General features: G+C 46.9%; 13 protein-coding genes and 2 pseudogenes across 20 annotated transcripts; 4 read left to right on the forward strand and 11 right to left on the reverse strand.

Annotated features, from left to right (window-relative positions):
* The first annotated feature begins 6,858 nt into the window (after positions 1 to 6,858).
* On the forward strand, positions 6,859 to 11,312 carry SMPD1 (sphingomyelin phosphodiesterase 1). Its single transcript, XM_037051587.1, has 6 exons — positions 6,859 to 7,344; positions 8,215 to 8,987; positions 9,554 to 9,725; positions 10,001 to 10,077; positions 10,253 to 10,398; positions 10,547 to 11,312. Exons 1-6 carry the CDS (start codon positions 7,051 to 7,053, stop codon positions 10,954 to 10,956), a joined length of 1,872 nt encoding a protein of 623 aa, XP_036907482.1. The 5' UTR covers positions 6,859 to 7,050; the 3' UTR covers positions 10,957 to 11,312.
* Positions 11,313 to 11,445: 133 nt separating this feature from the next.
* Positions 11,446 to 34,220, reverse strand: APBB1 (amyloid beta precursor protein binding family B member 1). 3 transcript variants are annotated; one of them, XM_037051584.1, is made up of 15 exons: positions 34,117 to 34,220; positions 26,248 to 26,999; positions 20,223 to 20,398; positions 20,067 to 20,123; positions 19,898 to 19,983; positions 19,729 to 19,792; positions 19,134 to 19,283; positions 18,618 to 18,745; positions 18,508 to 18,513; positions 18,119 to 18,233; positions 17,882 to 17,966; positions 17,595 to 17,678; positions 12,429 to 12,544; positions 12,106 to 12,282; positions 11,446 to 12,032 (listed from the first exon to the last, which is right to left on the reverse strand). In XM_037051584.1, exons 2-15 carry the CDS (start codon positions 26,963 to 26,965, stop codon positions 11,865 to 11,867), a joined length of 2,130 nt encoding a protein of 709 aa, XP_036907479.1. In that variant the 5' UTR covers positions 26,966 to 26,999; positions 34,117 to 34,220; the 3' UTR covers positions 11,446 to 11,864. The 3 variants fall into 3 exon arrangements, with proteins under 3 accessions (XP_036907479.1, XP_036907478.1, XP_036907480.1); XM_037051583.1 differs by lacking the exon at positions 34,117 to 34,220 and adding an exon at positions 33,674 to 33,838; XM_037051585.1 differs by lacking the exons at positions 18,508 to 18,513; positions 34,117 to 34,220 and adding an exon at positions 33,674 to 33,836.
* A 6,160-nt stretch (positions 34,221 to 40,380) lies between these two features.
* On the reverse strand, positions 40,381 to 48,534 carry HPX (hemopexin). The gene is made up of 10 exons (XM_037051592.1): positions 48,417 to 48,534; positions 48,202 to 48,266; positions 48,027 to 48,098; positions 47,730 to 47,851; positions 46,001 to 46,154; positions 45,116 to 45,328; positions 44,836 to 44,967; positions 41,126 to 41,256; positions 40,883 to 41,045; positions 40,381 to 40,744 (listed from the first exon to the last, which is right to left on the reverse strand). Exons 1-10 carry the CDS (start codon positions 48,497 to 48,499, stop codon positions 40,485 to 40,487), a joined length of 1,395 nt encoding a protein of 464 aa, XP_036907487.1. The 5' UTR covers positions 48,500 to 48,534; the 3' UTR covers positions 40,381 to 40,484.
* Positions 48,535 to 53,643: 5,109 nt separating this feature from the next.
* LOC118990857 (40S ribosomal protein S14-like) lies at positions 53,644 to 54,469 on the reverse strand (annotated as a pseudogene).
* Positions 54,470 to 56,131: 1,662 nt separating this feature from the next.
* On the reverse strand, positions 56,132 to 83,365 carry TRIM3 (tripartite motif containing 3). Of its 4 annotated transcripts, XM_037051589.1 has the most exons (14): positions 83,174 to 83,365; positions 80,646 to 80,712; positions 78,809 to 78,925; positions 75,138 to 75,303; positions 65,583 to 65,814; positions 65,208 to 65,359; positions 64,862 to 65,042; positions 63,858 to 64,590; positions 63,655 to 63,758; positions 58,597 to 58,764; positions 58,242 to 58,410; positions 57,928 to 57,998; positions 56,830 to 56,970; positions 56,132 to 56,704 (listed from the first exon to the last, which is right to left on the reverse strand). In XM_037051589.1, exons 4-14 carry the CDS (start codon positions 75,266 to 75,268, stop codon positions 56,552 to 56,554), a joined length of 2,235 nt encoding a protein of 744 aa, XP_036907484.1. In that variant the 5' UTR covers positions 75,269 to 75,303; positions 78,809 to 78,925; positions 80,646 to 80,712; positions 83,174 to 83,365; the 3' UTR covers positions 56,132 to 56,551. The 4 variants fall into 4 exon arrangements, with proteins under 4 accessions (XP_036907484.1, XP_036907483.1, XP_036907485.1 ...); XM_037051588.1 differs by lacking the exon at positions 80,646 to 80,712; XM_037051590.1 differs by lacking the exons at positions 78,809 to 78,925; positions 80,646 to 80,712.
* Positions 83,366 to 85,921: 2,556 nt separating this feature from the next.
* ARFIP2 (ARF interacting protein 2) lies at positions 85,922 to 90,773 on the reverse strand. Its single transcript, XM_037051593.1, has 8 exons — positions 90,634 to 90,773; positions 89,722 to 89,862; positions 89,368 to 89,464; positions 88,532 to 88,650; positions 88,133 to 88,354; positions 87,445 to 87,602; positions 87,128 to 87,302; positions 85,922 to 86,690 (listed from the first exon to the last, which is right to left on the reverse strand). The coding sequence occupies exons 2-8, from the start codon at positions 89,818 to 89,820 to the stop codon at positions 86,535 to 86,537; spliced, it is 1,026 nt and encodes a 341-aa protein (XP_036907488.1). The 5' UTR covers positions 89,821 to 89,862; positions 90,634 to 90,773; the 3' UTR covers positions 85,922 to 86,534.
* Positions 90,774 to 90,870: 97 nt separating this feature from the next.
* On the forward strand, positions 90,871 to 91,800 carry TIMM10B (translocase of inner mitochondrial membrane 10B). Its single transcript, XM_037051594.1, has 3 exons — positions 90,871 to 90,975; positions 91,170 to 91,265; positions 91,462 to 91,800. Exons 1-3 carry the CDS (start codon positions 90,937 to 90,939, stop codon positions 91,633 to 91,635), a joined length of 309 nt encoding a protein of 102 aa, XP_036907489.1. The 5' UTR covers positions 90,871 to 90,936; the 3' UTR covers positions 91,636 to 91,800.
* An 8,285-nt stretch (positions 91,801 to 100,085) lies between these two features.
* On the forward strand, positions 100,086 to 167,515 carry DNHD1 (dynein heavy chain domain 1). Its single transcript, XM_037051600.1, has 42 exons — positions 100,086 to 100,667; positions 100,943 to 101,711; positions 104,628 to 104,801; positions 109,691 to 109,894; positions 109,976 to 110,086; positions 112,461 to 112,617; positions 120,148 to 120,402; positions 120,510 to 120,647; positions 120,780 to 120,831; positions 122,368 to 122,630; positions 122,721 to 122,964; positions 125,641 to 125,798; positions 126,296 to 126,788; positions 128,747 to 128,874; positions 128,979 to 129,177; positions 129,535 to 129,626; positions 130,159 to 130,366; positions 131,703 to 131,828; positions 132,157 to 132,254; positions 132,370 to 135,256; positions 135,450 to 135,627; positions 135,788 to 135,980; positions 136,221 to 136,503; positions 148,561 to 150,160; positions 150,349 to 150,557; positions 150,765 to 150,969; positions 151,045 to 151,147; positions 154,642 to 154,791; positions 155,047 to 155,229; positions 155,355 to 155,786; positions 155,985 to 156,456; positions 161,392 to 161,697; positions 161,930 to 162,082; positions 162,258 to 162,436; positions 162,565 to 163,530; positions 163,724 to 163,910; positions 164,119 to 164,235; positions 164,361 to 164,562; positions 165,558 to 165,649; positions 165,801 to 165,950; positions 166,172 to 166,980; positions 167,164 to 167,515. Exons 1-42 carry the CDS (start codon positions 100,499 to 100,501, stop codon positions 167,512 to 167,514), a joined length of 14,445 nt encoding a protein of 4,814 aa, XP_036907495.1. The 5' UTR covers positions 100,086 to 100,498; the 3' UTR covers position 167,515.
* A 6,927-nt stretch (positions 167,516 to 174,442) lies between these two features.
* On the reverse strand, positions 174,443 to 185,689 carry RRP8 (ribosomal RNA processing 8). The gene is made up of 7 exons (XM_037051598.1): positions 185,490 to 185,689; positions 183,980 to 184,301; positions 183,311 to 183,764; positions 183,093 to 183,222; positions 182,836 to 182,942; positions 182,659 to 182,755; positions 174,443 to 182,436 (listed from the first exon to the last, which is right to left on the reverse strand). Exons 1-7 carry the CDS (start codon positions 185,586 to 185,588, stop codon positions 182,317 to 182,319), a joined length of 1,329 nt encoding a protein of 442 aa, XP_036907493.1. The 5' UTR covers positions 185,589 to 185,689; the 3' UTR covers positions 174,443 to 182,316.
* Positions 185,690 to 185,775: 86 nt separating this feature from the next.
* On the forward strand, positions 185,776 to 192,689 carry ILK (integrin linked kinase). Its single transcript, XM_037051601.1, has 13 exons — positions 185,776 to 185,869; positions 186,290 to 186,424; positions 189,851 to 190,016; positions 190,191 to 190,286; positions 190,487 to 190,583; positions 190,683 to 190,766; positions 190,872 to 190,957; positions 191,110 to 191,219; positions 191,332 to 191,459; positions 191,544 to 191,665; positions 191,763 to 191,862; positions 191,978 to 192,108; positions 192,284 to 192,689. The coding sequence occupies exons 2-13, from the start codon at positions 186,336 to 186,338 to the stop codon at positions 192,431 to 192,433; spliced, it is 1,359 nt and encodes a 452-aa protein (XP_036907496.1). The 5' UTR covers positions 185,776 to 185,869; positions 186,290 to 186,335; the 3' UTR covers positions 192,434 to 192,689.
* Positions 192,658 to 194,070, reverse strand: TAF10 (TATA-box binding protein associated factor 10). Its single transcript, XM_037051599.1, has 5 exons — positions 193,816 to 194,070; positions 193,525 to 193,679; positions 193,234 to 193,298; positions 193,031 to 193,145; positions 192,658 to 192,828 (listed from the first exon to the last, which is right to left on the reverse strand). The coding sequence occupies exons 1-5, from the start codon at positions 194,039 to 194,041 to the stop codon at positions 192,739 to 192,741; spliced, it is 651 nt and encodes a 216-aa protein (XP_036907494.1). The 5' UTR covers positions 194,042 to 194,070; the 3' UTR covers positions 192,658 to 192,738.
* A 547-nt stretch (positions 194,071 to 194,617) lies between these two features.
* On the reverse strand, positions 194,618 to 201,704 carry TPP1 (tripeptidyl peptidase 1). Of its 2 annotated transcripts, XM_037051597.1 has the most exons (13): positions 201,616 to 201,704; positions 201,429 to 201,500; positions 201,037 to 201,176; positions 199,433 to 199,583; positions 199,099 to 199,226; positions 198,770 to 198,948; positions 198,405 to 198,603; positions 198,070 to 198,258; positions 197,792 to 197,861; positions 197,253 to 197,373; positions 197,004 to 197,162; positions 196,722 to 196,847; positions 194,618 to 196,547 (listed from the first exon to the last, which is right to left on the reverse strand). In XM_037051597.1, the coding sequence occupies exons 1-13, from the start codon at positions 201,657 to 201,659 to the stop codon at positions 196,407 to 196,409; spliced, it is 1,719 nt and encodes a 572-aa protein (XP_036907492.1). In that variant the 5' UTR covers positions 201,660 to 201,704; the 3' UTR covers positions 194,618 to 196,406. The 2 variants fall into 2 exon arrangements, with proteins under 2 accessions (XP_036907492.1, XP_036907491.1); XM_037051596.1 differs by lacking the exon at positions 201,616 to 201,704 and having other exon boundaries at positions 201,429 to 201,597.
* A 731-nt stretch (positions 201,705 to 202,435) lies between these two features.
* DCHS1 (dachsous cadherin-related 1) lies at positions 202,436 to 240,605 on the reverse strand. The gene is made up of 21 exons (XM_037051602.1): positions 240,354 to 240,605; positions 220,380 to 222,287; positions 215,248 to 215,436; positions 214,915 to 215,146; positions 214,551 to 214,787; positions 213,189 to 214,214; positions 212,770 to 212,963; positions 212,456 to 212,552; positions 212,198 to 212,355; positions 211,143 to 212,007; positions 210,815 to 211,054; positions 210,571 to 210,696; positions 209,715 to 209,924; positions 207,862 to 208,740; positions 207,626 to 207,739; positions 207,257 to 207,468; positions 207,014 to 207,168; positions 206,711 to 206,841; positions 206,312 to 206,595; positions 205,843 to 205,981; positions 202,436 to 205,507 (listed from the first exon to the last, which is right to left on the reverse strand). The coding sequence occupies exons 2-21, from the start codon at positions 222,165 to 222,167 to the stop codon at positions 202,896 to 202,898; spliced, it is 9,888 nt and encodes a 3,295-aa protein (XP_036907497.1). The 5' UTR covers positions 222,168 to 222,287; positions 240,354 to 240,605; the 3' UTR covers positions 202,436 to 202,895.
* An 18,746-nt stretch (positions 240,606 to 259,351) lies between these two features.
* Positions 259,352 to 261,427, reverse strand: LOC118990835 (phosphatidylinositol N-acetylglucosaminyltransferase subunit Y-like; annotated as a pseudogene).
* Positions 261,428 to 269,750: 8,323 nt separating this feature from the next.
* On the reverse strand, positions 269,751 to 272,798 carry MRPL17 (mitochondrial ribosomal protein L17). 2 transcript variants are annotated; one of them, XM_037051606.1, is made up of 4 exons: positions 272,548 to 272,798; positions 272,190 to 272,258; positions 271,584 to 271,872; positions 269,751 to 270,819 (listed from the first exon to the last, which is right to left on the reverse strand). In XM_037051606.1, exons 1-3 carry the CDS (start codon positions 272,719 to 272,721, stop codon positions 271,597 to 271,599), a joined length of 519 nt encoding a protein of 172 aa, XP_036907501.1. In that variant the 5' UTR covers positions 272,722 to 272,798; the 3' UTR covers positions 269,751 to 270,819; positions 271,584 to 271,596. The 2 variants fall into 2 exon arrangements, with proteins under 2 accessions (XP_036907501.1, XP_036907500.1); XM_037051605.1 differs by lacking the exon at positions 269,751 to 270,819 and having other exon boundaries at positions 271,227 to 271,872; positions 272,548 to 272,797.
* Between the last annotated feature and the right edge of the window lie 7,850 nt (positions 272,799 to 280,648).

Here is a 280,648-nt window from a genome sequence, read left to right on the forward strand (position 1 = left end):
GAGTACTTGGTACTGACAATAAGAGACTATAGAATGTATGTCAGTGGAGAGGAGCTGAGGAAGTGGGGTCTCAGGAGATTAGCAGGAGAAGAGGAAGATTACCTCGTCCTGCCAACTTCTCTGTCCATCTCCCATCTCCTGGGTCAGAAAACTGTACAGCGTTGAGATCCCTACTGGGCCTCTGAAATCCACAAATGTCCCCAGAAGAGAGCCAAGTTCTGACACCTCTGTGCAGAGGGTGTTAAGTGCCCGGTTACAGCAGCACTAGCTATANTCCAAACCCCTGATCTCCCCACTCCAGCTGTCATTCTACTCTCTATGAGTCTGTCTCTACTTTGCTTGTTAGTTGGGTTTGTTAGTTAGATTCCACATTAGTGGAAATCATATGATATTTGTCTTTCTCTGACTGGCTTCTTTCACTTAGTATAATGTTCTCCAGGTCCATCCACACTGTCACAAAGGGTAAAACTTCTTTTTTACAGCAAAGTAGTATTCCATTGTATAAATGTCCCGTAGTTGTTTTATCCACTTATCTACTGATGGACACTTGGGCTGCTTCCATATCTTAGTGATTGTAAATAACACTGCAATGAACATAAAGGTGCTTATATTCTTCAGAATTAGTGTTTTGCATTTCTTTTCATTATATTCCCAAAAGTGGGATCACTGGGTCAAAAGACAGATCTGTTTTTAATGTTGTGAGGTATCTCCATACTGCTTTGCACAGTAGCTGCATCAATTTGCATTCCCTCTAACCGTGCCAAAGGATTCCCCTTTCTCCATCCACTTCCTCACAAGCACTTGTTTCTTGATTTATTGAGGACAGCCATTCTGACAGGTGTGAGATGGTATCTCCTTGTGGTTTTCATTTGCATTTCCTGATGACGTCAGCACCTAATCTTAACTGTCCTGTTATCCAATCCCCACCTTGCTTCCTCTCACCTCTGTGTAGTCTTCCCCACCTCTTTCTTTCCTTGACAGAAGTGCACTAGTTTCAACCTCGGAGGAAGCTATATCCCTCTCCCCGCCCCAGCCTAACACTTACACTTGTATTCCATCTGCTTGTCTCCTAAATCAGAAGACTTGGTTAGTGTCTTTAATTCAAGTATTCACTTTTTTCACTTGTTCACTTGTAGACCTGAGGTGGCTACTTGGAAGGCATCAAGAGCCTTCCCCCAAGAGTGCGGAAGTAAGAACCTTCAAACCTATAGAGAATTTTTATGAGTTTATTTGAGCCAAACTGAGGACATATGTCAGGAAGCAAGATCTCCAATATTCTGGAGAATAAGTTTGGTAGCCTCTTCTACACATTTGAAATTAAGGAAAATTACAGGTGATAGGAGAAAAGCAAAGTGGAGATTGAATTATAGGATAGTTAAGATTATGGCCTCTCTTTAGAGTGCTTATGGATTTTTTTCAAAGGTATATTAATGTAGATGCATAGAAACAGAAAAAAAGATACACCTTTTACTTAAAAAGTTATATGCCTGGTGCAGACTACCCACCATGACCTGCCCAGTTAGGAATTCATGATAAGATCACCCTGTGAGGTGACTTTCCATAGAACCCGCTACCCGCCCCTCCCCAACGCCGCCTTTTTTTAGAATTCTTTTTTTTATCCACAGTAGCATCCAGTTGGTAGTGTTGAGGCTGCTTTCCAATTTTTTTTAATCTTTTATTTGCTGAATGACCTCTCTTAAATCCCAATTTTCATAATTTACCATCTCTAACTTCACTTGTTACCATTTCTGCCAGCTGATCTCCCTGGCCAGTCCTCACTGAAGCTCCATAGCTTAGCAAGACTAACTTCAAAAAAATTAATGACTATTGTCCAGATTGTAACTAAACTCTTCAAGATCTGGTCCCTGCCTACCTACCTCTCCCGCACCTCCTCTCAAAATCACCCTTCATCTAAACTTTTGAATATTTTCCCTTGTTGCATAGTGTTTTCTGCCATTGGTCCTTTGCTTGTGTCTCACTTCTAATTTATTCCACCATTCTTACTGAGACATGCCAAACACTTTGGTAAATACTGGGGATATTTGGGGGAGCAAAACCAGACATTGTCCCTGTCTCCATGAAGCTTAAACTCTACTGGAGGAGAAAGGTTTGATTCAAATGTACAAATTTACGTTTATAAATAAATGTAAAATTATAAAGGTAAATAGAAATATGATGGAGGAGAAAGAGGAGACTAGGAGAGAGGCAGAGAAAAGAAGAGAAGAAAGAGATCAAGGAAAGTGTCCCCCAGGGGAAAAAAATTGAGCTGAAGAATGAGTAGAAGTTAATGAAGTGAAAAGAGAGGGAAGATCTTTTTAGGTAGGAGAAACAGCATGTGCAAGGTCCCTGAGGAAGCTGGAAGTGTGTAAGTTCTGAGAGAAGGCTAATGTATCACAAGCATTAAGACATAACGAGAAACCTCTTCCTAATTTTGTCAAATACTAAGTTACTTTTTAAGACTAGAAAACTATTCTCATCCCCACCAACCCTTACTCCCTAATCAGCAGGAATCAACCACTTCTCCTTTTGACCCCTACAGTACCAGGTAAGCATGTCATCTAAAGCCCTTTGTGGCAGGTCTGTGTTTTCTTGTCTGTTTCTTTCCACAGGTCCCTGAGGGCAGGTCTGATGGAGGTGCTGGTGTCTTAATGGGGCTCTGTGGTCCGTGGTCCCTAGTATAACACTTGGTTCAGAGTCGACTTCTAAAAGCATTTGTCTGGGGAATGGCTAGTAGCCAGTTAGCTGGCAGGATGGATGAATGAATGAATTAACTTACCAATAAATGTGTCCATTCCTTTGAAGATTAAGACTAAACTCTTTAATGTAATCCTCTGAATGTGGCCGCCCTGCCAGTCTCTCCAGCCTCGGGCCTCAGCACTATTCAACTCCTGACTCCCCTCAGGCTCTGATCCTGACTGTGCAAGCAGTTCCCTGGCCGGGGCAGCGGTCTTCCTGCATCTAAACATTCCTCTGGCCTCAGGGTACACGTAAATCACTTCCTGGGAACCCGCACTAAGGCCCTCAGTTCCAGGTGACAGACCTCCTCTCTGCTCGCACAACTCCCCACACTTCCGCCTGGAGGTTCTCATCAGACTGTTTAGATTTGCTCAGTTACTAGTATAACAATATAGAGATTTTTAAAAGACTTTATCTATTTGTTTTTAGAAAGAAGGACGAGAGGGAGAAAAAGAGGGAGAGAAACATCAATGTGTGGTTGCCTCTCGGCACCCCCCACTGGGAACCTGGCCCTTGCTTAGTTCACAGGTCGGTGCTCAATCCACTGAGCCACACCAGCCTGGGCAATATAGAGAAAATTTTAAATTATAGTTTTTCTTAGATGCAGAATTTCTCCCTCTCGCTTCAGAAGAGCATAGGCTTTCTTGAGTGAATCCTTTGATTAGGCGTTTAGGGTGGGGAGAGTGAAGTGCTCGGAAGGCTGCCTGAATAACAACAGAGGACCGCAGGGCTTTTCCAGGGAGGCTGAACCCAGTGAAGGGCACATGTGTGAGAACTGAATGAATGCCTGATCGATTGCCTGGCAATATATGTAGATATTTGTGTTTTTTGTATTGTAAAGAAATTTTAGCATTTATTTTTGAAAATATTATAGTACAAGAAATTTTATGTGACAAATAATTACAAAACACGCACATAAAAAGGTATTTCTGGTACTATGTATAATGTGCAGGCTTATTTTCCCCTCAAAAATTTGGGCAAAAACGTGCGCACGCACTATACACAGCAAAATATGGTCAGTGTCTGTTAAATAAATGTCCCCTACATCTTCCACTGAGGGAGAAAGACAAAGTTTTTCAAAGTTACCCACATCTTTCCTTTATCCTGCACCTCACTGCAGCCAGAGTCCCTCTCCCCTGACAATGGACACGATGAATGGGGCCTGGGAAGCCGATAAGAGCTGGGAGCTGGACTCCATTAAATTAAGGATAATCAGTACATCTTGAAGATGCAACTCAAAGATGGGGCATTGGATACTAAGGCTTTTCTGTACTATACATCACCCTAAGTACTCTTTTTCTCATTGACTCCCACAATGTGTTCTATTATTATCTTCATGTGGCACAGTTAGAAAGTGACTTCTGGAAAGTGACGTGCTTTTTCCAGGGTCACACCACTTGTGACTGGCAGAGCCAGGAGTCTAACCCAGGATCCTGAATTAAAACCCACCTCCTCAGCCTCTGCTCCTGCCATTCAGGGCTCGTTACACACTGTGTTAGAATTGCCTTTCAGGAGAACACTATTTCTTCAGGGCTTGTGCCCTTAAATTCTTAAGTTTTGTCTAGTACTCCCTGAAAAATCCACAAGAGGACGACCTTTTCCCACCAGTTCTCAGCTGCTGACGAATTACGGATTTAACTTGCAGTTTCATAGGTTGCTATAGGTGACTGTTGCTTAATTTTGCAGCAGTAAATTTACGTGGGCGGACCAGGACTAAAGTGGTACCTATGTAAAGTGGGCCCACTGAACCACAGCATTTACCATGACCTGGGTAATGGGCATAGTCAGCAGGTGAAGATGCGTCATCTTTAAGCCAGTCGCACTTGGTTTCCAGACGAAACAGATCAGCGGCTTCATCTGGGGTGCTCCACTGGACACTTACAGGGGTGGTATAGAGTCCTGGGCAAACAAAGCTGACAGTGTGATTGTTCCATGGCGAGCTGTGGGTCGTATCAACCCACGCATGCCCTTCCAGTCTGCAGCATTTCAAAGCAAAGATGTTGTCCCCAAATTACTCACCCCCACAACCCATTTTAGTAAAGTTGTTCGGGAATTTGATGATGATAATCTTCAAAAGAAAACAGCTCCTTCTTATTATAGTCTCTGGTTGCAGTAGTTTCTTGGTTCTGTCTTCTCCCCTCATGGACCACCTCTTGGTTTCTAGAGTCTTAGAGGTATTCTTTTGTCCACAGATGTCGGGTGGTCAGGGTATATAAACATTCTTTCCTTAGTCCTTCAGAGGGTAACCAGAAGCTATCTGGAAGTCTGATGTATATCCAGGCATTGACACAGAACTAGAAAGTTCCATTGTTTTAGCTCCCAGGCTAGTTAGAGCAGGAAGAGGATCATTTCTTCACGCCTCAACCTACTTGATTTTAGTAATTTAGCAGGTTGGCTAGGACTCCATTTTATTTCTTCCCTCCATTCCTCAACCTTTAGTAATTGCAGCACAGCTGCTGTCCCACACCGCGGTGATCTTGTCACACCTCCAAGAATCGAAGGCTCCTCCTCCTCTACCCTTTCATCTTTTATATTACCAAACCACACGCTTCCATGAGCCAGGGCCAGTCTGGCAAATTCTTTTGATGCCAATTCTGGGGTGCTTTCTCTGACGCCAACCAACTTTCCAATTTTATAAAGCCAACTGGTTGTAGACAATTCGATGAAATTCAGACTGTACACCCGGAGGCAGTGTAAGACCCCACCCGTTGAAGGGCTGACTCCCACAAGGCTCCCCTTGCCAAAGCCAGTCTCAGGACACCACCTGTGCTTCTAACCAACCAGCTATCAATTCTGGTTTCATAATTTGTTGGAACAGAACTCAGGAAACACCATACTTACATTTACTAGTATGTAAAGGGTCCAACACAAGAATAAACAAATGAATTGGGGCAAGGTATAGAAGGGGGCAGGTCATGGAACTTCCATGCTCTCTCCAGTGTACCATCCCCAGCGCCCTGTTCACCAATCAGAAGCTCTCAAAGAGTTTTTAGAGAGTTCGGTTTCCAGCCTTACTCCTTCCCATGGAGGTTGGGGGGTGGCACTGAAATTTCTCACCCCCCTGATTACTTTTTCTTCTAAGCAACCCGCCCCATTTTCTATGGAGGGACCCCACCCTAAGTCACCTAATTAGCATAAGTTCAGATGTGAATTTTAAGAGGCTTGCATAACAAAAGACAGTCCTACAGCTCAGGAAATTCAAAGGGTTTGGGGACCTCTGTGCCAGGAACTGGGGACAAAGACCAACTATGTTTCTTCCTATACCACAATTACTCTGCGGTAATGCCCACAGAACTGAGGAACAGTCAGTCACTCGGAAGAAATTCTCAAAGGAGAGAATTGACAGAACTCGGTGGGTCTTGGAGAAGCACTCCAGGAGTTAAACAGTTCAGGTTTTCACTTCTGCCGCTTCCCCAAGCTTCAGGGTCCCCTCTGTAAAATGGAGGTAATAGTAGTATTATGCTTCCCTCTTTGGGTTGGTAGAATTGAAGATCCGTAATTTTAAAGTGTCTGGATCGGTGTGGGAAACAGAGAGCGTCCAATAAACGATAGCTTTTACCATCATGGGTGCAGGTGGCGGGAGGCCCACGCTCTAGTCCAGGTACCTGCCCCCTCTGACTTTACCCCTTCTTAGTTCACGATCTCCGAGCGTCAATTTCCTCATCCATAAAATTAAAATATGGGTTTCCCCATCTGAGGCCAGGGTCCCTTCCCTCAGAAGTCTGCATCAAATGTGACTCAAAGATTCTCAGTCTGACTGACTCGGTGCTGGTACCACTGGTATAACTGGGAAATCCAGGGAGGCGCCCTCTTGGCGGGGGCAACACACTGCAGGTGGGAATCCCTGCGCAGCGCCGCTCGCCCCGGCTCGGCTTCAAAAGTTAAATGCCGGGTGGGCCTGGCAGTTAGCTATTCCAGGAATTTGAGCGCAAGTTTGGAGAGAGGCGGCACCCAGGAGCCTCGGATGGGCGTTCCACCTGCCACACTTGATCAGCCTGGCCGGGCCGGGGCGGGGCCGGGGCGGGGCCGGGCCCGGGTCTGGATCCCAGACACTGTCAGGGGCGGGTCCAGGTCCGCGAGCTCGCTCCGCCTCCGGGGTGTTGTCAAGGTTCCCCGCCTCCGCGGCGAACAGCTGCTAGGGACGTAGGAAGAGGAAGGGGTGGAGCTACCTTGAGGCCGGTGGCGGAGCTGTCAGCCGACTGCAGCGGGACAAACCGGCTGCCCCTAGCGCTGTCCCAAGGGCTTTGAGGCCAGCCAAGGGCCTAGACTGGCAGGGCCGGGTCAGGAGACCAGACCGGTCTAGGAAGCCAGGCAATGCCGCGCCACGGAGTAAATCCCGGCCAGCGCCACTCCAGGTCCGGCAGGGACCAGCGATGGGACAGAGCCCTCGGAGCCCCCAGCCTGGGGCTCCTGTGGATGGCGCTGGCGTTGGCCCTGCTAGACTCCCTAACCCTCTGGACTCCCGCGGGGGCCCACCCACTTCCCACCCAAGGCCTTTTCGCCAGTTTTGGTCTCGTAAGGCCCCAGCTCCAGGAAACCTTTGGGTGGTGGAACCTCACCTGCCCAGTTTGCAAAGGCCTGTTCACTGCCATCGACTTTGGACTGCAGGTGAGTGCTGAAGGGACTGTGGCGAAGCAGGCCAAAGGAGAGCCCCAGGGCCTAGGGTCCCAAAGAGCATCCCCTCATGGGGAGAGTCTGGCATCCACAAGCCATTAATGAATTTGCTCTCCTTTAAGGACACTGGTGGCTGTTTGCTACCACTACCTCCACTGTGACCTTGTAAAGTAAGGAAAGGGTTCGAATTATATGCTGAGCATTTTCCTAGCCATTTTATACAGTTTAAATCAAGCCTGCGAGCTTGTTTCATTACAGCTGTTGTCTCCATTTTACAAATGAATAGAGTCCCAGAGGGGTGAAGTCACTTGTCCAAGGCCAGACAGCTGGCCAGGGGAGAGATGGGGACCCCCACCCTGGTGTGCCTTTGCCTCACACTTGGCATCTCCAGCCCTGAGCACCACGCCTGGTACTATCCACTCAAAAGGAACTTGAATTTATCCAGGACCTGGGACTACATGGGGCTGTCTTAACTCTTGATAGTGTCATGGTGAGCACTGATTGTTAGGTGAGCGTTGTGAGGCTCCCCAGGTAAACAGGGCCCTGCCCCTTTGTGTGTCCCCAAACCCTGGAGAGTTTGTCATTGTGCCCAGCCCAAATTTCAGGGCACGCTGCAGACTGTGCCTGAGGAAGCTAGCTCGGCAAGCAAAGGCCTAAGTTGCCACTGGCCATGGAACTGAAGAGAAGCGCTGGCCTGGTGCTGCCTGAGCCTCGGGGCAGTCGCTGTGGGGGGTGGGGGCTGGGGGCCTCTGAGTTCAGCCCAGGCCCAGTTGGGATACAAAGGCCCAAAAGGTGGTCGCCATGGGTTGGCCTAGCCTCTGTGCTCTGTCTCTGACCTCTCACCACTGGGTTTTCCCACCACAGAACGAGGTCAATGTGGCCCGGGTGGGTTCCCTGGCCATCAAGCTGTGCAAGCTGCTGAAGATAGCACCACCTGCTGTGTGCGAGTCCGCTGTCCACCTCTTCGAAGATGACATGGTGGAGGTGTGGAGACGCTCAGTACTGAGCCCATCTGAGGCCTGTGGCCTGCTCCTGGGGTCCACCTGTGGGAATTGGGACATTTTCTCATCTTGGAACATCTCTTTGCCAGCTGTGCCGAAGCCACCCCCCCAGCCGCCCAATCCCCCAGCCCCAGGTGCCCCTGTCAGCCGGGTCCTCTTCCTCACTGACCTGCACTGGGATCGGGACTACCTGGAGGGCACAGACCCTGACTGTGAGGACCCACTATGCTGCCGCCGGGGTTCTGGCCTGCCACCTTCCTCCCGCCCAGGTGCTGGGTACTGGGGTGAGTACAGCAAGTGTGACCTGCCCCTGCGGACTCTGGAGAGTCTGTTGAGTGGGCTGGGCCCCGCTGGCCCCTTTGATATGGTGTACTGGACAGGAGACATCCCTGCGCATAACGTCTGGCACCAGTCTCGTCAGGACCAGCTGCAGGCCCTGACCACTGTGACAGCCCTCGTGAAGAAGTACTTGGGGCCAGTGCCTGTGTATCCTGCCGTGGGCAACCACGAAAGCACACCCGTCAACAGCTTCCCTCCCCCGTTCATAGAAGGCAACCACTCTTCCTGCTGGCTCTATGAGGCGATGGCCAAGGCATGGGAGCCCTGGCTGCCTGCTAAAGCCCTTCACACCCTCAGGTACTTGGGTTCCTTGGGAAAACTGGAATGGAAAAGAAAGGTGGATGAAAGTGAAAGGAGCAGAGAACCTGGGCGTTCTCCCTGACTGCTCTAGCAAGAGTCCTCCCCTCTCCTCCCTGGCCCCCCCAAATCTGACTCCACCTTCCACTTCTGCCCTTATCTCCAACCACCCTCCTTCCCAGGGCTGGCAGCACACCCTCTCCGTGCCAGGCTCAGCTGTGCTCAGGTGGGCCCTCTGTAGAACGCCTTCCCCTCCTGTTTGGCATCCCACCTTTGCCCAGCCTAGCCAAGCCAAGGTCATCTTTCCTGAGTGGCCTTCGCTTCCCAGTCTAGCTCACTTTTCTCTCTACCCTGAACTCCTAGAGCCCTTAGCCCTCTGAACTACTCCTCAACCACTTGGGCCCTGTCATCATGCTGTTTGGTCTTGAGCTAGAATGTGAGCTCCTCGAGGGTAGAGATAATATTCTGCATGCCTCTGCCCTCCATCCAGATGTCTAGCACAGGACTGGGCAAGCAGGACCAGGATTATGAATGAGTGTTGACCCCTCGTGTTCACTTTGTTTCAGAACTGGGGGGTTCTATGCCCTTTCCCCATACCCCGGCCTCCGCCTCATCTCTCTCAATATGAATTTTTGTTCCCGTGAGAACTTCTGGCTCTTGATCAACTCCACAGATCCTGCTGGACAGCTTCAGTGGCTGGTGGGGGAGCTTCAGGCTGCTGAGGATCGAGGAGACAAGGTGAGGAAGAGTCGGGGCATGGTGGTGTAGGTGGCCCAGCTCTTGCCAGCAGACTCCTGTCTGGAGCTGGAGCACATGTGAGCAGAGAAGCTTCCAACAATGGTCTTCTCTGGGGCCTCAGCTCAAGGTGCCCCTTACAAGTCCTTTTGTCCAGCCCCCCCCCTCTCTCTGGCCAGGAGTACCAGCCAGTGTAGAAGAGATGAGTACCAAATATGCTGGCCAGGGCTCTCTGAACGCCTCCTTGCCCTGATAACTGTCCTTGTCTTTCCCCAAAGGTGCACATAATTGGCCACATCCCCCCAGGGCACTGCCTGAAAAGCTGGAGCTGGAATTATTACCGAATTGTAGCCAGGTAAGAGGGAGATCGGGATGGGGGATGAAGAGTCTGATGACTGAAATTCCCTTGAGCCTGTCAACATCCCTGCTGCCCGTCTGGGTGAGGAGGCTACTTATCTGAATGGGATGCAAAAGAAGGCATCCCACCCTCCTCCCTAAAACCTTGAGTATGATTCCTGTCTTCCGGCTAGGTACGAGAACATCTTGGCTGGTCAGTTCTTCGGCCATACCCACGTAGATGAATTTGAAGTCTTCTATGACGAGGAAACCCTGAGCCGGCCACTATCCGTGGCCTTCCTGGCACCCAGTGCCACCACTTACATCAGCCTTAATCCTGGTGAGTGACATTGATGGCAGTTGCTGAAATAGGGGAAATTGGTGAGTTAAAAGGGCAGGGTTGGAGCCTAGGCCAGCAAGGGGCTGGATATGAGGCCCCTCCCTTCTCTTGCTCCTCCCATCTTCAGCCAGCCCCTCCCTCCTTGCAGGTTACCGGGTCTACCAGATAGATGGCAACTACCCGGGGAGCTCTCACGTGGTCCTAGATCATGAGACCTACATTCTGAACCTGACGCAGGCTAATCAGCCCGGAGCCACTCCACACTGGCATCTCCTGTACAGGGCTCGAGAAACCTACGGGCTGCCCAATGCACTGCCTGCCGCTTGGCACGACCTGGTATACCGCATGCGGGGAGACGCACAGCTATTCCAGACCTTCTGGTTTCTCTACCATAAGGGCCACCCGCCCTCCGAGCCCTGCGGCACACCCTGCCGCCTGGCTACTCTGTGCGCCCAGCTATCCGCCCGCTCCGACAGCCCTGCTCTGTGTCGCCACCTGTTGTCAAATGCGAGCGTCTCTGAGGTCCGGAGTCTGCGGCCTCGCCCGCCACTCTGCTAGCACCCAGTTGGGAAAGTGCGTGTCTTAGGTAGGGAGCAAAACCCCCAAAGGGCCGCTGTGGGAAGGACATCGACAGTGAAGAGTCTATCCTGGGCCCCAAGTACACGGGGGAGACAGCACCTTCTTTTCTAGAGCTGGGTAGGCAAGACATGAAGGAGGGTTGGTGGCTCTGCCTGTCCTGGGGCTGCTGTCCTTTCCCTGACACGGAGCAGAGGTCTCCGCTGGCACTGCCCTGGGCAGAGCAGACGGAGCTGCCGCCCCAGGCCTGTGCTGGCCAGCCAGGAACACTAGACTGCTGCCGCTGCCTGCCTGGCTGCCAGGCTGGTAAAATAAAGATAAGAGACTTGGACTCCAGATCCTCTCCCTCTGTGACTGTCCCAATTTCTTCTCTCAAAGAGGCAGGGCAAGGGCACTTGGGGAACACAATCCTAACTGAGGGATCAGGGTGATGGGGCTGCTGGTGTGGTGCAGACGCAGGAAGTCACACGGTTCAGCAGGGCAGACAGACTTTATTAGTGATATCAGTACAGCAGAGGGGCCATGGGGCAGCAGGGAGGGGATCCCCGTCTGGGCTGGTCCCCTCCTTCTGTCCCTGCTGGACCCCACAAAGATGGGGCCTGGCTTAGAAGAATTCCTTCTGCTCCACCTGAAATGTGGGGATGGGGGAGGGGTAGGGGGGGGCTGGCCTTGCTTCCTGTTGCTCCTGTCATCAATCCAGTACTGTCACTTTGAAGGGATTAGAGGTCTTCCTCTCCAGCCCCTAGGCAGGGAACCCGGCTACTGAGGAGGGGCAGTTTGGGAGGGGGCTGGGGCTGAGGCCTAAGAATAACCTCTAGGGCCCCTCCCTGCCCTGTAGCCTTGAGTTCCCTGGGGCCCAGTGCAAGCAGGTGGAGAGAGAACTGAGGGCTTCAGGGGGTGTGGGCCCCCAGGCGTTTGGGCTTGAGGGAGCCCCACAGCGACTGAACACCCCTGCGGACAGTCCACCCTACACGACGGGCAACGGACTCAGCAGGGGGTGCAGGGAGGCAGGATGTGGAGGCCTGGGAGCGGGCATCAAGACACTTCTGGTAGCGGAGCTGCAAAGAGATGGGGGGGGTCATTCTCCAGCCTGCCCCACCTGGGGTCAGTGTCACCACCCCACCCACTTACCATGCATGCAGCCTGCACAGCTTCTGAGAGGCTGGCAGCATTGGGCTCGCACCAGAACATGTGGCAGCAGAAGGAGGCTGGGCCGGCAGCCATGATGAATGCAAACGTGTGGACATCTCTGCCAACCGCTAGGAAGGAGAGGAAACGTACCCGACACTCTCCCAGCACCGCCTCTGTCTGCAGGGAGGAAACCCAGTTAGTAAGGAACAGCCAGACTGTGTTCTCTTGGGCACATCCATCTTATGGGCGACTCGCCCTCACCCTCCGTCTCCCCTTGATGACAAAGCACTGCCATGCCTTCTTCTGCTACCCCAGGTCTTTACCTGCTGATGCAGGATGGTGAGGGTGGCAGGGGCCACACTGACGTGACTTGGCGTCCACTGCTCACGGCTACTGGAGGACAGGACAGACTCCAGGGCCCCGTTTATTATGTCTACCCCTAGAAGATATGGACACAAGCATGGCACCACTGGAAGTGAGGAGTGGACACCCCTAATCTACCCTAGAATTTCAGCTCTACCCAGTCAAACCCAGGGCCTTTGCTCCATTCCCACTTCATCCACTCACAGCATGCCCCCACCCCCCACCCGTGCTGCACAGGTTTCCCTTCCTTGGTACTTTCCTCAGCTTCAGGGACTTGCCACTTTTCTGGTTTCTTCCATCTTGAATCCTAACCCCGATTTTCTTCACCAATTCTGTCTCTTCTTGCAGTGGCCTAAACAAAGTGACCCTTCGCTCCTCCCCCACAAGAAAGCTCTGACCTCCCCACATTTTACTCCTCCACTTTTAGGCCTTGTGCTTCATGTAACAACTCCCAAACCAACTCCTTGGCCCGTCGTCCTCCCCCGAGACCCAGCCTTTGTTTTTTTTAAGATACTCATTTGAGGAAATGTTTACTCTTGTGTCACACTGCATTAAATCATTAAGTGCCTTACAACAATCTCACAATAGATTCCCTTATCATAGTTTTATAGATAAGATGCTCCTAGAAATCAGGTAATAAACCTTAGGTCACAGAGAGGAACGGGGATCTGAACACAGGCAGTCTGCTTCCAGAGCCTGGGCTCCTAGCCAGCCTTTCTCTGCCTCTTCTCTACATTCCTAGTTTCCAGAATGAGAAGAGCTGTCAAAATCTCAGTTGCCACCTTAGTTTCTGTATAGATAAATCTAATTTATCTATATAGAAACCATAGATAATTTCCATAATGTGTTCAAAGACCAAGGAACCCAAGGACCTGGCTTTTAGATCAATCAGCTTTCCCTTGAAACACAATGGTTTCCTCCACTTCCACTTGCACTAGCGGAGAACCCAGGCAGTAGCACACGGCGTGGTGGAGGCTGGGTTCCAGGTCCTGCACCGCTCAGGACTGGCTGTGTGGCCTAGGTATCTTCGCCCTTCCAGTGAAGAGCTAAGGGTGAACAGCGCCAGCACAAAATCCCACACCTCAGTGGTCCCCTCCTGGGCCGTCCTGCCCCTTTCAGTGCTTCCAGGCTCTCACTAGAAGCAGAACACATGGACTCTTTTTGGCCAGAGGACCAGTATCCTCGAAAGTCCTCCCCCAATGTGGGCCTGGCTCATCTTACCTCTGGCTGGATCAAGGCCAAACTCCCAAGCATGCAAGTCCTCTAAAAACTGGCCTCGTCTGAGCTGTCAAGCCTCATATTTTACTGCTCCTGGAGCTTCAAATGACTTATGGAGCATTTATTAACATCTCATCTTGGCAAATGCCCTGCAAGGCAGGTGGGGAATACAAACTGAGAGAAGAGGATGCCCTCGAGGGACACAGACTGTCACTGAGGGATAAGCTTCTGTCTGGAGTGCACCTTACCTTACCCCCTTGACTGTCTGAGAAACTCCCGATTCAAATCCTCCAGGGCTCACCCAGGCCCTGCCCAGGAAGCCTTCCCCGCCCACCACAAGGCAGAGAGAGGATGTTGCTGGGTCAACTCTTAGCAAAACATCTTGTAATGGCTGGGCAACCTTTTCCACATTCAACTGGCCATCTCGAGGACAAAAACCAAGTTCCATTCATCTCTATGTTGCCAATCCTAGCACAGGGCTTATCTGCTGAAGGATTTCCAGAAATGCGACCAAGTCACCCTCGAGGCAACTTGTGCCTATGCACCCAAACTGGGATAACCAAGTAACCTGACAGTCCACAGAAGGGCAACAATGCAAGTTGGGGCAGGTGGGCCAGGTGAGACCGCAGAGAGCTGTGATGTTTATGACATTGAGGACAGTCAATAGAAAGTCTCAAAGATGATGAGCTGTGGATGAGACATCAAAGTCAAACTGCTTAAGAAGCAGATGGGGCTGTGAGGGTGGGACCTGGTCTCACAGCGTGGGGAGGATCAGCCAGGAGGTGGTGGGAAGAAGTGGAAGAACAGGGCCTGGAAAAAGCCTGCGTTGGCAGCAACTCAGGACTGAAACCTGCACCCTAACTCTGAGTCCCACACTCCCTACCCTCCTTATCCTTCTGCCCATGTTTTCTTTCTATCAGCTATTGCCTTCCAGCATACTACACAACTTATTTTACTGTTTGTCTCTCCTGGCTAGTGTGTCAGATACCTGAAAGCAAGAATCTTTGTTGGTTTTGTCATTAACATATACCAAGAACCTGGAAGTGTGGCTGGCACAAACCAGGCAGTCAGTAGTTGCTTGTTGAGTGAATGAATATTGGAGCTTTAGCAGGAGCCAGTGTTAAACCCCTGGAGTTTAAAAGGGAGCAGACAGCCCTGGCAGGGTAGCTCAGTTTGTTAGCGCGCCATCTCAGCACGCCAGGGCTGCAGGTTCCACCTCTTGCCGAGGCACATGGAAGAATTAACCAGTAAGTGCGTAAGTCAGTGGAACAGCAAATCCGTGTTTCTCTCTCTCTCTCTCAAATCAATGAATTTAAAAAAGAAGAAAAGGGAGCAGAACATAAAGTAAGAAGGGAGCTTAGAGCCTACTACTGTGAAAGAACCAGCTCCATCGCAGCAGACACTTCATCACAGGCAACAGAGGGTTGCAGACAGATGATTGTAGTGAGAACCTATGGGGGATGAGTATAGGGGGAGGGGTAATAGCCGGGAGGGGCAACGAGGGTTTCAAAGCTGAGGGTGGGACAGAGAAGGGAATGAGAGCGAAGGCGCAGGGGGCGGCCGAGCCTCCTTCCCACTCCCTCCACGTCCTTCTCTCCCCTCCAGCTGCACGTCTGCAGCGGTCCTATCGGATCCAGCTGGAACAGCCACCCGCTGCCAATTCAGCTCTCTTTCGAACTCCAGCTGAATCCCTACCCTTTGTAAGAAGGTTTCACTCATTAAATGTTAAGATGCCGATTATTAGAGTCAGCATGGTTTCTGGGGAAGAGGAAAGAACTGAAGATGACCAGGGTTTGAGTCCTAGGACTACCATCCCCTGACTATGTCATCTAAGGCAAGTCGCATTTGCTTGTTTAACCATGCACCAAACATGGCTGAGGCCTTCCTAAGAGCCTTTGGACATGACACCCAACCACTTCTTGAAACAGTCCTTTTTCCTCTGAACTCTCCTGCTCTCACTATCCTTGTCAGTTTCACCTTCTTCCACCATCCATTAAATGTTGGAGGGCCTCCAGGCTAGGCCCAGGCTCATTTCCCTTTTCACAGCAGGCTGCCCACTGTCAGGGGTCAGTTTCCCCCACACTCGTGGCCTTGACCTCCTCTATAACCCAGTGATGCCCACAGTTGTATCTCTGGCCTCTCGTCTGAATCCAGCTGCCTACTTCAGTGTGCCACTCAGCTTCCCCAAGCCACCTCAGATTCTGCATGTTTTTGTTTATTTATGTGTTCCAGAGAGAGAAGAAGGGCTAGGGGGCTGGAGGACAGATAGAGAGAGCGAGTGTATTGATCAGTTGTCTCCTGTATGGGGACTGAACCCATAACCTAGGCATGTGCCCTGACCAGGAATCGAACCATGACTTTTTGGTTTAAGGGACAATGCTCCAACCAGCTGAGCCACACTGGCCAGGGCTCAAACTCTACATGTTTAAAATTGAACTCACAATCGACAACCCAAAACTGGCCTCTTCCAGGGTCCACCTTTACAGAATGGCACTGCTCTCCATTCAGTTCAAAAGCCAGGAGGCCAGGAGTGACCCTTCATGCCTCTGTCCCTCACTCCACAGTCATCAATCACCAAGACTTATTATTGACTTCAATTGTCTAAATGGGTCTCTGTCTCTCTCTTTTTTGGCCACCTGTCTAAATATCTCTTGAATCAACACACTCCTTTTCATTTCTATCAGAGTCCAAGAATCTCTCTGTACTGGCCACCATTACTGCAAGATCCTCCTGAGTTCTCTACATCCACTTCCACCTACTGAACATTCTACCTGGTGTGGTAAAGACAAAGTAAGCTTTACAAAATTCAAATCTGATTATGCTGAGAGCACTCCTAAAAACACTCCCAGAGCTCCTTGCTGGTCTTGGGATGAAGAACAAATGGTTAACAAGGCCTGAAGATTCCACGCGGTCTGAGCACTGCTCAGCTCCCCGCCGCATCCGGCACTGCGCTCCCCTCCTCAGTGCCTCTGAAGCGCCGAAGCATCGTCTGCTCTGGGCCACCACACATACCCTTCCTTGTGCCTGGAACAATCTTCCTCTGCCTGACTCCTCCCTCCCTCCACATTACCACATTAGTTCCTCTTCATTTTTTATCTCAGTTCAAATGTCACTTTTCTCAAGTAAGTCTCTTCTGACTCCCTGGACTATATGAGGTTTCTCTGTTACATAGTTTCATAGCACCCTGCTACTTTCTTTCAATGAATAACTTAATCTATAATTATACATTTATTTGTGTGATTTGACTAGTTCCTGTTTTCTACTGTAACCTTCATGAAAGCAAGACTATGGCCACTGTTCTCCCAGGACCTGGCATGCGGCAGGCTTCATAGGGCATTTGCTAAGTCAATGAACAAATGAATAACAGGTGCTGTGAATGTACTGCAAATATAAATCAGATAGTCTCTACCTTCAATTTTCGTATCTATAAAATGGGAATTATCAGAATCACAACCTCATAGGGTCTCCAAGAATCAAATGACATAACACACAAGGAAGAACTTTATCAGCAACGAAGCATGTGGCAATTACGCTCACTGCCTCCTCTGTAGATGCCCACAGTCCGGAGTTGGTGCTGTAATACCAAGTCCCACTCCCAGCTGCGGCCGGTGTCTCCGATCATCTAAGACCTGCCTTCCAATGTAATCAAAGCTTCTCTGCAGGATTCAGGAGTGGGTCTCCCTATGTGCCTGGTTCACTGGTTCACACTCAGTAAAGGTATGTCAACTGCCATGATACACAGGACACAGACTGTAGCTGGGACAGACATACGGGAGGTGGGATGCATTTTGAAGGACAGGGTGACATCAAACATGAGAAAAGTCTGGTAAAAGAGGCATTGGAAGGCAGAGTGTGGGAGCAGAGCTTTGGAATCAAGGCAGTGGTGCCTGAGTGAAGAACATACATACCAACAGGTTTAGCAACAGGAACATTCCCCAGGTAATAGACTTGGAACTTTTGCACCAACTCATTCTTAGGTGCTGGGAATTCCACTGTGGGGAAGAAGAAGAGGTCAATCTTGCTCACCCCCAGTTCCTACCACCAGGGTACGAGTTGGACATTCCAGCCAAGGCCTTACTTCCAAACTTTCCCCCTTCCTCCCTTTAACCAAAGTCCCTCCACTCATGTCTCTTTTTAGGTCACTCTACCTTTGTCAACAAAGCTGAGCTGGACACGGAGGGGTTATGACACTGACCTTGGAAAGGGACGTCTACAAGTTTAGAGTGGTCCAGGGAGAGTCCATTTACCAAACAGCGGGCATTGCGCCGTTCAGCCATAATCTGAGGAAGGGAGGAGAGGAAGAAAGTAATGAGGGAGGGTCTGTTAGGGCTTCCTTGCCCTGGACCCCCCGCACCCAGTGACCCCACCCACAGCCTTGTAGACCCTTGTAGACCAAAGGTGGCAGGGAATCCAGGGAGCAGGCGGATCGTGCCTTAGAGCAGATCTCATGCAGGCTGGTGGCGATGTTCTTGGCGGGTGCCTCACAGCGAAACACGTGGCACTTGAGCATCTGGGTCAGTTTATCACGAGCTACGTAGGCAAAGTCCCTGTTGATGGAGGGGCACCTCAGTGTCTCCCAGTGCCATCCACTGCTGAGCCTCGTTCCCACCACACCCACACCCTCCTCCAGGGCTTCTGCCCTCAGATGGTGTCCTGTGGGTACTGCCTCTGGCTGGAGGATAGAGAGGCAAGCATGTCGAGGTGGGGGAGAATGGGCAAGCACAGCGGGCAGGAAGGGGCAGGGAAGAACAAAGGAACCGGGGTGCTCTGAGGCATCGGGTCCAGGTATGGGAGGAGGGAGGAGGTAAATAGGCACAGTACCTCTCTCTGGGTCCGGCAGCACAAGAGAGGCAAAGAACAGAGTCAGGGAAGAGGGCCCACTCTGGCTGCTGGAAGAGCCCCCACCCTAGGGCCCCAGGCTCTGCGCCCACCTTCCACTGTCCCGCCCGACGCCCCACACGCGAATGCTGACGATGGGCTGGGTGTGCAGCAGGGCCTGACTCTGTGGCTCCACCAGCTTTAGCGTCTCATCCTCCAGCTGCAGCAGCAGATCCTTTCCCTGCAGGCCCAGGAAGCAGGCACTCATTGGTGCCCCAGCTGAGAAGGTGGCTGAGCTCTGCCACCTCCAGCTCAGAGGAGGTCAGCCACAGCTCTGAGACCCTTGCTTGGGTGTCAGATCACCCACCCTGCAGGCTGCACTTGAGTAGAGGTCACACCTGTCATCACTTCCTCCTTTTATCCTCCCCCTCCTGGCAAGACAACCACCTCCCAAGGTCCCAACCAGGTGTCACATATCCATTTCACAGGGCTGTCACTTGGGGTGGTCAACGCCTCCCTCCCCCAGCCCTTGCTTGGGCAGCTCAGCTCTCTTATCTCTCACACTTTCTTTCCTTCACTTCTCCACCACACCACACCCCTCACCACACCCCACCAGCTGGGGCCCTCACCTCCCCCCAGCCCCCAGACATGGGGTCGTGCAGATTGTTTTTGTGGTAGCAGAGCTGACGGATGCAGTTGTTGACAGCCACACTGCTGCGTCCAGGGGCCAGCTCCTCCTCGGTCATCTCCACCCAGCCAAGGGAGCGCACAGCAAAACACTGCCAGACACAGAAGAGGGGGTGGGGGGTAGAGGGTCTGGGTTGCAACTGGAGGAGTGTCAAAACAGGACACAGGGGGCTTTGCTGAGACCAGAGAGTCCCTGACTCAGAATGTGGTAGGTGGGTGTTCTAAGCCAAGACTGAGAAGCTCCCCAAACAGCACATAGTTGGCAGGAGGAGTGATGGTCTCAGAGGAGACCCCTGCTAGTACAAGGAAGCATCGGAGCCAAGCTTGGAAGGGACCCCTGTCAGGCCACTGGTTGCATTAAAAACTGAAGGGCCTCCAGCCCAGACACAGGGGTCTGTGCTGAGATTGTAAGAGCTCCTCACTGAGGACCCGGGGAGCTATAATGAGACCAGAGATGCCCCCCAGGACATGACACAAGGGGCTCTCCTGCACCAGAGGGGCCCCAGCCCGGGGCGTGGGTGACGGTTGCACACAAACCTTGATCCCCGGGTTGGCATTCCTTTGGGGCAGCTTCTCCTCCTCTTGGGGCAATGGCTCTGGGCTGGAGGTAGATGGTAACACTTGGTACAGGAGCTCTGTCAAGGCCCCTTCCAAAGAGACTCATCCCACTTAGTGCCAGCCCACTGCACTGAGCCTTCCCCCTCACCTGAGGCTCTGAGCAGGGAAGGGCAGTGTCCCCTCCTCAGGGTCCTTCAATCCCAAATCCATTGGTGCTTCCTCACTGGGTTCATCCTTGGGAAGAAGAAAGAGGAGTCAGGGCCAAAATCATGCCCCTTCTGCAGTTCCCCCATTGTGAAGCAGGTCCCCCCACTCACCTTCCAAAATTCTCCATCCTCATAGCCTTCTCTGTGAGCAAAGCCTGTCCAGGTGAGCTAGGAGGGGGGAAGGGAGGGGTGAGTGGGCAGCTTGTCTTGCTTCAGCAACACCACCCCTGTACCCCAGTTAAAATGCAACAGGCCTGTGAGGCTTACCTGGGACTCCTCTCGGGGGCTGCTCCCCTGGGAGGGGGAGGCCCTGCCAGGGGGCTCCCACTGGGTGGTCCCTGTCGGGATGTGCCAGTAGTAAGTCCCTGAGGTGTCCTGAACTCTCATCCATCCAGCCGGCAAGTCGGAATCCGTCTCGAAGGCGTTAGGGTTCCAGAAGGAATCTGCGAGGTGGAGGCTTGGTGAGAGTCTGCCCACCCAAAAAGGGGACAGCGGGGACTTATGCCCAGTCCCCTCCCTAAGGCTCCACAGTGGAAGAGGGGTGGAAGCAGGGCTCCAGTATAACATGCTTCCCAATTCCTCCTAAAGCCTACAGTCTGGAGTCACCACACAGGGGGCTGCCAGCAGGGAACATGGCTCAGGCCTCCTCCTGGGCCCTGCCCATGGCTGATGTGTCCACACGCAGGGAAGGAGGAAGGCGGAGAGAAGGGAGGGAGGTTAGATGACCCCAAATGACCTTCTGTCATACATATCTGTATCTTAGATGTACACCATTACCAGCTCCTGCACACACATGTGTACAGACACTCAAAACCCTACCACACACCTGTGCAGCCACCACAAACACAATGGTATGTGCACAGAGAAAATGGGCAAACACACACACACCAACTCCAGCCATACACTAATGCAGACACCATACACAGGGGTGTGTGCACACACAACTATATATACCAACCCTGCCCACACACAGGGACCACACACACAATGACCTCCAACACATGTGCAGGTACCACACAGTGAGTGCACATGCAGACACACAACATACATCCACCTCTGCCACATGTGTGTGGACCCCACAGACACTCACACCTTGACCCTTAAGATGCAGGCAAACATTTTGTGCACATGCTCGCACATGGAGCACTTGTGACATACACCCCTCCTCCCCCAGCCGACACCACTCTAGCCCTACAGTCCGGCTCACATCTCTTCCGCCTCTGCCCTCCCTGCCAGCCCCAACCTGCACCATGCCCAGCCCCGCACCATCCCTCACCTGGGCTGCTGTCCTGCAGGATGATGGCCAGGAAAAAGTCCTGGGAGAACATGGCGCTCGTTCCCAGCCCCTCCTGCCTCCGCCCTCCCTCCTCACAGCCCCTCCAGCCCAGCCAGCTGGGCTCACAGCCTGGTGCTGGGCTGCAGAGAAAAGCTCATCCCACCCCCTTCTCACCAGGGCAGAGCGCCCGCCTGGCAAGATCCTCCTCCGCCTGGAGCTCACTAGGGAGGGGCCAGGACCACCATGGGAGGAGATCTCCTTGGGGTGAGGAGGGAGGGTGCTCCTGAGACCCCAGCCCTTCTCACTCACATCTCTTCTTTTTAATCCTGGCTCCCCTCCCCCAATCCCGAATCTCCATGCCACCCTACCCCACAGTGGTCACCTCAGGGCCACAATCAAGCCCTGTCTTAAGGACACAGGGAGGCTCAGCCCCTTGGGAAATAGCCCAGCCACCTGGGGCCCTGCAAGCCTGGAGCTCTCAGCACAATCAGGGCGTGGCTTCAAGGCTCTGGGGGCTGCCTCCCCTCCGCAGAACTTGCCCAACAGTCTACGTCTGAGATTGGGCCTTGAGGTTCTGGGCCCCAGCAATCTTGGGGCTGGGCTTGGGGCTTCCCAGTACCAACCCCCTCACCTGCCAGGGACCAGCTAGGCTGCAGCGTCTCCTCGGCAACCCGCAGCACTAGGGCCGGTTGGGAGCGCCCAGACTGCTGACGTGCTTCACGTTACCAGGGAAACCAGGAATCCTGACTGGTCCAAGAGGCAGCACCGAGGGACGAGCAGTCCCCAGACCAGGGCTGCTGAGCAACCAGGCACAGAGGGGCTGGGAGTGGGCGTGGTTACCTCAAGGTGGCTGCACACCTGAGGTGAGTTATTTAGGCAGGCACCTCACCACCCTCACCTCAAAATGAGGTGGGCCCACAGAGGAGGGGGCTCTTCCTGCCCCTCCAGCCTTCTAGACAGCCATAACCACCTCTTCTCACCCACCCTCCCTTACCTCAGGCCCTAAGGAACTGAAATGCCTGCTCTTCCCCAGATACCTTCCATTGCCTTCTGGGCTCATCAGCACCTAGGGCAGCCGTGCCCTCCACGGCCACACTCTTCTTTATGAAGGCCATACACCTCTTAAATCTGAGGACCAATTCACCGTCTTCGGACTGAGTCACACACACCAATCCATCTGCCATCTCTATCAGCCTGTACCTTCCTGCTTTAAAGAGCTTCTTCCTTCCGATCTGGCCTGGAGGGGCCACTCTCCTGCCCTGACCATCTGGGAGGCCCTTCTGGAGCTTGGCACATCTCCTCCAAGCACTACCTACCTCCAAGCCACTACCATAACCCAGGCTACTAATATTTCTTACCTGGATCATTGTGACAGCTTCGCAGCGGTCTCCCTCTAGTCTAGTCTCCTCCAGTCCGGGCTGCACACCACAGTCTGGATGATTGTTCTGAAATGCTCAACTAATGAAGTTACTCTCCAGTTTAATACTCTTGTCATCTCCTTGCCTATCAGGAGCCCCTAACCTGCCTCTTAGCCTATCTTTGACCATCTTCAAACCCCTTCTCTTTCTCCCTGCTTGGGGCATGCCCCTCATCCTCTCCAAGCCCAGCTTCCCTCCCCTCTATCCTTGCCTGGCTATTACCAACTCCTCCTTCAGGCATCAGTGCAAAGGTCACTTCTCTAAACTAGCCCACCCCACTGCCGCCAAACACAAATACAGGCAGGGTCAGGCACCCCACCAGCACCTCCCCGACCCCGGAGTGCATCGTGCTGGTTCTAACTGCCTGTGTATGTCTGACTCCCCACTAGACTAGGAGTGCCATGGGGGCAGTGACACCTGTCCCCTACAGTATGCATTTCCAGCCCTTAGGACAAGGTCTGGCACAGAGTACCGATACCGGTAGTCAAGTCCATTCATTCATTCATTCATGCACTTACATATTCAGTCAACAACTTTGTGGAGATCTTTAAGTGGGAATAATAAAATAATTTTTGGCCCTGGCTGGTGTGGCTCAGCGGATTGAGCGCTGACCTGCAAACTGAAGGGTCTCCAGTTCGATTCCCAGTCACGGTACATGCCTGAGTTGCAGGCCAGGTCCCCAGTTGGGGCCATGCAAGAGGCAACCAACTGATGTTTCTCTCACACACTGATGTTTCTCTTCCTCTCTTTCTCCCTCCCTTTTCCTCCCTCTAAAAGTAAATACATAAAATCTTTAAAAATACATTAAAAATAATTTTTGCACAATTCTAGCCCATTCCTACAGAGTCTAGACCTACTGTGTTGTCTTCATGGTTATGGTAATAATACAAACACAAAAGAGTGAGCCCTTCCTTAGGCCGGCCCCACACCACTGCCCTCAATTTCCACAGCCTCCAAGGTCACTGCCCATGCCTGGCGTACCCTTCTTGGGTCTCCAGCAGTTCCACCCTCCTGCTTCCAAAAGGTTCACAGGTGTGGCACCACAGCAGTCATCCCAGGAGCCCCTGAACAACCAGGTCCTCCATTATTTAGCCTCTGGCTCACACCCCTCAGGCAGAGGTTGCAGACCAGCAACCGGCAGACTGGCAAAATCCTCAGATTGATTGTGTGTGGCTTACAAGGTGCTCTTAAAAAACAGAATTGGGCCATGGCTAGTATAGCTCAGTGGATTGAGTGCAGACTGCGAATCAAAGCGTCACCAGTTCGATTCCCAGTCAGGGCACATGCCTGGGTTGTGGGCCAGGTCCCCAGTGGGAGCCATGAGAGAGGCAAGCACACATTGATGTTTCTCTCTCTCTTTCTCCCTCCCTCCCCCTCTCTCAAATAAATAAGTAAGTAAAATCTTTTTAAAAAAGAAACAAAAGGTTAGTGATATATAAAATAAATAAATAAATAAAAAACAGAATTGGCTGTTCATGTTTAGAAATTGGGAGTTTACACAAGTATCTAGTTTTCAGTTTCCCTTGAAAAGTTACACAAACTGGCTCCATTGAGACTACATCTTCCCAAGCCCAGCCCTGTGAGAAACAAACTGGACTGGACCAGCAGCTGTTCCCTTTAAAGGGGTCCAGGCAATGACCATCGAAGGCCACTAGCATCACAAAACAGAGAGACTTGGCCTTCGATAGAAGGACCCAGTACCACCTACAATGTGATCTTGAAAAAACAAAATGCAAAACTCTCAAATCTGAATCTGATCAAGGCTCTCAAACTCACTACCAATTTACAGGCAATTCAGGGGAAGGGGAACCTGTTCAGCACCACTATAGGGAGAGAATGTGTGAATCCGACCATGGAAGACCAGGGCAAACATCACAGTGGCTTCAATTAAAAACCAACTACAAGCAAAAATAAAGACAGAGATGGAGGGATAACACAGAGATCAAAACAAACTTTAAGAGACATATCAACCAGGACCTATTTGCAAAAGGTCAGGACCTATTTGCATATTGATTCAAACAATAAAACCTTTTTAAAGGGTAGAGAAGGACATTTACTAGACAACTGGGAAAATGTATGAAGACACTAAGGAATTATTGTTAAACTTTTATAGACATGATTATGATAGTGTGAATTTTTTAAGAATTTTATCTCAACTCTGCCAGTGTGGCTCAGTTGGTTGGGCATCACCTCACAGACTGAAATGTCACTGGTTCAATTCCCAGCCGGGGTACAAGCCTGGGTTGCGGGTTCTGTCCCCAGTCAGGGCACATGAGAAAGGCAACAGATCACCTTGATGTTTCTCTCTCTCTCTTGTTCCTCCCTCCCTTTCCCTCTCTTTAATATATATATATATATATTTTAATTTAAAGAGTTTAACCTCTTAGAAATGTTTGGGAAAACATTTATGAATAAGGATGTTTGCTTCAAAATGACCTAGGCTGGGGTCCAGGAGTAGGTGGGAGTAGAGAGGTGTCAAGATGAGGCAGGTATTGCTAATCATTGAAACTGGGTAATAGGTAAATAAGGTTCATGATTCTCTCTACTTTTGTATATGTTTAAAAGTGTCTACAGAAAGAGTGTTGAAAGGAGACAGTGTGCTGCCCTCAGCTCATCTGAACTACATGCTCCCCGCAAAGGCTCCACAGTTTGGGGTCTGGCTATGGTGCTTGCCACCTGGTGTGGGGGAGTCTTCCCTAATCTCCTAATCTTTCTTTACACCCGCATCGCATCAACCAAACGCCCAGCCTGTGGCTATAGCCCATTATCTCTCCCCTGTGCTCTCAACCCTGTCCATACCTCTACAGGATACTAGCAAATTTGGAGGCTCAACTTATTTAAAAGGGACATATTTAATGATTCGTCCTTGGAGTCTGAATGTCTATTCTTCTGCCCCGGACCTCACAAAGAAGCATATGTTTATCGTCCCTTTGTTTCCGAACGTTTGTATCAATATCCTATTCCTGATACAAAGGATTCAAAACAGGAGCCTTGCAGTGCCCAGCATGTGGCACACGGCTCCCGAATAGGCCTCTGTGGGGAGGTGCTGCTGCTCCCTCCAGAGCTGACCTGTTAAAATCTGGCCCAAGGTGTCTCGGTTCTTCCTGCTGTGCGCAACGGCAGGCTAACACGGGCCCACAGCTCAGGTCTGGACTCAGACCTGGTTTGGATCTCAGTTCTACTCTGATCTCAGACTCTCTGCGATTTTGGGAAAGCCACTGAATCTCTCCAGGCCTCTTTTTTCCATTCACGATATGGGCATAATACCGTGAGGTATGAGGCATAATATGGGCATAATATGAGGTATCTACCTCATAGCATTGTGAAGATTAATTATGATAGTTCCAAACACACGGCTAGTACCTAGTAAATGCCCCATAAACAGACCTACCCCACTGTCCATCAGGGTATGCATAATGATAGAATGACCAACTTTTTCAAGTACCCTCTGAAGGTAGAAATGGTTTCCTTCAGGGAACCCTGGGCATGGCCTGCTGAGGGCACATGTTCTGTGGCTCCCGCCCAGACTGGCCCTGGGGAAGCTTGCCCTCTGTCCTCTCGCCCTCCCGCATTCCCCATGTCAACCTCCACAAGGTACCTGTGTCCTCCGGGGAGCCATAGGAGGGGCTGCCCTGGGATAAGGTAGCCCAGCTTGAGTCCTCATCACTGGCCGCACTGTTCCGCATGCCAAACAGGAGGCTGGCACTCTTGCTGTGTTCCCGGGGACCATCTGCAAGAGCCTGGGGTCCAGGGGGCCCCTCCACACTCTCCAGTGGCTCAGGCAGCCCTGGGGGAGAAGATAAGTCCTCCTCTTCCTCCTCGTCTTCTTCCTCATCATCTTCCTCGGCTTCCCCTGCCGCCTTCTCCTCTCCCTCATCTGGCCCCTGATCCTGGGTGCTGATGATCAGGCCAGGTCCTCGAAGCCCTCGGTTGGCCGCATTGTGGGCAGAAAGCTCCAGCTCAGAGTACAGGTGCATCAGGCCTTTGGGGCCCAAGGGTGCCATCTCAGGCTCCTGACTGGCCTCCTCTGCCAGGGTCAAGGTCACATTTCGGTTCTGGTCACGGTGGGCCGTGGCAGCCCGCCGGAGCTGGTTCTGGCCCTCCTTTAGCCACTTGGCATTGGCAGGGCCCGGCTCAGGTCCACCACCCTCCCCCATGGCACTGCGCAAGTCTTTGGGTCCCACAGCCGTGGCCTGCAGCTTGGCGTTGAGCAGCTGGTTGTGGGCAGCGTGCAGGGGCAGGGGTAAGCTCAGGGCAGGGCCTCCGTGGCTGTTAGCATTAATGGCCGACTGGCTCAGTGATGATGGAACAGACATGGCCTTGGAAGATCCGCAGGGCAAGGGGTAGGGGCTGGGGAGAAAGAGAAGACCACATTTAGCCTCCGGGTCTGGACAGCAGCACTCCTGCCTCTGCCCCAGGGCTGCACCCACACCTTCTCAGCTCCCTTACACCTGGTGGGCCAGCACACAGTGCTCTGGGTCCTGTGAGCTATTTTTACATGAGCATGACTGAGCTTGACTCCTGTCCCCCATCACCACCATCCCTAATGCAGGCTAGGCCCAGACCCATAGTCCACCTCATCCCCAAATCCCCAGCCCTGAGCTTCCTAGGAGAGCACAACCAACCCCTGCTTTTCCCTCAATCCCAACAGCTGAGCCTTCACACAATGACTCTCTGTGCATCCCCACCCCCAGCTCATCCAACTGGAGCTTCGTGTGCCAGGGACACAGCTGACGTGGGCCTGGCTCATGTGTTCCGGACACTGGACACTGACTGCCCCCTTCCTCCTGCCACACAGCTATCCACAGTCCCACCACTGAGTTCCCCTGGCTGGGCTCAACCAGCCCCACACCCACCGCCCGACTAGGGACTGTGAGGACAGGAAAGAGCTGCAGACCTGGCCCTCAGGACAGGGCCCTGGGAAGGCAAGTCACAAAGGAAGGGCCTTGGCTGACTCAAATTCATGGCTCCTTTGGCCAGCTGAACCTAGGCTTTGGTGATTGTTTCTATAGAGTAACTCAACTCAGGCACCAGTCACTATGCCAGCCACTATATTAACCCAAGCCTGGGTCACAGCAGGAGCCTTTGACTTGGACCCTCCAATCCTTCAGGTCTTTGCCCAAATATCACCTTCTCATGGAGACCTTCCTAAATACCCTTTTAAAACTTCAGGGCACTATGCCCCCCTCAGCAATCCCCAAATATTCTTTAGCACTGAGCACCATCTGACAAGCTATTGTTATTACTACTACTATTATTACTGCTTTTTAAAAATCATTGTCTCCTCATGACAATAATTTCCATTCCATGCGGTGCTGAATTCGTCTCTTTTTTTTTTCAGTGCAGTATTCCTAGAGCTTAATACAGTCCTGGCACAGAAAAGGACCTCAATAAATAGTTGCTGCATCAACACAGGAATGTGTCCTCCCATTTCCTCCAGGCCCCGTTTCAGCATCTCCTCTGCCAGTTTCAGAAAACACACTTTGATCCTGCTACTGTGTCTCAACCAGTGCCCAGGGTGCCCCAACCAAACTCCACCTGCCCGTTAGCTGAGGGGACCTCTTCCTCCACAGTGACAGCCCATCCATCCTGTCCCCTCGGACCCTCTCCTCCCTCCCCGCAAGCACTTCAAGAATCGCCTTGTCCACCTACTTGTCCTTCCAGCCCCACCGCCGAGTGACCCTCACCCTCAAGCCCCCATTCCATCCTCCCTGACCTCCCACTATTGGGCTGCTCTCCCTCCCTGACCCCACTATAAAGTGCTTGCTCACTGGACTCTCACTGGCCCCCCACATCACAGGTCACACTCCCTGATCGACCACTTCCCAATTCTCTCTCAGCCCCTACCATGGTACCCTCCCCTTCCCTGATACTATCACTCAGATTCTCTCTTCCTACTTGAGCCCTCCCCCAACACAACTCTCCCTCACTGACTGCCCCCCTAAATGCCCACCTTTCTCTCTGACTCCCACAGTACAGTTCTTTATCCTGAATTTCTCTGAGAGTTCTGTCTTCCTGTTCACATTAAGAAGTTGTTTCACTCCCTGACCCTCTACCCCAGTTCTCTCTGCTGCCTCACAGTAGTGCTGAGCTCGGAGCACAGCTTCCAGTGAGGTGTTTCCGGCTGCCAAGCAAGGCTGTGCCGTCTCTCAGGTGTGGTGGTCCTGAGGCAGGAGCCATAGCTCGCCTTTTTCTCCCTTCTAGCTCCTCAGACTCTAGCACAATGCTATGCACACATCTGTGAACTAAAGGAAAAAGGTTTCTATCTGTGTCTGCCTCATGTGTTACTGACGGTCTGCTCAGCATGGCTCCACCTGGGCAATGAGAAAATTTGTGGTCACTGGCACAAATGAGAAAAATAAACAGCTCTACCTCTACCCAAAATCACAGTAGTCTTCCAAAAATGGAAACCAGATTGTGTAATTCCTCAGTTCAAAAAACTGGATGGCTCACCGCTGCCTATAGGATAACATGCATGCTCATTAGCAGGACACCAAGAGCCTCATGGGCCAAAGTTGGTGACCTCTCAGACCACGTCCTTCTCCCTGCCTCCTTCACACCTGACACTCCAGCCACATGGAGTGTGGTGGATTCTAGAACATGTCACACTCTCACAGCCCTGGCTCTATGTTTGCCCTCAGCTTTGGAATTCTGTCTCCCTCCGTGAGAACCTCTGCTTCATGTTTCAAAACTTGGCTCAGTGGTCACAGCTGCTAAGCAGTCTTTCCTGCTCAGTCCTTTCTCTCTGACCTCCAGTGACCACTCCCTCCTTTGTGCCTCATGACACCCTGGACTACATCCTATCAGAACTTCACATTCTCACCAACAATGGGAGTGCACTGTGCACCTGCCACAGAGCAGGCCCTCAGTGTGGGCAGAAAGGGGAGTGGATGGGACAGACGGGGTGAGAGGAACAAGCATGCTCAAAATTCATTGGGAAGAGACACTAAGACAGGCTTGTGTAGCCCCATGAGCTGTGGATGGGCAGTGGGGTGCAGAGAGGGTGCTGGAGAATGACTAAGGGTCCCCAAGAAGAAAGTAAGATGGGCCTGGGTTAACAGACAGGTGTGGGCTGAGATATAGGGGGAAAAAGAGTGAGGATGTTGGCTTTATTGGACATCCTGGCTCTCACTCTGTCCAAGAGTGGCACCTCCATGAGTTTCAGGAGGCAGAAGACCCGAGACTCTGTCAGCTCATGACAAGCCCTTCCCTGAAGCAGTGGTGTAGGGAGCCAGGTCTTGCAGAGGTCAGGCTGGAACCCACTTCCTCAGCACTTGGAAGTGTGCTCTGGGAAGGGCAGACACACTGTGAGGCTGGGACAGTGAAAAGCCAGGCTGGCTTCAGGGCAGCCCTGTTCATCTCTGGTCACCAGGGCAGAAAGTCTTGGGGGAGGAATGGGAAGTTCTGAGGTGATGGTGACCACACTGTCTTTGAGATCAAAGGATGACCAGCTGCCCAGTATCCTCAGAAGGCACACAATCCAACCTCTTCCCTCTCACTGTGGCTATCCACACCTGGAGCCACAAAGGAGGAAAACAGCCAAATGGATTCTGGCTCAAGGCAGGGAGCTGAGCAGGGAGTTCAGGGCAAAAACTAAGAGTGGCCACTAAGCCTGAAGAAGCTAATATCAGACCACAGTGGAGGGGGAAATCCTGCTCAAGGTCAAGGGTCTCCTAACCTGGCAGCTTACTATAAGCCAGGCACTGTGCATAGCATGGGGAATGACGCATAGTAAAGAAATGGTTTCTCCCCAATGGAACTCAGTTTAGCGATGAAACAGTCATTGAACAACTCATACAATTCATTGTCACGCCAGTGTCTAGAATAGCACCTAAAACACTCCCTATTTGTTGAATAAATGATTGAGTATTATGGTGGGGGAGAAACAGAGTGCTACAGGATCCTGAAGCTTACTCTAGTCTAGACATCAGCAAAGACCTTCCCGAAGAAGGGCTTTTTTAGCCAAAATATAACACAACTCTCCTTTGACCACCCCCTGCACTTCCCCACCCTCTCAGAGGATAGCCACCCACTCCTACTCCACAGGAGAAATGGAGGCCATCAGTCAAGAATGTCCTCAAATGTACAAACTTGCTGACTTCAGGACCTATCCTTTTCTCTCTTTCCTAAAACCAATTGCTTCACCTACCATTTGGGTCCCTCCCTTCATTCCTTTCCAGGAATTTTATACCACTGTTTATGCATTTTCTTTTCTATATAATCACCCTCTCCTTCTCAATGGGATCCACTATCCTCCAACTTAAAAACCATCTTTTTTTGTCCCAACACCCCTCCTCCAGGGCCACTTGCTGCTCTTTCTCTTCCACACACCCCTGCCCCCACCCGCCATTCCCTCACCTCACACTCACTTCTCAACCCTTTCCAATCCTGCCTCCATTCCCAACACAATTCTGTAGCAGTTCTAACCAAGGTCAACACGACCGCTATGTCATTAATCCAACAGACACTCACAATCCTCACCTCGGTTGGATTCCCTGCACATTCGATACCATGAATCTCTTATTCAACTTCCATCCATGGCTTCCACGTGCTACACCTCCTGATTTTCTTCCTACACTCTAGTTTCTGTCTGGTGGCTTCTTAGACTTCTTTGCTGGCTCACCTCCTTCTACCAGCCGCAGTTTCTAATGGCTTGTTCTTATGCCCTTTTGTCCTTCTCACCTGCTATTTGACGTAGGTATTCATTCATGCCCACAGCTTTAGCTACCCCTTGTACACAGATGACTTCCAAATTTATACCTCCATCAGACCCCTCATCTGAGCTCCAGACATGTACATTTCTTCCTATTCAACATCTCCACTTGGATGTCTCAAAAGAATCTCAAACTAACATAGCCATTCATGTTTCCTTTGCCCACCCCAATGGGTCCTCTTTCAAGATCCTGGCTTATGAAATGGTATGATCAACCATCCTGTTGTACAAACCAGAAGTAAGGATACCATCCTTGACACTTCCTTCTCCCTTTCTCCCCATATTCAATCCATCCCCAGATACAATTTTCTCTCTGAAAACATTTCTAGATTTGATCTACTCTCCATACCCACTACCATCAATAACCGGCATCAAGAACAAAGACCTTAAGGCCAAAATTTGTAACATGGTCTCAATTGTCCTCCTCAATCTGGTCCCTGCCTTCCTCTCCAGCCTTGGCACTCTGCTCTCCAGCCTCACTGGCCTTCTTTAATTCCTCAAAAACATCATGTTGACTCCTTCCGCAAGGTGTTTACATGTTACTTTCCCTTACGCCTAGAATCTGCTTCCCCTACCTTCAGCCTAACTCTTATCAGTCATGTTTTCAGAGAAGCCTTCCTTGACCCACTCTCCCTACCTACCAGACCAATTTAGCTTGTGCTCTTGTGTGTTCCCAAGACACCACTCACATTTCCTTCACAGGATTTATTACATAGGTAATTTTATTCTTATCTAATCCCTCCACCACCAGATTGTCAGCTCCATGGGACAAGGACCCAGTCTATTCTGCTCATAATTATGTCTTCAGTGCCTAACATAGTATCTGGTATATATTAGGTACCCAAAGAACTTATTCATTCATTTGTTGAATGAATAAGTGATCAGATAGATGCATTTTTTAAAAGGATCACACTGTGTTAAGAGTAGTTAAGGGAGGGGAGTATACTATCAGAGTAGTCAATGAAAAAAAAGGTTGTAGCCTAGATTAAGTTGGGTAGCAATGGGGATGGAGGGAAATGAATGGATTTGAAAAACATTTAGGTAGTGGATGTGACAGAGCCTGGGGACATCAGATGTGGAGGGTGAGGAATAGAGGTTAATCTAGAATGTTGCCCAGGATTCTAGCCTGGGTAACTGATTAGGAAGTAGACATTTCTGAGAGTTAAATGAACAACAAACTTGGAAGAAGGGTAGAGAGGGAACATAGGGAAGATAATCAGGGTGCATTTGCGTAGGTTTGGAATTTCTGTCGGACTTCCAAGTGGATATTGTGAGGGCAGTTAGAGGTTGAATCTGCAGTTCAGGAAAGGGGTCTATAAATGTGGGGGTCACCAGCATGTGTGTGTGAACCCTTGGGAGAATACCCAAGAGAAAGTGCAGAGTGAGAGAAGATAGCGAAGGACAGAACTAAGAGCCTCACCAACATCTAAAGGAAGAAAGAGGAAGCAAATGAGATTAAGAAGGAGCAGACAATGCCCAAAGAGAAACTAGGAAAACGCTTCAAGGAGAGTTGGCACACACCACAAAACACTGTAAAAAGGTAAAGGAGGAGAACAGGAAAAGTGGCATTGGAGTTGGCCACATGGCGGCCTCCAGTGACCTTGGCTTAAGCAGTTTTAGTGGGTGAGAGACAGAGGACCAAACCAAGCCGTTTTAAGGATGAATGGGAAGTGAGGAAATGAACATAGCCAGTGTAGACAAGGTTTGAGCTTTGAAGAGTGGAGAGAGCTGAACACTACCAGAGGGTCTGGAAATGCAAAACAAACAAACAGGCAGATTCAAGATATACTGGGAATAACCTCTCAACTGGCAGTGGGGAAAACGGATCCTAATGAGTGCTTCTGTGAGTGCTAGGCCTCCTGTCTGAGCTGGGGACACATTCGGCCCCAGGGCACACTTCTTGGTCGCTGTGGGCGACAGAATGCGGCTTGACAGATTCCAGGCCTGGGACCTGCAGGAAAACCTGCAGCCTCTCCCTACCTCACCCTGTGTCCCCTTCCCAGCCCTTTACCTCCCCTCCCCCATTCGCCATCCCCCCCATAGCTGCTGGCTCCCCGTCCCCTATATCGCCCCCATTCATCCCGGAGAGGCAGGAGGTAAAGGTCAGGGAGGGAGGACTTGAGGACCTAGGTGGAGTCTACAAGGGGAGTATAGGAGATGCTGGGAATGCGCACAGTGAAAGAACCGCCCGTGGGGATGGGGCCTGGCCGGGGATCGGGGCTGAGGAGGAAAAAGGGGCTGCAGGGTCCGCGGGCCGCTGGGGGCTGAAATCTGGCCGCCGGGGCTGGGCCCGGGCCAGGACAGTTCCTACCTGCTCGGGGAGGCCCCAGGCCCAGGTGGCGGAGGCGGCTCAGGCTACGGGGCTGCAGCTCCGCGGCAGCTTCTCCATCACAACATCCCCCGCCCAGGAGCGCGCGGGCCGCGGGGCCGCGCGCCGATCTGCGGAGCGCGCGGGCAGTGTGGGGGGAGGGGCGCCATCTTGGTCCGAGCGCGCGAGCGCGAGCTCCTCTGGGCGGTCCCGGCCGGGGCGTCCGGGAGGCCCCACCCTACGCGACCCTCCGGCCCGGTGAACCCAAGGCCCAATCCCCTCTCCAGCCTCTCTCCCTGCGCTCGGTTCCGGAGCGCCGAAGCGCAGCTCCCGCCTCTGCGGATCCCACCGCTCCCCATCCCGGCGCCGCCCTCCACCCGGGGCCCCGGACTCATTCCTGCGTGGCCGAGGGCCCTGCCCCGCACCCCCGCCGGCCACGCACCCACCGGGTTGGAGCGAAGCGCCTTTGGCCCGGGAGGCTCTGAAGAGACAGCCTGCTCCGCTCTTGCGACAGGCGGCGCTCCCTCCGTCCTGGTGGGCAGCCGATGAGGACTCAGCGCTGGCGATAATAATAGCTCCTACTTATTGACCGCTTACACTGTGCCAGGCTCGGAGTTAAAGCCCTTGCCTGCATAAATCCTCGCGTCAGTTCTGTCATCTACAGAACTGAAGTCGCCAGTGTCATCCTAACTTTTCAGGGGCAAATGCTGAGATTCAGAAAGGTAAAGCGACTTGCTTACAGTCGCAAGGTGGTGAAATCAGACTGGAACCAGATGTTTCTTGTCACCCTACCCTTGCTGCCCAATGTAAAGCTGTGACACCAAGGGCTCACAGATGTCAAGAAATCGTTCCCCGTAGAAATTAAAAGCAACAACAACAACAGGAAAGAGGAAGGGAAGAATGTGGATGAAAAATGTGAAGGAAGTAGTGGTGGGGCACAATATTTACTGCAGACTCCCTGGGCAGTGGTCAGTGAGATCAATGTCCCGAGGCCATCACAGATCATGAGGGGGGATGTGACCATCCCGAAACCTCATGGCCCATTGCTTTAAGGCAGAGATTTTAATTTACTGTAGCCTGTAACGATTGCATAACTGACTGGGGAATGCCCTCAAGGTAATTAAAACCAAAGATGTTCACATTGCAGTTCATTCTTTCATCCCCGTTCTTGGCCTTCCAAGAACTTTCACTGAAGAGAAAACCCTCCCCAAGATACCCAGTGCACATGCGCACTGGATACAGCTCCGCTTCATCCATCCCAGTGAATGGCACCACCGTCTACTGTTTTGCTTAAGCCAGAAGCCTCAAGATCATCTCTGACTATACTTTCACTTGACTTGAGATAAACATATAAATATTTTAACTTTTATTGTGGAAAGTTTCAAATATATATAAAAGCAGATAGAACAGTGCAATAACCCCTCATATACCCATCACTAAGTTTCAACAATTATCAACTCCTGGCCAAGAATTTATTATGATTTGACAAATACCTATGATATGTGAATTATGTACCAGGTCCCAAGCTAGACCCTAGAGATCCAAAGATGAATCAGATTTGACTAACACAGCTGGAGGATATAACCTCTGACACTGGCCCTTGAAAGATGAGCAAGAGTTACCCAGAAGAAGAAAGGTGTCCTCATTCATTTGTTCTCTTTCAACAAATAAGTATTAATGTGTGAGCACTGTCCTTGGTGCTGGGAACACATAAAGAAAGAAAGGAAATTCAGCCCTTACCCTTTGGAAGCTAGAATAATGGGAGAGCGACATTAAATATGTAATTAGAATGTAATGAGTATGTTGAAGAAGATGTGTAGGATGCTATGTGAGTGAACTAAATTTGACCCAAAAAGGTTTGGGAAGGCCTTGCATAAGGAAGTGGCACTTATGTGAGGGGAATGGGGTGATGGAGGGAGGGGTCAGACAAGACAATAGAAAATTAGTCTAAGTCAAAGGAGAAGAAACACAAGAAGGCCAATGTGGGCGATAGTGGAGACGAATGGCGTACGACAAGCTGGAAAGGCAGCGGGTGCCAAATCAAGGAAGGCCTTGTACTGGCACACTAAGGAGTCTGGACTTTATGTCAAGGGCAATGGGAAAACATCAAAGGACTTGAGTCAGGGGAGTAGCATGTTCGTCTTCACATGTTAAAAGATCACTTCTAAGTGGATAATAGGTAGGAAGAGAGCAAAATTGGCAGTGTGGGGACCAGTTAGGAAGTAACTGATGTAGTCTAAATGGGAGATGACTATAGCTATAGGAGTAGGGGTGGAGAAAATTGCATGAGTTTAATAAACAAGAGGTAGAATTCACAGATATTAGTGATGAATGGATTGATTAGCTATGGAAGTAGGAAGGACAGGATGACTTCCAGATTTCTCCTTGAGTGACTAAAAAAAAAATCCAGCCCTGGCCAATGTGACTTAGCTGGTTGGGCACTGTCCCACAAACCAAAAGGTCATGGGTTCTATTTCTGGCCAGGGCACATGCCTCAATTGTGGGTTCAGTCTCCCAGTTGGGGTGTGTATGAAGGGCAACCAATCAATGTTTCTCTCTTGCACTGATGTTTCTCTCCCACTTTTTCTCCCTCCCTTCCCCTTTCTCTAAAATCAATTAGCATGTCCTCAGTGAAAATAAAAAAAATCCAGAAATATCATCAGTTTACAAACAGCCCACTAGAATATTTGTCTTCGCAGTTCCGTTAGGCAGGAGGGCTGCAGTATCCAGAGAAATTTCTTCAGGTAACCAGAGGCACACGGGTAGGATGGTGAGGGTGGGGAGAGGCATCTGATTAGCTAACATGCAGAAAGGAAAATGTGCAGTTCACACACTGTGCAGTTTGACCCACACAGTCTTCCTGAATCCTTTATCTCCTTCTTGGTCTGCAAAACCTCCTGATCAATGGGGATTCAACTTGTGCCTTTCATCCATATTTTCATTATTGCATCTCTCTCCCCATTTAATGTTCTCAGTGGCCTAGGAACAAACAATATCCTATGAACCACCTCAGATGCTAGGTGTGGTTCTAACCAGTGTGGGTCTCAGGCAGCAATCTATTAAAATTATTACCTTGGAGCTATCAAAAAAATTGAATTAGAAGTAAATCTATCCAGAGTGACTTATCGAGAGCACTGGCTTTGTGAATCACCAGGCACCCAAGTCACCTATATATGAAAGAATGGAGCTTTTGTCTCTGTTAGCACCAACGACACCTAATAGAGTGTTGATAGTCTTTTCTACCATTACATGTAAGCACTGCTTGGATACTGTAATGTTTTATAGTTGATATAATAAACCCTGTTTCTTCTGGGTAGTTGTTATCATTTGGAAAATCTATAAGGAATAAAGTCTTCCCACATATTACATGGAGTGGAATTCATAAGTCAGATGCTAGGTCTGGCAAGGACTTCCTTAACACCATTCTTCAACAGGACTATTCTAACACATTCCCAGGAAGAGCATATAGGGAGAGAAAAGGATTGAGGACTAAACTCTTGAAATGCCTATTTTTGGGGAGCCAGCAGAGGAAAAGAAGGCCAAGAAGAAAGCTGAGAAGAAACAGACTAAGAGGAGAATCAGGAAAGAGTAGTCATGGAAGAAATCCCAGGGAAGAAAATTTTTCAAGGAGAAAGAAGTGGTCAACAGCATCAAATGCAGCAAAGATTTTCAATGAGGTCAAGGCAAAAAAGTATCCTTTGAATTTGGTGACATGAAGGTCATGGAAACCCATCAAGTGATCAGAAATGTGAGCAGAAAATGGAGGCAGAAGCCAGGATGCAGAGTGGAGCAAATGGAAACAAGGAAATAGAATAAGTAAGTGCAGAACCCCCTTTAGAGCAATTTAGAAGAGAGAATTGGCAGTAGCTGGAAGGTGATATGCAGTTAAAGATTCTGGTTCATCTTTTTAAAAAGTATGGCATAGCCCTGACTGGTGGCTCAGTGGATTGAGTGCCGGCCTGTAAACCAAAGGGTCACTGGTTCAATTCCCAGTCAGGGCACAGGCCTGGGTTGCAGGCCAGGTCCCCCGTGGGGGCATGCGAGAGGCAACCACACAATGACTAGAAACAATAATGTTTCTCTCCCTCTCTTCCATCTCTCTAAAAAGAAATAAATAACATCTTTAAAAAATAAAATAAAAAATATGGTATAGACTTGAACATGGGTATACACTACAAAAAGATACCAGTAGAAAAGGTGAATTTGAAACTAAAGAAAAAAGAAGGTGAGAGACAGAGTGAGACCCTGGAGATGAGAAGAGGTGGCATCAAGGACTCGTGAGAAAAGGGGGACACTTTATAAGATAAAGAGTTAGGGGTGAGGACCGAAGTGTAAATAGAGTAATCAATAAAGTGTGAGCAGACAAGAGGTTGAGATATTTCATGCCTAGTAATGTCAGTATTTTCAGTCAAGCTGAGGAAGGAAAGGAGAATTGGGTGGAGAACAAAAAAAACCTCACAAGGTAAGTGTTGTCCTGTCATGAACATGTTGTTGCCTTTGTTATTGTTATCGGTGCAGCATCCATTCGCCCTTTTATTGGTAACAGCACATCAGTTTTCTTTGAAGCACATCCTCTTTTTGCTCTAAGTCTATGTCATTCAAACAGGAATCACCCAAGTTCTACAACCCACTTCAATGCTGGGCGCCTAACCAATGATTAGATCAAAGTGATCAATTCAGAGAACATAGGCATGTGACCAAATCTGAGCCAGTGAAAATCAGATCTAGGAACTTTCCTGCAACTAGAGGTGCGGGGAGAATGTAAGCCTGGTAGACATCTTGCCGCCAGGAACCACGAGCCTGCCTGAGAATGAAACAGAGCTAAGGGGTGGAGAGACAGATGCCTGCTAATATCTCTTTAACACCTATATTCCCTCTGCCTGAAGTCACATAAGTCATTAAATTTTCTTTTTTGTTTACACCACTTTGAATTGGGATTTATCCCTTGCAACCTAAAGTTATTATGAATATATGTAGCAGTTGTTGCCTGTTGGTACTCACCCACACTTCTACAGTCTCCCCTGTACTAACAGAGCTAGAAATCTGAAGACGTTCTGAGATTCCTTTATTGCTTTATTACAGTTAAGTTCTACCAATAGGAACCTTCACATGAGGAAAATACAAGGGAGAAATCCTTCTGCTTTCGGCACCATCAGCTTCTGATGTGGCAAAAGTGGAGGCGGTTGCAGCAGCACCAGCAATACAAACTCCAGCTACATCAGCAGTTAGGGTAGATTTGTGATTCCAGCTCCTTGGTCTTAGTTCTAATCTCCTCACCATCCCATGTATTACTGGCTCTATTGTCCTTTGAATATATACAGTCTGCCATTTTTTTAAAGATAAGTCACAGAGATTTTATTTATTTATTTTTAAATCCTCACCTGAGGATGTGTCCATTGATATTGGGGGGAGACGGGGAGAGAAACATCAATGTAACAAAGAAACAGCAATCAATCACCTCAAACACACACCTCAACTGAGTACTGAACTCTCAACTTTTTGGTGTATGCGTCCTGGGTGAAACCTCAGAGACCTAGTTTCGTTCCCTGATACCTCTTCCTTCCTCCCCAGTCATTAAGGTGCTGGTGGAGGAGTCTGGTGCCTGTCAGGAGGCACTTTATGGCCTGGCCTCCCAGGGCAAAGCCCAGTGTGTCAGTGTCCCATTCTACCCACAGAAGCCCCACAAAGCCAGGGGCCATTCATCACAGGGGCTGACAGTAAGTCAGATGAGGCCATGTGCCAGAGTATGGGTTTACTCCCAGGGCCCCTTTCTGAGAGAGTACAAGAGTTGGGTTTGAGTCCATATTCATTGTCATTGGGAGATGGGTGGGATTATATTCATTTTATGGAAGAACCACTGAGGCTAGAATATGGAAGCTAAGAGTAAGGGCTCCCTCTTAAAATCCGAGGCTAAAACAAACCAAACCAATCTCTGCTGGGTTGAAAAGGTAGAGGAGGAAAATGGTCTCACCTGAGATCCACTTGCCTATAGTCCAGACCCACTCCCCAGTCAAATGGTTGTCAGTAAGTTTGGAGCCTAACGCTTTGGTCCATTTATGACCAGAAAAAAACCAACAACTGCAACCTCCACCAAAACATTGAACCATCTAGGCCCACATTCACAGAGGCCAAAGGGTAGCCAGCAGGATGACCCTGGGGCAGTGCTCTGCAAATGTGTCTTATGGTGCCAGGTCCCTGAATCATTCCTTCTCCTTTCTCCCCATCTTGCTTCTCTTGTTTCCCCACCTCAACTTCATTCCTCTGGTTATACCTAACTCATTGCAACCAAAGACTTCTTCTGGAATAGTACTGCCAGAACCACCTGGAACCACAATTTGAGGGCCTCTATGGCCCTCACATGGCAACTCTGATCCAATCCACTTGGCACATGAATAGCTGCCCTCAGCCCTATTGTCCCAATGTCTTGGGGCTAAACTCTGGTCAGTTATTATCAGGCTTGGCCAGAGTCCCTGCTCTGCCTCTTACTTGCTGTGTAATCACAGCAGTTCCCTCTACTTTTGGTCTTCTGTTTCCTTCAGTGTGTAGATAGTCCAAAAGAAGTCAATTTCGGACCTGGGTTTAGAATCACCTGGGCAGAAATGAGGTGTGTCCCTCAGCCCTCCTTTCCCTTGCTTCCCACAGCCTCCTCTGAGCTAGAGAGCCTCAAAAGAGATGTTATTACCTTCACAACTCAAAGAAGGAAATCAGACTGTTCCACAAGCAGAGCCCCTTGATTCAAGCCCAGAAACCCTCTGGTTTTATTGTAAGGAAAATGGGGAGAAGGGTCTGGGCCAGACTCACATCAGAAGTCCTATCAGTTAGTGCAGCCCAGGAGGCTGTTCACTTTCTGGGGCCGGGGGAGGGCCTTGGCTGCACTCAGTTGTTCCACATCGCTGTAGCAGTACACATTGGGGCCATGGATGAGGTACAAGCCGGAGCCATTGGCAGAACATGAATTGGGGCCAAGGGACTTTGCCATGCACACGGCGCCATTAACCTTCTCATGGGGCCAAGGAAGCTCTGTCCATGTGGCTTGAGCTCCTAACTTCAGGTCCAGCCACCACAGCTTCGGTCCTGGGAAGAAGGCACCAGATATAACATGGCTTCCACATCATGGGGATCCTGACTTAACCCTTCTCAGGTCCTGATGGGGATCTGTGCTATGGAGAAGTAGTAGAACAAGCCGCCCCTGGGCACCCGGATGCTCCTCACCTGCCATGATGTGGAGTCGAGAAGATCCAGGACAGACAAAGGCTGCGTCCACAGCCTCGAGGCTGATCCCGTGAGGGCTCCCTAATTCCTTCTCCAGCCGTTTTGGATAACCATCTACTAGGGTATAGCCTCCCTTTGTTAGGAAGATGTATATCTGAGTGCCCTGGAGGACAAAATATGTTAATCAGCATAGGGCTGGATATTCTCCCAGTCTTTACCTCAAGCCTCTCTCCCAACACATACCTGGATCAGATAGAGTTTCTCATCCCAGAAAAAGGTAGCGTCCACTGTTGAAGGACCCTTGGGCCACTGATGGACAATAGGCCAGCTATGCCACCCATCCTTGCTGGTGTCCAAACGCCAGTAGTGGGACCCTGTAGGGTATCAGAGGTACCTCTAGTGCTGGTGGTAAAAGGCCAGGTAGTAAAGAAACAAGGGCAGGTGTAGGGGGCGAGTCCCAAGAGGAAGGAGAGAATGTATTCAGAGGCCAAGAGGAAAGAAGACACGTAAGAGGGGGTAGAGAAACACTTGATTGGCAAAGTTAGGCACTGTGACCTGACTGGAACTGGAGTGAGCCAGGGGCCTGACGGAAGGGCAAGAATGAAGAACAGTGGCCAAGGCTAAATGTTATGGGGTTTCTTGAGGCGTCCCTATGCATCTCAGATGTCCATGTGCAGAGATGTTACAGACAATGAGAGATAGTGACCAGAGTTAAAAGGAATGTACCACAGCAAGCTTCCAGTGAGTACTCTCACTCTGACAACACTCTGATCCCTGGCGGGGGGCTGGGGGCAGGAGAGTGAGGGAGTAGCCAGAGCAGCACCTGTCTGAGCTCCCACTTACCTTTTCCTTCTCAGCCCACTTCACTTACACTTCCGGTTCCCTCCTCCATTAAAATTGTTCTTTTCGAGGGCACCAGTATATCCTCCAACTTTGCCCAATCTATTGGTCCCATGGCCCACTCTCTGTTTTACTCCACCTCTCAGCAACATTTGGTTGTTCACAACTCCTTTATTTAAATACCTTTTTGGATCCTGGCACCTACGATACCAGACTCTCCCATGTTCTTATCTTCTTGACTCTTCTTCTCTTCAGCCTGATGTCTAATATTGGAATCCCCTACCTCGGGCCTCTTCTCTATACTCACTCTCTTGGTGATCTTGTCCAGTCCAGGACTTTAAATACCATCTACACGCTGATGACTTTCAGTCTGTTCTCTTCAGCTTTAAGGGACCTCTCCTTTGAGTGCCAGGCTCAAATGCAAATGCCTACCTAACCTGTCCACTTGGGGCCACTCACTAAGCACCAGAAACCCAACGTGCCTAAACTGAGTCCTGCTCCCACCAAACGCATACACACGCTTATTCCTTCTCTAGTCTTTCCCAATTTTATTTTATTACTTGATTTTTTTTCTTTTTGTCTTCCCCAATTTTAGGAGAAGGAACCACCTGGCTACCTAGTCCCATTCTTAAAACCTTTCTTTTCCCTTCCCCGCTCCTACTAATATCCAATCCATTGGTTAATTTTGCCAGCCTAACTGAAAAAAATATGTTAGGTTGACTCCTATCACCTCTGCTGCTGTTATTCTAATCCAAGCTGTCATCACCTACAATCCCTACAACTGCAAGGACTACCAGCCTGATTCTCTGCCTACATGCTTATATTACACAAGAAGCCAGAATGATCTTTTAAAAAATAAGTCAGAACATATCACAGCACTGTTTAAGAACCCTTCTGGCTTTCTCTTCTACTTGAAATCCTTACCAGGCGTAAATCATCTACCTGCTTTCAAGCCCCTAACCTGCTCCTTCACGATGCTCCAGCCCACCCACACTGGCCTGCTTTCCTGATTCTTCAGAGTATTTGCTGCCCACTCTGCCTAAAATGCTTCCCTTCTGTTTTATTACTAAAATCTCAGCTAAAAAATCACTTTAGAGGAGGGTTCTATTGCTTTCCTCAGCTCTATGTTATTATCCTGTTTGTTTTCTTTATAGCACTTTTTGACACAATTGTATATTTTAAAACATCAATGACTTTTAAATGTATGTATACTAGTTCCAGGTGGTATTTGGACAAAAGGAACATTCTGATGTTCATAGAACACTTCACAGCTATTAATTCTACTCAACAGTATTCCCTTTCCTTCTCTATCTTTCTTATTGTCCTGGCCCTCTCTGGCAGGCTCCCTGAGGGCAGGTGTCCTGTCTGCCATGCTGGTTACTGTATTCCAGTGTCTAGAACAATCCCCAGTGCCTGTCAGGCTCTTGATACATGTTTGTTGGTGTTCTTGCAGTAGCTACAAGTTATCTTTATAGCTGTTTGCTGGGCATGTCATATCCAGTCTCCCCCTCTGCTGAAACTACCCTGCTCGCAGCCCTTACTTTGAGAGCCAGAGCTGTGCTGTTCTTTGTGCAGGAGAATAAAGGATGAGCCCCTGACCCATCAATCATAGGCTGACCAGTAACAACTTTAATGTGTTGGGATAAAAATATTTTCCTCTCTGAAAATCTGACTAAGAAAAAGTGGGCAAATGAGGCAGTTATCAGTTGGATCTGAGGCTGAAAAATCATGAATAGAGAAAAGGTGGAGAAGACACAGTGGCCCATGTGTGAGCCAAAGTTGTGGAAAAGAAGAAAGATTAGACAAGAAGCTATGAGGTAGAGAAAAGAGAAAGATTTATCAGAGAGAGGAGAGGGCCATCCCCGTGCAGAGCAGTTGGGTCACACTGGTGTTTTCACCAAGATAGTGAGTTCTCCCTCAGCTGGGTATTCTTAACATAACGGCATTCTCTCCATGCCATGGAACACACCTAATACTTTTGATTTCTGAGTTCATCTACATTCGATTCATGGCTACATGGCCTTGAGGTTCTATGGTCTCTCCTTGGTTGCACTCTCAATACATCTTTGTGTGGTACCTGTGACCCTGTTTTCTCAATCTCTCTCCCCACCCCTGTGTGCATTTGTGTGTGTGTGTGTGTGTGTGTGTGTGTGTGTGTGTGTGTGTCCTCCCAGTGGCCCCACGCTGTCCCCATAGCTGCTTGTTTTCCTGATACTTCAGTGTTTACTATGGAGTATATTCTCAGTATAGGTGTATATTTTCACTGCAGGTGTTTCATCACTGATGTGTGTTCTCAGTACAGCATGCATTCCTGTTGAGGGGATACGCTCACCCCATGGCTATGTATTTTTCATTATAGCTTAGTAGTCATATCTGATGAGATTCGTCCAGGAGTTAGATGCAAAAAAAGGATTTTCACTACTCTATGTTATCACAGATCACATATATGCCTTAGGATGAGTGTAATGTGGTTGTTCACTCTGTATCGTGGAGCTGTTCTTGTGTGAAGCAACAATTGGGGCTGCCTGCCTGATTAACCCCAGAGCAACCCCTGGACAGCTTTTTGCCAATTATTGCCACAAGTCTGAAGAGAGGTGTCTCCACTGGTCATGCAGAGGAGAAATCTCTGGCTAATGAAGCTATCTCCTAAAAGTCTAAGGGACCTGAGAGTTCTTGTCTGGTGTTTGGTACTGGGAGCATCTCAATCCCAGGTACTGCCGTGCCCAGAGGCCTGAACATAGGAGCCAAGCACCTGGGAGAAGATGAAGCTCCTGAGAATAAGCTCAGGGGGAGCCACGGGACTTGGCAAGACATGCAAGAGCAAAGGCAATATGAGGAGTCACAGGGACCCAGAGAGATCCAGAGAGGACACGGACCTGGGAGTAGATGGTACTGGGAGACAGAATTAGAGGCCTGGGCAATGAGAGACAAATTGAACAATATGCATCAGAGAAGAAGAGGGATGAAAAAAAGGCATGCCAAGGATGGGAGCTGAGGGACAAAATAAGGGATGCAGTGATGAAAATGGAGGAAATATACCAGAGATGGTGGACTGTGAAAGAGATGGGCAGTATATGGAGGGTAGAGGTGGGGGATTTGCGGGTATCTCTCACCACTGAAGGCATAGGTGGCACCATGGTTGTCAGACAGCAGTGAAGACAAAACTAGATTTGGGCTACAGCGCATACTCCCATAGCCAGAGTGGGTCCCATTTGCATGGCTGGTCATATTCCTGCGTCCATGGCCTGGAGCCGGGGGTGGGGTGGGGGGATGGATTGAAATAGACAAAGGGGAACAAAGACAGGTGCCAGAGGTCAGAATGAGATCTGAGGTAGAAGACATGGCTGGGGTTAGTGGGATTCCAGTGAGTCCCAGGGGCTGGGGCTTTCTCACCTCTGCCAGGGCAGGGAATGAAGTAGTCTCGGATATCCAGAGGGTACCTAGGCAGCACCTCTCCCGTGACAGGGTCGAAGCGCAGGAATTGGTTACCCCGGAAGCAGTAGTAGCGGCCGATCCATCGTAAGGCGGAGGAGCAGTTCCCAACAGCTGGCCAGTCACGCTTCTTTTTGGTTTTTGTAGCCAAGTCCCAGAACCACGTGTTGTTACCTATGTCCAATCAGTGAACAAGCATTTGTGGAGTCCAGCCCTTTTCCTCCCTTGTGCTTCCACTGAGCTCCAGGATGGACCAGATACTACCCTGGCCACATGGAGCTCATAGCCCAGCAGGAAAACAGTTGGAGGGAGTGGTCATACAATAAAATTCAGCAGCCAAGTGCCTGTGATTAGCTCAGCAAAGGATGTGGGAAGAATCTGAAAAAACTTCCCGGAGAAGGTGACACATAAACTAAAATCTGAAGCAGAACGTCCAAGGCACATAAGAGGGGGAAACAGAACTTCAGATAGAGGAAAGTCTGAAGCATGAAGGAAATTGGGTGAACAGGAATCAGTGTAGTGTTTCTGGGGCTTCAAATTCAAGGTAAGAGAGTAATGAGAGTTGAGGCTAGTGGGTTAGTAGGAACTTGGTCATGGAGAATCTTATATGTAAGAAAACACAGATCAGTCCTAAGGATCATGGGGAACTTTAGCAGAATTATACCCAGTTACCCTCCTCAGGGTAATTTTCTCTCCTTCCCCTACTTCGTTGTAGACCATAACCGGCCTATCTCATTCCTCCCGCGGGGAGCCATACAGTGGCTCCACCACCACCATTCCAATCGCTGCCTCTATCACCGCCGACCCACCATTACTCCAGCCCCTCTCACTGCAGCCTGGACTGACCTTGGAAGAAGAGGATGCCCTCATCTTTGCATTCTCCACGGTGACATTCCACAGCTGCATCCAGGGGGAATGGGATTCCAGGAAACTCTTCTTGTAGCAGCTTTGGATATTCTGTCTCTTTCTTCTCAGGAGGGTATATCCAGACCTTGTCTCCCTGGATACAAAAGCACTCTGTTTTTAACTACTCTCCCCCACAGGCTGCCATCCTGCATTTACACACAACATCTTTGACCTGTTGCACTTATACAATAACGTCCTGCAACCCACATACTCTCGGTGCATCTGCGGACAATACTGTGCTGTCCTCTTACACTAATGTATACTCTCTGTGTAAATCCCATCACTATTACCATAACACACACACATCTGGCTACGTACAATGGATGCTCAGATGGCACACTTACTTGCAACCCCATTAGTGTTGACAAACACATCCAAAAATAGTGATCCTGCAGTCATTCAACCACATATATGTTCACTTATCTATTTCTTTATCCATGCATTTATTAATTTAAGAATGACTACTATATCCCAGCTATAGGGGATAAAGGGATGGCAAGGCTCTCTCTCTGCCTTCAAGGATTTCACTGTACAAAAGCAGAAAGGACCCTACCATCCTAGCCTTGCAACCATCGAGGTGGGAGCATGTGGAGTGCATTGGGAATATAGGGGAAGCACCTAATCTACCTAGAGAATTTCTAGAAAGCTTCATGGAGGAGGAAGCATTTGGGCCGAGAACTGAACACTGAACAGGGATTTACCACGGACAAGTATGGAAAAGGTGTCTCCAGCAGAGGGAGCAGCATATACAGAGCATGCTCAGAGAACCACATTCAGTGTCTAAGTGACTGTGGTAGGGATGGGCAATAAGCCTGAAAAGATAACCAAGGGCCAGATCTCCAGATCCATGTGCACTTGGCTTGCAGGAACCGGCACATGGTGGTGCCATTTACTGAAATAGGAAATGCAGGAGGAGGGATTGATTTGTAAGAAAAATACTAAGTTCTGTTTTGAGGATGCTGAATTTCAGGTGCCCATGAGATATCTAAGTTGAAGGTGTCTGCCTGGAAATTGGAGAGGTCTGGAGCTCCAGGGAGAAATCCAACTCTGGTCTCCACAGCACAAAAAGTCCTCAGAGCTGTGGCAACGGCAGAGATCACCCAGGGAGGGTGTATGGAAGGGTTGGGATGGATGCTTATGGAACACTCGGGGACAGCCAAGGATAAGAAGCCTGAGAAAGAACAGGAAAAGAGGCAGAAGAAAAACAAAGTTGTCAGTGAGGGCCACCCCATCTTCATAGTGCCTTTGTGCAAGTTAAGAGAAGGTATCCTTTCCTCTGAGCAGACAGAGCCAGGGCCAGGGCATGTGACTTGAGGAGCACAGTGGGCTGGGTTTCATCCTTTGCCCATTCCTGGTCCAGCTGCCCTTGTATTGTGAACAACCTGATCACCACATGAAGAGGACCAGATGAGGGGTCATGGACACCAAGGGAGGAAATTGCCACAAGGGAAAGGCTGGCTCACAGTGTGAGGAGTGGCAGAGAGGTCTGTGTCTGCCCAGCTCACATGCACACACTCTTTTAGCCTGAGCTTTTTCAGGCACAGAAGGCACAGGGGACGGAAACCTGGAACTTATTGGTAAGAGCTTCAAGACAGGGCCACTTGGGGGAGAGGCTCTTTTGTGGATTCCAGCACTTTCTGGCCCAGCCCTGACTTTGATCCAGCAGTACCTTGATCAGGAAAACATCGTTATGACCAAGGCGAAAGGCAGCATCCACAGAGTTGGTAAAATCCTTCTGTGTCTTTGAGATCAGCTCCCGGGCCCAGTGGTGACCTTTCCACACATACTCCCCTGAAAAACACAATCACTGAGAGACTGGGAACAAAGTCTTGGCCAAATGAGAGAGTTACAGAGAAGCTGTGGTTGAGAATCTCAATTCCTAAGATTTCCTACAGATAGATGATACACTCTTGGTGAAGGAGAGCAATCCTCAAGTCCCAGGTGCCCCAACCCCTGCCTCTCCTACCTTTAAAAAACAGCATGGTCCCATTTTCACTCATAGTAGTAGCATCATAGCTCCAGCCATCTGAGCAGAGTTCTGAGGTGGAGGTGGGGAGATGACAAAGTAAAAGACCAGTCAGACGATATAATGCAGAGACATAGCCAGGTGGATAGACACACTGAAGGAGTCAAGGCCTCACCAAGTGCATCTGGGTTCAGCTGGATCCTATGCCCACCTTCAGTTCCATTCCCAGAGGCACTAGTCCTAGAGAGAGGACAGAGGAATGCCTGAGTTCAACGGGCTTAATCTGTCTTCCTTAGCTCCTGACCCCATACTTGCCCAGGCCTAAAGGCTGGCTCTATCCCACTCTAGTCCACACTCCAGTCCTCCTTCACCAGCATCAGCTTTACTCACGAAGGAACAGGGTGGGCAATGGCCAGAGACAAGCAGAGGCCCAACAACCCCAGTGTAACCGGTGCTCCCAGTGTCCAAGCCATGCTGAGCTGGAGAGGCCACAGGACAGCTCTGGTCACCTGGCTGAACTCCCTTTATAGGGATGGCAACAGCACCACCCCCACCTGCAATGCTGGGAAAGAGCTCTCTCTCAGGATTAGGCCAATATTGGCTGATTACATCAGTGTAAATAAGGTCAGGGTCTTGACAGAAATCTAAGTCCACAACTAACCCTTCCCGGCAGGAGGCCCTGTCCCCTTTCATTGACTTTTGAGCAGTGACTAGCCCATGCCACTGATGCCCAGCTGTGACTCTTATTCCCTGGTGATGGATCTGGTTGCCCATGATATCAAGGAAGTGGATAGATTGATTGAAGATGACCTTTCTGTGGTTGGATTTACCTCTACAGTGGGGGAGGGGAGAAGAGGAGGACACTAACATTTTTGTGTACTGAGCTGCAAGACAACTAAAGACACTGATACTTACATATACTGAGTAATCACACACACATACAAACGTACTTAGAAAGACTTAGAAAACATCTATTTCCAAGTTCCACTAAGGGCCATTCTGAGGCATTCCCAAACTCTTCAACTTTGCCCTTGATAAGCCAATAAAATTTCACCATTAATGTCTAAGCTTCACCCTCGGCCCCGTCCCCACTGGTAAAGAGCTTTGCAAAAATCACCTGGGAGGGAAGGGTTGACAGTAAAGGGACAGGAAGAGGTGTGTGTCTTCTAGAGAGCACTGCTAGTAATTAGTCTTTCTTGGTAGTTTCCACACTGAGGGAAAAATGCTTTATTTACCCAGCACAAAATAAACAGAACTGTAATGGGTTTCATAATATTTAGAGCTGATTCTTGCTGAAATGCTGTCTTTGCACTGAAGCCTTTCATGACCAATCTATCCAGCCATTTCAAACCTGTTTGCATCATTCATGTCACTTAATCAAACTTGAAGTTATTTCATCTGTTTACCTACTTGTTTACTCTTACATTCTCTCCACCACAAATAGTATGTGGCATATAACAGGTGCTCAATTACGCCTGTTCAATGAACAGTAAATTTCAAGTACTGACTAGTTGCAATCAAGTTTCCCTCCTGGGGTAAGGGGAATATCAGGGTTGAGGGTGTGTTATGATGGAAGGCCTATTGGACTGAGGCATCACAGGTCCCATTGTTACTGCCCTTCATCGCATGGTCTTGTCTGTCTTTCCTGTGGATGTGTTGGCCATCCTCGTGCTGGTCACCGGGCACAATGTCTGAGTCCTGCATTCCTCTCCTCTTCTAGTTCTGGGAACTCACCTGTGATCTCTAGTACCTGCCATCTTCAGTATTCCCTGGGGCCTCTATCAAAGCCTGCCCCATTTTCATCCGAGACTCCCTGCTGAGGCTGAAGACAAATATAAGGAGAGTCTGTTACCGGCCAGGCTGACTGGTTTCAGGACCCCTGTTTCACTAGCAGTGCCCGAAAGTGTCCTGATCCCCCTCAGGTAGCTCCATGACCCACCCTGACATATTCCTATACAACCTTAGCAAAGGTCTCACATCCCTTTTGTTCTCTGCAAAGCCTCCTCCCAACAGAAAAACAAAGGTTTCTGGGACCTGTGGAACAACATACCACCGGGCTCTGCCATCAGGTTCAATGCCCTCTCCTGACTCACGAAAGAAAATGTGCCTTGTTAGCATCATTCCTCTCCAGTGGTTAGTGGGCAAAGCTGGACTCCCTAAGCCCTTGGCACATGGGCAACGTCACAGCTCCTACGGCAGATGCCTGACAACCAACCACCTTCTCCACTCTGCAGGCGTCCCTGCCTGGACCTGCTCCCCCTACTGGTCTCCTCAACACCAGCTGCTGAGCACTGGGCTCTGGAAACCACTACCCCCAAGTCCCCATCACCTCTTCTACTCTCAGCCTCTAAGATCTTACAAAACTGTCCTGGGATCCCCCCTCCTGAGCACCTTGCATCAGCAACCCCCTCAACAACTCTTTTTAGATCCAGAACTGTGTCTCTGTGTCCTACAGGTTTCACTGAGCTGGTGATAGATGCTTTCACACTGTCACTAACACCCTATAGAACAGAAAGCCCACAGTGAGGGTCTTCAGTCGTGGTATCAGGGCCCGGCTTGGACCTGCTGGTACAGGGATGTGGCCTCCCCTCTGGCCTGATATGGCTCCTCGTGGGGAGATAGCACACATACTGGATGATGGGTTTTCAGCTTGGCCACTTTTCCCCCACACAGCTCTGGTTCTCTCACAGCACCCCTTGCACTATCCCAGAAGAGGGCTTTCTTGCCTCTTTTTGCTGTTTCTCAATTCGACTGTCTACCCTAAGATGGCTCAGATACCATAAAAGAAGCCTTCCTCCCCATGCCAGGAGTAGGCCAGAGAGTCTTCTGCTTGGCAGGCCGTTCAGGCTGAAGCTCAAGTTCTTAGCAGGAGCAGAGCGGCAGAGGACTATCTGTTGGGAAACCTCGGTTGTGGATATGTTGTCCATCTGGTGCTGGTCACAGGGCACAGGGAAGCTCTTCTCAAAGGATCCAAGATCCGTCTGGCCTTGCTTCTCCTCTCACTTGAGGTGGCATTTATTCTTGTCCTGGAGTCCTTCCCAGTTCTCTGACCTAAGCTAAAGACAAAGTGATCTTCAACTTGGCCCCGAACGCCCTCTAGAGGCTTCCGGTATCAGTGCTCTCCCACTCTTTAACTGGAGGCCAAAGCCCAGGAGTTTTTTCCTGCCTGGAACTGGCTCTCCATAGCGTTCTCCCTCACACCACTGAGGCCTCAGTGGCACAGCCCCTTCCTCTGCAGATCTCTGCTGCCCAGGGTGAGTTGAGGGCCCTTGGTTTCTTGCTTGATTTACTTGGGAGTGCAAACCCCTCAAAATCCAACTACCTGCTTTTCCACGTAGTCTTCTCAGTCCTCCTAACCAGCAGTTTTCTGGCCCCCTCTCCACCCTCACCCAACCAAAGGGACTGAAGGCAGACCTGCCCATGTCTTCGTGGATGAAGCTTCCTATTGCATTTCCAGGGGCCACATTTAAACTACACACTGACCCACCGTTCCTTGGAATGGCCTTGGCCAGCCTGCCCTCCAGCTGACCCGAGTTCTCTGACCTCAGTCGTTTCTCCTAGGCCACTGAGTGTTGACTGGTGTGCTAGACCTGCTGCCCAGGGCTGTGAGCTCCAGGGAGCAGAGACTGGATTCCTCCTGTCCCCAAGCTGAGAAAGCTTAGGGACAAAGTTCCGGGCACCAAAAAGAGCTCACTGCTCCCAAATGACTCCTCCAACCATGCACATTTTTTTCTGTTTGCTCTGTCTGTAATGAGCTTTCCTACATAGTCCATTCTTGCTTCTCTACGAGTAAGTCATTATAAAAAGTTGCTAATCTCTGTGGGCACATGCATGCACCTGGCACTGTGCTAAGCACTTGATAGGGATTATTTCATTAAATTTTATATACATGCATTATATATATATGTATATATATATGTGTGTGTGTGTATATATATACATATATATATATGTATATATATTAGTCCCATTTTACAAATGAGGACACCTATACTAGGTATCTTAGTCAAATACCACTGTAAGCAAGTGGTAGAGCCATGATTAAGCTCTGGCCGCCTGACTCCTGGGAGTGTGTTCAGTACCCTATTAAGAGGTGTGCTGGTCCATGTTTAAAAGCCAGCTGTCTAGAAGGATAAAAGCCCTTGTAGCATTTGTTAATTTCTGTGGTGTAAATATCATGGCCAAACGGAAGGTCCCCAACAAGACACCAGCAAACATGCAGTTGGGAAGAAATGCACAGTAATGTGCTCCTTACTATGGGATATTTCCACCGTGCAGATACGATAGATATAAGTAAAGTGAAGAGCACAAGTCATAGTAAAATGCAGTAAAATAATTAGGAAGTGATGAGTTTTGAGTATTTATTATCTTTGATTTTAATAAAACATTTAATTTTAAGTTTATATAATTTAATTTTTAATAATGGCGGGGTTTCAACAACCAGCTGTCACAATTCCTGAAATTTTGACAATGGGCCCTTGTGAGCCAGCGCCAACCAGCTCAGCACCCCACTGGCCACCATACTGCCTGAATGAACAGGATAAGGATCTTATGTGATTTGTTTACCTGTGTATCTTTAGCACCTAGCACAGTGCCTGAAACGCTATACGTGTTTAATAAGGATTGAATCTTATTGCTCCCACTTCCTAATTAGACCTAAAATCTGTCCGCCTCTTCCTGCCTCCCTCACAGTGCAAATACCAGCCTTTCTTGTCTAAGCACTGAAATAGCCCCTGCCTCCCTGTCTCTCCTTCCCCTCCACAGCACGTTCTTTGCAGCAACCACGGTCATCTCCAAAAGCATATCTGAAACTACCTTGTACTCCTGCTCAAAAAATCTTTTTTTTCCCTTGAAGATAAAAGTCAGTTTTAATTCTGCTAGCCAGAGAATCCCATCAACATTTTATCTATTCCAGCTTTTTTCTATTCTTACAACATCTCCTTTAACACAAAGATAAAAATTTATAGAACTTCTTTTTGTCTTAACAGTGTATCTCAGATATCAGCATTTTAAAAGGGTACATACAGTTCCATTATATGTTTAAGCAAAATTTTATAAAACCATTCCTTGCTGATGGACATTTAGGTTTTTTGGGGGGGGGTTATTTTTCTATTTTAAATGGAGTGATAATCTTTGGTACACACCCTTCTTCATGCCTTTGTCCAATTATTTTCTTAGAAAATATTCCTAGAACTGGAAGACCATAGATGGTTTTAGGGTGTCCACAGTCTTCAAGAACAGTTTAGAGATGCTCAGTTTTCTTGTTTTTCATTCTCACTTTTCTTCCCACCCCACAGAGTCAGTGTCCTCCTCTGTTCATCCTCACCACTTAAATTTTCCATGGTTTACTGTTATACTCCAACTCAGTTCCTGAGTCTTTACCTGAGTTCAGTGATTCCACTCAGACTCAACTCTCCACACTCACTTTCCTTTCTCCACCCGCCCCCCCACCCTTCTCCTCTGAGGTCACCAGGGCCACCTGTCAGGTCCTCCAACACACCAGGATCTTGACCCCTAGGGACCTTTGTACCTTCTTCCTCTGTCTGGAAATCTCCACTTCCTTTTTCTCACACAAAGGCAATTTATTAACAGAAAACAATAATTTGAGGAGTCCTGCTCACAGATGGTGACCTTGGTGACCCACCTTCCTGTGAATATTGTTGGAGGGAATAATGGTGGCATCCTCAATCCATCTGGCCTTTGTTCCTCAGTGGGCAAGGGCTCTGAGAGCTGACAGCCCTGGCCCAGGGGTCTTGGTCCTATTTCCTCCTGTGGTCAGAGTTTTATGTGGAGGGCAGTGATGCCCAGCTCCTTGCACCTCTGGGCCGCATCTTGGACAGTCAATAGAGTGGTATACGGAGAGGCCTCATCTCAGTTGTCCTTGACCTTCACCCCATCAATCACATAGCAAATGCGATCCTTGCCAGAAAGATTGCAACATGGACAAGTGTCATGGAAGAATGTGAAGATGTGGTAGACACCAAATACATTTTCTCCTTCAGCTACTTGAGGTCCGAGGCTGATGACTGTTCTTCCTTCTTTTCCTTCCCCTTGTGAGGTACCAATTCTGCCCATCTTCTTCAGACTCCACCATTGGAAAGAGAGCTTCACCTCCACTTCTTAACACGGGGGCGGGGGGGGGGTTCTCTATCTACCCTGTTTTCCCTCACCTGTTTAAGGTCACTGCTTAAGGAGGCCGTCCCTGCCCACCCTCCTTAACACCATATTCTCCATTTTTATTTATTGTATTCTATTCCTTCACAGTTTGAACACAACTGTCATTTCACACTTAGTTTCATGTGTTTACTTGGTTGCCTGCCTTTCCCAGTAAACTATAAGCTCCAGAGAGCCCAGACCATTTCTGTCCGTATTCCCACCACTCTGACCCACAGCAAGTGCTCAGAAGTACTCATTGTATGAATAAACGAACCTGCAAGCCGCATAGAGCCATGGGGCTGTTCTGAGCACCAGGTGATTCTATATAAGCAAGACATGAGCTCTTTCAAGACCACAGAATAACTTTCTTGCCTGTCCCAGTAGGGGCTCATCTGCAGCCAATTAAGTCAAGACACAGCCTTCCTGCCAGGCGTTATCTCCACCTACTTCTGGGCCCCAAGGCATGAATTGGGAAGAAAATGCCCAGTGATCATGTCTAGGAAGAAGTGAGTGATTCTACCTTGAGACACCCTCTGCACAGTTTAGGCCGTCTACCTAATCTGGTATCTATGGGATGAGCCCCAGTAGCCTGTTCTCAGGCTGCTAGGGGAACCATCTGGGACTTGCCAGCTAAGGAAGTGCACCTTTATTGCCATTTTATTCCCCTGCTATCTTTAGGTGTCTAGAATGTACACATATAATAGGTTGGGGGCTGGGAACTGGAAGCCTTCATCTTCATGCGGCTGCTGGCACTTTGCTCACGATGAGAGTGTCGGCAGGGAATAGACCCTCACCTGAGAGCTCTCAGGGAAGTCTCCACTGGTGCCCAGTGACTGAGGAGGGAGCACCTATCTCTGCTGACCAGGGCATGGCCTCAGGCAATCCTACTCATTCTCAGGGCCACCAGTACAGGTCCTGGAAGAACACTTGCCCTAGAAGCTTCAGGGAGGGCATCTGTCCCTCCACCTGCCCCCTAGATCCCAATTAGCGGGGACAAAGACGAGGGGACATAACTGCGACTTTCATGTGGTGCATATAGTACTCCCCTGATCTCTGCAAAGCCCCCATGGTCTTCCACAGGTGCATGAACAGACCTCCCATCTAACCCCCGGTGCTACACCAGGATGTCTGGAGCTTTCCCATGACCTCGCACAATCAACCCTCTCAGATCTTTCCCTAAATCTTGCTGAGCGTCTTCTCTGCCAGTCACCACACTACATGCAAGGGGCATAAGAATAAGTAAGGGCTACAACTTACCAGAGTACAACAGCTACAGATTCAGGTCTGGGCTCTGCTCTTCATCAGTGACATGCCCTATTTCTGAGTCTCAGCCTTTTGTAGAGAGAGAAAATCAGCCCCTACTTCCCAAATCACTGAGTGCTGACTGTAATTAGCTCTGGAATTGGCAGCAAAACCCTGGCAGACCAGAGCTCAGGAGGGGTTGCTAGGACCATCATAGCACTGCGGGAAAAGGGCAGCAATCTTGGAATGGAAAGCAGGAGGATGAAGCAGGACTCCAGAGCTGCAGGACCAAGCTCCAAAATTGGCTACACAGTCTCCCACACCCAGCTCCCACCTGGGCCAGTCCCAGGTCTCTAACCCAGGCCTGGCCTCAAGGATTGCCGTGATACTCTGAAATGTTCTTCCTACAGGTGCTGGCTATGTTCAGGGCAAGGGTCCTTTTCCCAGGCTCTTCTTAGCCTGAAGGGAGATAGCCAAAGGACTTACTATTTCTGCAGAAGGTGCAGAGCCTGGGGATGGGGATTTGGCAGGTGGCTCAGGATCCCAGGAGTTCAACCTCCCTTGCTCTCCTCCCCTGAAGCTTCAGAACATCAGGACCCATTTGGGAATCCAGGTGCCATGCCTGCCTGCCTGTCTACCTTATAGGCCAGAGCTAGTCCCACCATCCCATCCCCTCATAGCCCCATCCCACAAGAAAACACTAAAACCACGTGGCGAACACATTTATTTAATATGGGGGTGGGGTATTGCTGTCTCTGTCAGTGTGTATAGGGTGGTAGGGAGACAACCAGAGGAACTTCTGCCCTGGAGTAAGAGGCTGTTCTGGCCCCAGGATGGAGGGTGGGGAGCAGACTGAGGGGACAAGGGAGGTGTGTAAAGGGGGTAGGGTGAAGCTCTGCACACATCCTTGGGACCACAGTCCAGGCCCACCCAGTCACCAAAGCAAGAACCGAATAAATAAAGTGCAACCGTGGGGGTGGGAGACAGGGAGAGGGAGGGCACCAGGCGCACCCACGCCCACAGGCCACATTCAGTGCTGCCAGGTCTCGCCCACCTGCAGGCCAGACCCTCCTGTCCAATCACCCCAATGTCCGTCCCTCCATGAGCCAGGCAGGGCCCCTGTGCAGCTACTGGAGGTAGCGATAGGCCTTAAAGCAGTGGTTGCCAGCATCGGCCACCACCACATGGCCATCCGAGGTCAGTGCCAGGCCCTGTGGACCATACAGTGGCTCTGCAGATGTGTTGATGTAAGACAGGAAGGAGCCGGAGCTGTCGAACACCTGCAGAATGAGTGGAGAATGAGGGAGAGGTAAGATCAGACCAATGAGATGCATTTTGTGGGTATATGTGTACACAGGACACAGCAGGGAACTGCACACTCGTGGCATCCCTGGGCCTTCCTTACCTGGATGCGGCTGTTGCCCCAGTCAGCCACAATGATGTTCCCATTGGAGTCCACAGCTACTCCGGTGGGGGCGTTGAACTGCCCATTGCCCTCACCATGGGAGCCGAACTTGAAGAGGAACTCTCCATCGGCACTGTATACCTGGCAGGGCAAAGGGCTGGGGACTGGGGACCTGGCCTCAGGCAGAGGACAGGGCCTTGGAGGAGGAGGGGGTGAAGCCCCAGGGCTGAGGACCCCCAGGTCTGCAGCTACAGCCCAGTTCTTCCCAGGCTTCCCACTCCTGCACCCCACTGCTACTGGACATCTCCAGCAGATGCCCCTTGGACATATCAAATCTAACAGCCCATTGTCCCTGGGAAACCAGTTCTGAGTTCTCTTTCAGTGACTGGCAACAGCCATTTGGCCATGAGTCATTCTCAACTCCACCTTCTCCTCTGCTTGACAGCCCAGGAATTGACACAGTCTCTGATTCTATCTCCAATCTGTGCCCTATGTATACATTGCCACTGCAATGGTCCTTATCTGAATTATTGCAAAAGATTGATCTTCCTGACTCTAGTCTTGCCCCAGCCAGAGTGACCTTTCTAAAACACACAGGACTCTATCACCTGCCACACCCCCTGCAATCCTTCAGTAACTCCCCAAGAGAGCAAGCGCTTTAAAGGACACACAAGACTTACCCTCGCACCCCAGTCTGAATTACTTGTAGTTTCATGCACACACTGTTAGGGTTCCCACCTCCAGTTCTTGGCTCCTCTGGTCCCTTTGCCTCAAATCCTCTCCTCCTTCTCTACCTTCTGGCTAATTACCAATGGTGCTTTGGGTCATTCTCAGTCCCATCTGAGCCAAATGCTTCTGCTATGCCCTTGATTTCCCTACACTGCCTTATCACAGAAGCTATCACATCATGTTGTAATATCCTGGTTAACTCTTCTCTACTAGACTATAACTAAGAAGGCAAAGGAAGTATTTGATTGATTCATTGCTGTATTCCCATCACTTCTAGCATCGTGCCAGGGTCAAAGTAGCCAGGCCATAAATTTTTAGTGTGCAAATGAATGAGCTCAAGGGGGAAAAATGGTGAGGGAAGACACTAACCTTCACTGAATGGTTGTGGAAATCCGTCACTACAATCTCATTCTTGTTATTCACAGCCACAAAATGGGGCCCTGAAAATATAAAGTGGTCTCTAGGGTTATGGTTGGGATACTGAGTGGGACAGGGAAGAACTCCTGCGATGACAAAGCTGAGGTGTAAGGAGAAGGGTCAGGTCTCTGGGATGATGATGCTAAGGTACAGTAAAGGAGGTGGTTCTCTAGGGCCAAGACATAGGAGGAGGGGTCATTAGAGCTGGGATACCCAGGGGGTTCTCTGGGACTGGGTAGTCAAAATAGATGTTTGTTTTGTAATACCTGCAAAGTGACGGTCGGTGGCCCCACGACCCCCAAAACGTCCAACCAGCTTTCCATTGGGTTGGAAGGTAAAGACACAGCAGGACTTGTTGTCAACCACAATGATATGTCCATTACGGTCTACAGCCACACCCTTGGGGCCCATGAGGCGGCCAGCTCCAATCTTGGTCTGGAGAAAGGAAATACACATTAGGGGTTTTATCCTGCCCGCTGGGGAGAGTAGTACCAGCCTGGCACCAAAGCAGAACCTTGGGCTGGGGATGGACCAATCCAGGACTGATCACCAGGAGGCACTAGAATGATCACTTCAGCTGATCACCAAGGGTGCAGAGTGCAGTGACAGTGAGGTTCTCACCTTGAATTTGCCCTCAGGGGTGAAGATGCTGACCCAACGGTTGTCATAGTCTGCCACGATAATGTCTCCGTTGGTGTCTACTGCCACACCTGTGGGGCGCTGCAGCTGCCCAGGCGAACGCCCACGGACCCCAAAGCGGAACTTGAACTGGCCTTCATTGGAGAAAACCTGGAGCAGAGGATCAAGGGAGGGAGGGGCAGGAGGGGAGAGACTGTGGGCACAGAGGGAAGGAAGCAGGATCCTGAGGGAGGAGACGCCCCCATTCATTCAGTCATTCAATAAGCACTGATGACACCATGTCAGGGGCACAGAGAAGAATCAGACATGGCCGCAAACCTTAGGGGACATGCAGCAGAGGTGTGAGTGGGATTATAAGAATTTGAAAGGGGTGAGAGAGAGCAGTCAACAAGGGCTCCAAGAAAAGAGGATATCTGAGCTAATAGACCAAAAGGATGCCAACAGAGAAACCGAAGTTGGACAATAAATAGGCAGGAGGAAATGCATTTCAGCAGAGTGGACAGTATGGAAAAGGCGGAGTCCAGAAGGGGCCGTTTGTCTGGTATGGAGTGCAGGGAGCACTCCCATGAACAGGAGCCAGGTTTTATCCTGGATGTAACGAGGATTCACTGAAAACTCCTGGGCAGGGGAGTGACAAGATGATATTTGCTTTTGCGATATAATAAGAAGTGTACTCGGTCTTTGTCTCCAGTGCCTGGCACAGAGCTCCTCAAAGCCAGGGAATTTCCTGAGTGATAGGCATGTTCTTTGTCATTCAAAGGCGGACCTTCTGAGCTTTGGCTACTGCAATGACCTAGAGTGAGGACTCTGGATAGCTTAGGATGAGGATGGTCATTAGAAAGACCAAATGATTAAAGGGTTGGAACTTAGAGCCCTACCCACCAACCTCTGGGAAGCTGTGTGTGGCTGTGTGTGGCTGTGTGTGACTAGCACTCAAGCTCTATAGAAACCCCTGAACAAGATTTGATGAGCTTCTGGGCTGGTGCCGAGAGGACGGTGCACCCCAGTTCGACAGAGACAGAAGTTCCTGCACTAGGGACTCTTCTAGACCTTGCCCTATGTACCTCTTCATCTAGCTGTTCATCTGTATTCTTTATAAAATCCTTTATGGTAGACTGGTAAACACAAGCCAATGTTTCTCTGAGTTCTGTGAGCCGCTCCAGCTAATTAATGAAACCCACGCAGGGGGTTGTGGGAACTTCTGATTTATAGCAGGTTGGTCAATGCACAGGTGACGACGACCTGACTTGCGACAGGTATCTGAAGTGGAGGCAGTCTTATGACAATGAGCCCTTAACCTGTGGGATGTGACACTATCTCCAGGTACATAGTGTCAGAATTTAGAAAAATTCTTAAAACACCTGATCAGTGTCCACTAAAATTAAAGAACTGCTTGGTAAAGGAGGAGTCAAGACTGGAAGGCAGCCAACCAGAGGCTGCTGCAGCAGTCCAGGTGTGAAATGACAATGGCTCGGACCAGGGTACTGCTGGAGCGCAGTAGACAGACTCAAGAGACAAATAGGAGGTAGACTCAGTATGACTTGGTAGCAGACAAAAAGGGTGGGAGAGGGAAGGAAATTGACAAGGATTAGCCCTTCCAGGCTGTGGAGCTGACTAGGAGAGGTAACCCTCCTCTCTGACAGGGTGACACTTTCAACCTCTCACCCTCTCCTACCTCCTCCACCTTACCTGCCCAACACGCTCAGGTCTCCCCATCTTAAAAGCACCCCCTTTGATGCTCTTTTCCTGTATAGCTAAGCCTTCTTGCTTCTCCCTCTCAGCCAAGCCATTACTCACTACTCACTGGGTGAGGCTCACACAATGCTTTGTTATAGGCCCCAGGGACATAAGATGAATCAGAGCCAAGAGCCTTGGATAACTCAAGTTCTGGGCATTGGTCTTAAGCATTGATCCAGACCTGCTCCTTCCTTAGGACTGGGCCCTCTGCCCCTCACCCCATCCATATCTCTTAGGCCTGCAGGACTGTTTGAACTGGTCTCACCAAGAAACATCACTCCCTTCGGATGCAGACCTTCCACCATACCCTCACCTTTTCTGCCCTGATCCCCTGTGGTGGGACAGCATTTGCTGGCATGAGAAAGGAGAGACCACAGACTGAAGAGCTGATGTGTGAGAGAATAAAATACCCCAGATCAGTGGTGAGATTATGCATGTGCCTCCTCCAGTCTGAGCAGCTCAGTTCCAGCTCAAAACTGATGAGGTTTGGGGTGGGGGGGGGCGGTGTGTCTTACTCTTCCTGTCCTGTCCTATCCCACTCCATCTGGCCAACTCCTATTCATCTTTTGATTTTCAAAATTTCTAGGTCACGAAATTTCAAAATTTCTTCTCTTTTCTTCAGAGAAGCCTTTAACGACCAGTTCCACCCCTGAATCAATGTCTTCACAAGCAATTAGGTCTCCATGATACGCATTTTACATCTCTTCATAACAACCATCACTTCCACAAATATCTTCATCCTCTTCTAAGAACGTAAGTTCCAGGTGAGGCAGGGACTGTGCCGTTCTTCGCTACTGTGTTCGCAGCACTGGTATAGAAACTGGTACATAGCAGACATTCAACGGATGAGTGAGTTCCTCAGCTCAGTCTCAGACGGAAGCTGGACATCCCCACTTGGATGCCACAGAGCAACCTCAAATACAACACGTGCAACAGTGAATTCAACATCGTCTACCTAGACCTGCTTTGGACGACCCCACCACTCACTCGTTGCACCAAGTCCCGCCATTCCTGAACCCTCCCTTCCCACTGACACCTGATGGCTCGTCAAAACCTGCTGCACTTGCTTCCTTAACATTTCTAGAATCTGCTGATGCCCTCGTCTGGTCTTTAATATCTCTCTGCTATATCACAGTAGCACTAAGTAAATTCAGGATCTGAGACCAGTGGGGGAAAGAGAATAAAACAAAATATTTAAAACAAGCCAGTGATTCTGGTAAAGTATGAAAAGTGTTTTAGCAAAAGGCCGAAGAGCTCAGAAGAGAATGTGATTGATATTCTGCCTAAAGGAAATGAGCAAGTTTCCATAGAAGAACTGATAAAATCTGTGGACTAAGACGATTACATAAATTGTCAAATCAAATTCTTCACCCAGCCTCCACCACAGATGGGTCAAAGGAGGAAAAGTTCACAAGGACCCCAATCCTCATGAACTGAGGGGTGCAGGTCGCAGTCCATCTGGAAGCCCAGCCCACACTAGGTACGAGGTCCCCAAAGTAAGAAAAGCAGAAACTCAGCTTTGGAATCCAAGTCCAGCTCCTGGCAGCTAGGAACCTGGGGTGCGGATGGGAGTAGGAGCAAAGAGGACTGCTGTTGCAGTGGCAAGTGTTTGGAAGGGAAGGGGTCTGGCTACACCAGGCCCTCCATCTCAATCCCCCACCCTGAAACAGTGGACAAGCACAGCCCCTCATTGGAGAGACAGAGTGGCACCTGTTACTCTGTGCATGTGAGCACTCGTGTGTGCACACACCAGAGAACGTTTCCCAAATCTCAACGTTTGTGCCAGAAAGCATCCCTGGCTGGCACAAGGAGGAAGAAGAGTTAGAGGGTAGAGGGAGTGACTGAGTAGAGCCTCACCACCACCCCCCACTCCCTGCACTACCCGCCTCCCCTCTCCTACCCATCTCCTCCTCACTACCCAGACGGTGTCCAAATATCTCCCTGTGCTGAACTGGGCCTCTCTATTCCTCCGCTCTGAGCAACAGGGTGGAAATGAAGGCTGGCTAGAAACACAAGGCTGGGAATATGGGCATGGAAGAGTTCCTGGCACTTTCGGTCTGCCAGGTGGAGAGCAAGGGCCGGGGAGATCTGATATTGAGATGACAGACCTTTAGCAGAGCTGGATCTATGACAAGGGTACTTGCAGTGGGTCAGTAAGAAGTTTAAATTTATAGGTTTTGCAATGTAAGGATCTTGAGGGGGAAATCTTGCTACCTGCTAAAGTATTTCCAGGAACTGAAGTTCAGGGCGGTTAGGAACAATCCCATACAGGATAAACTCAATGTGACCTCAGCTACTTGGCTCCTAATAGTAATCAACCCCCAGCTCTTCTGGGATTCTTGCAGTTCCCTGAACAAACCCCTCCAGCACTCCCCCACCTCCTGGCTCTTGTTGACAGCCTACACCTGGACAATGACATGTGTAACTAACATTAGAAGGTTCAGTAGGTGTCAGGCACGGTACATTCTGTCATTTAATGCTCCCAGCAACCCTGTGAGGTATTCTTTTCCTAATTTTACACATGAGTTAACTGAAGCTCAGAGAGGTCACATGACCTGTAAGCGGCCGAGCTAAGGTTCACACCCAGGTGTCTTGTTTCAGAGCCTGAGGTTTTAACGGCTTTGCTGTGTGTCTACCACACTGGTGCCCACCACCAGGCTCTGGGTTTATCACAAGGAGTAAACAGAGGAAACCACACTGTCTGGCTTTAAAGAGCTTGAAGTGAAGCAGGGATCATGTCCATTTGCATGGTGGATGCTTCAATCAGGTGTGTGAGGGGCTGGGAGGACCAGGGCAGGGCCACCTATGAGGGTGCACTATACTATGGTCTAGCCACTAAAGAAACCCCTTTTCACAACTTAACCCCATTTGACTGTCTAGTCAACCAGATATTTGCAGAGACTGGTACCCACAGTATATATTCTGGAGCCAAGAAGGTACGTTGGAAGACAGCAGGGGAAGGCAGAGCCTGCATCCCGACTAGGTGATGGTGAAAAGGAAAGTTAGCCAGCTAGGTGGAGGCTCAAGTGGAGGCAGAGGGGAAGGAAGAATGAGCCAGATCTTTGGGGTCCCGGAGCTGGTGTGACCTGAGCCACGGCCTGGGAGGTAGAGGCTGCCAGCAGAGTGAACCCTGGTGCCTAACTGTGAATGTGGTTACCCTTGTGGCCAGAGGGGGTGAGGCTGCAAGTGGGTGAGTACTATGTAGGTTTGATCCTTTAGGAAGTGAACTACACACCCTTTTTTCAGGAGGCTGTGGCTGGAGGACCTTCATTCTGGTGTTGGGGGAGCTGGACCGGGGCTCACCTGAATACATTGGTTGTTGCTGTCGGCTACCACTATGCGGCCACTGCTAGCTGCGGACACGCCCTGCAAATTGGTGAATTCACCTTTCTCCCTTCCACGGCTGCCTGTGAGAAATAGATGCAGAAAGCCAAAACAATTCACTCGCAGGTCATTCTGAAACTCCCAGCCCTCTCCTGCCCGGCTCTGCCCCTGGCCATCAGTACCAACGCGGAACACGAGCTCGTCTTCAATGGGGTTGTCCTTCCGTTTGCCGCCTGTGCTGTACATGGAGCTAGGCCTCCGCACTGCTTTCTGGCGCACGTGACTGCCCGGGCCTCCAGGAGACTTAACGCGGCGCTTGACATCATCGGGGGAAGGTGGCAGGTCCCCCGGACGCAGGGCACGCACACGGAAAGGGCTGCCGCGCACCGGTTGGCCATACAGCAGCACCGAGAGGAGCAGCTCGCCCTCAGAGCGCGCTGTGTACACCAGCTCATACGTGCCGTTCTTGTGGTCCACCACTGGCACAGGAAGGCGTGTACCGTCGGGGCCGGTGAGCTCGGCTCGCAGCTCCGCGCTGCCGGTGCGCACCAGCCGCCCATCCTTGTCTTTGGTAGTGACGGTGAGTGACGCAGGCTGGCCCACCAGTGCCTGGCGCAGGCCCTCTCCCGTGGCCACTGTCTCGTGTGCAGTGGCGCTTGTTGTGAGCAGAGCGCCCAGGTTGAGAACGGATCGCCGCAGCCCATCGACTTCAAGGACCAGTTCCAGCTGCGCGTTCTCATGGGGCCGCTCTGGGAAAGCCTGTGCTGCCAAGGCTGCCAAGCGCTCTCGCATGTGCTTGCGCACCAGCAATACCTCCGGAGCTGAGCCCAGTCGCAGGGCCTGTTCTGCGAAGCTGCAGCTACTGCCGATGTGTTCCTGACCCTGGCGCAGTGTGTCTAGCTGGGTCTGCAACACCTGAGGAGGCGATAGGGGTGCGGTGAATGAGAGGACTGGAGGGGCGGTGTCTCTGTGATTCCTAATGAACTTTTAGTTCTATGACATGAAAGAAATATAAGGGGGTAGTGTGAAAAGGGCATACAAAAGCCCACAGCACCTGTGGGGCCATATCAGGAGGCAGAAATTATAGACTAGGGAAATGGGTGCGCAGGTGTGGAAAGCAGGGGACGCATGGAGGCAATAAGGCCATCTCGTGATGGGTGATTGTAGGGAAGGATGAAGGACGCACCTTCTGCTTCGCCCCACAAATGGCCTCCAGGTCGCTGACTAGCGCCTGCTTGCGCTGCTGCAGCGCTTGCTCCAAGTCCTCAAAGGCTGCGCTGATCTGGGCCAGGGCCTCTGCCTTGCGTTCCTGCAGCTGCTGGCTGATGCCCCCCACTAAGGCGATAGCTGCGGACAGCTGTGGCAGTCTGGGGAAGGGAAACATCTCATTCCAGGGTGGCTTGAGGTGCCCTTACCAAGCCATTCCTTCTCCAGCAGATCCCCTCCCTGAGGCCTCCCAGAGTCGGTCCCCTACCCCTGTTGAGACATCATCTCTGATGGCCCCACCAGCCGGGTCCCCACCATGCGCCTACCGGCTGCGCACTGCCTCCAACTGGCGCTGCAGAGCGGCCTTGTGCTGCTCCACCACGTCTCGCAGCAGCACAGTGCCGTGCTCTCGGTGCTCTCCTGCGCGACACTCGCCGCACATGGCCGTCTCACAGGCCTCACAGTAAAACTCCATCGTCTGGCAGCACAAAGATTCCAGTCAGGCAACGGCTACACATCGTACTTCTTTGCCCCGCCCCATCCCCATCTGTCCTCCTTGCCCCTCACCTTCCAGGTGTGCCCCCTTCCTGGACCACTCATCCAGAGAAACACCTCTCACCCACAGCCACTCGGCCCCCTCCCCCAACCTCTCCTCCCCTTCCACCCCAAGTCCTGGCCTCACTGGGCCTGCTTGGGCCCACCTTGCCTTCATGGTTGGGGCAGGAGAGGGGGCGGCCAGCCACTGCGCTGAGGGGGTGGGGGTCCTCAGGGTCGTGGGCCCCATCGGGTGCTTGCTGCATTGCCTCCATGAGGCTACTGATGAAGAAGTTATTCTGCAGTGCTGAGACGCCCTGCTCCGGGAGAATGGAGGTCTGCCGACACACTGGACAGGACAGAGTCAGGCTCTGGGCAGGGATGTAGTTCTGCAGGCATCTGGTCAGAGAGGGAAGGAGTGGGTGGGGCAGCGTCAGTGCACCCCTCCTCACACTTTCCATGGGTGCTGATCCCTCTCCTCACAGGGCTGCCATTACACTTCATTTGGAAACCTCTCTGGTTGGCACACACGTCTTGCTCTGCCAGTAGGTATAAAAGTCCTCATCCCTCACAACCGAGTAGAAACTGACCTCTCTCAGAAGAGGTGATATGTCTGCATTCCACACAGCATGTACAAACACAGGTTCATCTTTCACAGGTGTTTACAAACCCTTCTCATAGAAATATGAGCAACTGGCCCTCACTTTATTAACTCATTAAACATTTACTGGCTGCCTACTCTAGTCAAATTTGCGCCAAGCTCTGGGAATACAAAGATAAAGTATAGTGAGCATCTCTAAAATACTTCCAGTCTACAGAGAAGAGGAGTGTTTATAGAAGTACAGAAAAACAGAGTTTATAGAAGTAAGCAATGTAATGATTAAGGGTGTGGATCCTGGAGCTGGGCTGCCTGGATTCAATTCCCAGGTCAGCCACCTATTAAACTATGACCTCTGACAAGTTACTTAACTTTAATGAGCCAAAGATTCTTCCTTTGTAAGACAGAGACGGTACAGACTTCAGAGGGTATTAGAGAATTAAATGTAAAGGGCTTATATGCCTCACTCATAGAAAGCACTAAATATAGTAGGTTATGAGTATTTGCCTAACTCACAGACAGCACTATATACTGTAGGTTATTATTTATCATTAACAAAAAGAACACAGCAGATGCACTGATAAGGAAATGCGCAGAGGGCATCTGGCCCAGGGTAGGTGGAGAGGGTAGCCAGAAAAGGCTTCAGAGGAGGTGATGTAAGCCAAATCTTTATGGAGAGATGATGTTAGTCTGACCAAAGGAAGGTGCGGGGAGAGGAGAGAGAATGTTCCACACACAGAAGGCGTCCAGAAACAGCATGGTGTGGGTAGGGAATTACAAACAGCTTGATATGGCTGGAAACCAAGTCCAAAACAGGGAATGGTAACGGGAGTCTGGGAAGAGACAGGGGCCAGCTTAGGGAGGGCCTGGTGAGCCACACCAAGGAGCTTAGAGGTCACTGCAACACAAGGGAACGACTGGAGCATGGGACAGCCAGGGTCCCACTGAATCAGGCTCCTCTTCACTGCCTCTCAGCGGAGGGTGAATGTGAATGTGGCCAGAGAGCAGACAAGGGACTGTAACATCATCACGTCACCATTCAGTCACCACTGATTAAGCGCTATGTGCCAGGCTCTGTGCTTCACACTCTGTTTCTGCAAACAGACTCCAAAAGGGTAGGCAGTCCAAGGTAACAAAGCTACTGAATAGTGGAGCCTGGATCCAAACACAAGGCAAAGCGTGTGCTTAACCAAGATACTCTTTCAACAGTTTAGGCAAGAGATGAGAGGACCTGGAGTTAGGCAGTAGCAATGTAGACTAAAGTGAACAAATTTGAGGAGTATTGAAGAAGTACAGCCAGTAGGAGGTATATTTGATTAGATATGGGGAGTGAGACACGAGTCTTGGTTGACTCCCTGATTCCTAGCTCAGACCATCATGGACGGTGGTGGCATTCACTAAGGTGAGAAACACAGAAAGAGAAGCAGTTTAGAGGGAAGTTCAGCTTGACCTGACTGAGTCTACTGTAATGGTGGACATCCAGGTAGAAGAGACCTGTAGAGAGCTTGGGAGAAGACAGGTTAGAGATACAGATGAGGATGCCATCAACATTTAGCTGGCCTCTGTAGCCATGGAAGAGGATGCAACCAGCCAGAAAGGGGCAGGCAGTGCTAAGAGCAAGACGGAGCACCCTGCAAATACTGAATGAGGGGAGCAAGAAGCAATGGGCAGAGAGGTGGGGGGAGAGACTGGTAGAGCAGCAAAGAGAGTAGCATAGCTCTAAGAGGGAATGAGTATCCTCAGCATCTAAAGCAAACAGGGGAGTCAGGGAACATCAAGGACTGGGAACTGCCTACCAGAATTGGCAAATGTGAGAGACTCGTCCGAGAGAAAAAGGGAGGGATTAAAGTGGTAGGGCAGAAAAGCTTGCCTGCTGCCAGTGGAAGATTGAACGGGAGGTTGGATGCTTGAGTAAGATGGGGGCTGAAGGGTTGAATGGCAGCTGGGGAGAGAGGGTGGGGCAAAGGCACACACGGTTCTTATCTGTTTGCCATGGGAGGCTTGAGCATCTTTATAAACTGAGGAACCAGCAGAGAAGGAGAGGCTGAGGAGACTAGAAGGCACAGGACAAGGTCTAGGGATGGGGAAGTGGCTCAGAATAGTCTGAAGAAGAAGATTGGACCACATCCTCTGGCTGGAGGAGGGGAAAGAGAGGTGGATGTACAAGGGGGGTTGGTTAGAGAGAGTAGGCCTAACCCGCCTCTGGCAAGATCAGCTCCTGAGCCAAGGAGGGAGGATTTCAGAGAATAGGAGGGCTGGGATGAGTCACTGAAGGGAGGAGGAGAGGAAGCTTACAGACTGAGGGCAGCATGTTTGGCGACCACAAATTTGGAAATGGAAGATTTGCATGGTACAAACTTTACTGTATCTTTAACCTCTTCTGTTGACATTCTCTATATCTTGTGATATGAACTAATTAATTTTTATTTATTTAACAAATAATATGTGCCAGGCAAGATTCTAAGTGCTTCCCAAATATTATTTGTGACCTAGTTTCCCCTGCAGTCTTCTCAAGTAGAGAGTGGTTTTTGTCTCATACTCCACATTCCTCGGGGCCAGAGGTGGGGTTGGGTCCTCCCCACCCCGAGCCAGAACATTTCTAAACTATTCTTCAGCTCCTTGAAAGCTCATGCCTTCTCTCTACACCACCCCACCTTTTAGTTGTCTTTGCTGACTTAATGGTTGCTTCCCCAGTTGCTAAAGTCTTTGGTTTGGCTTACACTCTTCTTCTGTTACCCCTGTCCTGCAGGACCCCCTCCTCCCATACACACTCTGGCCACCAGTCCCAGTGGCTCTGACATCCACAAGGTGACCCATCCACAAGAAAATATTTCTTATTTCCTTGACCTCAACCCCAGTGAACCTTTCCTCCACGTCACCTCAGTTGTCCACTCCCTTCCTCCCACATCCCATCACTTGCCAGTGCAGCCACTCTAAAATCCGCATTTCAGCCATTCCACTCTTCCCCTGTAGCTCTCTTTCCAGCTCATGGAATCTGATGTTTCCCCTGCAAAATACCTTCAAACTCATCAAGACCTCATTCCTATTTGTTGAGCATGCCTGGCTTCCAATAACTTCCTAACTGGATTCCTGTTTCCACTCTCCTCAGCAATTCATTCTCAATACAGCAGCCGAAGTAAGTTTTAAAAATTCTAAGTCTTATCACATTATTTCCCTGCTAAAAAAATATCCTCCAGTGGTTTCCCATTGCATTTAGAATAAAATTCAAACACTTTCCTAAAACTGCCATGTTACCCCATAACCGTCCTGATTCTTTTGGGCCTCACTTCATCCCACTTTCTTCCTCACTCAGCAACACTGGCTTCTTTTCTGGTCTCCAAACACAATTGTTCACTCCTTTTTTAAGACCTTTGGATGGAACAGTGGAAAGATTTTCCCATTGCCTGGAACAATCCACACATGTCTTGCCTTCTTCTCATCCTCAGGTGTCAGGTCAGGTATCACTTCCTCACGGAAGCCTTCCCCAGTGACTAGATGTACAATAGCCCCTGGCCCAACCACTCTCCCTTACTCCCTATTTACTTCCTACAAAACACTTAACACAAGCTGTGACTTGCCTGTTTGATTATTTGCTTGCCTACTGTCCCTCACTTCCCACTAGAACATCAGTTCTTTAAGAGCAGAGATCAAGAGACAAATGAGTGTGTAATGGTTAAAAGTGAAGGCTTGCTCTGACTGGGATGGCTCAGTTGGTTGGGTGTCACCTGCAAAGCGAAAGTTGTGGGTTCGGTTCTGTTTGTGGCACATGCCTGGGTTGCAAGTTCAGTCCCTGGTCAGGGCGTGTAGAAGAGGCAACAGATTGATGTTTCTCTCTCATTGATGTTTCTCTCCCTCTGTTTCTATCTCCCTCACCTCTCTCTAAGATAAATCAATAAAATCTTAAAAAATATATTGAGTATCTGAAAAAAGAGTGAAGGCTCTGCAGAATACTATAATTATATTGTAACAAATTGGAAAACCTAGAAAAAACTCATAAATTTCTAAAAACACATAACCTTCCAAGGTAAATCATGAAGAAATAGAAAACCTGAATAGATTGATTACAAGCAATGATACTAAGTCAGTAATTTGACCACCCCAAAAAAGTTCAGAACCAGATGGCTTCACGTGATTTCTACCAAAGATTTAAAGAAGAGATAATAACTATTCTTCTCAAATCAAAGAAAAAAAGAAAGGAAGGAAGAAAGAAAGAAAGAAAGACTTCCAAACTCATTTTATGAGGCCAGCAATACCTTGATACCAAAACCACAGGTCCCACAAAGGAAGAAAATTATAGGACAATATCCCTGATAAATATAGATGCAAAATTCTCAACAAAATATTAACCAAATTCAAATGCACATTAAAAGGATCATACATCATGATCAAATAGGATTTATTCTGTAGATGAAAAGATGGTTTGACATCTGCAAATCAATCAATGTGATATATCATTTTTTTTTAAATTATAAAAGAAAGTTTATTTAGAACATTACAGAGGCAAAAGAAGTAGGCTGTAGGAGAAATGGGCTCAGGGAACAAGTTACTGAGGCTAAAGAAAGGCCCTTGGAGCTGAGGGGAGAGAAATGTCAACATAAGGTACCTGGGGAGAGAGAACGGGGAAACAGGGGGATGAGAAAGCGTCTGACAGAATTCAACATCCATTTATAACACAGGACTCTCAACAATGCCAGGGGCAGGCGGATTGTACTGCAACATCACACTCAATGGCGAAGAGCTCGCTGAAAGCTCTTCCTTTAAGATCAAGAACAAGACAAGGATGCCAACTTTCACTGCTTTTTATTTAACATAGTATTGAAAGTCCTAGCCACAGAAATTAGGCAAGAAAAAGAAATAAAAGGCACATAAATTAGAAAAGAAGAAGTAAAGCTGTCACTATTTACAGATGACATGATATTTTATATAGAAAACCCTAAAGACTCCACCAAAAAAAACCTATTAGAATAAATAAATTCAGCTAAGTTACAGGATACAAAATTAATCTACAGAAATTGGTTGTGTTTGTATATACTAATAACAAGCTACCAGAAAGAAATTAGGAAAACAATCCCATTTATAATTATATCAAAAAGACCAAAATAGCTAGGATTAAATTTAACCAAGGAGGTCAAAGGTCTGTACTCTGAAAACTATAAGACATTGATAAGGAAACTGAAGATAATACAAATAAATATAAAGGTATACTGTGCTCATAAACTGGAATAATTAATGTTGAAATATTCACTGTATTGAAAGCAATCTACTGGTACAATGTAATTCCCATCAAAATACCTGTGGTATTTTTCACAGAACTAGAAAAAATAACTCCAAAACTTGTTTGGAAGTACACAATAGCCAAAGCAACTGTGAGAAAGAACAAAGCTGGAGGTATCAGACTCCCGGATTCCAAACTTACTACAAAGATACAGTAAGTATGAAAACAGACACACAGATTGAAGGAATAAAATATAGAACACAGAAGAAATAAACTCACACATATACAATCAATTAACTTATGTCAAAGGAGACAATTAATTAATTTATTAATGTATGAAATAAACCCATGCAGATATAACCAATTAATTTATACAATGGGAAAAGACAGTCTCTTCAATAAATGGTGTTAGTAAAACTGAACATGCAAAAGCATGAAACTGAACCATTATCTTCTACCAGACACAAAAAGATATTAAAAATGGGATTAAAGACTTGAATACAAGACTTGAAACCATAAAACTCCCAGAAGAAAACATAGGCAATAAGCAAATTGACATTGGTCAATTTTTTGGACCAGTTTCCTCAGAAACAATAATAAACAAATGGGATTACATCAAACTGAAAAGCTTTTGCACAATGAAGGAAACCACAAAAAAAATTAAAAGGCAACCTACAGAAAGAAATATTCTCAAATCATACATCTGAAAAAGGATCAATATCCAAAATATGTAAAGAAGTTACACAATTTAATATTTAAAAACAAACAACCTAATCAAAAATGGGCAGATTACTTCAACAGACATTTTTCCAAAGCATACAACGGCCAACAGGCACATGAAAAGAAGGTCAAGCATCACCAATCACCGAGGAAATGCAAACCAAAACCTCAATGAGTTATCACCTCAGAATGACTATTATTAAAAATAATAGTTATCACATGCGAGAATGACTATTATTAAAAAGTCAAAAAATAACAAGTGTTGTTGAGGATGTGGAGAAAATGTGGAGAAAAGGAAACCATCCTATACTACCTGGGAATGTAAATTTTATACTGGTGGGTATGTAAAAGTGTGCAGCTACTATGAAAAACAGTATGGAGTTTCCTCAAAAAATTAAAAATAGAATTACCATATGATCCAGCAATTCCACTTCTGGGAATGTATCAGAAGACAACAAAACACCATTCAAAGAGATATATGCACTACTATCGTCAGTGCATTATTATTTACTATAGCCAAGTTATGGAACTTGTGTCCATTGATAAGTAGATGGATAAAAAACATGTGTGTGTGTAAAAAAGATGCACACAACATACATATGCACAAAGACAGTGGAATATTATTCAGCCATAAAAGAGAATTAAGCCCTGGCTGATGTAGCTCAGTTGACTGAGTGACAACCTGTGAACCAAAGGGTTGCCAGTTGGATTCCCAGTCAGAGCACAGGCCTGGGTTGCAGGCCAGGTCCCCAATAGGGGGTGTATGAGAAGCCCCCTACTGGGGATGTTTCTGTCCCTCTCTTTCTCCTTCCCTTCCCCTCTCTCAGGAAATAAGTAAAATCTTTTTTAAAACTTTAAATAAAAATAAAATAAAAAAGAATTAAATCTTGCCATTTGTAAAAACCCAAGGGTATCATGCTAAGTGATATAAGGCATTTCACTTCAATTATACAGTGAAATACTGTATAATTTCACTTATATGTGGAATCTACAAAGCCAAAACAAACAGACAAACAAAACAGAAACACACCCATAGATACAGGAAACAAACTGGTAGTTACCAGAGTATGGAGGGGTTGAGGATGGTGGCAAAACAGGTGAAGGAGATTAAGAAATACAAACTTTCAGTTATAAAATAAATAAATCATGGGGATATAATGTACAGCATAGGGAGTACAGTCAATAATGTAATTGTTTTGTATGGTGATAGACAACTAGATTTATCATGGATATCATTTTGTAATGTATAAAAATATCAAGTCACTATAATATACGTCTGGAACTAACAGGATGTATGCCAACTATACTTCAATTAAAAAAGGACTGAAGGGTCTGCAGTCAAAGCTGGATTCGGACCTTAACTACTTACTTGCTGTGGAAACAGTTCTTAATTCTTAATGAAAGACTTGAACCCTAGTTTTCTCTTCTCTAAAATGGGGATAATAAAGTATCTGTTATGAAGATTAAGTAAATCAGTACATGCAAATCAGTTTGCCAGGCCCTTGCAAATAGTAAGTAATCAATACACCGTAGCTATTATTATAATTTCTTAGGCACTGATTTTCTCCAGTAGTGCTCACTGATCTGGGAGTAGAAGGTGCAGAGACATCTTACTGATCCAGCACTGAGCTTCAGCCACATGGGTTTAGAAAAAACAAAGATGTGAGTGAACGTGGCCAGTCAGATGGACAGGTATAAGATCCAGGATGGGTAGGAAGGAAGGAAAGAAAGGCCAGGATGGATCTGGTGGCTGGGAACAGAAGGAGCAGTCAAGGGGACTGGCTGTCTACATGCAGTCAAAGCTGGTGAAGTAGAAACAGGGTAATGGAAGCTAGGAGTAGGACATTGGTGTGTATGACCACAAAAGAAGTGATATCATTTGGGGTGATGGCAAGACCCACAGATAGAAAATGACTGAGATGGCCTGGAGGATGTCCCTGGAGACACAGCAGAGAACCAAGAGGCATAAGTGGGTAACAAAGTCACCTAAATTGATGGGGGAACCTGGAGAGGTCAGGGAGACTGAGTCTGTTTCCAGGTGATGAAGGGGAGAGGGCAGTAGGGCTGGAATCCGAAAGAGCAGGGCTGGAAAGGAAGAAGAGTCCCTGGGGCAGAGCCAGGTTTCCGTGAAGGCAGGAGGCAGAGGAAAGGCATGGGTGCTGACAATGGTGAGAAGACCCAGGGACCAGGCCACTGAGGGACGAGGGCTGGAGAGAGAATACTGTCTAAATACAAATGTGGTCACGCTTAAAACCCTGCAAAGGCTTCATGTGGCTCTCTGGGCAAAATTCCCGAACAGGTCCACAAAGCTCCAGGTGGTCTGGCTTCAACATTCCTCTCTGGCTTCATCCCATGCCACTCTCAGTCACATTAGCTCAGCTCCTGCCTGGCCAGGCCTCCTCTAGGCCCTCTGAGCTGACATGGTCCCTCATGTTGAACGGCCTTTTTCCATGTTCTTCCTTCTGCCTGCAATGCTCTTAGCACTCCCTTCACTTAGTTAACTCCTACTCAACCTCCAGACTACACCTCAAGGAAGCCTTCCCTGAGTCTCCAAACTATAAGATCCCATATAGTAAGCTCTCATAGCTTAGCACTTTATTGTAGCACTTATTAAGGATGCAATATTATAGATAGATAGATAGATAGATAGCATGGCTGTATAATCTTTTGATTACTTCCTCTTTCACTACACTGTAAATTCTTTAAGAGAAAAGATATACCTGCTTTTGCTTATCACTGCGTACCCAGTGCCCAGAACAGAGCTGGCACATAGTAGTTGCTTGGTATATATATAAATGTTTGTTGAATGAATGAATAATGGATAGAAGCCTAGAGGCTGGAAGGGGCTGCCTTTCCCTCAGTGCTCCAGGACAACAATGAGGATGGGCAGGGAAAGACAGGTCCTAAACTATTCTGGTGCCAGAGCTGCCTGAGAATCTCAGTTGGTACTGATTTCTCTGGTGCTGTTGAAGGCTGCCTTAGGGTTTGGAAAGGGGACCATGGCCCAGTGTTAGGAGCTTCTGGTCCTCTCATGGGTTCTTACATCAAACCCTCATCTCCTGCAGTTGGAGTTCACTTGCTCCCTTGCATGTGTACAGAAATTTCCCTCACCTCACAGGTTACACACACCACTCCCCTCCCAGGGGGCCTGCAAGGTCTTCCTCCCTTCCAGTACACACACCCCCTCACCTCTCACAGAAGGTATGCAGGCAAGGCAGAACCTTGGGGCACCTGTACCGATCCAGGCAAATGCTGCACACCAGGAACTGCTTGTCCATGGGCTGGACCTCCGGGCCAGGGCTGTCCTGCCTCTTCGCCATCGTGCCCACGAATGCCTCCTGCCACTCACACCAGCCTGTGTATGGAGAGATGGTTAGCACCAGGTTAAGTCAGCACTCCCTCCCCTACCTGATCCCCACCACTCAAATGCCCTGCAAAGAACTAGCCCCAGTTCTTCCCTGCCTGGGGCAGGATAGGCAGTGATCTGGAAGGAACAGGGTGAAGTAGGTGGGCTGAGTAACCCTTGGTTAAGGACACAGACTAGGGTTAGATTGGGTTTCAAACCCAGTTCAGCCTCTTACCAGCTATGTGACTTGGCATAATTCTTATGACCCCTCTGAGCCTCAGTTACCTAATTTGCACTTGTGGGAATAACAATCCCTACCTCAAATGGTTGCTCTGAAAATTGCAATAGTGCATGTCCAGTGCATGGTACATGGATGCTCAGTCTCATTCATACACCCATCCTTTACCTCCTCTGCCTGCCTCAAACCCTCCTCCAGGAGAACTTCCTGATGGAGCATCTCTTGCACATCTGCCCAGGACTGCATTCTTTTTTGCATACAACCAGTATCCAGATCTGTGGATTCTGATCCACAGACCTCCCAAATACCTCATCCCCGTTTCTCCAACCACACAGTTACTGCTTCTAATTCAGGTCACCACCAATTCTCTCCTGAGATGCAGCAGTAGCCTTTTAACTGGCATCCTTGTCTCCTCACTTGTGCTTTTTATCCATCCCTCTCACAGTTAGAATGAGGCTTCTAGCACACAGATTCCACCTTGTCACTAACTTCCTGTTTAAATTCCTTCAATAGTTATCCGCTGTCCAGAGGACAAAGTCCAAAACTTCTTAAATTTGCCAACAAGGCTTGGCTTTGCCCATATCTTATGTCTCATGATTCTATGATCAGTCACACGGATTCCTTTTCAGTTCCTGGAAAATTCCTTGTTCTCTTTTACTTCTGGGCAGTCACCCATTCTGTTCTCTCTGCCTGAGATCCTCTTCCAAGTCCCCCTTTGCCTGGCTGACTACCACTTATCTTTCTAATCACCATGTAAATGCCACTTACTCTGGAAGGCCTTTCCCGATTTCCTGAAGTCTGGCTAAGGTGTTTCACCTTTCTGTCCCATTGCACCCTGTATTTCCGCCAGCCTAGCCCTTATATGCTACACTGTAATTTCCCTGTTACTTCTCTGCTTCCTCCACTGTATATATATCACATATGTATACATATGATATATAGTTATAGATAAAATCGCTTAGCCCAGAGCCTGACATAGGATCAACCTATATTAATTGAGTTCAGTAATTTAACAAATATTTATTAAGTGCCTACTTTGTACAGGCATTGTGGATAGAGTGATAAACAAAACAGATATGGTCACTGTCCCTTTGATAGAGAGGCAGTGACAGATATTTTTAAATTAAATAAACAAATAAATACATGATCACAACTTGGGGGAGGGAGCACTACGAAGAAGAAAAGGATGCTATGAGGAAGAACACTTTTTTGATTGGGTGATCTGGAAAGGCCTCTCCAAGCAGATAAACACTTTGAAGTGGAGCTCTGAGGGATGGGAGGAAGATGGTAAGAACGAAGCTGGGGCATCAGAAAGTGAAGGAGGGAAATCATTCTAGGCTAAAGGAATAGCATGAAGGAAAGTTCTTAGATAGAGGGATCACTGAGACACCAAAAGGCCCATGTAATTAGAGCAGAGTAAATAAAAGGCAAGAGGTAAGTTTGGGAAGGTAGGCTGAAATAAGATCAGGAAAAACCTTGATGTTAAGAATCTAGATTTTTCTCCTAAATTGGGAGAGAAATGATATACTTTGCATATACGTGTATATTAAAAAGCTTCTTTGGCAGCTATGAGAATTGAAGAAGAGCCAGAGTAGAAGTAGGAAGACCAGTTAGAAAGCTACCCTAGTTCTTCAGTAAGATGACATTGGATATTCGCAGAGCTATAGGTAAAAAGGTGGGTTGATTTGATAAATACTCTTGAGGTTGAATGAAAGGAACATCATGATGGATTGGAAGTGAGAGGGGAAAAGGAATGTCTATAATGACTCCAGGTTTCTCCCTTGAGCAAATGGTGGGTGATGCACAGAGACAGCAAAAGCTGACGAGGTGATTTGGAGCATTCTGTTTTAGACACGCTAAGTTTAAGGTGCCTGTGTGATATCCAGGTAGAGATGTCATGCAAGGAACAGAATATAGGAGCTCAAGGGAGAGGTGTGGGCTGGTTATTAGTTTGGAAGCACTGGCATATTAACAGCACTTAAAACAACAGGCAACAAGAACAGATGAGACCACCTAGGGACAGATAGTAGAGAGTGAAGGAAAAGCCAGAGCAATGGGAGGAGAACCAGGGGAGTGTGGGACCACGGGAGTGGAGAGGAGAGAGTGATTCAGGAAAGGAGTGGTGAGGTAAGATGAAGACTGAAGACTGTCCACCAGATTTGGTTGTGGTGAAGTGGCAGCAGGGGCAGAGCCAGGTTAGAGTGACTAAAGAATGAATGGAGCCCTGGCTGGTGTAGCTCAGTGGATTGAGTGCGGGCCTGCAAACCACAATTCCCAGTCAGGGCACATGGCTGGGTTGCAGGCCAGTTCCCAGCAGGGGACACATGAGAGACAACCATACATTGATATTTCTCTCCCTCTCTCCTTCCCTTCCCCTCTAGAGATAAATAAATAAAATTTTAAAAAGGAATGAATGGAAAGGAATACATTAACATAGCAGATGTAGACAATTAATGAGAGAAATCTTGCCATGAAGAGAAACAGAAAGATAGCTGAAGTACTTCAAAACAGGCAGTGACTAGGAGTAAGTCAACAGGATCTGTGCCCAGCTACATGAACCATGGGCCTTTCTAATGATAACAGATGAACAAATGCATGCATGCATGCATGCATGCAGTGGGGTCAGTCCAGGGACTTCTCCAGGTTTGAGGAGAGACCAGAGACAGGCTGGGCTGTACGTGCCTTCTGTTTGAGTGAGGGTGGGCATGGGAAGGTTAGGAAGGGTATGCCTGAGAGCATCCTCTCCTGATGTGGGGGCAGTGGGACTCTGAGGTTCTCTCTCTGGAGGTGATGGGTTCTGAATCTGGACACTCAATACAAGGACAACATAGCAGGAGGGAGGACAGATTGAGGGTTGGTGGAAGGAACGGGAGGCCAGAGGGAGGCCAGAGCTAAGCCGAAGCTTTTGCCTGGTGAAGGGGAAGGCAGGGAGGAGAGTGGGAGTGGTCTACTGTGCCCTGCTGGGGCAGCTGAAGTCAGGCTCCGCCTCTCTCCAAGCCCAAGGGGCTCTCCCAGCCAGTCACAAAGGGGCGGGGATTGGGCTCCGTCCAAGGTCCGACAGCTCCTCCCTCCCTTCCCCTTCCTGCTTCAGTTCCCCACTCAGGCACGCAGCCGCTGAGGCCTTACTAAGATTCCCTTCTTCTCCTGACTCCTACTACCACCTCTCCCATCCCACTGCACCCTAGGGATCTGCCCCCAAGGTCCTATAGGCAATGGTTTAAGTGGACTGTTTATTACAGCAGTTGGAAGACCTTGAACTCGGAGCTGAGATTTTACCCTCTTTCTTCAGGCTGCTTACTGACCCGGGACCCCTTATCTCATCAATGCTGTAAGGCTCAGTTCTAAAGCCTCCTCATTTCCTCATTCAGTATTCATTCAACACCTCTTCCAGGCCTGGGAATACAAAGATAAATAGTTACAGCTCAGCCTTCACGGATTCCAGAAACTAATAAACCAATTACTGCAGTACAACATGGTGTGGGCTATGACAGGGAAGCACAGATCACACCAGGAGCACAGAAGTTACCTAACCTAGATTTGGGGTCAGGGAAAGGGATATTGGAGGCTGGAAAACAAGGGAATTCTCCTGAAGAAAGTGTTACTCAAGCTGAGAGCTCCAGGATGAGTGAGAGTTACAGAGAGCATGGGTGCCCTCTGCATCAGGAGATTGAACCATACACTGAAACAGGGGAGGGCTAAGAAACAAAATTGGTAGGCAGGAACTAGATCAGGCGATGCTTTGTTGGTCTCATCAAGGAGTTTGGACTTTAGCCTTCCCTGCTAAGGGATTAAGTCTTTATCCAAAGAGCTAAGGAAACCTTTGGTGGAGGGTGGAGGGGTAGAGAAGGTACAAGTATAGAGTGATCTAGCAAATTTTTGACTGCTGTCTGGAAAGTAGTTTAGAGGGGATACAAATAGAAAGTTACGAGACTGCTAGGATATTCCAGAGGAGAGATAATGGCGGTATTGACGAGGGGAGTGGCAAAAAGGAAGTTGAAAGAGGGGGATTTCATACAGATGATGGCTGGATGGTTTCATATGAAGAGCAGAGAGAGAGAAGAATTAAAGATGATTGCTAGTTTTCTGACTTGGAAACTCTAGAAGTTCAAATGAGAAGGTAATAAGTTCAGTGTTCAATAAGATGAATGTGAGGTGCCCAACAGATACTCGAGTGGAGAGTTCCAGCTGGCAGGTGCAAAGATAAGTTGGAGCCTAGGAAAGAGGTCTGGTCTGGAGATAGATATTTGGAAATTTTTGGTGTAGAGATGGTGCCTGAAGCCATGGGAGTAGATGACATCAACCAGAGATGAGAAAGGATAGCCTGTGACTATGCCCCAATGAACTTCAGCATTTAAGGGATAGAGTCAGGAAGCAAAGCCTGCAAGAAATGGAAAAGGTGTGGCTTGGAGAGGCAGGAGAAGCAGAAAAGAGGAACAGTGTGAAGTCCAAGGGAGAATAAAGCTTCATGGACAAGGAAACAATCTTATTGTGAAATACTACAGGAAGGTCCTATGAGTTAAAGTCCTGGAGAAGCTGTTATTAACTTCAGAGAGTGTGGTTTCCAGGGGCTAGAGGAGAGGAAGCCAGGTCCAAGGGGTTGAGGAGGAAGTTACTGTGGGCAAATAAAGACAGTGAGTGCTGCTGACTCCACTAGATCCTTGACATCTGCAAAGGATGTGTTTCAAGGGTTTTCAGTTTCTCCAAATTCTCAAACAGCACCTAATTTCCCCCATGACTTCCTCCCACAACCTCAGGAGAGTACCAGATTTACACAGCTGTGAGTGAAGGTAGATAACCAAAGCATTGTTAAAAAGTGGATGCAAGAGGTCATCTAGGCTCACTTGTTTCCTAAAATGACTCACTCCTCTTCAGTAGCCTCAAGTGTCTTTGATTATTTGAGGCCTCAGCAAAATGTCGAATGACTGAGGGTTACAGTCTTCAGGGTTTCTCTGGGACAGATGAAACCTAGGAGGAGATAAATTCCTCAAAGCCAAGGAATTCTTTTCAATTAAGATTATCAAGGAAGGAGAGTGATGAAGTTCACAGTACCATCTCCCCCACCACTGCCAGACTGAGTAGGTGAATGAATTATTTGATCAGTTGATCAACCTACCAATCAAACTTCTCTGGGCACACTCTGGACCAACCAGGCCCTTCAACTAGGAACTGGAGATGCAAAGCTGAAAGAGACATATTCCTTGTCCTTCATAAGCTTTCAAACAAGTGTGGAAACAGACATGGAAATACAATGTAAAAATTGCCATGACATTGGCATATTCAAGCTGCTAAGGCAGCAAAGAGGAGGATGTCTCTAGCCAGAAGGTGATGGAGGAGAATGAAGAGGCCTCCAGAGGAAGGGATATCTGAGCTGGCTCATGAAGGACAAATAGAAGCTTGACAGGTACATTGGGAGAGCTGAGCCAAGGAACAGAAGCATGAAAAACTAAGAAGCATGGACCAGTTGGGCAAAACAGCAAGACTCAAAAGGGTAGGGGTGTACCCAGTGCTTTCATGATCACTCAATGCGAGTTCTCCACTTGCTCCCTGGATGCTCCTTCACTGCCCATTCCTTAAATGTCTACTTCCCCCAGGGCTTTGTTCTAGGGCCTCTTCTCTCACTTTCATACTCTGCCAGGGAAATTTCATCATCTCCCAGGGCTTCAGTTGCCATTCACTTGCTAATGACCCCTAAAGCCTTATCTCCTCCAGTGCAGAACACTTTCTTGAACCCCACAACTGCATGTCCAACTGTATCGTGGACACCACTACACGGAAGATGCATGGAGACTAGCCTAAAACTGAATTATTTTTCCCCTAACCTACTCTTCCTGCTACATTTCTCATCTCAATAAAAGGCACTGCACCATCCATTTCACCACACCAACCCCGGGAGTCTCCTTAGTCCTTCCTCTTCTCTTACCTTTCAGATACAGGATATGATGATCCTTGATTCTGCCTCTAAAATGTCTAGGTTTAGGAAAATCAAGAGATCTAGCAGGTAGTCCTGTCACTAATTTCACAAATGCAAGTTAAGACTGGGCAAGTTTCTACTCCATCCCCTTACTTACAATTAAGGGGGGATCTTTTTGTTCCCCAAATCTGAGATCTCCAGGGTTCTCTTTCCAGCCTAAGGTCCTTACAGATTGTAATATGCACCCAGGCTTAAACCCCAACTTGTACTATCTTGAGGATTAGATTGCTGGTTTCCACAGTAAGGCTAAGTGTCTTAGAGGATGGCTGCAGTTGCCCCCCACCTCCCTTTCAGAATAAATGTTTGGTGAGTTTTGAGAATCTATGACACTCCCTCTGGGCACCCTCTTTTCTAGCTGTATGGTTTTGCTCCGTTTTTCTGAATATGGGCTGTACTATCCTAACTATGGGCCTTTGCTCAAGCTCTCCTCCCAGCAAGAATGCCATTGTCCCCTGAGTGGCTGAGGCAGCACCTGGCACACAGAGTGTGCTCAGTATACATTGGTGACAGGAGAGCCCTGTTTAAATTACTGCAGTTCCCTGTCACCAGACAGAAAGGCAAAAGCAAAGGCAATAACAAGATAATTGAGCAAAGCTCCAAGGAAAAAGACCTCCACTTAACATAAAGAAGCTTTCTCACAAGACAAGGTAGTAAGTGCTCTGTCACTGGAGGCATACAAGCCAAGAGAGGCAGGGCACCTGTCAGGCCTGCAGCTCAGACTCCAATTCTGCAGTAAATCAGAGCCCTGCTTAGGTGGTGAATGGGCACTGGTGAGCTGGACAGACAGGCAGGGACAGATCTGCGGAAAAGACCTCTGCACCTGCTCCAGCTTCCCAGATCTCATCTTCCTACTGGTGCCAATCCTGCCTTCGTGCTGATCACATGAGAGACCCACATCACGAAAAAGCCCAAGGCCTGCCTTCAGTCAGAATGACCTCCCTGGGGAATAGCCTGCCCCTCCAACCTGCAACCATCTGTCCCTGCAGGTTTACAGCCCAGGATCTGTAGCCAAGTCCAGAAGGGAGAAGGCCAGGACAGGGTGGGGCCTGGGGTCCTCCAGGCAGGGCCCAGGCTGCAGGGAAGCTGGGGGTGGGTGGAGGGGGAGTCCTTTGCTACAAGAAACAGCCTCCCGATGAGGCTTCCTGTCCAGGGAGCAATGTTAGAGGAGGAACGAGTGCCCTCCATCCTTGCTGGTGGGCCTTTTGGTGCCTGAGGAGGATGAAGGGGCGGAGGAGGGAGCGGGCAAGGGGTACAAGTGTCTGCACCAGGGAGAAAGGGACCCTTCAGACAAGATGGGCCACTAAATTTCGGAGTCCCACTCAGCAACCTCCCCCGTCCCCCACCACCACCCTCGGCCGCAACGTTTGACACCCTCCGCCAACATACACGCTCCCAAACCCCGCGCTCATCCAAGGAACCATCACCCTTCCACCCGCGCCTGCTCCCCTCAAACATGGACCTCACGTGAGAAGACACAGCCCAAGGAATCCCCCCACTCCTCCCACGGACATGGACACGCCTCACATGGGCAGAGACAGTCAGAGATTTTGAAAAGCATTTGTGCCACCACCCACAGATGCTCGGACAGACACACAGCCGCTCGGACCCGACCCCAGACCAGGGCAGACAGAGATTCAAACGCACCCCTGGGGGCCGCCCGTCACACTCACCGCAGCGGAGCAGGATGGGAGGGCCAAGGCCCGGACTGCGGCCGCTCCGAGGGGCCCACGGTGCTGCCCCCGCTGCCAGCGCCAGTCCGCCCAGCCCTGCCCGCGGCGCCGCCCCACGTCCCGCGCCTCCCTGGTCCTCGCGCCGTCGCTGCCGCCGGACCCCGCCGCCCAGGCCGGAAGGAGGGGCCGGGGCCGGGCTGCGGACCAGCGCGGGTGGGAGGGCGGGGGGGAAGAGGCGGCTCGAGGGTGAAGCCCCACCCACGCCACGCCCCCCGCCTCAGGCCCCGCCCTCCCCACCCCGCCCGCTCTGCTCCCTCTACCCCCACTAAGCCTCTGACAAGGACTGCCTCTGCAGGCGGGCTGGGGAGCTAGAGGCCGGATCCCGGATCCCGGATGCCGAATGCCGGATCCCGGATCCTCGGTCCCAAATCCCCGCCAGCTGCCTCTGTCTCCCTACGGCTCCGGGGCAGGGAGGCACGGTAAGTATCAGAGACCAGGATGAGGTTCTATCAAGAAACGGCAAGCTGGACAAGCAGAGATTTCGGACTCTGGGAGTCAGTCCAGGTTACCTCCCGGAGGTGCCCTTCCCAGCTCTCTGGGGGGCAACTGTGGAATATGCTAGTGTGGATTCTGTGGATCATGGGAAACAGAAATCATCTGTACCCCGCAGGGAACTCTGGGCGGCGAAGGCCCCAAGGTGGAAGTGCGATACCCAGAGCTCTGTAAGGGGCTGATGGAGTAAAAAAAGAAGGTGGGGACTTCACTGGGCTGTAGTTGCCTGGCTCCCCCTCAGGAGCATCTTGCAAAGAAATTACGGTTCAGACCATCGAGCGACTACCTTCCACACTCCAAAGACCAGAGCAATTCTCAGAATCATCACATTGTGAAAAAAGCAGCCCCATGGAAGATAATAAAAATTACAATAACAGTTAGCAGGGACTGAGTGTTTATATTGTGCCAAACACATAACGAATTACCTTACTTCTATTATTTCCTTTAATTCTCATAATGTTAATAGGTAGCTTCTTTTTTTAAATTATTTATTTATTTATCTTTAGAGGGGAAGGAGAGAGGGAGAGAAACAGCAATGTATGGTTGCCTTTTGTGCATCCCCTGCTGGTAGTTAGCCTGCAAGGAACCAGCCTGCAACCCAGGCATGTGCCCTGACTGGGAATCGAACCGCGATCATCTGGTTCGCAGGCCCGCGCTCAATCCACTGAGCTACACCAGCCAGGGAATAGGTAGCTTCTTTTATTAGCCATGTTTTACAATGGAAGAAACTGAGGGCCCAGTTCCCCACAGACGTTAATCCTGGTCACTCGGTTAGAAAGTGGTGTGAGCAGGGTTTGAACTCTGCGTTTAGATCCTGCCTCCAGTCGCTTGAGATTCAGTAGCTTTCGTGCTGAAAAGTCCCCAGTGGCTCATAAAGGGCAGAGGGAGCTTGTATGGGGGCAACCCCTCCTCAAATACTCAAGCTCCAGTCAGATGACTGCAGGCTGACCAAAGCCCAGGAAGCCTGCCTGGCAGACGCAGTATCTGTGACAAAGGGCAAAATTGGGCTGCTGCTGGATCTCAGTGCCACAAAAATCTGCTGACTGGTTGTCCCTTTTTTTAGCCCTCCACACAGGTAGGGGAGAATGTTGAAACATTCTGGAGCTCTCCTTAGCTAAGGAGCAGAGGTGATGGCACCTGGGCTCTAAAGTGTTGCTGGGGTGCTTTCTGACCTCAGATAGGTTCAGATTCGGGCTCAACATCTGGGTGCAGCAAGGGCCCTGGCAACTCTTATCCACCGGAGTCCAGGCACCCAGAACAGTTGCTCCAGTGCTTGTGATGCTCCTCAGACAGGATTCATGCTTGCTTTGGAGGCTGGGCTGGAGCTACTAGACTACCCAATATAAGGGAACTGGGGTCTGTATTACAGTTTTAAGCTTCACAAGGACTACTTTCCTCAACCCGAGATTTCTATGCATCAAACTTCTGCTGAAAAAGCATCACAGTTCCCTTTCTCCAAAGGGCAAAAGACCTTAATGGGCCTGCAAAGGCCTACCATGATCTCTTACCATAGATCTACCCCTGTAGTCTTCTCCTGGCCACGCCCCCTTCATCTTTCACTAGTCAAACTCGATTCCTCTGTATTCCTATTCAGGGCCTTCACATTATTAGCCTCAGCCTAGGATGCTCTTTCCTTTACTCTCTCTGGCTCTCTGCTCACCCTTTAATCTCAGCTTTCACACAGACATGCCCGTCTCCACCCGTCTAGGCTAGTCGCCCCTCCTCTGTGCTCCCAAAGCTCCCTGTACTTCTCTGTCCTAGTACTTATCACTGTATTGTAGTTGCCTGGTTACTTGTCTCCATTCCCTCACTAGATCATAAGCACTGTGGGAAGGGACCATGTTTTATTCACTGATGTTTCCCCAGGGCCTAGTGCAGTGCCAGACAAGTAAAAGCACTCTGTAAATATCTGCTGTATGAATAAATGCATGATCAAGGTCAGGGGACCTGACACCCTCAGACCCTGTGCTCTTAAAATCCATAGCTATCTTGATGCTGGCCTAAAGGGCAAATAAAGCTTTGGCTTGAACTGGGCCTCAGGGAGGAGTGGTTTCTCAGACTATTCTGGAAATCTGTGCCTTTGTTTTCTAACCCCCAGATCTTCAGATTTGATAGGACTTTGGTGTATTATTAGACTGAGCATTTCTCCACCCAGCCCACCCTCCTAGAGTCCCCCACAAATTGACCTCACTGGGCCTGCTTTTATGAAAGGTTTATTCCTAGTGCTAGGTCCCAATCTTCCAGGGCTCTAAGCACAATTAAATTGGGTGGGTAGGTGAGGGGAGGCCCATTTAGATGCAGGGCCAGAAATGGGTCTCCCCATTTTTCCCACCCCCTTGGTCCCAGTCCCTTTCTCTGCAATGGGCACGCATAGAGGAGGGACGAAGGGAATTGGAGGCAACATCATTGGCCCAGAGGAGCCCAAGAAGAGCTGCCATTGGCTGACAGGGCCTTTTGAGGCTCCGCCATTGGTCAGGGGGCACACCCCAGAGCTGGGGATTGGCCTGAGGAGTGTTGCCATTGGCCAGGGAGTAGTTTTGTCATAGCCTTTGGCTGTGGAGTGGAAGGAAAAGATCTGGGAGTGAAGCCCAATGTCCAGGAAGATAAAGGGCAGAGCAGCAGCTGCTGGGCCTTCGGGCCCCCTCCCTACCCACAGCAATGTGGGCAAAATTGGTGTGAGGCCCCAGCCAGGGAAAAGGAGCCCAAGCCAGAGGGCAGGTGGCAAAGGATGAACCATGTCCAATGTCCCCCACCCTGGGACTGCCCCTCCCAGTGTCCTTCTTGATAGCCAGGTTGGGCTGGGAGCTGCTCACTGCTCCTCTAGCCAGGAGGGCTTCTCAGCTCCTGGAGGCCTCAGCTTGATGTTGAACTGCTGCAGGGTCTGCTCCAGTTGTTTCTGGTTCCCAGCAAAGTAGGCGGACACAGCATTGTGGAAGAGCAGCAGCTGCTTGTGCATCACCTTGATCTGAGGGTCCAGAGGGTCAGCTGAGGCTAGTAGTCTCAGATGCCCTTCTTGAGGGGCTGAGCCTGAGCCCAGGCCAGGGGTGCATGGACTCTCTCTGATGGTGCTTTTGGGGTGAGGGCTGAACTCCACCAAGGGAGTCAAAGAAAGGGTCAATCTGATGGGAAAACCCTGACTTGATTTGCTGGGCATGGGGTTCTGATTTCTGAAAAATCACTGCAGCTCAGGGCATGATTTTTCTGTCATGATCCTGGGACCAGCAGCCAATTGTTCAATAGAAAAGGGCCAGGGATTGGAAGGAGGGAGATCTGGTCCAAGGGTTGAGGGGCCTAAGGGAAGATCCCACTCCTTAGTTAGGCTGCATTTTCCCACCTATTGATTGGGCGGGTCAGTGTTACAGATGGGGAAGTGGGCAGGGGTCCAAGGGGTGGGGTTTGCACCTTGTTCTCTTCCAGGAACTTGAGCTTGATGGCCACATCTCCCCGCAGCTTCTCATATTTGTCTCGATGGGCCTGGAAAGTGGCCTGGGCACTCTCCAGTCGACCACGTGTCCCTGCATCCCGGGGGCCTAGGCTCAGCTCCTCTAAGTCTGTTCGGTAGGCATCATATTCCAGCCTGGGGAGGGGTGATACAGGCTCATCTCTACCCCTTTGTCCTGCACACTCTCCTTTTCTTGTTTAATTCTTATGTCTCTAATCTAAAACTTCCACCCAAGCCAGCCAGCTCCCCAAACCCTAGGCCCTGCCAGTGCCCACACCTGGCAGCCTCATACTGTTTGACAGTCATGAGTGTGTCTTCCATGGTCTTGGTGACCAAGGTGTTGATGCTAGAGACAAAGAAGTTCACAGCCCCTAGGAGTGTCTCTCCATTCTTGCACAGCAGCTTCTGTGTCTCTGCATTGTAGCCAAATTCCTCCTGAGGGCAAAAGGGAGGAACAAGCCGTAAGAAAGAGTCCCCTACCTGACTGAAGCTGTAGGGCCCTTCATTCCCTTCTTCCCCAGGGAGAAAGCAGCCATCAAAACTGCAACAACCAAGGTCTGCCTCCAGTAAGGCTCTTAGCCAGAAAGTTAGTGGGGCCACCCTGGGGACGCCTGGGGTGGGGGTGGGGTTCTCAGATAAGTTCACAGGACTAGAACAGAGAAAGCTAGTGCAGCAGGCAAGGGAGGGGCTCCGATTAGGCTGAGCATCAAAGGCATTCTCGCCAATGCAGAGAAGGGTTACTTGTGAGGCACCCTGTGTGCCACCTCCCCCATCCCCTCCAACTTCTGGACCTCTGTACAAACCCTTAGGCTGCCTCCACAGGTGAGTGCTGCTGGGGGCAGGGCTGGGCCCACCCTGGAGGGGTTCTCCCTCTGGGCTGCAGGAGGGAGGGAGGGAGGCTGAGGGGTGACTGCCTGGGACAGCCTGGGCCCAGTCCCCCCACCCTGTTTGGTCTAGCTAGGCACCTGAAGCTCTGGGGACTTCTGGCTGAGGTCAGCAAAGGCGTCACCTAGTGCATGCTGGGTCTGCAGCAGGCTGTAGAGGTGGGCTGTCAGTGCCCGGCCCAGCTGCAAGACACTCTCATACTTGCGCTTCGTCTCACGCAACAACTCAATCTGCAGCTCTAGCTCCAGGTCCACAGTCCGGGAGCCTCGGCCAAATCGCTCTGATAACAGCTGCTTTGTGCACTGATAGGAAAGTGGGGGAATAAGTCAGAAACCCTTGCACCCTGCCCCAACAACAGGTATGTACCCCAGCATACCCAAGCTCCTAGTCTCGGCCATAGATGGAATATTAGGATCTGGGAAAAGGAAAAAAGCTACCCAGGGGGAGTCTGGGGAAAGGGAGAGGTGCTTGAATCCCACCTTATATGTGTTGATGCCCCATTTCTTGACGATGTCAAACTTCTCTCCAGCGATGCCCCGAGCCACCTCATCTCCGGAGCCAGCAGGAGTGGCACTGTGAGATGGATGGCGGCCAGACCCTATAGGACCAAGTTCTCTGACACCAGTCTCTCTCAGAAGTATGTGGTTCCACCCATACTTCCCTCCCAGTACCTGAAAATGACTTCCCTGAAGGAGCAGAAGCTAGAGAAGATTAGATCCTCCTACTCACTAGGAAAAACTCGTATTTTGTTGCCCTGAGACCCAAATCCCAATATATTATGGCCTCCTTCTTAGGTGGTGGTGGGGATTCTAAGGGGAGGGAAGAAGGAGCAGCTGGTGTGCAGGGGTAGAGGAAACAGAAGGAAATATGCTGAGTGTGGGGTGGGAGGTCAAGGATGGTGGGTCCTGATAACAGGAAACCTGCTTAACATTCCCTTGTGGAATCCTAGTCAGTGTGAGACTCAGGTCTGTTTATTCCTCTAAACTTTAGAGTCTAAAGTAAAACTCTGAGAAGTCTCATAAAGTTCCAAATCAGCATCAAGCTCCGGAGCAGGGGAAACTTCTGTGGAACAGTTCTTAGCTTGATTCAGGGGGTAGTGGCACAGAAAGGGTGCATCTCAGGGGAAATGGCAAATGGGAGGAGTTGGACAAGCCTGGGAACTGGCTGTGGGGTGAGAAGAGTCCATAAGGTACATACTAGTAGAGGTTTCCAAGACCTCTAGAGATAAATCAAGCTTTCTTAGACATAGCCTATGCTCCCCAGAACCGTTCCTCTCCCCCTCTCCACTCAAGCTTCCTGTTCTGATCATTCATACCTGTGGGGATGAGTCCATCACCAGAGCCCCCATAGCCACCAGACACAATGCTGGTTTCATTGAGGTTGGGTCCTGACACCATCACCTGCTGGAGGTCCTATAGGCCAGAGAAGAGGGGGGCTTCAGGAACATAGGGGCAGCTGAAGCATTTTGGGAGTGAGAACAAGCTTGGATTGAAGCACCATAGAGAGAGCACACAAGGGAAGTCTGCACAGAATCAGAATGAAGATTTGTAAAAACATTGAAGGGAGTTAGGTAAGTTAGGGAAGGCTATTGGAATACAGTGAGAGCCCAGGATTTATAAGTTGGGATTCCTAACTTGAAACAAGAAGGAGAAGAATCAAACAGAAGCACCTGCTCCAGCCCATCATCCTCAGGAAGCTGCCCGGCTTCGCCATTCCCATGGATGGGGATCTCCATTGTGGCTGCCTTCCCTAGGATCCCGTCCGTCATGGCTAGGGAAGGGGCTGGAGTCGATGCCGCCACCCCAGTGCCCTGCAAAGCCCAACACAGACAGTTCCGGAAACTGGCCAAGGCCCTAGAAGAGAAAGGTCTTCCCCACCATTTCTGAAGTCCTAGAGGTAGTCCCAGGGCCTGAGTGTTCTGGAGTTTAGCTACCACACCTTTCCTCGGGTAGTATATGCATCTCTTCCTCCCAAGGTGCATAGTTTCACACACCCAGATCTCAGGAGTCTTCTCATGACCCTCCAACTCCACTAGGACCTCAGTGATCATTCATGCATTCAATCATTCAATAGGCGTTTACTGAGTACCTACTGTGTGCCATGCACTATTTGAAGCCATGGAAATACAGCAGTGAACAAGAGAGAGAAAGTCTGTATTCTCTTGCAGCTTATCCCCATGCAGGTGTTTCTCCCTATCAGGAGATGAACCGCTTTCCAGGGCTCATGTATATTATCACAGCTTGGCCTTTCACACCCCTGTAGTGTTTCTTTCCCTTTCCTTCAAGTGATCTTCCGCTCCTCCATCCCATGCACCTTCTTCTCCTCCAGCCCTCCCCACCAGGCCTTAGTTGAATCCATTTGTGTATGTTCCCAGCCTCTGGGAAAAGTCTCTTTTTCCCAGGACATAGGTGATCTCTTCCAAAATCAGTTCTTTCTCTCCCCAGGTGTGTTTCCCAGGTCCCCCAGCCCCATACACCTGGGCATCAGGTGTGTCCTCATCATCCCCTGGGCTCAGAGGTATCTTGCTTTCAGGACAGGTTCATGCATGCAATTTCCCCTCGACCAAGTATGCCTCTCTCACCTCTGGCTGGGCTGCTCTTCCCCTCAGGGCACCAGGCCCGAGCCGCGGGGGGACCTCGGGCTCCAGTTCCCGTCGCGATCTTAGCAGCAGGTCAGGGAATCGGCGGAAGTGACGTCCTCTCCCGGGCAGAAGAAGCCGGCCACGTCGCAGATCATAAGGGCGGAAGTGACATAAAAGCTGGGGCAGGGCGGTCCTTGAGCTAACCCCCACAATCCTGGAGATTGAGCAGAGATGACTTCCGGGGCGTTACAAAGAAGAAAAAAACTGTAGAGGAAGTGAGGTCGGGCACGTGCTTGTGGTCGGATGGAGAAGCAGCAGCAGGAGCAGCAGCAGCTAAGGAACGTGAGTGGTTTCGGGAACTTACATTCGGCTCACATCCCCGTCCGCAGGGAAGGGACCCCGGAGATCTAGAGATCCGAGGGTTGGGGACATTGGGCCACGGTGCGCGGTCCTGGGAAACGTCTAAGTGTCGCGGCCTGGAATTGAGGTATGGGATGCTCCCTTGTTGCTGAGTTCTCGGTCCCCTTCTCTCCCAGTTGCGGGACTTCCTGTTGGTCTACAATCGGATGACAGAACTCTGCTTCCAGCGCTGCGTGCCCAGCCTGCATCACCGAGCTCTGGATGCTGAGGAGGTGAGGAACTGAGCAGGGAGTTAAAACTCTTCCTCCGCAGAGTTAGCCGTAGACTGCTGTTCTCCTCCTCCTCCCACTTCCCTTTCCTTTGGTTGAGGTCTTTCCATGACCCTCGCTCCTGGGCTGGGGATGGGAAGGAAGGAGACGGACCTGACAGGACACCTTTGGTCTCCCTTCCACCCTATCTTCCTTCCAGGAAGCCTGTCTGCACAGCTGTGCTGGGAAGCTGATCCATTCCAACCACCGCCTCATGGCCGCTTATGTGCAGCTCATGCCCGCCCTGGTGCAGCGCCGCATCGCAGACTACGAGGCTGCCTCAGCTGTGCCGGGTGTTGCTGAACAGCCTGGAAACTCACCATCAGGCAGCTAGCCGTCCCCGGCCCCAGGAAGGGAGGCACTGGGTGGACCCTCACGTTGAAGGAGCTCGTGGACCTGGGGCTGGGTGCAGCCTGTATATACAGAGTGAGGGGTTGCCTGAGACCTGGGTATTGTTGCTCCTTTTCCTGGAGTAATAAACCCTCTTTTATTCTGTTTGGTTTATGTTCTGGGAGGGGAAGCTTTGCCCACTTTATTATGTTAGTGCGTAATGTGCCGACTTCAACCCTGGCAAAGGAGAAATTGCAGCCTTTGTGTAGAAGGAAAACTTCAGCATGCATCCCTAGGCACCTGGTTAAAGCAAGGTCTCTGTGTACAGTTTTAAGGTTGGTAAGACCAACAGGAGGTGGTTCCTAGCCAGATGACAAGGACGTGGGAGCTCTGTCTAGCTGCCATTAACTTAAATCTGTCTGACTTTAATGGCTCATTTGTGAGTAAGGTATGCATTCATTCATATTGTGTGTGTGTGTGCGTGCGTGCATATGCGCTGTGTCTTAAGGAATCTGCCATATTTAGGGAAAGAAGATAGCTAAGGACAACAGATCCATAAATCACAGGGTTTTTAGGGACTACCTCCTTATAAAGCCGGTAGCTCCAGAACAGATGAAATTTTTAAGAATTCTGGGGTGTCTTGAAACTAAGCATTTCTCCAAGTTGTTACATTTTTACTATTTTCTGTCTTCCTGAATGATCAGTGAAACCTTTAAGCAAAGAAGGTCTTTGTGCTTCTCTTCAGGGGCAGTTAGAAAAAGGGACATTGGGGGATCATATTCTGCAATATGGTAGGACTTGAGAGAAAGAAACTCAAAGGAGATGTAGGTAGTGGTGGTTATGGAAAAGAAGGGATAAAGCAAAATCTTAGGGACCTCTTTAAATGTTACTTTAATATCTCACTGCTTATTTATAATCTAATTCCAGCTTCTCTGCCCTCTACCCCATGTTGTTCCCACTGTGCCTGTTTTGTGAAATTTTTTTTAAGTTTTTTGTTCTTTTCTTAAGATTTTATTTATTTATCATTAGAAGGGGAGGGAAGGAGAGAGGGAGAGAAATATCAATGTATGGTTGCCTCTCGTCTGTTCCCTGCGGGGAACTAGCCTGCAACCCAGGCATGTGCCCTGACTGGGAATCGAACCCTGAGCCTTTGTTTCACAGGCCTGTACTCAATCCACTTAGCTACACCAGCCAGGTCTGTTTTATGAAATTTTTGAAATTTTTTAAGGCTTTATTTTTAAGAGAGAGAAGAAGGGAGGGAGAAAGAGAGGGTAAGAAACATCAATGTGTGGTTGCCTCTCAAGGACCCCCTACTGGGGACCTGGCCGGCAACCCAGGCGTGTGCCCTGACTGGGAATCAAACTGGTGACCCTTTGGTTCACAGTCCTGCACTCAATCCACTGAGCTACACCAGCTGGGGCTGTGATTTCTAATTCTAGACTATCCATTGTTTTTATTGCCCATCCCCTTTGTGGAATTTACCTGTGAATGACCTACCATTCCACTCCATTTTCTTGGTGCCATTGTGTCTTATTCCAGCTGTTTAATCTTTTGTTACTCCATTTTTCAAATGGGAAAAAACAGTTGTGTAATGAATACCACTAAATGTTTAAGGTTTGCAACTTCAATCAAGCTCTCATTACCCATGAACAGCCCTTTGTGGGTTCCTGGTCTGTTCACTGTCCTTAATTACCACAGTGGTTATTTACATCTTCACTGCTCTCCTAATCCCCCTCCTCACTCCATCAAGTGCAGGTAAAACAGCTTGTGAACTTCCCAATTTCCAGAGATGGGGAAATGGGGACCCAGGATATTGTGCTGCTGGTGGAAGGATTTTTCCATATCAACATTTTTGGGTGTCTTGGTAGTAAACTTCCATGTAATTAAACTTCCAGATGATTGTGAATTAGCTGTGTTTCCACATCACATAATTAGTAATTATTTGAGATGGGCTAGGAACCTATTTGAACTTTGAGAGCTGCTGTTTGCTTACTCATCTGCACCAAACCTGTCCTCAGTTATGGAAAAAGAAAGGTCTCCCGGTCTGATTCATCAAATAGTCCCTTTCTTAAATTTCCAATCTCTGCCCTGGTTCTTTTCTCTTTATACTTAGAAGCTTAGTATTACTATCCATCTCCCATCTGCTGAAGTCTCCCTCGGTGTTGTCATAAAGCAGCAGCCATTGGCTTAATGAGAGCATATGATGTTTCAAGACAATGGAAATAAATGTTAAAACGTTATCCCTTTATCAAAGACATTGGAGACAGGGTTCGTGTTCCTGCCATTGTGGCTTCAGAAAATAACTGTCCACTCCTTTGCAAAGTCTAATTCCTTTGAGGCTATTCAAGCATACCATCCTCTCATTATTTGTCCTTAGTAACTACCACTCTCCTACTTACCTCTAAGTCCCTAGCCCTTGGTCTTCCTGTCCACTCTGATACTTCTTAATGTTTACTTGCACACTTCATTCAGTATGTTGCTCTCAGTTCTTTGGCACAATCTCCAATGATTTCCACTTTCTTAGGTACCCACTCCTATAGTTATATCCTGGCCATTGTCTTCACCCGAAACTGCTCTGTCACCTTCAAAACACTATTTGCATCTTATTCATTGATCATATTCCCTCCGCTTTATTTAACAGTTCCTCTGTATCATTTTTTTTATTTCACTGGCAACAGTCAGGCTATCGCTTCTACCTTTTGATTTCTATTCAGCTTAAATTCTAGTGATCCTCTTGGAATAGGCTGCATTCTTTTACCTCTCGTCTCTCGTCTCTTGAACACTTAGGTAAAATGAAACACTTGTGCCTGCATTTGGACAGCCAAAGGCCACCCAAAGAAACAACTATAAAGCAGATTTATATCATCATGAATTCATGGTTAGCAATTTCAGATGGAGTCTGAGCCCCCAAATCCCACTGGGGTTTTCCAGTCATCTCTCCTGTTTGCTGCAGTGAGTATTTCAAACCAATATTCTCAAGCCGCATTGGCCTTCCCTTGCCCCCATCACCATCATTCTCTTGACTGCAGGCTATTTATTTCTTCATCAACAAAAGTAGAAGCTGTCAGTTGAGAACTTTCACAACAATCTGGTCACCCACCTAATCCACATCATTCTCTTTTGTCTAAACAGGGCAAGCATTTTTAAGGCCAATGCCTATTTCTGTTACCTGAATCCTAGTCCTTCCTTTTTTGGAAATCCCTGACTTTTTACTACTTTACCAAATTCTCATCAGTGTTTAGACATGCTAAAGTCTCCCCAGTTAGACAAAACAAATCATTCTGTACCTCATTTCCCCTTCAGCTACCACCCTAATTATTCCACTTTATGCTAAAAACGGTTGGATTCTTCGACCCTCTCCATCCCATTCCTCCACCCAGTGTGTTTTTGACTGCTACAACCTTTATCCTCTTGGTTCTTCCTGAGGTCATACTCCCTTACCAAGTGGCCTTCATGTTTCAAAACCCAGCCGGTATTTCCCAGCCCTCAGCTTCTCAGTAACATCTGGTGCATTGACTAGTTTCTCATCAACAGACTTCCATTTGCTTCTGGAATGCTTTTGGAAGCATCTTTTACTGCTTTTACTACTACCTCTTTGACCACAGCTTCTTAGTCTCCTTTGCAGGCTCACTTGCCTCCAGCCTTTAAATCTAAGTTTCTCTAGGTCTTGTTCTTTCTCAGTCTGTTTTTTTTCTAGCAGTGTTTCATCCCCACTCAGATTTGGTTACTGATGACTCCCAGATCTCTCCTGTGAGACTGACATCTCCATTTAGGTTTCTCAAAAACATCCTCAACTCAACTTGTTTCCTCATAAACTTTTCTCCTACACCCGAAGGAAAGTATTCCTCTAGTTGCAGAAGCTAGAAACCACTCACCCCTTTGCTTAAATGACAAATCCTATCAGTTTACATTTCTGAATATCCATTGATTCTGTCTGCTTCTCTTCATCTTCTCAGTCTCACACAAGGATTATTGCAATGGCTGCTTCTCATATTTACTTTTGCACCCCTCCAATCTGTTCTCCATTCATAGGCCAGAAAACAACCTGATTCTTAAAACTTCACAAATGTTTCCCATTAGGATAAAAACTGACATTCTACACATGATTTACAAGTCCCTGCATGATCCAGCTCTTGCTCGACTCGGCTTTATCTTACTGGTGACTCAAACCCTGGACTGTCAGTACTGTTTGTTGAATTGAGCTGAACCACCCCTCCCTCTCCCTCTCTCTCATCGAATCACACTGGCCTTTCCATTTCTCTAACTTTACTGTCATACACTTCCATCTCAAGGCCTTTGCACCTGCTGTTTCTTGGCTTGCAATGCTTTCCCTCTATCTACTAAACTACTCATTCTTGAGCGCTTAGTTCAAATACTCTTCCTCAAACATCTCTCCAGAATCCAGTTCCCATAACTCCTCATGTTTTGGGAATGTAGCACTTCTAACGGTTGGTCATGAGGTTGGAGTCCATGTCTATTGTTCCCCATTGCATTCTTATCACAGTGCCTGGCACGTGATATGTGCTTGATACTAGTTGAATGAGCACCTTCCAGTCTCCTCCCAACTCAATCTATTCACATAACAAAAAGAGGACTTTTTATTAAAAGAGACTATGAATTCACTTTATTAAAAGTGAATCTGTACTTAGCCTTTGCTGGTTTTCTGCCATAGTACTATCACATATATTGTTTACTCAGTCTGTTTGTGATTGTTGTCTTCCACTGGAATGTAAGCTCCATAAAGCAGTTTTGCTCAATGTTACCATTTTGTGCACTGATGTAACCACCTAAAACTGTCCATTACAGATGATGCTCGGTAAGTAGTTCTTGGGTGAGTGAAGGCACAAGAGAATAGTTCCAGAGCTTGGTTTAGAGAAAGAAGGAGCACCTCTGTTTGGTAACAGAAAGGAGGGAGGAATGGATGAAAGTAGATCTAAATAGTTTTTTATTCAGTTTTGGGATATCGAGAGAGTTTCTTTATAATCGCCTGTGTGTTAGTTTTGTGTCAACTTGTCTAGGTTACAGTACCCTGTTATTTAATCAAACACTAATGACAATACCTAAACACTAATCAAACACTAAATAAAAGACCTGAAATGCTAGGTATTGCTGTGAAGGTATTTTATTTTATAGATGCAGTTAACATCTACAATCAGTTGACTTTAATAAAAGAAATTATCCATAATGTGGGTGGGCTTCATCCAGTCAGTTGAAGGCCTTACAAGCAAACACAGATTTCCCTGAGAAGAAATTCTGCCTCAAGACTGAGATGTTAACTTCCGCCTGAGTTTCTAGCATGCTGACTTACCCTACCAGCCCCAAACAATTGTGTGAGAAAATTCCTTAAAATAAGTAAATATATATGTATATATATACCTGTATCCTATTGGGTTTGTTTCTCTGGAGAACCCTCAGTGACACAACATCTATTTTTTAATAGGTGAAGCTATCAGAAAGTAAAGTAGAAAAAAATGGAAGATGAGAGTGCAGAAGGTTTGAAATAATCTTTGCACGGAATGGAAGAATGAACTGACAAAAAAGAAACAGATTTTTAGGCACTGTTGAGGACTCAGTAGAGGTTACTGAACAGAATTTCCTTCTGTCCTTATCCATCTGGAAAACTTGTTTTAAGGCCTTAAATGCTAAAGTCCACTGTGATTCTGTGACTCTTCTTTGTCTTTTCCACGAAGGCTTGCCCATGCCCTTATTTATGCTGCCGCTGACGCTGGTGTAGCTTGTTCACCATTATGGCAACAGCACTTGGTAGAGTGCCATGAAAAACAACAAAAACACATAGCTAACGCATATCAACTACCTCAAGTGCTTATTATCCACCAAGCTCTATTCTGAGCATTTTATACACATTAACTCATTTAATCCTCACAACCGCACTGCAAGGTAGGTACTAATATCATCATTTTATAAATAAAAAAAATGGAACAGGTAAAATACCCCACAGCTAGAAAGTGGTGAAGTCAGGTGTTCAATCCAGGCAGTCTGACTTGAGTCTCCTCTTTCTCACTAAGGAAGATCGCTATACATTTCAGCATTTGTCCCACAAATATTCTCTGATTACCTACTCATGGTGCCTAGCACAGGGGACGGGAGAGAACAGAGCCACCAGAATCTGCCACCATGGGGCTTATGTTTCTAGTCGGGGGACACGGACAAGCAATTAAATAAATATATAAGATGGCAATAAATGCTATGCAGAAAAATAATGCAGGTTAAGAAGGATAAGAAAGGCAGAGAGAGTGTTGCTGTTTTCTATTGGGTGGTCAGAGAACTCAGTAAGGTCTCTGAGCAGAGATTGGAAGGAGGGAATAAGCCGTGTGCACATCTGGATGAAGAGTGTTCACTGGAATTGAAGATGTTAGTTGCTACCCAGTATCCATTGTCCCCTTCTTTATTTACTAGAACCCCTGACTTTTATCTAGACACATGGCCACTGAAAATAAAGACTAAGTTTTGCAGTGCATCTGTGTGATGTATGCATTGTCAGACTGGACCCTTTAAAGTAAGGGTGTGCTGTCTCCTTTCTCTTTTTTCCTAACTCACCGGGTGGTGTGGGACCTAGCAGGCAGGCATAGTGGTAAAATCTCTTGGACCATGAAGACCAGGACCACTTTCTTGGAGGAGGCGGAACAACTAAAAGGCTGACATTTTACTCCTGGAGTGACTATACCTGGGCAGTTATGTGATAGAAAAAAACAAACTGATCATGTTTTAGTCATTGTATTTTGGGGGTCTTTCTGTTATTGCAGTATATGTATAGTAGGAAGAATTTTAAGATGGTCCCCAAGAGTTCCCACCCCCTGCCTACATACCCTACATTATCACTTGGACTGTCAATATGATAGATTTTACTTATGTAATTGGGGTTGTTTTATATGGCATACTTGAGGTAAGAAAGGGAGATTATCTGGTGGGCCTCACCTAATCACATGAACTTTTTAAGAGCAGGAAGTTTTCTCTGGCTGGTTGCAGAAAAGAACATCAGAAGGATGCAAAGCATGAGAAAGGTTTGAAGGAGTGTTGCTGGCTTAAAAAGAGAGAGGCCATAGAGAATGGAAGGCCGTGACCTCTAGCACTTGAGAGTGACCCCTGGCTGATGGTCAGGAAGGAACCACAACCACAAGGAAGTGAATCCCATCAACAATAGGAATGAGCTTGGAAGAGGACTTTTCCCCAGAGCCTCCAGGCAAGAACTCAGCCTAGCCAACTCCTTGATCGCAATTATGACACTCTGAACAGAGAACCCAGTTAAACTATGCAGGATTTCAATCTACAGAACTGTAAGATACTAAATGAATGTTGTTTTCAAGCTGCTTAGTTTGTGGAAATTTGTTACCTGGCCACAGAATGCTTGTCTGTCTCCTAACTGATTCACAATTACAGACATATGTAGGCTCTGAGGTGGTAGTGTGCTTGGTGTGATTCAGGCACAGCAGGAGTCTAGTGAATGGGAAAGGGAGTACAGACAGAGCAATTTGTGGTCCATCAGAGAACTTTGGCTCCCACCTGAAGGAATGAGATAATAAGGCATTTGTGAGCTTTTGTGCAGAGGAGTGATGGGATCTGCCTATGTTTGAAAAGGGTCATTGGCTGTTCTGAACAGAGAAATTGTACGGTCAAGCATAGAAGCAGGAAGACCAGTTGGAAAGCTATGGAATAATCCAGGTGAGAGGTCATAGTGGCTGAGACCAAGGTTGTACTGTTTAAAGTGGTGAGAAGTGGTAGGATTCTGGATATATTTTGAAGCCAGAGCCAGCAGAACTTGCTGAAGGGTAAGACGTGATGTTGGGAGGGGAGGGAGGGAGAGGAAGAGAAGTCAAAGGTGATTCCAAGGTTTTGATCTGAGCAATTGGAAATAATGGGCTTGCCATTTACTGAGATGGGGAAGACGGTGAAAGAAGAAGGTGCCTTTGTGGGGGCAGTTAGGAATCTGGTTTTGGACATTTTAAATTTGAGATATGCAAGTCAGATATGCAAATGGAGACATTAAACAAGCAGTCGGATACGCAAATTAAGATTTCAGGTAGTGCTCTGCTGAATTTCTATTTTCTTTTTTATTCAGCCCTACCCCTCACCTCCAATTTTGAGCTTCTTGTGGTCAAGAATTCTGTCGCTGAGATGGGGTAGGTGGGTATGTGGCGGGAAGAGAGGGGTGGTCTCAATGACAGGTCTTCGGCGCCTGGCCGCAGCTTAGCTGCTCAGTGAATGCATAAACAGGCGTAAGGGTTACGTCTGCCCACATGCCTTCAGGATCGCTACTTCTCCTAATCAACCGTGTTTGTTGTCTGCCACAGGCAGGCTGCCTTTGAATTCCCAACACGTTCAGCCTGGCCCTGCACCCTGGTCTGCCTCTGTATCCCAACGGTTACTAGATCCCTCCCCTTTCTCGCTCTGGTGCTCAAGGCGTCAGCGCTGAGCCTCACGGGAGGGATCTAGCAACCGTTCTAACAGCTGGAAGGCACTGGAGCCGCGGAGGAGTCCAGAGATCAGGATCTTCCCTTCGTCCAGGGGACCACGCTCACCACTGCCCCTTGGAAGGTCCCCTCCTCTCACTTTCCCACTGATCCCTCCTTCCCATCTCCTTCTTCTTTTTTCTCTTTTCCTCCACCTGCCAGCCTGGCCCCGCCCCTCCTGACCAAGTGGTTCCCTTGCGCCCCCTGCTTTCTGTCCTCAGCTGCCCTTTCAGCCCACCCGCAGACAGGACTGGGGCTTTGCTGCCTCTGAGAAACAACCTGTTCCATCTCTTCAGAAGATCGCTAGGCTCCACTCCAGTGACGGTTGTGCACTATTCCCAAGGTTCTCTGAGTGAGCTTTTTCCGTGTGTGTATCAGTTTGTCTCTACAAGTGGTCATATGTATGTCTGCCTGTCTCTTTGCCTATGGGTGGCTGTGAGTAGAGTGAACCTGTGCCTAGGACCCAATTCTAAGTTCATTCATTTCTGCAACAGGCACTCCATGATGAAACCTCACCGACAGATCTGTCTCTCTTCCCCTCCCTTGCCTCCTGTACCCATTAGGCCAGGTGAGGGAGACAGTGTCCTGGGTGGTGGGAAGGAAGTCGTACACTGGAGGGTCCCTAGGTCAGTCCCAGGTGGCCTTATTACTAGAGTTATGGGGGAGGCTGGAGGTAGGGTTGAGAGTCCCAGGAGAGGCCCTCTGCTGGTCTGGCTCTGCCCTGCATCTCCCATTTCCCTGTCCTAAGGGCCTTCTTTCCTCCAACCCTGTTGTCCCTGACCATCCCTTGACCAGAGCCTAAGACCCCTTTCTCTTGCTCCTTTCCTGGGCTGGGCCAAGCAGGTGAGGCCCAGCAGCCAGGAGCATGGAACTGGCAGTTGGAGCCTGAGCAGTGGGCAAGGTCAGTTCGCCAGCAGTTGAATGCCCAGCTCTTCTTGGCCTCAGAGAGGAGGGTAGGCTCATCTTCTGAAGAGCTGTCACCTGATGCCTTTGAGTCTCGGTGCTGTCAGAGGGGTCGGAGGAAGATCCTGAAGGCACTGGAGCTCCTGGTAGCTGAACTCCGGGCTCTGTTCTCAGCTGTGCTGCAGGACAGAAGCCCCGTAGCTTGGCATTACCTGCATTCAGTGCTGCGTCTGCTGCCACCGTACCGTGCGCTGCTAGTGGGCCACCTCGATTTGCTGCCCTTCCTGGAACAGCTGTACCACTGGGCACCATGGGTCCAATCCCAGCTCCGGCTGGACCTGCTTGATGCTATAGACCAGGCCTTTCCCCCAGACACCTCTTTGTTAGAGAGTGTGTCCCATGCTGACTGCTGTCTTCAGAAGCAGAGGTTCCATCATGGGCTCCCACTCCCAGCATGCCCTTTTGTGCAGGCCCGGAGGGATGGGAAGCAAGGAGAGGAGGAGTTGGCCACATGGCTGCGACCATTGACTCTGTCTGAGCTGCAGCACAGCCTGGGTATCGTTGGTGCCGAGGTGGCTCTGAAAGAGACCCAGTGGCGAGGCGGCCTTAGCCTCCTGCCCTTGGCACTGGCAACCGACATCCCTGTACAGTATGAAAGCAGTGGCACTGACTACGCAGAGGAGGAGCCTTTTGGAAGAAGAAAGGCTGAGTAAGTGAGGGACCCAGTCTGGGGCTTGGAGCAGAGGAGGGGAGGGAGCCAGTTTATGGGTGCTTCCTGGGTCATTCGGTCTAAACTTTCTTTTGATTTTAGGGATTAGTTTAACCCCAAGCCAAGCTGGTGTGAGGCTACTCCTCTCTTCCTTTTTGACTGCAAAATAAACCCAGTGGTTTTAGTGTTAAGCCCCATAGGGAAATGCAGAAATTCATGAAAATCTAAAGTCAGCTCTGAGGAGGCCAAAGCTTCAGAAGACAGCTTGAGTTTGCAGAGTTTCCAGGATTCTTTCTCAAATGGTACTGGAAGCCTCCTTAGTTCTTTTTCTCATTCATTCGTAATCCCTGAGCCTCGCCTCCAGGATGAAATAGTGCTCAGTACTGGAGGCTGGGCATGTGCAGGTCTTTCCCGTGGGATGTTCCTAGGTGAGTGTTTGTCCGAGGGCCTTCCCACTCTGTCAGTGTGAGCTAAGGCAGCTTAGGGTTGCCAGCACTGCCAGATGGGACTGTCACTTTGATCCTTCCAGGGAGGTCTTCTTGCCTTGTCAATACGGGTATCCTGGCCTCTTTACTAATGATTTCCCCCCCAACCTGGCTCTAATTGTTTTCTTTAGAATTTCAAAATGTTAACAGAGACCTCTTCTGAGAGTTCTCTAACTCTAGTCTTGGAATTCCTCCCTGTATATCAGACACTGCTAGATGCTGAGGATAAAGAAGTGAACAATCCCTTCGGTTGGGTTTTATAGTTTAGTCAGGGAGATAGATGTTAAATAAGTTGATACAGGTAACAGGTAATTACAATTTGTGCTAAGCGCTGTAAAATCAGGACTACTGCCTTTCCTCTGGCTGCTTCTCTGGTGTGTGTGCACAGTTAGGAGAAAGCACATCAGAGGAGTTTGGGTATAGGTTAGAATTCAAATACCTTGCAGGTTAGGAAGTGAGTTGAAATAAGGGGAGAGTTTCAAGAAAGAGGAAGCAGTCAGTGCAGTTAAATGCTACTGAGGCAAGTAAGAAAAATCTGAAAAATGTTCATTGGATTTAGCAACAAGGAGGAGTTAGGCAAGAGCCCCTCCAGTGGAGTTGCTGAGAGGGAAGCCAGGTTGTAGTACACTCAGGAGTGGACAGGTGATGAAGTGCAAATTACGTTTTACCATTCTTTCATGAAGCTAGGCTTGAAAGGAAGAGAGAGATAATAGGACAGCAAATTGAAAAAATCATGGTGTCTGGGTAGGACTCTTAAAAAAAAAGAATAGAGAGATTTTTATAACCCTTAGGATAGCACTTGAGAAGTGGGTGTTCAATAACTATATGCAGAGCAGATACATGTAGGTTCTACATGTATTTGGTAAAGAGAACATGTGAGTGGTAAAGGGAACAGAGTGAAAATCCCTCATGAATAGGGGATAAGGAACCCAGAGCACAAATAGAAGGATTAGCCTTTCAGGGAAGAGAGGATACTCCTTCCGCTCAAATTGGGGGGCAAGGTTAGGAATACAGATAAATATGCAGGAAAGAAGCTGAACTTCAGGGAATTAGTTCATGGCTAAGAGCCTCAGTTTTTTCTGGACAGAGAAGGGAGGGGCCTGGGAGCATGGCCGGATTGGTGGAGGCCTGGTTAGCAGCTACCGACGCTGAAAAAGAGAGCTGAGGACCTGTACTAAGACACTGGAGTAGAGGGAGCCCACAGTTGCGACTGGACACCAGAAACCGAGAGAGGAGCCAATATTCCTGGCTCTGTGATCTTTTGAACCTACTTAGATCACAGAGGACTTTAATTGTTAAGGAAATGAACCTTTAATAGCAGTTACACTATTGAGGTCCCGATCCCACATCAGGTCGTAAACTCTATTGTCGATATGAATTTTTTTTACATTTAAAATAATTTTATTTATTTATTTATTTACTTATTTATTTGAGAGATGGGAAGGGAGGGAGAAAGACCGGGAGGGAAACATCGATATGTGAGAGATACATGGACTGGTTGCCTCTCCCATGTCCCAAATTGGGGACCTGGCCCACCCCTTGGTTCCCAGGCTGGCGCTCAATCCACTGAGCCACATCAACCAGGACTGATACAAACTTTAAAATAGAATTGCCCTGTTATCCCTGGGGTAACTCATTCTGTTGATTTAGGCTTAGGTCAATTAATAACACAGGTACACTTTGACTGGTTAAATCTAATTATTCAGAGGGTTGTGTGTGTGTGTGTGTGTGTGTGCACGCGCGCATGTGCGTGTGTGTGTGTGTGTGTGTGCGCGCGCGCACTCTGAGGTCACTCCAACCAAAATTGTCAGTCTAGGTAATTAACTTTTGGTTTCTTAGATCATTAATTTTCATATTAATTTTGTTGGCTGGTATGTTAGAAGTGTAAGAAGATTGAAGGGGTTGAAACATTGGATCGTGGCTTGAAAGGGAAGGATGTGAAGCTGGAGGTTGAATGATGATGGGGGAAGAGCAAGAAGAACAGGATGCGGAGGTTGGGTAGGGTTGGGAAGTGGGTGTAATGGGAACAAAGATAGGAGATCTAGAAAGTTAGGGAAGTTGCCAAAGAGGAGGGATCTAGGACTGCGGGCTTGCAGGGTGGCAAGTTGGGAAAATAAAAGCATTCCCATTACTTTTACTCAGTATTACATAATATTTATTTTGTAGTAATTACAATCAATCCAGAATGATGAGTCACTTATCAGGAAAGAGTTGACCGTGCATGTCTATGTGAATGTAGTTTCCCATCTGTGCCGTACCATAGACGTATTTACTCCATAGGTGATCACTCTCGCTGTGTAGGCAGTAAAAAAGGCTCCGGCAGTGCCAAATCGGGTCTTCTCGGCACCTGACCTAGCCTCTCTCACTGGCCAACAGCGGCAACCTGACTTCTTTGCGGTGCCTCGTCTCTCCTGATTTTTTTCTCACACAGGTCTCAGCTTGATTCTGAAGTTCCTGGAAAGAAGACCTCCCGAAAGAGCAGCCCTGGCTTCTTACCTCAGACTTCTCTCCTGGGGAGCCGGGTGATGACCATTCTGAAGAGGGAGAGATACCTGAAGAAGATTCACTTCCTCTACCTCAATGTGGCTCCTAGCCGGTACTTTAGGTAAGAGCGTAAATCTAGACTTCTTCTTCCACTCCCTGACTTCCTCCCATGCTGCCTCTCCCTTCTTCTCTCCCTCCTCGATCCTCTCCTGTACTTCCTCCTCTGCTTTCTCGTTTCTCCTCTGTCTCCCAGTTTCCCTCCCTCTTCCCTTTACCGCAGCCTCACAGTCTTTTGTCCTAGTCATCCTCTTCTACTTTTTGCTCTGTCTTCTTTAGTCTGTCCTAGAATGATAGAAGCATTTGGTCATTACTTCAGGAAGAAATTTAATGCAACTTTTTCCAATTTCAAAGCATGAATCAGGCATTTGTTTAAATCTGTATGGTGTCAGGGAAGTTTTGTTTCCTGAAGTATTCTGTTCCTTAGGGTGAACCAAAATCTGTTCTTTTTTTTAAAACACTTTTTTAATTTATTGATTAAAATCGATAAATAGGGAAAAGAAGAGGGGAGAGAGGGAGAAACATTGATTTGTTGTTCAACTTATTTATGCATTCATTGGTTGATTTCTTATGTGCTCTACTGGGGGTCGAACCCACAATCTTGGTGTATTGGTATGACATTCTAACCAACTGAGCTACTTGGCCAGGGCAAAATCTATTCTCCTTAAACAATTACCTCCCAGTTCTAGTTTTATCTTTGGAGCTATATAAACAAATCTCCTTCTCCCACTGACTGGAGAGCCATTTATTTACTTTCTTCCATTAGATCCAAATCTTATATATTTTCAAAAACACTGTTCAAATCTCACTTTTTCTCAGAAGTACTAGTAATAACTACCATTAATGGCACTTTTCTGTACACCAGGCACTGTGCTAATAAACATGTGAGATGTGTTATTTAATCCTCACCTACCAGGTAGGTGCTATTATTATTTCCATACGTGAGATGAGTAGACTGATGAATAGAGAGGTGAAGTGACTTGTCCAAAGCCAAGTAAGTGGTGGAAACAGGATTTAAACCCAGGACTGTCTTAATTCAAAAGTCCATGCCTTTAAGCAATATTGGATACATCCTTGCCGAGAGCCTTATTTCCCGTACACACTGAACTTTTTCTCCTGGACTTAGGTAGCACTATGAATCGGTGTCATCCATTCATGTAAAAATCAATTCATTTCGCAAACATTCACTGAGAGCATTGTGCCAATTATTAAGCCGTTGTGATTGGCTCTAATTTAACTCTTCTCTCTCTGCATTGTGGTACTTCAGCTAAGACTGAGAACTTTATTTCTTATTTTTTCAGCTGCCCCCCAGTTAGGTTTAATTAAGAGGGGGTGCTAGAAGGAGACTAGACAGCAGGAGAGGAGAAGGGACTTTCTCCTTCTTTGTTTGCTCTTCCTGTCAGCGTTGCCCCACAAATGGGCCTTCATGCCAGCAGCAGCAGGCACTGCGGAATCAGCCTCTTCATGACCCCGAGAGGGGGTCACCAACACCAGCCAGGTGACACCCTTCCATCGGAATTCTGAGTGTCAACTCTGCAAGGCTTCTCCTCCCAAATCCTTAGGTACTGGTAGCAGCCAGGAAGCATCACCTTAGAAATTCGAGTTCCAACTCTACAATACCTTCTCCATGCTCATAGCTTCTAAGAACTCAAACTTCTTCCCTTTGTTTCTCTAGTTCTGGGGCTGGCATCCATTTCCTGCAGTTATTACCTCTGTGCTACCTTAGTGCTCCCTTTTTGCTTTCTCAGTCCTCTGAGACCTTCTTAAAAACACATTCTTTCTCCTGGCTGGTGTGGTTCAGTGGATTGAACCCAGGCTGTAAAGCAAAGCGTCACTGGTTCTATTCCCAGTCAGGGCACATGCCTGGGTTGCGGGCCAGGTCCCCTAGTAGGAGGCGTGTGAGAGGCAACCACACATTGATGTTTCTCTCCCTTTCTCCCTCCCTTCCCCTCTCTCATAAAAATAAATAAATAAAATATTTTAAAAACAAAACAAAACACATTCTTTCTATTGAATTCACTTTGTTGTAATGCTTAGTGTGGTTCCAGTTTTCCTTCCTGGACGTCACTGACTGATACAGTACTTGGTATCATGAGCAGTCCCAGGAAACGAACCTTAAATATGGGATTCTGATATTGGTCTGAAAATGTACTTGGCTTTGAACAGTATTGAGCTCCTTGCTAATGGGAGATAGGACACCAGTGACAGTGCCACCACAAATAATTGAGTTATCTCTTTTGGTGGAATGCGATGAACTGCCTAGCGGCTGCTACACCTGACTGCCTGGCAGCAACGACCATGGGCCGAGCCATGTGAGAAAAGGTGACCATGGTGGAAATCTTACAGAAAGAAAATTATAAGCTTAGGGCTTTAAACTGTCAGCTCAGTCATCATCAGAGAAGCAGCACAATCAAAGATAATTAGGCAGAGAGAGAGAGACAAGAAACCCTGAGGAAGAGAACCGAAAGGGCAGTGAATCATTTCAGGGCCAGCATCTGCCAAGGAAGAAACCCAGTGAAGCAAGTTTCACATTTGGTGCAGCCTTTTCCCCAAACGGGCCCCTGTCGGTTCCAATAGGGGCAGTTGTGTGCCTGGCTTACTCTACACTCATAAAACATTGAGAGGAGGAGCTGAGCTGTCGACAGACTCAGAAAGGGCAGAAGTAGCAGAGGTTGCCTAGGATCCGCAGCAAGGAGGGAGGGGTTTTTTGGTTTAACATATATTGTAACTAGGTTCCCAACCCAAAGCCCAGGGGATTTACTTTGCAGCTTCTCTGATGGGTTCATACAGATGATTTTCACATTCTAACCAGATATTTTGCCCAGTTTTTCTACTTCTCAAGGGGGAGTATTGGTTCAAATTTCTAGTGTGCCATCAGCCAGTAGAAACCTGGCATTTGTTGTTTGATTTTGTTTATTTGCCATATAATAGGGCTTTTTCAGTGTGTTTGCATTTATTCATTTTTGGCCTAGATTTTGATTCATACTCACAGAAGAATGTATCCCCTCACTCTTTAGAGTGTTTGCCCCACTGCCACCTCCCCACCCTTACTGCCCACTTACAGCTTCACTCCCTCCTCCCGTGGCGTTGCCAGTATCCTCCCCACCCCATTAAGTTTGCCACCTTCTCCAGTGGACTGAGAGCAGGGGTTTTGCTTGTAATGTTTTGCAATGTATCCTCAAGGTTTAGGACAGTTTAGCATAGGGTACAAAGTCAGTAACATTTGTTGAATGAATGAATGAATTATCCAGTTCAGGAATATATTGGGAAGGGGTAAATGATTAATTCAGTATAGAACTTGCTGGGTTTCATGTACACATGAGACATAAAAGTTTGAGATGTTTTGGAAGCAGTTGAGTATACTCGGCCTGGGACTCAGCAAGATCTTCACTTGCCCCATTACTCTCCGGCATCACTTAATACTCCAGTTGATCTGAGTTCTTTGAGGGCAAGGACTGTGTGGTAATTTTTGTGTTCTCATCTCCAGTCACAGTCTTTGGACAGAAGGGGAACTTGATCAAAGGTTTGACTAAACCACATGAAGTTGGGAACTGGACTTTTTTTGGTCTTTGCTGTAAGTGGAATGCCTGATACAGTGCTTGGCTTAATAAATATTTATAGAATGAGAGACTATCCCCCCAAAGGAGCAGTGGCCATTGGTGGTGAGGGGAGTACTCCTGGCCCTGGGCAGAAAGAGTAGCCTTCATTAAGAAAGTCATAAGGACAGATGTGTCCCTCTGGGACAGCTAGGGCTCAATTAGGGTAGGCAGCTGTCCGGTGGGAAGTAAATGGCCCAGCAGTTGAGAGTGGAGGCTTGAGTTAAGTAGATCTGGTTTAAATTCTGTATTCTTTCCTTAACTGCCTTGGGCAAAGTTATGACTTCTCTTTGTTTCAGTGTTTGTTTTCTTCATCTGTAATTTGAGGAAAATAGTGCTTGAAAGATCTAGTTACTTTGTCAGAAATAAAGTTTTTATGTGACTTGACTCGGTTCATTCTATAATGTATCTGAACACTCTTAAGTCATTTGCTTAATAATGTATTCTAGAAAGTGGAGAGAGATAAGAGATAGAGGAGGATGGTTTTATCTTGTAGGCATTATAAGCACAGGACCAGCACGGCATATACAGCTTTCAAAGGGCGTCGTAACATGTACTCAGTGCTTAAAAATATTCCTGGCTCCAAGTTATGAAAACTGCCAAATAAAAATGAGTAAGTGTTTGATTAAATGTGCCCAAGCATAGCATTATGCCAATTAGTGTACTGTAACAAGGTACAACTATTATAGAGCTACATAGAAATTGTATTTAATGTGGAATGTAGGTGCATTTCTCTGAAGTAGGAGACTTTAGTAGGATTTTAAGATGGCTCTGGAGATACCTTGTTTACTAGGTGGCAGTTTTCCTCTTTCTGGCCTGGATCTGGTCTTCCAGTTGCCCCCTGCCTTTCCCCACCCTCAATCACTCCAGATGGCACTCTGTGGTTATCTCTGGTGCTATTTCGGTGTCTGGACATATGTGTATCTTATCATTTCCAAGATGCATGTTTTTTTCACATTTCAACATCTCTGAAATTGTGGTGCACCTTACAGATTGATGGAGATTCATAGTGGCAGCATTTTTTATTTTAGTGTTTCATTGAAAAATACTGCATCTTACAACTGATGGCAGTCTTAGATTTGATGGGATGTAAGCTGTCTAGGTCTGGAGATAGGAACTTTTTGGAAGTGGTTAGGGGTCTTCTTCTTTCTTCCCATCTATCCTTGGCTTCTTAATAATAATTGTTCCATCTTCCTATTTTGAAGATCATTCTGCTCTTTTCCCCCTCTTCTCACTTTCTACTGCCTTCTCTCCTGACTCCATTCTTTATCTTCAAATCTCCTCTCCTTTCTTTCGTCCCTTCCTGAAGTCTGCACGAGTTCCCAGAACTCCCACTGACCAGAGCCCCCTTTTAAAGGCCCTACAGCCTGGTGGTCGTGCCACCAAGCAAGGTGGACCCTGAGCACTACATCTTCTCTCCCTTTGGGATCCTGCATGTGCATCCGGTGGAGGGCACTGAGACCATAACCCTGGGTACCTGGCACCGCCACTCTGTCCTCTGGCAACAGCTCCAGTTCATCCCATTCTTCAGGAATTGCCTGTTACGCAAGGCCTGGGCCCGGTAGGTGATGACGGGTGTGGGGGTTGGGAGCAAGTGTTGCGGAGAGCAAGCAGCATGTCCTCACTGCCCTCTGATCTGTAGCTGGAAGAAGAGTGTGAAGTGCCAGGGGCTGCTTCGGCGCCGGTCTCTCCTGGGGAAGCATCTGCTCTTTGCTGTGCCTCACTTCGGGGCCGCGCTGCTCCATGTCAGCAGGTGAGGTCTTCAAAATTCAACTTGGATGGATTTTTTAGTATCATTTTTATAAAAAGTAGCAACATGTTCTTTGTAGGACATTTGGGAAACACAAAGAAGCACAAAGGGGAAAAGAGTTTTAATCCCTCCACTTGTACAATAGCCACTATAACCATTTTGTTGCATATCCTTCTAGTCTTTTTTGGTTTTGTCCATTATTTTGTTCCTTCTAGTTTTTTTTTCTATCACATACGTAATTGTGATCGGACTCTACATATTGTTAAGTAATCAGTTTTTTCCCTCTGAACATATCACCACATAATTAAGTATTTCTACATCAGGTTGCCCGGATCACGCACTCACTAAGTACCATTCTGGGGATCTCTCTAACTCAGGCATTTGAATCCAGACTGCCTGTATTTTCCACCGTATTACTTGGATTTTGTCTTTGGAAAAGCTCAGTTGTTCCTATTTTCAGTATTCTCTTGCTTTCTCTGCACTCCTCAGCTGCCCCAATTATCTTCTGTGACAAATGCCTACGGGCCCCAAGCAAGAGCCATGGGAGACACGTGGTGGGTTTGGGGCCACACAGTGTGATGCGTAGGGACTGTGATCCGGAGGTTGCTCCTGAAGCAGATAGTCACATTCTGACTGTTGCCATTGGGAATATAGGTCCAGCATGTTGACCACCTTATTCTTCAGGATTTCTTGGAAATCCACATTTTGTTGTAAAATTTCTTTATTTTAACTGGTTAGCTCAAAGTTTCATTAAAACACTAGCTAACTCTTAGTGGTACATACGAAAACCTTTCAGTTTGAATTTGGCCCCCGGGCTGCCAGTTTATAACCTCTGTTCTAGGCGTCTTCCGGCCTCGCCCAATCATCACACCAAAATTAACAGCATGAGGGCTTGGAGGCTGGACTGATCTGAATTTAAACCCCGCACACCAGCAAGGGACTTTTCTCTTTAAAAAAATTAATTTAAATAATGCACTTTAATTTCAGTTAAATATGAAAAGTATAATAATTTACATACATCATTATATTTTTTTATATTCAACTTTAGTCCATCTTAAGTTTATTCAAAAGAACACCAATTGGTGCATTTTTAAACTTCTAAAGAAATACATCATTGTGTGGTTATGGGGCCATAAGCAACATCAGTTATTTAACTAAACTCTCAATTTCAAATAAAAGGTAAAGAAACCATTCCAGCAAATTAAATGCATGGTTTGCCTAACACATGTCTGAAAGCAGGAAAACACAGATTCAACCAATTCAGGAAGAGATAAGTAACCTACAAAATCACCCCCGAGTGTTGCCTTGACGATGCAAGAGATAAACTGGTAGCATTTGCTGTGAGATCATAAGTGACATTTTCCAAAGTCCTATACATGCTGCAGAATTGGTAATGCCTCCTATGTCACAAAGGATAACCCGTGTTTCCTGTGTGGCTGACCACTCCAAAACAATGTAGCGCACTTCCTACGAGAGTCCCATTATGCTCTGTCCTTGGGTGTTTCGCAGTTCGGTTATGTTGGTCTTCTAAGACACATTCCTAAATTGAAACCAAGTAGTAACTATCATTAATGACATAGGAATAGCAGGCATCCCTTCTACAAATAGTCTCTCTGAATTTATCACAATGCGGTCAAAGAGAAACAAAACATTTTTTATTTTATTTTATTTTTTCATTACCATTTAGCCCCCTTATACCCCCATCCCCACCAGGACTTTACTCTTGGAGCCTCAGCTTCCTGATCTGAAAACTAGACATACAGACTTCTCAGCTGTAGTGAGAATTAAATGAAATTATGAATATAAAGTACCATGTTCAGTGCTTCTCAACAGACACTGAATAAATGACCCCCGTTGTGATTTTCCTCTACTTACTGGTGGTCTTTCATCTTTTTCAAGGATGTTTGGAGACATGGTGATTTTCTGGGCAGGCTGAGGGGTGAGACTGTAACAGAAGTAGGTTCCCTCAGGGACAGTGAGCCTATAGGGAAGTTGCAGGTTCCTCACCTTTGACCCTATCCATCTGGACTTCTAGGGCCCTCAGCTCCTCCTGTTCCAAGAAGGAAGCCTCTGTAGTCTCTCCTTCTAAGTCACACCTTGGGGTCTATTTGACCCCCTCTCTTGGCAGAAAGGTCACTCAGTGTAAACCTTTGCACATACCCCAGGCCTCTCCCAAAGAATTCCCAGCCAGCAATTTCCTGGGAATTGAATTCTTCCAAATAACTCTCAAGAGGAAGCTGTCACTGTCGGTCCCTGGAAACATAATGTTTCTAAATCTTTGCTCATTCTGAGGTGAGCCGGGCTAGCAAGAAGTCAAATATGTCCAGGGAAAGAGAGCTGAGATGCTGGCTCTGACCAGCTTGGCCCTGGGTTTCAGGCTTCTGCAGGAGCTGCACTCTGTGACCTGGCTGCCCCAGGAGCCAGATCGGAGCTACGAGCTGCTGGATCTAAAGCGAGCTCTAGCCAAGGAGAACCACAAGGCCCTGCAGCTGCTCTCTCACTGCCTGTACCTCTGCACATCCATCCTTCAAATGGTAAGAGGCCCCAGTTTATTGTGAACCTTTTCTCCAAGCTGAACTTATCAGCTTGGCATAAGCTTCTCCTGGGATTCCCCTGGGTGCTGTGGACTCTGCAGTTGGCTCAGAGCCACTGACCTGCCCAGCAACAGCAGTCTCTGCTCTGGGGTGGTTGGATCAGTAACAGGCAGCAGAGGCTTGGATTTAGTCTTTCCCTAATGGTTGGTCCTGGCCTTGAGTAGGGAGGGAAAAGAATGTAACATCTATCTTTCTGTTGTTCGTGCCAGGGACACTAAGGAGTTCGGGAGTTGGAATCCTAATCTTTCACGCAGCCAGGTTTATCTTTGAACCCATCTTGCAACTTAGGCAGGCACAGTGGCTAGTAGAAGCATCCAGTGATGGCCTTCTTCTGAACTCTGCCTACTTTGCGGAGTTCATGCATGTGGTGCATGCCCCCTTCCTAGGACTCTGGGAGGTCCTGCAGTGTACTTGCCTCTTACTCATGATCCATCATCATAGTTTGTTGTCTGTTCGGTGGGTCTGGATTCTCACACAGTTCTCTGGCTAATGCAGACAGTCCAGTTCTGAGAGGAGGGACCCACTGAGATACTGTGGAAGTGAGAAGGGATGTGAAGGAGGCCCTTGGTACGTTCATGCAGAAGAATGGTCTTTATCCTCCAGACAACAACCACTGGACCTAGCATGGCACTAAACTGAGTGGGGCAGAAGGTGGGGGCATGTGCTCCATGGCCTTTCTCTACCTCCCAGGTCCTAAATCCCGCTTTGTTTTAATGTTACAAAACTGGTTAAAACTTTTTTATAGTCAGTAGTTTATTTTTTTATTAAGGTATAATTTACATTCAGTAAACTTCAAGTGTACAGTTTGCTGAAATATTTGCATATATATACACCTATGTAACTACCACCCAGATTAAGACACATGACATTTTCAGCACCTCAGTAAGCTCCCTGGCACCAATACACTGACCTCTGTCTCCATAAACTAATTTTGTCTCATTTTGAATTTCATATAAATGGAATCAGACAGCATCTGCTCTTTTGTTTGTCTCTCCTTTTTTTTTGACTCAACATGGTGAGATTCATCTGTGAATCATACTAGGTAGCAGTGGTCCACTCTTTTGTATGCTATGTAGTATTTCCCTGTATGAATGTACCATAGTTTATTTGTTAATTTTCTTATTGGTGGATCTAATTTTTCACTATTTTGCATAATGCTGCTTTGAACACTCTTGTATATGTCTTTTGGTGGGCATAAGTGCTCATTTGTTTGGGGGCATATAGCCGGGAGTGGTTGCAGGAATAATATGTATATCTTACAGTGCCATACAATTTTCTAGAGTGGCTGTACCAGTTTATAGATCCACCAGTCTCTAGGAGACTTCCAGTTGTCCTGTGTTCTCATCAGAACTTGGTATTATCAAGATTTTTAAGTTTAGCCAAACTGATGGTAAACAGTGGTACCTTACTATGGTTCTGATTTGTGTTTCTATGGTCACCAATGATGTTGAGCATCTTTTCATGTTTATTAGCCGTGTAGTACCCTTTTCTGTAAAGTGCCTAACTTTCTTGCTAATTTTTAATTGGGTTGTCTGCTTTTTATCTATTAATTTGTAGGAGTTCTTTATGTATTCTGAATATTAATCCTGCATCAAAATTATGTATTGTAGATATTTTCTCTGAGTCTGTGGCTAGTCTTTTTACTATTTTAATGTTGTCTTTTGATTAACAAAAGTTCTTAATTTTCTTGAAGTTTATTTTATCAATCTTTTTTGGTCTGTGCCTTTAAAATTTTTAAATTTATTTTTAGAGAGAAGGGAAGGGAAGGAGAAGGAGAGGGAGAAAATCATCAATGTGAGAGAGAAACATTGATTGATTGCCTCTCATTATGTGCCCCAACTGAGACTGAACCTGCAACCCAGGCAGGTGCCCTGACCAGGAATTGAACCAGCGACCTTTTGTTTTATGGGATGACACCCAACCAACTGAGCCACACCAGTCAGGGTGGTCTGTGCCATCTGACTTGGTGTATGGAATCTGTGCCTACCCCCAAAGTCATGTGGATATTCTCCTATATTTTCTTCTAAAAATTCTATTACCTTTCCTATTTAGGTCTATCATCCATTTCAAGTGAATTTTTATGTATGGTGTGAAGTAAAGGTTATGTTTTATATTTTTCATTTATGGAAAGACTGTCCTTTCCCCACTTAATTATAGTGATGTCTGTTTCTGGACTCTTTGTCTTTTTGTCTGTGTCACTCTGTCTTAATTACTGTAGCTTTATGATAAGTCTTGATAACTGGTGTATAAGTCCTACAACTTTTTGTTATTTTCATATAAAGTTTAGAATTAGCTTGTTAATTTCCACAAAATAATTTATTGGGATTTTTTATTGGCTTGCTTTGAATCTGTAGGTCAATTGGAGGAGAGCTGATATCTTAACAACATTTTATTTCCTAATCCATGAACATAGATCTCTTCATTTATTTAGATTTCTTTTCTTTCTTTTAATAAGGTGTTATAGGTTTCCTGTTAGAGTTCTTAAATATATTTCATTAGATTGATTATTGGATATTGTATATTTTCTTATTGCAATTATAAGTGGTATTTGAAAACATTATTGTTTTCTAATAGTTGCTACACCATACATAAAAATTAATTCATAGTGGATAAAAGACAAGTAAAAATCCAAAAAATTTTCAGAGGTAATATGACATAATATTTTTATGATCTCAGAGTTTCTTTTCTTTTTTTCTTCTTTTAAATCCTTACCTGAGGATATATGTATTGATTTTGGAGAGAGGAGAACGAAGAGAGAGAAGAGAGATCAATGTGAGAGAAAAACATCGATCGGCTGCCTCCTGTACATGCCCCAACTGGGAATTGAACTTGCAGTCTTTTGGTGTATGGGATGATGCTTTAACCAACTGAGGCACCCAGCCAAGGCTCAGGGTTTTTTAAACAATATAAAAAATTAAAGGCCAACCCCCTCAACAAATATATTAAATTCACTTAAATTAACTTCTAATAAAGCACCATAAAAAGAGTGAAAAGACAAGCAAATGCAACACATGGAGCCCCTTGCTGTGCTACGTGAAATGGAATGGAACCTGTGCCTGCTGGCAGTCACCCCAAAGTGTGTGTGTGGAGGAGGGGCAGTGCCTAGGGAAGGGGAGGATCAGGAACCATTGCAGCTGGTAACTTAATTGTTACTGAACCAGTTTGTTATTTGTGCTAAAGAAAAGCATGCTGCTGCCTGTTAAACTGTAGCATTACTGAGTAACTAAAATAGATTTGAAACGTGAAAGAAATAATAGTAAATTGAGTGTTTGGTAGATACCTTTTATCAATTTTTAAGGAAGCTCATCAGTTTCTAGCTTGAAGATGAATGGGTGTTGAATATGGTCCAATGATTTTTTTCTTTTTCTATTTAGGTGATCATGGGATTTTTCTCCTTTAGTCTATTAATATGACAAATTGTCAGTGTTAGATCACCTTTGCTTTACTGGAATAAGCCCATTTTCTTTCTTTCTTCCTGTTTGTTTCTTGTATAATTTGATTTTTATATACTTTCAAAATTACTAGGAGAGTTGCAAGGATAATCTAATAAATTCTCACATTTTCCCCCAGATTATTTTGTCCCATTTACTTTTTCATTTATAGTTTTTCTTTCTCTATGTACATATTCATTATTTTCCTGAATCATTTGAAGATAAATTGCCAACATCAAGTCCCTTTTCCCCTAAATATGCCAGTTTTTCTAATAACGGGGATATTTTTCTTCCATTACTACAGTACAATTACCAAACCTTAGAAGATTTCACTTTGATACAATTCTATTCAACCCATAGTCCTTTTAAAAATTTGCCAATTATTCCAATACTGTCCTTTATTGCTTTTTTTTTTCTTGCTTCGGGATCCAATCCAGAGTCTTGCATTGCATTTAGCAGTCACTTCCTTTCAGTCCTTTTCACGTGGGACAGTTCCTCTGCCCTTTTCTGGCTCCTGTCTCCCAGCGGGACATTACGCACGTTCCAAAGCTGTCTCTCCCTCCAGATCAGACCAGAACAGCCTTCACTGAGGCCTTACTTGGCACTTTCCTCATCCCTGTTTTGCTTCCCTCCCGTAGGGGTTTGTTTCCTGAAGATACTTCCTTCGATATATCATATTTCCCCAAACTCCTGTCTCAGGGTCTGCTTCTAGGGAACTCAACTTGAGAAAATGTGTATTGTTTTATTGTATTTTTTAAATAAAATATGTATTTAAATAAACACATATTTATTTATTTGTAGATAGCTCATCTATTGTTTTATTCAAATATTCTGTACCCACAGAGATATTTCTTATCCACTTATTCTTTCCCTTTCTGAGAGATGTATGTTAAAATTTTCCTCCTGTAACTTATGATGTGTTCATTTCTCCTTGATATTTTTTCATTTACAACATGTATTTTCAAAGTCATGTTGTTATATGCATAAAGGTTCATAACAATGTTTCTCAGTGACTTTATTGTTATGAAAGAGTCTTCATTTTTGTTATACTTTTCTACTAGAGTTTTCTCTTGTTTGACATTAAGAATATCAAGAATTTGCTTCATCTTTTTCTATTACTTTGTTTTCAGCCTTCCCTTATTATTTTGTTTGATATGTATCTCTTATTAATAACTGGGAAACATTTAGTCTTAGCGATGTCTTTCCAGTATTTTTGTCTCATTTGTTATGATTACTGATAAAATTTGCCTTATTTTTTCCATTTTGTTTTAGTATCTTCTAATTCTTTGGATTCTTCTTTGTATTTCTTGTGTTTTATAGGATTATTTACACTTTCACTGCTATTATTGTCTTCTAATGATTTGAATGTTATACTTTTATTCTTCTCATGGTAGCCCAGGAACTACTCAGTGCCTACTCATCCTTCTTAGTTTTACAATCTCTTTTTTAACAGATTTTATTTCTTTTTTTTTCAGAGAGAGGAGAAGGGAGGGAGAAAGAGAGGGAGAGAAACATCCATTGGTTGCCTCCCCTCTCAAATTGAGGACCTGGCCAGTAACCAGGCATGTGCCCTGATAAGGAATCGAACCTGCAACATTTGGTTCACAGGCCAGTGCTTAATCCACTGATCCACACCGGCCAGAGCTAGAATCTTGATTTTGTTTCATTTCATAGAGTCCTAGCTTGGAGCAAGTCATATAACTTAGTTCCAGGCAATGAAACATAAGTGGAAGTCACTGGGAAAATGTTTCAAAAGAGGCAGATCCAACTGGAATGTCTTTTGGACCTTTACTCTTGTCTTATTGCTGGACCCTTCAATGAAACTCCTGCTAATAGAGAAGCCATCTCACCAAGATAAGGGTGAAAGTCGTGTTGAGGATGGGGGAGGTGGAAGATGGGAGGAGCTGTGTTCTGATTGGTATTTTTGGGCCAATATGCCATTCAGGGGCTTCATATTGTATTAAATGCACAAACGTCTTACTTACTTAAGCCACACTTCTCTAGTTTTCTCTTATTTGCAGTTGAGAGCATATATAACACATTTATGTACCCGCCCAACAGGTGTAGCTGCTCAGCTTACATTTTATAACTAGGAGTCTTTCACGGCTTTTTCCGAGAGCACCTTCTCAGAGAGTCCTTCTCTAGTCACTCTGCTTAAAATTACAATCCCCGCCTCATGATCACCGGCACTTCTGACCCTGGCTTCCCTGCTCTGTGTTTTTAAATAGCACTTATCACCTTTTTGCACACAATATAAATTACCTATTTATTGTGTTTACTGTATCTCCCCACAAGAGGGTAGGGGTTTTTAACTGTTTCATTCACTAATATGTCTCTAGGGCTTATTATAGAGCATAACATATACTAGGTGCTCAGTGAATATTTGTTGAATGAATGCATGTCAAGTGTGAATTTGTATCCACATCTTTCTCCCAAGCAGAATAAGAACCTTAGCTCTCTCCTAATTTCCTTCCTCCCTTCTCTTCCTCTCTCTACCCTTACTATTAGACTATGTTGCTATCTCTTGGAATTTTAATTCTGCTTTGTCATTTATGAACATTTTTGTTTTACAACCTACACATTTAGAATTCACAGTATGTTTCAGAAATTTCTGTGCTCATCAAAGCTTAGACCACTTTATCCTCTTGTATGTATTTTTCTCTGCCAGAAATATGCTATTGTTGCAGTTTTTTTTTTTCAGAGAGAATCAGTGGATAGTACATTTGTGGAGTGTTGTCATATCTAAAAACACCTGCATTTATCCTCAAACATCAGGGATACCGTGGCTAGACACGGAATTGCAGGTTTAAAATTTTTCCTCAGAACTTTGAAGATATTGCCCCTAGTGGTGAGGTTTTAAAATGTATTCTGATTATGTTTGTTGTAGTAATTATTATTGTTGTTTGTGTGGTTTTATTTTGATTGGCACTCAGAGAGTCCTTTAACGTGATGTGGTGCATTCCTCTTACAAACATTTACTGCAAACTCTCAGTGTCTGGAATCATATGCAGCGGTCGCTAAGTGAAGTGAGGTGTGACAGGGTCCTCCTCCTCAAAGAATTTACGAGGTAGCAGATGAGTCCCACAAGTAACTGAAACGACGGTGCACTGGACTAGGTGTGATGAAGTGGGAAGCACCGGGCACTGAGAGCATTGCTGGAGCACAGAAGGGGACCTCTCGCTAAGTCTGAGGGCATGTGCGTGTATGCTGTGCCTGGTTCCGGCCCCAGCTGCTTTGCGTCTGGGCTCAGAAGGCTGGGATTTGTGCTCAGGGTTAGCAGAATACAATTCACAGACGCCAGGTAGTTCTAATCACAAGCTCTATTGAGCATTAAAACAACAACAAACAAACAAACAAACAAACAAAAAACCCAGGAGAGCAGCAAAGACAAAACATCCACTTGGCCAAGAGTATCTTTCTGGTGTCTCCCCTCTGTTCCTCAACAGGATGGGCCCAGAGAGGTGGTAACTGTCAGCAGCCTTTGTAGGTTGAGGGCCCTCCCAGATGTTTAAAGAACCCACAAAGAAGCTCCCAGACTTTTATCTCACATGCCCTGACCTGCCCAATAGAGAGTCTGTGTCTGCACACAGAGACAGCTTCTGTTAGCACATAAGGCAGTATCAGGCTGGTCAGTGGCCACACCACCCAGGCCCAGTGATTAGAGTTCGTTTCCTGAAGTTATTGCTGGCCTCACTTACCCAGTCTTTCTCCTTCTCTGTCTAATCTGTGCCATGTGGACCTCTCTATTTATACACGCACACATTTTCTATTTGAGTTGCACCCTAGGGGCTTTCAGTAGACAGGCCTACCTATCAAATTAGCACTTTGTAGCCTCTCAATATATAGTCTTCATTTTGCATCTTCTCTGGGCACTTAATGATGTCTGGGGCTAATTTCTACTAAAAAGCAGCACTCCCCGTGTATATCTAGCTTCTAGGTTTCTGCTCCAAGACCTGAGAGTTTTGCACAGACCAGTGAGTGGCTGGTATGCTCTCTACCCCGCTTTCTCCAGTGAGTTGTTCATTTTCTGTGCTGGCAGGTTCACGAGGATACATATCAAATGCAACAGGGCCTGCAGGAGCGAGTGAAAAACTGCAAGAGCATCAGGACAGGCCGAGGCTCCGTATACCTTCAGAGGGTGCAGTGCCAGCATCTGGAGCAGAAGCTGAAGCAGGCAGACACCTGGCTGCTGCAGCTGGGACAGCTGGCCCGCCTGATGGACTACATGATTTGCCAGAGCCTTGTGTCTATCATAGAGAAGGAGATAACCTCTTTTGTGGCTAACATCATGCAAGTGAGGTGGTGGTGGCATATGTGGAGGTGGGCAGGCATTCAAGGGCCAGATGTCAGGGAGCTGATACTGACATCTAGCCCCATGACCTCTCTTGACCCTCTTTACAGGCCCCAAGGCAGAATCCCTTTCTCTCAGCACAGCTGGTCTTTGACAGTGGTGGCCAGCTGTCTCATGAGCCCTGTATTGAAAACATCATCCAGATTCTAACTGGGGGCCTACAGTTTGTCAAGGCCTCTGCTCTGAAGGTATTCTGGATTTGGCGGGAAGGCTGGCTGTAGGAATTCCCAAATTTTATCATCTGCAATTAGAAGCTCTCAGCCTGGTCTGACCACTTGTTGTTTTCCATTTCTGCCCTTCCTCCATACGTTGGCGTGAAGGTAATGCAGTCTACAGACCTGAAGAGCCGCATGGAGTCCCTGAACTCTGAAGGTATTTAAGGGCACTCAGGCACAGGGTAGGAAGAAAGGTGGGAGGAGTGGGGAAAGCACATGCAGCCTGCTAATGGCATTGCCATAGAGTCAGGTCTTGGGTGTGGGTGGAGCAGTTCTAACCTGAGTATTTCCTTCTCCGTAAGAGTGGCCTAAACAATAAAAACAATTATCTCACATAACAAGAAGTCACAAGGTAGGTGCTTCCAGGGTTGGTTCAGAGGCTCAAAAATGTTCTCTAGTACCAGGCTCTATATCCTTCCCTCAGTCCTCCCTGGGTTTTGCCGTAGGTAAGGACGGATCCTCTTAGAAGGGTGTGTGTGACAGGGGAGGCTGCAATAAGAAGTGTTTTTTCATCCTCGGGCTTATTGCCTCATAGTTGCAAGACAAGCTGCAGTTTTAAGCATCCCATTCTCAAGCAAATCAGGGGAGAGGGGCAGGCACGTTTGGAGAGAGGCAAGGACCGCAGTGGGGAGGCAAGGTAGAAAGAAGAGTATTACAATAAGGCAGTGAGATTTGATAACGACTTGGGCTGGCCAGAGGGGGCAGACAGTTGTTGAAATGGTGAGAATGTGTTGGATTCTGGATGTATTTTTAGAGAGCCAATGGGATTTTGTGATAGCTGGGTGTGTTCGGTGTGAGAGAAGAGTCAAAGATGATTTAAAGTTTTTGACCAGAGCAACTGGAAGAATGGAGTTCCCACTTCCTGAAGTTGGAAGACTGCAGGAAGAACAAATTTGGGAGGGAGAAATCAGAGCTCATTTTTGGCCCTATTCAGTTTGAAGTACCTATTAGGCATCCAAACAGAGGTGTGAAGTAGGCAGTTGTTTAAATGGGATTGGCATACAGGGAGAAATCTGAGCTAAAGATAAATTTGGAAGCAAATAGATGGTATTTAAAACCATGAATCTGGATGAACTCATTTAGAAAGTAATTACAGGTAAGATATCTGAGAACTGAGCTTTGGGGGTTGGGGAGCACTCTAATGTTTAGGTGCCTGAAACATTAGGTATAATATCTAATTTCTAAACATGTTGATGCTTTTTCCTCTTTTGGTACAAAGTTTTAATGCAAATACTGACGTTGTCAATTCATCAGTTCCTAAGAAGTTTAAGGGGAGGTCAGGTTCAAGGATATATTCAGGTTCAAGGATATATTCAGTGTCAAGGCAGACACTGAGGACTGGCCTCCAATTCCTCCTCTATTCTCCAGAGGCTGGGGCACTACAGACTACACTTCCCAGACCCCTTCGCAGCTAGAGTGCTTTCGTTTTACAGCTCTTCCATGTAGTTGTAACCCACTTAATAGTCTATAATTTCCTTCCTGCGTATAGTAGCTACATGTTCTCTTTCCTTGAACCCTAACTACTAATAAATTCCCTCCAGGGTCTGGGGCACTGTGTTTGTAATATAGATATACACATAGACTCACTCATAAGCAGGGAATGTGTGTGTGTGTGTGTACACATTTTAGAGAAAGAGGTTGTGTGCAGGCCCTGGAGGGCACTGATGATCAATTATGGCATGTGTCCCATTAGAAGAAGATGAAGAGGACTTGAACACGAGATCCCTGATGCCCAAGTCCCAGGGCCAGCCCAGCGATGCTGTGAACATCTTCTGTGGCCCGAATATAGGATTGGTGTGGCCTTGGAAGTCCCACACAATTACTGAAGCTCTGGAGGTCCATGGACACCGGCTGCGGGGCCAGTACTTGCCCCCCGATTATAAGCAGCTGCAAGAGAACCTGGATAACAACCCTCGAATCCAGCAGGCACTGTCTGTACAACAGGCCCTGCTGAAGGTGAAAACAGAGACTTCAGGAGTGGGATGATGCCTACTGGTTCCCATTAGAGTCACCTACTTCTGCCCTATGCATCTTGTCTGCCCTTAGGACATGCTGTGTGAGGTGCAGGACTTCTGTAGGGAATATCACTGGATGACAGGCATTTACGAGTTCCTGCAAGGCTGGGGTCCCCAGAAGGTGGAGCTGATGAGAGGTTGTCCTATCAAGAGCTATGTGATGCTAGTGAGTCGCCTGAACATTTGGCAGGACCGTATCTCCAATATACCTACTGAGTTGATCACAAAAGGCAAGCTGCTGCTGCTAAGCTGCCGTGATATACAAGCAGACATGGGTGAGTCCTGCTTATCATCCCCCCTTTCCTTCCACCTCCTTACCTCCTCCACACGGCCCTCCTTGGGCCTGGAATGTCCACTAGGGACCTTAGGTGCAGACCCCTCACTGGACCTGTAGAGCTTCCCAGAGCCCCAGGTCCCAGGGCCCTTCCCTTTGCAACTGTAGACATGACCTCTGAAGAAGACAGCGTTTTCATCTGTTTTGGCTCTGTTGATTCCCCATACTCCTTCAGAATCATGTTCCTGTCATGTGATGCTCTCTGTTTGTACGGTGTAGAGGTAGTTCAAGCAAATGTAACTGAGAAAAATGTTAATGCCCATTTCCTGCACATACAAGATACTATGAGACCTATGCTTTCTTTAATGAAGGTGGGAGGCCTTGGAACTGGGGCCCAAAAGAGTTTGCTTGAAAGTACTAGCCCTTCCTGCCTTTGTTCTTCAATAGATGAAGCACATGCCTCATTAGGTCTCTTGTGGGCCATGAAACTCCTCCCCTCTCTCCCTATTCCTGTCCTAAATGTATAGGGGGTTCAGACTGGCAAGGAGGAGCAGAGAGGGCCTGTGATTGGCCTGCTTTCGTTCTGACCCTGTTTGGGGCAGCCTTTGCTTCACTGCTGCTTGGAAGACCTGTGTTCTTTCTAGTTTGTTGATTTCTTGATCCCTAGTCCAGGATGAACTGGTTTCTTCAAAAAGAGCCGATGAAGAGAGAAGCACCAGGTTCAGAATCCTGGCTCTGTTTTTCACTGGGTTGTGTGACCGCAGGTCACTGAGCTTCAGTGTTATTTGTAACACGGACAAAATAATGAAGTCACACACAGGGTCACGACAACGAGGATTGAATGAGCTATTACTTGCAATGCTTCCAGCATTGAGTATGGCATGGAGTAGGTGCTTAACTTTTTCATGTCACCTGATCCCTTTCTGTCTGCTCTCATCCTTCTTAGTGATCTAATTTTATCTTCTTATCCTCTCTGTTCCTCTTCTAACTGGGCTCCTTTGAACAGTGAATGATATCATTACTCAGTCTGGTAAGCTGTCCTCACTGGAAACTTGACTTCATCCTTCACACTGTACTCTCCCTACTTCACTACATCCAACCTGTTGCCAAATCCTTTCCATTTTTCTCTCTCCTAAAAAGCTCTCAAAACTGTTTTCCCATCCATTTCCAACTTTAACTTTAAGAGCCAATCTACTTTATCAATCCGTTGCTCCTTTATACCACACGGTGTCGCTGTTGAACTCCTCGCTGTCTTCACTGCTTGATGCTGTTGGTCCAAAAGCAGCACCCTAGCTACTGTCAGAGGCCAGAGGGATAGTTTGAAAAAGGGTAAGTTTGCATCGTTGTGTTCTGTTCAGCCTTGAGTGCCCCTTGATAAGTTCCCTCTCTCTTGGTCTTCTCAGTCTCGGTTCTTGATGCCCAATCCTCTTGCTTACATCCTCCAAAACTCCAAAAGAGCCATAACCCAGGACGTCTCGATTATGTGCCCCTGAAACTCACTATCCCACTCTCCAGTGGAAGAGATGCTCATAGGGAATAAGTTCATTTACTTTTCACCCCTCGGAATATAGAATATAACAGAGTGGAGCCAGGCTGCCTGAGTATGAATCCTCACTCAACCACTGTGTGATGTTGATCAAGTTACTTTACTTCTCTGAGCCTCAGTTTGCTTATCTGTAAAATAGGGATAATAACAGTATCTACATCAAAGGGTTTTTGTGAAGATTAGATGGGTTAATACAGGTAAAGCAGTTGACATTGTATCTGGCATGAAGTGATAACTCTATACTCGGTTTCATGGGACACATTATACTGTATTTCTGTACTGCATTTTGCTTTCTCTGTGCATTAACTTCTCTGAAGTTCAGAGGTGTATTATGATTGATGGCATGTCAGAGTTTAGTTTTTTTTTAGTTTCATCTAAAATAATGATGCCTCTTAACCAGCAGTATCTTAGATTTGATGAGGTCCCATATTGGTGTTATTCCTGCCCTCAAAGACAGTGGGGTTGATCATATCACCAAAGGCATCTTCCATGATTATCTTTTAGCCCCACACCTTCTTTCCTTTAACCCTTAAAAATAAAAAGCAGATTATACACTCTTCTTGGTACCTCTCCTACTAGAGCAGAAGCAGTAAGGCTTCCCAAACAGAAAACCTTCATCGCCAGCAGGGCACTCTGCTATTTACGAACGCGTCACCCCCATGCCTCTGCATGGGCTGTTTCACCTGCGAGCCGTGCCTTTGCCCTTTGGAGCATTAACTGCTCCACACATTCAGCTTCAGCGTCCCCCTCTCTGAGGAGGCTGTTTCCAGCCTCCTGTCCTTTTACTATGCCTGGTTGAGGGCTCCTGGGCACTTAACACACACTGGCTTTGGATTATATATTTATATATCTGTCTCTGCCACTATACTGTAAGCTTCTGAGGGTAGAAACCCTTTACTCCCTCACTTGCTCTTGTCTACCAGTGCCCAGCACAGGCCTCAGAGTATAACAGAAGATCAGACACTGGGCAGGGGTCTGGTTAGTGTCTAGTGAGTGTCCAGTAAGCTCAGTGAGTAAGGGAATGAGTCCAGGGTCTGGTGTCCCCTTCCTGCTCCCCCTCCGGACCCACAGCGCTTTCCTAGCTTTACATCTTTGTGTGCCCCGTAACACCTAGCCCTCTCCTGTCTCCAGAATCCAAGCTGGAGAGCATCAGGAAGGACATTCTGGCACAGGTACAGAGTGAGTGCTGGAGCCGCAGCCAGCAGCTAGTGAAAGAGCTCACAGATTTCATCCAGGTCTTCCAAACCATCAACTTGGACATTCATGCCATTGCCCGGTGCTCCCAGAAGGTGGGCTTTCCCACCCCTTCCTTCTGGCCTACCCAGGGCCCTTCCTGCTCAAATGCTTAGTATATCCTCTTCAAGTCTCAGCTGAGCTCCCAATGGGGCTTGATGCCCTTAGACTGTGCCCACATGAGTGACCTGCCCTTGCTAATTCTCCCCTTGTTCACCTGCCTCAGTTTCCTCCAGGCAGTAGGAGGCCCTCGTGTGATGAGAGAGACACAGTCGTGCTTTCAGAGACAAAGTTCTTCTCTGTGTGACAGTCAGATAGGGATCTATTGCCCTGTCATCAGGGTAATGATTTGGTGGGGGAGGAACTGTGCTGTCTTCATAGAGACCTGGGTCAGATGCGGATGTGATCTCAGATGGCCCCTGTGGCCAGTGGCCCCTGACGCCACTGCTGGAGTCTGGAGACTCCAGAAGGAGGGAATGCCCCTCGGGGATGGGCCCAGAGCAGTGCACAGGGTTGCTGTGGGGGTGCTGGTCTCATACTGTGGCCCCTGCAGCTGAATGAGGCCAATGAACAGTACAGCAAGCTGGAGGAGCAAGTGGAATACATACGGTCACTCCATGAACTCATCCGTAACCACTTCAACCTCTTTAGTGCTGAAAATGAGGCACTGGACATCTCGGTGAGAAGGCAGTTTGGGGAGTCACCCATCCCTCCCAGTCCCCTTCCCCTACAGCCACACGGACTTGACTGCCCTCCACTTGCCCCGCAGCTTCTGGATATGTGGGAGGCATTTCAGTTTGAGAGGAGCCAGGCCTCAGAGTTCCTGCTCAGCAAGCAACACACCATCGTGCCCAAGCTGCAACAGCTGATGGCGACAGCACTGGCGGAGCTGGAAGGCCTGATCGACAAGGCCCTGTCCGGCCCCTTCATGGACCCTGCCCAAGAGCAGAAGAGAATCGAGAGCCAGCTCATCTCCCTGGAGCGTCAGTTCCAGGGCACAGCCAGCTACCTCACTGAACTGCACCATGCCTATGCCACCTTCACTGGTACCGAGGGTCCCAACCCCCTGCCCTCCCACCCTGTGACAGACCCTCCAACTGGGATAAGGGTTTGGACCCAGGGTCTTATGTCTTGTGTGACTCTAAGCAAGTTTCAGGAATCTCATACCTTCATTAGTCTATTTTATATCTGAAAATTGCAGGACAAAATCTTCGTACATTGGTGATAGTGCTGTGTTCAGAGTAGGGAGACAGGGAACTTGCAGTCTGGGAGGGAAGACAAACAGGTGAATGTTCCCTGCGAATGTGGTGGGGTCAGGGTACTAAAAGCCTGTGCAGGCGAATGTGAAGGCATCCTTAGTGTAGTACTTAGTCTTTGTGTATTCAACCCGGCCCTGAAAGAGGAGGCACGCCCCCGGGTAATCGTAGGGCTTCACGCTCCATAGCCACTGCTTCCAGCTGGTGCGGTGTGGAGGCAGCTGCCCTGGGCCTCGCTGGGCCTCAGGAGACCAGGACAGAACACTGGCCTCAGCCATCCTGTGCAGTGGCGCAGCTTGTCCCCTTCTGCACGTGAAGACCTTTGTGGGCCCCAATTCTTTTCCCCCCTCAGATACAGTCACTTTTATCAGTCACTTCTATCCTTTTGAGTTGGTTGTTGGCCAACTGTACCGTTACCACCTCTTATGTATTACCACTTTTTGAAATACCACATCTTCCCACCTTTTTAATTCTTTGCTTAGACAAATTTATTTATTTTTGGGTGGAAACTAGAGTTGTTAAAATAATTCTAAGTTCCTACGCCGAGTATGACTTTCTAATGTTCGTATATCACAGTTTGGCTAAATATCGGGTTCCAAAGTTTTCTTCAAACTCAGGTGTTGCACCACTGTCTTCTGACCTGTAGCACGGCTGACAAATCTGATATCAATCTGATAATCTGATTTTTCCTCCGTAGGTAATATGTTTACCGATTATTTAATGATGGTTCTTATATTTGTTCTGGTCTCCTCCCAGAATTCATATTTGTTGAGTTAATTTTCTGGAACTGTCCTCCATTTCTTTTATCCTTCTCAGTATCATTCATTTCTTTATTCTTTGAGTTCTGGGGAAATATTGTGAGCTTGTCTTATACGCTTCCATTGCCTGTGGTTATGTACTTATACCTTCCGTTGCATTTTAAAACACACATACACACGTTGAGTGTGTGTACATGTTTATGTGCACCTGGGTAGGAGTATACGTGTGTGTCTGTACTAGCAAGGAGCCACATTGTGCCCAAATCCTAGTGTCTAATATCATTCCCACTGAAAGAAACCAGGGCCCCTCAGAGAACAGATGACTCCAGGGCTGTGGCAGGGTAGGTACAAGATGAGCCTGGAATCTCTCTTAAGCCGTAAAGTAAGGACACGTTAAGTTCTTTTAACAAGTGACAGGAGCATGTTACAAAGACACAGAAGGGACACTTTCACTGGAGGTGAAATCACTGGACAGACCTGGGACAATTTGAGCACCAAGTAAACTATTGGAAAAACAGGAATTTATTATTCGCACTAATAATAAGAAAGGCTATGGGCAATGTTCTTAACGGGGTGGGCTGCAGGGGCCTCATTACGATGGTGCGGTTTGAGCAAGCACTTGAGTTTATTGAGGGAGTTAGCCATATGGTTCTCTGAGGGAAGAGTGTGCCAGAATGAACTGTCAGTCAGAGACCCGCAGCAGGAGGGGGCATGCCTGGTGTATCCGAGCAACAGTAAAGAGCCTGCCATGTCCCGAGTGGAATGAATGAGATGGAGCCTAATGGAAGAGGCACCCTTCCCTTTTCCTGCCATCGCATTGTCCCAGATATTCTATTCTTGGAACAACCACCCCTTGGATTGTCCCCACCTCTGCTATTCTGCCGAACTTTGGGGCCCTCTCCCCTGTCGTTCACGGGCTCTTCACTGACCACTCCCCCCCATGCCCCTGCCCCACACATAGCCCAGGCCTCATCCCGCCCTGTCCCACAGGGGATGAGAGTGCTGTGCCCTTGCCCGTCTGCGGGACTCACCCCATTGTGCAGCAGCAGAGCATCTGGCACCTGTACCGAGTCATCTCTGAGACCATCAGTGAATGGAAGTGCATGGTTTTTGTCAAGGTACTGACACCCTTCCTTGAAGCTCCTGTCTGGGAATGGAGAGTTTGTAAGGGGGTGGTGGGGAAGAGTGACAACGAGCTGACAACGAGCCCGTCTCCCTACAGTTCAGCCTGCCTATGGCCCAGGAGAAGACAGATGGCTGGTTGGCAGAGGCATCCCGGTTGAGAGCCACTCTGGGGCTGCACAGCCCAGTTCTGCAGTGCTCCACGTGCATCCTGGAGAACTTCTGCAGCTACCTGCCCTTGCTTACCAAGCTGAGCAGCCTCCAGATGCAGAGCCTCAACTTCCAAGCCCTCCTTCGAGGTATGTTTAAGTACACTCAGAGGGGAGTGGAAGGACATAGTTAGAACAATGTTACAACTCAGTTCCCTACCACTCCTGTTGGAGACACTTTTCCTCCCTGGGCTGCTCCCTGCCTTCCCCAAAGTATCATAACCCCCACACTACCATGAGGGTCCTCCTTGCTAACCTGGGCTGGCTCAGATGGGAGTCTGAGCTCTGGGCTGTGCACTGCACCCTGGATCTTAGATTTGGGGTTCTTGGCTCTATATTGTACTCTTGAGTTCTGCCCTCTGGGAACTGGGCTGGGCTGGGCTGGGCTGGGTCCCAGACCTGCCATATACTGTTGTTGTTCTGACTTATTGTCCTTTCTACCTCCAGCCTTAGGGTTGGGTAATCTCAATGTAGAACTCCTGACACTGGGCCAGCTGCTCACTTGTCCACTGCTGGAGTTTGCAGATCGAATCAATCAGGTGGGGCCCACTGGAGGGAGGGAGGTGGTTCCAGGTCCTGTTTGCTAAGCTCTAACAGCACCAGTTCAGGTTCACCAGCCTCTTGAGACAAGGGGGTAGTAGATATTGGTTTGTGGGTAGATGGAGAGTGGGGTTAGATTGCTGGTCTGCCTGTGGCATGCGGGGGATCTGAGGGATCATTTCTGATTCTCTGCGACTGAGAGTGTGCACCCACCCCCAACAGGGGAAGAAAGTGGGTGGCAACCCCGAAGTTGTGGGCATACAGGATAGCAGACGTCCCCCAATACTTACCCTGCCCAAAAAGAGCATGAGCTGACTGAGGTACTATCTGTTCAGCTGGAGCCTTGCAAAATAGTGGGTTTCAGGGCGACAGATCAAAGTGTGCTGCTGATGGCCTATCTTTGAAGCCTGATGGTCCCACTCTCTGTCTCTGAGGCCTCTACTCCCCTGAGCCCTGGCCCTTGAGTCCCAGCTCCAGTGTTATCCCCTGAGCTATTGCCCAGTCCTGGTTCCTGAGACCCCACTGTTCTAGATCTGGCGGAATGAAAATGAACAAATGCAGGCCCGGGAGACCTTGCAGCAGCTGGAGCGGGTCTGGGAAGTGCGCCAGCTGCGACTGCTCAACTTCATCTTGCACGTGCCCTACGAGCCACCAGCCTTGGAGCGCTCTAAGAGACAAATGCCCCGCAACCCCTACAGGGATATAGTGGCTAAGGATAGTGGCACCTTCATTCTTTCAGGTAAGACCAGCCCTTGTGGCCCAATGAACGTACCCTGCAGGGGCCCATGTTCATCTGTGGTTGGCGCTGTGCCTGCCAACCACATCCACCAAACCCTGCCAGTTACGGCTTCTCTAGCCAGTTCCCCAACCTTGCTGGGAAGCCTGAGACATCATTCTTTTCTGAGACAACATCTTTCACATAACTCCCATACAGTGCCAATCTTGGGACTCCTCACCCCCTCACTCCCATACAATGTCTGGCCTCTTTACCAAAGGTCCTTCCCTTCTGGGTGTATTAAGAAATTCCCAGTCACATCTCCACACCTTTCAGTGCTTTGTCCTCTAGATTGTACCCTGATGTCTGGTCTTTTGACTCCCTCATTTATTCATTTTTTGTTCCCTCCTTAAACTTACCTTCCTCCTCTGAGCCACGCACAGGAGACCCTGAGGTTTACAGGCAGAAATCCTGTCCTTTAGGAACTTCCATTCCAGTGAGAGAGAAACAATAGACTAGAAATAAGTGCATGGTAGAGAATCTCAGAAAGGAGACAGCTTCAAAGGACCAGAGAGAGTCAGGGAAATCTTCCCTTCCCTTCCCTTAGGGAGAGGCCTCTTGCTGACTTCTAAACTTGCAAGGGGAGAAGGACATGCACTCAGGATGGTATAGTTCAGGAATTGCCAGTAGAGGAGAAATTCTCTTTCCAACCCGATTGAAACCTGACTGGCAAATTTAAGAAGTTGGTTACATAGGGACATCATAAAATGTGATGCATACATGGCCTCAGATTTTTTAAGCTTAAAACATATAAGTGTGCATTTATTTGTAGTTTGTTAACTTAGGACAGGACTTCTCTTTGATTTGCTGTCAACTGATAGAACTTCCTCACATCCTTTCTTGCATTAGTGCATTGTCTACTCTTTCCAATTTCAGTTTCTGTGAAGTTGAGCAGTGACATGAAGACATTTGTGAAGTTACCTAAGTCCAGAACTTTTTATAAGATTTATATTATAATTTCCCAATTTTAAAAAATTGGCTGGCCTATACCTAATTTAATGTGTTTTTATCAACTCACCTTTACTGAAACCTTTCATAATTCCCATAGAACCAATAACTCTTTTCATACCCATGTTTCAGTGGTTAACATAATATTAGATTAAATTCTGTAATTGAAATTATAACTCACATAAACAAGTTTTTCAACATTCTGGCTCTTGGTGAGCATAGAGTTGAGTGAGAGAAACAAATGTTTGGGTCTTCGAGAGAATAGCCTCAGACCTGGGTCCGTGTGTTTGGGGTGTCAGGCGCTCCTGTCTTTGCCTGCTCTGACTGCCAGCTCAGTCCAGCTCTTCCTTAGATTACAACAGCCTGCAGGATTCCATCCAGGAAAGTCTCCAGGTGTTGTTCAAGATTCTGGCTGTCCAAAAGTCAGGAGACTTACACAAAACAGCTTTGGAGTGGGTGACCGTCTTGCATGGCCTGAGTGAGTACAGGCCTTCAGCTGGGCTCATGGGTGGGACCTAAAGTGGGATGGCCTGGAGGGATGGGGTAAGAGGTGGGGGTTGGGTGGGGAAGTTCTGAAAGACAGAGTAAGGACCTCCTTCACTGATATTTCTTGGGCCAAGGTGACTAGGTCTTTATTCACAGTGAAAGTTTTCTGTCTCCAAGCAAGGTCCCTGTGTTCTGGGGTCCTGCTGAGCAGAATATTTTGGTGTGGGGCAACCCAGGAGGTCAGTTGCAGGCTGGACCCCTTTGCAGAAGCTAGAAACTTAGTATCTATCCCCCCAGTATTCCTCTGGCTGCTCACACAGGTGATGTGCTGGAGGCGTGGATGACTTTCCAACAGAAGTGGATTTTTCTGAATAAAGTTCTGCATGAGATGAAGATCCAGTTCCCCACTTCTGCCCTGGTAGGAAAGGGGGTGAGGCAGTGTGGACAAAGGCTCCTGAGTAGTGGGGTACAGTTGGAGAGGAGCTGCCCCTTTATGTCTCCCTCACTTTCACCCTCTCTCTCCCTCACCACAGAACTCCCGTTTCAAGGTCATGGATGATCAGTATCGGACCCTGATGAAGATCTTTGTAGCCGACCCCCTGCTTCTGTCACTTGTAGTGCCCAGTGCCAAGCGGAGCCCTAACTTCCAAGGCCAGCAGCTGCAACAACTGCTTCAAGCCAGCTCAGTGGAGCTGGAGAGCATCATTATGGCTCTGAAAAGCGTGCTCTATGGGCTCTCTGCTCACTTCCCCCGCCTCTTCTTCCTCAGTGACAGTGAGCTGGTGGCCCTACTGGTTGCCCCACTGGAGCCATGTGAGGCCCAGATATGGGTACGACGCTGTTTTCCTCATGTGCTCGCTTTGAGCTTCAAGTCCAGCCCAACTGAAGATAACATGGATGCCCCGGAGTCAAGGCCAGGCATACAGACTCAAGTGAAGGCACTTGCAGTGCTAGGGACAGGTGGGGAGCAGGTAAAACTGCAGCAGCCCCTTCCTCTGCATCCAGATCTCCCCAAGTGGCTGGCCTCTCTGGAGAATGGTCTGCGTTCGACACTGGTACACATGCTGCAGGGCTGTGTGGCTGCCCGCCTGGCTCTGGCCCCATCCCTAGACAAGGCCTTCAAGGAGCTGCCCCAGCAAAGCCAGTTGCCTCTGGAACAGTATGTCCACCACTGGCTAGATTTAGTGGAGGCCTTCCCATGGCAGTGTGTGCTGGTGGCAGAGGAGGTAGTATGGTGGGCTGAGATGGAGGAGGCTCTGCTTGAGGGGAGGACCCTGGCCATGGTCCCAACATATGTGTGCAAGCTGGAGGTACTGGTGCACTTCATACAGGCCCAGAGGGCCCCCCACGATGGGCAGCCTCTTCCCTCTGTCCGCCAGACCAGCCTGCTCCGTGCCCTACTGGTCATGGCAGTGATGCACAGGGATATTGCACAGGTGCTGAAGGAGCAGCAGGTCAGTGATCTGACAGACTTCCACTGGGCCCGCCAACTCAAGTACCACCTGGGCTCACCACACATCATCCCTCAAAGCCCTCTGCAGAGTCTCAAGACTATTGCATCTACTGAGACTTCTCTGTCACCACCTGCATGCTGGATAGATGTGCTGGGCCGGTCCTTCCTATACAATTATGAGTACCTGGGTCCCAGACTGGGACCTCTACCCAGCATGCTGCCTGAGTGGCCAGCCCTGGTGCTATTACTGGCCCTGGATGAAGTGGCCTGTGGGACCCTACTGGGTCCTGATGGTGTGGGAAAGGCAGCCATGGTGGGGAGCCTGGCACAAGCCCTGGGGCGCCAGCTGGTGATGATGCCCTGCTTGCCTCAGATAGAGGCTCAAAGTTTGAGCAACTACCTGAACGGTGCCCTGCAGGCTGGAGCCTGGCTGCTGTTGGAAGCAGCTCAGCACCTGCCCCATGGTTTGCTGTCTGCCCTGGGCCAGCGCCTGGCTGAACTGCACAACCTCTATGCTCCTCTGTATCAGCAGGCTTCCCAAAGCACCAGCACCATTGACCCAACCCAGCCCCAGCTCCTTGGCAGTGGATTCTTTGAGAAACATGATGTATGCATGCGGCTTGGCTATGGCTGTCTCCTGACGCTGCCTGCCCTGAGCACTGCTGTGCCTGCCAACCTGCGCCTCCTCCTGCGGCCTGTGGCCCTGACACTGCCTAACCTGCAGCAAGTGGCAGAACTGACTCTGCTGGGTGCAGGGATACGTGATGCCTCCCGCATTGCTACCCGCCTGTCTAAATTCTTCGCCCTGGAGTGTGAGCTGGTGTCTGGGCCCCTGCCCTGCCGCTTGCCACTGCTCAAGCAAGTCCTCACAGACATGATACAGTCTCTAAATCTGAGCAAAGAGGAACCCAGCTCCCAGAAGCGCCATAGCCTCACTGCCATCGAGGAGACCGCCCTACTGCGTGCCCTGCTGCGCTCACCACTGTTCAACACCTTTGATGAGGTCCGCCTTCACCACCTCCAAGAGCTGCTCTGTGGGATCTTCCCTAGTGCTAGCCAAGTGCTGGCGGAGCCTGTGACCCACTGGCTGAGGACGCAGGTGCTGGTGGAGGAATTGCAGCAGGCAGGCCTGCATCCCAGCCCTAGTATTTTGGGGTCCGTGGAGCAGCTGAGCCAGGCCTTGGGTCGGGCCTCTGGCGTTTTGCTTCTGGGCCCTGCAGGCAGTGGCAAGACCACTTGTTGGCGCAGCTTATGTAAGATCCAGAATCGGCTGGCAGCCACAGATGACACCTCAACAGACAGCTGTCTGCCTGTGGAAATTACACACCTGTATCCCAGTGTCCTCAGCCCCCAGGAGTTCCTGGGGTGGCTAGAGGGCCCCTGCTGGCACCAAGGCATCCTCCCTATGCTCCTTCATGCAGCCAATCAATATAAGACTGTGGACCCAGAGAGCAAGGCACAAGGATCAGGGGGGATTCAGCACTGGATAATATGTGATGGGGCCTCCTCCAGTGCTGTTTGGCTGGACTCCATCACTTGCCTTTTGAGTGACCCACCCCAGCTCATCCTCCCCAGTGGTCAGAAGATAGAACGACCCCCAGGTACTTTTTTTTTGATGGAGGTGGGGGATGCAACTGGAATGTCCCCCACAATGGTGGGCCGTTGTGCCCTAGTCTGGTGTGATGGGGAGCAGACTTGGCAGGGGATGCTTAGCGTCCTGATGGCAGCCCTGCCCCATGAGTACTGCCTGCAACCCCAGACAGTCACCGAGCTCAACCGCCTGGCTGAAGTGCTGGTGCCTGCCACATTCCAGTTCCTCACCCACCTGGGTGCCAGCTCCCTGCTGCGGACACATGGGCAGAAGGCAGTTTGCCCAGGCGTGGCTGAAATCACCAGCCTGGCTCGCCTCCTGCGTTGCCTTCTTGATCCCCACCTACGCGTAGATAAGAAGGAGACACACAAACCAGGTGAAGGGAAGGGAAAGAGAGGGCTGGCTTGAGATCTATGGGGCTTTGAGGATAGATGGTGTATGGCTAGAGTCTGGGGCATTGGTTCTTTGGTGGACTTGGGCTTGGAGACTGATAGTGAGAAGAGAGCCAAGTCCCCTCCCCGGCCCCACTTCTTACTGGGGCTCCTATTCTGACATGGTGACCTTTGCAGAAGACCTCAGCTATAGTGATCCTGTAGCTCAAAGCTTCAAGTCCTCAAAGAGCAGCTCTCTGAACCAGTCCCAGGTTGACAGCGATGACGTGCCTAATAAGTGCAGGGAGCACTTGCTGGTTGTCAGCAGCTTTCTTTTTGCCTTGATTTGGGGCTTTGGAGCCCACCTTCCTTCCAGGTATCTACAGAAGTGGGGGATGGGGAATGCAGAGGGCTGAGATGGACTGGCCTATGGGAGTCAAATCCAGGTGATGTAATTGCCAGGGGTGGATGGACTGTGTCACACATGGAAATGTTGTAACTGTTTGACCTGTTTGCCTGTATGTCCACTCGAACAGGTTCTGGCCACTCTTTGACACCTTCGTGAGGGATTCTATTAGTTGTCTTCCCAACTATCCCGAGCCACCACCCTCTGCCTTGGTGTTTGATCTACATGTATGCCCAGAAGATGGGACACTGGTCCCCTTCACTGGCCAGTACCTAGGCAGCCACATCAAGGGACCTCTGGGCACCTTCAGTCCTTCTCCCCAGGTGTGAGGACAGTATGAAGTGGCTGGGGTTGGGACTCAAGGGGATATCCTAGGACAGCCCATATTCTAGGCCCAGCTGAGGCATACCTGCTCCTATTCTTTGATATGTTTTCATGCTCACAAAAAACCATAAAGTGTTCTGCAAGTACAGCTTTAATATGAGATCCCCAGACCCTGATTGTCAGTTAGATTACTGTCCTAACCTAGAGCCACCACAGTAAGCCCTGCTTCTGACCTGCAGACTGAACGACTCTTGTATGTGGTAGACCTACTTCTGTTGAAGGGACACCCAGTACTGCTGGCTGGAGAGGCAGCAACAGGGAAGACAGCCTTTGTGGAGATGCTAGTGGAACCAAATCACCCGTACACATACATCCCCATCCATCCCGCCTTCAGTACCACCCATCTTCGCCTTCTGCTGAGCCAAGGGGTCCAGAACAAAGCACAAGAGAACCTGTGGCAGCACCTGAATTCTAAAGGCTTCCTCCTCTTCCTGCTGGAGGATTTGCATCTGGCTGCTTCTGGTGAGGAGCTGGGAGGAGGGAAGGAAGAAGTCATTGTCATCTTTTGAGACTATAAAATTCCTAGCAATACTCACTGACTCTCAGATACACACCTACAGACCAAACCTGTGTGTTCCATTCTTAATACCCTCTCATTGTACATATGCTCCCTGAGCAATTTTACTCTTCATGTGGCCTCTTCTACTATCTCTATGCTTCTACTGCTAAATGTTTATCTCCAGCCCAGGCTTCTCTTCTAAGCAACAGACCTGTTTCTCCAACTACCTATTGCATATCACTAACTTGTTGTCTCATTGCACCTTAGATCTAACTAAGATCTAACTTAGATCTGAATTCATTATCTTCTCTCAAAACTTGCTCCTCTATGTCCTCTTAGTAACTGGTACCACCACCCATCCAGTCACTTAAACCATAAGTGTTGTGAACAGCTCTCTCTCAAATGTGTCTCTCAATTTTGCCTCCTAAATATCTCTCAAGTATTTCTGCTTCTTATTTCTATTCCATCTTTGCTGGTATAGACTGTCATTACCTGGAACTTTGGCAAATGCTCTTGCGAGGTTCCTTCTGATATGGCTTTCTTCTCTAGCTTCGTGCATTCTGTGCTCCGCATGGACTCAACTAGGCACAGGCATCCAATAAGTCAGACAACCTTCAGCCTCCGCGATTGCTGTCCTCTCTGCCTTCTCTTCTCTATTTATCTGGCTAAGTCCTACTTATTTTTTACAAATAACCTCAGGCAATATCTCCAGTAATCTTGAGCCTTCGGGGTAGGTTAGATATTCATCCTGTGTGCTGTACAAAAATCTGTGACAATCATGATTTATAATCATGTATTTACTTATCAGTCCCTCCCACCATACTCTGAGCTTCAAGAAAATAGAAATTTGTCTCGGTCATTTTGATAGACCGAGTAGGAAGTGTTTAGAGTTTGTAGAATAAAAGATAAGAAAGGAGAGAAATTCTGATGAAAGTTTGAAATATTGGGAAGTTTGAAATTTAAGTTTCTAAACTAGTGTATTTGTAGTTGGCAACTAGCTCAGAATGTGGCCAGGGGGTGGGCAGAAATGAATAGGTACAGTCCTAGACGGTGTGTCTCAGTCAATTGTATGTCACCCCACGAAGTGAAAGGTCACCAGTTCAATTCCTGGTCACGGCACATGCCTGGGATGTGGGCCAGATCCCTGGTTGGAGCATGTACAAGAGACGACCGTCGATGTTTCCTTCTTACACTGATGTTTCTCTCTCTGTCTTCCTCCCTCCCCTGCTCTCTAAAAAAATAGGTACAGAGTAGTGGATTCAACAGAGCATATGGGCTAAAGCATTAGATGGATTGTCTAGTTAGATCAGTGTTCCTTATGGAATGTAGAAAATTTGAACCAAGTGGTATGTATGTAATTAATAATAGTAGGTACAATTTATTGCATACTGTGTCCTAAATATTTTATTGATGTCATATTTAGTATTCATAAACTTTTATTAAGATGAATATTTGTTATGAATATTTTAAAGATGAAGAAATAGGTTTTATAACTTGCCCAAGACACTCTACCCAATAAGTTGCAGAATTAAGATTGAAAATCAAGTTTGTTTAGCATCAAAACCTATAATTTTCTCCAAATATATTATTTGGCCTTCTCAGTGAATTTGCACAAACTATCGGCATGTCAATTTCAGGATAACAGAAAGGGTCAATTCCAATCTGTCAATGGAAGCTGAGAAGAGATAATTTTTTAAAAAAAATACTCAGAATGGAGAGAGAGAAAGAGAAACATCAATGTCAGAGAGAAACATCAGTTGGTTGCCTCCCATATACACCCCACCCAGGGAGCAAACCCACAGCCTGGGTACGTGCCCTGACTGAGGATCGACCGCACAACCTTTTCGCCGTATGGATGATGCTTCGATGAACTGAGCCACACTGGCCAGTGCCTGAGAAGAGATTTCATCAGGAAGGTTGAAAACATTGTGGTGAAGTACATTATAGTTGGCAGTGTAAAAGGTGTCCTTGGGTGACAGCCACCAAAACAGTAAAAAAAGAATAAAATAAAAAATTAATCGCCATACAACAAAACAAAAAACTGACCCACTGTCAAGATAAAACAGTCAATAAAAACTGAACCTGAGATGAAGTTGAATTTAGCAGACAAATTCTTTACAAAAGGTATTATAAAAGTTGCCAAGTACTTAAAGTAAACTATGATTTTAATGATTGAACATATAGGTCTCAGAAAACAAATGAAAACTACTAAAAATAACTAAATGGAAATTTTAGCACTGGAAAATACAATAACTGAAAAGAAAAATTCACTGGATATGGCTTAGTAGAAAAATGGAGATGGCAAAAGAAAGAGTTAATAAACCCTGAAGAACAGAAACATTGAATATGAATAGAACTTTAGTCTAACACATATATAAATAGAGTTCCAGAAGGAAGAGAAAGTGAGAATAGGGCAGAAAAAGTCTTTAAGGATATTATGACCAAAATTTCCCCAAATTTTTAAAGAAAATATTGACTTTCAGATATAGAAATCTCAGTTACACCTAATTTAAAAACAGACACTTACATCTGCACATCATAGTCAAACTTCTGAAAAATCAAAGAAAAACTGTGAAAGTGCTCAGAGAAAAGATAAGACACATTTTGTGCAGATGAACATTAAGAATGATGATTAAATTCTCATCAGAATAAGGGGTATCCAACCCACGGTCTGTGGGCCACATGCAGCCCAGGATGGCTATGAATTCAGTCCAAAGCAAAATCATAAATTATGCATGAAACTTTTCTTGGCTCATCAGTTTTTGTTAGTGTTTGTGTATTTAATGTATAGCCCAAGGCAATTCTTCTTCTTCCAGTGCGGTCCAGAGACACCAAAAGTTTGGATACCCCTCTGGAGGATGGTGGAACGACACCTTTAAAGTACTAGAAGGAAAAAAAAAACCCTGTCATCTTGGAATTCTCTATCCAGTAAAAACATGCTTCATGAATGAGAATGAAATAAAGTTAATCCAGACAGTTGAAAGCTGAGAAAATTCACTGGGGCTAGAACTGCACTACAAGAGGTGCTAAAGGAGAAGCAGAAGGAGACAGAGAAGGAGAAGAAGAAAAGAAAGAAATGCTAAAAAGTATTATTTAGACAGAAGGGAAATAATATATGGAAACTCAGATCTCTAGCAAAGAATGTAAAGCATCAGAAATGGTAAATATGTGGGTATATACAAATAACTTTTTAAATTTCTTAATTTCCTTAAAAGGCAGCCAATAGTTTAAAACAAAAGCAATAACATTGTGAGATGGAGTTTGTAATATAAATAGAAGCAAAAAAGAAATTAGAACATCAGTAAGAGGGTAGGGTAAGAAAGTGAGTAAAATTTATCATATCATTGTAAGGTTCTTACATTTGTGGAACTGAAATATAAAATAGGAAATGGGAAACTTTGGTGGGAAACATCGAGTATGAAATGTGAAGTGGGACAATGCTACTTCTAAGTATTGGTAAGTTAAGGAGACATATTGTTAGCCCTAGAAAAATCACTAATAATAACAAAGAATATAGCTAATAAGCCAATAAAAGAAATTGGACACTAAAAACATTAAAGTTATAGAAAAGGAAGTAGAAAATAGGCAACAGAGTACAAATAGAAGAAACAAATAACAAATTCATGGGCCTTAAGTCAACCATAAAAGTAATTACATTAAATGTAAATGGTTGGAGGAAGTCAAAGATTGTGGAAGCATTTGCCCCCTCCCATGAGCACACAGGTAGTAATTACTCCTATAAGACATCAGAGCACTGAATGAACAGATTCTGACAACAATCAGAAAGAGACCAAATAGGGAAGACTAGGAAGCCAAGGGAGCCCTCTCATAGTTGCAGGAACTCTCAGGGGCCAGAGGAACCAGGGAGCACCATTGCTTGTTTATGACCCCCCAACCCATTTTGAAAGTGCTTGCAGAAGCTCTGTTCAGGTGCTTTGGCCTACCCTGCAAGATCACCAAGTATGTTCACAGCTACATTGCCTGAAACTTTTTGCTTTTGAACAAAGGGAACAAGCATAAATTATAGGGCATCACCAGTACCCACTTGGTTTCCCTTCTGAGAGCTGCTCCTGGCCAGCAGGTGCTAGTCCCCACCTACCATAGACCCTGCTCAACTCCAAGGGTCTTTCCAAAAGTACTTAGCACATAAAGCCTACAAGAGGTCTCTTCTACACAGGATCACTTTTGTTACAACAAACAAGACAGAGACTGTGTAGAAAAGACTCAAGAGCCATGGGAGCTCTCTGGGGACTGTGGGAATTCTCTGATCTTGGAGAGGCTTATGAGTGCCATTATTTACATTCCCCCTCCACCTCCACAGGATGGACAGGGGCTTTATCCAGGTGCTCTGACCTGCCTGCAAGGTTGCTGCAGTGTGTTCCCAAATACACTGCCCAAGTCCATTTCAGCTCCAACACAGTGTGCAAGCAGGGCATTAGGACACACACCTGCCCCCGCAAAGCTGTTCCAGCTCAGTAGGCCAGTGTTCCACTCAGCTCCAACCAGCCTACCAAAACTCCACACACCATGTACACAGAGCCTACTTCTATGTAAGGTCAATTTCCCAAGACAGAAAGAGGCAGCTATCCTGTCTAATTTATATAAACAAATATATAAAATAAAATGAAAAGATGGAAGAATATCTCTCAAATGAAGGAAAAAGAAAAAACCCCACAAAACCCTAAGGATGTGGACTCAAGTGATTTGTCTAATAAAGAATTCAAAGAATGACCATAAGGGTGCTCATAAAATTTGGGAGTGGAATAGAGAAACTTAAGGAGAACTTCAGTGAACAGAAAGTATAAGAAAGAACCAAGTAGAACTTAAGAATACAATAACTTGGACAATAGTGTGGTGATGGTAGGGGAAGAGGCATGAGGGGGATAACTGGCAATAAAAAATACAATTAAACAAAGAATACAATAACAAAAACCAGGCCCTGGCTGGTGTAGCTCAGTGGATTGAGTGCGGGCCTGCAAACTACATGATCATGGTTCAATTCCCAGTCAGGGCACATGCCTGGGTTGCAGGCCAGTTCCCAGCAGGGGACTCATGAGAGGCAACCATACATCGATATTTCTCTCCTTCCCTTCCCCTCTAAAGATAAATAAATAAAATCTTTTAAAAAATTTAAGAAGAATACAATAATAAAAATGAAAAATACATTAGCTAACACAGAAGAAATGGTCAGCGATCTGGAAGACAGACTACAGAGATCAACTAATCAGAATAGCAGAAAGTAAAAAGAATTTTTTTTAAAAAACGAGTGTAAGTGTGCTACACAAGGGGCAAGGTGTTTGCTAGCACCACAAGGGTCTCTGGCCCTATGAGTGGAGTTTGATAGTAGTCCCTGCTATAAGTGGGAAAAAAAAGAAAGAAAGAAATGAGAATAGTTTAAGGGACCTCTATGATAGCATCAAGCACTCAAATATTAACATTAGAGGGAAGAAAGAGAGAAAGCAACAGAAACTTTATTTAAAGAAATAATAAATGAAAACTTTCCTCACCCGGGAAAGGAAACAAACATACAGGTCCAGGACACACAGTAAGTTCTGACCAAGATGAACCCAAAGAGACCTATACCAAGACATATCATAGTTAAAATAGCAAAAGTTAAAGAGGCAATCTTGAAGAGCACAAGAGAAAAATTAGTTGCATACAAAGAAAACCCTATAAAACTATCAGCTGATTTCTCATAGCAACTTTACAGGCTAGAAGAGAGTGATGGGGCATCTTTATAGTGATGAAAGAAAGGAACCTACAACCTAGAATTACTTACCCAGGAAGGTTATCATTCAGAGTTGAAGAAGAGACAAATAGTTTTCCAGAGAAGCAAACACTAAGGAACTTCATCACCGTTAAACCAGCTTTACAGGAAATGTTAAAAGCTCTTATTTAAATGGAAAGGGAAAGGCAATGACTAGAAATAAGAAAATATGAGCAAGGGGAAGAACCTCACAGGTGAAACCAAATATTCAATAAGTACAATGAATCAGACATTTACAAACTACTATGAAGAGTAAAAGAAAAATGTATCAACTCAATTTACCACTAGCAGTTAAGAGATACATAATGCAAAAAGATCTAAATATGACATCAGTAACATGAAGCATATAGGGGGAAGTAAAAATGTAGTCCTCAAACAATATATTCAAACTTAAATGCCTATCAGCTTAAAATAGACAGCTATAGATAAAGAATGATATACATAAACCTCAAGATAACCACAAACCAAAACCCTAAAAAATATATACAGAGGACAAAGAAAAGGAACAGAGGGCATTAAAAAAAAACTAAAAACAATCAACAAAATGACAATAAGTACATACTTATCAATAATTACTTTAAATGTAACTGGATTAAATGCTCCAATAAAAAGATATAAGGTAGCTGAATAAATTAAGAAAACATGCCCCATCTATATCCTGCTTATGAGAGACTCACTTTGAATCCAAAAACATAGAGAATGGAAGTGAAGTATGCAACTAGAAATAAAAAAGAAAGCTGGAATAGCAATTCTTATATCAGACAAAATAGACTTTAAACTAAAAATATAGTAAAAGAAAAAAAGACAATGAAGTACACTACATAATTATAAAGGGGTCAATCTAAGAAGATACAATCATATACATCTATGCACCCAACATAGGAGCACCTAAATATATAAAGCAATTATTAATGGACATAAAGGGAGAAATGCACAGTAATAATATAATAGTAGGGGATTTTAATACCCCACTCACATCAAGGGATAGCTCATCCAGGCAGAAAATTAGTAAGTAAATTATGGCCTTAAATGTCACATAATATGAAATCAACTTAAAAGACATTTGTAGAAGGTTTCATCCAAAAACTACAGAATACACATTATTTTTCACGTGCATGTGGAACAATCTCCAGGATGAATTGCATAGTAGGCCACAAACTCTCAAAAAATTCAAGAAGAATGAAATCATATCAAGCATGTTTTCTGACTACAATGGCATAAAACTAGAAATCAACTACAGAAAGGCCACTAGATAAAACACAAATATGTGGACACCAAACAACAGGCTACTAAACAACAAATGGATCAAAGAGCAAATCAAGCAATAAATTAAAAACTACATTGAAACAAATGAAAATGCAGCAAAAGCAGTTCTAAGATGGAAGTTTATAGCTATACAGGCCTACCACAAGAAAGAAGAAAAATCCCAAACTTGGTGTAGACTTCCTAAGTCTACACCAAGGAACTAGAAAAAGAACAAACAAAACCCAAAGTAAACAGAAAGAAATAGTTAAGTTCAGAGCAGAAATACACAAAATAGAAGTTAAAATAGAAAAGGTCAATAAAACCAAGATCTGGTTCTTCAGAAAGATAAATAAAATAGACCTTTAGCTAAACTCATCAAGAAAAAGAAGTGAGAGCCCAAATAAATAAAATCAGAAAAGAGTTAAACCAACACCAAAGAAATGCAAAGAATCATTGAAGAATACTACAAAAAATTATATACCAACAAATTCCACAATTTAAATGAAATGAACTTATTTTCAGAAGTGTATGACCTTTCAAGACTGAACTAGGAAGAAACTAAAAATCTAAATAGATCAATTACTAGCAATAAAATTGAAGCAGTAATTGAGACTTCCAACAAATAACGGTCCAGAGTCAGATGGCTTTACAGCTGAATTCTACCAAACATTCAAAGAAACATTAATACTATATTCTCAAACTATTTCAAAAAAATTGAAGAGGAAGGAATGCTTCCAAACTCATTTTATGAAGCCAGCATTACTCTGATACCAAAACAAAATACAGACATTGAAAAAATCACAGGCCAACATCCTTGATGAACAGAGGTGTAAAAATTCTCAACAAAATATTAGCAAACTGGATTCAACAATACATTAATAGGATTATACACCGTGACCCAGGGGGATTCATCCCAGGGATGCAATGATAGTTCAATATTCATAAATCAACTAATGCAATAAATTACATTAACAAAATAAAGGATAAAACCATATGATCATCTAAATAGATTCATAAAAAGTATTTTACAAAAGTCAACTTTTTATGATAAAAACCCAGTAAAGTGGATATAGAAAGAACATACATCAGTATAATAAAAGCCATTTATGACAAACACATGGCTAATATACCCAATGGTGAAAAACTGAAAGCCTTTCCACTAAGATCAGGAACAAGACAAGGATGTCCACTATCACCACTTCTATTCAACATAGAACTCAAGCCACAACAATCATGCAGGACAAGAAATAAAAGGCATCCTAACTGGAAAGGAAGAAGTAAAACTCTCATTATTTGCAGATAAGATGATACTATATATAAAAATCCTCACAAAAAAAATACTTCACTAAATACCTCACAAAAAAACTATTAGAACTAATAAATGATTCCAGCAAAGTTGCAGGGTACAGAATCAATATGCATAAATCAGTTATGTTTCTATACACCAATAATGAATGATCAAAAGAAGAAATGAATAAAACAATCTCATTTACAATTGCATCAAAAGTATAAAATATCTAGGAATAAATTCAAACTAAAGATGAAAACCGTACAGTATTAAAGAAAGAGACTGAATAAGATACAAATAAATGGAAGGATATACCTTGCTCGTGGATTGAAGGGGTTAATATTGTGAAAATGTCCTTACTACCTAAAGTAATACACAGATTCAATAAAATTCTTATTAAAAAGACCAATGACTAGCAAACAAGAACGGAGACAAAATCAATCATGGATACAGAGAGCCTTTTGCTGTTTGCCGGATGGGAGGGGTGTGTGGGGGAACAGGTGAAGAGGTGAGAGGGTTAAGTACAAATGGGTAGTTACAGAGTAGCCACGGGGATGTAAAGCACAGCACAGGGAACGGAGCAGCCAAAGAACCTATCCACATGACCCGTGGACATGAACAGTGGTGTGGGGATTGCCTGAGGGAGTGGGGATTTGGGGTGGAAGGGGGCAAAAGGGAAAAATCAAATAGAATAATCAATAAAATATAACTTTAAATTATAGAAGGTGGAAAAATCCTCAGTGAAATATTAAATAAAATGCAACAACATATAAAAAGGACACCACCTTCTTTTGATCAAATGGAGTATATCCCAGGGTTGGAAAGTTCACTTCATATTCAAAAGTCAGTGTAATTCAAGATATTTACAGAATGAAGAATAAAAAGTGTAAGATCATCTCAATAAAGCAAAAGCATTTGATAAAATTTAATACTATAATAACTCAGCAAACTAGGAATAGAAGGAAGTTTTTCAATCTGATGAAAAGCATTTATTAAAATCTACAGTTAATAACATCCAGGCATACCTTGGGGACAGGGTGGGTTTGTGTTTAGATTATTACCTCAGTAAAACAAATACTGCAATAAAACGAGCCATTCGACATTTTGGTTTCCCAGTTCATTTAAAACTTATGTTTACATTATACCATAGTCTATTAAGTATACAATAACATTATGACTAAAAAGAATGCACATACCTTAATTTTAAAATACCGTATTGCTAAATAATGCTAACGATTCATCTGAGCCTTCAGAGAGTAACAGTATTTTTGTGGTGAAGGGTCTTACCTTCAATTTATAAAAAATGGAATATCTGGAAAGAGCAATAAAGTGAAGAGCAATCAAATGAGGTATGTCTGTACTTAATGGTAAATACTGAACACCTTCTCCCTAAGATGAGTCACAAGGCAAAAATATCCATTGATTTTATTCAGTATTTCACCAGAGACCCACGTCAGTGCAAAAAGTTTAGAAAAAGAAATGAAACCTTTAAAAGTAGAAAAGACAAAGTAACACTGCCTCTACTATTATATGACATGATTTCCTATAAAGAGAATCTTAAGGAATCTACAAAAACAAAACAAAACAGAAAAAACCCTTACAAAACTACTGGAATAAATAGTGAATTTAACAGGGTCACAGAATACAAAGTCAATCGATTGAAATCATTAATATTCCTATATCCTAGTAACAAACAAGTAGAAATTAAAAACTTTAAATATTGTTTAAATATCTAAAAAGCTTAAAATATTTAGCAATAAACTTAATGAAAGATATACTGATAATTATTAAGCATTGCTGAGATAAAGGAAACCTAAATAAATGCAGATATTCTATGTTCATGAATCAGAGGAGTAAATAATATTAAAGTGCTTATTCTCCCCACGCTGATATCTAGATTCAATGTAATGTCATTCTAAATCTGGGCAGCCTTTTGATAGAAACAGACAGGCTTATTCAAACACTTTTGTGGAAATGCAAAAGACCTAGAAGAGCCAAATTTTGAAATAGGAGAATAAAGTCAAAGGTCTTAAACTAGTGAGTTCAAGACTTACTATACTGCTATGGTAATCAAGGGGGCATGGTATTGGTATAAGGACATGTATACAGACTCATGCAACAGAACAGAGAATCTAATGTATAGTCATATATGGTCAATTGGTTTTCAACAAAAATGCCGAGATAATTCAATGGGGATAAAGGATATTCTTTTCAATGAATAGGACTGGAACAACTGTGTATCGATGGGGGGTGAGGATAAATGAACACTGAATTCTAATTCATGACATACACAAAAATCCACTATAAACAGAGTACACACCTAAAGGTAAAAGCTAAAAGTATAATTTCTTTAATGTTGCACAAAAAGTCTATGTGACCTTGATTAGATTTCTGAAGCAAGACACAAAAATTGAAATCCTTAAGCCCTTAAAACACACTGTTAAGAAAAATTTTAAATATGCCATAGACAGAAAATATTCATGATACATATATATGACAAAGTTTGTACCCAGAAAATAAAATAACTCTTATAACTCAATAAGAAAGCAAACTCCATTTTTTAATGAACTAAAGAACAGACACTCCACAAAAGAAACATATATGCCACACCAGTAACACATGACAAGCTTCTCGATGCTATTAGGCATCTGTGAACTGCAAATTAAAACCACCCACAAGAAAGATTATAATTAGAAAGACTTGAGATTAATAAGTGTTGAGAAATGTAGAGCGACTAAAACTCTCCCACTTGGCTGGTGGGAGTGAAATTATACAACCACTATGAAGAGAGTGTGGCAGTCTCCTATCAAATTTAATATATACTTGCCATTAGACCCAATAATTCTATTTGTAAGTATTTGCCCAAAAGAGATGAAATCATAAGTATGTTCTCAAATGTATACATGAATGTTCATAATAGCATTACCCTAAATAATCAAAACCCAGAGATCTAAATGCCCATCAGTGTGTCAATGGACCTACAATCATGATATTTTCATAATAGACTATTACTCAGCAACAAAATGGAATAAGCTACCTGTACACACAAAACACAGATGAATCTCACAAGCATGCCGAGTGAAAGAAGTCAGACACAGTAAACTACATACTGTATTATTCCTCTTACATGAAGTTCTAGAATAGGCTAAACTAATCTATAGTGGTAGAAATAAAATCAGAAATTCCTGGGAGACAGTTGTTGGGGAACTGACTGCAAAGGGCATGAGGGAACTTGCTAGGTGATGAAAATGTTCTAAATATCACTGGGGTGGTTATACAGGTATGTGCATTTGTCAAAGTTCATTGAACTATAGCTTTAAAATGCATACATTTTATTTTATATAAGGCATGTCTTAGTGAAGTTGACTTTATGAAAGTGGCATGTGATACAACTCCACTTTTCCCTCTATTGTGGTCAGATTAGATTTATATCCATCTTAGCTTCCAAACTTTTCTAGTCATTAACCTTCAGTGAATGAATAATTGGCCACAAAGGTAGGATTTGGGAGAGAAAAGAGAAGAAATTAGTCACCTGTAGGGAGAGCATGTGGGAGAGAGAACAACTTAGACATGACTGAGTCCCAACACATCAGATGCACAAAATTCCTTTAGAATCCTACGTTTGTGGAAGTAAACAAAGCAAGGCAGGAAGACGGGAGCAGGATGACACTGCCTTGTGGGCCCATGCGTGTCCTTACTGTTGTTCTTCATGTCCCACAGACCGAGAGAAGAGCTGTCAGCCAGTGTTGGAGACTCTGCGTCAAGCCATTGATGGTACTGTGTGTGCCCACAGCACCTTGGAACTGCAGAAGCTGCAGTCTGTAGTCAACTTCCTTGCCACAGCCACAGTGCCAGGCTTCTGTGAGCGCCCACTGTGCCCACGCCTCTTTCGACTCTTCACGGTGCTGGCTCTGGCCAACATGACCCAGGACGTACTGCTGAGCAGGCACACACCTATCATCCAGGCCTGGCTTGAGCGCTTCCCCTCTGTGGAGCGGGAGGGTGTTCTAGCAAGAGCCCTGGTCCAGGCCTCTGTGGATGCCTGGGAGGCCGTGGGTAGCTGCTTTATGCCTTCACCCCTGCACCCACACTACTGCTTCTCCCTGCACTCTGTGAGCCAGCTACTGGGTAGCCTGCAGCTGCTGCCAACCAGAACGGGCTCCCGAGGTTTTCTGGACTATCCCAACCACCAGGAGCACTTGCGCCGGGTGTCAGGCTTGCGTGGCACCCGCCTGACAATTATGATGGCCATGCGCAACATGGTGCGTCTTTGGCTGCATGAAGCACAAAGAACATTTTGCGACCGGCTAGACAGCCCTAGGGAACGCTCCTACTGTGCCAAGCTGCTCCTAGAAGTAGCTCAAAGTGTCTTCTGCTGTGGCCCAGTGCCCCAAAGCCTGGGCAAGGGCTATGAGGAAGAGGAGGAAGAGAGAGTGCCTGAAGTGGAGTCTGAAGGGGAGTTGGCCCAGTGGGAGGACTTAAGCAGTAGTGGCAGTGAGACAGAGGAGGAGGAGGACCCTTACGGCCTTTGGTTCATCACAGGCCCACCCTCCAGTGATTCGGGTCTTGCACCATCCATAGCCCTAGTAAAGAGGGAGAACACAGAGAGAGTAAGTCAAAAGATAAAACAGGAGGAAGGCACAGGAGCCTCCAGCTACAAATTTCAGCTTAATAAATCCAAGAATTGGTGGCAGAAGATACCCACTCTGGACTTGGTTTCACCCCTGTTGCTACCAGTGCTAGTGCTCTGTCCCCAGGAGAAGCCCTCAGACCTGGTCTTCAGTCAGGATCTGACTCTGGGCCCCAACCCTGAGAGCCCCAATTTGTACCTGGAACGGCAGTGGGGGGGCCTGAGGGAGCAGTTAGCCATGTCAGCTGCTCAGCTAAAGCTGAACCCCCACCTTGCTCAGTGCCACTCAATGGCCCAGCACGTGGCCCGCCTGGTCCGGGTGCTGGCCAGGCCCCGGCAGCATGGGCTGTTGCTCTCGGGGGCGCTGGGCGCTGGGCGCTGTACTGCCGTCACTCTGGCAGCTAGCATTTGTCAGGCCCGCCTCTTCCATCTGCCATGTGGGTCAGAGGAGGCCATTCTCCAGTGTCTGCAGGAAGCCAGCTGGCATGCTGGCATGTTAGGCAAGCCAGTGGCCCTACTTGTGCCCAGGGGTGTAGATCTTACCACCTTTCATCGTCTGTTGGCCTTGGGAACCTCAGGCAGTTTCCCTGACCAGTACACAGAGGCAGATCTGGACAGCATTGAAGAACACCTCCTCAGGGAGAACCTTAGTGTCAAGCAGACCATCAGGAAGGAAAAGCTGTTACAGAGGTGAGACCAAGAACTCCGTTCTAGGGGCTGCTCTGCTCTTGCTCTATCCTGTCCAAAAGGCCAGGTAGAAAAGCAGGGGTTGCTGCGAGGGTTCAGAAAGTCAGGGCTCAGGAGTCAGGGTTGGGACTGGGCCTGGGTGGGCAAATAGGGATAAAAGGGAGGACAGCATTTGAGCTCCTGGCCCACAGGTTCCACCAGCAGGTGTGCAGCAACCTTCACATGTTCATCCTGATCGGAGATGACCAGGTCCACAAACAGCTGCCCTCCACCCTTTTCCTGAGACTTCTTCAACTGACGGTTGCCAGCATTGACCGCTACGAACCCTGGGACCAAGATTCCCTAATCAGTGTGGCCCAGCACCACCTGAAGGGTGCTCAGGGTCTACCCCTTGGTGATGGTAAGAACTTTTTAAGTCCTTGTCCTTGTCCTTGCCATTCATTTCAACCAGGTTCTAATGAGGATTATTACTTAGGCTTCTCTCCCTCTCTCAAACCTAGTGAACCCCCTTCACCTTTTCTGCCCTCCTTCCTGAGCCAGGAGAGGGTCCCTTTCCTTTCCCTTTCTACAAGTTCACTAGTCCAGACTAAAGCCACACTTGTTGCAGATTCTTTGAAGTGCCCAGACCTCCAGGACTCAGTTCCCAGTGTGGCCAAAGCCATGGCTCTCATCCACCTTTCTGCTGCCAGCTACCATGGGCATCTGTGCCCTGAATTGCCACTTGTCACCCCCAAGACCTTTCTAGACTTCCTGGACACCTTCATGCTGCTGCAGCAACAAATGATCTTGAAGATGAAGAACAAGGCGCAGCGGTGAGTGGTCCCATTCCCTGCCCGGTACCTCCTCCTTCTCCCTCAGGTCCACTCACTGGAACATTGTGTTTCCAGGGTCCACAATGTCCTGGGGAATCTGACAACACTACTTGAGCAGCACAGTGCCCACACCAACCAGGTCCTCACCTTGGAACAGGAGCTGAAAGACTCTCTCCTGGTAAGGGGGAGAAGACTACGAGGCGTGCACCTTAGGACCAAAACAGAAGCCCAAAATGGGACTTTGGAGGAACCAACCAGATTAAACCTTAGTTCTTGCCTCCGAAGAGTCCCTCTATCCTCATAGGGTCTTGCTAATCCTTGCTGCCTCCTCCTTAAACTCAAAACTCCCCAAGGACTTAGAGCTAAGACCTTGCTGATTCTTCTAAACATGTGAAACCCAAGTGTCAGCTTCTGGTTACCTCTAGTACCTTGACTATGTGAAGTTCAGAATGCTCCCCGAGATCTCTGTAAATTCCCATTGGGGATGGGCAGGGATTACACTGTCATGGCCACCTATCCCTCTGATCCTCCTCTTCTCCTGAATGCTCCATCACTGCTAGTTGACACACCTCTTGTAACTAACCCCTCTTCCAATACCTCTTTGCCCCCTACCCCTTCCTTCCCCAAAGCACCAAATTCACAATGCTACTGTGTAGAGTGGATGGGTAATGGCAGTAGGGGAAATCCACATTCTACAACAGAATCAGAAACAGATTTAAATGGCCTGCTAGTCCTCAATGACCTGAATTTCTTCCACCACCCTCCTCTACAGGGTATTTCCCAGTGACCAACTTTTCTCTTCTCCTCCCATCTTCCCAATACCTGCTCCTCAATGTTATTCTGCCACCTCACGTTTCTTTTCCAGCTTTCCAAATAAAATTCTCATGTAATAAAAGATTTGTGTCTAGTCCAAACCCTAAATCCTATTGCTTTCAAATACAGAGCAATTCTCCTTTGAATAACTAACCTCTCAAATCTAGCTAACACTGGTGGGAGTGGAGTCATCACATATTTTATAGCCAAATACTCTCAGTTAAAGGTATCTTCCCAAAATAAAGAGAGGTTTTTTCTTTTGTCTTATTTTTAATAAGAGGAATTCCAAAATAGCATTTTTCCTTCCTGCTACATAAGACTTCTATGCAGTTTCAGCCATAACTACAGAGAAGTGGTGACCAATTTACAAGCAGATAATCTACTTTGTAGATTGACTTTCTACTGGGCTCCCAGGCCTTTCAGCTCCTAATGCCTAACCTGCCTCTTCTGGTTGGTACCCTCTGGGCTACCACCCAGAGTGGTGCAACTCTAGGGCATGTCTCACACTGTATCCACACATGTGGTTTTCATCGCATTCTAGATAAATGACGCTCCCTGAAGTTTCTGTGGAACTGGTGCCCCCTACCGGCCACCACTGGGAATCACTAGTTACACTGAACCTCAAGACAGCTGAGATGCCAAAAACAGCTGAGAAGTTTATGGAAGGATAGGAGTACTCTCTCCCATGTTTTTTGTATTCCAGTTTTTTGTCTTGGGCCCTACCTTTTCCCAAGATAATAAACACAGTACCGGGAATTGTTGATCTGGTTTAGAAGTGCTATCATTCACTGATCCCTAGGTCATTTAGAACAGAATACAACATAAGAGGCCCAAAATATAGGTAAGAGATGTTCCTAGTCTCAGGGACATTCAGTGTCAGATCCTTTGGTCATTCACACAACAGTTATGATAGTGATACTTCTTTCAATGTCTCCACCCCAGGAAATGGCATGACAACCCACTTAGTCATTTAAGCCAAATCCCAGGAGTCATTCTGGATAATTCTATCTCTTTTCTCTCTCACATTCAATTGGTTAATTTATTCATTACTATATTCAACAAAAATTAATTGAACTCCATATTCTTTTGTCCAGGTACTCATTAATATTTATGTCTATGTCTATATCTTATGTTTATATCTAGATAGACAGATAGATAGATACATGGAAAAAATCTTTGCCACAACTTTCTGAGGTGGCTGATCTTTTTCCCTCCATTTCACAGATGAAAAAACTGAAACCCAGAGAAATTTAGAATGAGGATTAAATGAGGTCTTACATGGAAAGCATTTAAAAGTGCTGGCACATATTAAGAATTCAATAAATGTTAGCCACTATTGATATTAGGTTAGAGTTCCTCCTAATAAGAACAGTAATGCGCTGTCCTTGCCTTTTCCATGCCTAGTTTACAGGAAAAGATAAACTAATCCAGGCAATTACAAAGTAGTGTGTGATGACAGAGAAAGTGAAGGGCACCCTGAAGTATCAAGAAAGACTTTCTAGAGAAAGCATAGTGCCACAGTAGGTGCTCAAAAAACAATCCTAAAATATGTAACCCAACAAATTAAGAACATCAAAATTGATGCCTGAATATTAGGTAAGATTTTACTTAAATGAGGGTGGGGAGGAAGAATGTCACAGGCTGGACTCACAGCATGTGCAGAGGCCTCCAGAGGCCACATTGGAGGAAGTGAAAGTCAGTAGAGGCTGGAGAGTAGAATACTGGGAAGGGAAACAGAGATGACATTGGAAAGATGAGTAGAGGCCTTCTGGTCATGGAGGCATTATAAACCAAATGAAACAATGGAAAGTGTGGTCGGAGTCATGAGGACGATGATGTTATTCAGCTTTTAGAAAACCAGTGGGGCTGAGGTAGGGAAAGTGGATTAGAGGAGGGGATTAAGAAGGGAAGCCAGTACAGAAGCTCAGGAGTGAGAGACCATAGGCAGGAGGGATGGGTACTGGGATGGGAATTGACATGGAAGACATTCGGGAGATGGAATTAGAAGACTTTGAAGATTGCATTGGGTTTGGGGGAAATAGAAGAGATGGAGTCAGTGTAACAATTAGGTTTCTTTTGGGGGGAAATTTGGATGTATTTTGCTACAATGCTAAGACAAAGAACACATGAGCAGATGAGCAAGACTGTAAGAGATCTGAGGAGGCCATATATTTGTTTTTGGACATGTGGAGTCTGAGGGGCCTGAGAGACACCAAAGAGGAGGTTTCCATTAAGGAGATGGACACATGGGTGTGGGGCTAGGGAAAGAATCTGGCTAGAGATAGAGACTTGGGAGTTGTTAAAATATAACTGGTAATCAAAGTCATGAGATTAAGGAGGGTATATAGAAATGTGGGATGGGAAGAGAAGGGGGACCTGAAAAAATTACTGAGGTACATTTAATGGATGACAGGGGAAAAGACTGAGAAAGGGCAGCCACAGGAGTTGGAGAAAACCAAAACAGAACACGGTATCATGGAAGTTAGGAAGGAAAATGTTTCAAGAGGAAGAGAACTGCCTCTGTGACAAATGCCACTAATGGTCAAGTAAGAGAGAGAGTGTAGCACAGTGGTCAAGCACATAGGCTTTGGATTCAGATTGCCTGGGGCTAAATGGCAGGTCAAGACAAGCAACCATAAATTCAGAGGCTGCATCACTAGATGTGGAACTGACAGACCAGGAAGTGGCAGCTCTAGGGCTCAGTCTGTATCTATGGTTTATTTGGAGTTCAACTTAATCAATCACCTTAGCTCCTGAGTGGGGAGTATGCTGCAGTCCCAAGCCCATGGGGTCTTCCCTGGGGCATTTCCACCTGGCCTAGGATCTGGAGCTGCAGCCTGGGTCTCTCTCTGCTCACAGAACCTCAGCACACTGCATCAGCAGCTAGAGCAAGGCAAGCTCCTGCACAAGCAGCAACTGGCAGAGTGCGGCCAGCAGGAGAACCTCATTAAGAACCTGACCAAACAATGGGATGCCCTGCGGGCTCAGCATGAGGCGTTCCTGGAGCAGGTGGGCTCTTCCTGTCACCTTTCCTGTACTGCTCCCCTCTGGGAGAGGACAACCCCTGATAGGATGTCCAGAAGAGTGCATGGGGTGATTTGTCATGGAGTCTCCTGGGGGAGGGGGCAAAAGTAAATAGGATGGCTTGAGGACTGGTCCCTTCATGGGGACTCCTAGGAAGAGTTGATCCCTGTTGGCAACAACACCTTGAAGAAAAAGGGCATTTCAGGAGCACACTTCAAGAGTGAATCTTTCCTCATTTAGATGGGCAAGGCATTTCTTGGGCCCCTGAGCCAGCTGAAGGTGACCGACTTTGAGGAGATCCGGAGCTATCGAGCACCACCCGAATCTGTAGTCCAGGTGACTGATGCTCTGTGTGACCTGTTCCACCGTGAAAGAGGCTGGGCCAGTGCCAAGCAGCTGTTATGCACTGAGGATTTTTATCAGGTAGGGTATGTGGGACATAACGGATGAGGAGAGTGGATGCATAAAGGGGACACTTGACAAGGTGAGGAGGCTAGGGCAGGGTTCTGAGCATCTGTGTTTCCATCCTTTTTAACAAACCTTCTCAGGAGCTGGTGTTCTTCCCCAAGGAGAAGATGACGGACTCAGAGGTGATAAGGTTAAACCTAGCTCTGAAGGCTCCAGGTATGAGTGATGCAGCACTACGGGCAGTAAGCATACCTGCAGCAAGGCTGGCAGCCTGGCTCTGGGCTGTTCTGCACTACAGGCTAGCACAACACCGAGGACTGCCCACGGGCCTGCTGCTGCGGCAGGTGGAAGCCACACTGGCTCGGGAGCAGGCCCGCCTGGCCTACTACCAGTTCCAGGCTCAAGATACTCTAGAGCACAATTTGGCCCTGACCAAGGAGCTGGAGGATGCTCAGGCTTCCCATAGCCGTCTAGTAGAGAATCTCAGTTGTGCTCAGAGTTGCCAGTATCACAAGTGGCCCATAAGGGCTGCACTGCTCACGCCCATGCATTCTTGGACTACAGAGCTGCAGGTAAATAGCCCCTCCCAGATTTCCCCCCAAAGTCCACTTCTGCACCACTGCCTGCACTTCTCCTCTACCTGTTCTCACTGTTTCCCTCTGTTCCACTCTGCTCTTCTTGTCATGCTTTGCTCCACATCCTGTCTTATTCCTTCTCTTCCTGACTATCTGACTCTACCATCCTCACTCTGGTTTTCCCTTCCACACCAGAAGCTGAAGGGGCACTGCACGACTGTGTTTGGAGATGCCCTCCTGTGTTCAGCTGCCATCATTTACCTGGGTCCTTTCCCACCAGTACGGCGCCAAGAACTACTGGCCAAGTGGCTGGCTCTGTGTAGGGGCTTTCAGGAGACCCTAGGCCCAGACGATGTGGCACAGGCCCTGAAGCAGAATCAGAAATCTGTCATTATACCACCAAAAAAGCCCCTGCTCTCCACACGCTCTCCCTTCAGCCTTCTGTCCTTGCTGAGCTCTGAATCTGAGCAGTTCCAGTGGGACCGAGACCTGAAGCCCCAGGCAAAGTCAGCTCGCCTGGCAGGCCTGCTTCTGCGAAGTTGCACCCACTACTATAGTTGCCGCTGGCCCCTGGTACTTGACCCCAGCAACCAGGCTCTCATCTGGCTGAACCCACTGCCTCTGGAAGATACTAGATGCATGGCCCCAGTTCCCACCGAGGGCAAAGGTAAAGCCAGGGATCATAATCACAATGCTTCTCGGGTGTCTGAACTGCCCAACCCCAGCCATAGTGCTCTTCCTTTTCACAATAAAGACACTAAATTTTTGTAGTCAGGCGATCCCATATTTCACCAGGCTGTTAAGTTTGGCCACACTGACAGCTTTTGGCCCATATTGCAATGATCATGGATCTGAGGCTGAGCAGTCCGTCCGTCTGTGATCTTCCACCTCCCTGGCCCGCTCAGCACCACTGGAAACTTGGCAAAGAATTTAGGGCTTTACAACCCAAAATTGTCCTATGTTCAGGGATTCTGGGAAAATATTTCTATTGGTTCTGCTTGGATCACAGACCATGTGGGTGGAGTGTAAGAAGGAACATTTCTTAGGGGAAGGAAGAGAAGGTGTTTATTTTCCAGAAGAAAGGGTTAGAGGTGATGACAGCAGACATCTCTGATGGAAGGTTTATAATAATGGGGTCTATAATCAGACTGTCTGGGTCAAATATCTGTCCTTTGCCAGGTGTTGACCTAAGGCAAGATACTTAATCTCTCTAAATCTAAGTTTACATAAAAAGGGTTCACACAGTGCCTAATATATCCTATTCAAAACGTTAGTCATTATTACTACTAATATATCACTAATACCATCATTACAGTCCACCCCTTGGTTATTCAGCACCACTTCCCATTGTGCCCAAGCACCATTACCAAAATACCCATTAAAGAACTATAAATGAATTCACCCCCTGAGAGACACCCTGAAGAAACATCTAATTGCTGCATACAGTTCTGAGTCCAGGAACTCTAAATGATGTTCTTTGCTCTTGATTAGATCTGGATGTGGCTCTTCATGATTTTTTTCCTCATAGAATTTTTATTTATAATTTTTAAAAGTCACATTGTGACTTATTTTAATTTTTTTAAAGATTTTATTTATTTATTTTTAGAGAGAGGGGAAGGGAAGTAGAAAGAGTGGGAGAGAAACATCAATGTGTGGCCGCCTCCCATGTGTCCCCTACTGGGGACCTGGCCTGCAACCCGTGCATGTGCCCTGACTGGGAACCAAACCAGCGACCCTTTGCTTCACAGGCCCGTGCTCAATCCACTGAGCTACACCAGCCAGGGCACATTGTGACTTATTTTAAGTATATTTTATTGGTTATGCTATTATAGTTGCCCCAAACTTTTCCCCTTTGTCCCCCAACCTGGTACCCCACTTCCCCCCAGCAATCCTCCCCTTTAGTTCATGTCCATGGGCTGTGCCTACACATTTTTTGGCTTCTCCACTTCCCATACTATTCTTAACATCCCCATGTCTCTTCTGTAACTACCAGTTATGCTTCTTATTCCCTGTGCTTTTTCCCTCATTCTCCCCTTTGCCCCTCCCTGCTGCTAATCCTTCATGTGATCTCCATTTCTATGATTCTGTTCCTGCTTTAGTTTTTTGCCCAGGTTGTTTTTTTAGGTTTAGTTGTTGACGGTTGTCTGTTTGTTGTCATTTTACTGTTCATAGTTTTGATCATCTTTTTCCCCCCAAATAAGTCCCTTTAACATTTCCCATAAATAGGAGCTTGGTGATGTTGAACTCCTTTAGCTCTACCTTGTCTGAGAAGCACTTTATCTGCTCTTCAATTCTAACTGATAGCTTTGCTGGATAGAGTAGCCTTGATAATTCATCCCATCTGGATGAGTATTTCTTCTTTAAATCTTTGGTTGCTGGACTTCGATACGGTTCAATTTTTCTGGCAGTTCTGGTTGTTTGGGGTTTTTTTTTTTTGTTTTGAGATTAATTGTGATTTCTTCTTATAGTTGTGCAAGAAGGCAAAGCATATCTACCTGTGCCTCTATTTTTGGCTGGAAGTCTTCATGATTCTATAACCTATGAGAGATTCCATGCCATCTCACCATATCAATATACCTGATATGCAAAGTGAAGCAAGATCAGATCAAGACAATTACAATAAACTTCCTGCTTAGAAACTGGGACAGGATAAGAAAAACACACTATTAATTAGTCTCTAGCATGTACTATATAATGCCAGACAGAAATAGTAAGGCAAAAGATTAGCATTATTTCACTGGCGATGGAATTTTTGGACAGCCAATCCGGCTGCCCTGGGTTCTGATAAGTAGTATAATTTTCTTTGCCCATTGCCTCCAGGTTTATCTGTGAAAAAAAAAAAACAGTTGGGAAGGAGTCCCCTGTTTATAGCTGTTCTGCCTTAGATGTCTATGTCCTATTGGACTCTGTTGGGGGCTTGGGATTTGCCTTAAAATTAAGCAAACACAGATCACTTATTACTAGATGAAGAATTTTCTGGATAATCCCCTTATATCTCTCATCTTTTCCTTTCAGATTTCATTTATAAGGACTCTGTTAGCTATTAATTAATGCTACAAATCTTGGTACATTCTCATTCTTGAATTTAAACCATACCTTCTGGCTTCTGTCTCTTAACATTGGTTCTGGGGGCTCCACCAAGTCCACTAAGCTTTAGTATAATTGTCATCCATCTAAATCTTGGCCTTCGCCTCAGAGTTGTATATTAAAAAAAAAAAAGTCTTACTAGTGAGCTAAGGCTGATCAGCCATAGAATGTAGGCCCCTTTGCTTTGGGCTGTATCCAAATCAAAAGAGGAAAGGAGACTACTACCTTTATCAAGTAGGGAGGGCAGAGAGAAAAGTGTCTGGGGTGAGGCTTTCCTGATTCTCTAAGCTCCTCCAGTAGCTCATAATTTCCTATCCCATGCAACATGAATTAGAGAATCATTTTTACAAAGCAGCAAGGTGCGTGAGTATCTTATCATCTATGGTCTGAAATTGCTTGCTATGAGTAGAAAGGAATTTGCTTAAGGTTTCTCCCTTCTTGGTACAGAAGTAGAGCCAGCACACTCCAATATCTTCTACTAAATCCACTAAAGTTCAGGGGGCACATGGTCTAAGTCCCATGACCTAAGACAGCTTCTTACTTACCTCATAGCCCAGTCACCTTCCCAGTCGAGAAAAGAAAAACCCGCATTGCTTCCTCCAACACCCAGTTTGCTTTATCATTTAGAAATGCTCACACTACCAGTAACAAAAAGCCAAATTACCGTGGCTTAAACAAATAGGGACTTATTTGTAATAAAGGTTACTAATCAACTGACCTTAAGATTGGGATATGAGGGGGGAACCCCCCAAACTCTGGAATTTAGTTATAAAAAGTTGTGTGTTCTTGTTGAAACTTCAGTCACCTTCAAAGTACTCTCCATTTGATGCAATACACCTATCAAGATGTCTTTCCCACTGCTCAAAACAATTTTTGAACTTGTCAATATTGATGCCTTTTAGTGCTTCTGCTGTTTTTTATTACCTCTTCCACATCTGCAAAACATTTCCCTTTGAGGAGTTTTTTCATTGGGAAAATTTTTTAAAAAGTTGTTTGGGGTGAAACTGGGTGAATAGGGAGGGTGAGGCAAGGGTTGGAAGGTCATGCTGTTTTTGGTCAAAAACTGCTGAACATTGCGTGGTGTGGGCAGGCGCACTTGTAAATCACCCACCATGAAATGGGCAAACGTGCAAAAGAGTTTTCAAAAAAATTCACTGAAGCTGAATGCAGCCTCTCACAGTAATGCCAGCTGGTCCGCTGATACAGATGGATCCCTAGAACACTCATAGCAGACAAAGGCTGTATGACAAGGGCCCCGCTTTCCAGAAGATAATTATCGGGTTTTTTGGATCCCCCCTTGTAGTATCCTGAATTATCTGGGTGGGGCTAATGTAATCACCTGTACCCCTCTAAGAAGAAAGGAGGAAAGAAGAGAAAGTAAAAAAGATTTAAAACACAAGAAAGATTCAATGAACTGAACAGTTGCTGACTTGAACATAGAGTGGCTACAGGGAAAGAAGGGAAACTATAAGCCTGGAAGAGGCCCCCAGTCCCAGATGATGCCGTGGAGAATCAAACACCAATTACTGCCTTGATTTCAGCCCAGTGAGACCCTAAGCAGATCATCCAATCATGTGGTGCTAGGCTTCCAACCTATAGAACTGAGATAATAAGTAGGTGCTGTTTTAAGCTGCCAGGTTTGTGGTAATTTGTTAAGCAATAGGAAATGAACATACCAAACTGTACCACCAACTTCCACTTGTCCACTTCTTAAAAGCTTAATACTTCTAAGAAAGTTCTTGCCCTGGCTGGTGTGGCTCAGTGGATTGAGTACTGGCCTGCAAACCAAAGGGTCGCTTGTTCCAGTCCCAGTCTAGGGCACATGCCTGGGTAGCAGGCCAGGTCGCAAGTAGGGGGTGCACAGGAGGCAACCACACAATGATGTGCCTCTCCCTCTCTTTCTCCCTCCCTTCCTCTCTCTAAAAATAAATAAGATATTTTTAAATTACTAAGTTTTTAATACTTCAATAATAAGTATTTCTGTTTTCTGGCTCCTGCAGTAGAGAAGGCACAGGAGGAGGAGCTGAGATGGCCAATGGTTAGGCAAACCTCTGTGTTCACTATGCCGCCCATGACTAATTCCACCGTTTATGGCCTTCCACTCATAAGCACTGACCTCCGTATTAGTGATGACTCTTTTAGTTGTTAGTGACAGATTAGCTCAGGCAAAAAGGGAAAGTTACTGACTTGTCAACCCACAGAAAGGCAGAAATGGAGCCAATTTCGGGGGTGACTAGAACCCCCGCCCTGGAATTTTAGAGTAATAATAATGATGGCTAACATTTATTGACTGCTTACTAAGTGCCAGCTGAGTGCGTTCTAATTGTGGCTTTGTGTCTTCTTCACAGTAGCACTCTGAGGGACTCACTGATATCAACCCCATTTTGCAGTCAAGGAAACTGAGTCACAAAGAGCTGAAGTGACTTCCCTGGTGAAATGGAGCTCATGGGTAAACGGTGCTCCTGGCACGCTAGTTCTTCCTCTGAGAATAGGTCCTCTGCATCTTTCCGCACAGGGACGGGCTACAGGAAAAACGACGAAAAAGAGTGTGAAGAGGAGGACTCGGAAGAGGAAGACAATGATAGTGAAGAGAGTGATGAGGCTAGGGACAAGATAAAAGAGCAGAAGGCAGAGGAAAGGGGCAAGAAGGAAGAGGAGGAAAAGGAAGAGAAGCAAGAGCAAGAGAAAAAGGAGGATGAGACAGAGAGGCAGAAGTCAAGGCCAGCCTCTGAGACCCAGTCTCCGCCCATGCCCTACCTCAGTGTATTCTCAGGCTCTAACCCAGACCTGGGTCCTCAGCTGCTGGAGGCAGCTGCTTGTGGTAAGAACTGGTCCCCACGTGCCATATCCTCCTTCTGTCCTCCCCACACTCTGTGGCCCCTCGTGTCTCTCACACCCCAGTCGTACCTCACCTCCCACTTTCATCCCAGGCACTAACTCTATTGAAGAGCCCTGAAAGAATCCGGCTGTTATCCACAGGGGAGCTCATTTTGTGCATGGGGGGGCCTACATGCCGGCATGGTGGGTAGTGTGTCCTTGCCTCCCCCTCACAGGCCTGCCTGTGCTACTAACCAACATGGAGCTGGGCCTAGGATGCCAAGAACTGCAATGGCTACTGCAGCGGGAGCAGCTGAGCCCACCCCAGGTGCAGCCTGGCTTCTGTCTCTACCTGAGCACTAACCTCCCCCTTAGTGCTTTGGAAAAAGGTGAGGCCCAATGGGTAGGTTGCCAGCACAGCTTTGTGACATACTAGGCCCCCAGCTTCATTCAATCTGGCCCAGAGTAGGTTCAGGACTATAGCAGGGAACCACACTCCCTGTGCATCCTACCTTCTGGTTCTGCCCAGGGGAAGGGGTTACGTGTTTCCTATATGACCCCAAGTACTAGGTTGTGAACTGCTGAAGAGGCTGAACGTGCTGGATCTGGGCCTGAACATGGATATCCTCGAAGAACAGATGCTGCATGAAATCTTGTGCACAGAGCATCCCGAGCTCGAGATTCACTGGCAGGACCTCAAGACAAGAGCCCTGGATGCCCAAAAAGCCATGGAGGCTGCTGAGGTGCTCGGGAATCTGCTCTATAGGTTGGGATAATCTTTGGAGGGGCCAGGTATGGGTGTGGAGAAGAGTGGAGACGATGGGGGATTGTGGGGGAAGGGACAAATCCGTGCAACAATGACTGTACGCAGGAACGGCTCTTACTGATGCTACTGTCCCAGAACCGAAATCATCAGAAACCAGCCAAGTTCCTGCGAGACATGTTAAGGACACAGGCAGAACTATGTCAGCTGCGTGCCCACTATGAGGAGCTAGAAGACCTGAGGATGCGGGAGGTGGTACGGTGGGCACCCTATCGGCGTGTGGTCCAGCATGGAATGGCCATTATCAAGGCCCTTAGCCCACTGCAGAACCTGCTGCTACCCTTCCGTATGGGCTCAGAGAATTGGCTGGCAGCCACCAAGCAGGCTCTGAACAGCATGAAACAGTGTGAGAACCATCAGGGGCAGGATCTGCCCAGCCATCTGCTACAGCTGAAAACACAGCTGACCCGACAGCTGCTGGGCAGCACTGTAGCTGCACTGGGCCTGACCCACATACCCTTGGTAGGTGCCTTGGGTGCTTTGGCTCTGCTGCAAGTGGCAAGGAAGGCACCAGATCTGGAGAGGCTGGCACTTTGGCCTGGACTGGCAGCCTCTCCCAGCATAGGCTATAGCAAGCCAGTTCCAGGTGTGACTCGACCAGCCTGGCTAGGGCCGAGGGCCTGGCATGAATGTGGAATGTTAGAACTGCTGCCCCAATTTGCTGGGTTGCGTGTATCCCTGGCAGGCCACTCCAGTGTTTGGCAGGCTTACCTGTCACTGTCATCCACAGTACTGGGGCCTGCACCTGGGCCTGGGCCTGATCCATTCAGCCTCCTCCAGAAGCTGATCCTGTGGCGTGTGCTGAGACCTGAGTGCCTTACGGCTGCCCTGGCAGACTTCACCACCAGCCTCCTGGGCCGGCCCCTGGATGAGAACCTGAGTGCCTCCACCATACCCTTTGAACACAGCCAGGCTACTCAGCCCCTGCTGATCTTGTTGCCACGACCTGGTCACCCCACAGCTATTTTGCACCCCCTGACTGTCATCCAGAAATTGGCCGCACAGCATGAGCAGGTTTGAGCCATGCCTCTTGGCCACAGAGGACCCAGGCTCCTATGGACTGGGATGGGGTGGGTTGAGCCTCCCAACATTCTCATGAGTCTTTTGGATTAGCCTGGGACTTTTGGGGTGACTGTGGCATTACTCTGGGCCTCTTGGGTCACTCTAGGGTCACTGAGTTATTCTGACATCTGTCTGTGCTCCCCAGGGGCAGAAGCACCTGGAAGTGATAGCCCTGGGCTCTGAGGCCTGGGACCCGGTTTCCTATGTGGTCAGCACTCTGTGCCAGGCAATGCACAAAGGGCACTGGCTGGTGCTGGAGAACTGTCACCTGATGCCTCACTGGCCAAAAGAGCTGCTACAGCCCTTGCTGGGGCTGCTGGATGGAGCCACGGGTGGGTTTGCTGCTAAGAGATCATTTCTAGGACTCTTTTCCTACACTTGGGCCTAAGCTTGACCTCTCAGACCACATGGGCAATCCCCTAGCTTCCGGCCTGTCCCCTGTATTTGACTCTTGACCTCTTAGCCTCAAGTCTGATCCCTAGATTTGTGTCTGACCCTCTTTACCCACTGATTAAACTCAGCCCCATGTCTGTACCCTAGTGGTCTCGGACCTGGAGTTAGAACCTCTTTTAGCCCAACCTGCAAGTAGGATTGTGGTCCACAGAGATTTCCGTCTTTGGCTTATTGTGTCTGCAGAGGCTATTGCTTCTTTACCAGGTGAGGCACCAACTCCCAATCCCCCACAAAGGCTATCATATCAGATTGGAAGAGGGAGGGCGACTGCTGTGCTGACTCAGCACTCTCCTTTCTGTCTGTCTGTCTGTCTGTCTCTCTCTCTCTAGCTGTGCTGACTCAGCACTGCATGCCTGTTTTCTGGGAGCAGTCACTGGAGCTGGGCCACATCTTGATCAACAGTGTGGAGCTAGCCCAGCAAGGACCCTACATGCAACCCCTTACCAGGACGCTGCCCCTGCTCCTCCTACACAGCCTCCTGCTACACCGGCAGCAATATGGAATGAAGCTGCAGGCACACAGGGGGCGCTGGTGAGAGACCCGCCCATCCTGCTTCATCAGTCAGTCACACAGCAAATGCTGAGTATTTTCCCACAGGGTCTGGGATTCCCCTCTGGAGAGCACCAAAGTGTGAGGGTAGGGGGAAGCCAAAGACAACTTCTCCAAGGACTTTGGGACCTCAGTTTGAACTGAGTCTTGAAAGCAGAGGCAGATCAGGTGGAGATGAGTCCTTTCTGAGCAGAGAGAACTAGCAGGAGGGAGAAGGCAGCAGTGTGCCAGAGGTAGACATGCTAGGGGTTGAGTGGAAAAAGTGAGGCTTGTGGTAAAGGGCCTTTAAGACCATGCTAAGGGACCTGATTTTATCTTGAGAACAATGGGAAGCCACTGAGGGTTTTTTTTTTTAAAGATTTTATTTATCTTTCGAGGGGAAGGAAGGAGAGAGGGAGACCCAGTGTATGGTTGTGTCTCGTGTGTCCCCTGCTGGGACCTGGCCTGCAACCCAGGCATGTGTCCTGACTGGGAATCGAACCACAATTCTCTGGTTTGCAGGCCTGCGCTCAATCCACTGAGCTACACCAGCCAGGGCCCACTGAGGGTTTTAAGTAGGGAAAGAAATGTAGTCCTATTTCTCTGTTTGAAAAATCACTCTGTCTTCGGTGTGGAGAATGGACCAGACAGGGCTGGGCTGGAGGCAAGCAGAACAGTTTTAGGAGTCTCTGGAAGTCTCAAGGGAGAGATCATGGTGGTAGGGACTAAGGTCACAGCAGGGAGAGTAAATATGGGGTGAGGAAGAGGAATCAAGGATGGCTCTCAGAATTATCCTTGAACAATTAGGTGGCTGGTGGTGAGGGAAATGGTGATTTTTACTGAAAGCAAGTTGAATTTGAGGTCATCAATTGGCAATGACTAGTGAGCCCTCATGAGTTTGGAGCTCAGGAGAGATGTTTGGGTTGGAGAGAAAGATGTGAGTCCTCAGCATATAGATGGTTTTAAATGAAAGCCTACTACCTGCTCCCCTCCCCCAGGAGCCAAGTGACCTTCACCCAGGTCCTTCAGATTCAAGACCAGCTGTGGGCCAGCCTTAGTAATCCCCATGCTGCCATGCAGGAGCTGGCTGGTGAGACTCTTCCTGCCCCCGTGTAGTCATCAGCCCCCAGGAAAGGGGTAGATATGGGAGTACCGAGACCAGGACATCATTTATAACTCTGGTTTGGGAAGTGGTGGAAACTGCAGGGGCTGGAATTGAGGGGCTCTGATCTCGTCTTCAGCTTTGGTGTTCTATGGGGGTCCTCTGGGAGACAACGAGGACAGGGAGTCCGTGATTAGCCTCGTACATTCCTGCCTGAGTCCCAGCAGGGGGAGTTGGGACCAACCACACACACCCCAGTACCTTCTGGCCAGTCTGTTGCCCAACCCAGGTAAGCATCGGCCAGGTACCTGTGTTGGGGTGGGGAACAGCGCAGTGTAGTGCTACCCTCCTAGGAGTGAGAACAGCGTTGGCAACAAAGGGGTATGAGGGTACAATCTTCACATAGTTACAGGGTGATGATGGCTTATAGTGTCAGAGGAACAGTACAGACTCTTCTGGGTCTGTACTGGGGAGACACTTCGTCTCTCACCCTCCACCTCCACCTCCCAGAGCTGGAGGAGCTGGATGCTATGGCAGAGTGCAAGACCCAGATGCACCTACTGTCCACGTGGCCTGAACCAGGGATCTGTGGACTGAGCGCTAGCTCCCAGGCCTGGCTGCTGCGACATCAGAGTCGCGCTCTCCTGAGTGCCCTGCAACGGAGTTCACCCACTTGGGTGCCTATGCCAAGGGGAGGCTCTCGGCGCACCAAAAGTCGGCTACTGCAGCGTCTGGTTCTAGCCAAACGGAGACTGAAATCATTGCAGGCTCTACTGACAGAGAACACTCGCCAAGACCAGTCTGGCGCCCGGTGGATGGCGATGAGGCTAAACGAGGGGCGGCCTCTAGAGGGCTTCCTGCAGACCGAGGTGCTGGAATTGAACCAGCTGGTGAAGATGCTGCAGCAGGACCTTGACTGCCTATTGCAGCAGCTGAAGGGAGCACCCCCGTGTGCCTTCCCACGCTGTGCAGCTGTGGCTCACGCTCTCTGGACTGGCCGCCTACCCCCGCCTTGGCGACGCTATGCACAAGCAGGGCCGCAGCCGCCCTGGCACTGGCTGCGACAGCTGTCACGCCGTGGGCAGCTTTTGGTTCGCTACCTGGGCGCAGGCACTGAAGTACCAAAGCGCATTTTTCACCTATCAGCCTTTTGCTACCCGCGCCGCCTGCTGCTGGCACTGCGCTGGGAGGCTGCCTTTGCTACAGTCATCCTGGACCACTCTGTGCCCAGCTCGAATCTGCCTGGTTGTCAAGGCTCCAGATCCAGTCATCTTCCCCATAAACGTCAAGAGCTGAACAGCAACCCTCTGTACCTCCAGGTATCTTCCCGCAGCCCCTTCATTTCCAATTCCGCCCCCTCCACCTTCCTGATTACACCTCACAGCTATCCCACCTTGCCTGTTGGTGATCTTGTCTCTTCAGTAACCCCATCTTCTCTGATCCCACCTTACAAAGACCCCTTAGCTTCCTAGCCCTGACTGACTGGCTTCTGGCGCCCCCAGGTGGTGAACAGCCCAAACCCCACGGTTCCAGAGACAGGGCTGCTACTGATTGGGCTACAGCTCTGGAATGCCCAGTGGGACCCGCTAGCAGGGGCTTTGAAGGACAGTCCCTCCAGCCAGCCCAGCCCTCTGCCTCCAGTCAGCATCAGCACCCAGACGCCGGGCACCAATGACCTGCCACACCTTGCTGGCCTGGCTGTATATTCTTGTCCTGTGTACATGGAAGGGCCCCTGGGCACTACTAGGCTACACAGCAGGAATATCCTGATGCACCTGCCCTTGCCCACCAAGCTCAGTCCCGCCATCTGTGTTCAACGGAGAGTCCATGTGTGCAGCCCTCCCCTGCCCTGAGTCCTCAACCAAAATAAAGTTGGAGCGATCCAATGAAAGAGTTCTGAGATTTGTCAGAAATAATGGTGTGTTCACACTGAGGATGTGACACACTGAGGGGAAAGCGCAACTGAGAAGAGATGTATTCACACAGAAGGCAGAAGAGTGTGGATGCCTGGCAACCAGGGAAAGGGGAGTGTGGAGACACTATAGAGAGATGGGCCCAGTATTGGTCAGGCCCAGGCAGATCTGGGAATGGCTAACATGCAGGATCCAGAATCCTTGCCCAGCTCTCTACTATGGTCACAGCCCATTTTGCTAAATCCACAAGGGTATTTTCAAAGGGATAACATTACAATTCACAATGATTTCTAAGGGCACTTGGTGGTATTATTGGGACTGCCCCAATCCTGCCCTACCAGTCATCCCTTCCCCTACAGTGGATTCTCTGAGTGAGCCACACACACAACAAACAAGCAAAATGACACACAGTCCTATGTTCATTCAACAGTTATTTGTTGAGCCCTCCTTTGAACCAGGTGTTCTTCCAGGCACTAATGAGGTTGTTCTAATGCAGGTCGTTCTAAAACAGCCAATAAAAGGTCAACACATAGATAAGTTAAACTTGACTTTTAAGTGCAATAAAGAATATAAAGTAGGCTGATATGTTAGAGGGTGACTAGAGGGGAGAGTTAATATACAGGTTGAGCATTAGTAATGCCTGCTTGAGTGTGGTTGATTCGGTATGTGAATGTCTCGCACAAGATGGAGAGCAGTTTGAATATTTCATCTAAAATGTCATATGCTGTGTTTGAGTGTGATACTTTTATGTTACAGAATTACATGCTTATGATTTTGTAATAAAAAGGGGTGTTATTTGTGCCAGACCCTGCAGTTTGGGTGGTAAGGAACAGCTTTCTGAATATTTGAAAAGGAGGAATATTTCTGGTAGAATGCTCAGTAGGTTCAAAGGTCTTGAGCCAGAATAACCCTGTGGTGTTCAAGGAACAGAACGTGTACCTGGAGCATGGTGAGTGAGGGGCAGAGTGAGCCAAGAGTATAGAGAGACATAGAAAGGCGTAGATCACACAGAGCCTTTTCATGATAATGAGCTTGTGTTTTCTGAAAGCATGAGGAGGAATCCATTGGAGAGTATTAGGTGGGCGATGACATGATCTAATTTGCATTTTCCAAAGATCACTCTGGCTGTTCTTTGATGGATGAGTGGAAGAAAATCCAGAGTAACAGGGAGGAAGATTTGTTTGGACGCTATTGAAGTAATTCAAGGGAGAGAGGATGGATTTTGCATGAGGGTCATAACGGAGATGGAGAATGAATGGATTTAAGAAATATTCTGGAGGCAAAGCCAGCAGGATTTGCTGGTGAGTTAGATGTGAAGAGGGAGGGAGGAGGACAACTCTAGGATGAGTCCTAGATTTTAGGTGTAAGCAACTGGGAGGACCGCAGTGTCTTTAACTGAGACGGGCAATCTGAGGGAGAGACAAGTTGGGAGTTGGAAATCAAGCTTGATACGTGGAGTTATTATTAGTTGCATGATTGCATACCATCTCAGAGCAAACCTCTCAGATAAAAATTGGGCTAGAGAATGGCAGAGCTAAAGGCCTCCAGGGGCGTCCTCTGCTTGCCCACAGCACCAAAATTTACCAGGTACAACTTATTTCCATTGCTGTCTGGCTAGTTACAAGCTACATGATAGGAGGAAACGCAAATCAAGCGTGCACTCAGTGTCGGTGCACAATCTGTTCACAGTCACCCCACTCACTAGTGACTGGTGCAACTGACGCCTCGTAACAAAGTGCAGAGCAGAGAGGCGAGAGCCTCTGCTTTCTTTTTTTCCACTGTCCTCAGAAACCATTCCATTTTCTCTCCCACGATCAACCAGAGGCATGGCTGTTCCTTCAGGGGAGGCGACCAGTAGAATATTGAAGACGTCCTTTTGGATAAATGAAGCTTCTATCCATGTTTATCATCAATACTATTTGTCGTCCAGTGGGAGCAGAAAGCAACAGTGAAATACCTAAAAAAACATCTGAGATTGGTTGGTACAGAATATTTTCTGCAAATACACACCATTCTCTGGACCAAAATTCATTCTGAATTATGCCCAACCAAGTTATTAAACTGAATCGATTGGAGATTATAAATTAAGTACCATATGACAGTATAGCCTAAATACAATGGCTGCTGTGTAAAAATGCTCTGGATTTGACAATTTCACTACTGAAATTGTCTACCAGATAAATTAAAATCCCACTAAGAAATTAAGGTCCCAAACAATGAAAGGAAAAAGGAACACAGACACAGGACAAAGGGGAGAACTATGTGCCATCATGTCCCAGTGGATGGGGGCAGATGGAGCAGAGAGGAGAGACAGAGAAGACAAAATCAACGTGACCTGGGACTTTGGGATGGAGGAGTAAACGGACATGGTGAGGCCAAAGAGGCTTTGGCCCTTTTCCCGCCCGAGGCTTTAGATGGGAAATGCTTTACAGCATGGACTTACTGTCACCCAGGAGCATTATAGGGGCAGAGTGGCATGGTCATAAAGAGGTGTCTCTTGATTCCTGTGTGGTGTGGATGCTGAGTAGAGGTCCTTTAGGCTCAATGGGGAATGCGGCAGAAAATCACTGATCTGTGGCACCAAAGTGAGTTGTTGCAAGAAGGCCAAGTTAGCAGGGAGGGGCACAGGCCCTAACAGCTAAAAAAGACAAGACCATGGATTCATCAGCTTCAGAAGCAAATGTTGGCAGAATGCCCATGTACGGAACTGGGCCACCTGTACCCAGAGGATTCCAGCTTGTCACACCCAAGGACCAGTATTAGGCCAGGGGGTCCCTTCTTCCTGATATCAAAATGCTCTTCCCTCTACACCCAGACGTCACTTTGCAGAGAAGCAGAGGTAGGAGAAAGTAGAGCTTCTCAGCATTTATGTCAAAGAGGACAAATGAAACCTAAAAAGATTGAATTACATTTATTTCTAGCCTCTTCCACTATTTGGTGGAGTGCAGGAAGGGAATGAACTTGTGAGGAAAACCAGATCAATAATTGAGAGAGGAGCTAAATTTTATTTGCATATTTATAAGGAAATTTGTGATCCACTTTGTACACTGCATGCACCAATAATCCAAAAACCAAAAATATTGACTAATGGTCTGCAGCTCACGTGAAACTCACTTATTTCTGTAGCTTTTTATTCTGATTTGAAATCCTCATTCAGAAATAGAATAAGGGAAATGTCTGAAATACAACACAGTACCATTTTCACCCATTAATGCCTAAGAAGCCCTGATGTTTTTAAGATATTAATATTTTTCCATCGTACAAATGAGGAATCTGAGATATAGATTAAGTAAATTATCGAAGGTCACTGAGTCAGAAAATAGTACAGCCAGTTTTTGAAACCAGGTATTTTTCTCCAATAGCCATTCTCTCCACAGCATTGTATCTCTACCATATACAAGGTTGATAGTGGAAAACAAGAAGCCTCATGCACTGTTGATGGGCACATATACTGGAGTAGTTATTCTGGGAGCAATCTGCCAGCACTTAGTGAAATTAATTAAATACAGCATGTTCTAGCAACTCTGCTCCCAGGTTTCTGTCTCAGAGGGTCGCAAACAAAATGAGTTGGGAAGTGTTCAGTCCTTTTCTACTTCCTCGAAGTCTGTAGGATTGATGCTCTTTCTTCCATCAGTGGTTGGTGGAATTTGCCAGTAGGGCTATCGGGGCCTGGGTTTTTTGTTTTGTTTTGTTTTTGTGGAGGAGGTTTTACATTACAAATTCAATTTCTTTAGTAGATATACGGTTATCAGGTTTTTTACTATTGAGATCCTTTGTCAGTTATGCAGTTGGCAAATATTTTCTCCCAGTCTATAGCTTCCTCTTAACAGGGTCTTTCATAGAGCAAAGTTTTTTAATTTCGATGAAGTCTAGTTTATCCATGTTTCCTTTTATAAATTATGCTTTCAATGTCAAGTTTAACCCTCTTTGCCTAACCCAAGATTCCAAAGATTTTCTCGTTTCTTTTCTACAGGTTTTATAGTTTTATTATTTTGCATCAAAGTTCATGATCCATTTTGTGTTAATTTTTGTATAAGGTGTGAGACTAGGTTAAGATTCTTTTTTTTCCATCTGATAATATTTATTGAGCACTTACTACTATATTTTAGGACTGTAAGACACACCAGACCATAAGAAGCACCTAGGTTTTAGAGGAGGAAAATAGGGGCAAAAAATTTTGAAGCAAAAAATGCGGTAAAATATTTAAAAACCTGCGACCCCACTCCACTGCCACCCCTGACAGCAAGCCAGGTAAGCTACATTCAGACTATAAGATGCACCCCCTTTTCCTCGCAAATTTGGGGGGTGCATCTTATAGATCAAAAAATATGGTATATACCATGTACTGTTCTAGTTAGGGGAGTTACAGCAGTAAGGTGGAGCAGGTCCCTGTCCTCATTCTGCTTCATTCTTGTTTTTAAACTTATTTTTATTGAAATGTTATTGTTCAAGTAATTTTTTTTTGCTCCATCCCTCCACACTGCCCACCCAGTCCCCCAACCTTTCTTCTGACAGCTGTAAGTCTGCTATCTATAAGTCTGTCTCTATTTTGCTTCTTTTTTCTTGGAATTTTAAAAATAATTTCCTTAATAGTTACAGGGCTATTTAAATTACTTACTTTATATTAAACGAGTTGTAATACTCTGTGTGGTTTTACTTCTAAGGAAATGTTCCATTTCAACTAAGTTGTCAAATACACACAGAGTTGTTTGCAGTATCTTTATTATCTTTATATAGTTATGTCTGCCCAAGTTGTAGTGATGGTTGTTTCACTTCTGATATTGACAATTTGTCTTTTCTCTGTTAGTCCTTCAGGAGGTTTGTAATTTTATTCATCTTTTCAAAGATACAGTTGTTTCACTGGCTTGTTCTATTGTTTTTGTTTTTAATTTCATGGATTTCTGCTCCTACCTTCATTAATCGCCTTCTTCCTACTTGCTTTGGATTCATCTTACTCCGTACTTTTCTGGATGATTGAGGTCAGAACTTTGATTATTGATTTGAGACTATCTCTTTCAATGTATGCATTTAGAACAATAAATATACCTGTCAGCATTGCTTTAGCTGTATCACAAAATTTGATGATGTGCTTTCATTTTAATTATTCAATATATTATTTCCCTTGTAAATTCTTTGACCCATGGGTTATTTGGAAGTATATTATTTAGATTCTTAGTGTTTGAAGATTTTCCTGTGATTAATTCCTAATTTTAGAACTATTTCTAATAGTTCTCCTATATATAAATGCCAATTTTCTCTCTAGTTGCTTTACCAATTATTGAGAGGGGTGTTGAAGTCTCCAACTGCAATTGTGGATTTGCCTATTTCTCCTTTTAGTTATATCAGTTTTCTTGTGTTTTGCAACCTGCATTATTCCTTCATGCTGCATTGACCTGTTTATCATTATACGTCCTTCTCTGACAAAATCTTTTCCTCTGGTCAACTTTATCTTAATATAAGCACTTCTGTTTTCCTTTCAGTAATGTTTGCATTGTGTATCTTTTTCATCCTCTTACTTTCAATTTGCCTATACTGTTATATTTCAAGTGAATTTTCTGTAGACAAGTTAGGTTCCTTTTTACTATCCTGCCCAATTCTGTTGTTTAATTGATGTATTCAGATCATTAACATATATTGTAATTGTTATGTTAGGGAATAAATCAGCCATTTTATTTTTTGTTTGCTCTCTCTGCCATTTTCTTTTCTGCCTTCCTATGGACTGAATACTTTTTAATAATTTCACTTTGAGTTAACTATAGTGTTTTTGAGCTTGTATCTTTGTATAGCTTTTTAGTGGTTGCTCTATGTGTCTATATATAATCTTAACAGGTTCTACAGGTGTTATGTCACCAGTCCAAGTGAAGTCAAGAAAACTTACATCCCCTTTATCCTTCCACATTTTTAGTGGAATTGTCTTAAATAGTTCTTCTACATACATTTAGAACCACAGCAGAGTGTTATGATTTTTGCTTCAAAACATCAAGCGCGATTCAGGAAACCTAGTTGTATTTGCACATACTTTTGTTTACTGTGCTCTTTCACACTTCTCAATATTTTCAGATTTCATCATTTCCTTTGTTTAGACAAACTCTTCTAACCCCCCTTTTTTTAGAGGTCAGCTGGTGACAAATTTTACTTTTCCTTCAACTGAGAATAACCACATTTGCCCCTTCATTCCTTCAGGATATATTTTTTAAAGGTTTTATTTATTTTATTTATTTTTAGAGGGGAAGGAGAGAGGGAGAGAAACATCAATGTATGGTTGCCTTTTGTGCATCCCCTGATGGTAGCTGGCCTGCAAGGAACCAGTTTGCAACCCAGGCATGTGCCCTGACTGGGAATCGAACCGCGATCGTCTGGTTCACAGGCCCGCGCTCAATCCTCTGAGCTATGCCAGCCAGGGCAGGATATTTTCACTGGGTGTGATTCTGGGTTGTTTTATTTGAAAACCTGAAAAAATACTGTGCCATTTTTCTATAGCTTCCATGGTTTCTGATGAAAAGAACTCTGCTGTCTTTCAAATTGTTCTTTTCCATTTAGGTATAGCAGTTTTCTTTATCTTTCAGTACTCTTTAGTTTCGTACGTTTAATGTTTTAATATGGACCTCTTAATGATTATCTGGTTTAGGGGTTGTTCACTCTGCTTCTTGAGTCCATAGGTTTTTGTCTCTTACCCAGTTTAGAAATGTTTCAGCTAGTTTTTCATCAGGTGCTTTCTCAGTTCCATCCTTTCTCATCTTCTGGGATTTTGATGACACATTAGGTCTTGTTGTAGTGCTGCAGGTTCATGAGGCCCTGTCCATTTCTCTTGGTCTATTTTCTGTTGTTCAAGCTGAGTAATTTACATTGACATTTTTAGTTTTAGAACTTTCATTTGATTCCTTTTTATAGCTTCTATGTCCCTGGCAAAGTTCCTCCTCTGTATATTCCTCGAACCATTGTTCTTGAATTTCTTATATTTTCCTCATTACTTGAACACATCAGAAAACGGCTACTTTAAAATATTTGACAGCCAGATCCAATACCTGAGCTCACTGCAGTCAGTTATTATTCTTTTACTGAGTAAAAATTCGTTTACAATTTTATAATTATTACAGGATTATCACTTCCTCTTTGTTTGGTCATTTTGGTTGAAACCTGAATATTATGGATATAAGTTTTCACTTTGTTATGTTACGAAGATCCGTTGTTGGTGCTACAGTGGGCGTTTGGGGGAGGATAGAGGGTACACATAGTTTGTGGTTCCTACAAATAGTGCCACTGTGAACAATCTTGCAAATGCCTCTTGTGCAGGAGCACACATCTCTTTTGGAAACACTAGGGGTAGAATTGTCTGGTTACAAAGTATGTATGCCCTTAACTTTAGTTGATAATGCCAGTCTGTTTCCAAAATTTTCAGTTTATACTCCCTCACCAGGGATATGAGAATTTTCATGTAATCCACACGAGAATTCATTTTATTCCACATCTTTGCTATCTGGTGGCATTTCCCCCCAGTTCCAGTGTATGTGTAATGTTGTATCATTTGGTGTTACTTTGCATTTCTCTGATTACTAATGGGACTGACCTTTTCATGTTTCTACTGGCTATTTAAAAATCCTGTTCTATAAGGTGCCGGTTCCAACCTCCTGCCCATTTTTTCTATTGGCTTCTATTTTGTTGCTGTTGATTTTTGGAGTTCTATATAAACACACACTGAATTGAATGAGTTACTGACAGGCTGCTAAGATATGAGGAGGGGTGGGAGAGAAACTTAAATATATTTGAAATGTTAATAGTTTAGATTGGTCTTAGCTATGTTATAGGGAAAAATAAAACATGTTTACACCACTGTATTAGCAATGTAGAAGGACCCGTGAAGAGCATAAAGACTGTGGCAATCAGTGAGACTCCCAGGTGGTGTATAGTAAATACTACACTGGGTGTCCCTGCTTAACCAAGAACACACCACCTTGTGAACGAGAGAATCAGGAGACTAAGAGAATGACAGAAACCTAACTGCTAAATCCTTGATTTCTCAAATCAATGCCCACAGCCACCTACCATCAGGTATTTTCATCCATTAGTGGGATTTTTTTCTTGTCTTAATCAAAATGTAACTGGTAAAATAAGCATCTCAACTTCCTGATGTGAGCATCCCGCCCCACTCCTCACCACCCAACTAAGATTAAAATTCACGGGATAGGTGTTGACCACCATCTGGTAAGTTAATTAAATATTTGAAGCACCAGAATGAAACAAAGACTTTTGTGATCAAGAGTAAGGTACAGTGGACAGGATGCCCAGAGGAGATATATTAACCAGGATATATAATGCTAACTGCCCTGAATCTCCCAAAACACACCAGCTTGCTGCAATAGAGGTTTGTTCCTTGTTCAAAGTTCAGTGTGGATGTTCTTAGTCAAGCAGTTTCCCTCCCAGGCAGTGACTCAGGTATACAGACTTCTGTTTTTACTCCATCACCTTCAAAACATGTGCTTAAAGGTCATCCTAGAAGGTGGAAGAGGGGGCTGGGAGAGTAAGAAGAAGGTTCATCTGCTCTTTTACGGCCTTGGTCTGGTAGTGAAACATCACTTCCACTCACTTTTTCCATGGATGAGGACTACTTACATAGCCCCACCTTGACATAAGGCGTTGGGAAATGGGGTTTAATTGTCTAGGAAAAGGACATCTTGGTGAGCACCTAGCCAGTTTCTACCACAGAAGGTGATGTTGGTGTGTAGATGATGAAAATGAGGTCATCAGGGAAAGAATACTCTAGGAAAATAAAGCAGCATTATAAAACCCCTAAGTAGAAATGGCTTAGACTGCTGGAGAAATTAAAAAAAAAAACAACCCCTCTGTGGCTGGAGTTTTGTGAGGAAGAAGTGGGTTAAGATGCAGTTGGAGGGAGGCCTGGGCTAGATCACACAGGGCCTGGGAAAGAGGTTGTCTTTTGTTTTCAGAGCAGTGAGAATGCATTGAAGAATTTTAAGCAGAGAAGTGACAAACCTGATTTACATTTTAAAAAGATCACTTGGCTGTGTGCAAAATAAATTGCTTTGTGGGGCAAAAGTAGTTGCTATTAGACCAATAAGGCAGTTACTGCAGTTGTCCAATATCCTAGAACCAGGTGACCAGTCTAAGTCACCTGGGAAGGAGGACAACCTGGGGATTAAAAGCTCTAATTACAGGTCTCTAAAAAGTTATAAAGGGCTTTGTGCAATTACAGAAATGGTTGAGTGTTTGGAGCTGAGCTGTGTCTGCCAAGATCATGTTTTTTCTTTTGGAATTATATTCCTTTAGGACTGTGTTACAGGAACAAAGGCTGAAGCTCACCAGTAACAGCAGAAGCAGTGAGTCTCTACAGGGTGTGCTAACAAGCATGAGGCACAGATTGCTATCCAAATCCAACTTCATTCTTGTCTCTCACCACCACTCCAAACTTTTTTCATTTGGGGGTACTCTTCCCCTGCTATGGAAAAAAGCTGCAGCAAGCCTGTGACTTTTCAGCTCATTCTTAGTTCATATCCTTATGCTCATTTTAAGATACAATCTCAAGTGGTTGGAATGTTTAATCCTATGTAACAATAATCTGCACCTGATGTAGCTTTTACTATTTCTCCCTCCCAGCTCTGCTCCACTTAAGTCAAAGAGTCTGCAATGAGGAAGGGAGGAATAATCTGTATGCTCTCTGCTCTTCTCACCTCCCTTCCACCTAATAGCTGCTGGCTGCTCTGGCCCAAAGTGCAGAGAAGTCAGGGAATAAAACAGTTCTTGCTTAACTGGGTGGTTCTGCACCCTATGGGCAAGGCAGATCTTTAAAGTGGGCATTCCTGTTGTCCCCCTGACCCTGATGGATGAAACTAATTAGGGGTGTCCAACCTGCAGCCCACAGACTGCATGCAGCCCAGGATGGCTGTGAACGCAGCCCAACACAAAATCATAAATTTACTTAAAACATTATGAGATTTTTTTGTGATTATGTGTTGCAATGTTTTTCATGTGTGGTCCAAGTCAGCACTTCTTCCAGTGTGGCGCAGAGACGCCAAAAGGTTGGACTCCCCTGTTAAAATCTGGGAGTCTACTGCAACTTCCTCTTCAGTCCCCATGGCACACTCCTAGTTTCTTTGTGTTGAGGTCTCCTTGCCTCTTCAAATGGTTCCACTGGACAGGACCTAAGACCACCCATGCTTCTTTCTCTCCTGGCAAAGCATGTAGGACATACTCATACATCAGGTGCCATGGCAAATTCTGGAAATGCAGGGCAATGCATAAGCAGCAGCATTTATCTGGCTCCACCATCAAAACAGTCAGTGAACTTCTGCTTGTGTTCTGCATTTCCAGAGCAGGAGTCAGACTCCAGGCTTATTGTTCCTTGGCCATGGGATTCAATAGTTTCAAGTGTCCCAAAAGGTCCCAGTGGAGTCCCCAGTTAAACTTGAGGTAAAAGGTCAGAAAGCAGTCCACCCTTCAAGAAGTGAGTAGGTTCTGACAGTTCAGCTGTCTTGTCTCACAGTAACAAGCTCTCTAGAAAGCAATCTTATACCAGTCTCCAACCCTAGCCTCTGACCTTAAATCTTAAGTGTGCTATTAATATTACTAGCAATCATATTTACTGTACTTTCCTAATTCAGTCATTCTCACTCTTAGAAACAATATTCATGTTCTCCTCTCCTTCAACTCCAACTCCTTTTCCCCTATTCTCATTCTCAACTCGAAATCTACTTCTTGCTTCATTGAGAAAAATCAAAGCAACCAGAAAAAAACTTTTCAAACTCTATCTTGATCTCCTGAATCAGAAACTGGAGGAGGGCTTAGCAATTTGCATTATAACAAGCCTTCCAGATAATTCTACTGCAAACTTTGAGAACCACTGCCTTTCACAGTGGGGCAGCCTCTTCCAATCCCATTTGCATCTTATTATTCTTGCCACTCCTTCGATCTGTTTTCAACTTGTTCCTTAAGTTGGTCTTACTGTTCTTTAAATAGTTTGCAAGCTGTTATTTCTCAAAGAAATATATATTGTTCTTCCTACGGTCTAGACTCTCAGCATTAGACAACGAAGTCCAAGCAGGGACTTGAAAAAAAGCTTGTCCTGAAGCTGATGACGGGACAGGGAGGACCCAGATCCAGCTCAGGGGAGTGCTGCTCTCAGAATCTGGGTGACTGAGGGGGCCACTAGGGGTGCCGGGTTGAGTTAGAGGAAGCCTGGGGTCTGAGACAGACTGAGAGAGATATTTATGCAGGTGTCTGGTGCTAGAATAGGCCAAGGAAGAAACCAAACTATAAGGGGTGGGGGGACAAGAGGACGAGGAGGGCAGATGCCAGCTATTCTTCTGAGAATGTTAAAAAACAAAACAAAACACAAATCCCCAGAAAATTAGTTAAGATCTATGACTATAAATAACATTTAGTAAAGAACACAGACATGGAACTGTAAAAGGTGGTGTGTCCTGCTCTGCTATTCCAACACATTCTCTGGGCCTTAGGAATTGCCTCCCCATTTATTGCAAGAGGTTCCTGCCCCCACAGAGCAGCCATAATAGTCTCTCCCCAGTGATCCCCAGTGAGTCCTAACAAGCTGGAGAGGACTGTCAGGGTATTTTATCTTAGCTGCCTGGCAGCCAGCTTCACTCACCAGCCTCACATTATCCACCAAATGGAAGTCTTTAGTAGTAGACTGTGTGAACCCTTAGCACTTTTGACATTCATACCATCAGTCTCTCCTCTGTCTGCTAATCTCCTGGATTTGTGCTCTCCCTCAAGAGGTTGGCACCTGCTCCATGCCAATTTCTACCACCACCCTGGACAACTGGACAGTCCGTGAAGACAACAGACCACACCCTACACAACACAATACCTGAGCTCTCAGTCCATTAACCAGTCTGTAGGCAACTCCCTCGAATGCCTCTTAGGCACTCACCCCTGTAGCTGTACTCTAGACTTTGCCAATCACCTGCGTCGCTTTGCTTCCAATATTTGTAATTCAAGTATTCCAATTTCTGACCACAGCCTCCCATCTTCCCAGGTCAATTGTTCAATTACTACCAGTGTAACAACCTCACATAGTTATAAATGGTTTGAAACTCTTGTTTGCTTTCATTTCTTTTGCAAGTCAAGGTTTCAACTTGGGATGATTCCTTAGTGCTCAGTTTCTCAAGCTACACACAGATCCCTAAGTAGGCAGACAGCCATACCACTAGGCTGATTGGTGTAACTATAAATTCATGAATAATACCAATATATATTCAAAAAGGCCATCAACATTACTCAGCAATCTTTATCCATCCACAATCAGATTTCTCTCACCTCAATAGATCTCTCAACATTTGACAGCTGACAATCCTCCCATTCCTTCCATACTAAAAAATCCACTCTCCTGCCGTGGCTGAGTGGCTTAGCTGGTTAGAGTGTTGTCCTGTACACCAAAAGGTTGCAGGTTTAATTCCCAGTAAGAGCACATATCAAGGTTGTGAACTTGATCCTCAGTTGGGGCAGGTATGGGAAGCAACCGAACGACATTTCTCTCTCACAGTAATGTGTTCTCTCTCTAAAACCAATAAACACACCCTTGGGTGAAAAATACATACATACATACATACATACATACATACATACATACAATCCACTTTCCAGGCTTTACTCCTTTATCTCTGGCCCAACCTTTTCATCCTGTCTCCTTACTGGCTCATTTCCCCTTATGCATCCGATTAAATGCTCCTCAGAGTTCTATTATGAGCCATTTTCTCCTCTCATTATCTTACTCTGGATATCTTATCTATTCCTATTATTTTAATTTCCACCTCTGGGCTGCTGATTCCCAAATCCCTAGCACAGATCTCTCCTGTGGCTTTTATGTACCACTTCCAAATGGCATCACCAGTTCACCCAGTTGCTCAAGCCAGAAACCAGACTCACTTCAGATTCCTTTCTCTCACCAATCCTCAACATCTACCAGTCCTACCTACTGAGTCTCCCACATGCCTCCTTCTTTCATCAACATGAGTCCACAGTGGCTTTCTCATGTGCCCCAAACTGGGGTTCCTACAACACTCTGGCTCCCATCAATCCCACTCAATTGGACTGTTATTCCTTATCATCTGCTTAGGCAAACTCAAGGAATAAGCTCTGGGACTACCAAGATCAAAATGACTTAAGACTGCACCCTAATGCACACAGCAATCACAATGCAGCATTTAAATGCTGAAGCTGCACACTTTAGGGAGTGCTTTGAGAGTGCAGATGAAGATAGTCTTTCTGCTTTGGGCCTGATGGAATAGGAAACAACTAGGCTGTTTGGAATCATGAGTGAGACCGCCCGTCAGTTGAGTATTCAGCAGAGAGAAGAGTACACATGCCCTCTGGCCAACAGTCTGCCTCAGAATCGCCATCTCCTTCCGGAGGCATCCAACCAGCTCAGAACCATAAAACCTGTGTCGCAGTGGTCATGGCTGAGTTCTTTTCTTGGATATAGGTAGAAAAGATTTTATCTTTATGCTTGGAATTATGGTAGATTCCGTTCAGGAATAGCCAAAGATCTATCAACCCAGTTCATCTTCTCCCAGCGCTAGCCTTCCTTGCGTACAGCTTTCCTAAAACATGCTGATCTGGGCCCCCTGCTTGGCAGAAATGACAGACCCTTTTGCCAATAAACAGCCCAAGCATTAACTGATGGTTATCTATGAACAGACCCAATTTCCTCACCAACCCCATTCAAAGACAGCTCAGACTCTATCAAAAATCTCTAAATGTCCTATTAAACGAGCCTGATCAAAGGCCTATATTAAGCTGAGTCTTCCTCAATCAACAGATCTATTTTTTACTCCTCAACCTCCAACGCAGCCTTGAGAAGGTCCTTAGAGCATAAGGCTTACAAGACATAACAGCCACAGCCAACAGTCTATTGAGCAGCTCCTCAGTACCTGGCCCTGGCTATCGATTTCCTCAGCTGGCCCCCACAACAATCCCACAAGACAGGAATCCTACCACTTTCCAAATGAGGAATGTGACGCTCAAAGATTAAGTGATTCTCAGCATTAAGTGGCAGGCCAGGATTTGAACCCAAGCCCACCTGATTCCAAAATCTGTGCTCTCAGCCAGACACAGACCAAGGCTACACAGAACAGTAACTGCTGGGAGCTGTCTGGACCATGTGACTCCAAAGATGGAGATGAGGACAGAGGGGAAAGAAGTGCTTAATACAGAGACAAACACAGTCCTGACCCAGAAGCCCTGATTGATGTGTTGAGCCAGAATGTTAGTGGGCCACCAGTTGTCCCAGAGCCAGAAAGCAATGCCTGCCTGTCTGAGGCCTTGACGACCTGAGCAGACCAAAGCCGAAGGAGTATACATATTAGTAAGCAGAGGGAGTTGGTCTGCAAACAGGTCAGAAGAGAAGAGAATGGAGATGCCAGGACAGAAAGCCCATGTAGCTTCTGAGAAATGGAAAAAGGAATCAAACCCAGAGATGCCTTGAATTCCAGACCATCTGGTTTCCATACCTAGGGGATCCATAATTCCCAGATAGCCCTGTGTTCTCACAAGAAACTCCTTATTCTTTAGCCAGTCTGAGTGATTTTATGCTTCTTGCGTCTAAGAATCCTTCATTGGAGAAGGGCTGAGCCAGGGGTTTCATCACACTTTGCTCTCGGGACAGAGGAAGGATGGCATCAGGTCCTGGGGCACAGCCTGGCTGGTTACGATCTTCACAGTTTTGAACTGCAGTTCAAGACTTGACTCCCCTTTCAAGTTGTCCAAAGATCACCTGCGCTTATAGAGACATGGCTGAAGCCTCAGGCCTGAGAGTTGAGCCTTGGGCCCCACCCGAGGGGGCCCAGTCTTTTCAAAATCAAACAAGAAGAAGTGGCTGTTGGTCAGGTCCTAGGGCAGAAAAGACCCAGTGAGCCCCACATCTTCAACCCACTCTTTAAAACACTTCAATCTATGTCCCACCCGTGCTCAGAAAGCTTCCCCGAGCTTTCCCATGAGTTGTGCCTTCAAGAAACAAATGCCTGTGCCTAAGGCCTCCTTCCTGATCAACATTACCCTGGAAAGGGCCACACATGAGACAAAAATAGGGACAAAACTTTGTGGGGCCCTCACCTTGGAGATGACCCTGAAGCCCAGTTTGGTCACAGCTCCCAGAAAGGTCCGGACATCTTCAAAGCGGCTGCTAACTTCAGCCACTTTTAGGAGACCACTGAGAAAAGCGGGAAGTTCTGTGTAAGTACAGACATGTATGGGCACATACACATGCATCTGTGTCCTGCAGGCTCTTACCCTGTCTTCAGCACTCGATTTGCCTCCTCTAGGAAGTCCCTGATGTTGGTTCCCATCAGTGAAAGGCAGAAGACAGCCACGTCTACAGACTCATCCTCCAGAGGCACCTGTGGGTAGTGAGGTTGTTGTATGAGGCACACAATATAGGAAGGAGAAACAGCAAGATGAGGGTGCGGGGGAAGGAAGCACAGAGTGTTAAGAGATTAGCATATGCAGGCTGGGCCTAGAGCACAAGCCAGATACATAAAGGGGTTTACCTGGGCCATGTCACACACTGTGACCCTGGGGTCCAGAGAAGCCAAGTCAAAGCAGTGCACAGGGTTCCGGACACTTGAAGCCAGGCGGCAGTCCCCACAGCCAAAGTCAGCTACCACCAGGGATGCAGGCCTGGGAGTGGAGGGGTGGGATCACTCACTGTTCTAGTGTGAGCCCGACCGACCAACACTGCTTTTTATGGTGCCCAACCCCCATTTACCGCTGGCGAAGATCCCTGGCGATGCGGTCCACTGGCTGTTGTGGCCACTTCTTGACTTGGCTCTGGAAGCCACGGTGGTAAAGGAGAAAGGCCTCAGGGTCTTCCTGGAAGAGGCGCTGTGCAGCACTGCTGGGCCCTGAGTACAGCTGTTCATTGAGGTAGCGAAATCGAGCGCCATCCAGCCGCTCTGCCATGCGGGCTCGCAAAGCTCCTGCCCGAGTCTCTTGGCTGTCTTGAATGGGAGCAGGAAGCACCTCTGTCTCCTCTGTGGGGGCTGTGGCTAAGGCCGAGTCTGGTGGCTGAGGTGGCCGAAACTTGTTCTTGTGTCTACGCTTGTTCTTCTGTCGGTTCCGCCACTGCTTGCGACTCAAGGTATGGGGGGGTTGGGGAGAAGTGGTCCCAGAGCTTGGCTTGGGTGGGTGATCTGTAGCATTGCTCTTCCAAGCTTTGAGACCTGTAGGGAGGGAGATGGGAAGGCATATCTGGGGCAAGATCCACTGAATTCAGAGTCTTGGTATATTCATCCTGGAGAAAATAGAGACTTTGGCCTGGATGAAAGTACTTCTAATTGTGTAATCCCAAACCTAATGGCAGCAAGTAACCTCTGTCATATATAAAAACAGACGACCCTCCTCTCTGTCCCACATATTTACACACATCCACTAATACCTGTTTGGTCAACACTGTCCAGGTGCTGAGCTAGGTTTGAAGGGGCCTGTTTCTGGCATCTCCCCTTTCTTTTCTCTTCTGCAGCAGAGTCACTGCCATGAACAGCCCGTTTATGACACTTCTGTTTTTGATGCTGCTTCTTCCTTTTCTCCTCTACTTCAGCAAAAACACTGGTAAATGAGGCCTTTTGGGGGCGTTTCTTCTTCCTTTCCACCACCTCCTCCTCCTCAGAGTCACTGCCAGGCAGGCTGGCAGGTTGCTGGGAAAGAGACGCTGCCTCCAGGGCCCGTAGTGTGGCCAAGAGCTGGCGACGCTTGGAGCCCTGGGGGAGAAACAAGGGATGAAAGCAGGAGCGAGAAGAATGGATGGGACCCACGGAATAAGAAGGGAGAGATGGGGACCTGATTCAGATGCTGGCAGAGGTATCCATATTATTCCCAATTAGCTTGTCATGAAGCATGCCAAACACTGAACAAGTTCCCAGTCATCATGCCAACCTTTGGGAGGCTGGAAGGCAAAGAAACCAGCCACCCACACCACTCTCTTCAATGTTCAGAGGAGGTGCTGGGGTTCCCCAGAAGAATGTAGTAAGACCACGCCCAACAAGACCAAGGTCTGAGACCATGGTCTGAGACCATTCCAACTTCTAATCTCAGGGTTTTGCCTCCGGCTGATAAAAAGTAGGGAAGTTTCTGAAATCAAGATGATACGTGTGTATTTCAAACAACTCAAGCTTTAGTGTAGAGAACAAACTGAAGCAGACAAGCTGCAGAAAGGGGCCAGTGGCCTGGATTATAACAATGGGTTAAGGGAATGAAAAGGAGGCATAAAGCAAACATATTCTATGTTGGAAGCTCACAGAGGATGGGAAGAGCCTGAGGAACTACAGCAGCCTTCACATCAGCAAAGGCTTAAAGGAGACCTTCTGGGTTGAAGTGGTACTGAGCAGTCCTAGAGTACGTATTTCACGGAGAGGTTCTCAGTACTCTCTACACACCGCCTTTTGAGATGGTAGTACTTACACCCTTTATTATCACTCCCTTTAGCTCTCTGAAATCCAATCTTCACACTGCAATTCTGAAGGAATCCTTCCCCTGCTAAAAACACTTCACTGCTTCCGTCTTTCCTTAAAATATGTAAAACCACTAGTTAACCTCTCCAACTTCAACGGCATCCCCTCTCATTCTCTATGCTCCAATGACAAGGGTTATTTTGTGTGTAACCCTAACAGGACATCCGTGCTCTTTCGACCCAGGACCTTTATCCACGTGCTTACCTTGTCCAACAAGAGACCCTTTTCGTCCCACTAACTTCTTACCAATTCTCAGTTCCAATGTCATTTTCTTTCGAAAGTTCTTAGATTTTCGTTCTCAGCCGCAACACGCGCGTGCACACACACACACACGCACACACTCACGAGAAGTGCACGCGCGGCCCGTCCGGCGCCCTGATCCACCAGGACCCGCTCCATGGCCTGAAAAAGCTCCCAGTGCCATGCGGGGCCACTCACCTTGATTCGCGAGGCTGCCGCTGGCCGAGGCTGTGACGCTACAGGCCGGAGGCACGCAACTACTGGGGCCTCCTCGGCCCACTCCGGCTCCTCAAACATGCAAACGGTGCGGGTTGAGGACGCGGAGTCCCCGCGCCTCTCCACGTGCAGAGGGCGTCTCCAGAAACCCGAGCACTGAGAGCCGCCGGAACAGAACCGGAAGCCAGGGTGGATAGAGCGGCCCGCGCGGCGCCGGGAACCATCGAGTTTACACACTGCTAGAAAGGCAAGGAAGAGGGAGGAAAAGAGGCGCGCGGCCCCTGAGGGCCAGGGGTGGGGCCGAGAGGCGGGCGCGGCCGGACGGGAGTTCCCCGGAGAAGGCGCCTACATCCCGAGTCCCGGTGAGTGCGTGGAAACCTGTGCCCCCTCCCCCAAGTCGCGAGCCCAGCCGGCCTGTCACCCCTAACTCAGCCTAAGTTTCGAGATGGGAAGGAGGGCCACTGCCGGGAAAGACCACCGATCTCCTTCCCCGGAGAATAGGGAGCCTGAACTTCCTCCCTCCTCCAGCTCTGCTAGAGGATTAGGTTCCAGTGCTTGCTCGCTGACATCCCTTCACAGGATACTACCTCCTAATCAACCCCTACCTCGCCCGGACTTGTCTTTCGCTCACACAGTTTGGGATCATCCCGTTACCCTGAACTCCTTCCCAGACTTCCACTAGCTGGGGACGCAGCACCCAGGCCCCCATCCCAACACAAACCCTTCTTTACTTCAGGGGACAAAGTTTGGGGCTCACTCCCGTTCTCTGGATCTCTTCACAGTCCCCAGGCTTCCCCAATCCAGGGGACTCAGGGCCGGGACGCTGCTATGGACGACATTTTCACTCAGTGCCGGGAGGGCAACGCCGTTGCCGTTCGACTGTGGCTGGACAACACGGAGAATGACCTCAACCAGGGGTGAGCTGAGGTGGGGGGTGGGTGAGAGGAAGAGCAAAGACATTCTCCTCTCGGTGATGTGAGGTGCTCACGTCTGGTGGAGCGGCTGACTTTCCTATCCAGTGTGATGAGTGCCCAGCACACCCTGTGGGTGGTGGTGGTGGTGGTAATGGTGGTGGTGGTGGTGGTGGCAGCAGCACGGGGTCACTACAGAGGAAGCTTGTTTGAGCTGAATCTTGACTGCTAAATAAGAGTGTTACTGGCAGAGGCTGCAAAGAGCTTTCTGGCCTCAGTGAACTGCATGGTCGAGGAGGCAAGACAGAGCAAAGTGCCTGGAAATTGTCCAGAGTTTCATATGGCTGGAGGATAGAAATCCTCTTTGGGCTTCTTGACCTGAAGCATTCGGTACAAGTGGAGAATGACAAGATACTGGAAAAGTCTGCATGGGTCAGCCAGATCATGCAAGGGTATTTAGGCTATATTAAGTTTTTTATTCTAAGAAGCAGGATTTAAAGCCATTTAGTGACATGAGATTGCCCACTTTCGAAGTGTCCTCTTGGATGCCTTTTGAAGCACAATGTGAAAAGAGGCAATTGCCTAGTTCATCCCACAAGTGGTGGTGGCTAGGACTACAATGTGGGTGGGTGAAAAAGAAAGATCAGATTCCTGAAATCCTTATGATAAAGGATTAGTGAAGATATCAGGGGAAACACTTTTAAAATATACGATTGTCCAAACACTATCTGTTCAGCTGAGGCTAATACAAAATAATATTTAACTATCATTGGAAACTAATTATAAAAAAAAAACAGAGAATTGGTGAGACTTGGTGTGGGAAGTGAGGAAGGTCAAAGACAATGACCAGGGTTTTGGCTTGGGTACTTGGGTAGATGGTGGTTCCTTTTATTGAGATGGGCAAGACTGAAGGATGATGAGCTCAACTCTAGACATGTTAAAGTGACAGAACAGTGAAGTAGAAATGTTTAGTAGGTTGTTGGTCATGCAGATTTAGATTTCAGGAGGGAGGTCTGGTGTGGAGACAAAGATTTTGGAGATAGTAGCATATAGATGACACCTGAAGATACCGGTGTGAAGGAGAGGAGAAACCTGTAAGACTCGAATGGAACAACTGGAGGTTGAAGGGGAAACAGAATGTTGGTAAAGTTTAGAGAAGTGAATGTTTCAATGAAGGGGGTGTGGTCAACAGTAGGCTCCGGAGAGATCAAAGAACTAGAACACTTTAAGGTAAACATTGAATTTACAATTAGTTAATGATATATTTGACGATCTCTCTGAGAAGAGGCAAAGAATCCAGAGTACACTAGGTTCCTTCATCTAAGGAACTCTACTAAAATGAAGGCTGGGACCTAGAAGCGGGGAATCAGACTTAACGTCTGACCTCAAGGCAGAGGCCGTGTACCAGGTTAAACAAGGTTGGCTGAGCCTGGAAGGCAAGAAAAGCAGCAGTGATGTTGACTCAGGATGATGAATTTTATTTTTTTTCTTTAAAATTTTTATTTTTTTCTTTAAAAATTTTATTTTTTAAGGTTGGCAGTTTAGTTTTTAGGTTTGAGAGGTAAGAATCGCCTGTCGTCTTCATCCAGGCTCCTGTTAGGCTCAGTGGTTCCCATTAGGATGTATAGTCCTTCTCCATAATTCACAGTCACTTGTTCCATTATACATATAATTCCTTAAAGGGTGCTTTAATAGTGGACACCATTACTCTTGGTCGTGTTATAAAGGCTTAGAAGTTGTCCAGTGGGTGTCATATCTAGACTCTGCTGCCAAAAGGTGAAGGGGGGGGGCACTAGTGAAACTGAAGGGCTTTGTTGGTTTGAGGGGGCATAGGTTTTGGGGGACCAGACTGGCCATATGATGGGTGTGAGGTGGGATGAATTCCCTGCTGGCCTCTTTGGGATTAAAGTCTAAGCCCCCAGGAGGAGACAGGCAGCTGACAGTGGGCAGAATCATACCCATACTTTTTGCCTTTGGGCTCTGGCCTGCTCTGGGGCCATAGGCTGCTGGGGAGACTGTTCAGCCAAAGCACAAATTAAAGAGCTGGGAGGTAAAACTGACTGATAAGCAGGGGGTGGTAATTGCTTTGGGGAGGGGAAGGATCCCTACATCCCAGGAAAGCTTTTGGCTATCTCTGTGAGCAATTGAAGGCGGCCTTGGAAGGAAATCATTTAAGGGCCACGCCCCCCACCCTCATTAGCTGTTGGGGCATCGGGGTGGGTGGCAGTGGCCAGACCCCTGATCAGCTCCAGGCCCCATCTCAAACTCCCACACGGGAAGTGACCACAGCACTAAGGCATCCGGTGGCAGCCTGCCCAAACCACAGACCGCCCCTTGCTCCGCCCCTTGTATCTGCCTCCTAGACTGGAGGGAATTTCCTTTTATGGCCCCAGGCTGTCAGGCAGGCCCAGCTCCCACCCAATTGTTTGGGGCTTTTTTGTACACTTCCTTTACTTTATAAAATACACGTCCTTGGGGGCAAAAAAAAAAATGTCAGGTACAGTTTCATTCCTACAGAAGCCATTCTTATTTTCACATTTTCTGTGCCCTGGATTGCGTAGAGGAATCCTGTTTCATGTGTGGTTTGATATCTGCCTCATCAGTAATGACTTATCAAAAACATTTGTTTTTCATTATAATCCCTTCCAAAATGTCATTTTAATTCCATTACATTTTTAGATTTTAGTTTCAGTACCAGAGCCAATCAGTAAGTTTGCCCCCTCTCCCCTCCTTCCTTCTCCAAGACCACACCCCTCAACATGCACCAAACACCTGTGGTCAGTTCATTCTCTCAAGAAGCCTACAGTCTGACAAGTTTATGAAGTTAATGAAGTTTTACAATCCAGTGTCATAAGTACTATAGTAGGGCAATGTACAAGATGCAGTGGAAAACAGAAAGGACCAACACATGTTGCAAAAGGGATGCAGAGGACACCAGATGAAGAATGCTACCATTTAATAAGATAGGGCATGTCAGGGAAGAAAGGCTGGTGGTAGTGTTGAAAACCAAGAATCATGGACTTGTTGGGGACTGGAACTGAAGCTTGGGGAAGGTCTGAATAGGACAGCTTTGGGAGTTGCTGGCAAGAATGAGAATTAAAGTCCTGGAGAGGTAAGGTTTCCCAGGGTAAGCAGAGGGACTATCAATTTTTCCTGTACTAAGGTGCTTGCTCCCGTTCCACCTCCAGAAAAATGACCATTGCCCCTTCCTTCAAAGGGACGATCATGGCTTCTCCCCCTTGCACTGGGCCTGCCGTGAGGGCCGCTCTGCTATAGTTGANAGCTTTGGGAGTTGCTGGCAAGAATGAGAATTAAAGTCCTGGAGAGGTAAGGTTTCCCAGGGTAAGCAGAGGGACTATCAATTTTTCCTATACTAAGGTGCTTGCTCCCGTTCCACCTCCAGAAAAATGACCATTGCCCCTTCCTTCAAAGGGACGATCATGGCTTCTCCCCCTTGCACTGGGCCTGCCGTGAGGGCCGCTCTGCTATAGTTGAGATGCTGATCATGCGGGGGGCACGAATCAATGTGATGAACCGTGGGGATGACACCCCCCTGCACCTGGCAGCCAGCCATGGACACCGTGATATTGTACAGAAGGTATATATGATCCCTTTCATCCCCTACATTCATGTACATGCCTAGATGTCAGTCAGAGGCACTGCAACATACTGGGGAAAGCATGTGTACTCTTCACTCCTCATATGTCTCAACACCCATCTCTCCTTTGGGATTGACTATGCCTTCTGTCTTCTATCTGGCTGTGGGGATCAGCTGCTGCAGTACAAAGCTGACATCAATGCAGTGAATGAACATGGGAACGTGCCCCTGCACTATGCCTGTTTTTGGGGTCAAGATCAGGTGGCAGAGGTAAGTACTTAGGCCCCAAGCCCTGGGGTGGGTGGGAAGTCAAGTCTGAGCCTCAGTAAAGTCAAGTCTGGAATCTTCACCCTATCCTGTGAGCAGTACCAAGTATATGACACAGGGATTGTATTACATCTGCGTTCATGGTTGGTTGTGACTCTGAGAGAGGTAGTGGGGCCCTCATCACAACCACCTTTTTATTCCAGGACCTGGTGGCTAATGGGGCCCTCGTCAGCATCTGCAATAAGTATGGAGAAATGCCTGTGGACAAAGCCAAAGCACCTCTGAGAGAGCTGCTCCGAGGTCTGTCCTGTGCCTCTGAGCTGTGTTCTCTTGTTTTGTCCCTGCCTGTCTCCTCCTGTACCACAGCTGAGGCCAAGATTGTTTGTCTTTCTTCCTCAGAGCGGGCAGAGAAGATGGGCCAGAATCTCAACCGTATACCATACAAGGACACATTCTGGAAGGGGACCACCCGCACTCGGCCCAGTGAGTCAGTTGGGAGGGGAGGGGAGGGGTGGTTATAGGGAATAATCTTGAGCTCTTTGGGTTGGGTTGGGGGAAGCTGGGTATCTGACCTGCTCATTCTCTCAGGAAATGGGACTCTCAACAAACACTCCGGCATTGACTTCAAACAGCTCAACTTCCTGGCGAAGCTCAACGAGAATCACTCTGGAGAGGTGACTCCTGCCTTTTGTGTTCCTCCCTTCCCAAACCCCCCAAATTATATGCTCTGCTCCACTTTTTGCACCACTTTTAAGTTCTTTTCCAGTTGGTGGGCATGAAAGTGATAGCCTTAGTTAAAGCCTTCTAATCCTTACCTGTTCCTCAGCTGTGGAAGGGCCGCTGGCAGGGCAATGACATCGTGGTGAAGGTGCTGAAGGTTCGAGACTGGAGTACAAGGAAGAGCAGGGACTTCAATGAGGAGTGTCCCCGTCTCAGGTGGGGCAAGGCCTAAACCGGAAGCTGCTGCTTCCAAGGAAACCTGACTAGCACCCAAGAGGGAGATGTTTTACACTGGGTCTCAGCCAAGGACACTCTCTTCCTCTCCCAGGATTTTCTCGCATCCAAATGTGCTCCCAGTGTTAGGTTTCTGTCAGTCTCCACCTGCTCCTCACCCGACCCTCATCACACACTGGATGCCATATGGATCCCTGTACAATGTACTACATGAAGGCACCAGTGAGTAGGGGATGCCAGATCTCACTGAAGCAGGGTGGGTATGTGAGCCTCTCCAAACTATTTGACTCTTGCCTCCTCTCCTAGATTTTGTCGTGGACCAGAGCCAGGCTGTGAAGTTTGCACTGGATATGGCAAGGGGCATGGCCTTCCTACATACACTAGAGCCCCTCATCCCACGACATGCACTAAATAGCCGTAGTGTAATGGTGAGGTCACAGCTTCACTCTGGGCTCAGTCCCCCAGAAGACCATCACTGGTGTAGAATAGGACTTACCTCCTTCCACGTATCTGCCTTCTCCTCAGATTGATGAGGACATGACTGCCCGAATCAGCATGGCTGACGTCAAGTTCTCCTTCCAATGCCCTGGGCGCATGTATGCACCTGCCTGGGTGGCCCCTGAAGGTGAGTGAGGGCATGTAGGAGGTGGAGAAGGGCCAGCACAATACCAGTGGAAGGAGGCAGGGACAGGACAGGACAGGACAGGAAGAGCTGGAACAGATAAGCCCTGTCCCTCCAGCTCTGCAGAAGAAGCCCGAAGACACAAACAGACGCTCAGCAGACATGTGGAGTTTTGCAGTGCTTCTATGGGAACTGGTGACACGGGAAGTACCCTTTGCTGATCTCTCCAACATGGAGATTGGAATGAAGGTGAGAGCACACTTGTCTTGGGAAAATGGTGGTGGCAGAGACAATAATTGTAGAGGGGCTGGGCTTCTCCCATATTCTGTTCAAATATACAGTAATCCCACTCTGAGAGCTGGAGGCCTCTCCCTACATAAGACTTAAGTTCTGAGACCCACCTTATTTTTCCATATACTTACAGGTAGCACTAGAAGGCCTTCGGCCCACCATCCCACCAGGCATTTCCCCCCATGTGTGTAAGCTCATGAAGATCTGCATGAATGAAGACCCTGCTAAGCGACCCAAATTTGACATGATTGTGCCTATCCTGGAGAAGATGCAGGACAAGTAGGGCTGGAAAGTTCTTGCCTAAACTCCAGCGGTGTGGGGGACACAGTTAAGGGAGTGTGCCTCCCCAAAGCAGGCCTCTGGTTGCCCCCCTGCCTCCAGTCATGGTACTACCCCAGCCATGGGGCCCACTCCCTGCCCTAACTACCACTGTGGCCCCAAAAGAGGCTGGGCCCAGAGCTTTGTCACTTGCCACATGGTGTCTCCCAGCATGGGAGGGATCAACCCTGCCTGTCACAATAAAGTTTATTATGAAAACAGGCCGGTGTGGGCACAAGGGAACAGAAAAGTACATATAGGTTGGGTGGCTCAGGTGAAATAGTGCGGCTTCTTCACATTGATGCCATACTCGCTGAGGGCAGGGGTCAAGTCCTCCATGGTTAGAGTGTACTTCCGGTCCTGAGGGAAGAGGGAAGAGTACCAGCTGAACACAGGAATCCTGATTTCAGTTCTAGGTGGGTGACCCTGAATAGGGTTTTTTCTTTGGTTTGTTTTTTTGGTTACCTCCCCTAGGGCTTAGTTTCCCCAGAGGGGTTTCAGGATACTTAAGCCTCCACTGCTGTGGGAGGTAATTACTGATTCAATGAGCCTCCCCTCACACCTTGCTCTTGTTTCGGGAGCTGCCAGAGGCTGTCCCCTTCATTTTGCAGTGCTGTAGTGCATCGTTGGCAATATCTGAGATGAATTTCTGGGCAGCTAGAGAGATGAGCCGAATTCTAGAGAAAATACAAAACTGGTATAAAGAGATGGACAGCAAACTCCACACAAACACCCAAAGTTCTAACCTGTTCAGAATTTACTCACATGCGAGGGTCTGAGGCCTCAAAACCAGCGCGGTTAAGGTAGTAACCAGTCACTGCATCTGGAATCTGAGAAATCAATTAAGAGAACTGTCAGGGTCAGCTTCATGCACTGCTGGGATAAGACTGAGAGGGTGAGGGCACGCGAACAAGTCTGGCTATCAGGAAGCTCACAGTTTGAGTGGGTGGAAGGGATACATCACCAGAGCTGATAAGGAAACATAAAAGAAAAAGACGCTGGGTGGCAGAAAGCTTGCGGGACAGGCCAATAGCCGTGTTCGGGCAAGAAGCCCACCGTAGGCGTATAATCCTCCAGCTGCATCAGGAAGTCAACCAGAGGCGTGCTGGACACCACCGGCTTCACGTCTCCGTTGGCCGCACTCGGCAACACATACACCCCGTTAGACATGGCCCCCTCTGGGGGCGCTGCGCCCCCCGCCGACACCGGAGCTGGAGGAGAACCAGAAAACTGAGACACGGAGGAAGGCGCAAGGCCGCAGCTTGGCCTGCTTATACCCTCTGCCCTTCTCCGCCCATGGGGATAGCCCAGGCCGCTGCCCTCGCCCACACCCGTCCCGGACCTCACCCGCCCCGCGCCGCTCGGCTGGTTCCCCGGCCCGTGCGGCCACGGGTCCCGTGCCCCCTGCCGCGGCTCCAGACCCTCCTGCTGTTCCCGCGGGGCTGGCCTTGTTCTCCGCAGCGGTGCCGGCGGGCAGCGCCGCGGGGGCCGAGACCGCAGGAGCCGGGCCCGGGGCCGAGGCAGCGCAGGCCGGCGCCGCCTCGGGGTCCGCGCCGGAGCCGCTGCAGCTCATCAGGCCGGTGGGAGAGGCGGCGAACAGAGGCGCTTCCGCTTCCGTTCACGTTACGCACTCACCAGGGTGACGTCACACGCCTTGCGCTTCCACCCCTTCCTCGCGGCGATCGCTCTCCCTGGGGCTTTACACCTCCAGGGACTGGAATACTGAGCTAGGAGACTCGGACTGAGGGGCCGAGACCAAATCTTGGAGCATTGCGCCGACCAAGGGCGTTCCACCTCCTGTCCCGCTGTACTAAGCGCCTCCTCGGAAACCCTGGAATGTCCAGGGCTGTCTTTTATGGGCCTGGGACCTTCATTCAGCCTGACTACTAAAGACCTTGCTTTGGGCTTTATGGGCCGACACCGATTAACCACCGGTTGCCTGCTAGGCTGCATTCTTTCTAGTTCCCCTGTTCAGCCTTTTAAGGGTTCGTAGTGGATGGAGGTGGAAAGCCTCCTTCCCCGCCAACTGCCGGGAGAAGTGAGGGCTACGGGAAAGTGCACGCAGTGCTTCGGTTAGATGGGGAGGAGGAAGGTACCGGTATTTCAGCCTGAGTAAACAATATATGCAAAATCACAGTGAGTGCAAGAATGAGGTTTTCAGTGTAGCAGAAATTTATTCAATTCCTATTTGCCAGTCCTGAACTAGGGGCCTGGGAATACAGAGTTAGGTAAAACAAAATTCTAATTCTTTAGGCACCAACGGTCTTGGAAAAGGAGGCAAACGGGTCAGCTGACAATTTCAGTGCTAGGTGGGAGTTACAATACTAGAGGTAGACACGGAGTGTGCAGTGCAAAAAAAGGGAATTAACATTTGCAGCCTACTTCTGTGTATCAGGCACTGTATCACATTTATTCCATTTAATTGTTCACTGATTATTATGAGAGGCAGGTATACATAATCTCCACTTAACGAGTGAGGAATAGGCTCAGGGAAATGAGCTTAGTTGCCCAAGACTCTCCACTAGTTTGTATTAGAAACAAGAATCAAACAGATTTGGTTTCAAAAATCTGGGATTTTTGTGCCATATCAAAATCAAGTAGCTTCAGGGAGCCAAAAGGTTCAGAAAGAAGGTGGCTTCTGAGCTGAGTCTGGAAAGAATCCTGGAAATCAGCCCAGTGAAGGGGAGTCGGGGGTAGTGGAAAGGGTACAGTGTCTCTTGAGCAAAAGTGAAAGAATATGTTTTGAGGGAGAGCAGGGGAGGATAAACAATTTGTTACCCAGGAACAAATAGCAAGGAAGGGGTCAGGTTTGTGAGTCATGATAAAAAGCCTGAGCTTTATCCAATAATTTTTGAAGGGTCTTAAGTAAATGGCTTGATGAGATTTTCATTTTACTCTGGAAGATGGTTTAGGGAAGGGCAAAATGAAAGGTCATTTTTTCCAAGAGCCTCCTACAATTCAGAGGAGAGAGAATATGGCTTTAAGCTAATGTAGTAGCAGTGGAGATGGAGAGAAAGTAGATGAGTTCTAGATATACATGGCAAATATAACTGGCAGGGCTTGTGGTTTGATAAAGATATTTTTAAGAGGTAAAGTCAGCAGGACTTGTTAACTGAAGGGGAGAGGTGAAGGGAATGGTCTAGAATGACTTAGCTCTCTGACTTGGTTGGAAGAACCACAATATCATTTACCAAGAAATGAGAGAATAGTTTGGGATCAGGAAAGAGGAAGAGAGGTGAGGTGTTGAGGACTGCACATCTTGCATTTGACATATCAGTCACTGTTGGATAGAAAGTCTAATTTAGCGAGATGGTGATGGCTGTGGATGACAATGATTGATTTGCTCTAGGGGACAGTGAGTAGAGTGAGAAGAGCAAAAGACTAAGGTTGCAGTAATGAAGTACACCAACTTTCAATGAGGAAGCAGAGGAAGATGGAATGGCTAGAAAAGAACTTAAGCCCTAGAAGCTAAGGAAGGAGAGGGAGTGGGCAACTATGACAGGGCCATAAAGCAAAGATTGGGAAGTGTGCACTTGATAAAGCAGCAGGGAGGCCACTGTTTCTGAGTGAGGGGAGGAAAGAGTAAAAAAATGAGAGCAGAAGTCCTATTGCAATGAATTGTAGAGGCGCAACAGTGTAGATGACCTTTCGGAAAAGCCTAGTTGCAAAGAGAAAGAAGGAATGGGGCTGGGGGAGGGGGATGCTCCCAAACAGTACTGGTTATAGCATATGCAGAGGAACCTGAGTGGGAGTAGGGAGACCTGAGTATGATGGAAAAGGGTAGGATTGGGAGTCAAGTCACATAGTACTTCAGGGTTAGGGAGAGAAGCTGGTCTGCAGCAGGTGAGGATTCAGCAGGGATTCCAACAGTGCAGAATGAGGAAACAAGCTACCAGCTGTGGGGCCAGGGATAGGCCCACTCTCCTAGCAGGAATAGGTCAAGGGTTGATTAATGACTTCAGCAGAGCTGGGAAGTTAGGTGTTCCCCAGCCTGTCACAGGATCCCAGCCAGGGCCAGAGCAGAAACCCTGACCCTGCACCTCTTCATCCAGACAGGACTCATGGCAGCCATGGGTTACCTAGGAATAAGAGGGGCATCAGATCTCGCCCTGCTGGTACCAGTACTAGCAGCACCCCTCACCCTGTATTCACATCCCAGACATTATAATACCCCATCAGAACTGCTCTCAAATTGTCTTAGCATTCTCCATACTCTTTATGAAAATGGCCACACCCCTCCTTTTCACACTCACATCAAAGAGTCCAGCCCCATGGTGCTGGTAGAGTCTTGGGTTGAGAAAGCCAAGAGGAGGGCGGCCATTGAGGATTCTGTGTTCATTTATCAGGGACAGGATCCCTCCAAACACTGGAGTAGAGGCCTGCAAGGGTGAGGGTACAGGTAGAGGTTAGGGGTTCAGAGTGATTGGACTTTTGGGGAGGGGTGTTTGAAAGGATCAGAGGTCTCTGATGAGTCAGGGGTTCAGGGTACAGGCTGAGGGTAGTTCCTGAAGGTGTGAGGCCAGGCTGATTCTCACCGAGGTGCCGGACACCCATGGAATAGGAACGTGGTTGCTGACGACCCAATAGCCATCAGAGAGTGCAGCCACATCTGGGTAGGCACGTCCACTGGCGTTGAAGTAACTGGATGGTGGCAAGTGGGGACTGGAGCTCAGGAACCGGGCGACAGCTTCCTCCTGAAAGGCACTGTTGAGTGAGTATGTCTCCTAAATGGAGAATTCCTGACTCCCCACCTCCCTGATTCATCCTCATAAACAACCACGTACCTGATAGGAAGGCCGTGGGAACACATTGCTGAAGCCGCCACCACTGATATAGTCAACAATCTCATTTGTGACTTGGAAAGGATTCTGGAAGGATGTGCCTCCCACTGTGGTGACATAAGGACTGAGGGCAGAAGACAGAACTTAGACTGTAGCTGTCCTAAGGATTTCTCCAAAGTGTGTGAAGCTGGGTGGGTATGGTCTGAGTGTTGCTGGAGGGGCTGGGCTCTATGGGGAAGCATGTATATGGCAATGACTAAGGTTTTGAGCCCTGAAGGCTTGGCCTGAGGTCACTGTATACTTGTCCTACAGAACACATGCCAAATCTTCCATTAAAATGCCTTGGGACTGAGGAAGATAAACACTGGGAGGTGTGTCCTACTCAGGAGACTTGGGGCCTGGGACCTACAGGAAGAGGGGAGTGCAGCAACCAGGGCATATAAAGGTAAGGCTCAGCCATAGGGGCACCTGGTGGGGTCAAGGCCAAAGTTCCAGATCACGAGGTCACAGATGAAAGGTTAGTGGTGAGCTGGGGTGCTTACCTGGAGGCCGGGAAGCTGGGACGGAATTGGTGTCTTCCAGAGGCAGACCAACACCCAGCCCCACTGTCACCTGGGAGAGATACCAAGTTTAGTACTCAGATTAATTGGTCAGAGCTTGGTGTGTAGGTTCAGCTGTCAGAGAGAAAATTCAATTGTTAGTCATTACTGCAAGAGGACAGAGTTTAGAGGTCAGGTGAGTGGCCCCTGTTAAATTCAGATTATGACTCAGAGATCGGGATTAGGGGTCACAAGTCCCAGGTTGAGTGAGGGGAGGTCACCTGAGGCGAAGAGCAGGGTAAGACCCCGAGTAGCAGCCTTCATGAACTCAGCGTTGACCCTCTGCATGTAGGCACTGCTAAGGGAGTCCTCGTCATCTCCATAGCTCACGGTGTGCACAGGTGGCAGAGCTGACTCATTACTGAGCAGCACGAGCCACTGCAGGAAGGGTTCCTGTGTTTCATGCCGGCCTGGATTTTTTGTGGGGAGGAGGGGCACAGGCAGTCACCTGGGGGTTTGTCAGAACCTCCCTCTAGTTCATGGGGTTCTCTTGGGGGAGCAAGGATCAGCACCAGCCCTTACCCCTCTCCCCACCAACCAGCCCCCCGGGCAGTACCGGGGTTGCTGTAGACCCAGGTGGAAATGTTGGCGCCAGCACTCATCAGGTACTCCACATCCAGACTGGCCTCAATCCCGGCTCGGCCCCGGCCCTGCTGTCCAACCACACGGGCTACTGATGCCTGATGTGCAAAGTCCCCACCAAAGAGACGCATGAATTGAGCCAGGTCTGAGTCATGGAAGTACTGCTCCAGGAACTACGGACAGAGTCAGAGCAGACATCATGGGTCAGAGGACATATTCCCAAGTGTCACGGCAGGAAATACCATCCCAGATTACAGGGCAGGGGATAAAGAGCACACCCTTGGCTGGTCAGGCTCCCTGGGGAGGTTTCAAGGACTTTGGGGCTCCTATATGGCTCACCTGGGCACAGGCTTGGCTGTTGTTGGTTGTGCCAGAGCCCACATCTTGTGCTGTCAAGTTGTATCGCTTACGGATCACGGATGGGGTCACCCCCAGGTGCAAGCCAACAGTTCCTGCCACCTGTGGCTCAGGGCGCTGTCTCAGAGATGATGTGGGGGGAAAGCGGTGCAGCCCCCCCACTGTGGGAAAGAGATCAGGTTTAAGGAAGAGATCTTTTAGACTCCAACCCCCACTTTACTACTGATCTCCCCTACTTTCCCCATGGCATCTAAACTTTTTCAGCTCCTGGCTGTGACTGCCCCAACCTCGCCAACCCTACTGGGTGTTACCAAAGTCCACATGGGGGGCCAAGGCCTTCGGGAGCCGGTAGGGATGTGGGGACCTTACAACATAGGTCTTTGCAGGTCCGCCCACATAGCGATGAAACTCAGACCCAGAGAGCAGCAGCTCTGCCTGTCTGGAGGTCAGAGATCAGAGAACAGAGGTCAGAAGGCATAGAACAGAGCAGAGGAGGCTGCGAGAGCATCGCTGGGCAGTTAGTTGTCTCCCCATGCGTTAGCTCTCACCCACAGCCCCCAGCAAGCTCTCAACTCCCTCCCATTTGGGTGACTAGTGTCCCTGATGGGGTGACTGGTACCCTCCATGGGGCAATCATTCTCTCACCGGACACTCATCCAGCAGGTCAGAAAGTCCTGTGTGGTCACTGAGTGGCAGTTTCGGACTCCAGCTGCCAAGAGCCATTTTTGGACCGTGTGGAGGGTCAGTGGTGATGGCCGGACCAGTTCAGCCACATCCTCTAGAGTCAGGTATTTCCCTGCAGGAATTCAGTAGAGGCTCTTGCCTTCATTCATTGCTTTTCCAGGTTTCCCTTTTTGGATCTCAACGAGGAAAAATCAGGAGCCTGGAGAAGAGTCTTGAGGGATGAATAAAACTTTCTAGCAAAAAGGGAGGTTGTGCAGGTGCAGCTTATACCTGGGGGTCAGGGGAAGAAAAGCTCAAGAGACTTGGAATGCCAGGGCCAGGAGTATGGGCTTACCCTAAAGGCTACTGGGTTGCAGACGCTGCCCTACGACATGCACTGCCGTGGTCATGAAAAACAGGTGAGGTTCGTAAATTAAAACTGTCCATTTTAAGCTTATCTCCAATAAAAGTTTTCAAAACATTCAGAGCCAATTATCAGGTGACATCTAATTTAGCTCCAGTTTGCATCCTTGCTGATTTTAAGCTTAACGTGATGGTGAATCACTGTCTTCCAGCACTGTTGAGCTGTGCACACTGGTAGCTGCCTTGTGGGTGCATCTGAGACTGCCCCCCACCCCCATTCTTCCACACACTTTGAAGGGCTACAGGCTGGGAAAGGACACAAACCAGCCTGAATATTGGAGGAAAATATTGACTGTTTTGGAGCAGAGTGTGGAGGAGAGTGGAGAGTGGGGTGGAGGGGAAGAGACAGGCAGGAGGCTGGGCAGCAGCCAGGTGACAAGATAAACAACTGAGTTGGTGGCAACAAGAGACGGTGAGAGTGGACCACTCCAAGGGCTACTCAGAGTTAGAAGTAGCAGCCTTCGTGTGTGAGTGGGATAGTGAATAGGAGTGGATTTGAGGAACTTGAGTTGATGAGGACCTAGACACACAGACCGCCCCGACCTACGATTTTTCAACTTAGGAGCTACGATACTCTCTCCTGACGCTGGGCAGTGGCAGGAGGCCGCAGCTCCCACTCAGGCATGTGATCATGAGAGTAAACAACTGGTGCTCTGTCTGTTTTTGGATATTGTGTTCTGAGCATATTTAAGGCAGCCTAGGCTAAGCTATGAGGTTTGATAGGTTAGGTGTATTAAAAGCATTTTTTACTCAATATTTTCAACTTATGATGGGTTTATTGGGATGTAACCCCTCTTGAAAGTCAAGGAGGATCTGTACTAGAAGCTACAGTACTTCTCCGTTTGTCTGGTAGCTGGCAAGCAGCAGAGTCATAATTTGAATCCAGGTCTGATCACAAGGCCTGTGCTCTTAATAACATCCACTTTTAGGTTTCTAGCCTGACAAAGGCGGGAAGTTTTGGGGAAGAGTAATTTTGGATGGTTTACATTCAGTTCATTTTTTTATTCAGAAACTCTTCAGCGAGAACCACTGCCATTCATCCGCCCTATGTCACTCCCTCAAAGGCACCAAGCCCCTGACATGACCTGCACTGTTCCAGGCTCAACCCAGCCCTGTGTCCCTGCACTGCACCCCACATCCTGTCCCCAGTCCCCGACAGGCACCGTATCGAGGAGAGCCAGGGTCCGACACAGCCTGCACCAGCTCAGACAGTCTTTCCGGGTTCTGCTGTCTTAGGGCAAAGGTGAGACTCAGCTCTTCCTCAGGGTCCACACGGCCCAGGGAAGCCCAGCCTGGGGGCAGCCTGTGGGGTGAGGAATATGGTCTATGTTAGAGTGGCAATGGAAAATACTGATGGAAGATTCAGAATTAGTGGTTGAGACCTTCGGTAGGATCCCAGCAGCACATATGGCTCACAGGAAGTGATTAGGCAACTGAGCCTGGAAACCCAGGGATGAGACTATGGAGTGAGTACTAGGAGCTTGTTAGGTGGTGAGGGAGGCTAGGTGTAGGGCAGGGCATGGAGAAGGGAGTGGTCAGCGCTAAGTCAACTCACGTCCGCTGTTGGTCAGGCTCCGGGGTATAACTGCATGTGTCCGCGACGATGAGGGCTAGGAGCCCTAGGAGGCTGCAGGGGAGGCAGGTGGGTTTCAGCGGAAGCGGGGTTGTCATTTTGTCTCCACCCTCCAACATGTATTCCCTCCAACGTGATTCCCTTTTCCCAAGGCCTCTTAATTCCTCACCAGGATTGTAGTCCCATGCCCTCTCTCAGCAGATCTGCTGTCATGTGACAGATCACATGAAACCCCTATTCCAGTGCTACCTTTCTGCCTAGAAACTAGTGATGGTGCTGGCTCCTCCCTCGAGTGGGCGGTCCTAAATGCTGGCCGAGGCTGCCACTTGGATTCTCCCTCTGGCCCGTCACCGGCTGGAATAAGGCCAGGGCTTCTTCCCTACTGCCAGAGTCCAGCCACGACTCACCAGAGGGAATGGGGGTGTTAAGAAAGGAGCCCTAAAGGCCCACAGACCCAAGACCTGGGTTCCTTCTAGCAGTGTATCAGGAAATACATTTAACTTCTCAGAGCCCAGGTTTCTTCACTTGGAATACACAGTAATATTGAAAGGTTGAAGGTTGAAGGTTGTCCTACAGTTGCACTGAAAATGTACAGATAAAACAGGCAAATCGCTCATTCTGATGAGCGAAGACTCAACAAATCTGAGCTCCTATCGCATATGCATATATAGTGGCCCCAAGGAAAACGTATAAACCACCTGGCTGTTACTGTATCCACCTTCCAACTCCTTGAAGACCCTAAGGCCTAGAACTAGTCATCCCCAAGATCTCTCCTCACCCAACCAATCTCTGCTGGTCACTGCCTGCCTTCTCCTGGCCTCCTGCCTGTGCGAGGGAAAGGCCGATTGCAGAGATGGCTCCCAGTGACATCCCTCACCCTACACGCCCATGTCTACCACCCCTCTGTGCCTCCTGACATGTCCACAATGTGCCAGGTGCCTTCCAGTCATTCCCCCATTCCTCTGGCCCCCACAAAACTGAGCCGGACACTGGATACAAACTGCAGTTTATTAAGGCTCCAGAGTGAGAATTGGCACTTGGTTCTGGTCAGGGGCAGGGTTAGAGTGGAACCCAAGGAGCTGGGCCCGAAAAGGTTGGAGGGCTCCCCCCACATCCCCTACCCCCCAATAAATAAAGTCTCAGCTCCATCTCAGGGTGCTGGCACAGGACAGGAAGCCCTCACTGAGGAGAACCCAGGGCTGCTGCCTCCTTCATATTTCTCCCCACACTGGACCTGGCCACAGGTCATTGCCCACAGGGCCTCTGTGCTACTGGTGCTCTGATAAGGCTGGGGTGAAGTGCAGCCTGCCTCTTCTGGAGGAGTTTGGGATGGGTAGCTAGTCTCTCCTGTGGCCAATCATGGTCCGAGGCTGCCCAGGGCAGGCTCAGATGGGGCCTGCATTGGGGACACTATACGCATCCCAGGTCGGGGCCCAGCCTGGGCCACAGCTAGATGTGCAGCTCTGTGTCATCGGGTGGCTCCAGGCCAGACTCTGTGCTGAGTGCTGAGGCTGAGGGGCCCTGGGCCACCCCAAATGGCGAGACAACAGGTGAGCGAGCAGCCAGAGGAGACAATGAAGGTGAGAAGCTGGGGGACATGGCAGCTGAGGACAGAGAGCCTTCGTGGCTGATGGGGGAGCGGTGAGAGGCCGGTGGGAAGATGGCCCGGGTTGCAGCTGTGCTAGCTGGCTTGGGGGGCACAGACTTGGCTCCTGGGTGGGCCACAGCAGTGATGAGGGGTGGCGGGTCAATTCGGGGAGCCGGGGGACATGGCCGTGCTTCATCCTTGAGCCGGGCAATCTCTGTGAACACACTGGCCAGTGGCTGAAACTGAGGGCACCAGCTCAGTAGGTAGTCCCAGTTATAGCTACCACGGAGCTCTTCTTCACCAGCTACAATGGCTGTCAGGGCACCTGCCACACATGGCTTGCCATCTGCTGGGAAGCCATAGTCCCCGGTGGGTGCAGGGCTCAGGCCACAGCCCCCCAGAAAGGCCGTGGCAGTGGCTGGAGGGCCCTCTTCTCGATACAGAGAGGCTCCCGCACCTGGCAACAGCAGCCCTACCTTTCGGCCCTTATACCAGGAATCAGGGGCAGGCGGTTCACAAGATGTGTCACTCAGTCCATCTGCATCCTGCTGGATGCCTGAATCGGGGCCACGGGCAGCCAGAGAAGAGGCCACACTGGCCACGCGGGGGAACTCGTTGATCATGCGGATCTCATCATCCTCTGCAGCCTCTGCTGAGCCTCGGCCACTTGAATGGGAAGGGTCCAGGGAGCCACCCCGGGGATAGGGACCTCCAGCTCCTGGCCCACCATAGCTGGGGAGAGTCTGGTGATACAGGTGCTCTGATGGGGGTGGGCTGGGTGGCTCCCGGCCCAGCTTCTGCAGTGAGCCACTGGCCAGAGGTGCTGCCTGTGACATTGGGCCAGGTGCTGCCTCTGCCTTGTGGCTACGAGCCCGCACCAGCCCGAGCACTAGGGCCGCCAGTGCAAGCACCACCACCACTCCCAGGGAGGCTGCCACAGCCCCCACCAATAGCAGGTTGAGGTCGGGTGCCAGGCCCAGCGCAGTGTGGGTGATATCCACAGTCACAGGCACTGTGGCACTCCTTGAACCAGGTAGAGGCCCCCGTGCCACCACTTCCAGCCTCAGCTCCCGTGGTGCCTCTCGCCGGGTCCGGCCCCCGCCTCCAGAGGGGCCTGTTCCACTACCTGGTGCCTGGCTGTCCACCCTCAGGTATAGGGCACCTGTAGTCTGGTTGATACCAAAGTAGGGAGAAGAGGTGGCAAGGGAATAGAGTACCAGGCCATCAGCACCTCCATCCTCGTCTGTGGCCTGCACGTGACCCAGGCTGTGGCCACGCCGGGCGCCTTCTGGCACTTGGAAGTGAAAAGCTGGAGCCAGGAATACCGGGTCATACTCATCCTCACCAGTCACCAGCACTGACACAGTGACTGAGGCTGAGAGATTCCCAGCATCGGCAGCACCCACCAGCAGCTGGAAGCTTCCTGTGTGCTCATAGTCAAAGGGCACTCGTGCCCGCAGCTCCCCTGTTGAGCTGTTCAGTGCAAATGCCTCACGTCCCTCAGGCCCGGGCCCGGCCTCCAGCAGGCTGTAGCGGAGCCTGCCAAAAGCCCCGGCATCCCCATCAATTGCATGAAGAGTAGTCACCAGAGTGCCTGCAGGCTGGTTCTCTGCTAGGCTGGTGCTGAGTAAGTTTAGTGGGAAGGATGGGGCATGGTCATTCACATCCTGGACCTCCACGGTCACTGGTGCCAGAGCAAAGTGTGCCCCCACAGGATCGGCAGCCTGTACCACAAGCTGATGTCGAGACTGGGCCTCACAGTCCAAAGGGCGGGCCAGTCGCAAGGCACCAGAGTTCTCGTCCAGTTCAAAGAGCCCGGAGGGGTCACCTGAGCTGAGGGTGAAACGTATGAGGCCATGAGGGCCTGGGTCAGCATCAGAGGCCTCGACATGCAGCAGCTCAGCTCCAACAGGCGTGTCCTCGGATACTGCCACGCGATAGGCTGCTCGGGTGAAAACGGGTGGGTTGTCGTTGACATCCAGCACAGTGACCGTGACTGGCACAGCTGAGCTGCGGGGTGGCTGTCCCCGGTCAGCTGCAGCCACAGTTAGATTGTACTGGGTTAAACTTTCAAAATCTAGAGGCTCAAGTAATACCAGGCATCCCAGTGCCTGGGGGCCTAGTCCACCACTCTCCCCAGCTTCAGCAAGCCGGGGCTCTAGCTGGAAGACTCGGCCCCGGTTGCCACTGATGATGCTATAGTCCACGGTGGCATGGGAGCGGCTTCCGTCAGCATCTGTGGCCTCCAGGGTGAGCAGGGTGGAGCCAGGGGGCAGATCCTCAGTCACAGCCACACGATAGTGTGGCAATGTGAAGCTTGGGGTGTGGTCATTCTGGTCCTGCAGCTGCACATGCACTGTGGCTCGGGCTGCCCGGCCTGGCATCCCGTGATCTCGGGCTTCCAGCACCACATCCACTACTCCTAGCCCCTTGTGGCCCAAGGCTACTGTTCCCACTGTCGTGAACAAGGTCCCTGAGATGAGAAGGGAATAGAGAGAAACAGGCATCAGCAGAGACTATGGGTGAGCAGAGGAAGTAACCCTTCAGTAGCCCAGGAAATGGCCTCAGAAGTCAGACTCCAGGGAATAGGCTGTGTGCTGGGAGATTATGGGATGGCCTCCAGGATTCAGGGAACAGCTTCTAGACATGCAGCCAAGACAGGCCTTAAAATAGAGATAAAGGAGGAAAAATGTCCCCCCTGGTTTAGAGATCCAGGAGATAAGAGCTCCCCCTCAAGAAATTGCAGGAATGAGGTCAGAATATGGCCCACAGTCAAAGATAAGGGGTCAGATCCTGGGAAGGACGCACCATTGTTGGGGTCAACACTGAAGCCGTCAGCAGGGGAAGCCAGGTGGTAGGAGATGTGACCATTGGCACCTGAGTCCCGATCAGTGGCAGAGACGGAGAGAATGGCACTGCCTGGGAGTGTGTGCTCAAGCAGCGTCACCTGGGGTGTGAACACAAATGTTTATGGCCATGCTGCCCTCCTATCTGTTCTGGGGATTGGTCCCATGAGCCCTAGTTGGCATCCATTCCAGCGTGGAGCCCATACTTCCTAGTATTTGGATTGCCTACCTTCCCCCATCTGGGGGCATGGGACCAAAAACCTGGGTAGGTACTGAGATTTGCAAGGCTGGTGTGAGATTGGACCTCCCAGAGCTCTATCTTCAGCTCAATTCTAAGGTCCAGCCCATCTCAGACTCTTCTAGCCTCCTCGCTTCTCTCCAACAATAACAACCCTGGGTCCAGATGCAGGGACTTCTAGGTGCACTGGTACCTGGTAGAGGCTCTGTGAGAAGACAGGTGCATTGTCATTGATGTCCTCCACGAACACCGTGAGGTTGGCACGGCCCTCGTGAGGCCCATCATGTGCCAGCAGCTGCAAGTGGTAGCGGTCACGCTGCTCAAAGTCTAAGGGGCCTGTGAGGGAGACGCGGCCTCCATAGCGGCCTATGCTGAAAGGATCCTGGGGTCCGGATGAGCTCAGCACATACCACAGCACGGGTCCAGAGTCCACATCATTCCCCGTGACCTGTGCAATCTCTGAGCCCAAGAGCGCATCTGCAATACACAGGACAAATGTGTTTGGGATGGTCCAAGGCACCTCTGGAGCCCCAGAATGGTGAACAGTACTGCCCTACTACCCTTTGTACCTCTTACTTTATGCAGCCCTCACCTTCGGATACTCGGAGCTCCCAGGGCTGGGGGATGGTGGGACGATTGTCATTGGTGTCGATGACCATTACCGTCAGGGTAGCTGAGCCCACCAGAGCTGGGCTTCCTCTGTCTGTGGCCATGAGTACCAGCCTGGACACAATCAGGGGGAGCACAATCGAGGGAGGATTCTGGGAATAAGGAAGAACACTGGGCAGGGCTAGGGAGATTGAGGATGTGGTCTAGACCAAGGGGGATTCAAGGCAGGGCTTGCAGCTGGATGGACCCAGGAAGGGGTCATGGGGTCTATAGAGCCAGGGCTCACCGTGTTTCTGCCCAGATCTCACGGTCCAGGATGGCTGTGGTAGTGATAGTGCCTGTGGCTGGGTCTACGTGGAACAATCCCCGTGCTGGCTGGGATGCAGCCAGACTATAGGAGATCTGTCCACTGGGGCCTTGATCCAGGTCATCGGCTTCCACCTGGTGAAAGTAGGAGGCTGCCAGCACTGACCTGGGCACAGACAAGTCTGATCAGGCCTGTCCCCCATCTTCCCATCACAGGACGTACCTGCAGCAGGGGCCCATCCAATGGCCTGGACTCGGGCAGGAAGGCCACGTAGTGGGGCTGCAGGAAGCGGGGAGCATTGTCATTGGCATCTTGCAGGGTTAGGGTCAGCACGGAGAAGGCAAAGGCTCCTCCGCTCTCTGCCTGCAGCACCAGTCGCAGCCGTGGATTTGCTTCAAAGTCCAGCCCCTCTGCTGAGCGAACTGTCATGGCACCTGGAAGGAGGCAAAATGCATCTTCCTTGCCCTGGAGCCTCCCTCTCTAAGGCCTCTTACTCAAGGGCAGTCCCTCCCCGACCAGAGCCTCCTTAGGCCCAAAGGGGAGCTCCCCCAGGAGTCTGTCCCTTCACAGAGGTCCCTGCTCCTGACTCACCTGTGCTAGGCTGGATGGAGAATGTCCCTTTCTCATTCCCACTGAGAATGCTGTAGGTGATCGGTCCACTTGAGCCCCCTGCATGGACAGCCTTGGGGGAGGCAATGGGAGTCCCTGCAGAGAGGATGGTATTGGTTGGACTGTGAGCACTAGACTGAGGGAGTTGGGGGTCATTTTTAGGGAGAAATCCAGCTCATGCAGAGATATAAGGCTAGGAGACATGGTTGGAGACCCACCTGGAGGTGCATTCTCACGGAGCACAGCTTCGCTACTAGCACGGGGAAAGCGGGGTCCACGCTCAGATTCCCCCTGTAGCCCAACAATGACCACACCAGTGGCAGAGCGAGCAGGACGGCCAAGGTCAGTGGCCACAATGAAGAGAACACGATCCCGGGGGCCCAGGGATACAGGGGAGCGGGCCACACGGATTTCACCAGTGTAGGAGTCCACAGTGGTGCCAGGAGGGGGTGTGCCAGCCAGCCGATAGAGGATAGAGGCATTGGCACCAGCGTCACGGTCTTCAGCTCGCAGAGTGGCCAGAGGCAGGGTTGGGGTGCTGAGGCTGGGGCCTGGACGAGGCAGGCGCAGCCTCAGGGGACTGGTGGGGAAGGTGGGTGTATGGTCGTTGACATCACGCACTGTGATGGTGACAGGCACCGTGGTGCTCAGGGGCCCAGCAGCTGCACCATCTACTGCACTCACAGAAAAGGCATAGCTGGGACACTGCTCTCTATCTAGGGCTGCAGCTGTGCGCAATTCGCCAGAGCTGGGCTCCAGCAGGAAGATCCCTGCTGCACCTGCACCAAGGTAGTAGGTCACATGACCATTGGCCCCAGCATCAGGGTCATGAGCCTGTAGCTGCAGCAGGACAGTCCCTGAAGGTGCATCCTCAGGCACCTCCACAGAGTAGGCAGGAACAGGAAAGGCTGGGGCATGGTCATTGGCATCCAACACTGTCACTGTCACAAGTAGTGTGGCACTGAGAGCCGGCTGGCCTCCATCCCGGGCTTCTATCCGCAGCTGGAATGCTGGTTCCACCTCCCGGTCCAGTGGTCTCATGGTGCCAAACTCCCCAGAGGCCAGATCTAGGATAAAGGCTCCTGATGGGTCTCCATCTGCAGAGGAGGGCAGGCACATACAAACATGTATCAGCCCATGGGAGTGCAGCTGATTTACAGGCAACAGCAAAGAATCAGATAGAGGGGAGGGAGAGGAACAAGAGGGGAAAAGAAAGAGACAGAAAAAGAAATTGTGAGAAAGGCAGAGAAATAAAGAGAAACACAGAAGATAAATAAAGACACTATAAAGCAGCTGATCTTAGAGTGTGGTTGGGGAACTCCTGGGAGTCCCCTGAGACCCTTTCAAGAGAGTACATAAGATCAAAACTATTTTTATAGCCATACTAAGACATTACATGCCTTTTTCATTCTCATGATGTCACGAACGTAGGGTGGAATCCAGATGGTATGACACATGTGATGACATCATCACTTGGATGGTTAATGGAATGTGTGCTTATACATTCTTGTGTTTTATAGAATATTCTTGGTAGAAAGTTTAGAACATAAATATGTTCAGAGATTCACTCAGTTTTGGTTGGCTTACCTTCAGTTACACCTGCTATAATCTTGGCAACCTCATTACTGTCTAACAGATTATTTGAAACCCTAATGTAGTATACTTCTTTGCCTTGCTTTGCAATATTATATAATCTACTCAACTTTAACACCTAATATAGTAAATATTTACATACTGATATATTTATATTATATATTTATTATAATGTTATAGCACACTATTATAGAAACAAAAGCTCTTCAGAGACCTCAAAAATTAAGAATGTTAAGGATTCCTAAGACCAAAAAGTTTGAGAACAACTGCTCTACAGGGAGAGACAAGGATAAAAAAGAGACGAAGTTAAAAACAGACACAGAAGACAATAATGACCTGGAGAAACACAGGAGACTCTCAGTGATAAATATGTGCATGAAAGAAAAAGAGGAATACATAAAGAGAAGGAAAAGGAGACTCTCACACACTGATGGACAAGGAGTAGAGATGGGCATGTGGGTACTGGGAAGGTGCTCACCCAGGATGCGATACTGCAACCGCCCATTAGCTCCCACATCTGGGTCAGAGGCCCGCAGCGTGGTAAGGGTCTGGGGGTCCTGGCCCTCGGGCACTTCCAGGGAGAGATGGGCACTCCCAAAGGTTGGGGCATGGTCATTTTCATCCTCTACAGCCACACGCACTATGACATGGGTCAACAGCGGGGGTGATCCTTTGTCCCGGGCATACACTATGAAGAAGCAAAATCAGTGAGCTCTAGCCTGCTCCCATCCCCTGGAGAAGTCCACACCACACAGTGTCCATATGCGTTCAACAGGTGCACACAGAAAACATAAAATATCCATCTCTCCACACCCCACAAGTGCACAGGTACCTACACGTAGATATGCACACATAAATATACAGGTGTCAGAGATGTTCTTTTCTTCCCACTTCCCCTGCTTCATGCAGGCAAGACGTACCTTGGATTATTGGTAGTGTGACAGAAAAAGCATTAATGAGGTATCAAAAGGTCTGGGTTCAAGTTCCAGCTTTGCCACTTTCAAACTGTGTTAGCTTAAGCAAGTCACTTCACCTCTCATGTACTCAATAACGAACGCCCCTCTGTTAAATGTCTGGAGTATAATCTGAGTGAATCCTACAGGGCATAGTTGCAACACGCATTTGAGAATTTGTGTGATCACACTGGTGACAGCCTAGAAATCAAATGACTGTGCACTCTGCCAAAATGTTGACTCCCTAAAAGGATCCAAAAGTGTAACAGAAACTGTGTTGTAACGGTTGGAAGCTTCTAGAAGGTAATCTGGTTTGGTGTTTCTATGTAACACTGGAGCTGACAACATCTCTCAGGCTTTCAGGGTCCTGTCAATGTGTACCTGTCAGGCTGATCTCCTCCTGCTCCTCTCGATCCAGGGCTCGAAGAGTTGTGAGAACACCAGTGTCTGGGTCCAGGGAGAAGCTTTCACCAGAGATGCCTCCATAGGTCACTTGTCCATTAGCCCCTGAGAAGGGGCAGCATGGAGGGTGATCAGAGGAGATATACATATAAAAATTTTGGCCTTTCTTGCCCCAATCCATCCCTCTCTCAACTCATCTCCCCACCCCAACTCAAGTTCTTACCCAGGTCAGGGTCAGTTGCCCGAAGAGTTAAAAGAGATGTGCCAGGCGGGCTGTTCTCCCGTAAGATGACGCTGTACTCCTGCTGCTGGAAAGTAGGTGCCTCATCGTTGATGTCCACGACACTGACAGTCAGGAGCTGCGTGGCTGAGCGCGGAGGGGAGCCGTGGTCGGAGGCCACCACTGTCAGAACGTGCTCGGCTCGCTGTTCGCGGTCCAGGGGATGCACCACGGACAAAGCTCCTAGGTGGGTAGGGCAGGTTGGAAGAAAATCTCCTTACTCCCTCCACATTCACACCCTCCTTGTCCCAGGCCACCGGACCTAACTCACCAGTGCTAGAGTGTAGCCGGAAGTAACCGTCCCCGCCAGCGGCAAGGCGATAGGTCACCCTTGCGGCCTCACCCAGGTCGGAGTCCCAGGCTACAACGTGCAGCGCCACCAGCCCCGGTGGCTGATCTTCCGGGAGGCGCACTCGTGAGGGCGAGGCGAACACCGGAGCATTGTCATTCTCATCCGTGACAAAGACACGCGCGGAAACGCGCGCTGTGCGGCGGCGGCTGGCATTAGCAGGCCGGTCAGTGGCTTCCACGAGCAGTAGCATCGCTGGCGTGGTCTCACGGTCCAAGCCCCGCGGGGCGCTTAGCGCCCCGGTGCGCGCGTCCAGACGCAGCGCAGGCGCAGGGGGCTCCTGGCGTAGCAAGCGGTAGCGCACGTCGCTGTTGGGGCCGGGACCGTCGGCGTCGGACGCGCGGAAAGTGTACAGCGCCGCTCCCGGCTCGGGGTTCTCGGGCAGCGCTAGCGCCAGCGGGTCACGGGCGAAGGCCGGCGCGTGCTCGTTCTCATCTTGCACTCGCACCTGTACGCGCAGCAGTCGCGCGCCCGCGCCTCCCAGGCCCTCGGCACGCACTGTGAGCGCGCGCCACGCCGGGCCGGCCTCGAAGTCCAGCGGCCGGGCCAAGTATAGGCGCCCAGAGGCAGCGTCCAGTGCAAAGGTGCCATCTGGGTCCGCGCCGCCCACCAGAGTGTAGGTGAGTGCTCCCACCCCCGCCGGGTCTGGCTGCGCCACTGAGCCCAACAGGGAGCCGGGCTGCAACCCTTCAGCTGCTGTCACTGTCAGCACGACAGGCACCGGTGCTGCAGGGTCTGGCTCTGAAAGATCTGGCTGGGGCTCAGCCAAGTGAGTTGAGGGCAGCACCTGTGATGGACCAAGGCGAGAGGAAGAAATCGGGGACCCATGAAAAAGGGGGCCTGGATTGGCCCGATAGGTAGCAGGGAGGGTGCTCAGATGTAGCCTAGGAAGAGGGGCAAAGGACCCAATGGGGGTGGAGCTATTGGAGGAGGCCCCCAGCAGTGGCCAAGTGGTTAGATTTGGGGTGCAGCCATACCTGCACCAGCAGCTGGAGGCTGGAGCTCCGAGGAGGGCTGCCTTGGTCGTGAGCACTCAGCATCAGCACATAGTGGGGCCGCTCTGCTCGGATCAGGGGTGCTGCAGTGAGCAGCTCCCCTGAGTGAGGGTGCAGAGAGAAGAGCTCTGATCCAGGACCTGAGGACAGGCAGTGGAAGGGTGAGGGCCTGGGTCCCACAGTGGGGCAGGTCATGAGGGTGTGCCACACCCATCAACTCCCTTCTCTCCACCCGCTTACCAGTCAGCGTGTACAGGATGGTCCCATTCTCCCCCTCATCTGGATCCTTGGCCTGCAAAGTCGTCACCAGTGTCCCTGGAGGCACACGATCTGGTACCTGTGGGGACACACAACTCATCTACAGGTGTCTCTTCTCTTCCCTGTTCTTGAGACAACTCAGGATGGAGTTCCCCTCATCCATGTGCAGGCAGAGACCCTTTTTTCCTCTCACACCTGTTTCCAAAAGCAGTCTCTCTTACCCACACCTACAGCTATATGGAGAAATGCCCATTCCCTCTTACTTCTTCAGAACAGGGTTCTTCCACCTCACATACCTGTACAGGAAGGCCCCCGCCAGCAGCCCCTGAAGCCTGCAAGAAGGTGGGGCTGTTGTCATTGAGGTCCAGCACTGCGATGTGCACGGTGCCTGTGGTACTGCGGGCTGGGCTGCCCCCATCCTGCACCTGCACCAGGAGCTGGTAGCTGCTCTGCCGCTCTCGGTCCAGGGTTTGGAGTGTGGTCACTTCTCCTGGGAATACAGGAAAGGGATCATATATGAGAAAGCTAGGGATATAAAGCCAGAGGCCCGTGACTGAGAAGCTGGGGTTTGGGGACTGTGAGAGGGAATCCCAGGGTGACACTCCAGGCTCAGTCCTGGTCTTTGTGACTAGGCTCTGGGAGTCCTGTCTAGGTGTTCATCAATCTGAGGATGAGGTAGTGGGGTTTCAGAATTTATCTGGGTGCCACTACTCACCAGTCTGGGGGTGGATGCGGAAGGGCTTGCTGTCTTCTGACACCTGTCGCAGGCTGTAGGTCAGCCGTCCATTGGGTCCTGAGTCTCGGTCAGTGGCAAAGACCCGGCCTACACTGGTCCCTGGGGGCTGGTTCTCTGCCACAGCCAGGAAAGTAGGCTCCTCAGACAAGCGGGGACTGTGGTCATTCTGGTTGAGGATGCTGATCCTTATGGTGGCTGTGCCTGTCTGCTGCCCCAACTCAGCTTTGGACCCAGACACTGCCATTACTTTCAGTGTGTATAACTCCTGGGCCTCACGGTCCAGTGCTGTCCGCACCCATAGCCACCCACTCTGTGGCTCTAGGCCAAAAGGGCTACTTGGCCCATCTCCTGCAAGGTGGTAGGTGATGGAGCCCCCATCAGGTGCTCGAGCCTGCACTTGCAGGACCTGAGTTCCAGGGGTGGTGCCTGAAGGCAGGTCCACACGATAGGAAGGGTTGTCGAAGTGGGGAGCCAGCCCACGGATCCCCAAGTCCTGGACCACCACCTGCAGTCGAAAGTGGCTAGTGCGGGGTGGGGAGCCCCCATCCCGGGCTTCCAGGTCTAGCTCATGCGCTGGCCCCCCTGGGGACCCCAGAGGTCCCATAAGTCGTACATGGCCCGTCGTGGGGTCCACAGTGAAGACACCACCACCTCCAGCAAGAAGGTTAAAAGTGACTCGACTGTTAATGCCTGAGTCAGGGTCCAGAGCACGCAGTGTATAGATGATGGTCCCTGGGGCAGTGCTTGGTGGCAGCAACACTGTGTCTTCAGGTGCAGGGAAGGCAGGGGAGTTGTCATTCACATCATCCAGCAACACACGCACCCGAGCTACAGCGAAAGCCGGGGGCACTCCACTGCCTGCCCGCACCTCCAGCTCCAGCACTGGCCCCAGTAGCTCCCGGTCCAGAGGGTGAAGTGTTTGTAACAGCCCTGAGGTCCCATCTAGGGAAAAGAGTCCTCGGGGATCTCCACCTGATAGGGCCATGGTCACAGGCCCCAAGCGACCTAGGGAGGAGGAGAGAGGGGTCAGGAAAGAGATGGAGGGGCACCTATTGAATTGGTGTCAGATTCTGATCCCAAGAGGGGTTACACAATGCTCACACCTGTGTCTTTCAAAGGGTTGGGGGAGGGGTATTTGTTGGCAGAGAAGGCAGGTGGCACAAGGTGATAGTCATGTGCCTGGGGGTGAAGCAGAGGAGCACCTGCACAGGCCCACAGAGGTGTGGGGAACTGCAACCAGAGTTTTGTATCGGGGCTACTTGGGGTACCCTGAGATGTAGCTTGAGAGTTATACTGGGGTGTCTGGGTATGGTACCAAGTGGGTATAATGACAAATGATACCTGGTGGGTTGCGTGCCTGGACTGTGCCCACACTGGTGCCTGGTGCCACATCCTCTGGCACAGAAAAGACATACTGCAGTTGTTCAAATATGGGTGGTATGGGGGTTCCAGGCACAATGCTGATGTTGACTCGGGCACGGGGCTCTGCCTGCAGGCCCCCTCCATCCTGAGCCCCAATCTCCAGCTGCACCACAGAGTTGGCTTGTCTGGCCAAGGGCCAGGCAACTGTCAACAGCCCTGGGAGGAGGGATAGAGCAGAGATGTATAAAAAAACAATAGAGTTGGAAGGAAGGCAGTACTTCATTTAGGCGCGTGGGTAGGGGGATTGGGTGGAGATAGATTCTGGATATGGAAGGATCCTCACCTGAGTGCTCATCCAAGGCAAAGAGTGGGGGACTGCTGCCAGCCAAGATATGGTAGGAGAGTCGCCCATGGGGCCCCTGGTCAGGGTCATGGGCACGCACCCTCAGCACGGCGGTGCCTGGTGGACTCTGGGCGCTCAGGCTGGCAGCATACTCCCGTGGATAGAACTGAGGTGGGTTGTCATTCTCATCTGACACAAACACCTTCACATATACAATGGACTTGAGACCTCCCTGGTGAGATATGTAGCCATAAGTCAGGTGGGCCTTGTCTTGCCCTGGTGAATGCCCTACCCCGACATCCCAAGCTGCCCACCCATGGTCTGCTCACTCACCCCATCCACGGCCGTCACTGTGAAGTCGAAGCTTGAGGGCCCCTGGTCACGGTCCAGAATCTGGGTCGTGCATACGTCACCACTGTGGGCATCAATGCGGAAAGGAGGAGACACCGAGGCCCCAAGTCCAGCACCCAAGGAATAGGAGAGGAGGCCAAATGTGCCACTGTCTGCATCTGTGGCTGTTACCTGTGGAAAGGCTGGGGTGAGTGATGCCCCATCTTTTTGGCCAGAAGCCAGAGCTACATGGCAGTTAGAAGGAGCAGGCCCTGGGCCAGCTTGGGCTCAGAGTCTCTGGATGGCAGACACACAGAGGGGACTAGCAGAACATACACCAAAATCCAAGCCTAGTCCAGACCTCATGACCTGTGTTATATTCCTGTAAGCCTCTCATCGCAACATTTTTGCCAACTGGTCAATACATGATCTTGTTTTATGGGTGTTTCTGTTTAAATACACCTGATTTAATATAAATTTTTGCTTCATTAACATCGAACTCATGGCTCATGGCATTATAACTCTTATCTGAATGAAGCTCATCTAAACACAGATACAAGGGTGGGCAAAGTAGGTTCACAGTTGTGAGTATGTGAAACACAGAGCTTATTCTTGTGTTACAGTATTACTTATTTAACCTGCATGTCTTTGCCAAAACAACTGTAAACCTACTTTTGCCCACTCCTGTATTTTCTCCATAAGGCATATCACAACCTTCTTGTTCTGAGGAACACTAGACAGTGTTTCAGCACCACACTTAGGGACCATTTTGAAACAGCAAAATCACCAATGAAAAGCACATAAATGCAAAAAAAAAAAAAAGGTGGCACTCAATAGACTGCATAAAGGGCCCTTGTTTACAGTGTAAGAGCTGAAACATGAAGGCAAAGCCTTGCCATGTTCGACCTCAGCTGGGAACATGTGTTGGGTGACTTACAACTCTGCGCATGTCTGAGAGTGACTGCAGAGGTTCCCTGAGTATTGATTTTTGGGTTACACATAAATTTTAGAAAGTCAGCAAATTCACAAATATAGACTCTGCAAAGAATGAGAACCAACTGTATTTATAAAAAGCGCTAAAGAACAGTGACTGTAAATTCTTGGTAGCTCACAGGGAGTTAATAACCATCACTAAATCACTCCAAGCAGAAAAGCTGGCTGACTGATAGAAGTATAGAGGCTAATTTCAGAGGGCCTACTCTTTATTGAGATTGGTCATTACGGAGAGAGATCTTACTGATACTGGAATCTGGCCACTGGAGTGATCATGGTGCGCGGTACGGATTTGTGGATGTGGCTCATGCACCGTTAGCATCCCTTCACCTCTCAAGGCCACCTCACTGGGAGTAGGAGAAGGAGAATTGCAGGTCTATATTGCAGGTCCAATATTGAGGTGTTTCAGTTGGGGGGCGCTCCCCCAAACTAAGAAGTGAGGAAAGGCTTTCCTGGTTAATTCTTGGGCATCTCCCTGACTGGTTCAGAAAAACTTGAGTGATTGAACACCACCCAATATCAGGCACCAATATCAGGAGCCTCTGGACATTTCAAAGCCAGATCAGCAGGAGACACCATGCTGGGAGCTCCTGAGCCTGGGACAGGGCCAGGCACACCCTAGGTACTCTGTGTGTATTTGTTCATTGAGTAAATGGACACTCTGATTGCCCTGTCTTACAACAAAAACTTCTTTCAGACTGAGTTTTATACCATCCATGCACATTAGGGCCTCCATAGTGGGTTAGCTGGTGCTGACTGCTGTAGCCTGTGACAAAGTGCTCTTTGTGGACACAAGGGCCTCAGGGTCATAATATGCTGTAAAAGGAACCTGGAGAGTTCCCCTTTCTGAGCCAGAAAGTGTTGCTCAGGGGAGAAGCCTGGCCAAAGACTTCTAATGGTTGCCCAGGCCCTCGACAGAAGTGATTTGTGCCACTGTTTACCCTCCCGAGAGACACTACGACCCTGCCATGGCTGGACCCTGGAAACAGCTCCCGCTCCAACTCCACTATGGCCGTGGGCCCGGATATCCCAGGAGACAAACTTCCCCTGCATTAAGCCTGCAGGCTGCAGCACAGCTGCGGCACAACCTCCAGAAGCTGTTACAGACCTTTGCCCTCTGACTCGCTGCAGGAAGAAGGCAATAAATAGTGGTCAGGGGAAGTTGTCAGGAACCGGCCCCCAAAGGCGCAGGGGCCATTGACTGGAAATGACCGAGGCAGAATTGAATTTCCCAGCCTATGCAGCCCCTGCTCAGAGGTTTCGCTGCAAATGCAGTCTCCATGTCAGCAGGCTCTCTGCCCTGCTGCACAGGCCAACCGTGTCAGCAACCTCGCCCAAAAGCCATAACTAACCTCATCTCTCTCCTCTTGTCCCCTCTGCACCCCTAGCTCTCATCAAATGCACTATTTTTAAGGAGAAAATAAAGACTTAATCTGTGAACTCAAAAATTCTGAACAGATAACAAACTCACTGCATTGGCCCCATCCTGACCTCCTTCCCCATTGTTTCTCCCAGTGCTTCCCCTTCACCCCCCCCCCCCCCATCCNACCCCCCCCCCCCCCCCCCCCCCCCCGCATCTTCCTTTGCCTCCCCTTACTCTGCCTGGCCTTACACGTTTTTGTTCCCTGGGATCTCTTCTTGGCCTTTTCTCGATGTACACACTCAATCAGGGCCTTCTCTTCCACTTCCGTAGCTTTGGCCATCATTCCTCTTTGACCCAGTCATTCCTCTGAGCTCTAAACTTGTACACACAGATGCCTGCTCAACATCTCCACTTGAATATCCCACAGGCACCTCAAGTCCAACCTGTCCAAAACTAAAGTCATGAGCATTCCAAACCCCTCTCTAATGACTCTTCCATCCACGCAGTTGCTCAAGCCAGAAATGTGTTCTTCCCTTTTCCTCTCCCGGTATACCAATCAACCAGGGACTAAGTAAATCCTCATTATCGCTCCTCTTTGTCTATTTCGTCCCATCATTATTATCACTGCCCTGACCCAGGCCTGAGTTGTCTCTCCCCTGGACTGTTACAATTCCCTTTTCGTAGCTGTCTGATCTCCCTATCCTGCCTCTACAACAGGATTTCTCAGTCTCTGCACGACTGACATTTCGGACCAGACAATTCTTTGCTATGGTGCTGTCATGGCCTCTCCCCACTAGATATCAGTTGTGATCATCAAAAATGTCTCTGGGCATTGCCAGATGTCCCCTCCAGAGGGCAAAATCACCTCCAGCTGTGAACTACCCTTCTATACTGATTGTCAAAAGCATTTTTTTTAGAAAACAAATATGATCATGTTACTCCTTTACTCAGAAAGCTTCAAAGTTCCTTAAAGAAAAAGCTCAAACCTGTTGGCTTGGCTGGACTTTCCACTGTCTGTCCCCTCCCCCGGCACAGTCTCATCTCCCACCTTAAACTCCAAAGCCACTAAGTCACTGTAGGCCCTCAGACAAATCAGGCTTCCCCACACCTGTGTGCACGCCACTTCTGCTTGATCTTGTCTGGTCTCCTCAGAAGTTCCTGCTTATCCTTGAAGTCTGAGCTCAAGGGTCCTTTGCTTTGGGAAGACATTCCTATTGCCTATCTATATACTTCACATGTAGCTCCATCGTGGACGTTTTCTAATTGCAGTAAAACTTTTTCTCTGCACATGAATCTCCCCTTTAGAGTGTAAACTCTATGAAGCATGTGTGTGTGTGTTGGGGGTGGGGGTGACTCATTCATTACTGTATTTGTATTCTGTGTCCTTAATGCAAGATACTCTAAATGTATATTGAGTGAATCAAATACTAATATTTCTTTTTTAAATCCTCACCTGAGGATATGTTTATTTATTGATTTTAAAGTGAGAGGAAAGGGTGAGGGGAGAGAGAGAGAAACAGAGAGAAAACCATTGATTGGCTGCCTCTAGTACATGTCCCAACAGGGGATTGAACCCACGTATGTGCCCTGACCAGGAATTGAACCTTTGGTGTATAGGACAATGTTCCATCCAACTGACCCATCTGGCCAGGGCTATTAAGATTTCTTCTAACCATTATGAATACCCACTGGTTATTTTTAACCCTGTTTCTCTATGGTTACTAAGGATGAAAACTCCAGGAAACCACCTGGAGAGTTGCCCTCTTGCTTCAGGCACTAGTGAGGAGGAAGATGTTTGGAAGCCATAGCCCACTGGTCCTGGGCCAAGAAGCACAGTAAACACATGAGAGTGGGTGGCAACTGGACAGCAGCAAGCAGGCAAAAACCCAGAGTCTGGCCAGAAGGGAGGGTTCAGCCAGGCCCAGGCATAGGCCTGGAAATTGAAGCCAACAGAGAGCCCCCAAGAAGGTGTGCGGGGGGCTGGTGGACTTCTGAGACATAAAGATGTCAAGCACTAGTCTCCTAGGAGGCCTCCCTGCCTCCAGTCTCCCCACCTGCATCCATACTCCATGGTGCAGCCAAAGCAATCTTTCCAAAAGACATTATCAGATTTCCTCGAGTCGCTCATTGGCTCCCTGTGATTTTTAAAACAAAGTCAAAGCTTGTAATCTGGTCTGTCTACTATCTTGTCTCATCTCCCTCCGGCTCTTTCTCATCAGCACAGCTGAGGCCGACCTGAACAATGCAGCCCCCCGAACATGTCATGGAGTTCTGCAGCTCTTTCTGTAGGCCTGGAGTCCCTGTTCATACACCTTGTATTCTCCACTTGACAAAATCTCACTGGCTTTCCAAAGCCTTGTCCTCTGGGCTCCCACAGCAGCCCACATGCTGCCTGCCATGGCAGTAGTTACTAGTGTGTCTCTCCACCTAGATTAGGACCTTCCTGGAAACAAGACTGTCCCCTTTCTTTGTTCCCAGGGCCCAGCACAGTGCAGGACTCACAGTGGGTGAGTTAATTCTTGATACTACAGACACATTCCTCTAGACCCTCTTAATTCCCTCAGCTACCAAGATTATCTGGTCCAGGTCTTGCATCTGCTCTCCATCTTTTCACTAACCCTCATACTCTGCACTGACTTTGGAGCTCATAGGATAGGACCAAATGCTCTGGTGTAAGTCACCATCAACAGATGGTTGGTTCTTGCTCTGAGCTAACCCCGTGGCCCTCTGATCCACTCCTGCCCATAGCAGCATCCCGCTGTGTGCAGGGCTTACCTACCTGTAGAAAGCAGGTTCCAGGCTGGGTGCCCTCAGGCAGTGAGGCATTGTAGAAAGTCCTCTGGAACTGAGGCTCGTTATCATTCACGTCTTGTAGGGTCACGCTAACTGTGGCAGAGGAGACGAGAGGGGGCAAGCCGCCATCTGTGGCCACCACAATCAGCTGTGGCTGGGGTTCTAACTCATAGTCCAGCGAGGCAGCCGTGGTGATGATGCCTGAAGTGGGGTCAATGGAGAACCAGCGGGTGTGGGTGCCTGGGGCCAGGCTATAGGTGACCTGGCCATTGCTGCCCTGGTCAGGATCCCGGGCCATTACCCGCACCACGAGGCTGCCAGGCAGTGCAACCTCAGGCAGAGGTTCCGGTCGGTAAAGCTGGCGGTCAAAGACAGGAGCATTGTCATTGACATCCGTGACATGCAACACAAAGGTAGCTTCAGCCCGCAGAGGGGGTGAGCCTGAGTCTGTGGCAGTAACCCGCAAGTTATAGGCATCACGCTCCTCTCGATCCAGCTGTCGGGCCACGCACACCAGATAGATGACGCTGTCCTGGGTGCTTAAGGCAAAATGGCCCTCTCCACCCTCCAGGGACACGTTGACATGGGCAAAGTCACCATCGTCTGGGTCTGACACTGAGATGCGAGCCACGAGCTGGCCAGGTGGGGCAGCCTCAGACACTCGGGGGGAGCCGTCGGCACTGAGGAAGATGACAGTCATGGAGGGCTGATTGTCATTGGCATCTCGCACGTGCACAGTCACAAAGGCTGAGCCCAGCTCAGGGTGAGCCCCACCATCCCGGGCCTGCACCACCAGTTCATGGACCCGCCGCTGCTCGAAGTCCAGTGGCCGCTCCAACCGCAGCAGCCCCGTGTGTGCGTCGATGGAGAAGGGTCCATCCCCCTCGCTCTGCCTGCGGTTGATCTCATAAGTTACAGCCCCATTGGCATCAGCATCGGCATCAGATGCGTACACTTGCAAGACTGGGCTGCCAGGGGCGAGGCTCTCGGACACCACAGCATGATAGCGGCTCTGATTGAAAGCTGGGGCATGGTCATTGATGTCCAGCAGTGTCACATCCAGCAGGGCCTGGGCCCTCCTGGGCGGTGAACCACCGTCGTAGGCCTCCAGGTGCAGCATATAGTGTGAGCGGTTCTCTCGGTCCAGCTCCCCAGTGACTACCAGCTCGGGCACCGGGGCCCCATCTGGACCGGGGCGTGTCTCCAGCCTGAAGGTCTCTCCAGCCCCATCACCAGACAGTGCATAGCCCTGGGTTCCTAGGCGGCCAGCATCTGCATCACGAGCAGGCTCCAGAGGGTAGCGGGTGCCAAGAGCTGTATGCTCAGGTATCTGCAGGGCAGCATGAGCCTGTGGGAAGGCTGGAGCATGGTCATTGATGTCAGCCACTCGCACAGTAACTTCCACAGTGGCACCATCAGGAGTGACTGCAGTGAAGCGGTAGCGATCCCGCCGCTCACGGTCCAAGACACGGGCTGTACGGACCACCCCACTGTGTTCGTCGATGGCCAGGTCTGTGCCCACACCACTGCCCTCTTGGGCGGAAATGAAGTACATGGGGGGTGCTGCCGTACCTGCCGGAAGCCCTGCACTAATGTCCCCAATAAGTGTGCCCGCCGGCTGCTCCTCATCAATCTGCAGGTCCAGGCTCCCGGCCTGACCCCAGGCACCTGGTACCCTGGCTCCCAGCAGCAGTAGCAGCAGTGGAAGTAGGTGGAGGGGTCTGGGGCTCTGCATGCCAGTGCAGGAAGGCGCAGTGCCTGGCTCCTTCTGCATGACAGGCGCAGTCCAGATGTGTCTTCAGCTTCAGCTCCAGGCCAGGCTCTGGGCCCAGCCTGATCTCAGGCTTTGGATCAGGTCCAACTCAGGCTCTGGCTCCAGTGCAGGCTCCCTGACCTGGGAGAAAAGCAAAAGTTAAAAGGTTATGCATGACACGGGAGGGATCAACAGTTCAGGGAGACTGGGTTCTGGGTCTTGTGCTGCCTCACACCCACCTCAGGCCCAGGAAACTGCACTTCGGGACTCCTCGGGCCCCAATCCAGTCTTTTCCTGGCAGGTTTCCATCCCACCCTGACCCCCCTCCTCAACAGATTGTTTTGTTCCTATTGTTCAGGTCTGAATGCCCTCAGACTCCCTTCCTTCCATCTCTAGACTTTAAAATATGGCCAGTCCTTTCTCATTTTTCTTCTTATTCAGGATCAACCCTCACCTCAATAACCATGTGCTTGAGAACTCACCTCAACTGTCAACCTCCTCTATGCTGAAGACTTCTATCAGCATTGAAATATGCCACAGTCTCTGCATACATGTGTGTATATAATGTATATAGCACATATATAATATTCCCTTAGTCTCATTTTCCCCTCCATTCAACAAGAGATTGAGCATATACTATGTGGAGGCATTGGAGGCACATCCACGAATGAAGAAAACAGTCTCTGGATGCCCTGACTGGTGTGGCTCAGTGGGTTGGGCATCGTCACACAAAGTAACAGGTCAGTGGTTCAATTCCCAGTCAGTGCACATGCTTGGGTTGTGGGTTCAGTCCCTGGCTGGGGCACGTGCAAAAGGCAGCTGATTAATGTTTCTCTCTTGTATCAGTGCTTCTTTCCCTCTTTTTCTCCCCCTCACCCCCCAAATATAAATATATAAAATCTTTAAAAAACAGTCCCTGGCTTCATGGGGTTTACAGTTCAGGAACAGGAGAAGTGATTACAAGTGTTTGATGGGGACCGTGAGGGGAAGTACAAGGTGCTAGAGGGCATAAGAGGGACTTAACACAGGGTGTTGGGAAGAGCTTCTGAGGAAGAGACGGTCGGGTTGACATCCTCTTAATGCATAACTGTCGCTAGGCAACGGTGGACAGAGAAGAGGTTCTAGGAAGGAGAGAAGAGCATTTGGAAGAGGAAAAAGACTGTGAAAAGGCTGAGTGTGTGAGGGATGGTTAGGGGACAATGTGTATGAAGTGTAGAGTGCTGGGGGTGACAGTATGACATGGGGCAGGGACTCATAAGCCATACTGATGATTTTGACATCCTAAAAGCAAATGGAAGCCACAAAAGTATTTTGAGAAGGGGTGTGCTAAGATATAGCTTATATTTTGTGAAGATCACTATCACTGACCTTGGGAAAATAAGGGGCATGCAGACAGGATGGTTATTTTAGAATGGTCCTCGTAACACACTTGCGGGAGTCCTGCTTTGATGATGACTTTGATAGATGCTAGCAATGAAAATGACCAAGGTGGATAAGTCTGCAAGAGGTTTAGGAGGTAAAATAGACAGGGCTTGATGACTATTTGAAGGCAAGGGATAAGCTAATAGGAGAAGTCAAGTATCATGGGCAATTTTCTGGCATGAACCATCAGCTGAACAAAGGTATCCTTAAGTGGCCAGAGAGAGAGAGAGAGAGACAGACAGACAGAAAACCAGAGAGGGGAGCTGTCTCTGAGGCTAAGGGGAACCAGGGTTTCAAACGCTGCTGAAGTTCAATGAAGGAGAAAGCCTTCTGAAAGCATTAGTGACTAAATGAGAGCAACCCTCTTTTAAAGGTTGATTCATTTCCTCCTGTTTCTCACTCTCACACCCTCCCACCCTTTATGAAGTGAGGCTCCCTCTCCTAGGACACTACTTTCACTAAGCTTCCAATCATTTCTGTGTTGTACATCAAATGGGTGCTTTAAAAAAATCCTCCCCTTACTATATTGTTCTGAAACATGGGCTTATTGATCACTGACTTCTTGAAGCCCACTTGTCTTGGCTTCACATGGTGACACCCCACTTCTTGCTTCCCTTGCACTTCTCTGTCCACTTTTCACTCTCCTGTGCAAGTTCCTCTACCCATTCTTTAAAAATTGGTGCTTTTCAGAGGATCCCAGATGGTGGCAAATTAGGTGGAAGCTACACGAACCCCCTTTTAGAACCAACCTGGAATTACAACTAAATTATAGAAAAATCATCCTGAATAACCAACTGAAGACTAGCTGTAGAGAGGCCTTATACCCAGGACTTAGAGAAGAAATAACATCACCAGGTCAAGTCTAGCAGGGAGTGCAGAGGCACAAGAGGGCTGGCGGGGCTCCCAGGGGCAGCATCTGAAGTTCCAGAGGGACGGGAGGGCGGTTCCCCCTGAGTTGTATGGGGTCCAAACCCCAAGCTGGGCTGCACAGCCTAAAGCACCAGCACTGGGGAAAACACCCACAGCATCCAGCTGTGAAAAGCAGCGGGGTTTCTGTCTACCAGAAAGAGACGGCTAGAGGTGCACACACCCTTGTAAAGGGCCAATGCACAAAACTGAGTTTGTAACCAGTTTCCCTGGGCTCTGGGGTAGGGAGGGCAGAGCAGACTAGAGCCATGTGAGGAAACTCTGAGGTTGGTGGCTCCGGGGAGAGAGCTAACGGGTCAGCCGCCAGGACACCTGCAGTACAGAAGCCATCTTTCTCGGGCAGAGCACACCCTTCCATGTGGTATCAGCCTTGGGGGAAGCAATAGGCCTACCAGCAGGAATCCCTCTTGCCCCACCCTGTGGAACTTAAGCCCTGCTGAGGAGTACAGCTGGAGACTCAGGCAACCTGCAGGCAGAAGCCAATCTCTGGGTGCTTTGAAACTTTAGCTGACCCCTCACGCGGGGCCCAGTGCTGGGAAAAGCCAGCATTGAAAGAACCTGTATAGGTCCTTTCAGCACCTATACAGGCCCAGCAGCAGGAGACGCAAGCTGTGGATCTCTGATACCTTTAAACAGGTTGCTCAGGGCCAGTCACAGGCAGCATCTGACACAGGCTGCAAAAGTCTCTCCAGATCTACCTAGTACATAGAAACAAACCCAATGAGGCAGCCAGAATGGGAAGACGAAACAAATCTCAAGTGAAAGTACAAGAGAATTCTTCAGAAGAAGAGCTAAATGAAATGGAGGCAAGCAATTGATCAGCTATAGAGTTCAGAGTAATGATTATAAACATGCAAAAAAACCATAGGAAACATAAAAAAGGACCAGTCATAGATAAAGAATGCAATATTGGAACTAAATAATATACTGGAAGGAATAAACAGTAGGTTAGATCGATGAAGCAGAGGATGAAACCAGCAATTTGGAAAACAAGGTAGAAAAAAAAATACCTAGTTGGAGCAGCAAAAAGAAAAAAAGAATTTTTAAAAATGAGGACAGTTTAAGGGACCTTTGGGAGAACATGAAACTTCTGGTATCCCTATGATGTTAATAACATCCACGTCATAGGAATACCAGGAGGAGAAGAGAAAAAGCAAGGGATTAAGAACCTATTTGAAGAAATAATGAGTAAAAACTTCCCTAGCCTGGTGAAGGAAAAAGACACATGAGTCCAGGAAACTCAGAAATGGACTCAAAGAGCGGTACACCAAGACACATCATAATTAAAATGGCAAAGCTTAAAGACAAGGAGAGAATCTTAAAAGCTGCAAAAGAAAAGCAGACACCTACAAGGGAGACCTCATAAGACTGTCATATGATTTCTCAACAGAAATATTTCAGGTCAGAAGGGACTGGCATGAAATATTCAAAGTCATGAAAAGCAAGGACTTACAACCAAGATTACTCTACCAGCAAAGCTATCATTTAGAATTAAAGGACAGATAAAGAGCTTCCCAGACAAAAGCTAAATGAGTTAATCACCATCAAACCATATTATGTGAAATGTCAGACAGTCTTCTTTAAGAAGAAAATAAAAAATGTGAACAATAAAATGGCAATAAATGCCTATCAACAATTGAATCTAAAAAACAAACAGAACAAAAACAGAATTATAGATACAGAGAATGTTTTCACAGTTGCCAAATGGGAGGGTCCTCTGGGGGATGGGGGGGAAAAATGAAGGGATTAAGTAAAAACTGGTAGTTGCAGGGTACTCATAGGGATATAAAATACAGCATAGGGAATATAGTAGCCAAAGAATATGCCATATTTTGTTGTGTATCATGAGCATTATTTTGCCTAAATTTTTGAGAGAAAAATAAGGATCTGCATTATACATCGGTAGTACTAATTCCATATCTATATAAATGTTTTAAATTATTTTATTTATGCTTATACATTAAAAGTGTAACTCTAGAAAGCAATAATGACATCTGTATGCAAAATAATACCTTGAAATATGATAATCAGTTTTGTTTCTAACTCTAAATAGATAAATAAATAATTGAATTAAAAATTAAAATGAAAGATTTTTTCCATGAAAGTTTGGGCCAAAAATGTGGGTGTGCATTATACATGTCAAAATCTAGTGTATGCATGGCCCATGGACATGGACAATGGTGTAGGGACTGCCTGAGGGAATTGGGGATGAAAAGTGGGTGCAAAAGGGGAAAAATTGGGACAACTGTAATAGAATAAACAATAAGATATAATTAGAGAAAAATTTTAAAGTAAAAATAAAAATAAAATTGAAGAAGTAACAAAGAGCTTCCCGGAGAAGAAAAAGCTAAAGGAGTTTGTTACCACCAAACCAGTAATACAACAAATGTTAAAGGGCTGGCTTAGAGGAGGAGGAGGAGGAGGAGGAAGAGGAGGAGGAGGAGAAACAACAACAGAAGAACACAGTTTAAAAAATAAAATGGCAATAAACACGTATCTATCAATAATCACTGTAAGTGTAAATGGCTTAAATGCTCCAATCAAAAGACATAGGGTAGCGGAATGGATAATAAAACAAGACTCACATATATGCTGTTCAAGAGACCAATCTCAGAATGAAAGGTACTCACAGACTAAAAGGAAAGGGATGGAAGAAGTTATTTTATGCAAATGAAAAGGAAAAAAAGCTGGGGTAGCAATACTGATATCTGACAAAATAGATTTTAAAACCAAAGCTACAGTAAGAGACAAAGAAGGACTCTATATTATGATAAAAGTAACAATCCAACAAGAGGATATAACCCTGGTAAACATGAATGCACCCAACATAGGAGCACCTAAATATATAAAGCAAATCTTGATGGACATAAAGGGAGAGACTGACAGAAATACACTCAGAGTAGGGGCTTTAACACCCCATTAACTTCAGTGGATAGATCTTCTAGACAGAAAATCAACAGGGAGATGGCAGTCTTAAATGACACATTAGATTAGCCACTGTGGAAAGCAGTATGGAGCTACCTCAAAAAATTAAAACTGGAACTTTTTCATGACTAAGCAATTCCACTTCTGTGAGTTTGTCTGAAGAAACCCAAAACACTAATTCAGAAGAATATATGCACCCCTACATTCACTACAGCTATTTACAATAGCCAAATTTGGAAACTGCCCAAGTATCCATCAGTAGATGGCTAGATAAAACAGCTTTGGTACATATACACAATAAAACACACTTTGCCGTGAAAAAGAAGATTTTACCCTTTGCAACTACATGGATGGACCTGAGTTCTTATCCACTCTTAAGCCTTCAATTCAAATGTATCAGTCAGCCATTTTTTAATGTACTATCTATTTGCTGATGACTTTCCAATCTCCATTTCCAGCTCTGGAGAGCCTCGGAAACATATATCCAGCCATATACTGGACTTCCTTTAGAGCATATCCCGAACCTCAAGCTGATTTTCTCCCTCTATTCCCTTCCCTGTGAACAGCACCAACACTTATCCGAAAGTGTCCAAGCCAGAAATGCAGAAGCTCTCCTGGCTTCCTTGCTTCTCTATGGTCTGGTTTCCAATTAGTCATCCAAACCTAACCATCTTAACTAGACATGTCTCAAATGTGCCCTTTCCTCTCCTTCCCAGTGCTGCTGTCCTAGTGTGAGCTTTGTCATCTCTCCTTTCGATTCTGCTCCTTACTGGTTCCCCAGGCTCTGGCTTGGACCCCCTGATCCACACAGCTATCCACACAGCTCTCAAAAAACCACTCCTGACAAAAGGCTTCCATTGTTTACAGCAGAAACCTGCTGCCTCTCTAGGGGAAAAAATGCAGGAACACATACACAAAAACTGTGTCTGCAGTTTAAAGGGTTCATAGACACTAGGTACAGGATTTCTGACTCACAATGTAAAGTCCAACCTCCTTAATATACCTTCCTCATCTGAGCCCTGCCAGCCTCCTTAGCATACCCCTCTTTTCTTTTTCCACCGTACCCTGTATTCCAACACCAAACCCATTACGGTGTTGCTTCCCAACTCTGCCTTGTGTGAACTATTCCCTTGGTCTGAGATATCCTCTGTAAATCCACTCCAAGTGGCCATTCACTACTCAGACTTCAAGATGCAGTTCAAATGTCCTGTGTTCTGTGGAATCTTCTACATCTTCCTCACCCCCTGCAGAACAAACTGTACTTCTACTGGGCACCTACTGCTTTTGGTGCACACTGACAATAAATTGCACAGCAGCTCTGATTTGTTCGTGTTTCGGCCCCACTGCAGAATTGGAGGCTCCTTGAGGGAGCAACTTGACAGTCTGACTCAGTCTCTGAATGTCTTGCATTTAGTAGAGGGATAGCACCAGCAGGCCATTTGTACTGAATGAATGGTCAGAGCCTCAGAATTGCACACTGCCACACCCACTGACACAGAGAGATGTATGTACCAACTAAGATGACACACACAAACACGTGTGAGTGCATGCCCTTGAGACACTGTGGTCAGTCCTGTGGCCACAGAAATGTGTCCTTGGGTCTTTACAGATTTGCTCTGCTCTAGGACTTCCTGTCCTCCTAAGGAAGGTGAGTTTCTGACCCCCCTCTTATACTTCCAACCCCCATCTCTCCCATGTGTGTGAGTCAATAAAAAGAGCAGGGACTCCACAGAATTTGAACTGGATTTGAGTCCCAGTCTCTGTTATTTTCCTAATCTATAAAATGGTTATGTTAATTTCTACCTTCTGGGGTTTTAGGAGAATTAGAGACAATAGGAGCAAGGAGGCCAGAGCTGGGCATTTGGTAGATGCTCTCTCATCAGTTCCCAGCACCATTCCTCATGGGCACCCTCATCCTAGCTTCAGAGTTCTGAGATTTTATGTATTCACTAAGATCCCCAGGGCTCAAGTCTGAGGAGCCCATGGAGCTTCCCTATGGAATAACAGGTCAGACAAACTTAGAACAAAGTCAGAGTGAAGACAGGCTTGACTCAAAAGAGGAGAGAGGCCGAGTGTACAGGGATGGCCCAGGGGCCCAGGTCAGGGATCTAGGCCTAGAGACTGGGTTTGACATCAAGGGTTGAAAGTTGCTCCTATTCATTTAATCACCTGGTTGAGCGAAAATAGTTATAGTTGGTGGGGTGAGAAGATAATGGACAGTAAGGTCAATGTGCTTATTACACGATGTATAACTCTCTGTCTCCCCACCCAGAGACAGAATATCAGCTATTTGAAGGCCAGGATTGTATCTTATTCACCTTTGTGTGTAGCGCAGAGCATGACATATTGTACCTGATCAACACATTTTTTGAATAAAAGATATGAGATAAAAGCACAGGTGAAAGATCAACTTTAGCCCTGATTGGTGCAGGTCAGTTCACTGGGTGTTGTCCTGCAAAGCAAAAGGTCACTGGTTCGATTCCTGGTCAGAGCACACACCTGGGTTGCAGGTTCAGTGCTGGTCAGTGTACGTACAAGAGGAAACTGACGTTTCTCTCTTGCATCAATATTATTCTCCTTTTTTCCTTCCTCCCTTCCGCACTCTCTAAAAATAAATAAGTAAAATCCTTTAAAAAAATAAAAGCTCAACTTTGAAGAGGAGGGATTCAGACCCAAACAAATGCCCCTTCTTCCAAACTGTGTAGACCCCAGNTCAACTTTAGCCCTGATTGGTGCAGGTCAGTTCACTGGGTGTTGTCCTGCAAAGCAAAAGGTCACTGGTTGGATTCCTGGTCAGAGCACACACCTGGGTTGCAGGTTCAGTGCTGGTCAGTGTACGTACAAGAGGAAACTGACGTTTCTCTCTAGCATCAATATTATTCTCCTTTTTTCCTTCCTCCCTCCCGCACTCTCTAAAAATAAATAAGTAAAATCCTTTAAAAAAATAAAAGCTCAACCTTGAAGAGGAGGGATTCAGACCCAAGCAAATGCCCCTTCTTCCAAACTGTGTAGACCCCAGTGCCCTCCTTATCACCCAGCCTGGGTCCCTTTCCAGTGCAAATCCCCCAATACACTCTTACAGTGGACACACAAAGGTGCATACTCATAAAGTCACAGACCCACCAATACACTAACTTACATGCAGACAAGCACACTCAACACACACTCATACCCACATGAACATGCTACCTTAACAGATACACAGCCAGTGTACCTACACAGATACCCCTCCTCCCAAATCAGAGAAGCATGTTTTTTCACATACAGATGGACAAATTCATTCATATGGACCCCCACAAACACACATACTCACATGCGGGCCTACATACAGACACACACAGAAATATACTTTCTCACCAGCCTCGGATGGACAGGCTCATTCCCACAGATACCCCCCACCCATGTATGCACACAAGCACGCTCCCACCCACCTTCCCATGCACACAGACAGACCCACTTTCACACATGCATAGACTCAGGCACACGTGCACACACTTGCAGACCCGCCCACACAGGCATGCTCTCATACATGCTGCCGGGGCACTCGTGGTCAGCTCTGCGGCTGCAGCTGTGACCTCTAGGTCCCTGGGGCCTCTGTCTGGACTGTGCCTCATCACTTCCTGCTCCAGGGCTTCCAGTTCCAAACTCGAACTCCAGACTCTCTCCCGAGACCGTCTCATCCTCTCCAGCTCTTTTCTCAGCACCATCTCCCCCATCTGTCCAGTGTTTCTCACTGCCTCTTCCCCAAGACTTGCTCCTCCTCCCTGTTCCTGTCTCTTTCCCTCTCCAGGTCTGTCCCATCCCTTCCCCCAGATCTGGTCTAAACATCCATCTTGTGTCCTTCCCCGATTTGTCCTGCCTCCTACCCAGAGCTGTCTTCTTTCTCCCCCTACATCTGTCACACCTCTTCTCCCACCCAGTTCTGCCTTGTTGTGTGCCCTCACTCTGTCCCGGGCCTGTTACTCTGTCCTCTGGCTCCATCCTGCCCTCCCCCTCTAGTCCCACATCTGGGCCTCTGGAACCACAGCTGGTTCTCATTAGGAGGGGGAGGGGCAAGACTGTTCATTGGGGCCTGCAATGTGATGTCAATCCTCCCCCAACCCGCAGCTTGTATGTCTACAGGACCTGTGAGCAGGGGTACATGGGAGAGGAAGGAGAGGTGGGTTGGGGGGAGGAATGGGGGACCATAAGGGAAGGGGGTACTACAGGAGGAAGTAGAGGAGTGGCTGGAGGTACAGAAGGGGAAGTAGGCTGGGGGAGCTTGCACCACCCAGGCCTCCTCCCTCAACTTCCTGTCCCAGGGCCAGGGAGGGGCAGAGACCAGAAAGACAACAGGGTGAGGAGGGGAGCTACCAGGCAGACTGGCACAGAGGTGGAAGAAGGAGAGGGTGGACTCTGCGAGCAAAGGGAGGTGGAAATACAGGGCCAGGCATAAAGGAGAAAGGAAAGAGTTTTGGTGGGCGGATGACAGGGAGCAGACTGAGGGAGAGTGAGTATGCATAGCGAAGGAAAGAGTGAGTGGAATTAATGCAGAAAGGGGAGGTAAGGCAGAGACAGGAACAATGTACCTGGAGAGATGGGGAGGGCAGGCAAATAGAAGCAGGAGACAGAGCTGGAAGGGTAGGGGACAGAAAGGAGAGGAGACTGAGGAAGGGAGGAGACTTCCCTGGAGAGCCTTGGGACAACCCCATGGGACAGTGACTGGGGGCCAAGGCAGTACTCAGAGCCTGGCTCTCTAAGGACTGGCTCCCAGGAGGCACTTCAGGGAGAGGCTGGAGAAGGGTGTGAGCAGAGGAGGCAGAAATAAAGTCTATTTTCTGAGCTTTTATAGTGTGCTGGGCCCCATGCCAGGCAATTCACAGACAGTATCTCGTTTAATCATCATCACAATCCTGTGAAGAAGGTGTCCCGCCTTCCATTGAGGAAATTGAAGCTCAGAGTGAAACAGCTTCCCTCCATTAATAGAGCCTCAATTTGATCCCAGGACTGTGCACTCCGCACTGCATGGGATTCAGGGAGAAAGGAAAGATGGAAAGAGGAAGAAATTACAGGGGGAGCAGAGGGGAGACAGTCCTAGCCGGTCAAGGGAGACCTGAAGCCAGGAGCACAGAGAACAGGAGGACACAGAGAAGAGAGATGAAAGAAAGTGAAGCCGACAAGACTTGGCCCCTGACGGTCCTGGAAGGGTGAGGGAATAGAAGTGCTCTAGACTGACTCCCCGGCTTCCTGCCAAGCTACTCAAGGGGTGCCTGTTGTTAGGATACCACAGAGGAGAAGCCATTTTTCAGGTGCCTGTTGGAATCCCCACATGGAGTTGTTCCAAGCACAGTTGGATCTGGAGCCGAGAGAGGTCTGGATTTGGACAAATCAGGGAGTAACAAAAAGCCATGGGTGTGGGAACCGTGAAATAGGACATGTAGAGTGGGAAGAGAGTTTAGGACAGAACCCTGGCGAACATTCACATTTAAAGTGCAGTCTGAGGAGAACTTTATTCTTAGATAAGGAGGCAGTATCACAGAAGTTAAGGGAGGAAACATTTCAGCAAAGAGGGAGAGATCAATAGCATCCAATGCTGCTCAGAGTTAAGTAAGATGAGGGCGGAAAAGTGACTGCTGACTTTAGCATTGAGGAGTTCACTAGTGACCTTGGGAAGAACAGTTTAGGAGAGCCATAAGGGTGCAATCTTCCTGCAGTGGGAAATGAGATGGAATGAATTGACAAACAACTAGCCATAGAAAGGACTTCAGCATAGATTCATTCATCAATGCACACTTAGTGAAATCCTAAAATAGGAAGGCAATATATTATAGGGAAGCAGGGTAGGATAGTAGTGAATATGTGAACTCTGGGACCAAATCAACTGGACTTTCTGCCCAGCTTCACACTTACCCACTCTGTGACCTGGGGCAAGCCACTTAATTTCTCAGTGCTTCCATTTCTTCACTTATAAAATAAGGAAAACACGGATATTTACGGCACTATGTTTGCAGTATGAACAGTGTCTGTCACACAGTGCATGTTTTATACATGTGCAAGCACAAATTACTATTACAGTGGTTAAGAAGATAGACTGCTGTCAGACAGACTTAAATTCACATTCTGACTCTACCACCTAAAGCATAACCCTTGGGCAAGATGTTTAACCTGTCTAACTCTTGATTTCTCCTGTGAAATGGGGATTAAAGGGCCTACTTTATATGGTTGATACAAAAGCTAAATGAAAGAATGCTACAAAAACTTAGCACAGTGTCTGGTATACAGGGAAGGCTTGATAAATATCAGCTGCTATTATTGTGTCCAGATACAAACAATAACCCTGGGATAAGTGTTATTACACAGATGAGAAAACTGAGGGTCAGAGCAAGTAGCAGAGAGACATCTGAAGCTCTGACAGACTCTGAAACTAGTGCTTTCTGTTATACCATGTTGCTTCTCTGCTGGAGGGCTTGGAATGCCCTAATAAAGGGTCATGGCCAGGCAACAGAACAGGGGAGGAAAATGAGCAAAGTTCTGCTTTAGGAGAATAACTGGCAGTGTGGACAGGGTGGGTTAGAGGAGAAGATCAATGATGAGGTAATTGCCACTCTCCAGGTGGGCATGGAGTCAGATGATGAGAGAGGAAGAGATCAGAGGATGCTTGGAGGTCTCCAGGAGACAAAGAGGAAAATGGGGAGAGGCAGGCCTAGGGCATGCTTGTGAAATGATTCATTAATAGATTTATTCAACAAATATCTACTAAAGACCTACCATGTGCCAAATACCATATTAAGCAGCAGAGAAATAGCAGTGACTTGGAAAGATCAAGTGCCTGCCTTTGTGGTGTCCACAGGCAGGGAGACCTAGAAATAGTGAGGGAGCTAGGAGTGGTGGTGATGGGCAGCAAGGGCCTGGTCCTAAGTTCTGATCCTGGCAATCAGAGTCCAGACTGCAGAGGACATGGTGCGGTTGGAACTAGCAGAGAAGTTGAAGATGCAGAGACCCAGAGATGTCCAGAGTAAAAAACAAGTTTGGAGATGCTGGGAGACAGGAGGGTGAGGGGCAGGCGAGCACAGTAGAGGCACTGAGATGTTGTAAATAAAATGAACTTAGTTGAAAGTGGAGCACTTAATAATTGTTTCCTTTCAGAATCCTCAAAACAACTCTCTCAATGATACTTCCATGTTCACCTGAGGAAAGGGGAGCTCAGAGAAGCCAGGGTCATCTCAGGGGCAAATGATGTGGCTGTAAGGTCTGATGTGTACCCCTGCTCCCTCCTTTCCTCCCTCCCCTCCTCCTTCCTCACCAACCTTATGGCATTTCTAGGCCCTGATAGACAGTAGCTCCTTCCTTTAAGCAGGAAGGAGGGGAAAACATAACACAAACCCCTTAGAGGGGAAAACATAAACAAACTTCTAGTGTGTTAAGCAGAACATAGAGAGGCATCCAGGCTCAGGCTTAAGGGTTCCAGGAGGACTTCTGGGAGGAAGTGTACATGGGTACATGGGTACATGGGTACAAGGAATTTTTAACTGATGCCACAGGGGAAGTACTTCTCACCAGGGTACATGAAAATTGAGAAGTACTTCCCCTGTGGCATCAGTTAAAAATTCCTGTAAGTCAGAGAGTTACCCAGGAAACATGGACACTGGAGCTGAAGGAAGGGGTGGGTAGGCAACAGGAAGCCAGGAAAAAGATGGGATCCAATAGCACAAACCAATGGGCGGGACTTTTGCTTTGCAGGTACCAGGGCATTAGAGAGGGAGAGAAGAGGTCAAGAGCACAAGTATCTGAGAATCTGATACGGAGAAGAGGCCAGGGTACCAGGAGCTAGAAGGCTCAGAGTACATGTATGGAGGGGGGGGTGTTAAAGGGAAGAGCTGCCTATGGCATCTCTAGGGAAGGGGACCTGGTGGCGTGAAGAGAACGGCAAGGCACTAGAGCACCTTATGGCCTGATGGTGGGTCACAGCTTCCTCAGTTTTCACTCCCTCCAAGAACTCGAGTAGACATCTGGCCCAGTAGATTTGGATCTGCAAATTTCTGGTGCTCCTTAAGTATTTGCTAACTGAATGAAAGAGAAATAGAGGCTATTCGCGTGCTCAAAGAAGACATGGGTAAGACACAGAATAACTAGTCGAGTGAGGCCCCTGTGGAGGTAGGAGGAGATGGGATCCACAATGTAAGTGGGGGATGCATCTCAAATTGAAGAGCAGCCTGTTCACTATCACAGGAAAGCAGAGAGAGGGGAGAGGAAGAGGATCCAGGAAAAGAGAAGCCCAAGTGAAAGGGGTAAAGGAGGAGAGAGCATAGGGTGGGAAATGATATGTTGTGAGGAAAGGGAGTGGAAATATCTCCAGTGGAATAAGTGGGTATGTGTGGAAATACCTCAACTGTGTGAGCAACTGAGCCCAGAGGTCAGTCTTTTGAAGAGTGAATGAGGGTGAAGGATATGCTGTGAGGTGCCTCATTCATTCATCTGTTCATTGCCAAGAGTTTGTCAGGGGCCCTGGGCACATGAAGATGAAAACCACACAACCTTGCCATTAATGAAGTCCTAGCCCAGTCAGAGACAGAAGAGGGAAGAGGCATTGATGATAGAAAGCTAAGAGGATCCCAAGCCTGCCTGGTGGAGTCAGGAAAGGCAGGGTTTGAGACTAGATCTGAGGATGGGAAGGGGTTAGCCAGGAATAGGGAGTGAAGGGCTTTTAAGGCAGAGAGCAGTATGTGCAAAAGGCCAGAAGCATGGAGGAATGCGTGTCTTTGGGGGACTACAAGGAATTTAGTATGGCTGGAACTTGCAATATGAGGGAGCTAGAGGAATAGGACAGGTAATGAGGCTAGGAAGGCTGGGGAGGGGGGCAGTCAGATCATGAGGCTCTCATAAGCACTGTTAAAGTAGAAGTTTCACCCAAGACAGTGGAGGATGGACACTGAAGAATGTTGAGCAGGGAATGACATGGTTGGATCTGCACACTTCAGGGCGATCCCTCTTGCTGCAATGAGAATGGATTGGAAGAAGGAAGAGAAGTTTAGGGAAACAAGTTAGAAGGCTCTTTCAGTAATTTATGTTAAAAGATAGTGAGGGCAGTAGCTGACACCATCAAGAAAAGTGATATCTGAGATAGCTGGAAAGATGGTAGAACTAACAGGTTCCAATGACTTTCTGGGTTATGGGACATGTGGAGAAGAGAGTGACTACAGTTAACTTCTGGGTTTGTCGCTTGATAACTGAGTGGGGATGGTTTAGGGCAGGAAGAAGTGATGAGTTCAGGTTTGGACATGTTGAGGGGCTTGTGAGTTATATACTACAGATCAGGTACAAAGCAGATATGAAGGTCTGGAGGTCAGAAGAGAGGTCTGGAAGAGGCAGATATTTGGGAGTCATCAGCTTGAACAGATGATAATTAAAGCCCTAGAAATGAATGAAATGAATCACTCAGAAGAGTGTATACAGTAAAAGTATAAGAAGGTCCAAGCCAGAATCCTAAGGAACAGTAACACTTAGGGGTCACCCAACAGAGCCCCTGAAGCAGACTGAGAAGGAACAGCCAGGAGCAGTTCCGGGAGAGAGATGCACAGATTCTCACGGAGCTGTAAACATCTGTTTATTTGCCTGTCTCTCCTATTGAGGTTTAAACTTCTTGAGGGTAGGGATAATGTCTTCTACCATAGTATTTCCATCACCTAGCAGTGTGGTTGGCACATGAGAACTCAATAAATGTTTACAGAATAAAATAATGGCTCAGAAGCCATAAGATGATAATGATTCAAATAGAAAAGAAAGGTCAACTGCCAAAAGGTCAAGCAGTTAACAGACTTTTAGAGCACCTAGAGCCCCTAGAGCTGGCAGATGAGAGGTCACTTTTTCTTAGAGAGGGCAGTTACTTTGGAGGGGCAGGAGTAAATGGGAAGTGAGGAGGTGAGAGCAGCCCCGTGCAAAAGACACAAAATGTGGCAGTGAAGCAAGTGAGAGTTTCTTCGTTAATTGGGTATGACAGGGTTAGGGAACAACGGAGAGAGTAGAGGCCATTCACATGCTCACAGAGAACTTGGAGACATGGGTAAGACATGGAGTAATTAGCCCAGTTAGGTCCCTGTGCAGGTGGGAGGAGATGGGACCCACAACATAGGTGGAGGATGGGTCCCAAATAGAAGAGATGCCTCTTCATTATCCCAGGAAAGCAGAAGAGACTGAGGAGGATGCAGATAAAATTTGAAGGAGGAGGCAGAAAGCTTCGGAATTCAAACTGGACTTAGAGTTCAAGCAGACCAGGTTATCTGCTCCTACTTCCCCCTCTCCTCAGTCTCCACATCCAGTCTAACCACTGAGCCCTGCTGACATTACTGCCCAAAGAACTCTTGAAACCAGGTACTTCCTCCCTCTGTGCTGCCGCTACTCCAGTTCAGGCCACTGTGATCCCCTCCTGGGTCCCTGCAACAGCCAACTACGCTTTTCAGACTCCTTCCTCCAGTCTCTACTCTGCTGTCGGACAGGTATTTCTAAAACAGATCTGAGCATATCACACCACAACGTCAGAAGATTTGGTGATGTTCCATTATTCTTGGGTTAGGTACTTTTCATATGGTCTACAAGAACTGTATGATAGCACTAGCCCTCCATCGACCTCCCCCTCACAGACCCTTACCTCTCCGCACACCATGCTGTTCGTGGCAGGTTCACTGGATTGCTTTATACCTCAACATACATCACTTTCTTCATGTGGACTTTCTCATGCTGCTCCCTTGTCTTGAAGTATTCTCCACCCACCCCATCCCACTCACCTCCAACTCTCCTTTGGTTGACTCCCTATTGATCCATCAAGCTGAAGCTTACATGTCGCTTCCTCCAGGAAGCGTCTTCTGACCTCCTGACACTGGTTTAGTTTCCCCTGCTATGTGCTGCCATGTTACAGCACTCACCCCACGTAAGCCCCATTAAGGTAAGGTCCATGTCCTTTTTTGTTCATCCTTGTAATGCTAGCACCTACCGCACTGCCTGGCACAGAATATGTGCTTAATATGTGTTTGCTGAATGAATGAACCAGTAAATTGACTAATTAATCTGCTGAAAACAGTGAGATGAGGGATATGAGGTAAGAGATGTGACAAAAATAAGGGAAAATCATCTATTTATTTATTTATGGAGGGCCCCGTTGAGGGTCGAATTTGTAGAAGCATGGTGTGGTTGAGAGCTCACTCTAGCTAGGGTTGAGACTTTGTGGGACGGGTGGGTTCAAGGACAAAGTAACCAAGAGTGACCAAGGAATAGTTGAAAGGATGGTCCTGGGTGTATAAAGTAGAAAAAGAGCACAAAGCCAGCAAGGGCTATATTAAGAGAAAGCAAAGAGGTCAAGCACAAGAGGTCATTATGAGGCTGGAGAATAGGTATAATGCGAACAACGGCCTCTGAGAGCTGGAAGGACCTGGGAGGCTCTGGGCTGAGAGTGGAATGCAGGAGTTTAGAATTTTAGGGATGGGCCAGTTCTACATGGGCCTGGGAGGGGAGAAGGGAACAGGAGCTCAAGAAACTGTGAGGCCGGGGTTTTGAGGGACTCTCAGAACCTTGGGAAGACTGATCCAGGTCCCCAAATTTTCAGGAAACAAGAGGGTAAGCCTGGCAGTCTATGGATAAGGAGTAATGCTGTGAGCATCATAAGTCAACAAGAGTTTACTTGGCGGCTGGGACAGCTCACTCTGGTGGGTGCATGTCACCTAAAAGTGTGTCTCCTATGGGTTATACAAGCGGCTGTGTGATGAGGGTGATTGCAACACAGCCTCTTGTTAGTGTCAGGCTCCTGGGACACCTGTTTTGTATGGGCTGCTCTGATGAAGTATAACCTGGATGATGGGTTGACTGTGACAACGTTTCCAGTAGATGTGTATTGCTGTGACAGTGCCTCCTGTGGTATGTGTTCATCTTGACAATGATCATGTGGGAACACACTGGCTGTATCATTTCTACTGTCCGGTGGGTGTGTGTTGTTCTGAGGGCATGGTCTTCCCTAGGTGGGTGTTGGCTCTGACTGCTTCCTGGGGGCTGGGGTGCATGATGGCTTTGAAGGCATCTCTTGTGGATATGTGTTGCCTGGGACTGTGTCCCCTGTGGGTTGAGTAGGGCCATGACTCTGTCCCCTGTGGGTATTTGAGGAGTTGACATAAGCAACAATATTTTTCTGGCCTATGACCCCATGGCTGCGGGCCCAGCCCACGCCACACTGAGTTCATTGTGCTTCTAGGGCTCCCTCTCACCACCCTCTCCACGTGGAACCAGGCCTGTGGTGACCTCCCTCGTCCCCTGCACAGGATTCTGATAGAGGTGTCCTGGGCACAAACTCAGAACACCGGCCTAGGGTGACCAGCCTCCACTTCAGGTTTGCCTGTCTCTCCTTTGCGTCTCTTTACTTCTCCCCCCTCAGTTTCTTTGTCTCGGTCTCAGTTTGTCTCTGTCACACACCCAATCCTGACACATGGCTCCCACAGAGGCAGCAACACACACACACACACACACGCACACGCACACACACGCGCGCTCGCACACACACTCATACTGACTTGCTTAACATGACACACACTCATTCTAACTCACACGCTCTCGGAGTGACACGCACATACACACGCAGCCAGCAGACATACAGGCACACAACCTCCTGGTGACACGCACTAACTCACACAGCCCGTGCACTCACACTCGGAGAACATACACGCCCTTCCCGCACCCCGGCACACTCTCCCTCCAACACACCCCGACTCGATGACGCACACAAAGACCCCCCAGGCCCTGCCCCCGCGCTCACGTTCACGCTCGTCCTCGTCCCGCAGGCCCAGGCCCCCCCCTCCCCCATTGTCTCCAGCTCAGAACAAAGCCCCCGGCTCCTCTGCCGCCGCCGCCACCCGGGAGAGGCTGGCCGGGCCTGGTGGCCAGGGCCGGAAGGGTCGGGCGTCCGCGGGCACTGACCTCGGCGAGGCGCGGGCTCTCTCGCCTGTTCCAGGGGCGCCGTCCGGCCGCGGTCAGCCCCCCGGGCAGCGCCTGCCCGCGCGGGGCCTGGGGCTGCGCATCGTCCGTCGCTGCTGCCTCGGGCCCGCGATCCGCTCGGGGAAGACGGCCGTCGGTCCTCGCGCCCCTGGCCGTCGGTGGGTCTGTCCGCCGCCACCGCAGGGGCGCCGCCTCCTCCACAGCCGCCCCGGGGAGGATGCGAGCTCCGCCGCGGCCCCGCGCCCCCTCCCCTCCCTCCCCCGCCCCTCGCGCGGTAACCCGAGCCCCCGCCCCTCCGCCCGCGGAGCCCCCGCCTCCGCCCCCTCCCGCGCTCCGTGCCGCGGCCCCCCCGGCACCAGCCCGACCTCCTCCGCCCCTCGACTTCCCGGCCCCGGTCCCCGGCGCCGGATCCGGCCCCTGCTCTGCGCCGTCCCAGTTCTCTTCCCTTCGCCCGGTCACTGCGCCCCGCGCCCTCCGCCCATCCCGTTCTTGACGTCCTTTCCCCTCGCGCCCGTCTCCTCGTCCTCCTCTGCCACCTTCTCTCCTTCCCCTTCTCCCCCTGCGCCTCTTCTCCCTCACTGTCCTAGTCTCCCTCTTGTCCGACCCTTCTCCCTACCGACGCGTTCTCTCATTCTCCTCTTTCTCTCCATCCGCTTCTTCTTCCTCCTCCTCCCCATCCCTTCTCCTCCGTCCTCTCTCCCCAACTCTTACGCCCTTCTCGCTTCCCTGGCCCGCCCCCCTTTCCCCATCTCTTCTCTTCATCTCCTTCTCCTCACCCCCTTCGCCCAGTCCCTTTCTCCCCGTATCCTCACCACCCCCTTCTCCTCTCACCTTTCCCCCATTCCCTTCTGTCCTCCCTCCTGACCCTGTCCTCCTCGTCCCCATCGTCTTCCTCCTTAATCTCTCCATTCCCTCCCCCTGGCCACTTCCATTTATCCCATTCTCTTTACCCCTTTTCCCTCTTCATTGCCTAGGTCTCTTTCCCTCACTTCCTCTTTCTTCCCAAATTTGAGGCTAGAGATTGGAGGGTTATTGGAACAAAGAGATGGGTCGGGGGCGGGGTGGTCGAACTCATAAACTCCCCAGAAAAGGAAAGTGACATGAACACTGGGCAGGGAGGTGGGAAGGGGCGTGAGGCGCCACCTTGGTAGAGAAAGTGGGAAGAAGTAACAGAGACAGAGAATACTGAAGAACTCCGAAGAGTTTTGACCCCTCCCCTATGTCCTTATGACTGAGTAGGTATGAGTCCAAAGGTGTTCTGGACTTGAGACTTAGTCAAATGATACAAAAAGATCAGGAACTCTGAGGAAAGAGAACGAAGTTCCAGTGAAAGCTGAAGGAGTGTGATTTTGCAAGACTGGAGTAAAGGAGAGGGTGCAGTCCTTGATAAGATCCAGGTTTCTGGCTTGAGCAGCTGGGTGGATGGTGGCAACATTCACTGGAGTAGCTTATGGGGGGGATGATGCAGAAAGATGATGACTTTGCATTTGGGTTGCTGACTTTGAAGTGCCTGTTGGGTAGGTAGGTTTGCAGCTTAGAACAAGAGTGGTCTGAGATGGACATAAATATTTGGGAGTCATCTGCAAATACCGTATAAGCTTGAATATAGGGTGAGGTTTTTCCTTTTTTGTTTTTCCAAAATCATCCCTCAGGAAAGAGGGAGTAACCTTATATTTGAGTTCTTACAAAGTCTCTTATATTACAGGGTTTGCTCTCATTTACTTTATTTTGAACAACAAACCACTGGATAGGGAAGTATGGTATGGTGACTAAGCTTGTGGACTCTGGAGCCAGACTGCCTGGCTTGGGGTCCAGACTCTGCCGTTTTCAAGCTGTGTGGCTTTAGAAAAGTTAGTTAACCTGTCTGCTTCAGTTTTCTCATGTATACAGTGGGGCTAAGGATTAAATTATTTAATATATGTAAACATAATTTAAGTGTGCCAATAAACAAAATTATTTATTGGCACATTGTAAGTGCTCGATGAATACTATTTTCACTGTTTGGGCAAGACCCATTAACCTGAAATGCCCTGGACAATACTATTTTGGATGCTTGTTATAGGTCATGTGCCACAGAATCCATAGTCAAAGTTATTTAACACCGCTTTGGTAACTATTCCTGGTAGTATGACCTCACAACTGCATGTGTCGGATGTTTCCAGATCCATTTTTTAAAAGACTACTTTAAAAAGCAATACAGTAGTACTTGGGAGGGGCTTCTGGGATGATGGAAACGTTCTATTTCTTGACCTGAGTGATGTTATATGGGTGATACTTCATTGAGTCAAACACTAGTGACTTCTGCCCTTTTCTGTATGACTGTTATACTTCAGTAACACGTGCAAGAATCAACCAATGAATGTATAAATAAGTGGAACAACAAATCCATGTTTCTCTCTCCAAAAATTAATAAAAATTAAAAAAAATGAACAATTAAACTTATTTTAAAAAGCCAGTTCAGTAAGTGATTTTAAGAGGCCATGAATATACTCTTGCAGCAGGACTTAAGCCAAAAACCACTGCCCTAGTGTGATGCAAATGGGACTTGTGACTTGGGATAAAGTTTCCAATGACTGCATCTTGTGTGGGTTCAAATTGTGCTGTGCTCTGTCCCACACTGTTCACTTGGCTGAAGAGAAGGTCATTCTGGAGAATATGTACGGTGGCTGAAAAAGTCCACTAACTGATTGAAGTAAACTTTTGATTGTTTATTTTCATTCTTAAAGATATAAACGTTCAGGTTTGGATTTTCTCATTGGAAAAACGAGGAATCACCTTAGGTTTGAGTAGCCTTATATATAGTTAATGTGACCAGTGGTAAGTGAAGCTAAGAGAGTAAATAAGACTGTCCAGTGAGGAGATAAGGGTGTCTAGGACCTGAGGAGCCTCCACATTTAAAGGGTGAGGAGAGGAGGAGTAGACTTCAGAGGAATGTGAGAATGACCAGAGTGGAAGAAGGAAGGAAGGGAGGCAGGTGGTGCCACTGAAGCCAAGGGAAAGGGCAATAAAGAAGCCATGAAGTGGACAGTGGTCATCAGGATCAAATGACACAGAGGAGGCAAGGAAAGTAAGGGCCGGAAGGTATCCATTGGGTTTGGAAAGAGGGCAGCCACCAGTGACGTTGAAGACAAAGGAAGCAAGTGGAGTGGTAGGGGTGGGAACTAGTAAGGGGAAGGGAACTGAAGACCTAGAGGAGAGATAATTCTTTAAAGAGGCTTGACTACAGGGAAGGAGAGAGGTCTACACCACGGGGAGAGGACAGGGGTTTCAAGGGGCCAGAGAATTTTTAAAACTGGAAAACCTAAATGTTTTTAATTTTTCTTTTATTGAAATATAGTTGACCTAAGTGCATTTTCTTGCTTTATTCATTTATTGAAGACATATGTAGGTGTCCACTGTGTGCCAGCTTTATACTTAAAGTACATAGTTAGGATATGACTGAGGAACTTACAGTAAGCTGTGAATACAGATATGCAAATTAGCACTGGGAAGTGTAATGATAGAGGAAAGCATGGGATTGTGAGCATAGAGGAGACTCCAAACCCAGCCCAGGGTTGGGACATTAGAAAATGGTGTCGCAAAGATGACACTGGAACTTGAGCTCGAAGGATGAGTAGAAGAGTAGCAGAGGGAGAAAGAAGAGAAAGGACTTTCAGGCAGGATAAGCAGCAACATGTTCAAAATCAAGGACATGAAGGAAAATAGCTTCTGACCATGGAGGCTGGTGTATACATAGGTGATGGTGGTGGTGGTCCTGAGTAGACTGACTTTTATCTAGAGTGTGGGCCTACAGGCTGGTGTGAAAGGAGGAAGCAGGAAAGGTAATAAGGCCAAATCATAGAGGATATTATATGTCAAGCAAAGGGCCCAGACTCTGAGGAACCATTGAAAGATTTATTTAATGAGGGAAGCACAATGATCAAACTATGTGATACTGACGTCATTTTGACTGCATTATTGAAGATCAAAGGAATTCAGATAGGAGTCAGTTTCAGTTGCCCAGCTTATATTAAGGATCTAAACTACGTGTTAATAGGGTTAGAAAAGAGCAGTGCTAGATAAAACTACAATACTCAGTGGCTGACTAGAAGTGAGGAGTGGTGACATAAGAGGATTCTAAGATGCCTTCCATGTTCCTGGGTCGTACATTAGTGATGTTATTCATAAAATTGGGGAAACAAAGGAGGAACAATTTTCAAGAAGAGAAAGAAGATAATGAATTTGCTTTTGGACATGATAAGTTTAAAATGTATGTGACATATCCAAATGAAGATGTCTAGTAAGTGACTGAGTATAAAATTTGGGGAGCAGAAAAGAAAATTTAGCTGGGGATAGATATTCTGGAGTCGTGGAGGTAACTGATAGGTGGATAAGTGGAGCCATGAGAATGGATGTGGTCACTTATGGAGAACATGCAGTAAGAAGAGGGTCTGGGCAGCCTTTAAGGGGTAGTAACAAAAGAAGAGCTTTGAAGGAAGTTGGGAAGAAGCAGGCAACAAAGTAAGAACTGAAGAAAAGAGTGGAGTCCAATTTGTTATCATAGAAGCCACATAAAGAAATAGGTACTAAAATGAGAGTTGCCAAAAGAGTAAAAAATACTTCAGTAAGATGAGGTCTGATATGTCTCCATTGGATTTGGGAAAGGATATGGCTGATGATCTTGGGGATCAAAAGAGAGGAGGAAAAGAATAAAGCTGGAGGAATTGCATTCCTGATTTCAAGCTATATTTCAAAGTTATAGTACAATATTGAAATGGCATAAAAACAGACACAATGGAATAGAATAGAGAGTCCAGAAATAAACCTATGCATATTAATTAATATTCAACAAAGGAGCTAAGAATATACAATGAGGAAATGATGGTTTTTTTCAATAGATGGTGTTGGGAAAACTGGATATCCACATGCAAAAGACTGAAACTGGACTACTATCTTACACCTTACACAAAAGTCAACTCAAAATAGAGTAAAGACTTGAATGTAAGGCCTGAAACTAAACCTGGAAGAACTTCAGTTGTAGGGAGTAAGCTCCTGGATATTGGTCTTGGTAATCACTTTTTTTTTACGCTTGATACAGAAAGCAAAGGAAACAAAAGCAAAAATAGACAAATGGGACTATATCAAACTAAAAAGTTCCTGTACAGCAAAAGAAACAATAAAGAAAAAGAAGCTATGGAATGGGAGAAAATATTTGCAAATCACATATCATATCATAGGTTAATATTCAAGATATACAAGGAACTCATGTGACTCAGTAGCAGCAATTACAGCAACAACACAATAACAATAACCCAATGAAAAATATGAGCAAAGGACTTTAATACATAGTTTTCCAAAGATATATAAATGGCCAACAGGTACATGAAAAGGTGTTCAACATCATTAATCATCAGAGAAATACAAATCAAAACCATAATGAGTTATCACTGTACCTGTTAGGATGTATATTTTATATTAAAAAACATGAGATGAGTGCTGGTGAGGATGTAGAGAAACAATGAACCCTTGTACATTGCTGTTGGGAGTGTAAACTGGTATCACCACTATGAAAAACAATATGGAGATTACTCAAGAACTTAAAAATAGAACTACTATTTAATCTTCCATTCCCACTTTTAGGTATAGGTATATATCCCCCCCCCCTGCAAAAAAAGAAATCACTATCTTGAAGAGATAATCTGCACCCCCTGCCCATTGCATCATTATTCAAAAGAGCCAAGGCATGGGAACAACTTGCATTTGTTGAAAGATGAGTGGATAAATAAAATGTGTCGTGTGTACATATATATGTATATAGAAATATTATTCAGCCTTCAAAAAGATGGAAATCTGCCACTTGTGACAACATGGACAAATCTGGAGGGCACTGTGCTAAGTGAAGTAAGCCAAATAGAGAAAGACAAATACTGCATGGTATCACTCACCATAAAATCTTTTAAAAAAAGAGTNAATCTGCACCCCCTGCTCATTGCATCATTATTCAAAAGAGCCAAGGCATGGGAACAACTTGCATTTGTTGAAAGATGAGTGGATAAATAAAATGTGTCGTGTGTACATATATATGTCTATAGAAATATTATTCAGCCTTCAAAAAGATGGAAATCTGCCACTTGTGACAACATGGACAAATCTGGAGGGCACTGTGCTAAGTGAAGTAAGCCAAATAGAGAAAGACAAATACTGCATGGTATCACTCACCATAAAATCTTTTAAAAAAAGAGTCAAACTCATAGAAACAGAGAATAGAATGGTAGTTGCCACGGCCAGGAAAATGGAGAAAATGAGGAGGGATTGGTTTAAAAAATGGTGGGGGTGGGGCAAACTTTCAGTTATAGGATGAATAATATTTGAGGATCTAATATGTAACCTGGTAACTATAGTTGATAATACTATATTGTAAAAGTGAAATTTGCTAAGAGAAAGAGAGAGAGAGAATAAGAGAAAGAGGGAGGAGGGAGGAAGGAGGAGAAGAAGAAGGAGAAGGAGAAGAAGAAGAAGGGGAAGGGGAGGGGGAGGAGGAGGAGGAAGAAGAGGAAGAAGAAGAAGAAGAAGAGAAAGAAAGAAAGAAACAAAGAAACAAAGAAACAAAGAAAGAAAAGAAAAGAGAAGAGAAAAGAAACCAGGCCACAGTGAGATAAGGAGACGATATGGTAAAACAATAGTGACAGTGTATAAGAGAGACCTAGCTGAATTAATTTGCAAGAGAAAGTAGATTTTGTTGGTCTAGATCAGCAGCTTAGCAATTTCTGATGAGTGCTTCAGAAAATTTTTAAATGTGCAATACCTTTTCCCTTAGAATGTCAAATTAAAAACAAAAATGGCACTAGCCAACAAAGCAACGACCGTCTGGTGTGAATGAATCAGGATTATACATATTTTTCAGATCAGGAAAAATATATATTTTTGGATGTGCCACGGAATTTAAGTAAGTAGTTTATGTGTGCCACAAGATGAAAAATATAGAAAATCACTCGTCTAGATTACCAAACGTGGGAGATGGCTGGCAAATGGAACCAGAAACTCAAATACTGTCAAGACTTTCTCTGTATCTCTAGTTTCTGTTTTTCATTTTATTTTATTTTGGTTCATTCTCTCCTACTCATGTTTTACATTTTTACTCTGGAGTAATTTTAGATTTATAGAAAAGTTGCAAAGGTGATATGGGGATTCCCATATATCCTTCACAAAGGTTCCTTTAATGATAACATCTTAAATAATTATGGTACATCTGTCAAAAATAAGAGGTTAACTTTGGTACATTACTATTAAGTACACTTTGTTTTAATTCCTCCAGTTTTTTCACTGATGTCTTTTTTCTATCCCCGCATTCAGGCCAGGGTACCACATTGCATTTAATTGTGTTATTTAGTCTCTTCTAGTCTGTGATAGTTTCTCTACCTTTCCTTGTTTTTTTCACAACTTTGGCAGCTTTGAAGAGTAGTGGCCACACATTTGTGGAATGTCCCTTAGACTAGGAAGAAGGAATGCCACAGAGGTGACGTGCCCTTCTCATCACATCGTATCATGAGGTCACGATATCAACATAAACTGTTATGGTGATGCAAACTTTGATCACTTGGTTAAGGTTGTGCCTTCCAGGTCTTTCCACTGTAAAGCTACATTTTTTTCTCTTTCCACATTCTGTTTTTTGGAATTAAGTCACTAAGTCTGATACTCAGGCAGGGGGAGGCAAAACTAAGCTCAAGCACCTGGAGGGAGAGTGTACAATATAATTTATAACATAATATGTACTATATTACTTGGAATGTCTCTGTTTGGAAGATTTGTCTTTTCTTCTTCCTGATGTTTTAAATTACTTTTAGAACCAATATCGTATATGTATTTAATTAAAAAATAGTTAGATAAGCCTTATAACAATACCAACAAATTCAGAAGTCCTGAGGAAAGCCTCCAGATGGCCTGGGTTGATGCCTGAGCCCCTCCAGATCAATCTTGAGAGCAGAAGGCATGATTATTTAAGAAGATGGCAGCTCCCATTCACACTGATTGTTAACATGCTATTGCATAAACTAGTCCTCTTCCCCAGGACATGCTTTGGTCCTTTCTTCTGTTAAGTGACCTCTCCTTTACCCTTCAGGTCCCAGCTGAATGACCACTCCATCACAGACACCTTTCCTGACCTCTCTGACTAGGTCAAATCCCCATGTGATGGATTCTCGTAGTACCTGGTACTTCTCCTTTGTGGCAGTTACCACAGTTGCAAGTTTCTGATTTGTATTTGATTAGATGTCTATGTACTCCATTAAACAGTAAGTTTAGTTTGTTCACCGTCAGAGCACGTATAAGCAGGGCCTGCTCATAGGTGATGTTCAGTCGGTATTTGTTGAGTGAGGGACTGATGTGAACAGAATTAAGAAAGGATGTTACTGAGACAGCAGAATCAAGCACCACTACTGAGGGCAGTAAGAAAAGAGAGAGAAGATAGGTAAGAAGAGGCTGGGAGGAGGAGTGGGGAGTGGGAGGAATGAGGGAGAGTTACTTGGAAGAAAGCAACAGTACCACGTTTAACACCAGAGACAATGGACAGGGAATGGCTAGTGGAGCAGGGTCCGAGAGGGGAGAAGAGGGACTGCGGACTTAACCAGGTTTGGGAGAAGGAATTGGTCTTTAACAGAAAAGAGGCACTACCTCCTTCGAGACTGAAAGGGAGGATGAGTGCAGATGCAGATAAGTGTGAGGGCAGTGTGGGAGGAATGTGGACAGGGCAGGACTTTGGTGCCTCCCTATCTGGTGATTCACTCTCTCTAAGGAGGAGTTGGGATTTTGTGAAAAATGGGGCAGATGGAAGACATATGTTAAGGATCTTGAGGAAAGTGTTAAAAAAGTGGAGACACTATTGAGAGAAATGATGGCTGGTGGGCTCATTGGCTTAGAGGACCATGGCGTTGAGAATGCTGGTGAGAGAACAAATAATATAAGTATAGCTACACTAAATTAATTGAGAAAAAGAGAAGAAGTCATTTCATGACAACACTGAGGCAGAAGTGAAGGCTTGGAGGTATATAAAGGGGCTGAAGAGTTTAAGGCTTTTCCACCATGAAACAGAGGTTTCAGAACAGGGAAGCCTGGGAGATGGGTCCACAGTGCACATTAACTAGAGGCAGGGAAGATCAGGTCAATGTGGGGATGGAGCACACAGGAAAGGAAAGGTGACCCAAAAGACCTGCTTTGTGAACAGTGATCCTGAAGGACGGGACGGGAGGCTGAGGATCCTCGCTGGCTCTGTGTTTCCTTTGTGCCTCCTTAGTGCAGGAGGCAGCACTGGAAGCAGCAGTGCTTTGTTTCCGACTGCTCCAAGCCTTGGTCCCTCTTTAAAATGCTCTCAAGAAGCCACAAGTCATTAGAGCTCTTTAGTATGGCCCAGCCCTGGAGAAAGTGAGCAGGACTATTAAGACATGGCCGGAGTCCAACAGTTTGAGTTGGGATCTTCCAAGAGCTAGTACGTTTCCAGGCTCTGAAGGACTTCCGTTCTTTTACAGGCTCTAGGAGAGAAAAAGGACATGCCAGATTGTGTCACACAGAGCAAAGGCCAGAGAAAGCAGAAGGGGATGGCGGGGACCTAGAATAGATGGAAGGGCTAAATGTGAAGACCAAGGACTCCCATGCTCTGGGATGGGAAGTAAGGAAGGCCAGTTGTCTGAATTCCAGTTCACAGTGATCAATTTGCTGAAATCTACCAATTCTGTCAATTTACTAAAATTTTGTTTCTTTTAATTATGTGTAAAGTTTACAACAGTTTGTATGGTTGAATGGATTCTAACTGCTTGTGAAGATTTCTTATAAAGTATCAGTTGACTAATTTGAAGTCTAGTTTAGCTTAGTTTTAGTTTTAATTTATTTGCAGCCGTTTCAGTGAAGTTATTTTGCCATGGTTGGCCAAAGTTCAGGGTATTCTAAGTTTTTCCTTGCTTTGAATCTATGACTTTTGGGAATGTGAATTTCTTGTGTATTTTGCTCCACAAGTGTTGTGCAATGACTCAAATGTCAAATATTTTATAAATAGCCATTGGGGAGGAGGATTTTTCTTTTCCAAAGCATTTCTAATCCAAAAATTTGCCATTCTTTATCAGTTTTTGCATTTATAATTTTAATAGATATATGGGTAGAGACCAAAATATGGCCATACTGTATTTTCATGTTGGTTGGTAAATGCTTTTAATAGTTATTGCAATAAGTGATAGAATTAATTATACAAATTCTAGTATAAACTCATTAGTTCAAGATAATTGTTCCTAAATGTCATGAAGACCCATAAATGGGCCCCTTGCCTTGGTAACATCTAAGAAACATTTATAGAATTTCTGCCAGTTCCTTTCATATCACAATAGGAAGACTACTTGAGGAAGAGTTCTGCTTATTCTTATCCTTGATTATGTAGTTGTTACTACTTGTATATATATAGTTACTTTGCACTTATTTTTTATTTCTTTAAGTAACAGTTTTATTGAGATACAATTTATACACCATAGAGTTCATCCTTTAAAATGATATATTTTAGAGTGATTTACTATTTTTATTGTTGACACTATTAAAAATATTCCCCATTTTGCCCCCCTCCACCCAGGCCCCACCTTCCCCTGGCCTTTACCACATTGTTGTTGTGTCCATGGGCTATGCATATAGCATATATGTTCTTTGGCTAATCACTTCTAGTCTGCCCGCCAACCACTTTCCCTCTGAGATCTGTCAGTCTGTTCCATGTATCCATGCTTCTGGTCACATTTTGTTTGTCAGTTTATTTTGTTCATTAGACTCCACATATGAGTGACATCATACAGTATTTTTCTTTCTCTGACTGCTTTATTTTGCTTAGCATAATAATCTCCAGATCCATCGTGTTGTTGCAAAGAGTAAGAGTTCTTTCTTTTTCATGGCTGGGTAGTATTCCATTGTGTAAATATACCACAGCTTTTTTTATCCACTCATCTACCAGTGAGCACTTAGGCTGCTTCTAGATTTTGAGTATTGTAAATAACACTGTTATGAATATAGGGCTCATATATTCTTTCTGATTGTTGCCTTGGGATTCTTTGGCTATATTTTCAGAAGTTGGATTAATGAGTCAAATGTCAGTTCTATTTTGAATTTTTTTAGAAAACTTGATGTTTTCCACAATGGCTGCACCAGTCTGCATTCCCACCAGGAGTGTACTAAGATTCCCTTTTTCCGTATCCTCACCAGCATTTGTTGTTTGTTGATTTATTGATGGTAGCCATTCTGGGCAGTATGAAGTGATACCTCATTGTAGTTTTAATTTGCATCTCTGTGATGGTCAGTGACACTGAGCTTTTGTTTTTTGTCTACTGACCATTTGTATGTCCTCTTTGGGAAAGTGTCTGTTCAGGTCCTTTGCCCATTTCTTAATTGGATTGTTTGTCTTCCTGGTGTTGAGTTGTATAAATTTTTTGTGTATTTTGGATGTTAACCCTTATCAGATGTATCATTGGCAAATATGTTCTCTGGTACAGTGGATCCCCTTTCCATTTTGTTAATGGTTTAACAATTTATAGATTCAATGCAATTCCTATTAAAATACCAATGGCATATTTGACAGGTATAGGAAAAATTCCAAAAATTATATGGAACAACAACAACAAAAAGACCCTGAATGGCCTCAGCAATGCTGGGAAAGAAGAAAAAAGTTGGAAGCATCACAATAGTGGATATCAAACTATACTACAAAGCCATTATAATCAAAACAGCCTGGTACTGACATAAAAACAGTCATATAGATCAATGGAATAGAATAGGAAGCCCAGAAATAAACCTTCACTTTTATGGTTAATTAATATTTGATAAAGGAGGCAAAAGCATACAATGGAGTAAAAACAATCTCTTCAGTAAATGGTGCTGGGGAAATTGGACTAGTGCATAAAAAAAATGAAACTAGACCACCAGCTTACCCCATTCACAAGAATAAACATAAAATTGATAAAAAACTTAAGTGTAAGTCATGAAACCATAAAAATCCTAGAACAAAACATAGGCAGTATAATCTCAGACATCTAGCATTGCAATGTCTTTGCCGATATAACTCTTAGGGCAAGGGAAGTGAACAAATGGGACTGCATCAAATTTATAGTGGTTTTTAGTACATTCACAAAGTTGTATATCCATTTTTACAGTGAAATTTCAGAATATCTTCTTTGCTCATAAACTTCATACCCAGGAGCAGTTACTCCCAATGCCCTCCTTCTTTCAGCTTCTGGCAACCAGTAATCTATTGTCTTCATGGATTTGCCTATTTTGGGTATTTCATGTAAATAGAATCATACAATATATGTTTTGTGTCTGGCTTTTTTCACTTAGCATGTTTTTGAGGTTCATCTATGTTATAACATATATTAGTACCTTATTCCTTTTTAATGGTGAACAATATTCCATCATATGGCTGTATTGTGTTTTGTTTATTCATTCATTGGATAGACATTTGAATTTTTTAAAATCATTTTTTGGCCATTATGAATATAAGCTGCTGTGAATATTTGCATATAAGTTTCTGTGTGGGCATATGTTTTCCATTCTCTTGGGTATATACCTAGGAGTGGAATTGCCAGCAAGGTACATATTGTAACTCTGTATTTAACTTTTTGAGGAAATCTTTGAGGAGATGCTGCCAAACTTTTCTTTTTTATATGTGTATATATTTTTATTGTTGTTTATGCTGTTTTCCCCCTTTTTCCCCAAGTTTTCCTCCTTCAACACCTTCCACCCAGCCCACCCCTCACTTCCGTAGTCAACTTCCACATCTTTGTCCATGCCCATGGGTCCTTCATACATGTTCTTTGACTAATCCCTTCACATGCTTTCAAACAGCCCCAACCTCCCTCTTCCCCTTTTACTGTTGTCAGTCTACTCCATGATTCTATGCCTCTGGTTCTATTTTGCTCCTTAGTTTATTTTTTCCATTAGAACCCTCTTATAAGTGAGATCATATGGTATTTGTCTTTCACTAACTGGCTTATTTCACTTAGCATAATAGTCTCCAGTTCCATCCATGCTGTTGCAAAAGGTAGGCATTCCTTTTTTTTTCTACATTAGCTGCACCATTTTATATTTCCACTAGGAGCATAAAGGGTCTAATTTCCCCCATGTACTCACCAACATTTGTAATTATTCACTTATTTGTTTATTTTTAATGTTTAAATTAACAGTTTAAGTACAATATGAAATTAGTTTCAGGTGTACAGCCCCCATGATTAGACATTTATATAACTTATGAAGTGATCACCCTGATAAATCTAGTACCCATCAGACATTATGTATAGTTATTACCATGTTTTTTACTGTATTCCTTATGCTGTATTTTACATTTATGTGACTATTCTGTAACAACCACTTCATATTTCTAAATCTCTTTACTTTTTAACCCCCCACTCCACCCACCAGCAACTGTCAAAATATTCTCTGCATTGGTGGGTCTGTGTATGTTCTACTTGTTTGTTTATTTTGTTTTCGAGATTCCTCATATAAGTAAAATCATTTAGCATTTGTCTCTGTCTGACTTATTTCACTTAGCATAATACCCTCTAGGTCCATCCATGTTGTTGCAGATGACAAGATTTCATCCTTCTTTGTGGCTGAGTCATATTCCATTGTATTTATGCACATCTTTTTTATCCAGTCATCTATTGAAGGACACTTAGGTTGCTTCCATGTCTTGGATTTTGTAAATAATGCTGTAATAAACATATGGCTGTATATGTCTTTTTGACTTAGTGTTTTGGGTGTCTTTGGATACAAACTCAGAAGCAGAGTTGCTGGGAACTTTTGTCTCTTGTTATAGTCTTTGTTCTAAAGTCTGTTTTGTCTGATATAAGTTTTGCTACCCCAGCCTTCTATTTGTTTGTTTTCATTTTCATGACTATCTTTTCCTATCTCTTTTCTTTCAGTCTATGTGTGTTTTTTGATCTGAAGAGGGTCTCTGTAGACAGCATAGTTAACGGTCTAGTTTTGAAGTCTGTTCAGTCACTCTGTGTCTTTTGATTGGATCATTTAATGCATTTGCATTTAAAGTAATTGTTGATAGATATGTATTTATTGCCATTTTACTATTTATATTTCGGGGTTTTTTTCTTCTTCTTAAAAAAGGCTCTTTAACATTTCTAGTAATATTGGTTTGGTGGTGATGAACTTCTTTAGCTTTTATTGCCTGGGAAGCACTTTATCTGTCTTTCGATTTTATATCATAGCTTTGCTGGCTATAGTACTTTTGGTTGTAGCTTCTTGCTTTTCATCACTCTGAATATTTCTTGCCAGTCCCTCTGGCCTGCAAAGCTTCTGCTGAGAGATCAGCTGAAAGCCTATGGTAGCTCTCTTTTAGGCAAGTAACTGCTTTTCTCTTGCTACTTCTAAGATTCTCTTCCTCTTTAACCTTTTGCATTTTAATTATGATGTATCTTTGTGTGGGTCTTTTTGGGTTCATCTTGTTTGGTACTTTCTGTGCTTCTTGGACTTGTATGTCTATTTCCTTCTCCAGGTTAGGGAAGTTTTTTGTTGTTGTTGTTGCTCTTTGAAATAGGTTTTAAATACCTTGTTCTCTCTCTTTTCCTTCCAGCACCCCCATGATGTGAATGTTGGTACACTTGAAGTTGTTCCAGAGGGATGTATTAGATGTATTAGATAGAGCTTCTGTGTTTCCCTATGGTGGTGGAGTGGCCTTTTGTAGTAGGTGTCCTGTAGGGTCCAGGAGCATGGTCTCCCTAGGCACTGAGCCAGGTACTCCAGCTGCACCCAGCATGTGGTCCATGTGCTCCTTCCCATTGTAACTGAAACTTGATTGCTGTTGGCACATCACTGGGAGGTATTGAACTCCCAGGTCTATTGTCTGCAAGGATGATGGTCTGCAAGGACCAGCAGCGACTACAGTGGAGAAGTTTCAGTGCAGGGGCTGAACCCATGGAGCAGGACTCCCTTCAGTGGGGCTTTGGTGTCCACCAAGTTCATTCCTTGACCGTGTTTCTTGTGGAAATGGTTAAGTTGTAATGGGGCATGGTCTGAAGCTGTTCACCCAGTGTTCAGGCTTTGGGGCCCAATGGAAGGTGCCGGCCAAGGTCAGCCACTGCCTATGCCCTCCCTGGGAACATCTGGTTAAGCTAGGATGCAATTTGCTACATGGCTGCTACTTCTGCTGGGTTTGGAGGTACCTGGAAGAGGCCAAGCTGTAAACCGAGGCTGGCTGCTGCTTGTGCCAGGCCTAGGACCTCTTAGCAAGAGGTACACAGAGGTCGGCTGCTGGTCGGCTGCTGGTTTGAGAGATTTTAGGAAAATCTGAACCATGAGGCATGAGAGGTAGTTTGTATGGAGAAGCCACTGGAAACAGCTTGGGTGAGCTCACAAGTTGGGTGGGTGTAGGAGTCCTGGGGAATCACCAGTGTGGGGTGAACAGTGATGGCCAGGCTGATGGGTACTCAGATATGGCACCTGCTTGTTGGCTTGTTGCAGGGAGGGCTCTGCAAAGGAACAATGGCCTCTACCAGCTCCTCTGCCTGGGAAAAAGCTGTTCCTCCAGCCCTTGCTCTGAAGCCAGATGATTCAGTTCCTCCCCATATGTCCCTGGTGCCTTTTGAGCTGCTGCACCAATGCTGGAGCTCAGAGCAGATGAGCCTGAGGAGGTTTCAGTGCGAGGGTTCTTTCAGAGGAACTCCAGGAGCCCTGCATCTCACGTAGCCGCATTCTTTGTTGGTTTTTACAGGCAGAGGTTATAGGGACTTTTCCTGGCACTGAAAATTTGGGCTGGAGGTACTATATGGGGCTGGAATTCCTGGCTTCTCAGGGCCAACCTCCACAGCGAAATATTCCTCTTGATTTTTAACCCCATATGTGAGTGTGGGACTAGCCGCTTCCATGTTTTTGCCCCTCCTACCAGTCTCAGTATAGTTTCTTCTTTATACCTTTAGAACTTCTTTATATCTTTATAACTAAGGATATAAAGAAGAAGCTACTGTTCAGCTAGATTCCAGGTTATTCTGAGTGATGGTTGTTCTGTAGTTTAGTTGTTATTTTGATGTGGTTGTGAGAGGTTTTGAGTACCATGTTTACCTATGTTGAAGTCTTGACTGGAAGCCTTTTCATTTTTTTATTATAATCATCCTTGGCTGTGAAGTAGGATCATTTGATTTAGATTTGCATGTTTTTAATGACTCATGATATTAGGTTTCTTTTCATATACTGTTGGCCATTTGTATATCTTCTCTGCCTTCTTTCAAGATTTTCTCTTTGTCTCTGATTTTCTGTGGCTTCAATATTTTTTGAAGCTTAGATATTCTTCAGTTTTCTATATGTAGCTACATATTTTTTTTCTTAGTGTTTAACCTGGTTGGTGTTCTTTGGGCTCTCTGTATCTATGGTCCGTCGTCTGACATTAATTTCATAAAATTCTTAGCCATTATTATTTTAAACATTTCCTCTGTTTCTTTCTCTTTTTCTTCTTTTCTGGTATTCCCATTACATGTATTTTTTTTATTGTCCCACAGTTCTTGGCAATTCTTTTTTCTCTTTATTTTTTTTCTCTTTATTTCAGTTTGGGAAGTTTTCATTGACAAATCTGCAGGCTCACTGATTCTTCCTTCGTTCATGACCATCTAGTGATTAGTCCTGTCAAAGACATTGTTTATTTCTCTTACAATGTTTTACATTTCTAGTACTTCCTTCTGATTCTCAGCTTTCTTCTTTCTGCTTGCATCACCAATCTGTTCTTGCACACTACCACTTTTTCTGTTAGAGTCCTCAGCATATAATCATAGTTATTTTAACTTTGCAGTCTGATAATTCCAAAATCTGTGCCATACCTGAGTCTGGTTCTGATGCTTGCTTTGTTTTTTCAAGCTGTATTTTTTTGCTTTTTAGTATGCCTTGTAATTTTTTGTTGAAACTGGACATTATGTATTTGACAAAAGGAACTGAGATAGATAGGCTTTTAATGTGAGGTTTTATTTTCATCTGGCTAGGAGTTAGGCTGTGTTTATTCTTTGCTGCAGCTGTGGATCAGAGACTAAAACTTCCTCTAGTTTTAGTCTTCCTCTAGTGTCCTTGTTTTTGATTTCCCTGTTGTCTTTAGGTTTCTTTAGAGAGACTCCTTCTTTAATGGGATCTGAGACTTGCACTTATATTAGCAATAATTCCTGTTTATGTACAGGAGACCTACTGATGTGATGGCAAGGTATGGGGGAGGCTAAGCAGTCTGTGATCCTATGATTCAGTCCCAGTCTTTTCATGAGCTTGTGTCCTTGGCCTGTGTTGTTCACAAGTGCTTCTGAGTTTCTCTTCCCCACTATCCACCTTAGCCTGTGGACAGAAAGGCTAGAAAGGTGTGTATTTCTTTTTCTCCATGTCACTTAGATTTGGGTAAAACCTAAGATGGCTAGGATCTGGTATAAGAGTTTCCCTTGAAGGCATGCCTTGCTATGGAGAACAGACAGGTCTGGACATGTTAAAAATGGTTACTCTTTCTGTCCATCTGCTGGAAGCATAAGGAAATTTTCTTGGATCTTCACATTGATAACCATGTAGGCCTCCTAGTTCTTGTCAAGACAGAAACCAGCTATACATCTTCTTTGGGGAGATGATTTTATGAATATTTACCACATTTTAAAATTGGGTTATTTGTCTTTTTGTTGTTCAATAGTAAAGATTAGTTATATATTCTGGGTACAAGTTCCTTATGAAATATGTGATTTGCAAATACAGGGTCTGGCAGAGGTAACATCTGCTTGAGTGTGGTTGGTAGGGTAATAATATGGGTGTAGCAATTTATAGTTTTAACTTGAACATTTCACCTAAAGTGTTGTGTAGTGTGCTTGAGTGTAATATTGTTATGTTACAAGATTACATGTTTATGATTTTGTAATAAAAAAGACCATTATTTGTGCCAGACCCTGTAGTTTCTCCCATTATGTGGATTGTCTTTTAACTTTCTTGATGATGTACTTTGAATAATGATAGGTTTTTATTTTTATGGAGTCTATCAAATTTTTGTTGCTTGTGCTTTTGACATCCTATGTAAGAAACCATTGTCTAATTCAAGGTCAAGATTTACTGCTATGTTTTCTTATAAGAGTTTTATAGTTTTAGCTCTTACGTTTAGATTTGTGATACATTTGAGTTAATTCTTGTATGTGGTATGAGGTAGGGGTCTAACCCTCTTCGTTTACATGTGGATATCTAGTCCTAGCATCATTTGTTGAAAAGACTTTCCTCATTTAATTTTCTTGCCATCCTTGTCAAAAAATCAATTGATCATAAATGTAAGGGTTTATTTTTGAACTCTTAATTATTTCCCATGGTTCTCTCTCTATATATAACTGTATTCCAATACCACACAGTCTTGATCACTTTGTAGAAGATTTAAAATTGGAAAAGTATGAGTTTTCCAACTTTGTTCTTCTTTTTCAACATTATTTTGGTAATTCTTGGTTCCTGAAATTTCCATATGTATTTTGGTATGGTTTGGTAATTTCTGAGAAAAAGAAAGCAGCCAAGATTTTGATAGGGATCATGTTGAATTTGTAAATCAGTTTGGGGGGCATTTTCATCTTAACAGTAGTCTATTAATCCATGACATGCGAAATCTTTACATTTATTTAGGCATTTAAAAATTTCTCTTAATAATGTTGAGTAGTTTTTAGTACATAAATCTTATACCTTTTTTCTGAGTCTGTGACATTTCCATTTTATCACAGTTTTATGTCACACTAGTTCAAATGTATTTCTCTACACATACTCCAACATAGCTCGTTTGGAATTATTTCAGTTATATATGTGACTTTACCAAGGACTTTGAATATAAAAGAAACATGAAATTTCAAATTGTAACTTGTAGGTAAAAGGGATAAGAAATAAAATCATGAGATGATGGTTGAGGTTGTTTATTTCTTACAAGACACTCTGTTGAAATATTTCTCCTGATACAGTAGTTATAAATCAGAACCTTCAAAAAAAAAAAAAAGACAAGGGCGAAATCAAAGTACAATAAAAGGAGCTTTTGCAGTTTAAGTCTCCCATAGTCCTAAGCCTCTGACAGAAGCAAGGTTACACATTTTTTTCCTGAGAATTAAGTGGTGAAACTGGAAAAGATGGCATTTGTGCTGCCTGTCACTACCAGAACCAATAAATAGAGACAAGGATTGAATCTTTATAGGTGTTTTATTTAAATGCTGGTGATCTAAGAAGATGGCAGGTATGTACCCTAAAAAACTGTCTTAACATCTCATCTTAAGCCAACCTTTTTATAAGGAGAAGAAAAGGTAGGTAAGGGGTTTGGGAAAAAGTTTATTTGGGTAAGTTGTAGTCTTGCTGGTGATATCTGTTTATCTGCATCACTAGGCATTCCCTCCCTGGAACACAATGGCTCAAATACCATCTCCATTCCTCACAGACCTCCTGCGGCACAAAGGTTGAATTGCTTGTGAATTCCTGGAATCATTGGTCATAAATGTCAGTTCCCAGGATAACAGCTTTCTGCATGCATTAATCACTTAGCCTATCAACTGTGACTGAAACTAAAATCTTTAACTCTTGAGTTCCCCAATTAGTTTTCCAGTATTTTCATGCAGTCAATCATTATATATACACTATCCTGGCTCTGGTTGCATTAACTCTGCCTGAAGGATTTAATACCCACCCAAGTCCAAAGGTGGAACAACACATATACTGTTATGGTAATGGGCTACAGCAGACTGTAAAAGCACAGCCTGGCTGTCCTAGTGCAGCCCTGTGGTAAATTTTCTCCCACAGACGCTGAGTAGAACAGTCCTGCTAAAAAGACCAATGGAATAAGGACAGTTAAGGTAGGAAGGGACAGAAACATCCTTCTCCCCCACTTATTACCTGACATCCTGACTTTTAACAATGTAGATGGTCTTAAAAAAATTTAGTTGTGTTTGTTGTTGTTAATTATGGTTTAGTGCTGCTCCATATTTTCTTCCTTTATATTTTGTTGTGTCATCCTAGATTCCTGGGGTATCATATTAGGAATTACATCAATAATTAGATAGGCTGTTCTCAACTCGCATTGTTAGGTAGACGTTTAGGAGAAGGAGGAGGGGTGGAAAAGGATCCAGAGATCCCTTGCAGAATACTTGCAGAAAAAGCTCATAAATGACTTTGGTTATCAGCCTGTATCTGTTTTTAACAGGATAACAAGAAGCAGTCTGGAGTGAGATAAAAATCTGAGTTAACAGAACTCCACCCATGCTTATGCTTAGGTGGTCATGCCCTCCCTTGGAAGATAATGTTCCACTTTCTCCCACCAAATCCAAGTGTAATTCTCTTACCCCACCCCACAAATTATATAAGTTCTCCGGACCAAGAGACTTAGTGCCTATGCTTTCTCACCCACCTCAGCTAGACCGTTCTCTTCCATGAGAAGGTATCACTAATAAGCTTTACTTACTACCTAACAGGCTTGCTGATCTGTAATTCTTTACTGCATCTGCAAGAAGCACCAAGCCTCCCACAACATTATTTAATCGATTGATTTGTCAGTCTGAGTGGTTTCTTGGAGAGCGGGCACTCAAAGAACTCTAGCAGCTCTAGGTATGCGACATGGGACAATTCCCTGACCTTCTAGCTCTTGTCAGCTGACTTGCCCCAACACCCGCCACGTGCAGGCACCTGTGGGCTACCGTGGCTGGTAGTGTGTGCGGCCTATGCAGCTCTGAGGGGTTCCCACTGCATGCTGCACTCAGCATGATCGGGCGGCCTGTGACTGCCCCTCACTGCCCTCCACCAAGCCAAGCTGCTCGAGCTCACCAGAGCACCTCCAGCCTGGCAGCCAGGCAACCCCCCTCCTAAATTTTGTATTTTTTGTTACATTTATTGCTCAGCATTTCATCCTTGTTGCTATTACTGTAAATAGATTTTTGTTACTTCTTTTTTGGATTGTTCCCTGCTGTGTGTAAATAGTTGTTTTTTGTATAAAATTAATTTTGGGAAATTGATCTTTTATCTTATAACCTTGATGAATTAATTTGTTAGTTCTAATAGCTTTTTTTCTTTTCCTGGTGGATTCCTTAGGATTTTCTATACACAAGAGCATGTCATCTACAAATAGACAGTTTTACTTCTTCCTTTTATTTTAAAGGTTTTATTTTTTAGACAGAAAGAGAGAGAAACATCAGTGTATGGTTGCCTCTTGAACACCCTCTGCTGGGGACATGGCCTGCAACCCAGGTATTGGCCCTGACTGGGAATTGAACCGGCAATACTTTGGTTCACAGGCTCGTGCTCAATCCAGTGAGCTATCTATACCAGCCAGGGCTACTTCTTCCTTTTTTTTTTTTTAAGATTTTATTTATTTATCTTTAGAGGGGAAGGGAAGGAGAGAGGGAGAGAAACATCAATGTATGGTTGCCTCTCATGCGTCCCCTGCCAGGAACCAGGAACTGGACTGCAACCCGGGCATGTGCCCTGACTGGGAACTGAACCTCGATCCTCTGATTCGCAGGCCCACGCTCAATCCACTGAGCTACACCAGCCAGGGCCTGGTTCTTCCTTTCAAATACAGCCATCCTTTCTTTTTCTTGTCTAAGTGCCCTGGTGGAACCTCCAATACAATGTGGAATGAAGTAGCAAGAACAGACATTCTGGTCCTGTTCCTGATTTTAGAGAGAAAGCATACAATCTTTTAATATTAAGTATGATGCTGGCTGTGAGCTTTATTATACATGCCCTTTATTATGTTGAGAAATTCCCTTTATTCCTAGTTTATTGATTGTTTTTATGAGCAAAAGGTGTCAGATTACTTTAGTGTGTCTACTGAGATAATCATGTGCTTTTGCTTTCTAGTCTATTGATATGCTATGGTGTATTATTGTGTAAATTTGATTTTTGAATGGTAAGCGAAGATGTATTCCTAGGATAAATGTATCCACTTGGTCACAGTATATGATTCCTTTTCTATGTTGTTGGGCAGAGTTTGCAAGTATTTTGCTGAGTAATTTTGCATTAGGAATAGTGATCTATATTTTTCTTTCCTTGTTAATTTTCTCTGGCTTTAGTATCAGAGTTAAGTCTGGCCTCATAGAATGAGTTAGAAAGTGCTGTTTTTAATTCATAGACCTATTTATCAGCTAGATTAAGTGAAAATAATCAATTTGTCATAGGCATCTGTATTCTGAAATAAATATCACATACAAAAGTGACATTCAACAGAGTTTTATTGAAATACATCAAACTGAAACTAATTGAAGCCTTAAAAAAGATGAGAATCCACAAAAGTATTAATCTTTTCATGTAACACAATTACTATGAATTTCATAGATAATATTGATAGAAACAAATTTTTGATAAATTGATAATTTTAACAAATTGGATTTGGGTGTTCAAAAGCAAATGTTTTCAAAGGTGATAAATTTGGAAAACTTGTTGAGTTGACCTTTACATAACTTGATCATTGGATGTAGTGTTTTCAGTAAATAGATATTCAACTAATTGCCTAATTTCTGGATGCAGATAAGGGTCAAGAGGGTAGAAAATGGAGAAGACTATGCCTACAGAGTATACACTTTTTGTGGGGGGTGGGGGAGTGTGCTGATAGTAAGAGGTGAAGATCTGAAGAGTTTAAGGAAAGTGGAGAAAGTTAGCTGGGGTCGAAGAGATGACAGGCTTGAGCAATCCAGGCTTACTGAGTTTTGCTCAGGGCCCAGCTCTGCTGTTTTTAATTCTATTGGTTTTGTGATATATATATTTGTTCACAGGTGCCCTCTCATTGATGAGGACACAGGAATAGGGAAATCTGATGACTTGAGAGTGGGTGGGAGAGAAAGACATGGGGTTGAATAGGGGCTGCCATGAGAATGGATGAAATGTTGGATCATAGGTTGAAAGGAAGAAAGACCTGATACACACAGAAAGAAAAGAGAGTTCAAAAGACTGGAGTTATGAGTTTGAAAGTCTGATATGTGTACAAGGGAATGAGAGAGCCAGAGGCAAGAAAGTGGGTTTACAGGTGAAATTCTGGAGGATAAAATTTCATGGGTAAAGCAAATCTGCTCAGGAAAGGGTTAAAGACCTGGTAAACAGAGGGGGCTAAATGGATGGGTTTCAGGAGGAGAGAAAAATGAGGAACTATGGGACCAGAGTCTTGAATGGGGCACTTGGATAGGGTAAGCACATGAATGGGATGGTAGCAGGTCTTGGGATGAACAAGACTCTGGTTCTAAGACTTCACTAAATATGTAGCCAGAAGCTGTCTTTCCTCACCTCCACCCCCAATTAGCTCAGTATGAATCACCCAGCATGTTATAAAAAGGGGGGCAGCTGGTTCTCAGCTGTAAGACTCCTGTAGAGAGGACTTTGGCTTTTCTGTACTTGCTTCTAATCTCTGTAGCCCCACATTGACTTCTCAGTTGTACTTTGAATGAATGGTATTTTAGCTCATCCTTTTAGGTCTCTCATTGAACTTAATGATTCATTTTTTGACTAGCTCAGGGCTGTTTTCCCCTCAAAGGTGTATGGCCTTGAACTGCAAACTTGCCAACTTACTTCCTGTGGGTTGGGCCAGCAGGGGTCTAGGCCTTAGTAGCTAAAGCTAAGAACATCAGGAGATGGTGGTAAAACTAATGTCAATTTCCAAAAGAGAAGGGTTTACTTAGAGGTGGAGGAGACATGGAAGCCCCAACAGGGAATGAGAAAGCTCTCCTCTCTCCACCCTTTGCCTTCAACCTATGATTTTGGACTTTTCTTTCAACCTGTAGTGTCTGTCTGTGTGACTAAGGACTGGCAGAAATACTACGAAATTGTCATAGTGTCTTGATGCTGCTATAATAATAGACCACAGAATAGATAGCTTAGAAATGACAAAAGTATATTTCTTATGATTCTGGAGGCTGAGAAGTCCAAGATTAAGGTGCCAGCAGGGTTCTGGTGAGGGCCATAGTTCTTGTTCATAGAAGGTGTCTTCTCATAGTGTCCCCAATTATTGGATGGGGCAAGCGTTGTATGGGATCTCTTTTATCAGAACACTAATTCTGTTCATGAGAACTCTACCCAAAGGCCCCATCTCCTAATACCATCACATCGGGCATAGGATTTCAACATATGAATTTGGTTGGAGGGAAGGCACAAACATAAATGTGTTCCTCTCAGGGTGCTGCATATCTCTGGCCTGTCTTCTCTTTTCATTGTCACCTAACTTCTTGAATTGTCTTACGGTCGTTTGACCCTCTCAAGACACTGCTCTGTCAGAGGTCAACAGTGAACACCCTAATAATGCCCAAGTCCAGTGGCCAAAGATACTCATTAAACCACTGCTCTGGAGCCTGGCCAGTATTAGGTTCTGACAATACAAAAATTATCTAGTGTCTGCTCCTAAGAATTCACAACCTGCTGAGGGAGAGAGACACAAATAGATGTTTTTGACATTTTCCTCCCCTAGATTTTGAGACACCAATGTTCTAGTTGTAGTCCTTCTTTTCCTGTCCTAGGAAGACTTTCTCTCTGTCTGGCCTTTGAATGTTGGCTCTATCCTAGGCCTTATTTTTCTCATACTCTGTATTTTGTTGTTATTGTTGGAAATCTTATCTAGTCCAATTGCTTCTATTCCCAAGTATGTGTGTGACTCTCACATCTGTATTGCTAGCTTACATATAGCCTCTAAGCTCACATAATTGTTACATATATCCTCTGTTCACAAGATAGGTCTTTACCACGAATAGTATGTTTTCAACAAAGTTTCTCATAGTAATTTCAGATCTGGTTCTCCTCTGCTATTCTATTAATGGAGTGATTCTCTATGAATGGAATTACTTCACCTAAGCAAAAACCTGGTGTCATCCTTGATTCAACTTCTTCATCTACCTCATGTAACCACATCTATTCTATTCTGTCACATCTGTATAACAATGTATTCTGTTTCCTCTAGTGCTGTCTGATCTGTCAGCTTCTACCTACCCTGCCTCTGGCCTACTCTTCAATCAACTTTCCCTGAATTCCTAAACTAGGCTCCTGTTTGGTATCTTTACCTGTAGTTTCCCCCTCTAACCCATCTTCCAGTCTGATGCAAGACCGATCTTTCTGAAATGTAAATCTGATCCCTTTTCTCTCCATTTGAAAATCCTTCAGTGGCTTCCCCTGATCTTCAGGATAAAATCCAAGCATTTTATCATGTTTTACCAGCCCCTTTGTAACCTGATCTTGCTTGGCTTTCCTGCTTCATTTCCTCTGCTTTTTCCTCAAATACGAAATCCTGGCTGTTCCAACTTACTTGGACTTTCTCAACCACTACATATTGCTTCACAATTCAGTGCTCTTACACTTGCAGCTCTTGCTGCCTGGGATACCCTCACAGCTGACTTCTCTCTCCCATGTTGGTGAGTAACTACTTTCTTCAAGATTCATTGACCTCCTTTGAAGTTCATTGACCTCCTTTCTTAGTACTCCAGACAGCCGTGTGTGTATCACTCTCACACTACCTGTCTACAGTGTTGTATTGGTTTATGCTGTCTTTCCAATTGGCCTGTTAGGTCTTTGAAAAGTCATCCCTGTATTCTCTATCCTAGCAAAGTGCCTTGAATGGAAAAGGAATATACTTGGTGAATATATTTGATTATTTTTTGAGGGCCTTCTGTGCACAAGGAACACACTGCACTGGATACTGTAATGAATTTTGCAGGTTCTCTTTCCTCTTAGAAGGCAATTTCTCAGTCTCCTTCCTAGATTCTGTCTAACGTCTAACCTCAGCCTCCTTTCCTTGGGAGTCACCCCATCCATTTCCTTAGCTTTAATTGCTGACAAACCTGTTCTCCCAGTAAAAAACTCTTTCCCAAGCTCCAGATGCTCCCAGGCATCTCAAACTTAGCACATACAAAACTGAATTACTTTACCTTTCATTTATCCTTCTGGTATAAAAAGATAACTGTAGGAAAGCTTCTGAGGCAATTTGAAGGGAAAACAATTGGAAATTATGCCAGGGCAATGACATTAAGTACTCCATGACATTCCCAGGTACAGGCTTTGTATTTTCTTTTCATTGCCTTGAAGTGAACAGGAGTAAAGCCTAATGCTGTGCTTCCCATGCTGGGCCACAGGGCGGTGTGCCAAGGTATATGTGAAGCCACAGTGTTAACAAGGCTCATTTTCCTAGAGGATTAATTATGACAGAAGTGCATGTGTGTATGTAATGTACAATATTTAACTACTAAGAACTGAAAAAAATGATTTTTATATTGTGGAACATAATGTAAAATGCCAGAGAAGTTTAAACCCCTTTCCTCAAAATATAGGCACACAGATAATTTCTATTATTAGAGAATCTCAAGTATATTGGAGTCAGAGACACGAGTTACAATATGCCCATGTGTTTAAAGGCATGGAGAGGAAAGCAAGCCCTCAAGAGTACAGACATTCAGTAGTGAACAATGGGAAATCAGCATCGCAGGAAGTTCTTTCTCAGATGAAGAGGAAACTGGGGAAGGGAGGAGTTAGTGAGCTTTACATACCAGGCTAGGCTGAAGTACTTTGTTCAATGCATTGATACAGTCAATATTTTTAGATGCCTATTTTGTCCCCTGTTCTCTACTGGGTGGCACAAGAGTGAAGTGTAGATACTTTGCCTAACCTCAAGGAGTTCACTATCTAGTGAAGGGTGTACAGTGTGAAATTGGACCACTGGAAAAGGGCCTAGCTTTGTTTAGGGAATTCAGCGAATACTTCACAAAAGACACATCACTTTAGCTTTTGGCTAAGTCTTGGAAAATGTATGGGTATTTTCTATCTGTAGATTGGTGAGAAAGATTTCAGGGAACAGGAATATGAAATGTGTGGGAAATGAATTAGAATCATGCTTACATCTTTGACAGTCATTATGAGCACTTAAGTCCCTGGAGAGGAAGAAGCCCATTTCCTTAGCCTTGGTATACTCAGTAGTGTAGCTTAGCACTGTCCCTGCACACAATACTGTGTTTATTGTTTTGTAAAGCTCAGAGTGCCGAATATGTCATGGATAACATGTAGCTTACTCCTCCTCCTTTAATAAATTTATATTGAGCACCATTATGAACCTGCTCCTTTGGCAGGAATAGAGTTATCCAGAAGAATGAGTTCCAGCTTCTAGCTTCAGGAGCTCAGGTGGCTGAGTGAAGGAAATCAGTCAAGCAGACTGGTATTTATGATGTGGTATGATGAAAGCTTTGGTAGGTGTTAAGCCCTGAGGACGATACCTGCACACTGGAAGGGACCTAGCCCCATTTAGAGGGTGAAGTGGAATTTGGAGGCCTCAAGCCACTTCTGAGCAGAGGTATGACAAGTAGGAGGTAAATTAAAAAAACACCAAGCACTACAGTAAAGGCAGTATCGTGCACAAAAGTATGTGTTCAGAAAGTAACGAGTAGCTTCCCATGGAGTGGAGGCAGATAATGGCAGGTGAGAGGTAGCTGTATCTGGGACATAGAAAGCCTTTGTGTCATGATACAAGCTTGGATTTTATCCCAAAGACAACAGTGAGTTACTATGATGCTGGTTGAGATCAGGGTTTTTTCAGGAAAGGCTGAAATCCACTAGTGAGCTGCAAAATTAATTTAGTAAATTGAGACCAGTATTTTTTATTTTTAAAGAGCCCTTTTCTTTAGAAAATTATTTTTAGAGACAGAGAAAGGGAGAGTGGGAGAGAAACACTGACATGTGGGAGAAACATCAATAGGTTGCCTTTACAATGTCCCCAACAGAGGACCTGGTCCACAACCCAGGCATGTGCCCTGCCAGGGAATTGAACCAGCAACCTTTTGCTTTGCAGGACGCCCAACCCACTTAGCCATGCCAGTCAGGGCAGGACCAGTATTTTTTAAAAAGTAACTAGAAAAGGGTATAAATATTAGTGTGCATATTTGTAAAGGTAAACATTTTGTGATGCTTTTCAGTTATATATGTGAATATTGTTCTGAGGTAAAATGTTTATCTGTAGATCATGGTAAAACTTTTTTTTCTGAGAAACACTAAGGATTCAACAGAAATTAGTTTAGGCCTTTCCACCCTGGATCAATAACAAGGGGACAGAAATACTATGACTGCTTTATAGTACTGGTAATCTGGGAGGGATGTTTGGAAACCAGCCCACTGTTGGGAAACTAATACAATGTAGTGAATTCAGAGGATCATTTAAACATTGTAGTGCACCTAGGTTCATGAAGTAATGAACTCAGGTGTGTGGATGGTCAGAAGAGCCACCCAAGAGATGCCATGTTTGTGCAAAAGTTAGGTAGGTAAAAATGGGAGGAGGGTTTTCTGAGTAGTAGAGACTGCATCAACCAAAAGTGGTAAGGGGAGCTATACATAGGGAAACAGTCAAAATGAGGACTTCCATGCTTCTGGAACATAAAGTTAGAGGCAAGGGAAGTAGCTGCAACAGTAGGTGGATGCCTGGTCACTGAGGGAGTCATAAGGAATCCTGACTCCTTTCCTACCGGAAAAAAGCCACAGATTATCAAGCCTAGAATTAAGATACCAGAGTTCTATTGCTTTGGCTGCAGTGTGGAGGGAGGCAAGTTACAGTAATCCAGGATAGAGATGCCATCGATTTCAGACTAGGAAGAGATGTGACTGCAAATTTCAGAAACATTGTGGAAATAAACATGACTTGTTAATCTGTTAATGGGTGCAAGAAAATAGTCCCTGGCTTTTGTAGTCGTTCTCTTGGAACAGTGGGTTTACATGGTGTCATTCATCTATTGAGGCTAACATTCATTATTCTTTGAAGTAGGAGCAACCTTGCAGTGAAAAACTGGATCCCAAGACCCTCTGAAAGTGGAGAGAATTCCCATGCATCTGGGCATCTCTCTTGGGGGGTTGAAATTTGTTAAAGAGGTGCCTAGATGGACTTGAGGGCATATTCCAACAATTGGGGTGAAAAGTTATTATTTGCAGGCTAGGTCAGCAAAGTTGATACTACAGGGACCAGCACAAATAACACCCCCTTTATTATAAAATCATAAGCATTTAATTCTGTAACAATATCACACTGAAGCACACCATGACTTTAGGTGAAATATTCAAATTAAAACTATAAATTACTACACCTGTATTACTTACTCCTCTACCAACCACACTCAAGCAGGCCTTACTTCTGCTGGACCCTGTATTATTTCCTCAGTGTTGTCCCTGAGCCTTTGGTAAATGTTCTAGGGTTTATGTACTCTTACTTGGGCCAAAATGTTAAAGGGGATGAAGTTGTCCTTTGAGGCCACTGTGGTGTCAGTGGTGGGCCATTAGATTGTGAACTTCTTGGAGAGTTTTCTCTGTACCCCTAGTATCTAGCCCAGAGCCTGACATATGGCAAACACTTGATAAACACCGTCCCTAGTGCCTAAACTGGCGATGCGTACTAGCAGATGTTTAATAAACACTTATGAAACTGCTGAAAGCTCCAAAGGGGGATATATTTCTGGGCTAAGAGGAAAAGCTACGATTAGAGTCAGCCATAATCCACCTATTACCAATAATACAAAGATACGGTTTTAAGATGAAGAAAAGTACTTTCTCCAAGAGTCAAAAATGGGTCTGAATTATCTAGCTGAGGTGAATGTTCATGCCAAAAAGATGGAAAGGGTTGAATTTTGGGGCAGAAGCATTCAGAGTTACAGGTTTCATTAATAAATGCTTTGAGTGTTTAGTATATCACTCAAATAATGTCAGGTTTTCTGGTAAGAATGTGTGGACAAACTGGAGCACAGGGAGAGATGGGGAACCTTACTGGTTGTAGGTTAAGTGTCAGTGAAGAAGGTGCCATTAAATACCACCAGAATAGCTGCCACTAAAGTTATCTGCTAGAACAGTGACCTCTTTACCTTTACCCGTGTTATTTCAGACAATGGATGGGTTTAGGCCCAATACACTCTGAAGGTCCAGCCTAAAATGTCTTCTTCCAACTGTATTGGGGATAGGGGAGCTGTTGGGCCCTGCTATCAAGTGGTTAGGCCTGGGTAATAGCACCCTGAGCCTTGAGTGATAGGCAGCCTGCCTGGGCCAAGTTTGGCTTCATAGTAATTAACGGATACAAAGGAGCTTCCTACTTCTCACATGCCCTGGCCATTCTTAAGCCGGATTTCCCTTTTTTAAGTTCCCAGAGAGGCCCAGATTTGACAACAATAAAAAATTTCCAGGAAATTCCCAGAAGGTTTAATTTCCTAATCCTCCTCCCACTTCAAACCTATCCTTCTTCACTCTACTCTCCACTTTTACCCCCCTCCCACCACAAGAGGAAGGAGGTTATCCTGGAATCCAATATCCTTGGTTGAATGCTTGTACTCCTTTGGCCAGGACAGTAGTACATCTGAGTCCTCAGGTCTTCTCCTTTGAGGCCCATTCAGGGCCTGAGGGGAGCATATGAGGGTAATATGTGATCCTGCCTAGCAAGAGAGGTGGTAGTGTTCCTTGAAGGTTCTTAGGGTACCAGATTCCACAGAAGTTTCACTTCTAGATGTTCATTCTCCAGTCCCTGTAAGGAAGTACCGTATTTTGCCATGTATAATGCACATTTTGCCCAAATTTTTTTAGGAAAAAATAAGGACCCACATTATACATGGGTAGTACTAATTCCACATCTATATAAATATTTTTAATATTTAAGTTTATGCTTCTGTATTAAAAGTGTAACTCTAGAAAACAATGATATCCATATGCAAAATAACACCCTGGAATTCAATAATTGGTTTTGTTTTTAAATATAAATAAGTAACTGAATTAAAAAATGAAAACAAGTTTTCTTTCCTGAAAGTTTGGACCAAAAATGTGGGTGTACACTATACATGGGAGTGCATTATACATGGCAAAATATGGTAATTTTTCTCTAAGAAATCCCAGGGGCTCCTCTATGGAAGATGTCATAACTCAATCACATTAGAGGCCAGTTTGGAATTTTAGTGTACATGCCCCATATAAACCAACATTAAGAAAAACAAAACTGTGCTAACCAAATAAAACCCAGAGTTAAGAGGTAGAAACACATGCCATGAATTTACTATCCCATGGAGAATGATCATTTATATAGTTCTCATTCTCAGAAAGCTCAAGGGGAGGGGAAATGTTTACATATATTCATATAAGGAATTTTGTCTATTGTGCAGAGAGAGGGTTATCTGGCTCCACAGCAAGTCCTGGGCTCCATTAAGACTGTCCATTTCACAGCTATAGCTCTAGTTCTTCTTAGAGATTAAGAAGTCCAAACACCTATGATAATGGGCAATGATGAGGGCTACACACCCTTTGGCTCCAGTTAAATCCCTGGTTTTTGAGATGTGTGGGAGCTGTGGATACTTGCTTCCTGGTCCTGCCGCAGCCCCAGAAGTAGCTGGTTTAGAAGTGTAAGATTGCTGTCTCTGCGAGGCAGGGGCAGGGGTGGGAGGCAGTTTCCTTTATACTCGATCACTGCCATCTTGGCCCGATCCTGCTTATTCCGATTAGGGATCTGTAGCATTCTCGTGTAGCCCCCATTTTGACCTTGGTACCGAGGGGCCAGTACTTGAAACAGCTTTGGGATCAAGTCTTTCTCCTAGAGAGGTAGAGTTATACAGAAGAGAGCAGAGTCAGGCACCACGGCAGCATTTAGCTTTTAGCATTCCCAAAGGTGAATGACCTCCCCTACCATGTAATGTGGTAGAGTCGAAGTTAAATAGAGAGTTCAAATGTGCAAGTTCGGATTCTCATCGAATTCAATATACTTAAAGGCACACATTTCTAATTTAGGTTTACAGAATTTGCCTGTACGTGAGTGCCTTACCGTAGTTCTTCCCAGTCCCCCTTTCTGTGACAGCCCCTCCCACTCATGGACCAAAGGATAAGATCTGGTGGCAGGCAGGATGCACTTACTGTGAGCCAGAAGTCAGCCATGCGCATGGCTCGTTCGTTGGTGTCTCCCAGCTTCCCATAGTCGATGAGCTGCGAGGACAGAACAGCACTGATCCAACCCGAGCAGGAAACACGGCACCAATCTTACTCCTCTAATTCCACTAGCCAAGGTTCCCTCAAATTCAGGCCACCCCTAACCTCGCACGCAGCCCTAACCGGTCTTCCACTTGAGGGGCCAGTGGAGTGGGCTCAACTCAAGATACGGGAGGATTCAGACTTCGGGTAGGACTCACCGGGGCGCTTTTACTCTCTCCCCAAGATCAGCCAGGCCCCGCCCCCTCAGGCCAGACCCGCCGGACCAGAGCGTCCAACCTCTGACCTTCTCAGCGTATCCCCTCATCTCGTCCACACGCGCCCATGACGCCTCGATGCGTTCGTGTCGCACTAGTCCCGTAAGCAAGTTCCGCAACAGATGGATGCGGGACTCGGGACCAAGGCCCAGGCGGCGGAATACGCGGCCATGTGAGATAGCCGCAGCGACCGAGAGGCGCATTTCTCTCTTCTCTCCGGAAAAAGCCGGAACTGAAAACTCAAGGGTAAACTGTGCGGAGAAGCGTATTTGAGATGACGCATGCGCTGTAGCTCTGTGCGTGGTGGACGTGTTTGCGCATGGGCATTAGAGCCTGCCTCGTTGGCAACCAGGGGATGGGCGGAGAAGGGGTGTTGACCTCTTCCAGAAAAGGCGAGCCGGGTCGACCGCAGGCGCCGTGCGCTCTCCTGTCGGCTGGGGAACAAACGCCCCCTAGTGAGGGATGAGCTGACCGCCGGAGTTCTCTTGTGCGGCCTCGGGCCCCACGTGTAGCTCGTAGAGGGTTCGGAAGAACCGCCGCGGGTCCTGCTGGGAAAGCGAGTACCTGAGGGGAAAGGCGTCTGGAGGGGGCGCGCTCGAGTAGACTGGCTGCCTGGCCCCTCTGTGGACGGTGGTGAGCAAGCGCCCGACATCCCGAGGGCGTCTTTTTTGACAAAATTACTTTTAGTCGTAATGGTGGAATGAAATGAATAGCAGTTATATTCAGTTAAGAGAGGCCGGTGGTGAAAAATCTCGTTGCGGTGAATACATCTAATTATCCCAGTTAAAAATACAGCCCTCAAAGTGAAAGTAATAGGTTAATATTTTTAAATTACATCGATGTATTTTTTACAAGGAGGAAATATACCTACGCATTTATTAAAGAAGCACACAGTAACATGATAGTTTCAGCTTTGGAACTTTAACGTCTGCGTTAATAATTTCAAAATTGCTCTTTGGTAAGGGTTGAAGTCTATGTAGTTCCCATCACATTCTGCGAAATGTATGTTAGGTCCTAACCCTCGACTCCCAAGCTCCTCTGCCTCCCTTCCAGTATCTCAGAGTATGGCCTCATTTGGAAGTATGGTCACTGCAGATGCAGTTAGTTAAAGTGAGGTGGTAATGGACTAGGGTGAGCATCTTATCCAGATGACTGATGTCCTTACAAAAAGAACTGAGGTGGAGAGACAGAGAGGGACACACCGAGTGAAGACAACCTTGTGAAGATGGACACAGACTGGGAGAACCTGTGTGACCAGGAAGGCAGAGATCTGAGGCAGTTGCAAACCAAGGATAAAGGATTTCTGGCAAACACTGGAGCCTAAGAGAAAGGAATGGAATGGATTTTTCACTAGGTCCTTCAGAGAATGTATGAGTCAGCCAGCACATTGGAGCTATGAGAAAATATATTTTATTTGTTTTATGCTGCACAGTTTGTGGCAGTTTTTATAGAAGCACTAGAGAAGTAATGCACTTATCTTCACATATTCATGTTCAATAGATAGCGTACTTAGAATTTGTCACTCTGTCTTCACTCATAGCTGACCAGAGAACACTGCTTGTTAATTTTAATTTTGAAAGGCTTCTTTTGTTTGAAGCACTAATAATTAGGAAAAATCTTAAACATGGATATGTTGGAAGAGATTTATACAAATCACACTTCATAATAAATTCCAGAAATTACAATATTGTGTTTTGTTTCTTTGGGGTCAAATCATATAGCTTTCAGTGATCCCCACAATTGAAAATGCACCATAAATTTCTATTAGTAAACATTTCTGGGATTTCAAGTCAAGATGCCAGCATAGGCAGACATGGTTTGCCTCTTGGCACAACACATCTAAATGACAACTAAAATATAGAGTAACCATCGCTTAGAAACACCAGAAATCAAGTTGAATGGAGGTCTGATAACTATGGAATTAAACTACATCCATCCAGATTGGTAGGAGGGGCACAGATGTAGAACGGGCTGCTGGTCTCATACCCACATATGGTAGATAAAAATTTGGGAGGGATTTGTCGGGAGGGAGGAGTCCCAGCCCCACACCAGGCCCCCCAGCCTAAGGTTCCAGTGCTAGGAAGATAAGTATAAACAGCTTCTGGTTGCAAAACCCAGCAGGATTGAGTTGGTGGAAGAAATTTCTGGAACCACAAGCAGTTTTTCTTAGAGAACCCACACATGGACTCATGTTCTCAGATTCACTCCCTCTAAGCTCCAGCACTGGGGGAGTAGCTTGAAAAGCACCAGTGGCGTAGAGGGAGGGACAGAAGTGTCTGGCATCAAGGTGAGCAATGGCTGTTGTCCCTTTTCTAAACCCTCTCCCAACAGAGCTGGCAAACTGGTGCCATATCTGAGACTCCATCAACCTGGCTGATGCTATTTGGTCAGCCTTGGAGATCCCCAGAGACTCCACCCCACCCAAATTATGGGCCCACCCAAGCTGCTTTTCCATATGAATAGTTGGCCTAGGCTCCTGTTTCACTACTTCCTAAATCCTGTCAAACAAGCAGTAGCTGGCCTCAGGAAGCCCCAGGAACAGCACTAGAAACAGCCAGCCTAGATTCACATCTGGTTTTGCCTGGGAATCTCCAAGCCCAGCACAAGTAGCAGTTATCTCAGATGCCTTTATAGCTCAGACATGGTGGCCCCGGGCAAAACATAGGTGGGGCTGCCCTTGGCCTATACCACCCAGGAAACCTCAGGGCCAATGTACCCCATAGACAGCTACAGAGCACATCAGATCATTACCACCCTAACCCTACATAGCTGATCCTCCGTGGAGGGTGGATGTTGGTAGTCAGTGCTCACAGCCAATCCTTACAGGTGACTGGCCTGGGTAAATCCCTCCCATTGATCTGCCAATAGCAACCAAGGCTCAACAATAGGAGGAGGGTATTCTAAGCCCACACAAAGGGTACACCTTGATAGAGGAGGCTGTGCCACAGGAAACCTACTACATTAGGCCACACTATCAAGACATGGAGTTAAAGCAGCTCTACCTAATACACAGAAACAAACATAGGAAGGCTGCCAAAAAGAGGAGACAAAGAAATATGGCCCAAATGAAGAACAAGGAAACATAGCCAAATAGCCCAAGACTCCAGAAAAAGAGCTAAATGAAATGGAGATAAGCAATCTATCAGGTGCAGAGTTCAAAACATTGGTTATAAGAATGCTCGAGGAACTTAGTGAGGACCTCAACAGCATAAAAAAAGATCCAGTCAGAAACAAAGGATACACTAAGGAGATAAAGAACAATTTACAGGGAAACAACAGAGTGGTTGAAGCCAAGAATCAAATCAATGATTTGGAACATAAGCAAAAAATAACCAATGAGTACAAGAAGAAAAAAGAATTCAAAAAAATGAGTATAGTATAAGCAGTCTCTGGGACAACTTCATTTGTATCATAGGGCTGCCAGGAGAAAAGGAAGCAAGAAATTGGAAATTTATTTGAAAAAGTAATGAAATAAAATTTTCCTAATTTGGTGAAGGAAATAGACATGCAAGTCCAGGAAGCACAGAGAACCCCAAACAAGATGGTTGCAAAGAGGCCCACTCCAAGACACATCATCATTAAAATGCCAAAAGTTAAAGACAAAGCATCTTAAAAGCAGCAAGAGAAAAGAAGTTAGTTACTTACAGGGGAGTTCCTATAAGACTATCAGTTGATTTCTGGAAAGAAACTTTGCAGGCTAGAAGGATCTAGCAAGAAATATTCAGTCATGAAAAACAGGGACTCACAGCCAAGATTGGTGTACCCAGCAAAGCTATTATTTAGAATGGAAGGGCAGAGAAACAGCTTCCCAGCCAAGGAAAATATTAAAGTATTCATCATCACCAAACCATTATTATATAAATGTTAAAGGGACTTATTTAAGAAAAAGAAGAAGATCAAAACTATGAACATTAAAGTGTCATAAATACATATCTATCAACAATTGGATTTAAAAAACAAACTAAAGCTAGCCGGAATAACAGAGACAAAGTCATGTTTACTTGAGACTGTTTCGATGGTTGCCAGATGTGAGGGGTATGGGGAAATGGATAAAGAGGTGAGGGGATTAAGAAATGCAAATAGGTAGTTACAGAATAGCCATGGGGATGTAAAGTACAGCAGAGGAAATGGTGTAGCCAAAAAACTTATGTGCATGACCCATGGACATGAACAATGGTGGGAGAATTGCCTGAAGGAGTTGGGGGTTGCTGGGTGGAGGGGGCCAAAGGGAGAAAAATGAGGACAACTGTCATAGCATAGTCAATAAAATATAATTAAAAAACATTTCTGAAGATCTTTTGCAGAAGTTGGGGAAATTAACATTACCACTGAATTATTTGAGCCATTGCTTTAGAGCAGGGGTATCAAACTCATTTTCACCAGGGGCCATGCCAGCCTCACAGTTGCCTTCTAATGGTCGAATGTAATTGTAGGACTGTATGAATGTAACTACTCCTTAACAGTTAAGGAGAGCTTGGTGCTGCCACCGGTTAGAAAGAAGGTGTTGGGCCAGAAGAAACAAGGTGGAGGGCCAGATTTGGCCCACAGGCCTGTGTTTGCCACTTGTGCTTTAGAGGGAATGTCCACTTGGTGAAAATGTACAGAATCAGACATTACCCTTCTTTCTTACTTATTCATTTTTGGCCATATAAGACCATCATCTCTTGTCTCTTTTGGCAGTCTTCAAAATTTGTTTCTTTTTTAATGTCATTTTCTTTACATTTTGCGTAGTTAATGGGTTCCTCCACAATTTCTGTGGACTGGTGTTCAAGGGACAATTTTAAACCTTGTTGTTTAACCATATGTTGTTAAAGGCTTATTTTGGCTGTTTTCTGATTTCATCTGAAACTTTACCTTACTGAAAAAAATCAGAAAATAAAACTATCATACAACTAAGACTGTTTATTTTAAATTTACTGCTATAATAGCAGGGTTATGTTCTCCCACAAGGATTGGAGTCAGAAAATGCACCACAGGTGCGTTTGAAAGATCGCTACTTTTTGTGAATTTACTGTGAAAAGTAATATATATAGCTGGATTTGACTGTGTATCTGCCAATTAACCTCCATGTAGAATGAAATATTTTTTAGGAGATTAGTTTTAAAAAGTTATAATACAAAGCTTACATACATAGGAATTGTTCAGGACTTGGACGAACAAAATATTTTTGTGTGAGGATTATTGCATCACTAACACTGCTAGCATTGTTGTGCAAGGTGATAAGAATCAGATGGACTTTTAGTTAGCTTAATTACTACTTTTAAGTTTTTTACAGATGTTTCACCTCCTTATGCTTTTGCTTGCCTCAGAGCAATCTGCTTCCTCCTCTTGGCCCTTGGTATACTGTGGCACTGAGTGTCCAGCTGAACTCCCAGGGAAGATACTCAGATGGATCTGACAGTTCTGGGTGAGTCAAGAATTGGAGTAACCCTGACAAAAGTCTAGTTTGAGTTTCTGAGGAGCTGTTGGTAGTGACTATAGTTCTGGCAGAGGTGAGGAAAGTGGTCCTAAGCGATGTTCTGGGAGGCATGTAAAGAAGAAAGATCCCAGCCTGTAGAAAAATATTGTACATAAAATATCATAGCTTCTGCTGAGAGAAAGGAGTTGGACCTGTCCATACTACTGCAGAGAACCCCTGTGTGCTGCTGTGCTATAATAAAAAATGTAAATTTGTTCTTAAATCCTGGTGCCTGGCACAGAGTTCATAAAACCCTTGGAATATCCTCAATGATAGGGATAAAGGAGCATTTCTTTTGTTATTCATAAAAAGTCCATTTCAACCATACCTGAATTTATGCTAATGAGGTACTCTGGGAGGATGGAGACTGGTTACCATAAGAATATAACCACATAATTAGAGTGATGAGGAGGTTGGAGCTCTCAGCGCTTTCCTACCCCCACTTCCATGGGAGAGGTTGGAGACTGACATAATCACCAATGACCAGTGATTTAATCAGTCTTGATTTCATAAAAATGCTAAGCAGCAGGTTTTGGAGAGTTTCTAGGTTGATGAACACATTGAGATACTAGAAGGTTTAGTATGCTCAGAGAGGGCATGGAAGCTCTGTGGCCCCTCCTGCATACCTTGCCCTGTGCATTTCTTCTATTTGGCTGTTATTGAGTTGTATCTTTTGCATAAACCAGAAGCAGTAAGTAAAGCACTTGCCAGCCACTCTTGCAAATTGTCAAACTTGAGGAGAGGGTCATGGGAACCCCCAATACATAGCTAGTTGTTTAGAAGCGTAGGTTGGCTTCTGAAGTAGGGGATTAAGCTCTATAGGGTAACACTAACTCCAGGTAGTTAGTGGTAGAATTGAATTTTAGGGCACCTAGTAGGTGTCCACAGAGAATTGGTGAAGTGCTTGGTATGGAAAAGCCACCTATTTGGTGTCAGAAGTTGAGAAGCGGAGAAATAAGCTCTTTGTTTTACCCTGAATGAGTGCATCTTATTGTGCAGAAGCCTCCATGAAGCAGTGTCCTGGGGGCCAGTACAGGGGCACCAGCAAGTGTTCAGTCAGGGATTTAGTTGTGATGGCGGGAAGCAACTGTCAGTTGGACCTCAAGCCAAGTTTTGGTTCTATTTCTGAAATCATGAAGGCCTAGAAGTATGATGGCTCCTTCTTAAGACATTGCTCTCTCTCTTTCTCTACACACACACACACACACACACACGCACACACACATGTAAATTACTCTCAGATCAGGGTCTTGAAACCTCTCTAGATCCAATGTTCTGGGAAGGACTAGACAGAGACAGAGCCTGTCTTTGGTATCAGATGGAGTTACAATCATATTAGGATCAGTTAAAATCAGTTTTCCACAATTGGAATCATCACTAGAATATTGATGATAACAATAAATTAAACACATTCCAAGTGGAAACAAGAAACCTTGTAAGTGGTTGAATTTAGGAAAATATGTTCCTGATCTATATGCAACTAAAGTTGAGGAGATCCAGGGCTGTAGAGGGGCATGGAGTTTGGATAGAAATCACCATAACCTTCTATGGTGAGGTTTCCCTCTCAAAATGATGACTGGCTATTTCCAACCTGGCTTATGTTCTCCCTGTGGTGTTCTTTTCCTTCTTTGCTTCATTTCCTATTATTATTAATAAGATGAGCTGTCTGCTCCTGAGATTATAGGTCTTTCAAGGTCAGAGAGGACTCTGACTCATGTATCCCATTTATTGTCCCTCTCCGTCACCTCCAACCTAGTGCTGTGCTTTTTGTGCTAAAGTCTTTCACTTCAGGTTTGTGAAAAAGTAATAAATTTGATTTTTTTGAGTGTGTCCATTGATGGTTTCACTTTTACTTACAACAATTGTTTATCTTCTCTCTAGGGAGGAAAAAGGAGAGGAAACAGACTTTCCCCTAGAGCCTCCAAAAGGAATACAGTCCTGAGAATAATTTGTGTTTTGTCCAACGAGACCCAATTTTGGACTTTACATCTCCTGAAGTATAAGATAATTAATCTATTGTTTTAAACCATCAGCTCTGTGGTAATTTGTTATAGCAGAAATAGGAATCTAACAGTGGGTTTCACTTTGTACCTGTCAGAGTACATTGCACATAATATATGCCCTGTGAATGTGTATTGAATGAATGGTCAATCTTCCAAAATATATCATTCTTAATTATGATGAAAGGATTATAGAAATAAATAAGGATATTTCTGTGAGAATTCAGACCAGTATCATGTGCTGTGACCAGGCAGATTTTTTCCAGAACAGGCATTTTTCTTCTAATCTCTCTCCCTTTGATCTTCAAACCTCCTTGAACTTTCCAGGCGAAAACTGTCTGGAGATCAAGTGAAAAGAGCACCATCTTGTAGTCATCAGACTGCATGAAGTTTGGAATAAGGATGTGGATGAAGATGGCATGATTAGGACTTTTCTTTAGTCCATGAGAGGCATTCATTTGTCAAGAGGGAGATTAAAATTCTTTATAAAGGAAATGTATGAAGAAAGAAGTCTGGGGTAATATTAATCTTTGTATGCAAGATGGATTTGGCCATGCTTCAAGTTGAGGACTCAGTCACAGAAATTTAATCACATCACGGTCAGGTAGAACGTGGTCCTGGGATTTTTGTTTGCTGTGAACCCAGTGGGCTACCACAGGCCTACCGCAGCAG

This window comes from Sturnira hondurensis, unplaced genomic scaffold, assembly GCF_014824575.4.
Source record: "Sturnira hondurensis isolate 20B ecotype Veracruz unplaced genomic scaffold, ASM1482457v3 Scaffold0007378, whole genome shotgun sequence".
In the NCBI taxonomy this organism is placed as follows: domain Eukaryota; kingdom Metazoa; phylum Chordata; class Mammalia; order Chiroptera; family Phyllostomidae; genus Sturnira; species Sturnira hondurensis.

Bases quoted from the DNA above. Each gene is read 5' to 3' on its own strand.
- SMPD1 (XM_037051587.1), top strand. From the start codon at position 7,051: ATGCCGCGCCACGGAGTAAATCCCGGCCAGCGCCACTCCAGGTCCGGC. The intron at 10,078-10,252 runs GTAAGAGGGAGA...TCTTCCGGCTAG, and splicing joins TATTACCGAATTGTAGCCAG to GTACGAGAACATCTTGGCTG. The intron at 10,399-10,546 runs GTGAGTGACATT...CCCTCCTTGCAG, and splicing joins TTACATCAGCCTTAATCCTG to GTTACCGGGTCTACCAGATA.
- APBB1 (XM_037051584.1), bottom strand. From the start codon at position 26,965: ATGTCTGTTCCATCATCACTGAGCCAGTCGGCCATTAATGCTAACAGC. The intron at 19,984-20,066 runs GTGAGTGGGGGG...CTTCTTCCCAAG, and splicing joins AGGATGGAGAATTTTGGAAG to GATGAACCCAGTGAGGAAGC. The intron at 12,283-12,428 runs GTAAAGACCTGG...TCCTCCCTGCAG, and splicing joins TCACCATCCTGCATCAGCAG to ACAGAGGCGGTGCTGGGAGA.
- HPX (XM_037051592.1), bottom strand. From the start codon at position 48,499: ATGGCTTGGACACTGGGAGCACCGGTTACACTGGGGTTGTTGGGCCTC. The intron at 41,046-41,125 runs GTATGTGTTGGG...TTTGTCCTCCAG, and splicing joins AGAAACTCTATCTGATCCAG to GGCACTCAGATATACATCTT. The intron at 40,745-40,882 runs GTGAGGAGCATC...CCTTCTTCCCAG, and splicing joins TCGACTCCACATCATGGCAG to GACCGAAGCTGTGGTGGCTG.
- TRIM3 (XM_037051590.1), bottom strand. From the start codon at position 75,268: ATGGCGAAGAGGCAGGACAGCCCTGGCCCGGAGGTCCAGCCCATGGAC. The intron at 58,411-58,596 runs GTGAGAACCTCA...TCCTTTCTCCAG, and splicing joins CCCCTGAGGGCAAATTCAAG to ACCAAGATTGGAGCTGGCCG. The intron at 56,971-57,927 runs GTTAGTGTCTTC...TTGCCCTGCCAG, and splicing joins TCCACAACCATTCAGTGAAG to GTATACAGTGCCGATGGAGA.
- ARFIP2 (XM_037051593.1), bottom strand. From the start codon at position 89,820: ATGACGGACGGGATCCTAGGGAAGGCAGCCACAATGGAGATCCCCATC. The intron at 87,303-87,444 runs GTGTGGGCACTG...ACCCCTCCCCAG, and splicing joins AAACAGTATGAGGCTGCCAG to GCTGGAATATGATGCCTACC. The intron at 86,691-87,127 runs GTGCAAACCCCA...CTGGACCCTCAG, and splicing joins AGTTCCTGGAAGAGAACAAG to ATCAAGGTGATGCACAAGCA.
- TIMM10B (XM_037051594.1), top strand. From the start codon at position 90,937: ATGGAGAAGCAGCAGCAGGAGCAGCAGCAGCTAAGGAAC. The intron at 90,976-91,169 runs GTGAGTGGTTTC...CTTCTCTCCCAG, and splicing joins AGCAGCAGCAGCTAAGGAAC to TTGCGGGACTTCCTGTTGGT. The intron at 91,266-91,461 runs GTGAGGAACTGA...TCTTCCTTCCAG, and splicing joins GAGCTCTGGATGCTGAGGAG to GAAGCCTGTCTGCACAGCTG.
- DNHD1 (XM_037051600.1), top strand. From the start codon at position 100,499: ATGTATGTCTGCCTGTCTCTTTGCCTATGGGTGGCTGTGAGTAGAGTG. The intron at 161,698-161,929 runs GTAAGAACTGGT...TCCCCCTCACAG, and splicing joins GCTGGAGGCAGCTGCTTGTG to GCCTGCCTGTGCTACTAACC. The intron at 164,236-164,360 runs GTGAGGCACCAA...CTCTCTCTCTAG, and splicing joins GGCTATTGCTTCTTTACCAG to CTGTGCTGACTCAGCACTGC.
- RRP8 (XM_037051598.1), bottom strand. From the start codon at position 185,588: ATGTTTGAGGAGCCGGAGTGGGCCGAGGAGGCCCCAGTAGTTGCGTGC. The intron at 182,756-182,835 runs GTAAGAGCCTGC...CGCTTTTCTCAG, and splicing joins AATCGAGTGCTGAAGACAGG to TGGTCTCCTAAAAGTGGCTG. The intron at 182,437-182,658 runs GTGAGGGCCCCA...TTTCTGCCCTAG, and splicing joins GCTTCAGGGTCATCTCCAAG to GACCTGACCAACAGCCACTT.
- ILK (XM_037051601.1), top strand. From the start codon at position 186,336: ATGGACGACATTTTCACTCAGTGCCGGGAGGGCAACGCCGTTGCCGTT. The intron at 190,017-190,190 runs GTATATATGATC...TGTGGGGATCAG, and splicing joins ACCGTGATATTGTACAGAAG to CTGCTGCAGTACAAAGCTGA. The intron at 190,958-191,109 runs GTGACTCCTGCC...CCTGTTCCTCAG, and splicing joins ACGAGAATCACTCTGGAGAG to CTGTGGAAGGGCCGCTGGCA.
- TAF10 (XM_037051599.1), bottom strand. From the start codon at position 194,041: ATGAGCTGCAGCGGCTCCGGCGCGGACCCCGAGGCGGCGCCGGCCTGC. The intron at 193,680-193,815 runs GTGAGGTCCGGG...GTTCTCCTCCAG, and splicing joins AGCCGAGCGGCGCGGGGCGG to CTCCGGTGTCGGCGGGGGGC. The intron at 193,299-193,524 runs GTGGGCTTCTTG...TTGATTTCTCAG, and splicing joins TGGAGGATTATACGCCTACG to ATTCCAGATGCAGTGACTGG.
- TPP1 (XM_037051596.1), bottom strand. From the start codon at position 201,565: ATGTTGGAGGGTGGAGACAAAATGACAACCCCGCTTCCGCTGAAACCC. The intron at 198,259-198,404 runs GTACTGCCCGGG...CAAAAAATCCAG, and splicing joins CTGGGTCTACAGCAACCCCG to GCCGGCATGAAACACAGGAA. The intron at 196,848-197,003 runs GTGAGAATCAGC...TCACCCTTGCAG, and splicing joins CATGGGTGTCCGGCACCTCG to GCCTCTACTCCAGTGTTTGG.
- DCHS1 (XM_037051602.1), bottom strand. From the start codon at position 222,167: ATGCAGAAGGAGCCAGGCACTGCGCCTTCCTGCACTGGCATGCAGAGC. The intron at 214,215-214,550 runs GTATCATTTGTC...CCTCCTCCCTAG, and splicing joins CCAGGCACGCAACCCACCAG to GTCGCTTGGGGCCTGTGACC. The intron at 207,169-207,256 runs GTACGTCCTGTG...TACTTTCACCAG, and splicing joins TGGATGGGCCCCTGCTGCAG to GTGGAAGCCGATGACCTGGA.
- MRPL17 (XM_037051606.1), bottom strand. From the start codon at position 272,721: ATGCGCCTCTCGGTCGCTGCGGCTATCTCACATGGCCGCGTATTCCGC. The intron at 272,259-272,547 runs GTCAGAGGTTGG...CTGTCCTCGCAG, and splicing joins TGAGGGGATACGCTGAGAAG to CTCATCGACTATGGGAAGCT. The intron at 271,873-272,189 runs GTAAGTGCATCC...CTACCTCTCTAG, and splicing joins TGGCTGACTTCTGGCTCACA to GAGAAAGACTTGATCCCAAA.